The following is a 263,377-nucleotide window of genomic DNA, read 5'->3' on the forward strand; positions in this document are numbered from 1 at the left end:
AATGGATGTATGAATGAATGAATCACCAAATTTAGGTTATGCAGTGAAACATTGCGGAGCTTTCTGCCATCCAGCGCTTATTAAGAAACCGAAAAGATGGAGGAAAGGAGAATGCCATCTTGTTAAAATTTGTACTGCTAGCTATAGGAGACTTTAGCTAGTACCACTTAAATGCAGATATTTGCCTATATAATAATAATAATAATAATAATAATAATAATAATAATATAATAATAATAATAATAATAATAATTCAAGACTACATCTTATACATTACATCCTCTCAAAATCTTACCGTTGCCCGTAATAATAATAATAATAATAATAATAATAATAATAAAATAATAATAATAATAATAATAATAATAATAATAATAATAATAACTCAAAACTCTTTATTCATCTTATTCTTTACCTCCTCTCAAAATCTTTGCGTTGCCTGAAGTACCTACAATCTACATTAATAAAAGGCAATTAGTGCCACATTGAAAGGACATTCAATAAAAAGCCACAGATGGTTCCAACATATATGTATGTATTTCAGCACAGTTAACATTAGCCTGATCATAAGCGTATCACGGTTACATGGATGATCAGCACTTCCTAAAGTAACACAAGATATTGTCTCGTCACAATCGAAGTTCAGCCAACACAGAAAACTGGTAATTCTATAGTCCGGAAAAAAAAAGTTTGTCAAATACAATTTTGGGTACTTTTTTATTATTTCTACTCACAAGATGATCCGATTACATCAGCCTTCGTAGCCTGTAGAGTGCTGTGGTTGATTTTTACATTAACTGCATACCTCAGAAAACCGAAATCAGATATATGTGATACTCATATTTCTTGTAAATATATTTTTCTGTACTCACTAACCACACACACTCGCCTTAAGGACCTTGTGGAATTAGCAGAGTAATTCTGAAAATTATTTTCCTAAAAACTTATATTTTCTTATTTTTACGTAATTCCAATTCAGCCTTTTTCTTCACGCCTTTCCTCTTGGTAAATTTATTTTTAACGTTAGTAATTTTAGGTCATTCCAATAAGCAATATAACATACGGGTTGCATATATGTATACAAAATTATTTAAGCCAATGTAAAACTTGGATAATGTGCTGAAGCGTTTAGCCTATAGGTAAATGTTAGCACGAGACCAAATAAGTTTGCCATTAGTCAGTTTACCTTATGATTTGTCTATGATTTGCCTTTATACTCTGGCGTTGCAACTACTATGGTCATCGACAACTAATAATTCACCCAGAGACCTTATGGGGTTTCTGATTCACATACGAGAGCTAGGATCGCAAGAGCAACTGCTACGTATTTTTTGTTCTGCTGACCTTTAGAACGGCTCTCGTTTACCGTGATCCCTATATGCATTTCCAAGTTGGTGTAACCATCATGTAGTTTCTGGTAACTCGACTGAAATCTTCTAAGAATGGAGAATTTTGCGCTAGAAAACATATGTTTTTGTCCAATCAGAAACGAGCTAAACGAATATGTTTCATATTAACAGCCACGCCACCACAAAAGATAACCGATGCCAGTCTCGGCAACCATAGATACTGTCATGGCGATATTCACTCAAGTGTCCTCTATATGGAATATAACGGACTTATTTACAGAATGGGAAGTATTCAATAACTGGACAGCGACGTATGTGATTCAACGAAGGTGTCGGGAGTCAAAATAACGAAATGAAAACACTCATCACAGCATAAACATTTATCAATTCAGATTTGTCTTAGAATGTATCTTAAAAGGTACAATGATTTCGCGTATTATCTTTCATCATCTATGGTTAGATACCTCACAGATTAAACATAAGTCTATTCAAGGTTTTTCAAGATAAATCTCCTTCAGAAGATCAGGATTTCGAACAAATATCCTTTTCCTTTCTAGAAGAGAGTGTAAAGCTTATCACCTACGGCTGACAGCATTCCAGACTACGTTTCGTTTGGTCTATAGAGATTCATGACGGAAATCAGTCGATAAACACAAACATAACTTCCCTACGGATTGCAACGCTACGTTCTCAGTTCGTAATGAAACTGAGCATTGCATAAAAGACTGAGACTTCAAGAAAATAAAGAGAGGGAGAAGTAAAAGTATTTTAGATGAATAATAAAGAATCTGTTAACTCCTGAAAGTAGCTTACCCATCAGTCTGTAGTAATAGTAGTAGTAGACGGGACTAGCCTTCGAAACGGCTCCCCCGCTCGATCTTCCCCGTGTCATAACTGTCACGTATCTGAGTTCTAGTCAACATGACATCCCCACCCTCCCATGGAGGGAAGGACGATTAAATGAACAATTTCCTTCTTCTTTATGGGTGTGTGCAGGATGCTGAACTTCTACTGCACAATATGTCTTACCTCACCGCATACTTTCAACATTTGCAACCTGACAGTACAGTTTCATGGTCGATATCCAGCCTTTGTAACGGCTCTTCTGCCATGAAATCAGCGGTTGTCCAGAATCGTTCGCTTTTAAATGCAAAACCAAGTTTTTCTTTCGTGCACAATAATTACAAGGAAATTTAATAGCAAATCTTTTAACCAGAAGGAATATAAAGGGGAAAAATTCTTTTTAAAAGTCCAACCAGCTACTGAAATTAAATGAGTTGAATATAAAGAGTGAAAATGTTTTTACAATTTTCAGAGAAAGAAATTATCGATATGCACCACATCTACTGCTCATATTACCATTAAATTCAGTGGAAATTAAACAAGTACACATGAAATTAGTATTGTTAGCACCTACCGCGCGTGGACGGCAATAAACGATTTGCCTGGTTGACAGCTAATGCTAGAACCTAAATTCGAAGTAGTGCCATAAATATGGGAGCAAACATTATTTTCTGATCATCATGATTAGTACGGACGTGAGACCTTAAATGGGAATCATAAAAAAAAGGGTATCAAAACGTAAACGCTAAAAATTTATGTTGCTCTTTTGTTTGTGATGAACCGCATTTGTAGGGAAACATCAGCCTATAAATGACTCTTGAGAATTCAATGAAAGATTAACGATTGGAAGAGGAAAACACTTTGAGAGCTGCCACTGAAGCAAGACTCCAAATATATTTAAACGCAGAGAACAGCTCTCTCTGCGCCTCACATGATACCAAGAATAATTATTCCTACTATTAGGGCGCTCGCACCACCCTACATCTACTTTCTTCGGATACAGCAGACCAGAATCCCTTAGCATATCTATATAGCTGCCAATGTAGATATGATCAGTAAATGCCACACCTAAGACAATGATAAGGCATCCATAATGTACAGCATAAAAGCCATTTTCTGTCTACAGAGTGTGACTGACTAACTAGTAGAAGTCGAAAGGACTTGTGTGCTCCAACGAAAAGGCTCACTACTCAACTAAAGAGATTAGGGTTTGAAAGCAGCTTCATGTCGTAGCCTAGCTTTTCAAAACAACACTGGAAACTCTAGTGAAAAATTTGCAAAAAGAATATAGATGAAAACAGGTTTCGCATGCTGGAAGTCCCAAGACCAATTGATTCAGAAGACTAGGTTAAAAACTAGACCTAGGAAAACAAAAAGACTACTAAGATATCAAACACCACTTCATATACACCAGTTGAGATTGGATATATGCTTTGTCATTCCATCTCTAAATCAGAGAATGTCTGACAGATAATGAGGATGTATATACTAGATCTATATAACTCAGCTGAACACCAGTATTCGGATGCATCCTCCGAGGACCTACAAGCGTCTTAATAAGAAGCTACTGTAGCTTGTCTAGCATATTGAATATCTAGATGATTGTACATCTCTGGAACAACTTGCAACCATCTTGACAAAGTCTGTTGAAACCAGAGGGAATTTACAGCAAGAGTTTACTTCACAAAAGTCACAATAACTTATAAATACTGTACTTTAAGTAATTTAGGTTTATTTATATCACATTCAACAAATTACGAAACAGGATCAATCATCCTGCATAAATATTTCTTCAAATTCAAATTCAAACTGATAGGAAAATATACATTAATTTCGCAATATAATTTAATGAAAAGAAAATCTTGTTTACTTGCGTTTTTCAATGACACTCAAGAGTAATAACTATCTGATGGCAACGCAGAAGAACTCAATGCAAAAGCAATCAATATTGATACTTATCATTTAAACCAAAGTGTCATTCAAAAACCGATATAACACATTTAGTACTAACAGCATTGTAGGACACGAAGTGGTTCATTTACAGGGGGACAATATGTGCGCACTCAACATCCATCCCTAAAGTTCCCAAATTAAAGTATCTCCCCCAACCACCCTTTTGAAATTTCAGTCCTACAAGGTCTCTCAATGCAGCGTTATCCCTAAACCCAACTCACGGTCTGAGATAGATTTCTTTTGACCCTGGCACTAATCGAAACTTCATCTAAACTTCTAAACCGGCAACTCCACCAACCAACACTTCGGTAGCTGAATTAGACCTATGTTCCTGAGCAAAGTCTAGTCTCATTCCAGTCAGAATGCGCCTTTTTTGTTTTTTTTCTTTTGCCCTCAACTCAAAAAGATTGTTAGCCCCGCCAGGCGCTAGTACTAATTTCAGCACATCTAAGCGCATGAGAAATTATCACATCCCAAGGAGAAGCGAATGATGAATTAATGTAAAGTATCCCCCGTGTAGCAGTACACGTACTTGTGAAAGGACAGAAGTTCGCGTGATCGAGTCAAGTTCAATTTTCGAACTCAGGATTTCAACTCTAGATCCTTCATACAAGTTCATACTGATCATTATAATTCGGTCTCTGAAAATACAGACTATCTGTTTGAGTAATTAAAAATAGATTACTTTATTATAAATATACATTTATTAACCTGTAGATCTAAAATACTATGAGAATAGATACGGATTTCATTTGGAAAAGCTTTTTTATTTTATGAAATATATTGTATAGGGGAATCTATGTACAACACCTATTACGTTCTGGTGCAGATATATCAACAGAAAGATGCGTGATTAATACGTAATGCTGCGTGGTGACAATATATATTTTTTTTCATATTTTTATATTTTTATTTAAAAGCAGCGAAAGGCAAATCGCAAATCACACCTACAGATGCTGTGACAGCAAAAGGAAAGTCACCCACTCAAATGCTACTACAACTTAACATAGTTTATCATGGTGTGAAAAGGCGCACATTTTAACCATTTGTGCAAAAGCGTCCACACGATCGCAAAAGTAAGGTTGCCAGACATGTAGGCATAAATGAGTAGGCCTATGAGATTATAAGTCAAGATGCCCATATTTCAAGTAATCACCCTCGCTAGCAGCCCACCGACAAGATCATTGATGTAAATCACTATTCTGATACACAACATGCCTGTGCAAATACGAGTTATGACGCATATAGGCCTATTTTGGATGAGTGTCTTCGCGAAAACACACAGACATGGTCGTTGATTTAAACCACCATTCATAGACGTATGCCTACGCAAAAACGAGTTATAATGATCCTAGGCCTATCTTGAAAGAATGTCTGCGGGAAAACACACGAACATGATCGTTGATAGTACTAAGACCACGTTCAAATACTTTTCCCTTAATATAAAAGGTGTATCTATCATACCTATCCTTCGTAACTGCTTTCTCCTTCGTGAAATTCATCATAGCATGAAGGCTTAACTGCATTTACAATTATGAAGCGAATAATGATAGTTACGAGAACACAATGAAACCTGTCCGTATTTAATGGACGCCACAGAGAGAGAGAGAGAGAGAGAGAGAGAGAGAGAGAGAGAGAGAGGCTCAAGTAACAATGGCAAAACACGATGAACTTGCAAATGATTTCGCCTTAAGCTACACAAACAAAGACATTTGGAAAAATAACACTTAGCTTAATTTATCATGAAAAGCACCTAGGACCATATAAAGTACATGATGCACGTGGCATTGCTGTGATTTCTGAAAACAAAAATCATTCATATAGATTCGACCTGAGATTAAGTACGAATGTGATACAGTACACAACGAGCAACAAGAATATATATATATATATATATATATATAATATATATATATATATATATATTATATATATACTATATATATATATATATATATATATATATATATATATATAGTATATATATATATATATATATATATATATGATAAAGCTAAATCTACATTTAGGCACTGCTGTGTTTGATGCTCTTATATAAGTATATCGTCCTAATATTAACTAATAGATCTTTATCTAATATATTATATGATTATATTTATAGATGTAGGCCTATGTATATGCTCATGTATGTATGTATGTATATATGTATGTATATATGTGTGTTTGTGTGTTTTAATTAATCGGTAAATATTTACTCCATACACAGAATAATATCTTTAAACAATAAGTAACAATATGCATGTCTATTGTGCAATATAACACAAAGCCACATCTGCCTCAGAAATCACGACACCTTTTTTTTTTTAAGTAATCATAGCGATAACATTCAAGTGTATAAGAATACATTAGGTAGATCAGGATTACATACTTATAAAATTCATCTTCCCCCGGTGGTTCAAGTCATGATTTCTTCTGTCTCATTTTCCAGCAAGGCTGGAAAAGTCTTCTGGAAAGGTTGGAAAGGATCTTTCACCAGATGAAAGTTAGGTTTCCTATAACAGATATATAGACTTGATGCTAAAAAGAGTGAATGGAGAGGTCAAAGGTTATCAGAGTGTTTGAAGTGGCCTTGTATAGTTAAGTCTTTATCGGCCTATAGACGCCTAGACACAGTCTTCATTTACTTACAGAGTAAGTGTGTCCCACTGAGCGGGATACCGTACTTATAGGAAGCGTTAAGTAAAAGTGAGTGACTTTTTCAATTCCTCTAGCATGCGTCGTCCTTCAGGAAGTACCCTAAACTTATCGACTTTGCCCGGGAAGTAAAAACCCCGTTCAAATTCCAAGTGAAAGAGGGACAAACACGAAAACACCTTTTTTGAACTTCGGCCTAAGACGCCATTCAAGGAACTGCACGCGATGCTGACGATACCTGATAAACAGATAAGAAAAAAAAAAGTCTGGATTACAGAATGGAATGTTACTTCATTTTTCGAAATGGAAATAGCTATCAATCATAATTTACATTGTTTCTAAGAAAAACTTTCGGGGGTTTTAATTTTGGCAGTTTCCAAAACAACAGATTCAGTTCATTAAGTTTCAGAGATAATGTACATAAGTATATAGAACGTAAAAATGTCATCCCCAGAGCACAGTATTTGACGTTACGAAGACCAACAAGAACTGTTATATTATCCATTACCCCAAAATAAAAAAAGACATCTAGATCTGTTTACCTGATCACAATGGGTGCGAGAATGTAGTGAGTGCCACTGTGCCACAGCGTGTCTTTGGGACCCCATCATGTTATTCCAGTGGGTGATTTCGTGAGGACCTGTTGAAAGATAGTGCCAATAAGCCTTCAGCTTTGTCATAAACATCCTTTGTCAGTAAAAGGCTTTGTTGCTTTAACAAGCCATGGGATTCTTTTTATGATTTTTGAAAGACTGTGGTTTTAACTTAGGACCTAAAACGTTGTTAAAATTTCTAATATGAAATTCTACAATTTTAATCTCGAGGGAATAATTGTAAAGAAACTTTCCTTTCTATTTACATTGGTGTAAGGTTGTGACAGCATGGGGGTTGCTCCTTGACCAGTCTATATGATACAAGTACTATACTTCTGGAAGGCTGCTATTCTAAACCTAAGACTTCCGTGCCAATATCACACTGGAACCTGCACTCATAAATCACATAAGATTTCTGCATCACTCGAAATGTACTCACCAGACGGCTGCTTCCCTAAAACGACCCTGCCAATGAATTCATCTCTGATGACTCCACCATTCCAGTCCCAGGCCGTGACTACGAGAGAAGCCTCCCTAAGTTCTGGCCCAGCCACCTGGAAGCTGAACGACTCGTTGAAGGAAGGAGAGAGGGTGTTCTTTCTCACTGCAGTCTTCTTTGACTTCAAGTGTCTCCCTCGCACCACAAGAGAAACACGGACATAGGGATCTGAGGGGTGAATTCAGCAAGAGATTATTATTGACTAAGTGATGACAGCATGGAACTCTGAAGGGTTTAGAATCAAAGGACCATTGCTGACTAACTGGAATGACATGACAGGCTAAGATAGAATCGGAAGTATAGTATAAGGAATGGATATATCAAGATGCATCTCATCAGCACATTTCAACTTGTATGCAAAGTATTCCTACCCATCATCCATATCGCTCAAAAAAGTTTTTTATTTGGAAAATCTAACCAGATCCTAGTAGTATATTCTAAGCTATTTTATATTCTTAAAAAGGTGATAACAATGAACTTCTTGACATTGAGGAGTAATCTAACACAGATGCACTACACTCGGACTGATTGTACTACTATACTGACAAAAAATTTGAAGGTAATCCATTCAATAGTTTGCACATCCCCAATATGGAAAATAGCTTAATAATAATTGTTCTTGTATAGAGATACAACACAGTTATCAGTTTGGGACTATCATTCCACAGCTGTGGTCCTTTTGATGTCATATCCAATATTCTCAAAGCCATTTATAGGAAAAGTCTTAAGAAGAAAAAGAAGGCTGTACAATATGATGGACAATCCTAATACTACTGTATCAATCCACACACCATAGGGTTTTATGATTAATTACCAGCTCCACACACAAAATATTCAATAACCTGCTCCTCGTCCATAATAATTGCTTATCTACTCTAAACACAATAAACGCAGACCTGCTCCAAATGAATAATACATAACCTAATCCATGTATATTTAGTAAAAACAGACCTGTTCCATGTGCTTAATAAACACTGACCTCCTCCTCCTCCTCACACAATTAGTACTAACCTGTTTCATATTCTCAATAAATACTGACCTATTTCACATGCAGCATACAAACTCTAGTGAATGTGCTCCATAAATACTGACATTAGCGTGCAGCATAAAAAAAAACTCTACTTAATAAATACTGACCTATCTCACGTGTAGCATTAAAACTCTGCTGAATGTGCTCAATATAAACTAACCTATTTGACGTACAGCATAAAAAAAATACAGACCTGCTCCACGCGCAAGACTGGTCTGAAGCAGCTGCTTTGCCTTGATGACGTCGACATTGAGGCGTCCTGCAGTTGGTAAGTAGTTGAGGGACAGAAGCAGTTCTCCATACTCCTCCACCTCCTGAGGAGTAAAATTGTGAGATGCATTTTCTTTTGAAGGATCTTTCAAGGCATATAATACCTTTTATCCAGTGTTATCAAAATTAATCCCGTGTCTTATTTCCTTCTACAAAGACGCATTGTTCAATTACTGTTTCTTGTTTCATGTATTGTGTAAGTATCTTCGTACCAATTACTATTTAATGCTGTTACATGTACTTTATACAGAATTTTATACCAATTACCACACCTGCAAAATGAATGCATGATTCCAATGGTACAAAAGTCAAATGTGATACAAAACCAAATAAAGACCATACGACTACTGTAAGCAAATGCCAAGGAGCAAATAAAAAAAATAGCATTCACTATCAGAATTTTCCACTCTGTGACCGGCTATGATACATCGTGAATACAGTCTATTGATTTTAAAGATATTAATTTTAAAGCATACCATTTATAGTTTGAGCACTCATCAGAAGACTGACTGAAGAAGAGTAGTGGACAGATAACAGGGGGTTAGTTAGAGTTTTGAAAAATAATTCTAAGTTATCTCATTTGCAACATGATCATTCATCAAAAAATGTTACTTTCCAACAGCTGGACGTGGATATGATGGTGTATGGAAAGGCAAAGGGATGCAGGAAACTGTGGAAGGTGGTTTGGCAGTGGATAAAAAAAAGTAGAAAGGTAATGGAAAAGCATGTGGTAGTGCCAAGGCAACCCTACAAGCTTCACAGAAAATAACTTGATTTTAAAGACTCGCATTTACAGTCTATGCACTTGTCAGGAAAAATGAACATTCTATTATTAAGACTGATATATAATTATTGTACAGAGGAGACAGGTGTACAGAGAGTTGTATAGTACCAGTTACAAGATCTGGACAGATCAAAGTGACTTCCACAACGAAGACCTACCATGCTGCACTGAGCGAGTGGTCTCCACATCCGCGAAGGTCTCGCCAAGTTAACGTTTTGTAAAGGCAGGAGAACATGACCCACGATGCAGTGCCGGGAATACTTGTCGAAATCTTTCACTTTCAGCTCGAGCGTTCGACGGACCACTTCCTTATATGGGATCTGGAATTGATTGTGGGATGTTAAGAAAACAATTCAAACAGCCAATTCGTAAGAAGACAGGACTTTAAATGTCTGAAGCAGCAGGTGATGATAAAGGTAAGGAAAATGTTATAGCCAAAATGGGGATTGGACAAAGTGGCCATTAAAATCCATCCCACAGACCTCTGGGTGCTTCCTAAGTCATTTAACGAAATGCTCTTTGGAGACATGCCTTAATTAAGTACTGTATTCTATAAAAACAATTGCACAACCACACTCAAAGAAGCACTCATAAAAAACCATCCTGCAAACCTTTAGGTGATCACAAACATCAAGCTGAGAACCCCTGCCCTCAACATGGTTTAAGATTAAGGAGTGTTGGGCAGTTCACTTTCCATTTGTGGCTTTCAATTTGTTTTTATTCAAATAACTTTGTAGTGCAAAAGCACAATGACATAGTAAACATTCAGAACATGTCAAAAGTGCCTTCAAGTTGTTGTCCTTACTTCAAAGGAGAAAGTTTCCTCAAAAACTGGGTCTTGGGTCTTTCTCTTGACAGTTGTCTGCCGAGAATTCTTGTTGTCGGGTAGAAGGGAAACCTGTTGGAAGGACATAATATTTTCAGAAATATATTTATCAAATGATACGTCAAATTTGGCAAGTTATTATGGCCTATTGATATATATATATATATATATATATATATATATATATATATATATATAATATATATATATATATATATATATATATATATATATATATATATATATATATATATATATATATATATATATACGCAGGCAGTCCCCGGATTACGGTGGGGGTTCCATTCCCGGCAGGGCGCTGTAAGCCGAAAATGGTCTTAACCCGAATCATCATAATCACAATGGGGATAAATAGCAACAGTGCTGTGAGTCCGGGTTACAGCGCCGTAAAGTAGGTTAACAGTGCCGTGAGGCAAGCGCCTTAAGTCCGGAACAACTTAAGCCGACCCTGATGTAACCTGGGGACTACCTGTAGTCATATATATATATACACACACATATATATATATTTATTTATATACACCCACATACTGACTTTGTTATTAAAATCTAATTACCATCATCACCACCATTAATCCTTTTTCCGTTATTTCCTCCATCTGCATACTCCATTCCCATTTTGTTTTCCTTACTCTGATGTTGAGTCGCATTTCTCTAGACATATGATGCTTTCTATCAAGCAAGCACAAAATAAATTTTGTGGTGATTTGCTGATTGACACAGAATCATCTGTATCTTTTCAGACAGGTTTCCATCGTGACTTCAGTCCAAGCTTTTTTTTTTTTTCATCACAGGCCACCTTTCCTCGTCATAAAATCTACGAAATATAATATAACATTCTTCCTGCAACCCACTACTCCACTACTTACTAAAAACTTACTTGACAAGACCCAGTTAGCATTAGTTATGCAACTTGATTAAAAGTTGAACATTCTACAAATTTCTAGGTGTGAGAAATGAAAGCTAAAGTTTCTGATACTTTGCATTTACATCAGTACTGATTTTGAAGATGAATTTTTGGTCTTACCTTGACATATGGATTCGAATGGGACATGTCACTACGATCTTTGCAAGCCGGGCGGGGTAGGTCAGCAGCCTCCAATACCTGAAATGTAAATACTTTTATTCTACCTATCTCTATATCTCATTTACGACTATCATATATATATATATATATATATATTATATATATATATATATATATATATATATATATATATATATATAGTACAAGAAATATACATTTTCAACTACAAGAGGATTTTACTTCATTGTGGATTGTATCCCCATATATATATATATATATAATATATAATATATATATATATATATATATATATATATATATATATATATATATATATATATAGATATAATATATATGTGTGTGTGTGTGTGTGTGTGTGTATATTATAGTATATATATATATATATATATATATAACTAAATATTTAAGAACTCGGGAAAGTTGAACTTATTTAGTCCTTTTCTTAATTCATTTTTTAATTCTAATCTTACTTTCTCAATTCCCTTTACATATTTTTATTGTTTCTTCACTTCTCTTGGCATTCCGTCACAGATTCCTCATTTCCCTCTACAATCGTGTCATTAATTCCTCATTTCCCTTTAAATCTTTTATTTTGATTTCTCACTTCCCTTTAAATTTTGTATATTGATTCTTCATTTCCGTTTTCAATTTTGTCACTGACTCCTCGTCTCAACTTGCATTTTTTCACCGATTCCTCATTTCCATTTACAATCTTGTCACTGATTCCTCATTTCCATTTGTATTCTTGTTTATTAATTCCTCATTTCCATTTGCAATCTGGTTATTAATTCTTCATTTCCATTTGCAATCTTGTTATTAATTCCTCATTTCCATTCGAAATCTTGTTATTAATTCCTCATTTCCATTTGCAATCTTGTTATTAATTCCTCATTTCCATTTGCAATCATGTTATTAATTCCTCATTTCCATTTGCAATCTTGTTATTAATTCCTCATTTCCATTTGCAATCTTGTTATTAATTCCTCATTTCCATTTGCAATCTTGTTATTAATTCCTCATTTCCATTCGAAATCTTGTTATTAATTCCTCATTTCCATTTGCAATCTTGTTATTAATTCCTCATTTCCATTTGCAATCTTGTTATTAATTCCTCATTTCCATTCGAAATCTTGTTATTAATTCCTCATTTCCATTTGCAATCTTGTTATTAATTCCTCATTTCCATTTGCAAACTTGTTATTAATTCCTCATTTCCATTTGCAATCTTGTTATCAATTCTTCATTTCCATTAGAAATCTTGTTATTAATTCCTCATTTCCATTCGAAATCTTGTTATTAATACCTCATTTCCAATCTTGTTATTAATTCCTCATTTCCATTTGCAATCTTATTAATTCCTCATTTCCATTCGAAATCTTGTTATTAATTCCTCATTTCCATTTGCAATCTTGTTATTAATTCCTCATTTCCATTTGCAAACTTGTTATTAATTCTTCATTTCCATTCGAAATCTTGTTATTAATTCTTCATTTCCATTAGAAATCCTGTTATTAATTCCTCATTTCCATTTGCAATCTTGTTAATAATTCCTCATTTCCATTCGAAATCTTGTTATTAATTCCTCATTTCCATTTGCAAACTTGTTATTAATTCCTCATTTCCATTTGCAAACTTGTTATTAATTCCTCATTTTCATTTGCAATCTTGTTATTAATTCCTCATTTCCATTCGAAATCTTGTTATTAATTCTTCATTTCCATTTGCAAACTTGTTATTAATTCCTCATTTTCATTTGCATTCTTGTTATTAATTCCTCATTTCCATTCGAAATCTTGTTATTAATTCCTCATTTCCATTTGCAATCTTGTTAATAATTCCTCATTTCCATTCGAAATCTTGTTATTAATTCCTTATTTCCATTTGCAAACTTGTTATTAATTCCTCATTTCCATTTGCATTCTTGTTATTAATTCCTCATTTCCATTTGCAATCTTTTTATTAATTCCTCATTTCCATTTGCATTCTTGTTATTAATTCCTCATTTCCATTTGCAAACTTGTTATTAATTCCTCATTTCCATTTGCATTCTTGTTATTAATTCCTCATTTCCATTTGCATTCTTGTTATTAATTCCTCATTTTCATTTGCATTCTTGTTATTAATTCCTCACTTCCATTTGCAAACTTGTTATTAATTCTTCATTTCCATTTGCAATCTTGTTATTAATTCCTCATTTCCATTCGAAATCTTGTTATTAATTCCTCATTTCCATTTGCAAACTTGTTATTAATTCCTCATTTCCATCTGCAATCTTGTTATTAATTCTTCATTTCCATTAGAAATCTTTTTTATTAATTCCTCATTTCCATTTGCAATCTTGTTAATAAGTTCCTTCATTTGTCCACTTGCGAAATCTTGTTATTGAATTCCCATTTCCCATTTCCATTTGACAAAACTTGTTTATTCAATTCTCATTTCACATTTGCAAACTTGTTATTAATTCCTCATTTCCATTTGCATTCTTGTTATTAATTCCTCATTTCCATTCGAAATCTTGTTATTAATTCTTCATTTCCATTTGCATTCTTGTTATTAATTCCTCATTTCCCATTTGGCAATTCTTTGTTAATAATTCCCATTTCCATTTCCGAAATTCTTGTTAAATTTAATTCCTTGACTTCCCATTTGCAACATGTTAATTAATTCCTCACTTTCCATTTGCCAAATTTGTTATTAATTTCCTCATTTCCATTTGGCATTCGTTGTTATTCTTTATTCATTTCATTCGAAATCCTTGTTATTTAATTCCTCAAGTTCCACTTGCATTTTCTTGGTTATTAATTTTCTCTTCCATTTGCATTTCCTTGTTATTTAATTTATAATTTCATTGAAAATCTTGTTACTTAATTTCCTCAATTTCCATTTGACAATTCTTATGTTAATTAATTCCTCATTCCATTTGCGAAAAATTTCATTGTTATTAATTTCTTTCATTTCCATTTCGCAAATCTTGTTAACATTCATTCAATTTCCATCTCGAAATTTCGTGTTTTAATTCCTCAGTTCCATTTGCAATTCTTAGTTAATTAATTCCTCATTTTTCCATTCGAAAAGTCTTGTTATTAAAGTTACCTTCATTTCCATTTGCCAAATCTTGTTAAATAATTCCTCATTTCCCAGTTCCCCCGAAATCTGTTATTAATTCCCTCAATTTCCATTTGCAAATTCTTGTTATTAATTCCTCATTTTCCATTTTGCAAACTTGAAATTAATTCATCATTTCCATTTGCAATTATGTTATTAATTCCTCATTTCCATTCGAAAATCTGTTATAATCTTCAAAATTTCATTTGCATTGTTAATAATTCTCATTCCCATTCGGCAAAATTCTTAGGTTAATTAATTCCATCATTTCCCATTTCGAAAATTTGTTATTAATTCCCAAACTTCCATTGCAAAAACATTGTTATTAATTCCTCATTTCCCATTTGCAAATTATTGTTATTAACTTTCCTCAATTTCCATTTGACATTTCCTTGCTAGTTAATTTTCCTCATTTCCATTCGAAATTCTTGGTATTAATTCCCTTCATTTCCAGTTTGCAATTCTTGTTATTAATTCCTCATTTCCACATTTGATTTGTTATAATTTCTCATTTCCATTCGAAATCTTGTTAATAATTCATCATTTCCCCATTCGCCAAATCTTGTTAATTAATTCCTCACTTTCCATTTCCGTTAAAATATTGTTATAATTCCTTCATTTCCATTTTGCAATTTTCTTGTTAATTAATTTCCTCATTTCCATTTGCGAAATTCTTGTTATTAATTTTCCTCATTTCATTTGCATTTCGTTGGAGTTAATTCCTCAATTTCTTCGAAATCTTGTTATTAATTCCTCATTTCCATTTGCAAAATTGTTAATAATCTCCCATTTGCCATTATCGAAACTTGTTATTAATTCCTCATTTCCATTTGCCAAATTCGTTGTTATTAATTTACATCATTTCCATTCGAAATCTTCGTTAATTAATTCCCTCATTTCCAGTTTGCAATCTTGTTAACTAATTCCTCATTTCCAATTCGAAATCTTGTTCAGTTAATTCTTCATTTCCAATTTGCAAACTGTTATAATGGCTTCATTTCCCATTTGCAAACTTGTTAATTAATTGCCTTATAACATTTGCATTATTGTTATTAATTCCTCAAATTTCCATTTGCAATTATTGTTAATTAACCTCATTTCCATTTGTAATTCTTGTTATTAATTACTCATTTCCATTCGAAATCTTGTTATAATTTTCTTCATTTTTCCATTTGCAAACTTGTTAATAATTTCCTTCCCCCCACTCCCATTTCCGATTTCTTGTTATTTTAAAAAAAAATCCTCATTTCCAATTTGAAAAACCAAACTGGTTATTTTTTAATTTTCCTCATTCCATTTCGAAAAATCTTCGTCATATTCCTCATTTCCATTTGCAGTTCTTTGTTTTATTCCTCATTTTCCATTTGCAAACTGTTATTAATTCATTTCCATTTTGCAACCGAAATTTGTTATTCATTCGCTCATTTTCCTTTGGCATTCCTTGAAATATATTCCTCATTTTTCCATTTGCAAACTTTGGTTATTAATTCTCATTTTCCATTTGCATTCTTGTTGATTAATTCTCATTTTCATTAGCAAACTCTCGTTATATTCCTCATTTCCATTTGCAAACCTTATTAATTCTCAATTCCATTTGCAAACATTGTTTTAATTCCTTTCCATTTTCAAATTTGCTATTCTTGATACTTAATTCTCATCTTTCATCTTACAATTTGTTTAAGTTAATTCTTATTTTCATTTCAAATCCTTGTTATAATTCCTCATTTCCATTTGTCAACTCTTGTTTATTAATTTTTTTTCCCATCCCATTTTCCCAAATTTGCATCTTGTTATAATTCTATTTCATTTGCAAATCCATTGTTAAATTTAATTCCTCATTTCCATTTGCATTCTTGTATTATTCCTCATTTCATTTGCAAAATTCTTGTTATTAATTCCTCATTTCCATTTGCAAAATTTCTTGAAAATTATTAATCCTCATTTCCATTTGCAAAATTCTTTATTATCTTCATTTCCATTTGCACTCCTTGTTTGATTTAATTTTTTCATCATTTTCATTTGGGCCAATTCCATTTGTTATTAATTCCTCATTTCCATTTGCAGTCATTTGTTATTAATTTCCTCCATTTCCCTTTTGCAATTCTTGTTATTAATTCTCATTTCCTTTCCAAATTTCTTGGTTATTATTTGCAACCAAAATCCATTTTGCAACTTTGTTATTAACCTTCCTCATTTCCATTTGCAATCATTTGTATTAATTCCGCATTTCCATTTGTTATTAATTCTCATTTCCCATCTGCAATCATGTTATTTAATTTACTTAAATTTCCATTTTGGCATTTTCCATTTGTTATTAATTCCTCATTTCCATTTGCAATCTTATTAATTCCTCATTTCCATTTGCAATCATGTTATTAATTCCTCATTTCCATTTGCAATCATGTTATTAATTCCTCATTTCCATTTTGCAACTCATTTGTTATGAATTCCTCATTCCAATGGCAATCATTGTATTAATTCCATTTCCTTTCCAACCAAATTTGCAATCTTGTTTATTAATTCCTCATTTCCCTTTGCAATCATTGTGATTAATTCCTCCATTTCCAATTTGCATTTTCCATTTGTTATGAATTTCTCATTTCAATGCATCATTTGTTATTAATTTCTCATTTCCATTTTCGCCATTTCCATTTTGTTATTAATTCCTCATTTCCATTTACAATCTTGTTATTAATTCCTCATTTCCATTTGCACTCTTGTCATTAATTCCTCATTTCCATTTGCAATCATTTCACTGACAATCTTGTCACTGTATCCTCATTTCCTCATGCGACTTTGTCCCTTATTCTTCATTCCCCTTTACACTTTCACTCCACCTCATTTCTCTTTGCAGTTTTGTAATTAATTATTCACTTTCCTGTAATTTTTTCATATTGTTTCCTAATTTCCCTTTGCAATTTTGTCATAAATTCTTCAATTTCATTTGAGTTTTTCATATTGATTCCTAATTTCCCTTTGCAATTTTGTCATAAAGTTCTTCAATTTCCTTTGAGGTTTTCATTTGGTTTCTAATATCCCTTTGCAATTTTGCCACTTATTCCTTACTTCGCTTTGCATTACTGCCATTGATTCCTCATTCCTCATAGCAACCTTACCTCACTCTAAGAAACATTCAGCTCCAACTCCACATTCTCCTTAATCTTCCCCCCCACAGGATTCCCTTTCCAGAACTCACCTTAACCAGAAGGATCATCGCCACGGCGTCGTAATGGAGAGAGAAGTGGATTCGTCCGAGCAGATCATCGTCCGAATTCTCTTCCAAGGACGATGACGTAGACGTGTAGAGATGCGGCCGTATCTGTAACACACAGTAAATGTAATATGAGTGAGTCTCTCTCTCTCTCTCTCTCTCTCTCTCTCTCTCTCTCTCTCTCTCTCTCTCTCTCGTTAGGCCACGAGTACCTGCAATGGAGGAGATGCCATCCTTTAAAAGTAAACGCCAGTATTAAATAAATATTCTCTCTCTCTCTCTCTGGCTAGGCCTACAATACCTCCAATGGAGGCGAACCTTCTTTAATAGAATACGTCAGTATGTCAGTATTGAAAGAATTCTTGAAAAAAAAAAGTTTAGGAAGATCAAAGAAATATAATATCTTTCCTAGATGTTGACCCCCCCGCCCCCCCGCTCCCCCACGAGGGTTTACCTGGTTATGTTTCCACCTTTACGGCGAGTTTCGTACAAGTCCGCAGGGAATGACCGTAAAAACATAAAACAAAAGACTGCCGATATTATAAAGATGACGACCCCTGAGAAATATTAGTCGTGGATAACGACCCCAACAAGAAAATCATCACTAATAAAGCCAAGGACGAACCAAAAAAGTGTTGACCCCCAACGTATAATTAAGAATTTCTAATTCCCAGTAGCCAGAGTCTTCAAAAAGACGGACATCAAAGCCAAAAGGGATTACGTATATACGTATACTTTCAGGCCATGATGACGAGGCCGTTTTTCCAGAGATCAGCGGAAAACGTTTTGGGGAGAAGTTCGTGTATGGTGTTCGAATCGATTCCTGTGACTCACCATAAGACTTGCCTGCTTAACACTGTGACTCACCATATATTTGCCTTCTGTGACTTACAATATAATTTGCCTTCTTAATATTCTGTGACTTACAATATAATTTGCCTTCTTAATATTCTGTGACTTACAATATAATTTGCCTTCTTAATATTCTGTGACTTACAATATAATTTGCCTTCTTAATAATCTGTGACTCACCATAACATTTGCCTTCTTAACATTCAGTGACTCACCATAAGATTTGCCTTCTCAACACTGTGACTCACCATATATTTGCCTTCTGTGACTTACAATATAATTTGCCTTCTTAATATTCTGTGACTCACCATAGGATCTGCCTTCTTGATATTCTGTGACTCACCATAAGATCTGCCTTCTTGATATTCTGTGACTCACCATAAGATCTGCCTTCTTGATATTCTGTGACTCGCCACCCGATTTGCCTTCTCTTTGAATCACCATATTATTTCTGCCTTCTCAGAAACGTCGGAATGAACGGGTAATGATAAAATATCGTTCATTCTTGTCGCTGAAGATTTTTCCTCTTTAGCAAACACTCCAGTAGAGAATGAAAGAGTTGATCAGCTTTAGAGAACTTCTGGTACATCGGTCTATCTCCATTGAAACTCTCTCTCTCTCTCTCTCTCTCTCTCTCTCTCTCTCTCTCTCTCTCTCTCTCTCTCTCTCTCTCTCTGAATTCTACATATCGTCAAAGTAAAAATGTCACTCGCAGGATTTAAGTGGAAAGGTTATAAGCTTTGAGAGCAAGCTTTAAGAAATGGATTTTATTTCATCCTTTTACCCACGATGAAAATGCTTTAAGGAATGAATTCTTCATTGAATTGCTTATGACAGGCAAACAAGGAAACTCAAAAGAGAAGAACGGTAAAAACAAATAAAAATTGACCGAAGTGTCTTCGTCGCAATCGAGTTTTCTGTACAGCATATCATACTGTATGACACTCTTATAGACGCGGCCCATGGAACTCTCAGCCACCATCCATGAAACTTTCAGCACGGTCCCGTGATGCCCTGTGTTGTAGCGCCTATAGCGGTGCCAGACGCACGATCATGGCTAACTTTAACCTTAAATAGAATAAAATATACAGGGACTAGAGGGCTGCAATTTGGTATGTTTGATGACTGGAGGGTAGATGATCAACAGACTAATTTGCAGCCAACTAGCCTCAGTAGTTTTTAAGATCTGAGGGCTGACTTATAAAGTGCGAACGGACAGACTATAGTTTTCTTTGACAGAAAACCTAAAAGATGTGAAACTTTACAGACATTTACAGAGAAACGAGACGATGCTGGTGGAAATGATGATGATCTGAAAAAAAAATAATCGGTGAAATTCTATTCATTTCCTCAAATCTAATGACTTTTATTGACAATCTAAGGTCAACTTTAAATTGCCCCCTTGAGCCATCATTCCTCATTAGCTGGAGAAAGTACCCTAACGAAAGTCAGTTATTAGTTTTCTGTAAAAGAAAACTATTGTGTTGGTTTTGTCAGATCTTAAAAACTACTGAGGCTAGAGGGCTGCAAATTGGTATGCTGATCATCCACCCTCCAATCAACAAATGCAGCCCTCTAGCCACAGTACTTATAATTTTATTTAAGGTTAAAGTTAGCGCTATAGGTACCAACAACATAGGCCACCACAAACCGTGATTGAGTTTCATACGCCGCAGTTCAAGAGTTTTATGAGCAGTGGCTGAGGCCACCACTGGACAGATAATTCGATTGCATTACTTGTTTTCTTCATCTCAATAACTTCCAGCGACAATCGTTGAATTGCCAAACAAAAAAATGAACCTATTAATAATTCCGCGCTCAAAGCTAGTGTGGTACAGTAGCTGCTTAAAGACACGAGCCCCAATCTTCTCCTCTCGATCATCTGCAATGAATTCTAGTGACTAAGTTCCCAGAGGATGATGCCCTTTCTCATCGCTGCTATATTGTTTGTATGGCGTTTTTATGTTGCATGGAACTAGTGGTTAATCAGCAACGGGACCAACGGCTTTACGTGACATCCGAACCAAGTCGAGAGTGAACTTCTATCGCCAAAAATACACAGCTCTGACCCCTCAGTGGAATGCCCGAGATTCGACCTCGCGGCCCCGGAGGTGGCAGACCAAAAGACCAAGCCGATCACGCCACTGAGGCGCTCCATTGCTGCTATAGTCTATCCCACTGCTATGGGAAACTGGAGCCGCTGAAATCTATAAATCTGAAGAAATGTGGATAATAATGAAGACATGCTGATAACAATCGGCACAAGGTAGGAGAGAAGTTCAAAGAAATATATGCATACATACATGCAAGCGAATACCACAGGAAAATGACAGGCAGGAGGTCAGTACCAAGCGCTTTCTCGTGATTTCTGTGCTCCGACGATGCGTGCATAAACACGAGAAAGCACTTGGTACTGACCTACCTGTAATTTTCCTGTGGTATTCGTTTATATTCTGAAGTCACGTGCATCATATATATATATATATATATATATATATATATATATATATATATATATATATATATATATATATATATATATATATATATATATATATATATATATATATATATATGTATATATATATATATATATAATATATATATATATGTGTGTGTGTGTATATATATATAATATATGTATACAATATATATATATGTATACAGGAGAAAGGAAGAATAAATGGAGGTCAGATAACGACACTGAAGGTGAAGGCCTGGAAAATGAGACTGGAAAAAGCCGACAACGGGACGGACATTATCGTCATAATCATCCCTTAAATATTCAGAGTATTTATAGGTATTATTACCCTAAATTTCTTAGCGTGACTCTTATGAATTATTAATGAAAGACGGTCAGTCATATCAAACCACATTACCGTCATGTCTTGATTTTCGTACAATTATCACTAAAACATTCAGAATACAAATACGTTTACAAAAGTGTGTTATGGCGGTCCTGAAATGCAAATATGATTACGAAGGAGTTTTTTGTGGTCCTGAAATACAAATGATTACAGTGTTTTTGTGGTCCGGAAATCCAAATATGATAACAAAGGCATATTTTGGTGGTCCAGAAATGCAATTATGATAACAAAGGCGTATTTTGGTGGTCCTGAAATGCAAATATGATAACGAGGGCATATTTTGGTGGTCCTGAAATGCAAACTCTAACCATAGTTATGATTACAGACAATCATCTTAATTAAGCATTCATCTCCTAAAACCCAAAGACCAGGTTTCCTACTTCTCTCCTCACCTTGGTCAAGGCCTCGTAGTCGATGGCTTTGGAGGACCACCTTGTGGACCTTGGGGTGACGGGAGATCTGGGTGGTCCCGGCAGGCGCGGCTGCACGCCCTCGCCCCGCACCCCGGACCAGAACTCGATGGGGCGGACGTCGATCACCGGGAGCTGTCGTGATGATACCGAGTTCGACCTCCGGAGTTCGATCTGCCAGGGAGGGAGACACTGATGGATTAGACTGCTGCAGTGTGTTATGCATTTGTTATTTATTATTATGCATTATTCATAATGTGCCCGAATTCTAAAGGAACAAGCTGTGAGGGCCGATAGCGTGTTAGACAAGTGGCCTAAGAATACATGGAAAAGACTGAGATGGTTTTGACATGTGGTGAAAGGAAGAGATAACGCACACAGAATGGGTGGAAAAATAGACTGAGATGGTTTTGGTATGTAAAAGAAAGCACCAGCATCTACAGAAGATGTGATAGAAAGAGGCTCCAGCATCCATGAAGGAACTGGAAAATACACTGAGATGGTTTGAAAATGTGATAGTTAGAGGTTCCAGCATCCACGGAGGAGCTGGAAAACAGACTGAGATAGTTTGAACATGTAATAGGTAGAGGCTCCATCATCCACAGAGGAGCTGGAAAATGGACTGAGATGGTTTGAACATGTGATAGGACGAGGCTCAAGCATCCACAGAGGAGCGGGAAAATAGACTGAGATGGTTTGAACATGTGATAGGACGATCGGCACAGCATCCAGGAGAGAGCTGGAAAATAGACTGAGATAGTTTGAAACATGTGATTATGACGAGGCTCCATCATCCACAGAGGAAGCTGGAAAATAGACTGAGAGGTTTGAAACATGTATTAGGGACGAGGCTCAAGGCATACACAGAGGAGCCCGGGGGAAAACGGGACTGAGATGGTCCTGAACATGTGGTAAGGACGAAGGTCAAGGCAAAATCCACAGAGGAGCGGCGGAAAATAGGGACTGAGATTTGGCTTTGAAACATGTTGAATAGGAAACGACTGGCTCCCAAATCATTCCACAAAGGAAGGAGCTTGGAAAATAGGACTGAGATAGTTTGAAATGTAATAGAAAGAGCTCCACATCCACAAGGAACTGGAAAAATAGAAACTGAAGATTAGTTTGAACCTGTGATAGAAAGAAGTGCCAGCCATCCACAAAGGAAACTGGGGAAAATGGAGACTGAGATGGTTTGTTTGAACATGTGATAGAAATAGGTGCCAGAATCCACAAAGGAACTGAAAAAATAGATGAGATTGGTTTGGAACATGTGATAGAAAGAGGCCATAACCAAGGCAATCCACAAGGATGGGAAATGGAAAAACGGAGATAAGTAACATGTAAAAATAGGAGAGTGGCAGCAAATCCACAAAGGGAACATGGAGAATAAAAAGGACTGAGGAATGGGTTACAAAGGAAACCTGAAATAGACCTGAAAAAGATAGTTTGGAACATGAATAGAAAAGAGGTGCCAGGCAAAAATCCACAAAGGGAAACCTGGAAAAATAGACGAGATGGTTTGAACATATGATAAAAAGAGGTGCCAGCATCCACAAAGGAACTGGAATATAGACTGAGATGGTTTGAACATGTGGTAGAAAGAGGCTCCAGCATACACAAAGAAGCTGGAAAATAGACTGAGATGGTTTGAACATGTGGTAGAAAGAGTTGCCTGCATCCAAAAAGGAGCTGGAAAATAGACTGAGATGGTTTGAACATGTGATAGAAAGAGGCTTCAGCATCCACAAAGGAGCTGGAAAATAGACTGAGATAGTTTGAACATGTGATAGAAAGAGGCTCCAGCATCCACAAAGGAACTGGAAAATAGACTGAGATGGTTTGAACATGTGGTAGAAAGAGGCTCCAGCATGCACAAAGAAGCTGGAAAATAGACTGAGATGGTTTGAACATGTGGTAGAAAGAGATGCCTGCATCCAAAAAGGAGCTGGAAAATAGACTGAGATGGTTTGAACATGTGGTAGAAAGAGGTGCCATCATCCACAAAGGAGCTGGAAAATAGACTGAGATAGTTTGAACATGTGGTAGAAAGAGGTGCCAGCATCCACAAAGGAACTGGAAAATAGGCAGAGATGGTTTGAACATGTGGTAGAAAGAGGTGCCATCATCCACAAAGGAACTGGAAAATAGACTGAGATGGTTTGAACATGTGATAGGAAGAGGTGCCAGCATCCACAAAGGAACTGGAAAATAGACTGAGATGGTTTGAACATGTGAGAGAAAGTTTGAACATGTGATAGGTAGAGGCTCCAGCAGCCACGAAGGAACCGGAAAATAGACTGAGATGGTTTCAACATGTGATAGAAAGAGGTGCCAGCATCCACAAAGGAACTGGAAAATGGACTGAGATCGTTTGAACATGTGATAGGCAGAGGTGCCAGCATCCACAAAGGAACTGGAAAATGGACTGAGATGGTTTGAACATGTGATAGGTAGAGGCTCCAGCATCCACAAAGGAACTGGAAAATAGACTGAGATGGTTTCAACATGTGATAGGCAGAGGTGGCAGTATCCACAAAGGAACTGGAAAATGGACTGAGATGGTTTGAACATGTGATAGGTAGAGGCTCCAGCATCCACAAAAGGAACTGGAAAAGGAAAAATAGACTGAGATGGTTTGACATGATAGAAAGAGGCTCCATCATCCACAAGGGAAATGGAAAATAGACTGAGATGGTTTGAACATGTGATAGAAAGAGGCTTCAGCATCCACAAAAGAGCTGGAAAATAGACTGAGATAGTTTGAACATGTAATAGAAAGAGGCTCCAGCATCCACAAAGTAGCTGGAAAATAGACTGAGATAGTTTGAACATGTGATAGAAAGAGGTGCCAGCATCCACAAAGGAACTGGAAAATAGACTGAGATAGTTTGAACATGTGATAGAAAGAGGCTCCAGCATCCACAAAGGAGCTGGAAAATAGACTAAGATGGTTTGAACATGTGGTAGAAAGAGGCTCCAGCAATCCAAAAAGAGCTGGAAAATAGACTGAGATGGTTTGAAACATGTGGTAGAAAGAGCTCCAGCATCCTCAAAGGAGCTGGAAAATACACTGAGATGGGTTCTTGAACATTGTGATAGGGCAGATGGCTCCAGCATCCACAAAGGAAGTGGAAAATAGACTGAAGATAGGTTGAAAACATGTGGTAGAAAGAGGTGAGGCATCACAAAGGAACTTTGGAAAAACTAGATGAGATGGTTTGAACATGCTGAAGAAAGAGGTGCCAGCATCCACAAAGGAACTGGAAAATAGGACGGAAGATAGGTTGGAACAGTGATAGAAAGAGGTGCAGGCACCACAAAAGAATGGAAAATAGGACTGAGAATGGTGAAAACATGGTTGGTAGGAACCGAGGTGCCAGAATCCACAAAGGAAACTGGAAAAATAGACTGGAGGATGGTTTGTGACATGTTTGAATAGAAAGAGGGCCAGGCATCCAGAAAGGACTGGAAAAATAGAACTGAGGTGGTTTGAACCATGTGTAGAAAGCTGGGTGCCAGCATCCAACAAAGGAACTGGAAAATAGACTGAGATAAGGTTTGAAACCATGTGGTAAGAAAGAGGTGCAGCACCAACAAAGAACTGGAAAAATGGACGAAAGATGGTTTGAACCATGTGATAGAAAGGAGGCCGGGCGTTTTGCGGGGGGTCTGCAAGCATCCACAAATGGAATGGGAAATAGGACTGGAAAAGATAGCTTTGAACAGTGTTAGAAATAGGTGCCAGATCCACAAAGAACTGGGAAATAGGACGGAGAGGGTTTGAACATGTGAAATAGGCAAATGGTGCCAGCAATCCACAAAGGAACCTGGAAAATAGACTGGAGAATGGTTTGAAAACATGTGTAAGCAAAAGAGGTGCCAGCATCCACAAAGGAACTGGAAAAACTAGACTGAGATAGTTTGAATCATGTGGTTCGAAAGATGTGCCAGCATCCACAAAGGAACGGAAAATAGGACTGAGATGGTTTTGAACATGTGATAGGCGAAAGGTTGCCAGCATCCAACAAAGGAACTGGAAAATAGACTGAGATAGGTTTGAACATGTGGATAGCAAAGAATGGTGCCGCATCCACAAAGGAACTGGGGAAATAGACTGAGATAGGTTTTGAACATGTGGATAGGCAAAGGGTTGCCAGCATCCACAAAAGGAAACTGGAAAATAATGGACTGAGAGGTTTGAACATGTGTTAAAGAAAGGTGCAGCATCCACAAAGGAACCCTGGAAAATGGACTGAGATGGTTTGAAACATGTGATGAAAGAGGTGCCACAATCCACCAAAGGAACTGGAAAATAGACTGAGAATAGTTTTTGAAAACATGTGTAGAAAGAGTGCCAGCATCCACAAAGGAACTGGAAAAAATGGACTGAGATGGTTTGAACATGTGGTATGCAGGTGCCCAGCTCCAACAAAGGAGGTGGAAAATAACTGAAAGGGTGGAAAAAACATGTGGTCGAAAGAGGCTCCATCATCCTCAAAAGAAACTGGAAAATAGCTGAGATTGGTTTGAACATGTTGTAGATTGCCTCCCAATTTCCACCCAAGGAACTGAATGGACTGAGTGGTGAACATGTGATAAAAGAAAGAGGTGGCCAGCATCCTCAAAGAACTGGAAAATGACTGAGATGGTTTTGAACATGTATAGAAAGGGGTGCCTGCCCATCTCCAAACAAAGGAACTGAAAATTGAGCTGAATGTTTTTGAACAGTGATAGAAAAGGTTCCAGCATCCTCAAGAACTGGAAAATGGACTGAGATGGTTTGAAAACATGTGGTAGAAAGAGGCTCCCCAGCATCACAAAGGAAGTGGAAAATAGACTGAGATGTTGAACATGTGGTAGAAAGAGGTGCCAGCATCAAACCAAAGGAACTGGAAAATAGACTGAGATGGTTTGAACATGTGGTACAAAGAGGTGCCCAGCATCCACAAAGGAACTCGGAAAAAAATAGACTGAGATGGGTTTGAACATTTGTGATAGCAGGACCCCAACAATCCCACAAAGGAACGGAAAAATAGACGAGATAGTTTGAACATGTTGTAGAAAGAGGTTCCAGCTCCACAAAGGAACTGGAAAATGGACTGAGATGGATTTGAACAGTGATTAGAGAGGTTGCCCCACATCCCACAAAGGAAGTTTTGGGAAAATAGCACTGAGATAGTTGAACATGTTGGTAGAAAGAGGTGCCAGCATCCACAAAGGAACTGTAGACTAGAGTTGGTTTGAACAGTGTAGAAAGAGGGTGCCAGCCCACCAAAGGAAATGGAAAAATAAGCAGATTGTACCCAATTGAAATGTGAGCAAAGAGGTGCCTGCATCCACAAAGGAACTTGGAAAATCTAGACTGAGTAGTTTGAACAATGTGAAATAGAAAAGAGTGCCAGCATCCACAAAGGAACTCGGAAAATAGACTGAGTGAGTTTGAACATGTGATAGAAACTGAGTGCCAGCAGAACGCGGCTCCTGCAACAGGACGTTTGAAAATGTTGGTACTGAATGATGGAATGAGTGAAACAGTGATGCAGGTGCCAGGCACCTCAAAAGAACATCTGAGATGGTTTGAACATGTGATAGGCGAGGCTCCAGGAAAAACATCCACAAAGGAACTGAAAATGGACTGAGATGTTTGAACAATGTGATATACTGCGACTCCAACATCCACAAAGGAACTGGAAAATAGACTGAGATGGTTGAACATGTGATAGAAAGAGGTTCCAGCATCATCAAAGGAATGGAATATGGACTGAGATGGTTTGAACATGTGATAGGCAGAGGCTCAGCATCCACAAAGGAACTGGGAAAATGGACTGAGATGGTTTGAACATGTGATATACTGAGACTCCAACATCCACAAAGGGAAACTGGAAAATAGACTGAGATGGTTTGAAACAGTGATATACTGAGACCCTCCAACTCCCACAAAGGAAAACTGGAAAATAGACTGAGATGGTTTGTTTAACAAAAATGTAATAGAAAGAAGCTCCCCAGCATTCCTCAAAGGAACTGGAAAATGGACTGAGCTTGGTTTTGAACATGTGATCGACTGAGGACTCCAGAATCCAACAAAGGAAACTGGAAAATAGACTGAGATGGTTTGAAAATGTGATAGACTGAGACTCCAGCATCCACAAAGGAAGGAAAACTGTGGAAAACTGGACTGGGGAGATAGTTTGAACAGTGTGATAGAGAGGAGGCTCCAGCATCCACAAAGGAACTGGAAAATGGACTGAGATAGTTTGAACATGTGATAGAAAGAGGCTCCAGCATCCACAAAGGAACTGGACAATGGACTGAGATGGTTTGAACATTTGATAGAAAGAGGTGCCAGCATCCACAAAGGAATTAGAAAATAGACTGAGATGGTTTTTGAAAACATGTGGATAGAAAGGGTGTCCAGCCATCCCAAACAAAGGGAACTGGACAATGGACTGAGATGGGTTTGAAAACATGTTGATAAAAGAGGTGCCAGCATCCACAAAGGAACTGGAAAATGGACTGAGATGGTTTGAACATTTGATAGAAAGAGGTGCCAGCATCCACAAAGGAACTGGAAAATAGACTGAGATGGTTTGAACATGTGATAGAAAGAGGTGCCAGCATCCACAAAGGAACTGGACAATGGACTGAGATGGTTTGAACATTTGATAGAAAGAGGCTCCAGCATCCACAAAGGAACTGGAAAATAGACTGAGATGGTTTGAACATGTGATAGAAAGAGGTGCCAGCATCCACAAAGGAACTGGAAAATAGACTGAGATGGTTTGAACATGTGATAGGCAGAGGCTCCAGCATCCACAAAGGAACTGGAAAATGGACTGAGATGGTTTGAACATGTGATAGGCAGAGGCTCCAGCATCCACAAAGGAACTGGAAAATAGACTGAGATGGTTTGAACATGTGATAGGCAGAGGCTCCAGCATCCACAAAGGAACTGGAAAATGGACTGAGATGGTTTGAACATTAGATAGAAAGAGGTGCCAGCATCCACAAAGGAGCTGGAAAATAGACTGAGATGGTTTGAACATGTGATAGAAAGAGGCTCCAGCATCCACAAAGGAACTGGAAAATAGACTGAGATGGTTTGAACATTTGATAGAAAGAGGTGCCAGCATCCACAAAGGAACTGGAAAATAGACTGAGATAGTTTGAACATGTGATAGGCAGAGGCTCCAGCATCCACAAAGGAACTGGAAAATAGAATGAGATAGTTTGAACATGTCATAGAAAGAGGTGCCAGCATCCACAAAGGAACTGGAAAATAGAATGAGATAGTTTGAACATGTGATAGAAAGAGGTGCCAGCTTCCACAAAGGAACTGGAAAATCGACTGAGATGGTTTGAACATGTGATAGAAAGAGGTGTCAGCAGCCACAAAGGAACTGGACAAGGACTGCTGACTGGAGATGGTTTGATCATGTGTAGACCAGAAAGGCTCAGCAGGCATCCCACAAAGGAACTGGGAAAAATAGACTGAGATGGTTTGAACAGGTGATAGAAAAGAGGCTCCAGCTCCACAAAGGGAACTGGGAAAATAGATGGAGATGGTTTGAAAAAGGATGACAGAGGCTCCAGACCACAAAGGAACTGGAAAAATAGGAAGAGATGGTTTTGCACAGTGATAGAAAGAGGCCCAGCATCCACAAACTGGAAAATAGACTGAGATGGTTTGAAATGTGAATAGAAAACAGCGGCCTCCAGCATCCACAAAGAAATGGAAAATAGACTGAGATGGTTGAACATGTGATAGACCAGATTGGCTCAGCATCCACAAAGGAAACTGGAAAATAGACTGAGATGGTTTCAACATGTGATAGAAAGAGGCTCCAAGCATCCACAAAGGAACTGGAAAATAGACTGGATGTTTAACATGTGATAGAAGGAGGCTCCAGCATCCACAAAGGAACGGAAAACAAATAAGAATGAAAGATGAGGTTTTGGAACCATTGTTTGATTAGAAAAGAGGCTCCAGCAAAATCACAAGGAGCTGGAAAATAGACTGAGAGATGGTTTGAACATTAGATAGAAAGAGGTGCAGCATCACAAAAGGAGGCTGGAAAAATAGACTGAGAGGTTGAACATGTGAAGGGCAGAGGCTGGCTCCAGCATCCACAAAGGAACTGGTGGATAGACTGAGATGTTTGACATTTAAAAGATAGAGGAAGTAGCAGAATCCACAAAGGAACTGGAAAATAGACTGAGATAAGTTTGAAAATGTGGATAAAAGGCAAAGAGGCTAGAACAAAGGGAAACTGGAAAATAGACTGAGATGGTTTGAACATTGATGGGAAAAGAGGCCTCCAGCAAAATCCAAAGGTGCAGTGTGGTTGGATAAAGGAATCTGAGGATTTGTGGGAAAACAATGACCAGGAGAAAAGGCTCCAACAACCACCAAAGGAGCTGGAAAATAGACTGATCATTTGAACATGTGATAGAAAGAGGCTCCAGCATCCACAAAGGAGCTGGAAAATAGACCGAGATGATTTGAGCATGTGATAGAAAGAGGTTCCAGCATCCACAAAGGAGCTGGAAAATAGACTGAGATGGTTTGAACATTTGATAGGAAGAGGCTCCAGCATCCACAAAGGAGCTGGAAAATAGACTGAGATGGTTTGAACATTTGATAGGAAGAGGCTCCAACATCCACAAAGGAGCTGGAACATAGACTGAGATGGTTTGAACATTTGATGGGAAGAGGCTCCAGCATCCACAAAGGAGCTGGAAAATAGACTGAGATGGTTTGAACATTTGATGGGAAGAGGCTCCAGCATCCACAAAGGAGCTGGAAAATAGACTGAGATGGTTTATGGTTTGAACATTTGATAGGAAGAGGCTCCAGCATCCACAAAGAAGCTGGAAAATAGACTGAGATGGTTTGAACATGTGATAGGCAGAGGCTCCAGCATCCACAAAGGAACTGGAAAATAGACTGAGATGTTTGAACATTTGATAGGAAGAGGCTCCAGCATCCACAAAGGAACTGGAAAATAGACTGAGATGGTTTGAACATGTGATAGAAAGAGGCTCCAGCATCCACAAAGGAGCTGGAAAATAGACTGAGATAGTTTGAACATGTGATAGAAAGAGGCTCCAGCATCCACGAAGGAGCTGGAAAATAGACTGAGATGGTATGGAAACTATGGATGGACATGCGGTGAAAGAAGGCTATAGTATATTCACATTAACCCGTGCATTTGACGACTGGCCTAGACATCGGATGCACAGTTGATGTGAATCTACCATAGTAGCAGTTTAGTGACGAGGTAGACATCACAAGGAAGGACCGGTTGATCACGGAGAGAAGACATACTCGAAGACCTGGTCAGGACTGGACAGATCCTTAAGCATCCATCTCACCTGGTGGTAGATATCCGACTTGAGATCCTTCACGGAGGAGACAGAGGAAGAGGGGGAGGAGGAGTTGGACTGGTGGCGAAGAAGGGAGGTCGTCGAGATCGATTCGCTGTCGCTCAGGTCTGTGTGCTGCGAAAAAAAAGAATCCAGCTTTATTGATAACAACAATGCCGATCCCGAAATACTTCACAAATAACGTAAACACTTATAACAAGGGAATGACGCGAAGTTGGAAACTGTCGGTTCTTTTGTCGTTGACGCCGAAGAGGATGACATTTATTTGGTTGTATGTGAAACCGAACGGGCTCTCGAAAGCTGATAGTTTCATCATTTTTTTTTTATCTCGCGTTTGTGATACGCTGAGGAGACTCTCGAAAGCTTCCACTGGTATCATTTTCAATTTTATCATTTTCAATTTTACTATTTTCAAGTTTATCATTTTCAATTCAAATTTGTAACGCGATGAAACCAAATCATAGCGGGATTTCATTTCATCGATACAGACAACACACGAAAAATCACTGAACACTCTCCTCGCTTGTTAATATATAAAAAAAAAAAAAAAAAAAAAAAAAAAAAAAAAAAAAAAAAAAAAAAAAAAAAAAAAAAAAAACAACTAAAAAAGATAAAAATTAAAACCATGAGACAACAAATCCGCCTTCCTCGACTGGATCTGAATCCACAGCGCTGAGGAGACGAGGTTCAACGTAGCCAAAAACACTTATGAAATCAAGACAAGAGGAATGAAAGAGGCACAACCACCGCCCCCCACCCCCCAAAACCCCCTCCAGCCCCAAGCTGTACGGTAGAGACGCTAAGAAGTCTTCAGCGGTCCAAAACTTGACATCTACGATCCACCCTTGAGATGGGAAACATCGCTGCCCTTGGGGCATCCGGATGAAGCTGAGAGAGAGACAGGCATAGTTTGAAAGTCTGAATTCGGAGGACGATGGAGAGCCTGACATTGGGAGCTACGTTCGAGCAGATGGCTGCCCTTGTGAGGGGGAGCAATGTTGTGTGTGTGTGTGTGTGGTGTGTGTGTGTGTGTGTAAGTGTGTGTGTGTGTAGATCTAAGGGAGCATTTCCTTGAAGCCTCTCGATATTATTAACAGTGTTGGTGGACGCAGAGTGGCCTGTGAAATTTGTTAATCATTTTTTCTCAGCAGTTGAATTTGTGTTAAATTTTCATTTTGAATTCTTGTTTTTTCTTTATTCTTAATAATCTGACTGCGCTCTCCAATAAATTAGTAAGACTGAATATTCCACTGAGAATTTATGTTACCCCTTGTCGGATGGGAACGAGCAAATACAGCATATATATATATAAGTATATATATATAATATATATATATATATATATATATATATATGTGTGTGTGTGTGTGTGTGTGTGTGTGTGGTGTGTTTGTGTGTGTGTATGTATGTATGCATATATATATATATATAGATATATATAATATATATATATATATATATATATATATATATATATCTATATATATTTATATATATATATTTATATATATATAATATAATATATATATATAAATATATATATATATATATATATGTGTGTGTGTGTGTGTGTGTGTCATATATGTATATATATATATATATATATATATATATATATATATATAGATATATATATATTTATATATATATATATATATTTATATATATATATATATATATATATATATATATATATATATATATATTCCTCGTTCATACTGCACACATCTACTCCTGTAAGTCTGTACAAAACCAACGTGAATGTATTTCCGTGCAGTTTCATACTCGTATGTAGCACCTCTTAACTACTGAGACGGATTCCTTTTCATTTACACAAAGACCCAAGGGACAAGCAAGGTAATGTCCTCATGTAAGCATCACAGAGAGAGAGAGAGAGAGAGAGAGAGAGAGAGACCTTACCCGGGTCCCTCAGTGTGAGGCACCTCTAATGTCTACCAGAGAATTGATAATGCATCTTCCGGTATATTTTGCATCTCCCAATCTAGATGGTCTGGGATGCAGCTTAGATATTTGTCGAGAGAGAGGCCTGATCCCCAAAGGGACCGAAAGGAAACCAAGATTTACACTTCAGAGTTACGACATGACCTAATTACTCGCTGAGGTGAGTTGTAGTCACGCATCATGTATAAATACAAAAAATATTTTATGGCAGAAGTCGCAAAGAAAAACAACAGCAAGACTTCTGTGCGGATCAGATCACATCAAATTCTTGGCAGAGAAAAACAACAATTTCCAGGAACAGTCTGGAAAAATTAATAGATATTTTTTGCTCCCGAGACGATATACGAAGAGACGACTCTAGTCTTAGCTTCACAACAACTCGAGTTGTTATTATGATCAGACAGGTTATATTTTATATATATATATATATAATATATATATATATATCTATATATATATATATATATATATATATATATATATATATATATATATATATATACACGAAATCCAAGGAAGACATTCAGCAATATCATCAGTGAATTTTATCTGGAAAATACTGAGACATTGTTGATCTTGCTGTTGACTGAGACAGAAGAAACACTGATCTTGCTGTTAACTGAAACTGAAGAAACACTGTTCTAGCATGTTGACTAAGACTGAGACACGTCTGCGTCTGCTGTGATCTAAGCTGGCTGAGACTGAAGAAACGCTGATCTAGCTTTTTGCTGACTGGAGACTGAAGAAACAGATCATGTTGACTGAGACTGAAACACTGATCTAGCTGCTGACTGAGACTGAAGAAACACTGATCTAGCTGTTGACTGAGACTGAAGAAACACTGATCTAGCTGCTGACTGAGACTGAAGAAACGCTGATCTAGCTGTTGACTGATACTGAAGAACACTGATCTAGCTGCTGGCTGAGACTTGAGAAACACTGATCTAGCTGTTGACTGAGACTGACTAAACATTTATCTAGCTGCTGACTAAGACTGAACACTATCTTTTGCTGTCGACTAAGACTGAGCCACTGGTTTTGCTGTTTACTGATACTGAAGAAAACACTGATCTTAGCTGTTGACTTGAGAAGAAGAAACACTGATCTAGCTGCTGACTAAGACTGAGCACTGGTCTTGCTGTTGACTGAGGACTGAAAGGAAACGCTGATCTCAAGCTGTGACTGATACGAAGAAACACGATCTAGCTGCTGACTGAGACTGAAGAAACACGATCTAGCGTTGACTGGAGACTGAAGAACACTGATCTAGCTGATGACTGAGACGAAGAAACGTGATCTAGCTGTGACTGATATGAAGAAACCCTGATCTAGCTGATGGCTGAGACTGAAGAAACAATGATCTAGCGGTTGACTGAGACTGAAGAAACATGATCTGGCTGCTTGACTGAGACTGAAGAAACACTGATCTAGCTGCTTGACTAAGACTGACTGATACAACCTGTCTTGGCTGTTGACTGAGAACTGAAGAAACCTAATCTAGCTGTTGACTGATACTGAATGACTGAACTGATCTAGCTGTTGACTGATACTGAGAAACACTGATCTGCTGTTGAACTGAGACTGAAGAAACACTGATCTAGCTGCTGATCTGAGACTGAAGAAACGATGATGGCTAGCTGTTGACTGAGACTGAAGAAACACTGATCTAGCTGCTGACTGAGACTGAAGAAACACTGATCTAGCTGTTGACTGATACTGAAGAAACACTGATCTAGCTGCTGACTGAGACTGAAGAAACACTGATCTAGCTGTTGACTGAGACTGACGAAACACTGATCTAGCTGCTGACTAAGACTGAGACACTAGTCTTGCTGTCGACTAAGACTGAGCCACTGGTCTTGCTGTTGACTGAGACTGAAGAAACACTGATCTAGCTGTTGACTGAGACTGAAGAAACACTGATCTGGCTGTTGACTGAGACTGAAGAAACACTGATCTAGCTGCTGACTAAGACTGAGACACTGGTCTTGCTGTTGACTGATACTGAAGAAACACTGATCTGGCTGTTGACTGAGACGGAAGAAACACTGATCTAGCTGCTGACTAAGACTGAGACACTGGTCTTGCTGTTGACTGATACTGAAGAAACACTGATCTGGCTGTTGACTGAGACTGAAGAAACACTGATCTAGCTGTTGACTGAGACTGAAGAAACACTGATCTAGCTGCTGACTAAGACTGAGACACTGGTCTTGCTGTTGACTGATACTGAAGAAACACTGATCTGGCTGTTGACTGAGACGGAAGAAACACTGATCTAGCTGCTGACTAAGACTGAGACACTGGTCTTGCTGTTGACTGATACTGAAAAAATCCCTGATCTTAGCTGTTGACTGAAGCTGCTTCTCAAGCAATCTATTCTGTCTGACGGTCAAGTTAAAGGTCAGTCTTCATAATAATTAGGAAAACTCTAACTCTAAATTAGGGCTGCTAATAATCATACCAATCATGGAAATAACACCATCATCCAACGGGGTGGGAAAGACTGACCTGAAAATAAGCAGAAAAGCAGAAAAGTGTCGTCTTGCCACTGGAACCTTACTGTAAAACGTTCTTAACAATAATAAATGTTCTTGTCAATAAAACGTTTCTGAGGAATATTGCTTCCTAAAATAAAGAAATAATACTTAACAGGAAAATGTTCCCAAGGGGCGCTCTTTCCTGTAAATGCATGTTCTTACCTCAGAATCATTTAAATGTTCATCAGAAAAACGTCTTCGTAAACGTTACCATTTTTGCCAACAAAACGTTACCGTAAAACGTTATCACAAAGCTTATTCTTTACAAACTTACTGCAAAACGTTCCTTCTACAGAACGATAATGTAAATACATACAAAACTTTATTGTAAAACATTCTTCCCTACAAAACACTGCTTCGAAACGTCCCGCCCCCCACACTGCAAAACGTTCCTCCCTACAAAGCGTTCTCCCTTACAAAGTGTTTACTTCAAAAGTTGCTCCATAAAAAATCGTTCCTCCCAACAAAACATTACTTTAAAACTTTCCTCCCTAGAAAACTGTCTCCCCTAGAAAAAGTTACTTCAAAACGTTACGTTAATACTTTCCTCCCAACAAAACGTTACTTTAAAAATTTCCTCCCGAAAAAAACGTTACTTTAAAACTTTCCTCCCTAAAAAACGTTACGTTAAGACTTTCCTCCCAACAAAACGTTACTTTAAAACTTTTCTCCCGAAAAAACGTTACTTAAAAATTTCCTACCTAAAAATAAATTTACTTTAAAACTTTCCTCCTAAAAAACTTTACTTCAAAACTTTCCTCCCTAAAAAACTTTACTTTGAAACTTTCCTCCCGAAAAAAACGTTACTTTAAAACTTTCTTCCCTAAAAAAACGTTACTTTAAAACTTTCCTCCCTAAAAAACGTTACGTTAAAACTTTCCTCCCAACAAAACGTTACTTTAAAACTTTCCTCCCTAAAAAACTTTACTTTAAAACTTTCCTCCCTAAAAAACGTTACTTTAAAACTTTCCTCCCTACAAAACCTTACTCCAAAACGTTCCTCACTACAAAACCTTACTCCAAAACGTTCCTCCCTACAGAACCATTACTCCAAAACGTTCCTCCCTACAAAACGTCACTTCAAAACATTCTACCCTATAAAACGTCCCTGCAAGACGATCGTCCTTACCTGTAAAACGTACTGAATGTCGGCCTTGCGCGTGGTGTTGGAGTCGTCCTCGGCACAGCAGCAACAGCAGCAGCAACAGCAGCACGAATGCCCCTCCCTCCAGCACAGCATGTACTGCACAGCCTGCCATAGCCACCCGGCCTTCTCCTTCTACGGAAAAAAAAAGAAAAGGAAAGACGAAGTGAAAAGGTCGAGTTCAGGTACAAAAAAGGTTCGTGTCATCCGCTTTATCGATCTCCCGACTGGGGGGAAAAAGGCGAAAAATTTGGAAATATGTAAGAGAAGAGATACAGGGAATGGTGAATTAATGGGTGGCAAAAGGAATAGACAAGGAAACGGGAAATGAGACGAGTTGAGAATGGAAGAAAAATTTTGAGGTTTAATTGAGGGACCCATGACAACTTACATATGAACATACATATGTACTATGTATGTATGAAAATATATATAATATATATATATATATTACATATATATGATATATATATATATATATATATTATATTATATCTATATAAAGGTTTTTTGCCACGAAGGAAAAAATGAAAAAGCGAGATAGCCAGTACTTTCGGTCCTGTTCGGACCCTTTACTGAGGCAAACTGATTTTACAGAGAACAGCATAGTCAAAAGAAAGCTTAATATACAAACTGACACTACAAGATTAGCAAGCAATAAGGGCGATTTTCACTCTACAGAAAGGAGGAGCCGCCTGAGGTAGCCCCACCTTGAAGGATACACGCAGTAAACAAGTGATTCTTCCAGAAAACAGTACATTTTGAAAAAACACGGGAGCATATACAATTTAATATCATGAATTTTTACACAAATTTTCCTCCCCCCCACCCCAAAAAAAAAAAATTATTATTAATGAAAAGACGAAAGAAAATATAAATATATATATAGTATCGAGCAAGAGTAAGAGGGAGAGAAAATATCGAACCAGAGAGAGAGAGAGAGAGAGAGAGAGAGACGACAGACAGACAGACAGACAGACAGACAGACAGACAGACAGACAGAGAGAGAAAGAAATAATAACTATATACATGTGGGACTAATTTATTAGTTGTTCATTTATTTTAAGGTCCTTCATAAACATCTTACAAATATATGGGTCCAAATGGTACATTCCCAAACTAAGATTTAGGTTGTTTTTATTAGTGATTTGTATAATTGCCGATTCCAGTAAATTTCTTGAAACATAATCATTAGATCTAGCAATTACCGAGGTATCACCCCAATTAATACAATGAGATTTTTCACTCAGATGGATAAAGTGCATTTGAAGTCTGGGCTGTTCCAACTGAATACATATGCTGCTTTATACGTACACACAAATTTTTACTTGACTGACCAATGTAAAACGATGGGCAATCCTTACAAGGAATTTTGTAAATGATGTTGTTATTTGTTACGGGACTATTCTTAATTAGCATATCTTTAATGGTATTGTTATAAGAGAACACTACATAAACATTAAACGATTTAAATATTGATTTTATGGTTTCAAATCCACGAAAACAAGGTAAGCTAAGTACATTTTTAGGCATTTCTTTTTCATTAATAGGAACACTATAAAACTTTTTGTGAGCTTTTTGATAACATAAATCAATTAAATGAGGTGGGTAGCAGAGATCGTTTCCTATCTTTTTTATGTATTCTATTTCTTGGTCCAGATATTGTGGGACGCCGTTGATAACGCAAAGCGCGTAGGAACATAGAAGAAAAAATTGAAATTTTAATATTAAGATGGTAGCCAGAATAAAAATGTACATATGTTAAATTATTTGTGGGTTTTCTATAAATACTGAATTTGCATTGGAAAGATTCTCTATGTATTAATACATCTAGGAAAGGGATGACATTGTTATTTTCAATTTCAACAGTGAATTTTATGGATGGCACTAAATTATTCAATTTAGACAGTAAATCATTTACATCGATACCACCAGGTAAGACTACTAAGATATCATCGACATATCGGCACCATTTTAAGGGGATAAGTGTGATATTCGGGAGGTGTTGTCTCTCAAAAAAATTCCATATATAAGTTTGAAAGGAGAGGTGATAAAGGGTTACCCATGGCCATACCAAATATTTGTTGGTAATATTCTCCATTAAAAATAAATCTGCAATCACAAATACATAACTTAATTAAGGAAATTATGTGACTAACGGACATAGGCAATTCATGCAGTACAAGTTCATTACTTAAATATTCTAGCACAGAGTCAATAGGACTTTTGTAACAAAGAACAAACATCAAAACTGACAAAAATATCGCTAGGGTTTAGTACAATGTTATTTAATTTCTCCACAAGATCAAGAGAATTCCGGATGTGTGAATTAGATACAGTTCCTAGTAGCAGGGATAACAGTTTAGTAAGATATTTAGATAGTTTATAAGCAATTGATCCTACAGTACTAATAATTGGGCGCATAGGTTTGTTTTCCTTATGAGTTTTGACTAGGCCATATAAATAAGGTAATGAGGGACACTTTACAGTTAACTTACACAAAAGTTCTTTTTTATCTTTATGAATTTGTTTGATATTGATATTAAAGTTTTTTATTACTTGGTCCAACGGATTTTTTGCGAGTTTTTTGTAAGTTATTTCATCCTCTAGTAAAGTATGCATGCGTGATATGTAGTCAGTTTTGTCAAGAACCACTAAACTATTGGATTTATCAGCCTTGGTAATGTGTAAGCTATTATCATTCTTCAATTCTTTTAAACTTTTCCTGTAGCGAGCGGGGAAGTTATTTTCATGATAGGCATGCGTAGCACTATATGTCATGCCTTTGATAATGTCTAATAAATTATTTTCTGATGGTAGGTCACAGTATTTTTCAAACTTATATAGAGATGTCGCTATTGATAAAGCTGAGGGTTTGTTACAAATGAAGAAAGACAACCCAAAGCCTAATGCGCGCACTGCATTAGTCTGGGACCATTTGGACCCATATATTTGTAAGATGTTTATGAAGGACCTTAAAATAAATGAACAACTAATAAATTAGTCCCACATGTATATAGTTATTATTTCTCTCTCTCTCTCTCTCTCTCTCTCTCTCTCTCTCTCTCTCTCTCTCTCTCTCTGGTTCGATATTTTTTCTCCCTCTTACTCTTGCTCGATATATATATCTTGTCGATATATATTATTTATATTTTCTTTCGTCTTTTCATTAATAATAATTTTTTTTTTTGAAATTTGAAATTTGTGTAAAAATTCATGATATTAAATTGTATATGCTCCCGTGTTTTTTCAAAATGTACTGTTTTCTGGAAGAATCACTTGTTTACTGCGTGTATCCTTCAAGGTGGGGCTACCCTCAGGCGGCTCCTCCTTTCTGTAGAGTGAAAATTGCCCTTATTGCTTGCTAATCTTGTAGTGTCAGTTTGTATATTAAGCTTTCTTTTGACTATGTTGTTCTCTGTAAAATCAGTTTGCCTCAGTAAAGGGTCCGAACAGGACCGAAAGTACTTGGCTATCTCGCTTTTTCATTTTTTCCTTCGTGGCAAAACACCTTTATTTATACGTAGCATCACGTTTTATATACTTCGTGATCAAGTTATTCATATATATATATATATATATATATATATATGTATATATATATATATATATATGTATATATATATATATATATATATATATATATATATATATATATGTTCTTAATTTGTCACAACAGCTTCGCTTTCCATCAGGCCTCTTCCGGGGAACTTGATTGACTAATCCCTTTAAGAAAAATAGACCGGGTAGATGTTTATATTTGACTTCAATACATACATCAAACATAATATAAAATATGAATTGTCTAGTTACATAGATCGTCCAACAGAAAGGATTAACAATCTAATGAGAGTAAATAGGAAATTCACTGACTACTTAGGTTAATATATACAAAATTTGTACTGAATTTTCATATGTGGAGAGATCGGGTCAGTCTTGAATAAACTAAATATCATATATATATATATAATATATATATATATATCTATATATAATATATCTATATAATATTATATATATAAGCTCTTTATTCACTGATCACCCAAGTTATTACAAGGTAAAATGACTTGGATATGACAGGGTATTTGTAGCTTAATATTAATATAATACAAACAGTCTCACGGAAATAAGCGTCCCACGTGAATTAGTGACACGAGAGAGAGAGAGAGAGAGAGAGAGAGAGAGAGAGAGAGAGAGAGAGAGAGAGTCAACATCCCCGACGACACAAATGAAATGAAATTATCGACACCTTTCCAACAAAGGCTTACGGAGAATGGACCGGAAAGCCTAACAACATTTGTGACCCCGTATTTTTATTTTCTTTGATTTCTTTATTCGTCCTCTTTGATAACCATCCCCAACGATATACGAAACAGCTCGACTCCGAAAACAATTCATGACAATTGCTTCTTTGTCCCGCCTGCCTTTGAAGGCTAAAGACAGGCACACACAGGCAGACAGACAGACAGACAGACAGAAAGGGGAGACAGGTGTACGTGTGTGGTGTGTACGTGTGTGTGTACGTGTGTGTGTGTGTAATATTTTCTATTTCTGTATTGGTTTGTTTACGACGCTTTGAATGTGTTGCTTTTGAAATTACGTATCTCATGATTTTTTTTCTCTAATGAATTTGTTTAGTTGTGAGCGACAGATCATCAGTCATGCGTTTTAATATAAAAGCAATTACGCGTCACCCTCTTGCATGAAATAAAAATTAAAAACTTAAACCTTGTAAGTATTTCATAAAATGTCAAATTTACTTATCACCTTCTTGCATAAAATAAAAATTAAAAACTTAAATCATTCAAGTAATTCATAAAATGTCAATTTACGTATCACCTTCTTGCATAATATAAAAATTAAAAACTTAAACCTTGTAAGTAATTCATAAAATGTCAATTTACTTATAATCTTCTCGCATAAAATAAATTATAAAAACTTAAAACTTGAAAGTAATTCATAAAATGTCAAATTTACTTATCACCTTCTTGCATAAATTAAAAATTAATAACTTAACCTTCTAAGCATTTCATAAAATGTCAAATTTACTTATCATCTTCTTGCATGAAATAAAAAGTAAATACTTAAATCATTTAAATAATTCAAAAAATGTCAATTTACTTATCACCGTCTTGCATAAAATAAAAATTAAAAACTTAAACCTTGTAAGTAATTCATAAAATGTCTATTTACTTATCACCTTCTTGCATTAAATAAAAATTGATAACTTAAACATTCTAAGTATTTCATAAAATGTCAATTTACTTATCACCGTCTTGCATACAATAAAAATTAAAAACTTAAACCTTCTAAGTAATTCATAAAAGGTCAATTTACTTATCACCGTCTTGCATAAAATAAAAATTAAAAACTTAAACCTTCTAAGTAATTCATAAAAGGTCAATTTACTTATCACCTTCTTGCATAAAATAAAAATTTAAAATTTAAATTTCTAAGCAATTCATAAAATGTCAATTTACTTATAACCATCTTGCATAAAATAAAAAGTAATAACTTAAACCTTGTAAGTAATTCATAAAATGTCAATTTACTTATCACCTTCTTGCATCAAATAAAAATTTAAAACAGACTTGTAAGTAATTCATAAAATGTCAAATTTATTTATCGCCTTGCATAAAATAAAAATTAAAAACGTAAATCATTTAAGTAATTCATAAAATGTCAATTTACTCAACACCTTCTTGCATAAAATAAAAAGTAAAAATTTAAACTTTCTAAGTAATTCATAAAATGTTGTCAATTTACTTATAACCATCTTGCATAAAATAAAAATTAATAACTTAAACCTTGTAAGTAATTAATAAAATGTCAATTTACTTATCACCGTCTTGCATAAAGAGAAAGTCAAAAATTTAAACCTAAGTAATACATAAAATGTCAATGTACTTATCACCGTCTTGCATAAAGTAAAAATTTAATTATAAATCTCGTTATTAACAAAAGGTCAATGCCCTTCATTATGAGTTAAAAGCTAACGTGATTTATGATCTAAAAATGATCAATGACGCAGTCAGTTATTATTCACATCCAAGATTTTCAACACATAAAAAAATATAAATAAATAAATAAGTACATAAATAAATGAATTAAAATTGCGGGATAAAAGCATGTAAATTCTTCCCCCCCAGGGCGAAGGACGAACCTCATTCTCGACGTGAATGACACCTTCTTGAGGCGAATTTTCCCCAGCCTAAGAATGAGACCTTCTTTAAGGAAGGTTTATCACGTCGTCGTCGTCGTCGTCCTCCTCCTCCTCCTCCTCCTCCTCCTCCTCCTCCTTCCTCCTCCTCTTCCCCCTCTTTGTCTCCAGCGGAGGAAAACAACGCTTTAAAAGTAAGCCCGAATTCTTGCGAAGTCTGTTAGGATAAGAGGCGTGACAACACTCCCTAAGAGAGAGAGAGAGAGAGAGAGAGAGAGGGAGAAATAGAGATTCAGGGGGAGTAATAGAGACCCAGAGAGAGAGAGAGAGAGAATTTGGCAGGGGACAGTGACCGAGACGGAAGCAAAGAGATCGCCAAAAAGGAGAGACATATATTGACAAGCAGAGAGGATAAAAAAAAAAAAAAAAGGGGGGGGGGGTTGGGGAGGGGGCAGATGTTTGACAAACAGCCGGAAGTGAGATATATTATCCAGCAGACAATAAAATGTCGACGTTAACAGAGATGGAGACAGAGAGACAAGTATAAGAAGGACAGAGAATGAGACGGATAGACAGGTATGAAAGAGAGAAACTGAGACGGTCAAGTATGAGAGAGAGAGAGAGAGAGAGAGAGAGAGAGAGAGAGAGAGAGAGAGAGAGAGAAAACTGAAACAGACAGACAAGTATAAGAGAGAGAGAGAGAGAGAGAGAGAGAGAGAGAGAGACGAGAGAGAGAGAGAGAGAGAGAGAGAGAGAGAGAGAGAGATCAATCCCACTTTTGAAGCTAACAAATGTCCTCCTTTGTGATCATCAAGGCGAGAGGGGAGGTGGCTGTTATGAGGGTAATGAGAAATTCTCGAATCCGGAAGAACCTTCTCATCCCCGACCCACCTCTCCTGAGTAAGGGAGGGGGGGGGGAGGGGGGGGAGGGAGAAGGCTTTCGACAAACGACGCGTCGTGCAATCCGCCCTTTGGAAAGCAACTAAGGTCTCTTCCGCAAAGAGATGTTCTTGCACTATTTGACTTTATTCGGCGGGACTACTTATTGTGATGGGTTTTCCTCTGCAGGGGCACCAACTGTGATTTTTTTTTCTACGTAGAAATGCATTCTGTATTAAGCTGCATTGGTACCAACTGTATTTTTTTTTCTACAAAGAAACGCATACTGTAATAAGATTCCTCTGCCTGTATCTTATTCGAGTAAAAATTTCTCTATTCCACTTAAATGTGAATAATAATAAGAGTTATTTACTTATTGATAGATTCATATTGTTTGTCTGCATGGTGTTTTTACGTTGCATGGAACTAGTGGTTATTCAGCAACGGGACAAACGGCTTTACGTGACTTCCGAACCACGTCGAGAATCAACTTCTGTCACCAGAAATACACATCTCTGACTCCTCAATGGAATGCCCGAGAATCAAACTCGCGGCCACCAAGGTGGCAGGCCAAGACTATACCGACCACGCCACTGAGGCGCTAGATTCATATTGATTGCATTTCACTCTCTAGCACAAAAAAAATTATGCACGTTATGAGTATGCAAAGAAAATACATTAACTTTAGCGGAATAAAATCTAAACTTTACTTCTGCAAAAAAAAGTAAAAAAAAAAAAAACATACTATACAAATGCTTTAAGCATAAAATTGAAAAAAATCACGCGGAGGCTAATTATTTTGTTTGTAGATTCAATATATATTTCATTCTGGAAAACGTATTGGGTCTAAATAAAAAAAAAAAAAAAACACTACAATGACATAAAAAAAAAAAACATTTCCGAAGAACACCTTTGATAAAAAAAAATTAACATTCCGAAAATATTTGAAAAGTATAAAAGTATAAAAAGCTGTCACGTGTTCTCGAGACTCTATATATATATATATATATATATATATATATATATATATATATATATATATATATATATATCTTATATATATATATAATATTATATATATACACCAACAGCTCAGAAAAAACGGACCAAGAATTTTGTTTAACATAAAAAGACTGAAATCCGCTTTGCAAGTTGACCACTGCATTCGCGGGGCACAGCGCAATCCACTCGCGAGTGTCCCCAAGACTAATGACAGCCTGGGTCACCAGATAGCATTCGATAAATCAATAAATGAGGAGGAGGTTAGCGGGGACGATCAAAGTCTTCAGACACCATCTTTTTCTCCAGGAGAGTAAATACGAATCTCGGCTTTTATTTTTATTTTATTTTTTTTTGTTAGGCATCCATGTTTTCCTTTTATCGAATTTATTTTTGTTGTTGCTTCTTGTGTTAACTTCTACGTCTTGGTGATAGCAAGTGAAGTGCATGTATGTTATGTTATGTTATGTATGTATGTATGTATGATGTATATGTATATATATATATATATATATATATATATATATATATATGTGTGTGTGTGTGTGTGTGTGTGTGAGTGTGTGTGTGTGTGTGTGTGTGTGTGCAAATGCACATGTCAATATATATAAATATATACAGCTATATTATACTTACATACATATATATGTCTGTGACTGTATGTATATACGTACATATATACATATGTAAATGTACATGACAATAAATATAGATATATACAATATATATACATATATATATATATATCTATATATATATATAAACAATACATAAATATATGTGTGAATGTTATATACGTACATATATATCTACTATACCGTAAATAATTTTGTTATATATAATTATATATATAATACACTTATAATACAAACAATAAAATAAATAAATAATTATATATTATCTATATATATTAAGTAACTCATATTTATACATGAGAGACATATATATAAGTGCATACATACACTATACATATTCATAAAATATCACACACACGTCTATACATATAAACGAAACAGGAAAAGCAGAAAGAAACCGGTCAGAGAGAAACGGGTGTTGCAAACTCGCGCGGTGCCGCGAGAGAGCGTTGTGGTGTGTGTGTGTCATGGAGGAGGCGTGAAAACATCCAAAGCGCCAGCATTAATAGCATATTGTTTTCAAAAACAAAGCCCTCAGCGACTGCGAGACGCACAGCTTGTGGAAATTCGTCTGCCTGCCTGGCTCGCGTCCATAATATACTACGTAGTCTTCCTTGCTTGTGTGGTGTGTGTGTGTGCACTGCAGACAGAATAAGTATATGTATATGTTATATAACGTGTGTGTGTGTGCATATATATATATATATATATATATATATATATATATTATATATATATATATAATATATATTATATATATATTCAGGGTGTCCATAAAGTCCCAGTACCATTACAAGTATTTATTGCTGTAATGGTACTGGGACTTTATGGACACTATATATATATATATATATATATATATATATATATATATTATATAATATATATATATATATATATTACATATATATATATATATATATATAAACATATGTATATTTTTTCCGGTTTTTTCGCTGTGCCCTTTAGGTATAACAATTACCAAGTGCATCACAATTTTAGATGTCACCGATTGGTTTTGGTCTAATTTTGAATGTGCATCGATTATGCTCAAATCAACGGAAGCGTCATGAACGTAAATTTAAACTGTAACTTTAAAGCCGGTTTAACAACAGGCAATACATTTAAAACTACATAACTATATCGTTTGGATACTTATTTTCGATCAGTGAAATGTTAACTAAGCTATATTTTATTCGGTAACTCTTAGGAAACCTAAGCAAAGCGATAATTCCGTTGGGAACTTGAAAAACATTTCCGTTACACAGCTACGCTCCAACGCGAATGAAAGCGGGAAACGACCCTAAATCGCTTTCCCAATCGGAGATCTTACTCGTGAATATCACTCAGAAACAAGGGTAACATTAATATTACTATTCCGCAACTATTTCAGTCTCGCTATTTTCCGCATTCATTTATGAAGCAACGTTCGAACAGCTCGCTATAACGCCAGACGCGACGCGTTCTCGCCGTTTCCTGAAGAGATTGGCAAACAATCATTAATCTGATTAGATTTTCCTCCCTCCCAATCGATAGGTTGATAATATCAGACCGAGGTCAAGTTTGTTGCCTAACCGCCATTTGGGAGGATCTTACGAAACCCGCCGAGGTGAAATTTTGCGTTAATGAAGATTCTCTTGCCCAAAAGTTATTCTTAAACGCGAAAATCGGGAAAATAGTGCGTATAAACTGGTTCATTCATTAAGAACTGTGTAATTTATGGCGTGGGTCTACGCGTGGCTTAGAAGAGAGTAGGGTGTGAGTTGCCAACGCTTCCCATATATAATTATTATTAAAGCAGGCCCACAACTGCTAAAAACTTCCATATAATAAATGACGTAGGTCTACCAGTTGCCAGCAACCTCCTCGCAGACCAAGGTTCCTTTTTATGAATTATCATACTGAACATACAAGGGAGTGACAAGCAAAAGGAACTTTTGCAACCAATCAACATTTATACTAACTTCAATTTATTATTCCTACTTCAAACGCTCACGCAACCGTCTTTAATTTATTATTCCTACTAAAAATGCTCACACAACAGTCTTTTACATACATATCGAACCAATAAAATCCAAAGATAAGTTGAAACCTAAGTACCACTGTACCTAAGACTTTTACCTGGGCTGGCTTACTGCCTAGCGTACCAACGAGTTTAACCCAGTGACCCAATTGATAGCATTCGAATTATCGCTTCTGAGTGAATATGGTCGAAATAATCACTCATAGAGGGGATGATTCGAATGAAGTACCATCAACTGGTTCACTGCTCAGTCGGTTGGGTAACACTCGTTGGTTTGCTAGGCAGTAACCTACCCAGGTAGAGGTTCCAACTTCTTTTATATGTATATATCTATATACATCATGGTCTACGTAAAAGGGTATAGTGAAATGGATATTGAACGATATTTGGCTCAATACTTTTAATAGATATAAAGTCACGCGTATCGTATTGCCACACACACCACACACACACACACACACACACACACACATATATATATATATATATATATATATATATATATATATATATATATATATATATATATATATATCTATATATATTACTATATATCGACATGGAAGGAATGTAATTGATAGATTTACTGGCCACTAGAAAAAAAAGGGGGCGGGCGTGATATAGGCCTAGTGACGGACTGGCAATTATGAATGACGACTACAGTTTTTATATCAGGGTCTTTTTTTCTCATTTCTATGCTCTCTATTCATTTGCACATATACACAGCCGCCTGACGCTAACCTCATAAGTAAACATGTAGACTATATCTACTAAGATACTGTATGTTGACTTAAACTGAACTTGCCATATAGGAAAAACCTCCTTAAAATATAATGAAACGCGTCGACTCAAAGATATCTGGAACATATACACACTAATTAAAACCGAATTTAAATGTTCATTTTTGAGAAAGTCCTATAACTGGATCATACTGCAACACACTCACAGTATCGTATAATATTGTTAAATACAGAGAGTGAGAGAGAGAGATTATTGTGAAGCGCAGATTCTTAATCACTTTTTCGAGAGAAAGAAACAGCTTTGGAAGCTATTACTGCAACAAATCATCTTTCCAAGTGCACTCTATCAAAATATAATTAGAAACGCACTAAAGCGAGTGATTGATATCAGTGAAAATTACCTTTAACATAACATTTCAGTGAGAGAGAGAGAGAGAGAGAGAGAGAGGAAGTATTACCACAGCAAACCATTATGAAATCTCGCCTAATTTCGGAACCATTCCCTATGCAATATCTGACACCACCAGCAACAACGCTAGACCCAGATTTGCTTGATTATCGTGTGTTTGTGTGTGTGTGTTTAATTCTTTACTCTTATTTTACGTATACTGACCTTCACAATAATTTTGTTTATATTTTTTTCTTCACAGGTCTTTCAGTATTCTGGTTAGCCTACTACAACTACTATTACCACCACTAATAATAATGATAATAATAGTAATAATAATAATAATAATAATAACAACAGTGATAATAATAATGCTATCTAACCAGCCCGTTAACATATGACGGTGATACCATTTTCAAAATTATCGCTATCACATGCGATAAGGCCTATGTATTTTTGTTTGTTAGTTTTACGCCAAAAAAAATAAATAAATAAAAAATAAAAGATACGCCTCGACTTTGACAAAAAAAATCCCGACGAAGGTTGAACTCGTAAATGCCAGCGAGTGATTGTGTTTGGGCGGAAATTCGAATCAGGATAAGAGGGATCTTTTAGTGGGACGGAAGCATTCGGTTATTGGCTTGTTTAGCCTAGGCTGCACCTTGCGATCTAAGATTTATTATTATTATTATTATTATTATTATTATTATTATTATTATTATTATTATTATTATTATTATCTTGCGTAACTCTCACTCACTCCTGTTGGGCTCGTTTGCTGTGTAAGCTCTTATACAGTATAATGCTGATAAAAATCAGTTAGTTTAGGAAGCAAATGAACGGGAATAAGTAAGGACGGATTATTGAAAACTACAAAACGGAATAAGTATAACCACATGCGCGGTAGTAGCTGAATTTTAAAAAATAAAGCCAAAGAAAATTGTATTTTTTTCGCTATTCTCTCTCTCTCTCTCTCTCTCTCTCTCTCTCTGAGTGTGTGTGTGTAAATTTAAGAGGCAAAAGAAAATCGACTACCGACATAAATGTAAACAATTATATCTGTAACCACATAAGCAGCAGTTGATGAATGATTCTCTCTCTCTCTCTCTCTCTCTCTCTCTCTCTCTCTCTCTCTCTCTCTCTCTCTTCACTGGGCATTCTATTCCTTGCAAATTTGCTAAACAAGTTACTGCCGTTTTTGGCTTTTTCCATGTGATACACGTTCACTTACTGATAATATTAACTTTACAATGTTATTAATATTTAATTTATAATAATAATGAGGTTTTCATTTATTTCCGATATTTTTCTTATATTGAAATTAATCCTTCAAAGATATTATTTCAAACCTGAAGCTATGACGACGTTGTTGTGGAGCCAGCATCGCCTTTAGGTTACAGGGTACGAGGTCGAGAAGGGGAGTTTTATCCCGTTTGATAAGCGGACAGACGTCAAGCTATGCTTAAATGAGTAAAACTCCTACAAAAACTATCATTTATAAACTACGTAGGCTTAATATGGTCTACAGATATCTGTCATCCATTCATTTAGCGTTAATTTGTCTAGTGAATTAGGCCTATGTCATAGTAAGCTGACTTGTTAAGTAGATGTCATGTATGTAGTCCTTCATGCACATGTAAATACACATACACTTATATGGGTTTGTTTATAATTAGTAGATCATTCATTCATCTTTAATTATGAATTGCCGGATAGCCCTTGTTAATTATGCTGTAAACTCGGTGGGAACGGTATATATTACATCTGTTTATGTTGTCCCCAAAACACCATATTGAAGGATACGGTATCATAACCGCACTTGACCACTTGAAACAACGCACCTATCTCCCCACACCTTGAATGACACTTTGGATCGTGTCACCCCACGGGTTGGAAGGAGCTGTCATCTCCCTCGTCATGACAAATAAATGATCCCTTTTTCAGACTCATGAACAGAACGGAATACAAAAACCAACAGCCTCCACGACCGTACTCACCTCGCCATCCATCATAACCTGTTGAGTTTCGTCCGTTTTCTTCATCGCTCCTCAGCAGCAGCTGCTTTTTCTCGCCTTTCCGCAGCAGCTGGTCATTCCGAAGGCGCCGGAGCTTCGGCTACGCTTATATCTCCGATATGGCTAAGGGACACATCGAAATAACACCGTGTGAGACGCACTTTCTAGACCGAGTTTCATTGAGCGCCTCTTCGCCTCCCATATGTTGACGGTGGCGGAGGAGAGGAAGAGCGAACGGCGGCAGCTGAGCTGAGCAGCAGCAGCAGCAGCGGCAGCTGAGCAGCAATCGCCCGGGAATGACAGAGCCGACGCTATTGGCGGCTGGTCGCTCGCGGGGTCGCTGTGAATGGATCGTCCTGGCTGAAATGAAACGGCGCCTCTTATTGGCCGAACGCCCGCGTAACGATCCGAGGCTGGTTTCGGACGCAGCGGGAAACGGGAGTACGGTGGATACATATATATTTTTTTACAAACGAAATATCGTGGACAGTGATTCTCCTTTCTAAAGTCTGGCCATTCAACTTAAACCTCTAAGTACAACAAACAAAGGAATAAATCGCCTACGACGCGTTTTAAAAATGACTATGATATACTTTAAATCATTTTCATTTAGTTACCATTTCATCTCAGGTGCGACTTGCCTGTTGCTTTGACTGACCCTGGCCCCCACCCACCACCCCCACCCCCTTTTCCCCAATCACTTCAAGTTCTTTTCTTACTTCTTTCCCTCTCTATCAAATGCAATCTTTCTATAATTTTTACAACTATATCTCTGCTTTATAACCTTAATTTGAAGTTCATCCTTGTCTTCATCAGAAAAAGCTGTCACTAGTACTCTCTCAGTCGCTACAAACTAAGACGATTTCTCAATAGTACTATACGTACTACGCTTTAGCATCGTCCTTCACTGCCCACTACAAATTACTTTTCGCTGTTTCAGAACCTTGACCTATTTCCTCTTGGCTTAAATATTTACGTCCTACCTTCCCCGTTTACTCCTCTGGCACCAACCTTCGTTTCCAGGCTTCCCTCAACCATTAGCCATCCTTTCCCACTTCCTTACACACCCCGCTATCCTGCCAACACCACACCGCCATCCACCCAAGACTCCCCAACCTGAACCCCATCTCTCTCTAAACGTGTGGGTGGAGGGACGGAATTAAATTGACGCTGTATCCAATTTACTGATTCCGTGGACAACGAGGTCTCTCTGGTACTGGAGTGGAGGCTCTTCTTCTGTGTCTCCGACTCTCCGTTCCTTTCGCAGATGCTGTACACATTTCTAGGCTAATGGTGCTAGTTTTGCATCTTTATTGTACGAAGAGAACGTATGACTGTTCATTCATAACATACTGCCGTTCATCAGTTGGAAACAATGTGTTTTGGAACTGTTATAATTCCAGCAGGATGAAATACTCCGTTGCTTATATGTCCTCGCCATATTTCGAAACCCAGGTTACTTTAGGTCACCATCAAAATTCAGTTATGGAAGCGAATGTGATGAAATTAGTGCAATCGTTTCTTTGCCCCTGTTTGCTTTTGCATGTTGGGGAGCTATGGAGAGCAATGGGAGCTATTAAGTCTTTACCATTTAACGTCATATATATATATATATATATATATATATATATAATATATATATATATATATATATATATATGGATGTGTCAAAATTCATGCGCATCGTGTCCTGCACCTAAATGACACTAGTAAATTGGGCTAGTAAGGTACTAGTTAGTCTACAGGTACTAATGGTAGACGTATAAAAAAATGGTCAGGCTTAAGAAATCGTACATCATATTCTCACTCCTATGAATGAGTATAAAACCTACATTTTCATTTACGATTCACGAGTTTGGAAGTTCGATGACGTCAAAAATAGCTTACTAATGAGAGATAACCTTCTCATCATGAAATCTAACATACCTCAATAAAAAAAAATATTGTATAACCATTTAAAAAGGATTCGATTTGATTAACGGAGATAACCATGAGACGAATCGGTGTTTAGAGCGATAAAGACTGATAGACAAGGCCGTTTTTCCTTTTTCATCATCTTCTTTTGACTTAACATAATAAATTAGTCACTCTCAGTGGTTTCTAGAGAGCGAAACACGTTCAGTGCTCCACGGGAAAGGTAAGAAGAGGATTTTTTTTAATAGCATCTGTGCAACCTTGGAGGAAATGTAACAAATTCTTGACGTGAGCCGCTGCAAGGGTTAGACCTGCTTCTCTTTCTTCAGTCCCAAGTGATCAGTGAATTGTTAAAATTTTAATGCTAACTTGCTGTTGTCATGGAGTCAACTCTCTCTCTCTCTCTCTCTCTCTCTCCTCTCTCTCTCTCTCTCTCTCTCTCTCTCATATATATGCCATGCATGTGAGCTTAATCATATGCACGTACATGTTGAGTATATGTATAAATAAAACAGAAGTATATATACACATCTAATTATATAAATAATACATATATATATATATATATATATATATATATATATATATATACATATATAATGTGTGTGTGTGTGCGCGCGCGCGCGCGCGACAATGCAGACTTGTTTTATAATTATACAATTTTCCCTTTATTTGCAGAAGCGTCAACTTGTACTTTGATCAACATGTCCTCCGACAAAGCTACCTTCGGTGTCATTGACTACGCGGTCTTCTGCGCCTCGCTCATAATATCTCTTAGCATTGGTAAGAGTGCCACTATTATTAGTATTTTCATTATTATTCGCTTTCACGTGTCATATCTCTGTTCAAGTGCTCTCAGTGACATGCCCCTATATATTTGAAATCGTCAACCATAGTCATAAAAACAGTCACAAAATCAACGATTGTGATAATTAGTTCGCACCTGACGCCTTAATCGTTACTTCAGGCCTGTACCACTGGTGGAAGAGCAGAGGGCTGGACAACGCAGACTTCCTGATGGGGGGAGGCAAAATGTCTCCAATTCCAGTGGCTATCTCCCTCTTCGCTGGCTTGGTCTCCGCTGTGTCTATTCTGGGTTAGGTCTAGACTGTAGTGGTTCTCAACCTTTTTTTGGCCCATGGACCCTTCCACTATATGTCAGAATGTAATTTCCCACCCCACCACAACCCCTTTCTCCAAAATTGTCTGCCTCAAAAGGTGCATTCCAAATAATACCCAACAATATACCAACACAAACACACAATCTAGTGGAGAGAAAGCCCTTCGTGACCTCTGCATTTATAGTTGTCTTCTTTGTTCGTTTGTTTACTCTTCGCTTACAGGCGTTTTCACCTTTTTTTCACCCTGTATTTGTAGTAGTTTACATTTTGATTGGAGTGCCTTTGTTTTCCCTTAATACTTGGTCGCCCTGTTTTTTCTGTGGTAGCTTTCTAGTCTTATTGATGGCTTCTATGGTTTTTTCTCTACAAACATTTGTATAATAATGATAGTTAGGATAAGTTTTGCGTGCAAAAGTTAATTAATTGGGATTATGTTTTTGGGCATTGGAGTGACCCATGATGCAAGTGTAACTCAAGACCTGGTCCTCCGCAAATTTATTCAGATAATCCCTGTAGGAATTCAATTCTGAGCTAAATGTCAAGCAAGTCTTTGAATGAGCATGAACTCTGTAGAACCTACAGGTAGGGAATTTGTAGGTGCTTGTGTCATTACAGACAAATAAGGTAGGAGCACCGCGAAAGGTTGGAATAGATGAGACAAATATTAGTCAACAGGTGACTGGGGTCAAATTAGATTTGCAGATTAAAATGTATTGGAGAAGAATCTCTTTCGTTTTCTTCGGCAGCCGAGATGAAGATGTTACATTTCCTCTTGCTCTAAATAAAAAAAGATTAAATTCTGCTTCAAAGTAAAGATGCACAGCAATTTTTCATGAGTACCAGAAGAGGAAGAGCCTTAGAATAACTAATATATATAGGCCTAACCATGTACTCTAGATGTAACCTCAGCAACTTACGGCCCAGCAAGTTCAATGGTACTACAGGTGACTAAACCAGGTTCGTGCTCTGGTCATCCAAGAACAATCAACGTCACAGAAAGGGTCTATTTCGGGTATTTACAGGGAGAGAACCAAAATACAGGCTACAGAAATGAGAGAATTCTCAGAATACCAAAGTAGGGACATATTTTCGTAGGAGCCATTCGACAGATTTGCGAAAACAAAAGATTACAGGTGCAGAACATAAAGTTGTTTCTATTGTTTATATGTCAGAGACCTTATTGTACATCATTTTCTGTTAATTTCCGCTAAATTTCTCACATTTTTTTGTAGGGAACCCAGCAGAAATGTATTACTATGGCTCACAGCTGTGGATGAACTGCATTGGCACTGTGATTGGAGCTCTCTTGGTTATAATCTTATTAGTACCAGTGCTCTATCCGCTGAAACTTGTCAGTATATATGAGGTAAGGGATTTCAAATAGATCAGCATACCTTGTAAAATTATCATAGCCACGCTTTGAAAGCATAATTCGTGTTGTTTACATTTATTCATGAAAAGACTATTCAGAAAAGTCTGTTATCTGGAATCTGATAAGGCCGAGAAGAGCTAGAACTATTAATGCTTCTCTCTGAAAGTTCGTTGGACTCTGTAAAGTAATACCTTATTCACTGATGCCTTTAATACCTTCCTCTTCTGCCTGAAAGTTCATAGTAATCAATAGGGTTATACCTTCTTCACTGATAACATTTTACCTTCTTTCTTCTTTTCCCTGAAAGTTCATAAGAATCTATGAAGCAATACCTTCCTCACTTACACCTTTTTCTTCCTGAAAGTTCATAGGAATCTATAAAGCAATACCTTCCTCACTTATACCTTTTTCTTCCTAAAAGTTCATAGGACTGCGATGGAAATCGAACCTGGTCAGAAAGCTGGCCACAGTACTCCAGCTCTTCAACTACTTCACCTACTTGGGCATTGCTCTGTACGCTCCCTCGCTGGCCCTGTCCTCTGTGACGCCAATTCCAGCCGTGGTCTCGGTTGTTGTGCTGGGGATCGTCTGCACCGTCTATGCGTCGCTTGTAAGGTTTTCGGGCGTTGTATTTCTCATTTTATTTGTTAATTACCTTTTCTTAGTTCTGACTAATTTATTGATAGTTTTTCACATGCTATCTACTCTACATAGCTCTGTTGGAACTTTAGCATGTAAAGTTATTACGTTTATGTCGTAATATCCCTTTGGAAATGTTCAAAATAACAATGTTGATTAGAGCAAGACAGCCATAGACTTCTGTTAAGGATGAGGCAGAACAGAACCAGTTTCCAAAGTTAACGCCAGTAAGTAAGGGATCATACTTGTAGAGAACAGAGTTGGGCAGATCCACTAGTTCTTATGATGACTAATAATTGACTATTCCTGATCTCTTGCTATTCTTCTTCTTATCAGTAAAATTCTGATTTGAAAGCCTGCTTGACTTTTAATTGTAAAACACCACTACAAAGAATCATATTTCATGAGTATTTTTTTCTGTCAGAATATAATTAAATGAACATGATCAATTGCTTATTCAGACTAAAAAGCAGTCAACGAAGAATTTTATTCCGTTTTCTAATTCTTTAGACTCCAAATGTCAGTGCTTTCGACTCAAACTTCATTTATAGAAAAAGTAAAATAAATGTCACTTTTTTTAAGGAGGTGCCAAAGCCGTCGTGTACACGGATACGGTCCAAGCATTCATCATGCTTGCAGGGATCATTGCAGTGATTATCCAGGGCTGTTCTGAAGTTGGCGGAGGGGCCAATTCGTGGAATATAGACGAGGAAAACGGACGTATCGAATTTTTCAAGTAAGACGAAGTATTTTGAGATTTTGGAATTTTGCGGACTCCTTTCAGTAATTTTCCGTTCTTCTTGGGAGTAATCCTTGCTCCTCAAGAGAGCCAGAATCCTTCTGGAACCAAATATAATACTGAAATTTGTGCACTTTATATATGAAGGCTCTGCTTTATTAAACATTGATAGTAGCAGTAGTAGTAGTAGTACTAACAGGGATATGTCTTTGCAACAGCTCCCAAAGTATCGACGGATCCCAAATTTCACCAATGTTTCATGTAATTGACAAGTAACAGTAGTAGTAACAGTAGGGCAATGCCTTTGTAACAGCTCCTAAAGTCTTTCAGACATCTGAAGGAATAGCTTTGATAAGTACTGCTAGTAGTAGAAGTAGTAGGGAGATACCTTTGTAACAGCTCCAGAGACTTCAGCAACTGACTTCACTACAATGAATGTTCCAGTATGAGCTCAGATCCTCTGGAACGGCACACCCTAATGAGCACTGTGATCCTTGGAATATATTTCGCCTTCAGTAACTACGGAGTGGGTCAGGCGCAGTTTCAGAGATGGGCTTCCGTTTCAACCATCAAACAAGCGTACATGTAAGAGCTATTGACCGTAATTGACATAATCGGTTCTTTTGTCAATTTTCATGACGTATTTGCTGATAAAATTGATCATCTTGGCATATTCCAAGAGCTTGTGGAAGACCTTTTTTCCTCTTAGTATTTTTTAATTGTTCTATCATTTGTAGCAGGAAGGTTCATTGATGCTCATGCAACAAATTTACTGACTTCTCTCTCTCTCTCTCTCTCTCTCTCTCTCTCTCTCTCTCTCTCTCTCTCTCTCTCTCTCTCTCTTTCCAGGGTCCTTGTCATATCATGCACAATACTCGTTGTGGTCTGGTCTTTAATCAACTACTCTGGGTTGGTGATCTTTTCCGTCTACGCTGACTGTGACCCCTTAACAGCAGGTTACATTGAAAAGATTGACCAGGTAATTAGTATCAGCGTTATGAGCAATACCATCGCAAATGCTTAACTCTTCCGCAAGCAAAGATGGACATCAGCTTTCAATCATTTGATGAGATACTTTCAAAAGATGTTCAACATAAGTCTAGTCAAGATGCATTGGTCTAATCCATTGTTTAAGGTTTTATTTTTTATTTTTTAACCCTTGAGTTCGTGAGTGCTACTTGACAATGATGCACGGTGTCGCAGGATCAGGGTTGGCCATTATCATAATACAATGGTCTTCCTTACTTATTTAATGTAAAAATGTTCAGATTTTGAATGATGATTGTATACTCATTTCTTTCAGGTCCTGTGATAATAATGAAACTTGCAATCTGTTAGGAATATATTCTGAAGATTTATCGTTAGCAATAAAACCTGTGTCGCGATTTCAACAACTTGATCAAAATCTCCAGACGGCGCAATCAACAGACCAAAATTAAATACACTGGAATCTAATATGAGACTACAGCATTTGATAGAAACTGAGCACATACGATAACAGAAGTAACTTTCTAAATCTGTTGAAACACCATTTTCCGTCCCTCTGCAGATTACAGCGTATTTTGTGATTGACAAACTTGGATTCCTGCCAGGGATTCCAGGACTCTTTGTGGCTGCAATCTACAGTGGTGTTCTCAGGTAAGCTTTCAGCTGCATCTAAGTTACATCTAAGTTACAATTTTCTCCGCAAGGTGGCTCTCTTGCGGAACTCCATTTCACTTAAGCGATTCTCTGTAACGGTACATTTTTGACATTACACTTCACTAATTAGATAACATTTTCTTTATTAACAGTTTTTATTTTCCATTAGCCTTGAAATATCTTTAGTAGGTTACTATTATTTTGTGCTCTTAATTCATTGAATAAATTTCATTTCCCTTGTAATATTAGATTGTATGTGATAGTAACAGTGTTGCAACACTCCAGTTCACTAAGTAGAAAGACAAATTTTAGTTCATAATCATTTTAAATTACTTTTTGTAAATCACTTTGAATGCCATGTTCTTGAATCCAGTTACTTTTAGAACTTACATTCTTCCTCTTCAGCACTGTGTCATCAGTCCTAAATGCTTTAGCGGCTGTCATCTGGAAAGATTTGCTGAGCGGCCTAGACAGATTCTCCAAATTCACTTCACAACAGGAGAAGAAAGCTACAATCATTGTTTGTGAGTATCATAGATTTCACAGTATCCTGTCAAACTTTACCCATGAATTATAACTTCTACCATTGCTGTTTTCATTAACCAGTGCTTATTTGAGACGACCTGTAGCCTTTACTGTCCAAGAAAGATAGACATCTTTCCCCACGATTTGTAACTTCTACCAACCTGCCTTGTTTTTACCTTGAAGATTTCTTCACTTATTCCAGCTTGTGTGTCAGGAATCATCAGCACGGTGCTGGGGGTACTGGCAGGCAGTATGGGAGGACTGTTTCAGATCACTTACGCTCTTGGTGGAGCAATTGGTGGTCCCATCTCAGGCCTCTTTCTGATGGCTATTTCTTGTCCTTGGGTGAAGGCTCGGGTAAGGCTATTTAAAAAAAAGATTTATTTGAACTTTGGTTTTGCAGTTATTTTTTAGTTTTTCATAACCAGTCCAAAGATATAGAATTTAGCCAATTTATTTCTCCATCAGTAACACACTACACTGCAAAGCCTGTACACCATTGATCACCTCTTTCTCTGATAAAATGGCAGCAAATGAAAACTATACTTGCAGAGCGCCTGCCTGGGCTTCTTCTCTCCGTAAGCCTCACGCTGTGGATGGTCTTTGGAAATTTCTTGTATGCCCCTCCAACTCCAATGCTGCCTTTGTCGACAGGTGGCTGCCCCGGAGAGAATGTGACAACTGCCTCGCCTTTCACAGAAGGCACAACGACAACCCTCATTACATCAACTGACGGTGGTGAAGATCCAGGGTATGCAAAAACTTTTCTTTGTCTTTTGGTAAGCTGGGCACTTGGGTATCTTTTCACTTCTCTTTCCAGTAACACCATTTGAGAGAGGATTGTCATTTCTTTGGCTAATGGTATTTATAAAGCTGTGTATAAATCTTTTATATGAATGTGGTTTGTTCTATCTTTTTACACAGATCTGATGTGTTCCCATTATATTTAGTCACCTACTGCTTATACGGGAGTATTGGAACCTTGGCAACTTTCGTCTTCTCGAACGTGGCAACGCTGATTTTTGGTAAGAATTTCTATACCTTGTTTCTAAATGTCCACAGACTTAAGATTCTGTAAATTCACAAAATAATGAGCTTTCAGTAAGGTACTTTAGAACCTTGTACTCTCATTCATTACAGTTTTTATAGGTTTTGATAAGATACTTTGAACATTTTTACAGTTTTATGCAATGAGAAAAGATCTGTTTTATGTGTGTTTCTATAAATGTTCATGAATTTTTGTAAGAAGCCATTGATTTTTATTCCTTTCTGTCACTTACAGGCCCCTTGGCAATAGAGAGAGTACCTGAGAACACGGTCCACGAACCGTGCATGCGATTCTACAGATGGCTGAGGTCCCTTGCTGGAAAGTCTAGTCCCAGCTCTGGTCGAAGTCGCTTGTCCTCAAGCAACAAGGGCTCTTGCAAAGATTTGAAGGAATTTGAAAGTGGATCAGCTGAGGCCTACGAAAATCCAGTTTTTGAAACAGAAAACCACTTATAAATTCCGTTCGATCACTGTTGGTTGTCAGTTCTTCTGCTCTATCTTCAGTTCCCATTTGTGGAAGGAGCCTCTGACAGCATCGTGAAGGTGTTGCTGTTAGCTGGGTATTGTTTTTCTTTCTATTCCGGTACGAAAATAGGTACCAAAATAGGTACCAGAAAAACTTAGGAAGTGTACTTAGTCGGTAGAATAAACGTGATGGCGTTGTCCACACATTCACTTAGCTTTATTAATTGCTCAGGCCGCTTTGTGACTCATTGCCAGTCACTACAGACGCCTGAGTTCTGTTGCTTGTTTTAGTCGCTTATTACAATATTATAACCCGCTTACTAATTTGGTAAGGAAATAATAATATTCATAGGTTGAAATATTGTATCTAATTCTATAACCTTGGAAATGTCTAAAATTAGAAAAAAAATATGTAAATAAATAAACGACTTGATCGTACAGTATTGCTATTTTTTCTTTCATACCCGCGCTTTGATTCACCAGAAGTGAAGTTTACATAAAGTGAAGTTTACATTACTCTTTTTCTCTAAACATACGGTTAATTTTGAAGAAATTGCTGAATAAAGATTAATTGGTCTAATGCAAAAACTCTTTATTTCAACCAGATATATTCAGCGATGTTTTAGCCACATGAAACTCCCTCCCCCTTCCCATTACCCCTCCCAGTACTCCATCCATCCCCCTCCCACTACTCATGTCGTCCCACTCCTACTCCTTCCCTCCCTCTTCCACTACCCCTCTTCCCTCCCCCTCCTACTATGATTTATCTGTTAGAATGAAAATGTAAAAAATAAACAGCACAGGACAATTATTTCTAATCAAATATAGCACATTTATTTTAATTTTCGTTGTTGAAACAACACGCTATTGGTCGCAGATTTTAGCATGCGCCTAGAGTAAGCTGGAGGTCGGATCTCGCCTTGTTTACTTGGTAGTCACTTAATGGTGCTAATGACGATGACGAAAATAATATTGTGGACTTATGCACCACTGACTGTATTCCTGGAGTAGGTCTTTTCTCCCGGTTCAAGGACTTCTAACCGTATTTTAGTTCTGATAAATGGTTTAAAAATACTCATTAGACAACTACTCCTCCAAATAATGACTCCCAAGGACTGTTACTCTGGACAGTTCGTCCCCTGGACTCCCACTGAGGAACAGAAATCCCAGGACTCGCCGCTCTGAAGGAAATTTTAATAAAAGATTGGCCTAGGGTTGGTTCGTCACCTCACAAGAGTGGCAACCAATCTTAATTTGTCCGTCTTGTTGTCTTCACCATAAAAAAAATTGAATACGCTAATGATAAATAACAAGTTACAGAGTATAATGAAAAATGCTCGTTTTGAATATTTATTTCCCATTTGCTATCTCACTAGATTACGAGAAAATAAATTCTGATAAACTCCATGACACTCCAACTCCTGCGTCATCTGTCACTGCCTGACCTTTTCGGTACCAGAAGGAAATTGCCTGCGATTGTTATCACGTAAAAAGAAACAAATTGTGTCACTTTTTTATCATTAGCACTCCACAGTAAAAAAAAAAATGTTATCTATATGTCTTAACTTACTTGAAGTGGGAGCTTACGGAGAAGTGAGACTAACTCGGGAAAACAGGGCGCCAATTCACGTGCTTTGGGTAGTATATAATTTTTCGTATTCTTTTGAGAATATCTCATCATCATAGACAAGATATCACTTATTTACTCAGTTTTATTAATAAATAAACTCGGTCCGCATTGTGACTTACTGCTGATGACATATTGTATTAACTTCAACCTTGGAAATATCCAAAATAAAAAAAAAATGTAAATATCAAATAAGACTTGATAAGAGTTTCATTTGATTTTTCACACTCCCGCTTTGACGGTTGCCAAAAATGAATTTTACATTAGTTTTTTTTCTCCAAGCATACAGTTAATTTTGAAGAAATTACTGCATGAAGATTATTTGGTCTAATACAACAACTCTTGATATAAACCAGATATATTTAGCATTGTTTAGCCAAATGAAACCGCCAATAAATGCTGAATGTAGACACATTTACAAAAAGCATCGTCTGTAATCTAGGGAGCAAATTATGTTAAAATGAACCATTTTTACGAGCCGCACTTTGTGTGTGCAAATGTCTGTCTGACATTAATTAGATTCTCATGTCTCAGGCTGAGCCCTGAGGCGGACTCTGGTCAAGAGACTCAAGAGTCAAGAGGCAGTTCTCAGTTGTCGAGTGTCCGCGTGCTCGCACTGTTGTTGAGGGAGGACGAGGTGGTGACTGAAGTTTTGCGTTGGTGAGTATAGTCTAGTTTTTTCTTGTTTGCTTTACGGCTGGTGGTGAGTGAGTGATGTTTTTTCTTGTTGTTTTTGCTTTTGCCCGACAAATAACTTGCCCATTATATGCACGTGAAAACCATGTCAATAAAAAGTTAGTGTGTCTCTCTCTCTCTTTCTTTCCCTTGCAGTGATGCTTAATCTCAACTACGCATAGGTCTAGGCCTAATTTCAATCTTATCACTCTTAACCAGTGTACTAGGAATCGAACGAAATATATATTTATGCACAAATATTCATATATATATATATATATATATATATATCTATATATATATATATATATATAATATATATATATATATATCACAACTTTAAATGTAACAAGTAGACTAAACCGAACTAGAGTCAAGATGTTAGTTAAATACCTGAATCAACAGTGGCACTATCTTGCAGAGGCCAACGTTGGTTCGGTAGAAAATCATCCTTCAATTTTCTTGCATTTGCAGGGCAGTAATTATGCAATTCATGCCAGAGGTTGCCTAATCGCTTTGTTGAAAATGAACCTAACACACTTGCTGCGTTTTTGGTGTTTACGTGGTCACTTCTTCTGCAGATGTTCACCCACTAACTACACATTTTAGGGATCTTTAGAGAAACGGTAAAAGCTAAACCTTTTCACTTTATACGTTGTCCCCTTTTTGTGTTACTGCATCCATAATTAGCACATTTCACCATGGCAAGGACGCACTAAATTCTAAGCAAACTCCAGAACTGTCACAAATTCACGGAAACTCCCGTCTACCTGTCATCCCATACAAGAAAAAGATTAGGGCACCACGTGATTCCCGCCATCTCGAGCTGACCTGAAATCTCTCAAATTGTTCAAGTGAAATTAACATCAAGTTTCTTTTTTCCATGTTTAGATTATACTGGAGTAATTAATGTAGGACGCATGGTTACTTAACTTTTTTTATGAATGCTAATAAACATAAACTAGGAAAACGATATACAAATTTTACTAGATCACTAACAGCACACAATATTCGTACGTACTGCAGTTACAAGGTCTCTTTATAATAGTGTACGGTCTTGGTAACTCTGCAGATTTAAGATTTGCTCCTCGTAAATGGCAAATAAATGAGAGGGCACTGAACTAAGATAAGACTGTTAGGGCACATTTTCTTTCCTGTTGCTGAGCATATATAATTACGTGCCTTCAGCAGAACCGTCGAAGCAGACCGCATTGCATTCATGCATTGCTAATTTGCCGCTTTATGTGATTGTTGTTAAGCTTGTTATTATTTGTAAGTTGGAGTGTTATTATTAGCAGTCAATTTTATATAATATTCATCATCTGTTGTATAAACTATTTCTCTAAAAATACAAACGAAGGTAATGAATTTCACTAAAACATCTTTTTTTTTTTCAGAAACTGGCTTCAAAAACGAAGAGATATGTCACAAGACGATACGTCGTTCAGTGCAGCTGATTATGTGGTCTTCATTGCTTCCCTGGTCATTTCGCTCGGAATCGGTAAATGCTCTCTCTCTCTCTCTCTCTCTCTCTCTCTCTCTCTCTCTCTCTCTCTCTCTCTCTCTCTCTGGATAGAACAGAGCCTGTAGCCTGTAGCTAGGAATGGGGTAGAATGAAAGGACAACAATTCGGAAAAAAAAAAAAACTCGTTAGACATAGTCTCATATTATCTCTCTCTCTCTCTCTCTCTCTCTCTCTCTTCTCTCTCTCTCTCTCTCGTGGGAATGATAGTAGGTTAGGGGATACCATAATTTCCTCAGAAGTATAAAAGAATGGCTCCAATTATTAGCCTCAAAGGAGTGCAGTGTATGAATTGACACGGAACTATGAGCTAGTACGATCCAGCTTATATCTATTGACTTTGACATTTTCTTTCATTCATGAAATATATGCATGTATCCTTTATGCATTCATGGACTTCTTACGTCATTGACAATGGGTAATGCATTCATTAGGAATCTACCATTGGTGGAAGAGCCGAGGTTTGGACAACAAAGACTTCCTGTTGGGGAGCAGGACGATGTCTCCCATTCCGGTAGCGATCTCACTCTTCGCCGGTATCGTCTCGGCCGTGTCTATCCTCGGTAAGTTTCTTTTTTCGGTAAATTTTTCCTCATTCTTGGTAAGTTTGTGTGTGTAGCCATTCTTGTTAAGTTTTTTTCGTTCAATCTTGACAAGAGATTTTTTTATATATATTCATTCGCATGGATTACTTGAAGACAAATTCGACTTCTTGTCCTTATACTGCTAAGTAAAGGACAAGAAATCGATAGGTCTTGCAGCATTCCAAAAAAAAAAAAAATATATCTTCGTGATTCAGTTATACATATATACTATACATATAATACGTGTGTATATAAGTATGATGATACAGTGTATACATATTGCCATACTACCATGATACTACCCCCGACATCTCTTCAATCCAGGCAATCCCTCAGAGATGTACTTTTATGGATCCCAATTATGGATTAATTGCATTGGGACCATTATCGGCGCCATCGTGGCGGGTATCGTCGTGGTGCCCGTGCTGTACCCGCTAAAACTCGTCAGTTTGTACGAGGTAAGGGCATTTGGCCTCTCGAGGTAATGTATCTGGCATGAGGTAAGTTTTATTTTTATAACTTCTGGAGGTAGAGTATTTGACTTTGGTTAAGGTGACCACTTACACTAATTTCCAGTTTATATAACTCATTCAAGACTTCTACTTAGTAATGGACGACTCAATAGTATCTGTAACTGTCAAATTTATACATTTCCAGTTTAATAAATATTCGTATGGGATTGTGAAAGTAAACTAAAAAGAAAATGCAGAAACATTTCATAAGTAAACAACTTTCACGCGTCACAACTGCTTCTTCTTCTTCTTGTTAACACAAGATTCTGGAACTGCGCTGGCGGTCGCCCGTCCCCAGAAAACTAGCAACGCTGATGCAGCTCTTCCACTACATCACTTTCCTCGGTATTGCCCTCTACGCCCCTTCTTTAGCCTTGTCCGTTGTGACTCCTATGCCACTGGAGGTCTCCGTCGTTGTCCTAGGCGTTGTCTGCACTGTTTACGCATCAATGGTAAGAGCACTCCAATATTTTTTATATTATTTTAATGCTTGGGTGTTACTGTCCATTATGTTAGGCCTAGTCTGCGCTTTCCCGTGTATTATTATTGTTAAGACCGAAGCCATTTTATAAGTCTTGAACATTAGTAACGGTGCTTTGAACTTCTGGTTTAAAGTAAAACCAGTAAAGTTACTGGTTTTACTTTTAATTTAAATTTAGATTGTTTAAATACGACTGTAACATCAAAATGATTGCATGTTAGTTTATTCTGCAAGTATCACTGAACCAGTTCTGATACATTAACAACTGCAGAATTAACAACACCTAGGCTGATGTTCAATCTGATCACAGGGCGCGATGCTTCAACTAGTTTTTCTTGATTTCTTTACACTGACAGTACTCTGGTGTATCACAGGGAGGTGTAATTAAGTTAGAAATGTAGCTACCCTGTACTTTGACCCTTCAACTGACGTTTTCTTAACAACCTATGTACTTTAATAATTCTACAGACATTTTCCTCGCCATCCAATGCGCCTCCCTGTAGTACACAGTGATGCAATACCTCAACTAATTTCATCTTACCTTCCGTGACTCCATAGTAATTCTGTGCACCACAGGGCGGCGCGAAAGCAGTGGTATACACGGACACGGTACAAGCATTCATCATGCTTGCAGGAGTCTTGGCCGTGATTATCAAAGGATGCTCCGAAGTTGGAGGCGGGACAGAGTCCTGGAAGATCGACAAGGAACACGGTCGAATAGAATTTTTCAAGTACGTCTAGTATTCAATGTTGGCATTTCACTCGACAACAAAACCAGGTTCTTCTTCTTCTTCCTCTTCTTCTTCTTCCTCTTCTTCTTCTTTTTATTCAGATCGATTGTGTCTGCCGGTGTATTTGTTTGATTGTTAGTCTGTCTTTGAGATATTTCGTGAACGGATGGGCTTTGGGGATCAAATAACTTTCCTGTTATCAATGTTACAGCATTGAAAGGGAAGACACGTAGGCCTATCCCGTTCTCCCCAACACTCCTCCACCACATCTCTTGGGAAAAGGAAAATTTTGTTCATATTATTCTAAAAAAAAAAAAAAAAAAAAATACCGAATGTGTTGATTTCAGATATTTCAGGAACGTGACTGGAATATCGTACTAGCCGACCGCTTGGGTATTGAATCTATCCCCCCCCCCCCCCTCCTCTCTCTCTCTCTCTCTCTCTCTCTCTCTCTCTCTCTCTCTCTCTGTGCTTTATTTTCAGCAAACTTCTTTCTTCTCCTCATCCAAACCTTTGCCTCATTACCTGAAGAATTTATGCTTTGTCACAACAAAGAGCTACAAACGCAACTTGTGCGACCTTCGCCCCAAGTGGACCTTTGATATTTCAAAGCAACAAAGCAAAGTCATTACACGTTTTTACACTGTGATTTCCTCATGAAATGTTTTGCACTTTTACAAAACTAAATCTAAATGTGTTACACGAATTCAGAACTTACTAGAAAGACGTAAGTAATATATAATTTTTATAACGATTGCTAAATCAATCATTTCGCCGAAATAAAAACCCATATCGATTCAATTTGTCACATAGGTCTATGCGCCATATCAAACTCTACGCGATAGAAAACTGCCAACCTTTTATCAAAAGAAACACGAAAAACATTGCAGACAAACATTGTAGACCGAGTATTTAACTTCGGTCTACACCAGTTGGATTCATTAGTGCAATAGGGAGGTTAAGTGTCCTTAACAAATGTCCTTTTGATGTCGCTTTTCATGGGGCTCCGAGAGAAGTCCTCTTGAACAGCTCCTCTCCGGTGAGTTACTTCTTTGGGTGGGTTTCTTTTCATCTTTGCTTTGACCTCCGGTTCTGTGACTCCGGTATGACAAGGATTAACCAGTATACGTTGTATGTACACTAGTATTATATTCAGAATGATGCGACCTTAGTCTTTAAGAGAGGAATCATTAAGAAATTACTCTGTGTATTAGTCTATGGTGAGATTACATGTTCTGGTTTGATTTGATTTCTGTTGAACGCGTAGATCGGCGGGACGGGAAATCTAGTATCCTTATCTAGCCCAGACCTGTTTAAAGGTTTTAATCAATAAGACGGAATAGACTTTCTTGCCCTCTCTTACCAAGCTTTGGGATTCTCACCCTGCGTCTATTTTCCCCTGACTTACAATCTCCCTTCCTTTTAATGAGGGAATTCATTTGCCCATCTCAGTGGCCTTGTGGCTTTAAACAACGAAAAGCTAATGTCAAATTTCCCATTTGTCTTTCACCGACAAAATCATTCCAAATTGAGAGAGAGAGAGAGAGAGAGAGAATATCGGACCACTGGTTGTCTTGTCTAATCTTAATTAAGCTGATGACTCACAAAATCTCATCATCCAAGGTTAATCTAAAACTTTTCAAGTAAAGTTTAACCTTTCGAACGCGTAGGTTGATGCTCCATAGAATTTTTTAAACTATTGTCTTAATTACAGCATATTATTGTAAAGCGTAGTAAATAGCTGTGAATAATTTACAAACCGACAACTGGCACGCTCATTGTTTTTATTTTCAACTTTATAAAAACCAGCTCTTTGTCAGTTTCAGTTATCAGTAAGATTAACGGGAAAATTCTCGCATTCAAATATGAATTATCTTTGAATTGCTTTCAAAGATAATGCAGTGGCATTTCAGCGCTTACAGGTTTGCCACATACGGTAATCTTTTGCAGCCCTAACGTCCATTTAACAAATCCCGATAATCTAGAATTCCTGGAAATTCTATTTTAATATCTAACCAGAATTGAAACTCAAGGTCACTAGACCGTTGATGTTATTTTCATTCTTTCCGTTAAAGTGGTTTTGATACGAATCCTCAAGAGTAATTACTGATATGGCAAGATGATAAACGCAGCGTTTTCAAAATATGATTAATGCTACTTTTAAGGTTTGAAAGCAATAGACTGATAGATTTCAAACACCAAATTGAGATAGAACGAATGGGACTTTCCATTTATTTCAAGTTTTATCAAGTGTTTTGAGTTATATGTCATTGACAGATAGATATATAAATATCAAACAGTTTGAGAAAGAATTAAAAGAGATTGGTACTATAAATTTTCATTTGTTTTTATGTGGTAATATTGCATGGAGAAAAATTCACCCCCCACGAACTGCTGCCATCTGGTGCCCTGTTGACTTAATGAAATTCTGTGAGCTTCCTTTTCTTACTTAGCCGTTGCTTTTCGGAATCCTCTCCCCCTCCCCCACACGTAAATTGTTTTCATTCTCTGAATAATAATAATAATAATAATAATAATAATAATAATAATAATAATAAATGTTTTTCAGCATGAGCTCAAACCCACTGATCCGCCACACGTTTATGAGTACGATGATCTTGGGAATACAAAACTCCCTTAGTATCTTCGGAGCCGGCCAGTCTCAGTACCAGAGATGGGCGTCTGTTTCTACCATCAAGGAAGCTTACGTGTGAGTCTAACAGAACTGTCATGTAAGAAAGACATAATCCTTTGGTAGGTCTATAATAGGGGTTCTTTTTTTATCAATGTTATTCACACAAGAATAGCCTGCTGATAATTTCCTGCAACTTCAAACATGATTCATTTATTTTAAGCGGTAAATTTTCCCTTATTTATGCATGAACTACATTGCAAAAAATTTTTCTTGCATTTTACGAATATATTCATTCCTTATGCCAGAATCCCTAGGCTTATTAGCACATGTTGTTGTGTAACTGCATGCAAGCACACATAACCTACAGTCGATGTATGATACATACATGACCTATAGTTAAAAAAATGATATAGAAAATCGAATTTGTAAACGATTACTCAAAGAAAAAATAGACAATTTACGCATACTTAATTGCGTAGCGTAAGGTCCCTGGTAGTTAATGACTTGTTCACCTGTTTGTGTAAATGGATTTACTACAGTGTGTAAGTCTGTTGGTGTACATGTGTATGATTGTGTAAACGTTTATTTTGAATCGTAAATCTCATCCTGTACATGATTTACAGCCCTGAATAATCTCAGGTCCCATCGTTTAGCCTAAATTAATATACCAATTGCTTAAAAGTAAATTTATTTCTCCCAAACCAGCGTCATTGCTCTAGCAAGCTTCCTGCTTGTGGCTGTATGGTCACTCATCAACTATTCAGGCTTGGTAGTATTTTCTGTGTACGCTGATTGTGACCCTTATACGATGGGCTACATTACCAAAACAGATCAGGTAAGACTTCGTCATTTCGATGTAGGTTTTTATTTATATAAATTGATAAATAGATAAACCAAGATAATGCTCCTGTAAGAGTACGCTGGTGTTTCACAAGACTTACTTCTGATTCGTGAGATTATAATTTTTATAAGCATTCGCTATGTTTATGTTTAGAACGGGTTCTGAAGCTTCATAATATTAATTCATGAAACAGATATTAGAAAATAGTTTTGTCCTATTTGCAATTTATGCTTTCATCTCATATGATAATTACAACCAACATTCATGTATACATCTGGTCACTTTAGCACAGTCTGGCGAGTTATTCACCATTTGCTCATACATCATAAAAATTCATAAACCTTGGATCCTATATTACCAGGACTTAAGCACCTATACCGTATATCAGTCCTTTTTTTAAGATTCTAATTCCACATTCAACACAATAACGGTTATTGCTTACCTAGAAATGTCTGATTTTTCTCGTCGTGTGGAAGACTTCTTCAAACCTTTTAACGGAAACATGATTAAGTGATACGAATATTGACCACGTGTGAATAGCTTTGTTGAATTCAGGCTAATCTGTATTTCTCTCACTTATTTTGCATGGAGATCATAATTTACTTCGTGATCGATAAACTGGGATATTTGCAAGGAATTCCGGGGCTCTTCGTGGCTGCAATCTATAGCGGAGTTCTTAGGTAAGTGCCTTTGATGTGAAGCCTAGACCTATACCTGTGTTGTTATGCAGTATGTGGAATCAAATCCCTTTGTTTGTCAGTGTTTCATTTGACACCAAATCAGTGAAGCAAAACATCTGCATTTGCTTTCATACGACTGAATAAATATTTGCAATTTTGAAAAAATCAAAATGCAAGCATCTTGCTAGTTGATTCTTTAATTTCATACCTTATTAATAATGAAATATCCGTCGGAGTTTATTGTACCTACTTCCTTGAGCAAAAATGTTCGAAAATCATAACTCGAAAAGACTCACAGTGAACGAATTTTCTTTTGACTTCGTCTCATTCCAGTTAAATGAGGTATTCCCCATTTGCGTCTTAAATATTGCTAAGTTTCTTTTTGTTTCACCTCATACCATATCATTATTAATTGCTTATGTGTGTCATACTTTATTAATCTTCCTAATACGCGAAGATCAATGAGCTAATTAATTACCTGTATCAGTATCCTACTTTATTAACGTTCCTTTAGACAACAGAAGAAGACCAATGAGCTAATTTCGTTTCGTTTCGTTTCGTCCATTTGCGAACCAGCACCGTTTCCTCCGTCCTTAATGCCATGGCAGCCATGGTCTGGGAGGACTTGCTGAGTGGCCTCGATCGATTCTCCAAGTTCTCACCTCAGCAAGAGAAGATGGCAACGGTCGTCGTTTGTGAGTCTTGCTTGATATACTACTGTCATTATCAGTATCAGTATTATGATAATAAAAGGTATGTTCGTTATTAGGAATAATAATACGGCAGTTGCGTTAGCTACAGGACCGTTTTCCAGTGACGTCAATATAGGTAGACCATGTTCACAAGCAACTTAAGTCTATGAAGAATGTCTGTTTAAAAAAAGGAAGTCAGAAACAATAAGATACCCAATTCTCTATGTTTCTTTTTGTTTTTTGTTCGTGCGTTTGTCTGCGTCCATGTCTGATCGCGTAGGCCGATTTACCCACCGCATCTCCAGTGGGCAATAAAATAGGCCTATATATTTATCGCCCTTCTCGTCATTTCAGCCTCCGTATTAGGCGTGATTGCCACCATACTTGGCTTGACGGCAGGCAACATGGGAGAACTCTTCCAGATGACCTACTCCCTCCTCGGGGCCATTAACGGACCTGTCACAGGTCTCATCTTGCTGGCCGTGGCCTTTCCCTGGGTGAAAGCAAAGGTCAGGACCTTTCTCTGTCTTGAATTCTTTCTTTTTCACTTTTAAATGTGGCATTATTTTACACTAACGTATGGGATGGTTCAGGTGATCTTGATGACGCTTTACTGTATTCGTAAGTTCATGAAGTGGTTATAGTATGGTTAGTACTATGGAAAGTTTTATTTGATGCAAATGAATGAGTTGCATAAGCCATTTAGAGAATGAATATGGAAGTGACCGTTACATTCCTATCCTTTTTGAAGCCACTCGTTTTTATTAAAGATGTTTATTGATGTCAATGTCATCAAAATAACTGGGAAACTTTGACGGGAAATTCTCATAAACCTTCAAATTAATTAGAAATAATTCAAGTTACTTGATAGTTCTACAGTAACATTATTCACCATTATTAAGTGACAATTCATAATTATAAAAACACAGATTATTCACCCTAAAATGTTTTATATGTACCAAAACATAATCCCCTTAACACAAGCACCGACCATGATTGAGTTTAAATTTTAAAAAGAAATAAGGATAAAGACCCCATTGTAAAAAAAAAAAAAAATCATACTAATCCACTTTAACAAAATATGTTAAGTAAATAACACCCTAAATTATACACATTCATAAAAAAAGATTAAATAGAGAGATCTGACAATTCAAACGCGAAGCTTCTTTTGCACTGTTCTCTCCGACATTGTACAGGATCGTCGTTTCAGAGCGCGATTATCGGCGCCCTTCTCGCCCTGGCTCTCGATCTGTGGATGGTCATGGGGAGCATGTTATACGCCCCTCCGACTGAGAAGCTGCCCCTGTCCACTGATGGATGCCCTCGAACCACTCTAGGTGCCAATGTGACAGAGGGGACGACTCCATTCGTCACTACCACGTTCATGAGCACCACGACAGATGGCGGTAGTGACCCCGGGTAAGTATATCATGTTCATAAGCATGGGAATTGTGGTTCCTTAGACTTAGCTTTCCAGATTATTTTGGAAAAACTACGAATTAGAGAGATAGGAGGTAAATTTTTTTTAGGTTGCTCTCTCTCTCTCTCTCTCTCTCTCCGTAGGGGGGTAGCGCCATCAGTGCACCTCAGGGATGCACTGTAGGCATTGCTAAAGGTTCTTTGCAGCATCCCTTCGGCCCCTAGCTGCAACCCCTTTCATTCCTCTTACTGTATCTCCATTCATATTATCTTTCTTTCATCTTGCTATCCACCCTCTCCTAACAATTATTTATTTAGTTTAATAATAATAAAGATTCATCTTGGCGCTCGGCCTAAAGCGAGTAAGCAATGAATAAGATTAACCATCGGGACAGTCATTGGCAAAAAAAAGAGTGCAGACGAGGCCCACTGTTGCCAAACGCTGGTTTAAGCCCAAGTTAGATTTACGAAAGTTTCTTCAAGACAAGGAAACACTGAATATGATTATTGTATTTTATCTTTTTCCGGATTGTTGTATTTTTTTCTTTCTTCGCGAGTATCTATGCTCAAAAGTTCATTTCTCTCTCTCTCTCTCTCTGATGATTGTCTTTTCAAATGCGTTTCAGATCAGAGGTGTTTCCCCTGTACCTCGTCAGCTACTGCCTATACGGAGCTATTGGGATACTGACAACGATTGTTATGGCAAACGTGGCTACGTTGATTTTTGGTAATTATATATGCCTTTTTCATATCAGTTTCTACACTGGAAAAAGGAGTTACATCATTTTTCCAATTTTAAGAATTAGGACAAAGTAGCTTTGATCAGCTTGTCAATACAATAAACAACTGAGATTCCGGTCATGGCCTTATTCTTATGAGCTCTATTACTTCATATCATTTTCAATTAAGATTATTGAAAGGTTAATCAGTTATGCACAGCCTTTGAGGAAAACTGTGTATCTTAGTATTAAGTATTCGCAGCGCTAGAATATCACTAAATAAATTTTTTAAATTCAGGAAAAATATTTTAGAGACAGATTGCAGTTCCTGCAGTCACCAGTAATTTCCATTTCGTTTTTCCTTTCCATTAAAAGGCGTACAGGCCATCTCGAAAGTACCAAAGGACACAGTGCACAAACAGAGTCTACAGTTCTACGCGTGGATGAGATCCCTCTTGGGCAAATCAGACTCCTCCAGAAGCAACAGCCAGACAAGCATCGGCAAAGAGGGCAAAGACCTCGAGATTTGCAAAATAGACGAAGCAAGCAAAGACAGGACTACGAGTCTGTGTTCCAGTACAAAGAGCAAAAACAGAGCGGAGGAAGAAACACAAGGCTCAGTTAACGCGGCCTTTGATGCAGAAAATCATCTGTAGTTTTGTCTTTATTTGTGTGTAGTGGCGTCATTACCTATTTGAAGTAATTTAAGAGCAACTGGGTTTATATGAATGTACTTACCCCTCTAATTCAAGAAGTGTTTATCTGTGAGAGGTGTAACCTGACATCAACCATACGGCGGTAAATGAAGTAGTGGGGCGGTTTGATACGCAAAACAGCCTTGTTACCGGAGCCACGCAAGATAGTGTGCTTAGTTCGGAGTGGGAGGGAAAGGTGGCAAAAACCAGATAATCGCCGGAGCTAACGCCCAGACCAGTGCCGAACCAGGAACCATCACTTTTACCAGGAATGTTAAATTTAGTTCATTTTGAAAGGACGCCTTGTTAAAGCTTTGCAACTTGTTTATGTTTCAGCCATCTGGGAAGTGCTAGGACTGTCGTGTATTATTGGTTCAGTTCGTCAAGCCTTCCCATTCCTGCAGTGGTGAGTTTGGCTTGCTTGCTATTTATGAGAAGCTGCAGTGTAATTAACTCAATGTCAGACGCGGTTGCTTGTGGTAACCATAGTTATTGTGGCAACTAACGTTTACTGGGAGAGATCAGGTGAAAAAGAGGGGGGTAAAGTTATGATAAAAAATGAAGGAAAAAACATGACTGAGATGGGTCAGAGAACCAGTTGCTTTATATGTGATATCAACATTGATTCAGTGATTTTGTATGCAGTTTTTTTTTACATATATCTTTAAATACTGAGAAAATAGTATGTATAAGAAAGACTGGAACGTTTAATTGTCTTGATGCACCACATGGTATGAAACTACATAGAAATAATTTTCATGGGTTTATTTTCCTTAAATGTTAAAAGTTATTTTGGCTATTAAAACTCGATGGGTAACGTTTGAACTGCTGTCACACCGAACTGCAAAAAATGATCAGGGTAAAATGCTTAAATGTTCAACTAAAATTTATACCAAAACAGTCCAGCGCCTCAGCGGCGTGGTTGGTATGATATTAGCGTTCCACCTTGCGGTGGTCGCGAGTTCGATTCTCGGCCATTCAACTGAGGAGTGAGAGATGTATATTTCTGGTGATAGAAGTGCACTCTCGACGTGGTTCGGAAGTCACGTAAAGCCGTTGGTCCCGTTGCTGAATAACCACTGGTTCCATGCAACGTAAAAGTACCATACAAACAAACAAACAAAACAATCCGTCAGTGGATGTCAATTTTTAGGCTGAAAACTCAGCCAAAGGACATTTTGATATCGACGGGTCTGGTTAAGAAGCGATTTAGGTTTTGCTGTCATATAAACTCCTGGTTTTAATCGTTATTTGCTTCTTCGGCCTCTTTGGCTTTTGAAAAATTTAAAAAAGTTTAAATACTAGTCTGACTATTAATATATGATATATATATATATATATATATATATATATATATATATATATATATATATATATATATATATATATATATATATATATATATATATATATATATATATATATATATATATATATATATTTATATATATAATTCTATATATATATATATATATATATATATATAGATATATATATATATATATATATACATATATATATGTATATATTATGTATGATGTGTATGTATATGTTTTTTAGAGCTTTTTGAGTTTGTGACCCTGGTTTCATTGACCAGGAAATTCAATTCTTGACTAAGAGTTTCAATAAGTTATGTTACCCCAAGTTTTTTTTATCGACAGATGTCTTTCTAGAGCCAGAAGAATGTTTTATAATCCAAGGGAACGCTGTTCGACTGCTAATCTTAAATGCCTTCCCCTTCCTTATAATCATGACCTGAAAAAAGTTTCCAGTAATCTTGGAAAAGAAACACATGGGTATAGCGTAGTTTTTCAGTACCCTAATACTCTTAAAAAGAAAATTATCAAAAGCAGTTGCAGAAAACCTAACACCGATGTTGGAGTCTATGCTATAGGATGTAAAAATTGACAAATGCTATATTGGTGAAAGTGGTCGTTCCCTGGACCAGAGGAAACGTGAATTTGTTGCAGCTTGCCGTTTAGGCAACGTTTACAGCGCCATTGCCAAGCATGCTTGGGATTCCGATCATGCCATCGACTTCAAGGTAGGAAAAGTTATTTATAAGAGTGCGGATAGGACCACTAGGAGAATTGTAGAAGGAGCTCTCATCACTTTGAATGACACCTTTGAGGGGAATACCGGTATACAGAACAATTTACTTTTGAGTGAAGAAATTTGCAAAAGGGCCAGAATAAAGAACTTCAGAAATGTGTACAGCCTCCTTCAATCTGATAATGTAGATAACCACCCTTCGCCCGTTCCAGAGTCTAATCTACAAACTACCTTTTTGGCTAACGACCCTCAAGATGTCATTCAGGAAGAAGACCGGCGCTTTGTCCCGCCTCGAAGATCACAGCGAATTATGGAAAGGAATACGAACCAATGACTTGTTCGCATCTTTTAACCTTGTTAATTTTTTGTCTGTTTTAAGCTGTGTAAATATTTCCATAAATATATTATATCTAGATAAACAAGGATATTACTGTGGATCCTTCTATTGATTTCTTAGAAGCACGATACAGTGTTTATATATATATATATATAATATATATATATATATATATATTATATATATATCTAAAATATATATAAATATATGTATATATATATCTATATATATATATCTATATATATATATGAATAATATATATATATTTATATATATATATATGAATAACTTGATCACGAAGTATATAAAACGTGATGCTATGTATAAATAAAGGTTTTTTTTGCCACGAAGGAAAAAAAATGAAAAAAACGAGATAGCCGAGTACTTTCGGTCCTATTCGGACCCTTTACTGAGGCATACTAATCTGGTAGTGTCAGTTTGTATATTAAGCCTTCTTTTGACTATGGTGTTCTTTGTAAAATCAGTATGCCTCAGTAAAGGGTCCGAATAGGACCGAAAGTACTCGGCTATCTCGTTTTTTCATTTTTTTCCTTCGTGCAAAAAAACCTTTATATATATATATATATATATAATATATATATATATATATATATATATATATACTGGCTAACGACCCTCAAGATGTCATTCAGGAAGAAGACCGGCGCTTTGTCCCGCTCGAAGATCACAGCGATTTATGGAAAGGAATACGACCCAATGACTTGTTCGCATTTTTTAACCTTGTTAATTTTTTGTCTGTTTTAAGCTGTGTGTGTGTGTGGATTATAATATATATATAATATATATATATATATATATATATATATATAATTATAATTGTGGAGACAAGCTACAAAAAGTGGTAAACGTTGATGAGGAGAGAAAGCTCAAAGGTAAATTTTGGCAAGTTTTGGTTCATACCTGTATTTAGTAGTAAACGGGGTGGAAGATGGTAAAGATGATAAAAAGAGACAAATCTCTGAACTGGTGAAGGGAGGAAGGTAACGCGATCTCTTGGGAGAAGAGGAGCGTTTAATGGAGGTGACATGTGCATTTTGATAGTGGATGACAGGAGAAAATCGTGAGGTTAAACATAATCTTTTCCCTTGGTGTGTAACAAGAACGAGTTCAAAGTCGGGGGGACATAGAAGATGTATGTCTAAAAAGACTACCATAGAGAAAAAAAAAAGTTTTTTTATAAGGTGGTTTGTTCACGTGGAGAGAAAATGGAGCATGATAGGCTGGTGAAAAGGTTCTGTAATTCAGAAGTTTAGGAGGAAGGAGATGGTTACCAAGATTGCGCAGGTTTAATGGCGTAAATATGTTTCAGAAAAAAACCGGCCTTGATGTCTCGTAAGTGCAAGAATCCATGCAAGTCAGTTGTCGACGCACTATTTATGAGACATTTATTTGTAAATGAAGTGATTGTTGGGCGGGATGTTAGGTGGGAGTCTCATTACTGATGCATCAGTTAAAGGATGAGCGAGGTGTAACTAGTTATATTTTTCTCTGGAGTAACGAAGCAAACTGGTTATATTGAGAGAACTCACACACACACACACGCGTGTGTCTGCATCTGTAAAAAACCACAGATTCCAAATAAATTTACATTTCAAACGACACACTATCTGTAAGTGGCACATATTTCATTTTTCCCCTTTTTCACTGTTAATTGATCATATTCGGTCAATTATTTATTGAAGTCTCCCTCGACGAGGAGTCTCGAGGTCCTAATCCTTTTCTGGAAGAAGTTGAGTTGACCAGTTTCGTCTGCATCTGTAAACAAGGTGGTTGCCAAGTTCGGTGAAAAATTTCATCTCGGCAGGTGTGACATGAAAAGTCTGATAAGCTGATAAGGTTTGAATAATGTGGCGTCCTGTTGATTTGCTTGTTGGTTTTGTTTGCAAAGTTGTTTTGTCTTTTCAAGGCTGCTTTTACCCGGCGTCGTATGTCTGAGTGGCTTAGGCCAGGCTATGTCAGTTAGGTAGCAGTAGCTTAGTTTACGTTTGTAGTATTTTACACAAAGGTAGATACTATTTATCCTAGTTTAGATGGGGACTGGGTTCCGCCCTTTTTTCTTATTACTGTGATGATGTTAGTGGCAAATTAGAATGTTACATGAAAATAATCTCTCACCAAATACTATTGTACACAAACTGTCATAGGCTAGGCTAAGACCAAGGCCAGGCCAAGACTGTTTAATTTGATTTTGTTTCTCGAGCCCACCAACCTGCTATAGGTATATATAGGCTACCGTTTATGGGTTCTTTAGGGAAATCCAGGATTTATAGCCTAGTGTCTTACAAATTGCACCAACAGGAATGATCCAAACTTCTTAAACTACAAAATGAGGAGTTTGAACAATGGGTTAGCTATAGCCTAGTACCTACCTATGGTTCGTGCATGTTATTAGGGTAAACAACCGAGTGGACTGGCCAACTCACCGACTAGGTACCGAGGTTTTGGCCACCCTCCGAAAAAGTACTTTAACACGTTCTGACACCGGAGATGGTCATCAATCATGAGTTGTTGTTGGTGATAGCAGGAGCTCAAGACCTCTACTCTCCTTTCGAAGTAAGTATTTTCTCCAAAGTTAGAATTAAGGCATTATTTTATGATTTAAACAGAGGGTAATGAAAAGGGTGGCCAACGCAGGGCCCACAACCCCAAAACGCTTTCGAAATTTTTACTTACGATTAAAACACTTTAGAAGATTGACGCCATCTCGATGTTTGCGGAGTCGCTTGTGTCAACAAACTTCCCATTTCCTGTGCTAAATCCTAACATCACTTGTACCCATAGACGCTGGGGCATTTTCATCACAACAATCGTACACCCGACCTCTAACCAGCACTTATGGTAGGGGACTACATACTTATTGAAGGGGACTACGTACTTATCGAAGGGGACTACGGCATTCTTTGCGGCGTTTTGCACTCTTCAATTGTTTATCAGTGTTGTCAATTGGTATGTGTTTACCCTCCAAACTGGGTATAAGACTTACACAAAACCGGGGAAATAAGTGAAATTAGCGTATCTATTTGTAGTATATACACATATTACAGCTATTTTATCATTACTGCATTACTATGACAACTAGAATTCATGGAAACAGTTTGTAAATGCATCGGCGTATGTGTGATGCTCCACTAGATTGGCAACGATGAGTCATTTTTCCTCGCGTCGTCTACTTGTAAGTATACATCCAAAATATTTGTAATTTTTCGGGGTTAGTTTGGTTGCAAAAAAGGGATAAGACATGAATTAAATAAACTTTTTGAAGTAAAGTTAAACTAAATAATGAGTAAAGTAAACAATTAAGGGAATAAAGCTTTGCACACCATAAACAGTGTAGTCGTCTGCTGCTCGTAACTGTGTTTGCCGAGTGAGTACTTAGGAACCAGGAACAGCAACGTGGTTCAAGGTAAATTTGGAGTGAATTAAGACCAAAATGTGTATAATTACAATCAAATAAGCACTGGAGTTTCAGTTGTGATGGCAGTGAGGTTAAAACCACCGATTACAAGGTAAAAATGAATTCAGTTCAAACCATGACCCCAGGAATAAAAAGTTTCATACTTTCAGTAATATAGGCAACAAAATGTTGTTGTATTGTGCTGATTACAACTGCAATCTTGAGTAAGATTAATAAACGTTACACATATACGCTAACATTGTTCAATGAGTGCTGGGAAGGCTGGGAAAGATGGTGGATTGTCTGTGGTTAGACCGGCCAGCCACACGATTGCCGCCATATTGGATTTCAAAACTGCCTTGAAAACATATTTTACAAAGAGCTCACATGCTTATTTTAGTTCGTATGGGGCTTTCATATATCACATTATGTTGACGAAACTTCAATCTTTTGAATGGTATGCTTAAAGTTGTAATTGTATTCTTGTTTCACCAATTAAATATCGAGTGAATAAGGCCTGGCCAGCGCGATGACGATGGACTGTCCGCGGTTGTTTACCTTAATCACAAAATATGTTACCAAAGATAAAGAAGTTAAAACTTGAGTTATAAGAAGCATCCGAACCTCACCTTCAATTATGTTAACCAAGGGTGTTGTGTCCTACCTGGCCTAACTTGATGTGGAGTGCTGTAAGGAGTGAAATACAGAAATGCATCCTTACCCCCTTCCCTACCCTAACCTGGATATGTCACGTAACCAGTCTAGAGGGCTGGAGCTTAGATCATAAAAGGGTAAAGCTGGAAACCACCAGTTTGCAAAACGGGCACCTTATTTATTACCAGCCCCTTGGGGATGAAATCAAAGACATAAACATAAGACTGTAAATATAAATATGAACAAAATGCAGTAAATACTTCAGTCGGCAACTGCCGGGAATCAGACTTCAGTAGTAGTATTTTTCACATTTACATTAAATACCTTAAGGTTGCATGGTACATAGTATCCACACATCTGCTCATCCCAATCAAAGGAAATGACACCTCTTAACAAAATGGATTTTATGAAAAAGAGATGAGGAGAGGCCTTTATTAGTTGAAGTGATTACTTCTGGTTGATAAAGAGTGAATTACCTCTCATGGTCTCCATCAGTATGTCTTATGCACAAGGTAGCCATTGTTAAACTGAATATATATGATGGGGGAAATTGGAAGGTACTGGAAAACAAAAAAAAAACAGAAAGCAGTGCAGCCTCATCAAAGGGATGCTACAAAGAATCTTTGGTACCATCCATTTTGGGGCACACTGTAAGTGGTACCCTTTACAGGGAACTTGTTCCACTTGCTATTATGTGCAGTATCTAAACCCATATTCAAAGATGAATATGTAGGCTTAAGCTACAACCTAACCTTAAGCTAACCTAGGTTATTTTGATAGTAAAAATCTTAGAACTGTTAATTCCATTTGCTGGACAGAGAAAAATGACTTTGTAAATAGCAGTCCAATAACCTAGAATGTCATGTTTGGACAACTGTGTTCTTTGTTATCTGAAGAAATGTAAAGTTGGAATGTAATACACATTTTGACTACAAGCAAGCCCTTCCTGCTTTTAGTATGTAAATGCTTTTCTCTTGCTACAGTAATTTGATTTAGACTTGTTTGTATGCTATTAAAAGAAAGGTCATCATTATTTATTATTACTACGTCCTTGTGAGCACTTAGAATTCAGTAGGCAAAAATTGTTGAGACCTTTAATTTTTTAAGGGATTTGTGTTAATTGTGATTTTAAGCCTATGCATATGTCATTAAAATGATACATAAATGTAGTATATATTAGTTATTTTAGAGTTGCATTTACTTTTAAAGGTTTTGAAAATATTACCAAAGGCCTTGATTAATTTCCTTGACAAGAAAGTGCTTATTCAGTTTCTGTGGATTCTGGATAACAAGAAAGAGATCCTTTTGGCTGTTAATTACAGAAGTCAAAACTCATTCTGCCTAATCACACACTACAGTGCAATAAAGATATTAATAGTTATGGTGCTTAGACTTTCTATGTGGCATAGTTACAACAAATTGTCAACTTCACGAATGGTGGCCTTGTCCTAATGCAAGTGGTTGTGTTGTTGGCATGGGCTACATAATGTCTGTATTGGGGAATTCTAAATCTTGATGACTTTGATTTTTGAGGAATGCTTGGTAATTCTTTCAATTGCTACATATGCAAAATCTTTTAAGGATCACCCTTAAAATCCCACACAGACATCACTACCAACCTGTCTAGTGACTAGTGACTGCTTCGAGTTAGCAGCCCCATAAATCATCAACTCCTCCCTTTGTTCATACCCTCATATTGGTACTACTCTGTTATTTATATGGACAAACACTTTAAATAATTTTTACCTGTTTAATACTGTTTTAAGGTTTTGAGGTATATTTGCTACAATATTAACTTGTATTAAAAATTAATATACACTATTTTATACTTATTACAGACTTTCTCCATAAGGTGTGGGAGTGTGTAACATACGGTACACATTTGGAATCTGGTTCCTTAAATATTGTTGTAAAATTCAGTACACTTGAGTCATGGCATCAAAACTCAAACTTCTACTTGCTGGAGTTCTTTGTGCCCTCCTGATGGCTGGTGCATATGACCACATCTTCAACATTGAAACAAACAAATGTCTCATGACATATATGTTTGAGTACCCACAGTTCATTGTAAGTTGGTTGTGAGTTGCTGTGTTTGCTTAGCTTTACATATTCATCTTAGAAAAGTAGTTTGGCATACCATCAGTGAGACATAAGAAAAGTACAGATGATTTAATTTCTACACAACTTTCATGCAGTTTTTGCCAATTTGTCTCAATGAAATGTTTTTATTTATGTACAGTGGTATCTATATGTCTTCCCTCTGTTTACAGCCTGTATCCTTCCCAGCACGCATAAAGAAACTGTTTCCCCATTATCATCTGTATTCATATGGAGAGGGTAATTACTCTGATATACTAAGGGAAGGCTATTATGCAGGTATTCCTGTTCTTTTCATCCCTGGAAATGGAGGATCTTATAGGCAAGGTAAGTCGGGCAGTTGGCAAAGTATAACTTGTGAGGTACAAGCTACTCAGATCCTTGAAGCATTCTGATGTAAATGCAAGCTGTATTGTTTAATGCTTACCATAATGAAATGGGAATTCCAAATTAGAAACAAATGCAGGATTTACCAGTGGTGGCCTGTTTAGCTTACTCCAAACTATTGAGTCCTTTTCATGGACACAAAGTCTCATTATGAGTTTCTGGTCTCTTGAGAATGAAGAAAATGGCTGCATCTCTTATTTCTTTAGTAGTGTTTTGTATTCTTGGCATAATTCCTATAAAAGTTAGAGCAGGCTATTTATCTGTCCTACCTGAAGAAGTAACACTTATTATTAGTTTTTTAATAATCCTATTCATTAATTTTACTATTTATAAAACATTTTGCCATGTCTTCATTGCAATGTTTCTCCCTTACCACAATGTTTTAAAATGGTCAGAGATGTAAAATGTGCGCCCTTATGTTTCCTTCTGTTAGTCCCAGTGGCAGTGATATGAGAATGTTGTTACATCATCTCAATGAAAGGTATAGTTTAGGAGAAGTTTTCACATTATGGTTAACAAATAAAACTTGTGTATGCTTTATAGTTATAGCTTTTGTTCTGCAAAAAAGTAAATAAGAAAAAGGAACTTCTAAGTGGAGCAAAAAATTATTATAAAGATTTCTTAACACTGTACACCATCAGATAAATAGCCATCAGTATCTCAAAATTAACAGCAGTTTCCTTCTATTAACTCTGTTAGAAAGAGATGGCTTCCACAATCATTGAAAGGCTCCCATAGAGCTTTGAGACTTACAGTATGCATGCTACTTAGGATATTGAATGATCGATTTTACCTATCTTCCAAACAACAAATTGACAACCAATAGTTACCATGGGCTATTTTTCATTCACAGATTTAATCAGAACAGGTTATACACTTTGTGCAATAATGACCTTGGGGTCCCTGCAATATATGGTAGCTCATTCAGTCCTTCAGCTGAAGCTTTGCAACCAGATGCACATTTCATATAATCTGATGTTGATCAGATTAAAAGATATGCATACAGTATTTTAATTTTCTCAAATACTCACTAAATAGAATACTAACCATTAGTTCTTGCTCCTTTATTCCTAATGGTGATCTGCCCTTGCAAAATACCAAAGGAAACTTATCTTCAGCTGCAAACCCTTTGAACTGGTGTGATTTTAATGTTTTAATAACTTTACTCAGAAAATGCTGTTGTTCTTGATGTCATTATTTCTTCAAGCAAATACTGAATTTCCTGAATAATTGGCTGAAGTGACCCTTACAAGTAATTGGTGTTTTTTGTAAGTTTATGTTTTGCTTCAAACATTGCAATGAAAGACTCAGATGGTTGGTAAATACTTGCTGTGAATTATTTTGTCAGGAAAGGGGAACTGGTATATGTCCAATCAAAGCATTTATCTTCCACATCAAAGGGATAAGAATTTTTTCTATACTCCAGACTTTGTTTTACAAGACTTTCTTGGGATAGATTTCAAGGAATGCCATTCCAGGTGCTATGGGCTATTTGTAAAGTAGATGTCCGGTCTTTCAGCAAAGATCTGACATTAAGTCAGATCTTTGTTTATTTTGTTTGTCTATGGAATATAAATTCTTAATGGTGGTTACTGATGTCAGTTAACCTTTGCTCGTAAGTGAGTGGGTCCCCTCTTGATAAAACAAGCTATAGCTGATAAGTTCATAATTCACTCATGTAAATTATAATTTTATCCACAAGCCCCTGGATTTCAGCTTATTTTAATGGCCAAACATAAGTGTGACATTAGTTTTGAATCAGGTAGATGTTGCCTTTGAAGAGATGAAAAATTAGTTTCCCCTTACCAAACACATAGCAGCCATTTAACATTGTTACACAGTTGTTCAGTAATAATTTGTGGATATGAATTTATCCCTTTATACAGTTTATCTTCTTCCAGGTACTTTTAGTTAGAACAAATTTTTGGTTTAAAAATATTACTATAGGTGGATCTCAATTGTACTAGCTATGTAATGCACTAATGTATGACATCAGTGCAATCATAGGTTTGTAATTATGAAATGTGAAAGTGGTGTACTATTTAATATGTATTTTGATTAATCTATTTGATTTTGAAATCAATGCTGACACACCATTACTACTGTCCATTATGCTCACTGGTAATTATGATGATTTTCCTAGTGGAAATTGGTAGAAGTGACACATCAGCATTCATCCTTCTGACTTTTTGCTTTCTGTAATTTTTTAACTTTCTCTTTCATTGATTCATTTATGTAATTAAAATTAACATTACAATAGTAATGTATATTATACATACCTGTAGAAAATTTTTTGTTCCCCATAATCACACACTTTCCGTCTGTAGCTGTGTGAAATGTGCCTATTTATGCATGCCTTATCCAGCCATTTACAAAAGAAAAAACTAAATTTTCTAAAAATAAGGAAATTGTTACTAATTAGTAAGTAACTAAGTTGAATACTAGTAGCGTATGAAAGAGGCCACAGCTCACAGTCTAAGTATGATAGTGATTTTGATCGGGGAGCAAATCTAGGTATAAATAACAAAAAATTAATAAGCCAAAGTTAAACTGATGAAGTGCATTAGTAACACTAGCCAGTGCTAGGGTAATTGATATGTTAAAAGAGTGTAAAAGTATATCGACATCTGACCTGAAGTCAAATGTGTATGGAAGCTAAATGAAACAGGGGATCACAGTAGCAATACAGATGCTGTACCTGTATGTCAGTTTTGAAGATTAAGATTTTTCACTCATTCGCCTAGTACAGCAACCTATAAGTATGAATGATTGAAGAATTAGAAAATGTTACATAATAAAAAAAACTAGTTAAAAACAGTTTATTTTTAAGTCACAGAAAATATTTCCAATATTTTAGTCTTTTTATCACTTGAAGATTAAAGTAAAAACTAATAAAGAATTGATGAGGAACTATGCTTAGAACACTGTAGAATTCTTGTTCAGTTAATCTTACGGAATGATTATCATTCAAAGGTAATTTAACCAAACCATTGAACTGTTTCAAAACTTATGAGATGTCCCAAAGGATTTATATTTGAATGAAAGGTGAAAATAGAGAGCAAGGTAATATTTAAGAAATTGGACAGCTGGGTTAGGATATGTAGATCAAAGGGAATAGTAGATGAAAAGTTGAAGGCAGAAAGGAGATTGCCTGTGACAAGAACTGTAAATGCTATATATAGAGTTGTTTGGTATGTCTTCTCTTGCATGAACTCATATGTTACTGTAACTTTATTGTATACTGTATGTTAATAGCTCCTTTAGAGTAGTAAAGTAATTTTTAGGATATAGATACATAGGACTTAAGTAATTATAGTAGAGGAAGATAAATGGAAATTATTCTAACATTGGGTCAGAATAAACAGGAAAGTTAAATGAAGAAATTGTGGTCTACCAATAGAGTTGTTTTTAAACCTTCAAAAGAAATCTGTTAGGGTCATTGTGAGAGGTAATTATTTTGATACAAGGATAACCCTGAAAGTTTAACTGATGAATCAAATTACTTATCAGGTAAAGAAAACAAATGTAGAGAAGGAAAGAGAGAGGGATGAGAAAGGATAGAAAAGGGTTGTTCAAATGTGCTCTGTGGAGAGAAGCAAATGGAAGTCAAATGCTGTTTCAAAGTTAGTTGTAATAAAACGGAGCATTCAGCTCCTCCCCTCCCATCTCTCTCTCTCTCTCTCTCTCTCTCTCTCTCTCTCTCTCTCTCTCTCTCTCTCTCTCTCTCTCTCTCTCTCTCTCTCTCTCTCTCCTTGGTAATTTGATCATTTGTGTTGGCTAATAATTTACTGATAGGATGTACAAGATACCTTGTTTAGAAAACTCGGTTGTTCCTTTATTTCTTTCATCTCTTTGTATGCATGTGTTTGGAATACATGAATATTCAAAAGAGAGAGAAGTTTACATGTTTTTTTTAGGAGACATTTAATTGAGATCTCTTTAGTTACCTTTTAAGAATATTTGAAACAGCACCTTTACAACTGAACGGTAGTGTGTATTGCAGAGGTTAAAGAGCATGAAGCTGCATAATTTGTGCCCCTTCTTAAACATCAAGTACAGTGCAGTGCTGATGGTATCCTAATAACAGAAGATATTTATTCCTTATCATTTCAGTTCGGTCACTGGCTTCTGTGGCTTATCGCAAGGCCCTTGATGATGAGACAGACTTTGCTTTTAATTTCTTCACTGTTGACTTGAATGAGGAATTGGGTGCATTTTATGGTCCAGCACTTAAAAGACAAACTGAATTTGTTACTTACGCTATCAGACAAATCCTAAAGCTTTATGATGATAGAGTAAGGAAGCCAAAATCAATTGTCCTTGTGGGTCACTCTATGGTAAGTAAAGTGTCATAAATCTCTTTTAATAAATTTTATGTTTTTGTGTAGTGTGTGTTTTGTTGTTGTCATCTAATACCGGAATCTAACTTTTGTTTCGATTAAATAAGCTCTGAGAGATGACCTGTTATTATAAAGGACATTGATATTGATGAGAAACTATTAAGTATGATTTCTTATTCTTAACATGTATATATTAATATAGAATAAGCCAAAAACAGCTCGTAACTTACTAAACAAGCTTCCACAGAACAGAATGCTCTTTGCAAAAGAAAGAAAATCACAATGGCATGAGAAGTAAAGTAAACTACAATTGAAAATAGCAAATAAATAATAAACAACTAAAGGAACCAAAGTGTGTGTGTGTGTACTACTATAAATAAACTCTTGCTAAGTAGTAGTGAAACTAAGCTTTGTTAATAAATTTAGATCATTGGCATGAAAGAGAAAATTATTATTAAGCTTGACTGAAAAATCTGGAATTGTTAACTTGCTCCTGCACCGTTAGATTACTGTACTTTCATATCTTAGGAATGTGTGTTTATATCAAGGACAAACCTGTTACTGTTCTTAAAAAAGGCCTTTATTGCCTGTCTGGGTGGAGAGATAAATGCAGTTTTACTTGATATAAATGAGCAAAGTTACTGTTAAATGATGAAGAGACATTTACAGTAAGGAAGAGGCTCTTTCTCATCTTTTACAGCTTTTTGGTTCTTTGCATTTATCTTGTCATTTGTCTGGCAGGTGTTTGTTTGTATGTGTGTGTGTGTTGAGCTCTTTAACTGGCGTCAGTTTTGCACCTCTTGATTCCTACTTTTCATCTATCTTTAAATGACAATGTTTGATTTTTTATGATTCATTCATTGTTTTTCTGGTGTTAACTGAGAGAATTTTATTCTTTGATAGTATGTTTGTATGCTCTATAGTATTTTTGTGTTGTTGCAAAACTTGTCTAGTTTAGTGTACAAGTAAGTGTTTCAGTGTTCTTGGAATTATACAGTATGTATTAGTATATTATTTTTAATAATATATTTTGTGATTGCCATTCATCCATAAAGGATCACCATCAACGTATATGTTACTCTAATAGTTTGGTCACTAGTGTGCATGACTAACCAGTGTATACAATGTATGCTCTGCATATTATGGTTTTTGGTTATGTTTTATGTATTTTTCTCTTGTATCCCTCATTTATTGTAGAGGGTAGATCCATTAATAATTTGATTATAGTCTTTGCTTGAAAATATGGTTAAGGCATTAAGTGCAGCATTTGTTCTGTACAATTACAATTCAACTAGCCTGGTCCTGCTCTGCAACAGTGGAAAACAGCAAGATTTTCAGTAGTAGAAGAGGTGAATAGACTTCTTGAGAGGGTTTCCACTGGTCTCATAAAGAGTAGCTGGTGTAACAAGTCAGGGAAACATGAGAAAAGAGGAGACAGAACTTTTGTAAACCACTGAAGATTGAAAGCACAAGACTTGAGATCATATCCAGAACTTAGTTTTTATTTGTCATCTCAACTGAGTGGATTATACATCATGGATCCTGCAAATGGTCATATTTAGTACCAAATACTAGTTTGACATTGCCATTTTGATAAATCTTTTACTGAATACCTTGGAAGTCACAAGCTTCCCTCTGGAATAGCTGTTTTTCAGTTATTAAGTATTATTTTTTCCTTTGGAATCATGGGGCATTTTAAAATTCCAGTTTTATAAATATAAACCTGTAACAGTACATGTACTTAACTTTGTTCCTGTCTACCAACCCCATTGATTGGTTGAACATGTTAGGCTTCTGAACATAAAGCAAAAACAAACCTTAAGCTGGAGCTAGAGATATTTTGCTTTCCCCTGTGGTGGAAATTTTTAACTATCTTACTATACTGAGTTGCTTGTTTCTTACGAGGACTCTGAACACAATCTCCCCACCTAGAATGACAATAAAAGACAATCAAAGGTAAAAGGTTTGTATCTGAGAAAAACAGTACATATATTTATTAAGAACTCTCCTCTTTAGGGAGGAATGGTTGCCAGGGCTCTGCTGGCTTCAGAAAATGTGACTGCATCAACAGTACCACTCATCATTACCCAGGCTACCCCTCACACTAGACCTGTGGTAACAGTTGATCATCACTTGAAGGAATTTTATGAGGAAGTAAGTGTACACATTGATTTGAAGTATGATTTATTTGAATGAACAGGAGCTTTACAAAATAATACTAAGGCTTATTAAATTTCTAATTAGAGATCTTATAAACTTTAGGCTCTGTTAGCATATCCTTTGCAATTTTATCCTTTTTATTTCAGGAACATTGAATACATTAAGCACATTGTGATTTTTTCCAGGTGAATGATTATTGGGAAAAGGAGCGAAACTGTACTTTGAAAGATGTCATACTGATAACAGTCGGTGGTGGGAGAAATGACATTCAAGTTGCCACTTCACATATTAATACACCATTTGCTGACATTGCTACGACAACATCAAATGTGAGTATGGCATTGCATGGGTGAGGCCATTATATTTTCATAGTTTCACAGTAAAATAGAATTTTACCTGGTTGCCATGTTTTCTCTTTAGATGTATAATTACTTTGCAGTATGTCTTATTAGTATTGCTGCGTGCTGTACACTCAGATGTGTGTTTATGGCCTTAAAAATTATGGTTTACCTCACACACAAGCTTTATTGTTACAAAAAATCCCTGACAGAAAACAAAATACGTATGTTCATTCAGTGTATATGTAAGAAAACGCCTATTTCATTTCACGGGTATCGTAATTGTAGTAAGGAAGTTGGTGCAGAAGATTTTTCTTAAATACAGTAGTTAACTGCATGTGGATGATTAATTTTAAAAATTGTACAATTCAGGCTTATGTATGGTCTTACCTATACTAATGTTTATTGAAAACAAGCCCTAATTTTTACTTTTAGTTTTGCTGACTTCCTTCCTTTGCAGGTTCCCCATTGCTGGTTGACAGCTGACCACCAGGCGATTGTGTGGTGCAAGCAGCTTGTGATGGCTATTGTTCGCGCCTTTTTTGACATAGTCGATTCATCCACAAAACAAATTACTACATCCCGGAAGTTGATTGTCGATACATTTGAATTTCATTTAGCAAAAGTAAGTTTCTATGTAGAAGTTTCTGTGCTTTTGCAAGTGCTACTTGTCAGGAGCATTTTGTATTGTGAATTTACTCTTGTCATACAAAACAGAACATGGTGAGTAATTTGGATTTGTTTCAGAATTTCCCAAGTTTTGCAAAGCACTCCCTAGGGTGGGCTTCTTCTAGATGGGGAGACTTTAGCAGGCACCCATAATTAATTTAACCATAAATCTGATTTCAACTGCATAAGTAAAGTGAGAGAGTAGATAATTTTTTGAAAATATACAAATTTAGAATGTTTTGTGTTTTATAAATAGTAACTAGATAGAAGACTAGGAATGTGTGTTGACTTTAAGATGTTGTTCAAGCAGTAGAATATGCAAATAGGAGAAACTATTATGCTTTTGGTTCTTTTGCTCTTTTGGTTTGCTCAACTCATTTCCTGTTGTATAATTTGTTTTTCTTTCTTAAATCTGATCTTACCTAATAACTGCAAATAAAATAAGAATCTTGTATTTAAGAAAAGTAAATTATTTTACTTTTTATGTTGAAATGGAATTAAAATTAATTACCTAAGTGTAATAAATGTTACCATGAATCCAGCCTGTTAAAAAAAGTCTGTCCCACCTTTGATCAAAGGTAGGCCCAGTACCTGGCATTTCATTTCCAGTCATCCAAGGAATCCTAAGAAAAACTGCTTATTAGAAACAGACCGAAATACAAAACTTGCTTTCAGTGACAACCAGAGATTCAGAGATTGAACATTCTTCAGATTTCTTGGTGCTTCTGTCATAGCAAGTCAGGGAAGGCATATCTGCATCCAGTTCCTGCTGATTTTTATAGGCAAATGTTAGTGAATATCATTTAAATATATGTCACTTTTTGAAACCAACATTAAAAGGCATTCTTGCTGAAGGCAAAGATTTCTTATTTAACAGGATCATCATGCTCCTAAATAAAACCTGTTTTCTAAATACTAGTCTAATTTTTGTTTAGGATTAATTCCTGAAAACTAGCCCAAGAAGAGCCTTTATTAGGCTCAGAAGTCTGGATAAACTAGTCCTTTATAATAATAATACTAATTGTAACATTTTGGTAACTCTATTAACAAGTTCTACCCAAGCTCATTTTTCTTTGCTTTCTGTTTCAGAAACTTCATTTTGGGTATTACAGTGCTTCAGATCATGTTTACCTCAAGCATATTTCATAGATTATGGTCCAGTATTAACTTGACTACTTGTTGCCCCTTTCTCACTGAGTGTGAAGTTCAGATACTGTTCATATTCTTCCCATTGTGGACCTTTTAATTTTTTTTAAGTTTACAAGTTCAGGAAAGTTTTGGAAAATTTCAGACCTTCAAATGTTTGGAACCTTATATTATAGTAACCTTTGAATCTACAGTGTAAGTATGGTATATTTATTTAAACAAAGGTTGCTGATATTTTGTGCTTAGAATACAACGTGGGATTTAGTGTCTACTATTTTTCTGTTGTTCTGATTTGTTTTGATTGAGCAAGTGACAATGCAGTTGAGTTTGTGAAAAACAAGTAAAGATCGGTAATTCTTGATGAATTTCCAGAGGATTGCAGGGAAACGCTTCAAGCGAGCTACATATTCCGAAGAAGTGACATTTGACCAGAATGCAGATTGGATAGTTTTAGAGACGCGTCAAGAAACCTATGTGGCCAACAAGACTTTAAAGAACACTTTTCTTGTAATACCATTAAACCCAACTCATCGCCTGTATCAGAAGGCAACTGTTGTTGCTTCCAATCTAAACAGAAAAGACTGGATTATGGCTTGCAAAACTGAGATGAGACAAGATAAGAGAATTTGGTAAGTATGTATTGTTCGGTCTCAGTGCCAGGTGTTTAACTGTAAATACACACATATTTCACTTATTCAATATCTGGCTGTTTGGGATGTGAAATTGCTTCTACTGATTTACAGATTTACAACTTCATTAAGCCTCAACAATCACTTATTATGAATCATTAAGGTTTATGGGATTTTGTGGGTTACTATTAAATGCTCAATCTGCTGTTCTGCTCTTTATTTATTTTTGTTTTTGTAATTATGAGAGTGAATAGTATCAATTTTTATATGTGCAATTTCATAGTAAGTATTACTTTTGAATTTTTATTTTTGTAATTTCCAGAGTGAATATCCATTTTTGTTTTTTACAAATTAAGAGTGAAATTAGTGTCTAGATCTGTTAAATTATTGTCTTAGATTTTTTACACTGGAAGCTTTGCCTTGTTTTTCATGGTTGCTCCAAATCATTGATTTCCCTTATCAATGCTTCTTATTAAACCATTATGTTATAGTAGAAATTCTGATAATTTTGCATCCAAATATAGTACTTTTGACTATCCAAAGTGTTTCTTTGCCACAGATAGTTTTAGCTTTTGTTTGCAGCTGAAGGTATTAATTACATAGGTATTGTTATTGGCAACAGCACTTGCAATTTTGTAAGAGTGGTGTGGGCTCTGCATAAAGCTGCTACTGTGCATTTTTCTGTAGGATCATGATGTAATTTTTTTTTATTATTAGTTTGAATTTCAGTAGGAATGAGTCTTCAGTTACCATGGCCAGTGCTTGTTTGTTAGGAGCTTTAAAGATTTTATTTATATTTTATGATTTTATGATACAAAAATGGCTTTACTACAAGCCCGAGACTGCCTATTAGCTTATCTATTTCATTATTTATCGATTTTTTATTTTAACCTTTTCATAACTTTATCCTTTACTTATCATGTTTAAATATGAACGTTTCTTGTTTACTTCCAGTGTAAAGGGGGAAAATTTATCCCAAAAAACCAAAAAACTTTATGGAAAAGTTAAAATGGTACAACTTGAGTTACCTGCACTGAGCAAGAATGGTTACACTGCAATTGCTGTGTACATTGGTCCAACAGATGAAAGGGTATGTAATTGTAAGCTGTTTTCTTAAATTGTAAAGGAAATATAGAGTAGTATATTTTTGATATTCAGCTCTAAGAAATGCTTTTCATTTTCATAACTGTTTTCATACTATTTAATTTCTGCTAAATATGTTATAGCAAATGAAACAAGTTTTTTGACAAGTCAAGTAATGCAAGCAGAATAGTACAATAATTTGTAGTGTACATTAATGATCATATTTTTTATACAAACTGAAAACAGAAAGTATTTATTGTAAACAGAAAAGATAGCAGATATTCAGTTCAGGTGTAATTGGAAACTAACTTTGTCAACACCTTTTAGAAATGCATAAGCTATCAGCCATGGGACATAACCAAATATAATGAGAAGAAAGACTGGCTCACTATCTTGGTGTTACTACTTTCTGTAACCTGATTATATTTTCTTATTGTCATTAACCTTGTTTTCATGTCCATGGGCATGGCTCCCTTTATTGTGCTCTCAATTGTTATTCAGTCATCTCCATCCTCTGTGGGGATAGTTTATTCTGTGAAGACTCCAAGATTAGTTATTTAATGAAAAAGTTAAAAGTTTTGGCTGATGACATGCAGCTCACCTAAGTTTTAACTATTACCATACTGTATGTCACCTTTCTTCTCAGTACATATAAATCATTTCGATGGGTCAGCAATAATGGCATAAGAAAAGAGTGATAACTTTGAATCTGTGAAACTTGCTAGCATTTTCTTTCCTTTAGTCTCCATAACATGGGTAACTTTTTGTATTCTTACGATCTTGTAAAAGTTCATAGTTCGTTATTTCATGTTATTATAATTAGATAATTTCATACTCATACATATATTGATTACTTATGTTGATTACAAAGTTAGAGCTTGTTGTAGATTCATATGTATGTTATATTTCCCATTAATAGAGAATTCTTTTATTAATTGCATTAGAAAATTAAATTTCTAATTATTTTTCTGAAAAAGGTTGAGGTAGCCATAGATGTGCACAGTGAGAATGGTCGTCACCGATCAGTTGAAGTTCCTGTGTTTATACGATCCTTCACACAGACGTTGATAGTGGATACAACTCCCCAAAAGGCTTTATCGTATAATGTTAGTCTCTTGGGGTTGCAAGAACCTTGGCAGTCTTTCAGGTTCATGTTAAGGCCCCGTCAAAGGTGTGAGGGACAAACTGTCACTACAGCCATGATTTATATGCCATGGGCTCAGAAGGAGTCATACCTACAAAGAAGCGGTCAAGTGGTATCATTTAGTGCAGAACTGGACCTTCCTCCCCCACCAGGTGATAATTCGTCTGCAAGTATCCAGTTCTTTTTGAATCCCCAGTGTACGTATTCTGTGATCATACAAGGAAGTCTTATTGGAGTTTTCAGACGTTTGGTTTGGCTTTATGGTGCTCAGATTCCCTCATACTGTGCTGTACATCTCCTGCTTGCACTCGCCAATCAGCTAAAGGTAATAGATATCTTCATTTTACCCATAGATATACTAGTTCTTATTTGTTTTAGTTTCTGTTAACTAATACTATAATTTTATTTACCATTGAACTTAGTGCTGTGATTGTGCTGTGTAAGTGTGTGCTTGTTTGCTTCTTTTCTACACATCCATAATAGGGTCTAGAGTCTAACCTTCAGTAATCTGTCAACCCTTATAAACCAACTCTCTTTATGGATCAGGTGTTTCACTCTAGTACTTACCGCCTCGAAAATGTAATTAGTGAAACAGTTGTAATTTATCACAGCCATGCAAAACTTTGTACATTTCCTAAATTCCAGATGTGGCTGACATCTGTGTTTTAGTGATGCTTGACTCACTTGCTTAAATGTCCAGTGTCGCTTCAGGCATTGTAATGATTGTTTTAAGCTTTCCATTTCAATCTGATGAATAGTCAACATCTGGGAAGAGATGAGCTCCAGTGATACAGAGAATTCTGTAGCATACCGTTTGTATGGCCCAGTATTTTTTGCCATTCCCATTACCATTTTGTCCTCTCATTTCAAACCTTTTGTCATAATCATTCTGTAATATCCTTTGTGTTTGACATCTTTGTAGACTCTATCATTGAGTAAGAATGATAGTGGTGATGAATGATGTGACTAATTGTAATGCATCTGGGTTTGATGGTGATACTGACAGTACAAGTGACTAAGAAACTGTGTGGTCAAGAGATAATTTTTCAAGAATAGTCTTTGTACTAGATGTATTGTATGAGCGAAATTTATCTTGAAAAAATTTTATGCAGATGATGGAAATGTTTTAATGTATACCAGAAAATTGAATATGTTTTCTTCTTCAATTTTACAAATATTGTAAGTACTAATACAAAAGACTGCACAGATTAAAAAAGGTTGCATATGGTGGCACATTTACGCATATCATAATAAAGCACCTGTTGCTTTTCATGGTATTTAGTGTCAGATAAAATGGCAATTAGGTAATTGTTCATATACGGTATTAGTATGGTATTGTCTTCCTTTGTTCTTCCTTTGTTATTTTTTCAAATTAGATACAGAAATACTTCAGTGTTGAGCAGAGTAATGTTGGGTTAGAAATGTTGCCATGCATGGTACTCTTGCTAAGTATTGTTCGTATAAAGTTCAGATTTTTAATTACTTTTTAGAACTTTTCAAATAATTGTGTACTAGATAAGTTTTGGTTATTTTACTCAGCTGTTCATTATGTACTGTGTAGGTATTTGTGGAATTTTGATAAGTTTTCTTGGGCTGAACGCTGCAGTTTGATGCATAAGATATATTGAATTTTTTTTATAAGATTATTTTATCCCTCATTTTTAGTGAGGCTGTAACTTCCCTCCTTTATTACCAATAAACTGATATTTCAGATTAAAGATTCTTAAAAGATAAAAAAGTTATTTAGTGCATAGCAACATAAATGCTCATGGAATGAGCACACTAATTTACAAATTGATACTGTTTATTATTGAATGGAAAGGGTCATCACTGATTATGTAGAAAATAATTATGTAACTGCAAAGAGCTTTAACTGTTTATTTGGTGTCTGCTATATGTAACAGGAGATTTCATGAATTAATTCAAATTACACAACTTAACCACTTTTACTTATGCCTAGACAAACCAGGTGCAGATCAGTACGATTGTAATTTACATTGTAGCAAAAGATGACCTAAAATTTCGAGGAATCACAGTGAATTCATGTGATTAGGAGGATAATTGTTTAGATATGCATACAGTTCTTGCCCATTTCAATAATTTTGTCTTCACTTGATGTTTGTAGTTTACTATTCTTTTTCTTGTAAAAATAATGGTTATAACAGGTTTATTATTCTTTTTCACAGGTTATAGGAGAGGAAGGATATTGCCCTTCATTCTTTTCAGCAGTTATTGCTTTGTCACCAGTTACTGTCGTCCCTTTCACCAAGGTCATCAATTTGATATTGTAGTAAGTTAGATTGATGTAATTGTTTTTTACTTGAATATTGGGACTTAATTAGTCAACTTTGTAGCTAGAGAATTTTTGTTTCTTTTGCATTAGAGTAGATCTGTTGACTGTAAAGGTAAAGAGTACAACTGTATCGTGGCCTTGCAAATGCTGTGAGAAAGTCTGTTGTGAACATGGTATACTATGTATAGAATGCTTCAAATGGTTTCACAAAGGATGCATAGGCATTTTGTGTGCTGTGCTTGGAATAAAAGGTTCCAACTCCAGAACTATACCTGAGCAAATGGGGAATATGTATAGGGAAATGGAAAACCACATTTTTGTAGAATGGTAGAGCATTTCTGTTACCTGGGCCGCATACTGGATTGCAAAGCTGGTATTGAGAGACCAGCGAGGAAAAGATTAGCAATAGCTTTGATGAAATGGAGACAAAAATATTCCATTAGCAAACATAGTGAACGTACTGTGACAAAGTGCCAAGTATCTGGTTATTGCACTTACCATTCATTAATTGTTACCTCACAACAGCCAGACACCTGAACCCTCATAACAAGTACTAAGCGACTGAATACTCTGAAGGCAACAGTGATCCCTTAACAACTTACCAGTATTGCAGAAAATCAGACTAAGTTCATCAAAACAGGTGTGAGGTAATCTTGTAAGTAATTAAATTAATCAAAGGGCATCACTCCATCAACAAATTTAAAAGTCTAAGTATTTCCCTGATTTCAGAAGTCTAAGTACTTCCCTGGTTCTAAGTCACTTCAATTAAATTGAAGGAAAACAGATCAATTACCACTCTGTTTCTACCTAAGCTAAATATAATCATATGCAAATATACTGGTGAGAAATTAAATACTTATAAAAGTTTTAAATACAAAAATTTATTATCCAACTCAAAATATATAAGTGAAATTCACAATATCAGGGAAAATTACTGTTACTTGACAACAAAATATAGTTTAATTAATTCTTGAATCAATTAAGTAAAATTAAATCAAAATTAATTTATCACAAAATTCAAGAAAATTAATTCAATCAAAATTCAAAAGTGTTAGGCAATAATTGAAATTTGGAAATTAATTCACAAGTGCTAAACAACATAGAACTTGAAAAGAATTCTAAGTGCAAATTAATTCACAAGTGTTAAATTCAATTAAATGTGCAATGATTAAGTAATGAAAATAACTAAGTTAATTAAATCGTGAATGCAAATGAAAACAGAAAAATGTGGAAAATACCAAAATTGCAAAAAGTATTAATCACACAGAATATAAAATAAAAAGACACTTCAATAACGAAAATGGATAAATGCACTTCAAATGAAACAAACACACAACACACAAATTTGCAATGTGTAAAAAATGTAAATAGTTTCACTCAAACCATTGTAACCATTAGTTCTCTAAACCATCGTAACCAATAGTTATTAGTTTTTACCAAACGATCATAACCATTAGATATTAGTTGCAACCAATAAAAATATAACACTACCTTCTTGGTATACCAATTTTCTTTCTTTGCTGCAGCTTGTTTTATACTCACAAAAACAGGCGCCGTTACACACTAATATAATGTTTGTTCAGATTCCACAAAACACTAAATAATACTAAATAAACTCTAAGAAATATCAAATCTGAAATCTACAAGTTACAAGTGACCATTCAGTAAGTATAAAATCATTACCTTACTTTAAAATCAAAAGTACCGTGCGATGGAAAGAGAGAGAGAGAGAGAGAGAGAGAATGCAACGCAGTTCTAAGATGTAATAAAAACTCTTCCTTACGAAAGCTGGATAGTGGAGATGACACAAAACATTTTGGGACACAATTCTTTCCAGAGGCTTCGAATGTGACACAACTTTACAGACAAACTGTGAAATCTGCATGTGGCATTCGGCCATAGACTCATACGTACGAAAGAGTATACATTCATGTACGTACCAGTTCAACAAAGACACGTACACGATCAAGACAGAAATCGAGTGATAATTAAGATTGACATGTTTTGATAACAACACGAAGACTGCCAGCTCCTTTAATCTAGAGCTGATGAAAAGTAACTGAAGCAATTCTAGCTTCGAACGGACAAAAATAATCTCTCTCTTTCTTTATACTACGTTATATATTCTTTTTAAATATGTTATGCAAAATCTGAACACATTTTAAACATCCTATCTTTAAGCTATCTAGAATCTGAAAAAAATGTTGCCAAAATCCTCTACATAATATTTTATACAGTCAAAGTGGGGATATATGCGTTTTGAAAGTAGCAATATATAATAGTACTCGTTCAGTATGTTCGTAATGTTCATAAGGTTGATATTGCTCAATGCTACATAAATTGGTACTGAAAGAGAAAATAAGATGATTACCAAAAGATGTGACCAGAAAATGCTAAGATTTATGGCCAGAACATCATATTACAAATTGGAAAGAAGCAGAGAAATGTGGTTTAGCAACTGCAAATGGACCTAAATCGCAAAGATTGAGTTGGTTTGGATTCGTGATGAGAAGGAATGAGGAATGATAGGCCAATGAATTGTAGTATGGTAATAAGCGATTGAGCAAAGGATGCAAACATGTAGGAAGGGTGCCAGCAGTCATGGGAAAAAGGTCATAGACGAAAACATAGACCATGAAAGAGGAGTGTAGAGGGGACTCACTTCAAATCTGTTCCATTGTAGGAAAACTGATGTAAGAAGTTCATGATGATAATGACAAGTTTGCTAACATAGTCTGTGTAAAATTGTCTATAATGCAGCAAATTATCAGTGTCAAGAGATAATGTTTTTATGGGTCATATCTTTGTAAAGGTATGGTCTCCCTGGTTCCTATATTATTATTATTTTTTATTTATTTATTTATTATTTTTTTTTTTTTGTCTCCTATTCGACCGGGTGATTTTTATTGTAGTCTGGGGTTCCAGGTTGCATCTTGCCTCCTTAGGAGCCCATCACTTTTATCACACTGTGTTTTATTTCTAGGAGCGCACTCTTATGCATGAGTCCTAGAGCTACTTCAGCATCTAGTTTTTCCAGATTCCTTGTCAGGGATCTTGGGATCATGCCTAGTGTTCCTATGATTATGGATACAATTTCCAATAGCATATCCCATATCCTTCTTCTTTCTATTTTCAGGTTCTGATACTTATCAGTCTTTTCTCTCTTTCTTTTACTCTTGTGTCCCATGGTATTGCGACATCAATGAGTGCTACTTTCTTCTTGATTTTGTCAATCAACGTCAAATATGGTGTATTGGCACATATCACCCTATCTATTCTGATGTCATAGTCCCAGTGGATCTTTGCTTGATTGTTTTCTATCACTCCTTTAGGTTGGTGTTCATACCACTTATTACTGCAAGGTAATTGGTGTTTCTTACACAGGCTCCAGTGGAGGGCTTTTGCTACTGAATTGTGCCTCTTTGTATTGGTTCTGTGCAAGTGTTGGACCTTCGCTTGGTATGTGGTTTAGGGTCTCATTTTTTATATTACACTTCATCACTTCATGCATATGGGTGAAATATTATTCCCATCTATCATTTTTTGGACATATCTGGTTCTTAGGGCCTGGTCTTGTGCCGCAGTTAGCCTTCTTTCTGTTGCCTTCTGAGTTCTTCCCTCGTAGCCACTGTCATGTTTTATTGCTGGCCAGTTCTTTATTATTATTATCATTATTATTAATATTATTATTATTATTATTATTAGTAGTAGTAGTAGTAGTAGTAGATAAATAAATAAAGACCATATGCAAGCTTATAAAGAAAAAGCGACATTACCATCTTTGCCTAGATATTTATGATGTTTTTTAAAAGGTCCTGTATTGAAGAAACAGGAGGCAATAAATAAACTTATCTCATGAAGTGACCTGAAATGGTCAAGACTTTGTTTATCAAAATAGAAAGTTACTTGAATGATTTTGGTTGCAGTCACAAGTGTATAAATTTTAGGGCACATAAGGTATTTAAAGAACTTCCATTAGATCTGTTCATGTTTTCAAAACTCTGGAATTTGTCGATTGTAGCGAGATGTTGAAGGCACCAAAGTATAACTAAGTTCTGCACTTGAGCTGCAGTTAATGAGTTTGAAGGTGTATTATTATATCCTTGCAGGCCACAGTAATAAGTACTCAGACTTACTTATTGGTTGTGGCTATAACAAGTTACTAATTTGTATCCCAGTTGTCTTTTATATATAAGTTAAATACTGCTTTCTTCCAAAAATTCTAAGTATTCCTGTAAATAATTCCTGATTTAGTGTGTTGCTGAAATTTCCCTAGAGTTCTACTTTGATTATTGGCAAGACAAGCTTTAGTAAAAGTTTAAGGTTTGGATTTATGAAATTATAAAAAATTTGTGATGTAAGGTTGTAAATGTTATTGCTATCATTATTATTATTATTAAATCTGCTGGCTCATTTTTTATCACTAAAGTTTCTCAAGTTTTGCATCATTTTAGAAAATTATGAAATACAGATAAATATGTTTAAAGTTGCTCTATTTATTTAATTTTGACACCTGCCTTTCTTATGGTCCTTTGCAGCAATCTAGATATACTAGATGATTTTACGGTCATGTCCAACAACGGTGAAAGTCTTGGCATTCTTCCCATCTTGATGTTCTTAGGTATTCTACCCATTACATTAATCATTGGACTGGTCACTTGGGGAATGGTTATACTTTCTGGCAATGCTGCTCATTCTTTCATTGTCAAGTAAGTATATACTACAGGCAGTCCCCAGTTAACAGCAGGGCTTCCCTTCTTGTCGGGGTGCTGATAAGCGAAAGCCGCCATTAACTGAAACTCAGCAATATATGGCGCTTATGCTGCCAAGTTTCGGTTCATGACACCTTTGTGGGGTGTGGTATGGCACCATAACTCCGTTATCGGCACCATATGGTGCCAGTAACCGAAACTTGGCCTGTTATGGCGCTGTAAATCACCGATTTTATGGTGCCGTAAATCACCGATTTTATGGCGCCGTAAATCACCGATTTTATGGCGCCAGACAAGCGCCTTAAAACCAGATCGCCATTAACCGAGTCTGCCAATAACCAGGGACTTCCTGTATGCAATTGGTTTCATGCTTTGACAAGTCATTCTTTATTTTTAATCTAATGTCATTTGTAAATGTATTTAAAGGCATTGTTTGTGATTAGGAAAATGACTTGCATTTCTTTGTAAATAGTTTAAGTAGGTGGTATTGAATTTCACAGAAGAAAAGCAAGAATGTTAGAATTAACTGCATTTCAAATATTACATGTTGGTTAGTACAGTACTGTATAGTTTTTGAAGATCTGAATGCAAAGGAACTCAGAATTAAGAACTGTACTAGATACTAGATAAATGGTATCATTCAATTAAGACCTGATGATGAAATTTTTGGTGACCATATGTATTTGTTATTTGCAGAATATTTTATCTAAGTTAGGTACTTATGCCTAAAGCACTCTTATTCTTCTCATTCCAGGGTTTTGGGACGTACCATAGGTGGTGGTGAAGTAGTCGGAGATGTAGTAATTGCAGGGTTGTCTCGAGTACCACTTTTAGTTAGCGTGGCTCTTATTTCTTTATCTTATTCTTCTTGTGGTACATTGGCTCTCTGCTTAAGTGCTGGATTCTATTTCATCAAGGTAATTTGATTATTTTTCTTATATTTTGTTTGCAAAGGTAAAATAGATGTTCAAGTCAAATGTATAATTATTCACTAATCTATAAGCTTCCATTCCGTCTTTCATGGTTTTCTTTTGAATTATAAGGTACTATATATTCTGTGTGAAACTCTTAATTACATTTAAACAAAAATAATTTGTTAATTACTAATAATCTGTTTGTCTATGGCTGAGAGGTAGTCAGTAGAAGGTGTGTGCAAACATAATGCAAATACAGTTACATTCCGTACAGATATGTATACAAAAAGTCTTAAATGATCAAGTTCTCATTTTGTTCTTGCATGTCATGTGCTGTGATACAGTTCTTAGCTGAAAGAAGATCCATTGTTTTCTCCATGCATAGTTTCATGATTTCCATACTTGTCTTGTCATCTCTACATACAATTTTTCTTTATTTCTGACATTGTTTTAGGAAAGTTTGCCATCAGCAAACAGATTCTTACTTCAAAATATAGTATGCTTTTCCCCTGCATTGAAGGAATTTGTACACGCCATGAACTGGAAACTGCTGTCTTGCCCAATCCAACAGCTAGAGGACATACACTATCATAAGTTTATGAGAAAAATACAGGGGACTATGTCTTCCTTTCCTCATCGTATTGAATGCTCAGTAACAAAGCTGCTTTCCCTAAAGAGTTAAGGTAAATGTTACTCATGCCACTGATTGCTAATTTGCAGTTTGGTATGCATACTTAAGGACATGGGAATTCCTGATTTGGCTTAAGCATTCATGTCAGCACTGTCATTTTTCATTATAATTTTCATGTGGCTGAAACTCAATGCTCGGAGGCTATTCAGTAGCCCATGTTACAGAAAGAATTTTTCTGTAGGTGGCAAGATGGAGAATTGTGAGGTTCAAGGATAACTATCATGTACATTTACCTTGCAAAGTGGGGCAGATGCACAAATATTTGTTCTATGCTTTTGCCCAGCAGACTTCTTTCTCTTAGAGGAAAAGGATCTTTCCCTAATTGCTGTGATAATGGTTAACACTTTTTCAGGAATTAAGAACCAAAAGATTGGAGATAATGAATTCTGGGATCTTGAAAAAGCTTTTTTTCTTTAAGAATTTTGAATTACCTTTTCTTTTGATATCTCACAAGCAAAAACCTCACCTGGAAGTTATGAAACCTATTAAAGAAATGTCCTGTTAAACATTGTTGGCTCTCAAGTTGTGGTTTTGCTTTATTTATATATGCTAAAAATGTAAATGGATAGTTTACCAAAATTTACTATTTTTTGCTTGGTAGCTACAGAACCAGGTCAAGGGTAGAGGTGCAATTTTTAATGTTAAAGATCTCATTTAAAATACAACTTCTGAAAAATTGACAAACAAATGACCATCTGTCAATGGTCCAAGTCATAACTGCTAATAGTATATTACAAAATAAAACAACCCTTATAGTACCTTTTAAATTAATCCCTTAGAAAGTCTTAAGTTTAGCGCAGTATGATCAAAGCTAATCAGATGAAAGCTATTAGAAAATTGCAATAAGAGACACTGGAAAATACAATATAAAAACACTTAATACACAAATCTCAGAGAATACACAAAAAGGCAGAAAATGAACCTGCTTGGAAAAAATTCATGTTCCTGAAGTGTTTCAAGTTAATGGTAAACTCCGATCACCATCTTAATACATATTAGTGCTGCCCGAACTGTCTGTCTACCTGGGAAAGCTGGAAGAAACTCCTAAATTAATGATGCCTAATTGTGAGGGAGGAGAGGCCTTTGCAACGGCTCTTTCCGGGAGAGGGGTTTTGGAAAGGAATCCTCTAATTGGCAGAAGACTTGTGAATAGTGGCTTCCACTCGCCTTGTACTTTATACCCGACACCCTTTGGGTGCTCGCGTGAGGGTAGTAACCTCAGCACACCATGCTAGCTTTTTTCTCTGGTATATTTAGAATCTATTTATACTTAGAAAAGTGAGCTACAGGAACTTTTCACCGGGCGACACAGGTCTTCCCCCAGAAATAGAGTTTTCCTTCGTCAAAATCCCTTTTATGTACACTAAATGAAAGAATGATGAAAAGATGATGAATATGATGAGAGTACAGGGCCACTCGTTGTAAGTAGATTAAAGTCTTGAAAATCTCATGAGAAATAAACATTTTACAGAAAACATGAACTGTGAGACACAAAGGAACTGACTTATGCATGCAATGGGCTACTTGTTGCCTGTTAATTACCTACCTCTTTGTGTTATTTCTTTTGTTGACTCTGAAATATGATAAATTATAAGTAGTTGGTTTATTTTGAAACAAAGAACAATTGTTAGAGTTTTAGGTCGTTAATTGTTTTTGCTTTGAAAGGTGTTGTAAAAATTCTACCCCTCTGCAGATTTTCAGGTTATATGAAGATTATATTCAAACTTTCCTGACACAGCTAATACCTGGAATGAGGAAAGAAGCTGATGATAGAAAAGCTCTGTCATCAATTCATTTCCACATTACTCTCTTGCTTCTTGTCACCTTGGTAGCAGCATTCAACATACCTGCTCTCATTATATGGGGAAGGTCTCTTGGGTAAGTTTTGATTTTCCCTATTCTTTATTCACGATATTGTTATGGATTTTAAGTCTCTCTCTCTCTCTCTCTCTCTCTCTCTCTCTCTCTCTCTCTCTCTCTCTCTCTCTGGAGAGAGAGAGAGAGAGAGAGTTGCATCAATCTCTGGGGAGAGAGAGAGAGAGAGAGAGAGAGTTGCATCAATTCAACAGAAGCATTTGTCGTAATAACCCAAACAAGTGAAGTGTTATTGTACAGGCGGCAATTGAATAAATGCATTTGCAGCTTTACGATAACTCTGTTAAAATAACCTTTCAACTCCCACCGGAACCCAGACATTTCCTGTTATGTCATTAGTCACGACCATCGAAGGAGGTGTTGAAAATTAATTACCGCCCCAATGAAAAAGACCAGAAGGCGGCGGCAACAGAAAAATACCTTCCTTCCAAGAGGAGGTACATCTCTTTGGAGGATGTCTACTGAGAAGCAGAGAAAGGAGAGAGAAGGGAGAAGCAACTGAACATCCAGATGGTGAGGTGTGTGTCTTACCAGCCATGGGGAAGAAAGGCTTCAAACAACAACACTTCTCCTCTAACCTCAAGACAAACTAAAACCTGTATATTTTACTGTATATTTTATTTAGTGTGAATGAAGTAAGAGAAACTTCATGGTATCTTTCTAAGCATCTTGAGACTAAAGAATTACTACAAGAATCCAGAGAATCTACAATCTGCAATAAAATATAAAAAGACTACATTACATTGGTGGCAGTGCTAACCGATCCTGAAGAAAGACATACAAAGGACAAAACACAATAGAAGATGAAGTGCAAGACAAGCTCAAGAATTTAGAAACAAAGACGATAACAGACGGCTAGGCAAAACATAAGTGAACGGCGAGAAAACTCCGACGAAAACATTCCTGCTTACAGACTTCAACATTTACAGAAACATAGCAGCAGGTAGTTTCTTTGTTTGTATGGTGCTTTTACATTGCATCAGGTAGTGAAATAGAATTTACAAAGATTATCACTTAAGAAACCATACGGCTAAGAAATTATCCCCAAGGATTAAACAACCAATTCAAGTCAACTTGAGACGGCAAAACATCGTAACTTTAGCAGTGGCAACGGCAGCGGTACCTACAATCATTTCTCTCTCTCTTTTTCTATATCTATCTTAATTTTCCTAACTAACATAACACAAGAATGGATATTATACAAAGTGTACAAATACAGTGAGAGATACAAATTACAAGACAAAGTAATGAAGCTGTCAGAACTACTGTAAATAGCATGTTGACTTCTTAGGACTAGGTTATGAGTTGAGGCCTGTCTGAGTACTCGACCTTCACTATCACACATAATCATCAAATTTTTTTCTTCATGCATGCAAATGAGGACTAAGACTACGCTTCATTGCATTTCTAGATCAATTTGAAGTTTTGTACGTACTAAATAGGTTTATTCACATTTAAGCCCAAATTTAAGTATAACTTTCCATTAGGTATTGTTAAACTTTGTTATTATGAGTACTACTGGACAATCAGTGTTTGTATGACAAATTCTTGATGTAATTTATATTTAAATTTTATTTCAGTCATAATCTGCAGTTGCCAGAGGATCCGTCCCTTATTGTTACTGTTTGGCTGTTGGCTGTGTTGTGTTTTCTGTGGCAATGGGAGATTCCTAGAGTCGATAAGTGAGAATTTTTTAAGTTTTTTGCTTTGAAAAGTTTAAATAGATGAACATCATATATGATCATGTGCTGCCATTTAGTGTATCATTTTAACTGCTGATATAGTCATTTTTAGTAAAGTATATTATTTTTCTTTAAGTTGTATGAATGACAAAAACACTTTTCATTGCAGGAATTACTACAAATATGTAAGTCATGCAGTTCGTGGAATAGCCGTCTTCACACTTCTCTTTGGTAGCATTCACATTTATCGGGTTCCATACTTTTTGGTGTTGGCTCTTACACTCATGACCATCCATCAGCTTCTAGCTCCTACTAAACCTTTGGTCACACAGGTATCTGATGAAGTTAGTAGTAATGATATCACTCGAGATAACTACATTGATGAGATTGAAGAAGAGTATTTAGCTTCATAAGGTAGGATTTTCCAAGGGTTTAGGGTTATTGTAGTGTAAGCAACAGATGCGTTGTGATTTTACAATGTAAAAGTAACAAATGCCTGTGATGACAATGGCTTCCTGTTGTAAGTATAGATGAAGCTGATTAGTTTTAGGTATAGCCAGTGATGTAAAAGACTTTTTCATAATTTTAGCCTCTTAATCAGATGAGCTCATGCTAACCATATTTTACATAGCAGTCTGCTGTGCTGATAGCACAGTGAATAGGGTTGAATTGAGCATTTAGTGCAGCCATCTGGTATTGATTGCTATCTTGTACATACCAAATGTTTTTGTTGGTAAAACATTTAATAGCAGTTCTAGTAATGACTGCATATAGCATTGGTACTGTATATGAGCTTAATCTTAAGTAAAAATTGGTAGCTATTTATGTAGTGTTAATGCATTTGCTAACATAGCATTCTAGACAATAAGAAAAGGATAAGTTTAGCTATTTGAAGAATAGGAGTTGCATTAAATCTAGAAACAAGTATAGGCAGTCCCTGGGTTATGTCAGACTGGTTATGGTGTTCCGAGGTTATGCCTCTTTTCAAATGTGGATATGTACAACTATGAATAAAAAATCAGCTCCAGGTTACAACGGATATTCCGAGATTTTGTCGTCTTACACTGCAACAGAACAATCAAATTACAGTTACAATATAAAGTGAAAATTTGGAGGTTTTTGGATGCACACCACATTAGAATACGAGTACAATACTGTACACAACACCCAGAGGATTAAAGGTAAAGCTTTCATTACTTTATTTCTCAATTTTTATACTTTATTTCTCATTTTTCTTGCGATGTTCCGGGTTACAGCACGGCATCAGAATGGAACCCCTGACGTAACCTAGAGATTGCCTGTAGTGGCAAATTTGATATTATACTTTTCTGAATCGGTCAAATTTTGCCGAGATACATCTATATCTAGAAAATGCGAGAAGCCTGCCATTTCTTACATAACAGTATTTGCTCACGGAGATAGATATAAGTCAAGAGGACACTTGAAATTTTAAAGATTTTTTTCCAAGTTCAAGCAATGAAATATTGGACAGAAGGTTTGTGTTTTTTCTTCTCATAATCTTTTGTAAGGTTTGAAAAGTACAGTGCTAAGAGTATTTTAGCCATCCATCATGAAATAGTAAGTATTAGGTACAGTACGTATTGTAAAAGTTTTGTGAGTGCAGGTATCATGTTTCTGAGTAGCTACTTCATTGCAGTACAGTAGTAAAGTATTTTTATATACGGACTATAAGAAATTTTCTTTGCTGCTAAAGCTTTCTGGAGGTTTTTTTTATATTACTAATGACCAAGCAATTGATACAATACAATATGGAAAATGGTACATGCTTATCAATTATTGCTTCATAGATCAACCCAAGGTGTTTTAAAAGTCAGACTACATGACAGTTTTCCAAGACATTTTATGAGATGCTTTTCATTTTAACGTAAATTTCAAATATTTTTAGCAATGCCACTGATGATTAAGAAGCACTACTAATAATTGATAATTTTAAGGTACTGCAAGTAGGAGTCAGAAGGATTATACAGTATTGACTTTTATATAAAATGTCTCAGGGGAATTATTGTATGGTACTCCAAGATTGAGTACTATACAGCAAATAGAGTTATACATCTAGAGCATTTAATATTATGCTACAGTCATAGAATTCATACATTTCAGGCTTCTTCAATATCAATTTAAATGCTTTCTGGTCAACATTTAGTCTAGTCTAGATTTTGCTTTATCTCTTGAATTTATATAATAACTTATCCCAACAATGTACAGTACCTGTACTGTGTTTTGTATGGCCCAGTGCCAGTCAGTGTAGAGCACAGGTACTGTTATATGATCTCATTTTTCTTTTTTAAATACTAAAGCCGATACATTTCTGGTGCTTTCATTTTGAAAATTATGCTTCAAAAGGAAATATAAGATAGAAGAAGTATGAGGTCTGTATATGCTTGGTAGCTTAGATATTCATGGACATTAAATGCTGTTCAGTGGCAAATATACCATTCATTTAGTTAACTTTTCACTATGATGCTACTGTTTTTCAGTTGCTTCAATGGCTCACCAAACTTCTTTTTTTTCACTGGTTGTGATTTACAAGTTGATTTATGAATGTTTTGTCAGGTGACCTGGCTCTGGAACTGCTTGGTCATTCAGTACAATTGTAATAGGCATAAAAAGAGATTACTCATTAAAGAACTTTAGGATACATTAGTCATAACCAGCTCCAAGTTACAAGTTGTCAGAAAAAATTTTTGCTTGATGACCTAACATGCTGTAAAATCTCTGGAACAATTGGCTTTATTCTATGTAAATCAGCAGTTCTCAAGTAGGCAGTTTCTCTCAAACAGAAGTCTTTCAAGTGTGTAGTATATATTATATACAAAATGTTCAATTTTGTTACAATTGGCCTCTTGAAAACAGTTTGCTGTTTATCAAAAATACACAAGTGATTCTGAGAAAATTATTGTGTAAGGGTGAAACATTCATTTTAATGCATTTTTTATACCAAATATTTTTATTATTTCAAATTAACCAGTAAAATTTAGTTTGGTACACCATGGCTCCTTGAATTATTAGTCTGGTACACCATGGGTTCTTGAATTATACCTTTAGATTTATATAATGTATCAGGTATTGAATATATTCTGTTGTAATGTATGAAAATATTTTCATACTATTCTCTTATGTTATTTATTAGCAAAAGCAATTGGTAATGAATTTTGTAGGAGTATAAGTAATACTTGTAAGCTAAAATGAGTGCAGTAATTGTTATAACCTAATTAATAACATTGTTTGTTAGCAAGGGAAAAATTTCTTTCTAGGAGCCAACAAAGTATAGTATACTTTTTTTTTTTTTTTTTTAAGAGCTGCCCTCTTGTTTTACAATTGTGAAAAGTAAACAATGATTTTGTTACTGTTTTGAACTTTTTTTTTTATTATTATTATTATTGAGGGATGTGCATTAGAAAGAATTATAATCTTAGATTTGCATTTAAAAATTATGATTAATATTATCTGAATTTATGATCAGTATATTTTATAATAGAATATTAAGTGAAAAGAGTATTTAATAATGACCTTGTAATGTATCGTGTAACAGTGAGTACAAAGGCAGTATTGAATATTGGCAATAATAGAATTGTGAGCTTTGTCAGATAAGCTACAAGTACTATTCATTAGTAAAACAGTAAAGGGCATTGTAATGAGCAGTTGTGAAATCTTTCTTTGGTAGAAAGTGAGACTTTTTGAGACTCAGAGGTCTGGAAAAACTAAGCCCTATTAATAATAATGTAATGATTTTATATAGTGAGAATGACTGGCAGTTAGTTCTAGCCTTTTACAATTTTCCCTACTGTTCTGATTTCACAGGACCTGTCAAGTTCTTTTTTTCTGATTGGGCTTTGATTAGACTGTCTTGTATGTGCAATACCTCCAAATAATGTAAGGGAGAGCAAGCACTAATGGGATTCCAGTAAGCTCGCTCATGTGATGTCCCACGTCCAGTAATTGAATGCATTTATTACTGTACTTACAATAACCTTACTAGGTTCATTGAGATGATGCTAATGAGGCAAGGTATTTTCCTATAAATGCTCCAAAATTGCTCTCTTCCTCCCATAAATTTATAATGTACAAGGCCAGTGGAGATACAGCTGAAGCTGCAGTTAGAACAGGAGGGATTTGCCACTAATAACATCTAGAAACATTTTTACTGTCTCTCAATACCAGTAATGGATATGTGGATACCAGCTTGTAGTTAATGATTGATTTGAAATCCTGTTAGGGCCATGGTGCTATAGCCCTTATCATTTTGTCAACTTGAGACTGCTCTTTGAAGAATGTCAAGTCTTGTAATATTGAATGAAATATTCTAAAAGGCATATAACACCACGAAGTCTTTTGAGGTAAATGCCAGGCTACAAAGCTTTGAAAAGGAATAGTACCTTCATGTCAGTGAAGGAAATATTTACATTCATAGTCCTTTGTCAATAGGAGGCAAGCCAGCATTTCTGCCTAGATGAAATGATGAAGGCATTACTTTGCCAATCTCAAGGATTGTACTTGAGATGACAGGAGGACCTTTGATACAAGCCATTGATGGTAGAGGGCTGTAAGAAGCAAGCTGATATTAACTTTTCAACATCAGGTGAAGCTGCAAGTTCTGAGGAGGAGGCTGTCAAGGTGTTCATGGAGATCCTGAAGCAATGCATTCATAATGGCGGGAACATCACCACATACCTTCATTATGAAGGTGTGCCTTATGCAGATGTCTAACAAAGACAATTTTTACCAAAAAGATATTAGTGCATTAGGATTACGAGCTCTGAAGAACCAAATTATCTTTGTGTTGCCTCTCAGTATAGACCTCCAGCTAATAATCCTTTTGGAGTATTATGTTTTGCAGTCAGATATTCATGGCAGAATGTAAAGAACACGGTTCATTTCATCAGTGCCCCTTCACATCTGTCAATGTCCAGGTGATATGCCTCTTCCTTCTGCAACCTGTCTCTCCCACCGCTTCTTGTCATTGGTGCTGTTTGCTTTCGAAGAATTGTTGATTGTTCCTGCATTGGACACAGGTTATAAGGTAAAGATCTATCTTTAATGAATGTTTTTCTCTTCCATTCGCTTAATTGCAATTTTTGTGGGTATGGACCCAGTCTAAAAATAACTTAGAAAAAAACACCTAGAGGTTTTTGAGAAGCACTTGGAAGTATTCTTTATTTAAAGCGCTTAAAGAATCTGCCTTCTGACCTAAGTCTTCAAAAGATAGGTTAATTCAGAAAGCTATTGATGACCGAGTGCCTAAATGACTGTAGACAGACGGAAGTTTTAAATAGTTTATTTCCTTTTGTACAAGAACATAAAAAACATTAAGAGCTATACAGCTTTTAAAAAAATATCCTATAATCCTTCAATTATGCATATTTTTGTCTGTGTGAATAAAATGAAAATTATGCCAACTCTATTTTGGATATACATAAATCATACAAATTTTCTCACATTTACACAAAATATAACAGTAACTGTACAAAACAGCTAAAAGTAAAACCTTAGATTACCTATGAACAATAGGTACAAAATGGGCAGATTTATTGCAATAACTTTCATGGTGTAACACTAAGTACAGTTTGTACTAAATTGTCATTTTAATGCCCCTTTACTTGCTATATTACATATCAAAATTCACACAATGAAAATATATTGCTCTAAAGTTCTGCCACTAACTGTTAACAATACAGTTTCCACACAACATTTTTCCAACAAAGTTAACACTACTCGGTACAGTATTTAGATATGTAGTGCAAGTCTGAGCTAAATAAATTATGCCCTATAAATTTTAAATAAAAGATTTGGTATTGCTATAAGTGACCTGTACAGAAAATACAGTAAAAACAATTTTAAAGAGCCGCACATTTTGCACAACCCTATTTTTGAAGTTCCACTCCACTACCAGTTAAGAAAGCAAAGCACAATAAAACATTAAAAAAAGTACTAAACTGAAAAGAAAACTGCCAGATTTCAAGGGTATTAAACACAATAAAATAGCAGATTTCAGAGGTATTCAAACAAATTCAAAAATTCCAGTAAGATTGAATTGTTTTAACTTGAAAAACTGCCTATTGCACTTTTAATATACACATATATTAAGTACACTATGATGCCTCTGTCAATGGATTCTCTGGATCCTTGGTTAGCAAACCTAGTGACTGTAGACATGCTGCTGCTGCATTTGCCTTTGCCAACTTCTTTGTAGGCCCTGCTACAGCTGGTTTATATTCTTGTCCATTGACTTTAACCTAAAATATATACATAGAAAGTATGTTTAAAATCTAAGATTTTCAATGCGTTCCAAGAAACATTGCTTGATATCTAAAAATGTTCAATGTGTTCCATGAACATTATTTGTTAATTTTCATGGAATAAACCAAATGATCATTTATCTAATTTCAAAGCTCAAAAAACACAATAGACTATGTGAGGAAAAAAAAAGTTGGGTGAGAATAAAATACTAAACATTAGTAGCACATATATGAATAGCTGCAAAACCACAATCTTAAACCCAAGAGTGTGGAAGGCCATGATACAAAAGTTATGGATGACCACTGGTTATGTAATTTGAACATTGTGATTCCTATTCAACACAAGGAAATGAAATGCAGTTCCTGAGATGACCTGCCATAAATTTTAGCACATTACTCCCTTTACAAAAAATGCACAATAAGAAAAGGAATAAATAAAAATAGGGAAGGGTCAAATAGCAAAGGCAGATAAATTTCTTCATGTACTTGACTAGTATTCCAAAAAGATAGTTTAACTTGTAAATATGAAAACACCAATGTTTAAATTGCTAATTAACCCTTAAACGCCGAAGCGGTAAAAATCAAAAACTCCCCCGAATTCCGGAGCCGGTTTTGAGCGAGCGCGGAAACGGAAAAAATAATTTTTTCAAAAAATCACAACGCGCTTAGTTTTGAAGATTAAGAGTTCATTTTTGGCTCCTTTTTTTGTCATTGCCTGAAATTTAGTATGCAATCATCAGAAATTAAAAATAATATCATTATCATATGTAAATAATGCGATATATGGTAGCGAAAAAAAAAAATTCATACATTGTATTAAAATCACGCTGTGCAAAAAACGGTAAAAGCTAACGAGTTTCTTTTTTTTTCGTTGTATTGTACACTAAATTGCAATCATTTTGATATATAATACATTGTAAAACAATAAAAGCAACACCGGAAAAATATTATCACAAAATGATGTACGAATTCATAACGCGCAGACGTAAAAAAATGTTTTTTTTAAAAATTCACCATAAATCTAAATATTGTTCTAGAGACTTCCAATTTGTTTCAGAATGAATACAAATGATTGAATATTACGATACTGTAAGAGTTTTAGCTTACAATTGTGTTTTTCGACCATTTCGGTAGAGTCAAAGTTGACCGAACGTGGTTTTTTTTCTATTTATTGTGATTTATATGCAAATATTTCGAAAATGAGAAAAGCTACAACCTTCAAATATTTTTCCTTTTATTTTACATGAAATTGCGCACATTTTCATATATAAAACTCTATGAAATGCCTAATATGAAACGGAGCAAATTTTCCGAGAATTCGATGTACGCAATTCGGAGTTTTATGGCGGAGAATCCGCGCGCGGAAGGAAAGTTTTTTTTCATAAATTCACCATAAATCGAAATATTGTGCTAGAGACTTCCAATTTGTTGCAAAATGAAGGTAAATGATTGAATATTACTAAAAATATAAGAGTTTTTAGCTTACAATTGCGTTTTTCGACCATTTCAGTAGAGTCAAAGTTGACCAAACGTGGCTTTTTTTCTATTTATCGTGATTTATATGCAAATATTTCGAAAATGAGAAAAGCTACAACCTTCAATTATTTTTCGTTGTATTCTACATGAAATTGCGTACATTTTCATATATAAAACTTTATGTAACGGCTAATTTAAAATGGTGCAAACATTACCACAATCGCACGTATGATTTTTTCGTTAGAGTTACCGCGCGGACGTAAGGAAAATTTTATTTTTTTCATAAATTCACCATAAATCGAAATATTTTGCTAGAGACTTCCAATTTGTTACAAAATTAAGGTAAATGATTGAATATTACTAAAATATAAGAGTTTTAGCTTACAATTGCGTTTTTTGACCATTTCGGTAGAGTCAAAATTGACCGAAGGTTGAAAATTTGTCACTTATCATTTTTTATATGAAAATATTTCAAAACTGATAAAAGCTACAACCATGGGTTGTTTTTAGTTGTATTGTGCATGAAATTGCGCACATTTCCATATATAAACTTTATGTAACGGCTTTTTAAAATGGTGCAAACATTACCACAATCGCATGTATGATTTTTTTCGGAAGAGTTACCGCGCGGACGTAAGGAAAAAGTTTTTTTCATAAATTCACCATAAATCAAAATATTGTGCTAGAGACTTCCAATTTGTTGCAAAATTAAGGTAAATGATTGAATATTACTACAATATAAGCGTTTTAGCTTACAATTGCGTTTTTCGACCATTTCGGTAGAGTCAAAGTTGACCGAAGGTTGAAATTTTGGCACTTATCGTTATTTATATGGAAATATTTCAAAACTGATAAAAGTTACAATCATGATTATTTTTTTTTTGTATTCTAAATGAAATTGCGCACATTTTCATATATAATACTTCATGTAACGGATAATTTAAAACGGTGCAAAAATTATGTCAAAGTGACGAAATAATTTTTGAGATTTGTCACTGATACTTTTTAGTGCGATAAGAAAGAAATTCGCGCTTGCGCGCCTGCGTAACGATTGTAAACAAAACAACGCCTTGATCCGTGAACTCCCAGCATCCCCCAAGGCGCGTGATTCAAAAGTTTTCAGCTGGTAGGCCTATAAGTAGTTTTCCGCGAATTTTTAAAAAAACTTTTTTGAGCTGACGTATGGTACGTCCATTCGGAAATCGGGGGAGATTTTGATTCGACGTTTAATACGTCCATTCGGCGTTTAAGGGTTAAGCTGAAAGTAACTCAATGCAAAATAAACCTGCAACAAAAACTGATACAGAATTAATCCATTCCACTGCAACTAGTTCATTCCATTAGTCTCACAATACTAAATAAATAAATTATAATACATTACCTTCATAAGGAAGTTCTTTTTATGATCAGGCCCATAGTCAAACACCATCTCAAACTCTGGGGGTTGCCATTTGTGCTTTGAGCAAAGCTCAACTAATGCTGAAACTGGGTGCTTGCCTGCATTACAAAAGAATGGTCTATTTTAATGCTGCAAATAACTGCTGTTTGTTACAAGCTATTTCATTCAACATCACTAATCAAATAAAATATTTAAAAAATTACCATACACAGTACTTACAAAATTAGTTAATGAAGTGAATAAATCAATACTATGCAGTTTTTAAGTGCTTCTAATAATATACTTGAGTTTATTGCAGGCTGTTTTTGAAGCAATAGCACATAAAAACCACAGTATGGATTGGTTCATATTACATACTCTACATTAGTACTTGCAAGACAAGAGCACTCAACCATATCGATAACGTTCAAATTTTGTATACATATTTGTCTTGAGGACTATGGCTAATGTTATGGAAATACATACGACTATCTAAAATATAAAAAAAAACTGGTTAGAGGACTTTTTCCTTTCATAGGGGATCATCCTAAAAGAAATATTTTGTACTCGTCTTGGAAAAATCTAAGATACAACTTAGAAATATGAAATTACAAGTTTCATTTCACACCTTTTCAAGTTCAAAGGGCTAAAATTATATTAACCTTGTGACATCTATGGCCTACTTTCCAAGTAACATATCATTTCAATATGTACAATCAGACTTATTTACCCGAGAGATCCTTGGCCATTGGTATGGGCTGCTTCTTTGGAGTAAGTTCCTCTTGAGCATGAAATCCTGCAACAGATTGGATACTGTTACAAACTGTTTCAAAAGCAACAAATTCAATGGTCAACTTTACTATAAGTAAAAAAAATACAGAATTATTCAACATTTAATTTTTCAGAGCCTAAAAATGAATAATATGTTTTCTTTAAAATACCAAAAATAAAAAACATGATTGTGATATATTAATAAGTAATTTAATGAGACCACTGCATCTTGTTTCTTGACTTTAAATAGGTCTTGCCAAAAGGATTTATTCTCAAAAGGTGCAAAAAATTAATTACATTAAGGGTGAAGAAGTTTGACTTCTCTGCAAAGCGACACTAATGTCCACATCATTTTATTTTATAACATATTTTCCATGTGTTGGATTAGACTACTGTACTGTATATAGAATATGCCAAGGTAAAGTATGAAAAAAAAACACAATATCTAATAACAATAAGAATTTAAGATATGAAAAAAACACAATATCTAATAACAATAAGAATTTAAGATATCTTCCCTTCAAACAAAAAGCTGCAAGGTCATTCTACACTACCTTAAGTAAAAGCCATGAATATAAAAGCAGCTGTAATACAGGCTGAAATTTCAAAGATTGAGATTATTTGGAGTGTGATGAGGGTTAGTTATTCAGCATATCAGTACATCATAAACAAGATGGGAATTCAGGTGGAAAGTGCAAAGACTGAAGAAAATGGCAATACAGGGTTACATTTCATAGCCAACATAAATACTTTGATTTTGAGTACAGAATTGCTGTTCAGTCATTCTAAATGTGTTTGCTTACCTTTCTTGTCCATCTTTACATCTAGTAGCAATGGTTCAATAGCACCTTCTTTATTTTTGCCTAAGCCCTCACCAGGAGTCCATCCCATTTTTTGTAACATTTTCAAACCAAACTGGGGCCTCACAGGAGCAGCTTCCTTAAATTGTTCCTAAAAGGGTTACAAGGGAACACAAAGAGGAAAAAAGATTAATAAAGACATCTCTCTCTGCATACCAGAGCCCTGCCATTCAGTGCGCACTACTTTTTGCAAATTATTATTATGGCTGCCACTCACTAAACTTCTCCAAAAATTCCCTTAAGTATCAGTATCTGAAAGTCATTAACAGCAACAATGTAAGTTCACATGGCACAAACTGCTCATCTTCAGTCAAAACACCAAATTCGGATGAAAATTCCTGCATAAACCTTTTCAGGAACCAATACAGTATACTTTATTTACTATCACTGATTCACTATGCTAATGAAGGATATTTGATACTTATCTTGAGAATAAAACCTCAATACAAGATGAGAACTTTGTTAAGATTACTTGCAAACGTTACATACCTTTGCCCTTTCTCAAACTTTTATATCTTAAGAAAAAACAGAGAGCCAGCGTATTGTAATGTAATATGCAACACCACAGTACCTGAAAGAAATGGAGATGGACACTTCCAGGAAAAAACAAAATTACAAGTGCATCAGCTATGGAAGTAGGAAAATAAAGTGCAGACTAGGAATGCCACACAAATTGCTATACATGCAGCTATTGTAAGAATGATGTTAAAATGTCTTGGCATTTAGTGACAGTACATATTAACCCTTAAACGCCGATTGGACGTATTATACGTCTACATAAATTGTCTGTTTGGTGCTGATTGGACGTATGGTACGTCGATATAAAAAGTTTTTTAAAAATTCGCGGAAAAATACTTATAGGCCTACCAGGCGAAAACTTTTGAATCACAAGCCTTGGGGGATGCTGGGAGCTCACGGATCAAGGCGTTGTTTTGTTTACAATCGTTACCCAGGCGCGCAAGCGCGAATTTCTTTCTTCTCGCACTAAAAAACATCAGCGACACATCTCATAAATTATTTCGTCAATTTGACATAATTTTTGCACCATTTTATATTAGCCGTTACATGGAGTATTATACGTATATGAAAATGTGCGCAATTTCATGTAGAATACAATTAAAAACAACTCATGGTTGTAGCTTTCATCAGTTTTGAAATATTTTTATATAAATAACCATAAGTGCCAAAATTTCAACCTTCAGTTAACTTTGACTCTACCAATATGGTCGAAAAACACAATTGTAAGCTAAAACTCTTATATTCTAGTAATATTCAATCATTTACCTTTATTTTGCAACACATTGGAAGTCTCTAGCACAATATTTCGATTTATGGTGAATTTATGAAAAAAAAAACAGTTTCCTTACGTCCGCGCGGTAACTCTTCCGAAAAAATCTAGAAATTTTTTTGTCCGATTGTCATAATGTTTGCACCATTTTAAATTAGCCATTACATAAAGTTTTATATATGAAAATGTGCGCAATTTCATGTAGAATACAACAAAATATAATTGAAGGTTGTACCTTTTCTCATTTTCGAAATATTTTCATATAAAACACGATACATAGAAAAAAAACACGTTCTGTCAACTTTGACTACCGAAATGGTCGAAAAACTCAATTGTAAGTTAAAACTCTTACAGTCTAGTAATATTCAGTCATTTATCTTCATTTTGAAACAAATTCGAAGTCTCTAGCACAATGTTTAGATTTATGGTGAATTTTTAAAAAACTTTCCTTCCCTCCGCGCGCGGATTCTCTGCCGCAAATCTCCTAAATGCGTACGTCGCATTCTCGTAATATTTGCTCCGTTTCATATTAGGCATTTCATAGAGTTTTATATATGAAAATGTGTACAATTTCATGTAAAATACAAAAAAAAATAATTGAAGGTTGTAGCTTTTCTCATTTTCAAAATATTTGCATATAAAAAAAATATATAAAATAAATTCGACATTCGGTCAACTTTAACTCGTCCGAAATGGTCGAAAACTGCAATTGTAAGGTAAATCTCTTACAGTATAGTAATATTCGATCATTTATTTTAATTTTGAAACAAATTGGTTGTCTCTAGAACAATATTTCAATTTATGGTGTATTTTTGAAGAAAAGAATTTTTTACGTCCGCGAGTTACGAATTCATGCATCATTTTGTGATAATATTTTCTCTGTGTTGCTTTGATCGTTTTACAAGGTGTTATATACCAAAATGATTGCAATTTAGTGTACAATACAACGAAAAAAAATTTACTCGATAGCTCAATTATATATGAAATTTTGTTTTTGCGCTATCATATATCGCATTATTTATGTATGATGATATTTTTTTTTTATTTGCATACTAAACTTCAGGCAATGACAAAAAAAGGAGCCAAAAATGAACTCTCAATCTTAAAAACTAAGCGTGCTGTGATTTTTAAAAAATGACAATTTGTCGAAAATTGCATTTTTCCTAACTATACAAACCTGAGGTCCTTTTAACAATAGGAAGTAGATACGGCAGGTGGGACGGTCGTAAGCTTCGAACAAGGGGAGAACGGTAGTTAACTGCTTGTCCGATCGTCGCGCGGCGGTAAACAAATCACTTTTGCTTTTGGCCCATGCAAAATACGCAGAGTGAGGGGTGGCATGAGGAGGGACTATATGTAAAGGACCTCAGGTTTGTATAGTTAGGAAAAATGCAATTTTCGACAAATTGTCATTTGTTCCGACACGTAATACAAACCCTCGTCCTTTCGGTTCCTTTAACAATAGGAAGACTCACTTCTTGGTGGGAGGAATCTGAGTCTTTTGATGAACAGACTGGTGTTCGTCCATCCCTGGAATGCCTCCCTGGTCGTAAGAGCGAGGGAGGGATCCAAGCCTCTGTCCGATTGATCGGGGTGTGCACCGCAGGATCAATGGTCAGACCTCTGGGCCGAGTACTAAAGAGAGGCAACGTATCTCTTCGTACCAGCATTGTAAGAACTTTTTCCTTTACATGAGCAAATATAAAGTAATGGGTTTGTCTCATGTAGGCATCCACTTTCTCCCCCTTGTTGGAGAAAGTGGTGGATATACACTCCTATCTCTAGTTAAAGAGATAGGATGGAGCTCTGTTGAATAGCTTACCTGCATCTGACTCCCTTCCAGCGTGGTAACGACCGTATCCCTCTGCCCACAGGTAGAGGTAGAGAAAGATGGTGAAGAGAAGCCAGTCACTCTCTCATTCGCACATTCATTTTCCCAGTCATACCAGGAATCGATGCTGTTCTGCCTGCTCGGGTGCTGGGTAAGCTTACACAACGTGTTGAGCAGCCACCACAGGTCCCAATTGGAAAAAGTATCCAGGACTTGTGGGCAATATCCCGAAGGTAGAAGGACGTGAAGGTGGTCTGGTTGGCCCAGACACCTGCCTTCAGGACCTGCGCCACGGAGAAGTTCTTACGGAACGCTAAGGAGGGTCCGATACCTCTGACTTCGTGGGCTCTCGGTCGGAGCGTACGGATGTCGTCGCTACCATCAGCCTCGTACGCTCTCCTGATCACCTCACGTAGCCAGAAAGAAAGCGTGTTCTTGGAAACTTCTTTCTTGGTAACCCCAGTGCTAACGAAGAGGCGTCGACACTCAGGCCTGAGGTGTCGAGTTCTCTTCAGATAGCGCCGTAGCGCCCTCACAGGACAAAGCAGCATCTCAACCGCATCATTATCGGTGAAGTCCAGAAGGGAGGGGATCGTGAAAGACTCGAACCTGTCGTCAGGGATCGACGGATTCTGAGTCTTGGCTACGAAGTTCGGGACGAAATCGAGCGTCACAGATCCCCAGCCTCTGGTGTGTTTAACATCATAAGAAAGACCATGTAGTTCCCCTACTCTCTTCGCCGATGCCAGGCCAGCAAGAAGAGGGTCTTGAGGGTCAGATCCCTGTCTGACGACTCTCGGAGTGGCTCGAAGGGTCTTCGAGTCAAACTCCTAAGGACGAGAGTCACATCCCACGCAGGGGGCCTGAGTTCCTTGGGTGGGCAAGACCTTTCGAAGCTCCTCATTAGCAAGGATATCTCGAACGAATTCGAGATGTCCAGTCCCCTCAGTTTTAGGACGAGAGCCATGGCGCTCTATATCCTTTAACTGTGGGTACAGAGAGGAGCTTCTCTCGGCGGAAGAAACACGAGGAAATCCGCTACCTGCTGAAGAGTGGCTCTGAGAGGAGACAGACCCTGTCTACGACACCAACCACAGAAGACGGCCCACTTCCCCTGGTACACAGCTGCAGAGGACTGTCGGACATGTCCAGCCATCTCTGTTGCTGCGCTACGAGAAAAGCCTCTCGTTCGCAAGAGATGGTGGATAACAGCCAGCCGTGAAGTTGAAGGGACTGGACTGCTTGGTGTACCGTTCTACGTGTGGCTGGGCTAGAAGGTTGTGCCAACTGGGTAGCTCTCTCGGTGCGTCCGCAAGAAGAGCCAGCAGGTCCGGATACCAAACGGCTTGAGGCCGTTTGGGAGCCACCAGGATCATTCTGAGATTGGGAGTGACCAGCGCTCGACTGATCACTTTCCGAATCAGACAGAAGGGAGGAAAGGCGTAAGCGAAGAGGTTGTCCCAAGGGTGTTGGAGAGCGTCCTCTGCAGCTGCCCATGGGTCCGGCACGGCTGAAAAGAAAACCTGAAGTTTTCTGTTGTGCCGGGTGGCGAACAGGTCCACGACCGGTCGCCCCCACAGGTTGAATTGAGCCTTTCCGCCACGTCTTGGTGTAGAGAACCATTCGGTCCCTATCACCTGATCCCGACGGCTGAGCTTGTCCGCTACTACATTCCTCTTGCCTGGAATGTAGCGTGCTGACAGCTCTATCGAGTGAGCCGTGGCCCACTCGTGCACCTGCACCGTCAACTGATGGAGCGGAAGAGACACTAGCCCCCCCTGCTTGTTGACATATGCCACTACTGTGGTGTTGTCGCACATCAACACCACTGAGTGTCCCACCAAGCGGTCCTGAAACTCTCGGAGAGCGTTGAACGCCGCCTTGAGTTCCAGGACATTGATGTGAAGGTGCTTTTCGTGATGGTCCACACACCTGCAGTCAGCAACTCCTCCAGGTGTGCGCCCCAGCCCTCGGTCGATGCATCTGAGAACAGAAGCATCTCCGGGGGGGGAGTGCGTATAGGCACTCCTCTTAAGAGGTTCTTGTCGTCGAGCCACCAGGCTAGGTCCTGTCTCACCTTGTCCGTGATAGCCACGGGAAAGTAAGGAGGATCCTTGGCCTGAGACCAACTCTCCCTTAGCCTCCACTGGAGAGACCGCAGGTGAAGACGCCCGTGAGGGACTAACTTCTCGAGTGACGACAGATGGCCAATCACGACTTGCCATTGCTGTGCTGGCCTGTTCCTGCCGCGACAGGAACCGGCCGGCTGCCTCCCTGAATTTGCTGATACGCAAGTCTGCGGGAAAGACCTGGCCCTCCCGCTACCGTATCTATCAGCATTCCCAGGTACTTCATCTTCTGCTTTGGGTTCGAGATCGGACTTCTCGTAGTTTATCACGATCCCCAGATCGCGACAAAACTTGAGGAGTCGATCTCTGTCCTGTAGCAACTGCGAGCGGGAGCTCGCCAGGACTAGCCAATCGTCGAGATACCTCAGAAGACGTATCCCGTGCGAATGGGCCCAAGCTGACACCAGAGTGAACACTCGCGTGAACACCTGTGGGGGCGGTTGAGAGACCGAAACAAAGTGCCCTGAATTGGTACACCGTCCCGTCGAAGATGAAGCGGAGGTACTTTCTGGAGGACTGATGGATGGGTATTTGAAAATACGCGTCCTTCAAGTCCACTGAAAGCATGAAATCGTTCCCCTGATCGAGTCGAGCACCGAGCGTGCCGACTCCATCGTGAACCGCGTCGTGCGAACGAAGCGGTTCAGGGGAGAGAGGTCTATCACCGGACGCCAGCCCCCCACCCCCGATGCCTTCTCCACTAGGAAGAGGCGGCTGTAAAAGCCCGGTGACTGGTCCTCCACGATTTCTACAGCTCGTTTCGCCAGCATGGTCTTGATCTCCTGTCGAAGAGCGTTGTCCTTTGCTGATCCCCGGACCATAGGTCTGTAGATGGACCGGTTTGGAGATGAGGGGGGGCCGAGACTCGAAGGGTAGTAGATACCCCTCCCGAAGGACGTCTACTATCCAGTTCTCGGCGCCGTAGCGCTGCCAAGTCGCCCAATGGTTCGCCAGGCCACCCCCCCACTTCGGCAGCAGGTGAGGGGGAACGCCGTCCCTAGCGTTTCCCTCCTCGTTTCGACTTCTTTCCAACACCTCCTCGGGGAAAGGAGGGTTGGGAGGAGGGCTGGTTACGGCCTCCTCTAGCAGAAGTTGAAACAGCAGGAGTCTTCACACGGGGCTTGGACGGTGCAACCGTCTTCGCCGCCGTGGAAGCGCTAGCCAAGCTCTTTGGTTTTGGCCGCAGTCGCTCGAGATTGCCCAGTAACCTTCGAGACTGCCTGGTGAACTAAGCGGTCACTGTCGTCAGTGCGCCGCCTTTCCACCGCAGCGTCCACCATCTCTCCAGGAAAGAGAGCTGGGGAACTCCTAAGAGGTCCATTTCGAAGCCCGAGTGCCGCCTCACGCCGGCCCCCTTGGTCACTCGGGTAAGGACTGCGTCCCTACGACGAAGAACCAAGTTGGCCCACAGGTTAGCAGTCTGATGGGCGAGGTAAGAGATTGCTCTTCCTCCAGACTGGCACAGTCTCCTAAAAGAAGCGTCGTCTTCGAGAGCAGAACTCCCGGAGCCGGCCGCTACTTTGGATATTGTGAGGGACCACAAATCCAACCAGGAAACTGCCTGGAATGCTGCCATAGCGGTAGATTCCAGGGCAAGTGCCTCCTGCTGCGAGAACCATAGGTTCTCCGACAGGAGCTGCTGCAGGGACACACCTGGAGTCAGCCTCGCTAACTCCGGGTTAACCTGTTTCGGCAGTATCGGGTCTTCCGAAGGCACGTAGAATCGCCTCTGCCGCTGTAGAGGGGGAGGAAGCAGCTTAGAAGACCGTCCGGACTTTAGCGAGTCCTCCCGTCCTGAGACGAGATTCTCTACCTGATCCAGGACTGAGTCCGCAAGCTCTGATCGCGGTACCCCACCATCATTTTGGGCTCCCTCTTGGGACCCCAAAATGATTCGAGCCGGGACGTGGGCTCTGACGGTGGTAGCGGCGATCCCTCCGCAAGGTCATTATGCAGACGCATCAGCTTAATGACCTCTGCAAAGTTCCTCTGTATCTCGGGAGTTACTGCGTCTTGTGGAGTAGGACCGTCCAGTCCCCTCCAGCAAGAGCAGGTTCCCCTGCGATACTCCTCCTTCAGAAGGAGGAACGCGACAGACCCCTGACGGTTGCCTCCAACTACTTGCGCGTATGTTCTGGCCGGTCCTAAAACCGTGCCTGAGCCATACGGCGTCATAGCCGGGTCACGAGCGGCGCACCTCTCGTGATCGCTCCTCGGTACCTCGCTCCTCCCGGTATAGCCCAAGGAGGTTGAAGGTATGGGAGAGGCAGACCTGACGCTCCCCCCTCGCTCGCTGGCAGGACCAGCGTGCGTGGAGGGCTGCTGCTGATCGTCAACCCGCGGTGACGATCGAGCAGCAGGCCTAGCCTTGCCGCTCGCCTTGGGCGATAAGCTCGGCTGAAAACGTCGAGACCGATCTCTAGCGTCAGGCGAGCTGCCGCTGGTCACCGTCTCCGCCCGGTCCCATCGGGAGCGGCGGACGGGTGACCTGCTAGGCTCTCTGTCGCGTCGAGACCGGCCAGCGTCCTCTCGGCGCGTCGAGCCGCTGGTACCAGCCGTGGCTGGTACCAGCGGCCGCGGGGACTCCTTCCTCGCCTCAACCCGTGGCTGGTCAGCGACCGTCACGTCAGCCCGAGCAGCCAGTTGATCGCTGCGAGAGCGTCCACTGGCCTGGCGAGAGTCGTGTGCACTACTCTCGCCAGTCTTCTGCTCCGTGCCGCTGTCTTGACGGCGAGCGAGCTCGTGCGTCAAAACTTTGGCTGGACGGTCTTCCTTAGAAGAGCGTCCACTCGGTGCTTCTCGCGAACGAGAAGCGGCCGAGACGGAACCTGGTTTAGCGGCAGAACCGCTAGCACCAGGTGAGGACGCACCAGCCGAAGCTGATGCACCTCTGGTCCCCGTCGACTTCTTCTTTGCAGAAGAAGCGACGGGCCCCGTTCCCGAAGGAACGGGAGGACCAGCAGAAGAGCTCCCCGACTCGCCTGAGCGAGCCGGGCCCTTAGAAGATCCCGAAGGAGTCTTCTTAGGGGGGGAGGAGGCGGCCTTCTTCTTCTTCGGCTGTTTAGCCTTAGAAGTCGAAGGGGAAGGAGAGGCAGCAGACGACGAAGAAGACGACGAAGACGACGACGACACCTTCTTCCTCTTCCTCTTCTTCTTCGCCAGGCTCCGCAGGACAGACGTCAGGTCTTCCATCCAGGAGGGAGCCGGGGCAGTTGCCGAAGCAACAGGGCCCGACTGCACCTGTCCGGAAAGACCTGAGACTGTGACAGCACCACCAACAGCAGGAACAACAGGAACAGGTCTGGGAACAGCAGGAACGGCAGGCACATGATCTGAAAGGGAATGACCTGAAAGGGAATGAGCAGCAGGGACAGCAACAGGTACGGCAGGCACGGCAGGTACCCCAGGAGAGCCAGGCGTCCTGTCGGCAGCTACCGTCATCCTCGGCACTGGCGGCAGGTCCGGGGGGTGGGGGTACTCTTGGGGCAGCGGAAGTCCGGGGTCGGCAATACAAAGAACCCAGGTGGCGGTGGCACCGTCCTCTTTGGCACGGCAGGAATTGGTCTTTGAATTGCAGCCGTGGGTGCCACCGACATCACATGTGGAGTGTACACCAAGTGCGGTGGCATCTCATATGCTGGTGTCGAAATTGTAGTGGTAGTGGTGGTTACCGTACCATGAGTGACCACTGCCGACCCCGCCAACCGCTGAATCAACCCCTGGATGCTAGGCACTCCCTGCAATCCCAGCGACTCCCACACCTGTCCCAGGTCGTCCTTCGCTGATGGCACACCTGCGGAAACGACAGTCGGGTTAGTTAGAGGGGTTCCCTCACGCTTGGGGGGAGAAGAACCCCACCCAGAGCGGACGGAAGACCCCGAATACAACTGGACGTCCGGGTAGCGGGCGCCCTCCTCCACACTCGACGGATCGAGAGAGGAGAAGGACTCCGCTACCCCCCCCGCAGGGGAAGGCGCGAAACGTGGGGGCTGGCCGGGGGGCAGGAAAGAGGACGAAGTGTCCGTTACCAAAGGAGTCACTGGACTTTCCGATGACTTCTTGGGCGGCCTAAGTCTCTTCCTGCCCTCGTACAGAACCCACTGCGCCTCGGACCAATGCATACACGTACACATGGCTCGTTGCGGGAGCACTCTCGCTCGACAACGAGTACAAACCTCGTGCGGATCAACATCTACAAATGATCTGAATCCGCCGCATCTACGCCCCTCCAGCCCGGGACACATCTATGGGCGACCGGGGGCGCGGCGAAGTCTCCATTTCTTGATCACTCATCATTTAATGAATAAAAGAAATGCAAAGTACTTACAATTACTCTCAATCACACTAGGAAAAGAGGGCATATACTCAAACTCAAAGCAAACGACAAAGCGGGCAGAGCGATGACGAGCACGTCCTATCCACACACGGCCGAAAGCAAAAGTGATTTGTTTACCTCCGACGATCGGACAAGCAGTTAACTACCGTTCTCCCCTTGTTCGAAGCTTACGACCGTTCCAGCTGCCGCTAGCTACTTCCTATTGTTAAAGGACCGAGGGTTTGTATTACGTGTCGGAACAAAAATATTTTACCGCTACGGCGCTCACTCCGAGACCCCCCCGGCATACGGGAGACGATTTTTATTATACCCCTTCGGCGTTAAAGGGTTAAGGTGTGCCATAAAGGAAACCAAAAAATTATATTGCTGAAACAAACAGATATCTAACTTACTATGACGTAACAGATGTTGCAGACACAAAAAATTCCTAGCATGTTCATGTGTACTAAATTTCCTTATACACAAGGGAAAAAAAAACCCTCGCCAAATTAAATGCAACCACTAAAAAAAGGTAGCCCGATACTATTTAACATGCAAGCATGTAAACTGTGGACAGAGTCCCTCATCTTTTCTTGGAAAGCCTTCTAATAGCTGCCAGTGAAATTCCTATAAGTATATGCATTGTTAACCTGCAAGCACCTTAGCCTTAATATAAATAATTTGTTAATTTTGAAATTTGTCAGCATGCTGTTCATAAACACAGAATTATTTATTTCAGGTATCTTCCTTCATATACATACATACTAATAAAGTTCATAACTAAAATGGATAAAATGGCGCGCATACCTAATGACAAACAAATTCAGTCCAGATGTCAATCACTGACTGGATTCAACTGTGACTCAAACTTATCTTTGTTTCCATCATATTTTTTCTTATGTATGGATCTTCAAAATTAGTGTACGTATATAGTGAAGTACGTGTATGTAGTTTGTTTTGATGAAACAAATCAATCAGTTAACTGAAATGAAAGATCACAATTTTTTTTTATGCATGGTTTTATTACATTACATAGTTGCCAATTTCCTGGTTCCCCCCACTGATGACTCATTTACTGTTTTTTTTTTTCTACAAAATAATCTATAAGCAGATAAATTATGAAAGAAATAGCAACTCTTCGAGAAAATAGATGAACTACCAGAAATACTCAAGCAAGAAACCTGAAGTATCAACAAACACAAACCTAGCTTCTGTTGCCTTATACCTGCAAGATGAGCATTTGTGATTTCATAAACTGACCACATCATAATCAACTACAGTATATCCATTCAAGTAGTGTACACTTAGGCTGGCTTCTGGCAGTTGCTTCTTTTATGAATAAATCCTATTGTAAAGACTGTAATTTCTAAACATAAGTTGGAAATGGAAGACTTAATATGTAAAAAAAAAAAATGTTATGAAATTCATTCAATATATACATAGAATCTTTAGGCAACTTTAAAAATTACCTGAGAATATAAGAAAAATGTTTTAATCCAAATTTATTGTGTATCCATACATGATTACGTATTTCAAAGCCTAAGAGTTCAGAAGTCACATTAACAATGAAATCTGAAAGCTGAAACAACAGAAACTATTAATAACTAAATGTCATAGGAACTAGCTGAAATAATAGAGGGACTGTACAATACTTTTACACCTACAGATTTTACAGTAATCTTTAACACAATTAAAGAAAACCATGTTAGGAATTTTCTTAACTCAGATTGAGAACAACGTGGTTACATAATATTTCATCGTGGACATCAAAATCTTACAAATGCAGGCCATGTAACTAATTTCATATGCATATTTGAACTTTTGAATAAAAAAACCTGCCTTTCACCCAAATTTCCAACTCTTTAAGTGGCAACATGGTGTGTTTGGGAGGTTTCTGAATTCATTATGTAAATACTTTTTAATCTAGTTTTGGTCCCTATGATGCTTTGTCATCTGCTTCATCTTATTTTGGTGCCAAAATTAATGCACTGAATTAGCTTAAGGTTTGCATTTATATTAACTGTGTGTCTATTTTGGTAAGAGATGACAATACAGTACCAATAAAATTGGTAAAAAATTAGTTCAAAAAATTCTTAACAAATGTATGAAAACTACTGTACTGAGGAACATAAATGTTGATTATGTTTCATTTGTTACTTTTTTGTTTTTTCTGATAGGAAAAAGTATTAACAAATGTTTTCTGAGACCTGAAAATCACCCATCTGGAAGGTATGTTGGCTGCATAACCTAAATGCAGAGGCTTATTCCTCATGCCTCATATTATGTGAAAAATTCATTACTATTTCATATTACCTAGACTTGAAGCCATACACAGTAAAACACACAATTCTGATGACACTTCATTGTGCTCAAACTTCTTGATATACAACATATTTATATTTACTAATACAGTAATAACAGAACTAGGAATTTTCAGTTTTCTTTTGTTTATATACTGCATAATGTAACTTTGGATAAAGAAACTATGATCCTTGATAATAACCTTCAACAAGAAATAAAATGACAATATCTCTAGTTCATAACAGCTTTTTAAATAATAGTAAATACCAGATTTTAATTTCTGAGTCAATAAATATGCTGCTTGATCAAATTTGTGGGCCACTGACACAAGACAGATTAGCATTTGGCATAGTAGCCAACATGAATTGGGAGTTTACTGTCAAAACATAATTATTGTTTCTTAAAGAATTTTAATGTATCAGGTTCACATCATACTACGTAAGATAATGATCAATCTCCATTTTCACTACATCTATACAATTCTAAGCAATATGCAAGTCATCTCACAAAGGTTTCCGGGGAGTGGCAATGCTGCAAGCTGTGATGCAACATCAACAGGTTGTGCAAATCTCAGAATGAGCTCTGACATCATCTACAAATATAACTGTAAGCTGATTTCATACAATACTTGTTCCTTCCAGTCTTAAAAATGTTAATTTAAGATAACTTTCCATTGCTATGGAAAGTTGATATTTGCTCTTCCATTCCTCTTGATCATTTTCTACCTTTGTCCTGCTCAAATTTCTATCTACTGTACCATTCATGAATAAATACTTTTGGCCACCTTTACAAGCTTAGAAATGACTATGGTCAAATTAGTCTACTTTAGAAAAATCTATAGGTCAAAAAGGATCAATTTCTGAAGAACTTCTAGGAAAAAAAGACGATGTAAAATGAAATGAAATACTAAAACATTACTGTCACAAAGATCATTTTGCTTTAAAATAAAACTAAAACACTAGAAAATCATTCTCTGGTCTTTGATTAATCATTCACATGAGAAACAGAACTTCTAATGACGAATGCATACTTTTCATGGGCCAATGGCTTTAATCCCAAACTCACATTCTTTTCCTTCACTTCCAACGGCCCAAAGACTTTAAATAATTTAAAGTACCAGATGATACTTCTAGTTATCAACTGCATGAAAACTAAATGGTTACATATCTGGTGACAACTAACATTCATCTGACAATCCTGAATGCACTCCCTTGTCCACATATGTCAAGAAAGCAACTGATAATTTAAATTTTATATAGTCAGTTTTAGTTTACTGTATAAAACCAAGTGAGTCAAGTCAAGTATGCAAAGCAAAAACTTCTGTCATAAGAGGATACTAGCAATTTACGAACCAGACCAAAGATTGGTGATAATTAAAAGCTTAACTACTCGCAAAAATTAAATGTGATAATTAAAGCAGGAAACAATAACCCACGGTTTATGGAATAAAGGCCATATGAATAACCTATAAAAATTAAGGTCGCCTTCTCAATGTTAGCCAATGTGATAAATCTACCTTTGGACCATCATCATCTCTATGAATAAAATTACACTTCCTGATGCATTTACTGAAATGTACAGTATTGATTTCCTTCAACCTCTAAAAGAAAGTAAATGAAACATGGTGAAGATGCAATGAGCCATCAGCTTTAGAGTTGTAGAACTTATGCTGTGCATGCAATATTATATTAGTGGTAGATCTCTTTACAAGAGTTCTCGGTAATAGAAGGTACACTCCATGAGTCACATCTGTTCCTCTTGTCCCCTCATAGTTATGCACAAGCAATTGATTTTATATAAAACCAACAAGATTTGTTGCTATGCAAACCCATTATTCACATACACCCTACACTCATGGTTTTTTAATAATACAGACATTGATATCCTTTTCTTAACAGACAGAAGAGCAGTAATACAGTTAACATGGATCCTAAGGTACCCATCATCATTAACCTGCCTCAATTTATGTGTCAACTGTCTATGAGGCTGCGAAGGATAACTGGGCCTGAGAGGAGGGAACTTTTTATAAACGGTTGGTCTGTATCGAAAAAAAATCAATTTACCCCATATCTCAATTTAGGAGGAAGATTTGACCTCTTCAATAACCCAGAATGCTGGTTAAAGGAACCACAGCCACCTCTTGATAACTAAGATAGGTAATGAAACCATGGCTCTAGCCAGCACATAATTATGAAAGATAGAGGAAGAGCCTTTATGTAAGTAAAAACAAGTTCTTCCATATATGAAGGTGTAGTGCCTCAGAATGACACTTACCTGGAAGTTACATCTCTAAAGACTCCACATAAGTGCCCTGCTGCTATTACCATTCCAAAAAATACATATCCATGTACTGTATATCAGTTGTATCCCTCAGATGGAAACTGAAGACTGAGACTGAAGCTGGCAAAAATGTACTATTCACTGAGGCACAGAATCCAAGTATTGATCACAGAATATCACCAGAGTTAAATAATAGAAGTACGTGGAGAATTATTGAAATAAAGTAAATAAGTTTCTTGCAGCCCTACAGTGGAAAGCCTGAGAATACAGTTACCCTCAGCTGTTGGCAACACTGCAGACAAGGTACAATGAAGATATGACTGATAGATGTTTGAGGCTCCAAGTAGCACATGTACAACTGTACTATCTTCTATCTATAGAGGCTGCAGTGTCTGAGATATTCAAAGACCATGAATGTGCACTAACATCACAATATATAGTGCATGTAGTAATGGTTTTGTAGTGAAACAAATTTTTGTTACAGACAAAATATCAAGTAACCTGCCATTCTGGAGTATTACCCTCATTGCTTTTTATACACCCCATACAAAGTGTTTGATTTTTTTACATCCATAATGGATAATTATTTAACAAAAATAATTAACAGATCAGTCATGTCTGCCTTTCCATAGAAACGACATTTCTAGAGAAGTATTATGCCACTAAAATCTTAAAAGATTGACATCCACGCCATTCTAATTTATCATCTCAAAATCTGACAAAAGATAAGCACTAATATAATGTCAGTGGCCTGTTATAATCTAATGAAAATTTAATCATCATTCCTTTTCTTTAATGCTCTTAAAATTATGTTATCCATGTATTTTATCTAGTTGTCAGAATTATTCCTGCCTAAAATTAAATATACTAAAATAGCCTTAAATTATATACTTCAGTCCAAGTGAAGAAAAATTCCTTCATGACCAGATCCCTTTTTACAAAAAAATATAAAATAAAGATTATGACAAACCTAATGATGCAACATGTATGACTAATTCCCTTGACTCACCACTATGTTGTTTCACTCACCCGTCCCCACGCGACGCCACACACCTTTGGCCCCACAGCAGATGGATGCCAGAACCTCGAAGCACTAATGGGACAGAGCGATCACTGGGACAGATCTGTAACAAGCTCTCTCTTCATTTGGCCAGGGGCAAAGGGAAACTGGCCAGCAAGTGATACTCAGTCTATCATTCTGATCATGGTGCTTTACCTTTTTTGAACTCTATTTGCAATTCAAGGTAATTTAGGTACTCTATAGATTCTGAAATATGATAATCAATGATTGGATCAATTGTGTTTCATGAGAGCTTGTTCCTCTAGATCCCTCTCACGACAGGCTAGGGGTCAGTGTACCACTCATGGTCCCACTGGCCCCTATCCTGCGTGAGCCCTCGAAGAAGAAAATTATAAGGCTTGCAGTTGCCTTTTCTCTTTAGCTGTGAGACACTACCACGGACCAAAACTAATGATGAACTTAGTGGAACACTCTCTTTGATTCAATAAAACTGCTACGGCCTTCCATTTTAAATATATAAGCATTAAACCAAACATTGAAAAATCCTTTTATCAGAAAGTAATATAAGTTCCACTCAATAATTGCTTTGTCACAATTCAAGTACTTCACTAGTGTGGTCCCTGGTAGTGTCCTAAATTTTCTGGAATCTTCCAACGGTGCAGCGCAGCATCTTGAAGGCTGAGGAGCTTTCTCACTACGTCATCAGGATGGACCTGGCAAGTGGAAACCTGAAACACAACAGTCCGGGGGCTGGTGTAACCCTGAGCTAGAAAGAGACTGTAAAATCCATCTTTTACAATCCCTTTCACCTATAAATACCATCATCCAACATTAGATAACCACTTTGCAAAAAGATGATGTGACTACATGACAAACAAGTGATAATAAAGCCAGGAAGAAAGACCACAAACCTAAAAGGGAACCAAGAATGTCTCAAAAGTGTTCTTTATTCTGATGTTACATGAAATACTATGCTCCCACAACTTGAGCTGTGCATATTATTATTATTATACAGTAAACAAGATAATTAAAATTAAAAACCTCAACTCCCCCTACGCATGTCACGAAAAGCTTGATTTCCTATCTATTCACGTGTTTACACTTACACACAAATGAACCTAAGTACATTTACAGATCAGCATGCATACATACATACATATATTTATATAAATAAAATTTACATCTCATTTAGCAAGTTACATAATTTTAAAACTTAACTGGGAAAATTGAAAATCATCATGCTGAGAAAATTTACTCAAGGAATTAACTGCCAAGATTTGCCATCTGTTTTGGCTGAAATTAGGACAACATCATGTGCTTTACTGTACGAACTACACTGTATCTTACACATTCAAGAACTTTATTGTGTGGGGTGTCCTCATAAATCTGTGAGTCAAAAAATTATCACCAACTTGACAACAATCCAAAATTACTCCAGTACAACATTCTTGTCTGCATCCACATTTCCTGTGATACCATTCAGTTCAAAGCAACCAAATTTCAGCATTTACGTTCCAAACATTTTAAATATTATTTCTTCTCGTATCTAATACTTCAATCACTTCCATCCAAATACCACCTCAAATGGTCCTTGCATCCAATACAATTTCTCAAAATGCTTTTCTTCTCTTGGTTTCCCTAGGGGTACATATATATAGAACACCTGTATGCCTTCTCTACTAAAATGATGCTCAGATCATTTGTTAAAACCAATACACTGTAAAATAACATAAAGAGAAATAAACCATGCTGTGCATTTGAACTCTTCTTCATGTTCTAAAAAGTAATAAAATAATTATTTATGACCCTGCCTATTTCTTTATCAAAATGATAAGTCCTTAAAGGGCTGGGAAAACATGTAATAGGAAAAGGAAAAGGAGCCCTAACCTAGCTACAGCAACTACTTTCAACCTGAGTATGTAATGCCAAAAAAATAGGGTTAGGAGTCTGGGAGGGACATATGCATAGTAAATTATGGGAGCTAATAATCATTGAGCCATAGGTTCCCTTTATCAGGATACTTTTCTATGTGTAACAGATTTGAACCCCCAAAAAGAGTATGACACATTTCATAGCTCTAGGTCCCTTAGGTCCTTGGACTCATGAAGTACTTCCTGTACATGACAAAAAGTAAATAAAAAAATAAAAAAATTAATAATTTTGAAATTCAGAAAGCCCTATATGCACATAGCCTCAGCGCAACATCCAGCTCCCAACAAGAATCAAATTAAAGATAACAACCCACCATGTACACCTTACCTTCCTCACCCATGCTTGTTGACCTGCAGACAATTCTTCCTGGGACAAAATCTTAACACCTGTTGATCCTGTGAACTGACCTGGCTCCTGTTTGCTCAAAGCCCAAGTCTGCATCTGAAAATAATAAAACAAGTGATAGAACAACACTGAATACTGGAACATTTAAAAAAAAGGAAAAATATAAACAAGGATGGTTAAGCACAGTGTAATGAATAAATGAAATATTTTTATATTTTCAATTTAGTGATAGACAGAAAAGCAATATCAGTCATTTTGTACAATCACTGGGAGCAGCTATGTTGGCCCATTGCCAACAAAACCTGAAGAGTTGACAAAATACATATGAAATGCTCACAAATGAAGAACTGGATTATTGTAAATTTATCAGAGTAGGAAATAAAGTTTTAGAATATAGTTATAAACAGTTTTAGAATATAGTTATAAAGACTCCTTTACTTGACATACTGGTTTTGAGTCATGTAAAAATATTTGGAGACTCGCCAAAAAGTGTATGATTACTGAATACAAAGCAATACCTTAAGACCCTTTTGGCTAAACCCCTTCTAAATCCAAGCTCTTAGGTATCCCAGTAACCATCTCCTGGTGCTTGGATAGATCCCATTCCCTGACAATTTATTATGAGAGCTTTCCTTTTTCCATAGTATTGAACTACCACTATGGATTTCATCAACAGAACCTTCACATGGATCTTAATGCAACAAAGCAGAGTGGTAATTTCATCACATGGATTTTAATGCAACAAAGCAGTGCGGTCAAACTAAAAAATATTTCAAGGAACTAACAGAATGGTTGTAAAAAAATGCCGAGATAATTTTCATGATAACCTACAGAAGATATAACTCAGATTCCTTGTACCCACATTATCTACCCAACTAATTCATTAATTACTAGTTATCTGTTAAGTGAACTTACATCCTTCTGAACATTATGAAGTGTCTTGAGGGCTTCCATATCATTTGGATTGTCCTGCAACTTCCTCATGGCACTAAGACGTGACGACACAATCTGAGAGATGTCTACTGCCTGTAATGGGAAAGGAAATAGTTTGTGAAGAGAAAAAATTTTTCTCAGTAGAAATCCATTAAACCCTTCCCTTATTATCCCCAGTATTCTTATGATTGACAACCATGTATCACCTTTACAATCAAGAGAATATTCATTAATACTCGTAAATGGGAAAGGAAATAGTTTGTGAAGAGAAAAAATTCTTCTCAGTAGAAATCCATTAACCCCTTCCCTTATTATCCCCAGTATTCTCAAGACTGACAACCATGTATCCCCATTACAACCAAGAGAATATTCATTGGTACTTGTAAAATATTCCTACTTATTTCTGTCTTCCCAAATTAATGCATTCTTTGATGAATTCCTGTTTTCTATATTTCCTATCCCCATAGGAAACATTTATTGAGCATTTTTGTCAATTAGGTGGTATACATGACATATTTTTAAGTTTAATATTGTCCTAAGTTTTAATATGTTTTCAATAATAATTATGCACTGCATATTATCTCTTACAGAACAACTAAAAAATAAATTAAAAAGCTGCTTAATTTTTTTCACATATTTTTGTAAAACAACCGGAAGGAAAGGTGTCAATTACACAGCCCACATTTGTGGTCTTGATGCAACCTAGATGCTTGTTCCTAAAATAAAAGATTGTTGCTGGCTGAATAGCAGTGCAGCTCCATATATGGATTCGGGATTTCAGGTTAGTAAGAACCTACTTTTTGTGTAGTCTAAGTCACAGCTGCAAGCAACAGCTGCAAGCAATCAGCAAGGTTGGGAGGTAGGACAGCTGATGCAAATGAGTTTGTGCTGAAAAAAATAAGCTTTGTTTCAAAACCACGCTTCACACCAATTCCACCACTTAGATAGGTAAACTTATAATATAAGAGGAAAAGCCACTGAAGAAAACCCTTAGAATATATGACTGAAACCAAGGATCTGACTGAGATACACGTTAGGATAAAGATTAGCAAGGATGCTTAGGTTTTAAAGTGAACAGGGAAATGTAATGTAAAGCAAAAACCTGTGACAGACAATAAATTACAGTGTCTGCATTTCAAAGCCCATAACAGTCTAGAATAACATCTGAATGCCGAGGTCTTGAACAGAGAACTAAAACAGTAGTAATAAATTTGCATTCCTTCAATTGAAGCAGTTATCAAGACTTTTACTTCAGCAACAAGCTTCCATGGGTCAAGTTCTAGTCAGTGGCACTTGCAAGAGGGTCATAAACACCTTACTCCTCATGTAACTGTGAAGATGAGATATTATGATTTCTCTTAAGAGACACAGAAGCAAAGCAATCTAATTGTGGACCAAACTTAGACTGAGCTGTGCTGCCATCCAATACCTAACAGCATGCCTCCAAAGTAAAGAAGTCCAAGTGAAGATGTATCTCTACATAGCACTTCTTAGGATGACCTGTAAACTTGGATTCTTGCTTAATAGATTTTGCACACTCAGCTGAGGTCTTCCACCTGAAAACCACCAAGGGATTCAAACATGGCTGGAGTTCTATGACTTACAATTTCCTGAATTGGAATTTATTGTTTATGTCAGCTATGCTAGTAACAAAGCACCGGCACCAGTACTAACAGACCCCAACAAACCCTTTACTAGGGGTAAATCAAGGGCAAGACAGGAGTAGTTGCACCACTATAAGAAACCATACTCTCTGACACCCAAGAAGCTCTGAAGTGAGAATCTGGTTCCTGGTATGACTGCACAATTGTTAGCAGCGACATTAGCAAAAAACCAAATTCCCCACCTCAAGGGGTGTCTTTTTATGGAAATACACAATTTGCCGGGGTCAAATTACTTAAGGTTCTTTCCAGTGTCACTTTGGCCCCTAACTGCAGCCAATTTCATTTTTTTTTATTCTCTTTCTTCCATCTTACTTTCCACCCTCTCCTAACAACTGATTCATAGTGCAATTGTAAGGTTTTCCTCATTTCACACCTTGAAAACCTCTTTACTCTGTTTTGCTTTCAGTATTGAATGACCTAAGAGGTCCCAGTTATGATTTAATTTTTTTTCTACGGTTAACTTCCAGGGTTTTTCATTTGATCAGAATTCTCCTTCACAATAAAATTTTGTACAGCTCCTGTCCATAGGATAAGCCAAGGCAGTATTGGTAAGTAAAAAAGGATTTAATCCAATATGTATATGCTTACTATAAACAGAGAACCAAGCAAGGCATTCTTTTACCAACTTTTTTTTTTTTTTTTTGGTATGCATCATGGAAGAAGCTTCTTCCTTAATCTTAGGTTCCAGAGTTGTTGGAAAATACCGATCTTCTCACTTGGGGGTAGTCCAGTTTTTTGTAAAAGTTGGATACCTTCCAGCTATGCTGTCTCTAAACTTAGCAGACTTTTGTTGCATTCTCTGCCTAACAAGGATTCTGCTCTGGTTGGTTAGATTTAAGGGATTTGATGTGATCAGATTTTGATTCATTCCTGTTGACTGAGTTTATGCCCATTATCTTACCATCAAGGCATCAGCTTCTTTGGATTTGATAGCATCATCCTCTGTTGACAGTCTAGGTGTTCTCTGCCATTAACTCTTTCAAAGAGCAGAGGCAAGAGTTCTGCTTTTGTATTTGAACCAATAGTATGAATACGAATACATCCCCAGCTAGCTAAAACCATACCCGTCCCCTACATACCACAAACAAATAGGATACATTTCTCTTAAGATTAGACCAGTTGGTTATTGATCCACTGGTAACAGAACTTCAGTCATGTTCATCAGGAATGCCACAGATTCTGTTGGGCAGAAGGCCCTGGCTGTTTTTCAGGCATGAGCCCCAGCCAGTCCGCCTCCTCTTTCAGTCTATACAACCGAAGAAGCCAACTGTACTCTGCCCAAGTAATACATAATATTGAGGAAATTTTCCAACTGCACCGTAAGCAGTTTAAAGTGAGGACAAAAAAAAGTTACACAAACTAATTTTCTTGTACTTACTGGGACTTTTTCTTTTGAGAACACACTATCCTCCTCCTTCTTGTTTTTCTCTTTTGGTGAGACAGGAACCCAACCACTTTCTGCAAAAAGTACACAAGAAATAAGACATCATCCACTTCCAGAATAATATTTACTGAACTGTTTATTTTTATTGTTCTGTATTTAATAATAGCCTATTAGTATAGTTAGCCAAAATAGTCACATGCAATACTTCAACTTTATTGCTGTGGTTTCAAGTTAATATATCAATATGCAATAATTTTCAACCTTTCTTCTTCATCTTGCTAAGATAGCCTAGACTATGGAATCTCATATATCTGGGCTACCTACTCTAGATTTAATAGGCGAGGTTCAGGAAACCCATTTATGAGAAGTATTAATGTAACCTTGTACATATTTTTCAAGTGTTCTTGTGTATCCTTACAACATCACTATCAATATCCCTTCCACAATTCAACTTCCTCACAATCATGTCAGGTTATTGGTCTACAGTTTTATCTTTAAAATGCATTTATTACAAGTCACAACAACAATTCTTAAGTACAAATCTTTACAATATGGCCCTATATTCACACAAAAGAAAAGAACTACTTATAAAGCATCAGGACACTTGATATATGATTTAAAATTAGATACAAAACTTATCAAAACAATATGTACTGTAACCACATACCTGTTCTTAGTTTATCCTCGGTGGTGTTAACTTCCCCTGCAAATAAAAATTGAATCAGATGTAGCTACACTGAACCTAATTAATTTTGTTCTTAACATTGTAAAATTTTTCTTTTACAATAAATATTTTCACTACTGCATTAATATTAACACAAAAACACTTCCAATAACAAGATAATAAAATTGCTGTCATTGTATTATTTAGTGAATTGTAAGCTCATAAGTTTATGCACAAGTGAATTTCAGTGTTAACAAACAAGCTCATCTATCATGGAATTTAAGTAAAGTAATAAGTAGAATGCATTGTTTCTGTGGATTTTCAAGACCACAAATGTAGGCATAATAATGCTGAAAGAATTTGGATAAAACTACTAAGAGCACAGGAATACTACAACAAGCAACTAGCATTAACTTCATCAAGTGTAAGTTGAATCACGTATCAGGTGTTTCAACTACACTGTAATTGTATATCAACTCATTATGACAGCCATCAAATGCTCAAGTTTAATCATTTCTGACCAGATGCAATAGCAAAAGTAAAAAGATTTGTAAATTTCCAAACAAACTGAATCTTACCTTTGTTACGGTGCTGGGATCCACTAGAGACAGGAAACTGCTCCCGAAGCTTAGCATGATCTGCTAAGCGTTCTGCATTAGTTTTCGTCGGTAACATTGGAGCATTCTGAAGAGAATTAATTGCTGAAATAAATATTTAACAAAAACAAATAACTATAAGGAAGATATTTCAATTATGACATGTTAGGACTTCTAGCTTTTTCCTTTAATAAACCAGCCTGAATGACTTTCAATGCATGACTTCTGATAAGATCTGCTAATGTCTGCCTGGACTTCTGTAAAGTTTGTATCAATAAATATACAAATACATATAGAACAATACGAAAATAAGAAAAGATCTTTACTAAAGCTATAAATTTGATAAAAAACTGAGATAGTATTTGACAAAGCTTTTAGAGTACAATAATTTCATCTAGTGATTTGAAGATGCAGAGAATGTATATATGCCATAAGATACATACTGTATTTTTAAAAGAAGTTAATAAGACATTAGCTTTAAAAAGGGCCCTATGATGAAAGGGCGACGGCATGCACCAAGTCCCCACCACACTTGGAGATTCATCATAACCCTTGCTTTTACTTTCCTTTCACTTTCAGATCCTCTGACATTATTCTTAAAAAAATATATATATACAGGCAGTCCCCAGGTTACGACAGTCTCAGCTTACGACGTTCCGAGGTTACAACGCTTGTCAACAGAAGTTATTTCCAGGGTTAAGATGGATGTTCCAGGGTTACGACGCATGTTCCAGGGTTACGACGCCTACAATGCTCATCTGGGAGATGAAATATGACACCAAAAATGCAAAATAATCAATATTTGAAGGTTTTTTGATGAAAAATGCCATAAGAATGCAGTTTACATAGTTTTCAATGCATCCAAAGCATTAAAAGTAAGGTTTTCTTAGGATTTTTGACGATGTTCCGGCTTACGACGCGTCTCAAGAACGGAACCCCCGTCGTAACCCGGGGACCGCCTGTATATATTTCTTTTACAAGTAGAAGAACTCTTATCTAGCCTCAATCAGGACGTCGACCAGATCAGCGAATAGTGTAGTCGGTGGGGTATGAGGCTGGACTCTAATAAAACAAAAACAATACTGGTTGCAAGATCTCATACAGATTTTCCCTCCTTTCCTCACCTTCAGGTGGATGGTTTTTGGATGAATTAGTCTGAAGCTTTAACTATACCAGGAGTAACGTCTGATTCGTATCTTACTTCTGAGAAACATCTAATGAAAGTTTCAGCAAATGCCACACAAAATTTAGGTACTGTTCACAAGGCCTCATATATTTATAAGTGATAAAGTCAATGCAACCTGTTTTAGGTCACTTGTGCTTCCTTTCCTAGAATACTGTTCTCTGGTGTGGATGCCAGCTTCTGCCAGACATACATCTTTTAGAGTGGTTCGTGGTGGTAGGTTTCAGTTTCCTAATATTAGCAAGCTATGACTTAGACCATCGACAGATGGTCTCATGTTTGTTGCCACTTTTTCAGAAGTTATATTTCAATAGAGATCTTACAAATTCACAAGTGATTCTTAATTCCCTTTTCCTGCCAAGAGAAACCAGATTTGCTGAACAGCTGCACCAATATGCAGTAACTGTACCTCACTGTTGAACTTCTTAGTTTCAGGGGTTCTTTATTCCTCACACTGTTGCACTGTTGAACAGTCTCCCAACTTCAAAAGTTCAAGTGAAGATACAAAGCATTACTCCCCTAATGCTGTTCTCCTTGTACTTTAATATATTTTGATCTAATTATTAATTTCTTCCTTTAAATACGCGAGATTTCTTGTTTCTGCATTTCCCTTTACCTTATCTTACTTCCGAATGAGAACCATATTCTTTGGAAGCTTGAATTTTCAAGTCAATAGACCCAGTGGGCTTGTTCCAAATGAATAGGTTTCATCTTCTAAGTAATAATAATAATAATACTTCTGCCATTATTTTTATTAATATAATTTAATAACTAGACAAATAAAATATGAAGGTTCTTCAGTAATTTCCTTACTTAATTACCTCCAAAGCTTAACATTTGTTTGAAGTTTGGATATCCAAACTATTGACCTAGATTCTGTACATACATAGACTGAGTTTTGTTAGCTATTTGTTAAGTACCAGAAGAGTGTTCATGTGATAAAACTCACAAGGTTGAGAATTACGAACTTACTCTGATATTCATTAATATAGGCTTGCTGTCTCTGACACTGAAGGGATGACGAGTACAGCTGAAGGGTTTATCAGGGTTATTGTCATCTTCATCTGAACTGGGAGATGGATCACTTAGTTCAGCATCGCTATAGTTACCCGAAGCTACTAACTGCTTACAAAAATCTGAAATGATGGATTACACCAATAATTCTTGTATACTACACACACAAAAGATACTCTTGCTTTTCATTTCACTATTCTCTATAAAGCAAACATACAGTATAAGTCTATTTATGCAGGAAGACTAGAGAGAGAGAATATCCTGTTGCAGCAAACTGCTACATGTGTACTGAGAAGAACAAATACCTTTGAATAGAGCAACAATAACCTTTGTAACACATCTATCCCACATACTGTATATTGTGAAGAGATAAATAAATAAACAAAATTACTGGCATCAAACTCTCTAGTTCACTGTTCAGTATATGACACTGTCACAAACTTTACTGCCCTTTCCACTTAATCTTGATCTGGGTTAAGTTTTCTTGCCCAAAGAATACCACAAAGTATCCCCAAATGTCTGCCAATATGAAAAAAATGTACAAGTACAATGACTTGTTTTATGCAAATTGTTTTCTGAATAATGACCGGAAATGTGGATTTCCTGCAATTTGAATGTGACTTCCAGCTACCAGACAGGATATTAATTTCCATCATATGGCAATTTTTCATTCTTATAACAATCAAAATAGTAAATTTATAACTATTTCCTTACCTTTCACACCAATACCAATCAAAATAAAAAATTAATAATATACAGATACATGAACTGTTGCTTGCCCGCCAGCATGATTGTCTAAATCAATGACCATTCAAAAGGAAAAGAACAGCTAGCTTAAGGACACGTTTCACTAATCTTTATAAAACATACAAGATCTCTCATATACCAAAGAATACTGACTGAACACAATACATATATTCCAATTACCTGTAAGTTCCTCAACACTTTTTCCTCCAGTTTTAATTTTCACCAACTGCTCTTGCTCCACACTAGGTGGAAGACAACCATTCTGCATAAGGTACACAGCATTGCGACGTGCAATTTCAAGGAGCCGTTTTCTCGTAACCTGGAAATGAAAGATAAAATCTACATAAACTTCAACATTTCCGAACGTACTCTTCCAACATCTATTGGCCCTTGGAAAGCTAAATAAATTAACTCAAGTGGTCTAGCAAAACTACTTAATAATACTATAATAACAATAATTCATGAAAATCTCAGAAACACGTACCTTATCACGGAGATCTGAAACACAGTCTCCTTTTCTTCCTGAACGCGACCTGGACCTCGAACGTGATCTTGAATAACTGAGGACAAAGGACATGGTAAGCAATATAGTTGGTAACAGTGATTAATGAAGTTCCCTTTCATAATTACAAAAATGCAACAAATGTTGGCCTAAGTGAATATCTAATTTCAATGATTATTGGAAGTAAGGTGTTAGTCTCCTTAAGAAAAACTGTGAGTACAGTGTATGTATCTGCAAAATCTAAAGTACTACAATAAAATACAGTGTACTTGAAATCCTAAGGGTATTTTGAATGGTTAACAAAGTAAAATACTGGTGTTGGTGTATAATTAATACTTAACACCAAAATCAATGAGCTAAAAACAGTCACTACACTGGGGAGTAGCAAACATTTTAATATCTCTGCACTAAAGTCACCACAAGAATGGCAACATGGTGAAAATGGAACCACAGTTTTTCATCTAAATTGTACATCATCATCATTGTTGTTTTCATACACAAGGGACACATAAAGACCACGCAAAATACTAAGTTTTGCACTTAAACACACTCAAGAACTAATGATAAAAATTCACTCTCAAAAAATACCTCCGACGACGAAAACGTGAATGTCGGTCTCTTGAGTGACTGCGTGAGCGTGAGTACCTTCTATATCTTCGGTCAACATCCCGATCTCTATGCCAGCTACTGTGAAAAAGAAGAATATCGGCTAGTCATTTTAAAATACAAATGAAAAAAGGCTTCATAACATAACAGTAAAATTATTTCGAGCCTGTATTCTAAATACATCCAACAATTAGATAATAAATTACTTCTTTGAAATTCATTACCATTTAGCCAACCCTTCAGCATCATCTGCACTAACCTGGAGGACTTTCTATGCTTAGAACGCTCCTTGGATCTCGATCTACTTTTGACACTTCTCTCCTTGCTTTTGGATCTTTCTTTCGCTTGCTTTTTCTTCTCCTTAGTCTTCTCCCTCTTACTTTTCTTCTTCTCTTTACTCTTGTCTTTGTCCTTTTTGGATTTCTTTTTGTGTGATTTGGTTTTGGTGACCTCCTCATTGTCATTTTCACTAACAATTTCCCCATCTTCAACTTCTGAAAACCAAATTGAAAGAAAAAAAACCTGAGTACCATCAATAACCAATACTTAAAGCTACAAAGAATGGGGCCTACCAAAAGGGATTTTTTTTATTCTTGTCAAAAGATTTGTAAATTTTTATATTGGCCTTAATCTAAGAACAGAATTGCATTTTCTTCCCAAATAAAGAGTAACAGTTTAAATCAATGTTGACCCATTTCTTACATGTAAGGTTTTTACCTATGCTAAAGGTTGACTAGTATCCTATTTAGCTTGGATCAATATTTACCCTTGTATTATTATTATCATTACATATTATAATTATTACTGTACATTTATTATAATATTAGGTAAGAGACTGCCTCATTGTGCTGCAACAATGAAAGATTGTAAATAAATGTATAGTTTTTTTATTATTTTTTGTTTTCGTTATCTTTTCAAGGTGTTGCCAGTTAAACATTATGTATACTCCCAAAGGTCACAGACAGGAAAATATGCATACATACTGGGTTAAGTTGGATTTTCTATTTAATTACCTGGACATTCTAGGCAAGTGCTGAGTGCTCTACTTATCTTCACATGTAAGTGGTTTTTCTTGGAAACCTCATTTTTTTCACTTGTTCTGAGCACATTCCACTTGCATGATACAAAAACTTATAATGTGTATTATTAATTTCTTAATTACCCACTAAACCCAGTATATTTTTCCACCTATGAACTTCTGGAATATAAAATAGCATCTGACATCACTAGAGAGGAGGATAATTAAGCAAATAAATAATAAACAATAAACCTAAAGCATCTGAGACACTATTTCATTGTTATTATAGTACTACGTATTATTATTACCATTATCATGGTTATTACTGTATATTACTATGAGTTATTTTCCTGGTAAAATTAAAATGAAAGTGTTCAGTACATACCATTGCCATTTTTAACTACTATTTCACCCTCGTCAACTTCTGAAAACCAAATGGTAGAAGTAATTAGGCAACATAATCACATTTTATAAAGCAATAAGAAATTATTTATAAGGCCAGTTTATTATTATTCAACATGAGTGTATATTCAATAAGTAATAAAAGGGTTCTACTTGCATAAGAAGCTTCTAAAGTATACAATAACTAACTGTGAAAATCACAAAATTACAATATTAGCTTATAAATTAGTAGTGGATCAAGACCATTAGGTTGCATTTCCAGACTCCCATAAGGATCATCTACAGATTTTTTCGTAAACCGAGGCTGGGAACTGGAGTAAGGTAAAGATAAAGAAGTTGGACAGCTAGGTGGGGAGAGGCCAAAATGGACTTGATAAAAAGCAGAAAACAAAATGTAATGCAGCTTAGACCATAGGGATACTGCACAGGAGCCTTTTAGTTCCATCTACATTATGTCCCACAAGGGGAGATAGAAAAGTGAAGTAGAATATACAGATGAAAATAGAGAAAGATGAACAAATCAGTAAAAATACATTAATGCAAAATCAGTTGCTAACATAGTAGTACAAGCTAATACGTACTGACAACACTTAAAAGCAGTATTACAGCCTCATTTAAACCACTAACATGTCCCCTAAAATACTACCGCGAAGGTTTTTCACAATTTTGAAGTAGGTTTAACTAATGAATAAAAGACATATGTTAAGGGGCTATGTGGCATTATGGCACTTGAATAAATATGGCGGACACTGTGCAAAATGATTACCATATACTAATTTTAAAAGCACAGACACAAGAGGTCTGAGCCGATGTTCTTTGCTGGAATCCAACTCATGAAAGAAGTCTGGTTAAATACAATAATATTCATGTGATAGACCAATCATAATTGCAGTTCTTAAGACAACTATGAAATACAAATCCCAAGAGGCTTCAGACATCTACTTAGAACTGTAATGCACTAATCATCAAAGTCTTATGTCAGATTTTACACTAATGCCGTTAGACATGAAATGAGTTACCCCTACCATTTTCTATCCAGAGAATTATCAGAGGCTTTTACTGCCCTACCTCCTGCAACTTGCTTACCTACTACTATTCTAAATTATCCATTCCTTCAATCATCAGTGCCTAAACCATCTTATTCTTTTGCATTACAGTATATAAAGTAAAAACATGAAAAGTAAAATCATCTGAGAAAGAAGTAAGATATTCTAACAGCATTAACAAGTGTCACTTACACATACTAAACTTTCTCATATGCAATATGATTTTCCAGATGCAATTCCATCTAATCACTTTGATCACTTCAAAATCTCAGTTTTCTGAATGAGTGCTCAAGTCACTATCACACATGTAGCAGGCCTTTCACAAATGTCACTGATTTTTAATAGTATATATCAAAAGGATAGCAGTCCAGTAATCACTTCTCAAAAACACTAGGTTTCTTTTTTTTCTGCATTTGCAATTAAATGCCTTACATCCCTCAACAGTAAGTGATAGCAGGAGAGTATCTGGATTCGGGCTGAAACTCTAGAACCCACAGTGAGGCCAATCATAATGACAATTTATAACTTACATACAAAATATGTATTAATGAAAATAAACCAAACTTTATTTCACAAAAGGAGTTTCAGAAATGGAGCACAACCAAAAAGCAAGCAGTTCATGAACCTGCAACAATGTCACTCAACCACATTTCACAAGGAAAAGAATTTATAGTAAAATACTTACCATACTGATCGCTGTTGGTGCTTTTCTTGGGAGCACTTGATTCCTCTTCTTCTGGCTCTTTCACACTTTCCTCTGTGGCTGCTTCTTCTTCTTCTTCTTCTTCTTCTTCTTCAGTCTTACTTTCTGTTTTCTGGTCTTTCATCTCAGTGTCTTCTAACTTTCCATTACTCTTCTCAACAATTTTTTCAGAAACCTCTTCATCATCATTTTGCTTCACTTTCGCACGTCTTTCAGCTTCTTCCTGGGCTTGCAAGTAGATTAAACTGTCTTTCAAACTCTTAATGATGATTGTTTTAGCTTTACTCTTTTCCACCCCTGAAAAAAAAAATAATAATACAACATAAATAATGAGGCAGAATTGTTTGTGAAAAATTACAATGAACTACAAAAACAAAGTTGAGCAGAAGTACCTAAAACTGCTAAGAAGACTTTCAAGCCGCATATATTATTGTTATTTTAGGTGGGTTAATCTATTCACTACATTAAGGGTCTTAAACTTTCATTTAGCTGTTAACTAGTAGATGCTCCATTGTACTTGAAGCCAAAGGCATACTTCTGTAGAAACATGGCATGGGTGTATTTCAATCAAACCCTGATACTTGGTCACCACCTGACAAAACGTAACCAGCATAACACTAACAAGTCAAAGAAAAATATCAGTAATCAAAAATATGGTTGGAAAGAAATTGTGCCTTAGAAACAGACAACTTCATTCGAAATGAAGCCAGAAGGGCTTTACAATCAGGGAAACTGAGCACCATCACTACCCTAGAACATTGAATCTTGCTAAATTTCACTCAATTTACGGTTAAAATTAGTGAAGATTGGTTAGGCGTTTATGTTTTATTGATTCAATTATTTTTTCAAGGGCTCTCCAGTCGAGCATGCAACTAGTTTAACCTGTGGGTTGCAATAAAGTTGGGCTGCCCTGCTTTTTAACATACTACGTATTTACACAGGGTCTTTATCCGCACAGAACCTTTGAGTTACTCGCTTGTTCTAAATTTCTAACATTTTATGTGAAAGAAAGTTGTACTTCTTACAAAACCAAGAATAATGAGGAATTATTTTTGTACTTTATTCAATGGAGGTCTACAGCAGTATTAATAATTTCATAATAGTGAACAATATTATGGCTAGTGGTTGCAGGCCCACAATATCGCATTTGAGTATTTAGTCTTTAATAGATAATAAAAGCTTTCGAACCTTGTACAAGGCTTGAAAGCTTTTATTATCTATTAAAGACTAAATACTCACATGCGATATTATTGTGGACCTGCAACCACTGTTATCATTTCGACACGGAAAATTGTACCCATCATGACTAGTCTTCATCAGGGACATAGGTTACACATGAACCCCTTTCTTAGGCAAGTGAAAAAGAATGGCTGTAAGGAATTTAGGGACAGCAAACCAACTAAATTGGACCCAGCAATTAGGACTAAGCATGAAATGAGATTCATCTTCCCAAGCACCTGTTACCAAAAATCTAAAGGGTGAGGAGCCATGCCAACCATCCTCACCCTCCTGTAAACTCTATGAGAAATTGAAATCTCAATAAAAAAATAATGCAATTCTTCAATAATTATTACTATTATTATTCAGAAGATGAACCCCAGCCATATAGAACAAGCCCACAGGGGCCACTGACTTGAAATTCAAGCTTCTAAAGAATATGGTGATCATTAGGAAGTACGAGAAGGTAAAAGGGAAACACAAAATAAAGAGACTTCACTTATTAAAAACAAAAAATAAATAAATAAATTAGTACAAATATAAAAATGTATTAAAATGCAAGGAGAATAGCATTAGGTTAGTAATGCTTTGAATCTACACAAGAACTTTTGAAGTTTCAATCACACATCTTCAGGGAGACTGTTCCACAGTCCAACGGTGTGAGGAATAAAGGACCTCTGGAACAGACAAGTTCGACAGTAAGAAACATTTACTTCATATTGGTGCTGCTGTTCAGCAAATCTGGTTGTTCTTGGCAACAAAATCGGGGATCAAACGTGCATGTGAAAGAACAATCCAGTCAGTATGAGAGATGGGACAAGGAGAAAAGATAAAAATTCTACTCAATTTAGCCAGGACAAATACAAACGTAATGCCAATTGATGAAAAACAGTTAGGTATAATAGTTGTGCTATAATAATGAGTCAAACTTTGTATGAATAAATTCTCATAAACACAAACCAACAATTATTTGCATACCTGTATCTGTAGGTTTAAGTGGCTCCTGTTCCTTTGTTGCTGTTTCAGAAACATATCCTGGAACAGGAATAGTTCCTAAATCTATTTCTTTATCATTATCTTCAGAGTGATCTTTACCATTTAATTGTTCTTTACAAGGTACAACTGGCTGGGGTAATGGAATGGAACTTGGATCTTGGACTTCAGTAGAAATTGGAGGGACGGGCAGTGGTATACTCTCAAGAGATATTGGCAAAGTGGCTGGACATAGAGACTGTTGTACATCTGGAGTTGGTATTGAGCTAAGGTCAATCTCTAGGCTCTTCTCAGTTTTTTTTGATGTAGTATTTACTTTTGAAGAGCTCTCAGAAGCTTTGGTCAAAGTATCAGAAATTTCTTTAGAAACAACCTTCTTGTGAGACCCTGACCTTGATCTAGACCTATGTTTTGACACTTTAACAGGAGACAACGATGGTGAGTGATATCTTTTTCTTCTGGAATATTTAGGGGACAAAGACTTCGAATGTGATCTTGAAGGCTTTCGCTTTCCATTTTTCGATGAAGGAGATCTAGAGCGTGATTTGGAATATCTTCGTTTTCTGGATGACCTAGGCGAATGTGATCTTGAACATGACCGCGATGATCTTCTGTGTTTTAGTTTATCTGATTCGGCAGGAGATTTTGCTTTAGATTTGTAAGCTGAAGATTTCTTTCTGGAGCTCGATCTCGAGTGTCTGCTGCCATGTTTTGATCTAGAATGGGATCTTGACCTAGAGTGTCTACCTTGGCGTGACCTCGACCTAGTGTGTCTACCTTGGTGTGACCTTGATCTTGAATGTCTTTGTCTCACCCTGCTAGGAGACCTAGATCTACTGCGTAATGACTTTGAACTAGAATGAGACCTTAAAGGAGACTTCAATTTTTTGGTGGGTTTTTTTGAGGTATCCTCTTTATCACCTGAATCTGAATTTGTATCAGACTTCCTCTTGCCATTCTGCGACAAAGTTTTATTGACTTCTTCTTTGGGACACGGATCATTCGTCAATTCTTCTCCTTTTACCTCGACATTTGACACTTCATTATTGCTAATAAACTTTTCAGTCTGTTCTACAATGACATCAATAATTTTTATTACCTCTTCTTTTGATTCCACCTCAACTTCTTGCGCTTTCAGTACAGGCGGACTCTCCTGCGCCTTTCGGCGTTTCTTCTTACTTTTGTGACGGCCATCATCATCTTTCTTTTTGTGTTTCTTCTTTTTCTTTTTCTTTTCTTTCTTCTTTTTTGATGTTTTATGTTTGTGATTTTTTGTTACCTGTTCTTTCTGTCCTTTAGACTCAGCTTCACTTTCACTGGATTTTGAATCTGCCCCCTTGTCTTCATTACCTTCAGAATGCAGAGAATTATCTTGGTTATCTGAGGGCTGCTCTTCTTCCTTCACTTTAGGAGACAAAGGTACATTCAGTGCACTGAACAACTCCTGTAGAATTTCATCTGATGTCTTGTTCTCAACATCCATCTGCAAAGATATGAAATAGAAATTTCTAAATTAAAATTTACTTTTTAAATACTTTCCTCCATATTACGATAGCTGTATTTCAACCCTGACGCAGGAAATGCAGCTATCGTAATACTGAGGCGAGATCCATTTCAAAATGTATCACATTATTAATAAAAAAATTCAATGTGCACTTTACTGTGCCTATAAGATGACAAGTTTTGCAAAATATTTTCTGAATCAAGTCATTCAGAACCAGAGCTACTCAAGATTTAGAGGTTTGTTATCTTACAGTTAAATAAACATTTCTGCCATTGACAGTTTTACACATAATTCAAGAATTTCAATGTTTTGCTCAGATGTGCCTCGGTTTCAGTTCCATAACAATGAACTAATCACAGTAAGTACAATGATGGCCAGCTGTGGCATTTTAGTAGCAGATTCTTGTTAGCTACATCACTCCAGTGGACAGACTCCTAGTTTTGGAGCAAATGCAGCACGAGCGGTCAGGAATACTATACTCTGTTTTTTTCCATCTGTCCATCCGGCTGTGGTGTTTGCGCATGGTAACACTGCGTCCCGGGCTTTAAATAATATCCTATTTCGAATATTAACGGTGTAATTCGCATACAGTAAATTATTAAAACACTTTTTAGTTGCAAATGTACACCCAGATATCCTTTTATTTACCTAAAACTTACACATAGCGTAACTATCTAAAGCCCGGGACGCAGTGTTACCAAACGAAAACACCACAGGTGGATGGACAGATGAAAAAAAACAGAGTACTAGCTAGTACTACAGCAAAACCCATTGGTTAGAACTAAATTTTACTGTACATTCGCACTTGATTATGATTAAAATACCCCTGACTAATTTATCATTCCTCTAGAGGCCGAATAAACCTCATTCCTGTTAAACCGGGTTTACCGGGTTACTGGTAAACCTAGACCTACCAAAAACCCTGCAGGCTAGCTAGGTACTTTAAGACATTTGGAATTTAGGTTAGAATACGCCTAAAACTGTCCACGACATAAATAATATGAGAGGAAACTCATTGGCTGTAAGGCGGATATTACCCCAATCGTTAGGCCTAGACGTATAACCAAAACAGATTGGGAATGGGAATACTGGAATAACTAGGTCAATGGCCAAGCGCTGGGGCTTACGATGAGTTTATTCTGAGCTGAATGTAACGCCGAAACTATTATTAGCTGATGGTTCAGGAAAATACGATGGAAGAAAAGAGAATAGTACCTACCTAAGCCTATAAATGGATGTGCAGTACCTTAGGTCGACTACCTTTATGGGTCAGATGTTGACAGGCCTAAAATACACATTTTTACGCTCAAATGATTCTCAAGCTACAAAACCTATGCTATTACGGTCGTAAACATCATACTCACCTAACCTAGAAATAATTTCACAGACGAATATACACAAATATATGTATTGTGGTTGTGTGTTGTGTACTGCTGTAGCGATATTCCACTTTAGGCGGTGAGGAAAACAAACCTTTTTTCAGGCGGTTGAATGTTTGCGTCTGCTATGCCTTTGCCTATGACGTCATACTTCACAGGGTTTGTTGTTACCCTGACATTTTTTAAAGTTAAAGCTTTTATTTATCATTTGCGTTTGTAATATTACTATGTTTCGATATTTCCGTTTTATTTCCCCTCAATGGTCAAGGATTGCTCAAAGACGGTCAAAGGTTAACGTACCATTGACTAAGGTTAATGTGCTATTCAATCCGATGACAGCAAAGGTTGATGTATCATTCGATCCAAATGCAGAAAAGATTAATGTACCATTCATTCCAAAAACACCCTAAGGTTAATGAACTGTTCAATCCAAAGACAACCAAGCTCAATTTACCGATAATCCAAAGACAAAGTTAGCCTAATATTTAATCTAAGGACAAAATTAACGTGATATTCAATACAAAGACAGCAAAGGTTAACAAAATTTAATCCCAAGACAACTAGGATTAATGTAACGTTCAATCAAAGGTCTGTGAAAGTTAACGTGCCATTCAATCCAGGTGAGGACGTTATGGACAAAAATACGGAGAGAGAAATTAATGACCAAACAAGTTTAAGATTATTTACGTGTGGAGAGGGGAGAGCAGAATTATACAAAAGTTAATTTGTTAACATACGTTTAAAGGCCTGTCCACTAGGAATTGTTTGCAAACAATGTTTCCTAGTGTGGACAGGCCTTAAAAAGCACGAAAAAATTCACTGCTATGTATATAAGGAGGGAAATTACAAATTTACATAATGATAAACCACCAACTCACAGAATTGCAAGTAAAATCATATGGTGTGGTTGCTCAGAGTGTATAAGGTATATGTGAAGGAAGGAAAGGTTCCAAAGTAATGTGTAAAAAATTTTTTTGTGAGAAAAGGATCTATGAATGGAATATGGAGTTTAGGCCAAAGGCCAAGCACTGGGACCTATGAGGTTATTCAGTGTGGCAAAGGAAATCAAGAGTAGATACGTTTGAGCAGTGTAGGGTGGATAGCAAGATGGAAGATATGAATGGAGGTAGAATAAAAGGAATGAAAGGGGTTGCAGTTAGGGTCCGAAGGGATACTGCAAAGAACCATTAGTAATGCCTACAATGCACCCCATGAGGTGCACTGACAGGACAATCCCCCTACAGAGAAAATTATTTACTTACCATATCTTAATGTATATATGGTATGAGAATTTTGGACGACATGGTGACACAGATAACAAGATAATCAAGATGTTAATAGAAGCCCACCGAGATTCAAGAGAAGTGACTTTTATGAATTTTTGTCTACCTTGTGACTGTGATCACTATTCACATTAACCATATACTTAGCCTTGTTAGAGCCACTAAAACTGGCTGCAAACGCATAACTGTAGTAGGTGCATCATGATTTCTATGAAGCTCCTGGGATTATTTTCAAATCACATTCCATTCTTTGTGTTTTCACAGTTTCTTTGTTGTTTAGATAGTCTTGTTGTAAAAGAATATGTATGAACTCAACAGGAACACAAAAAGTAAATTCACAAGGGAATGAAAATGGGCTGAAGAGACACCGTAATGAATCTTCTGTACCAAATAAGAATTTTCATACATTCAACTTCCCTGACAGATATATACTTAGCTATAGACTCCGTCGTCCCCAACAGAAATTCAAATTTCGCGGCACACACTACAGGTAGGTCAGGTGATCTACCGGCCTGCCGCTGGGTGGCAGGAATAGGAACCATTACCGTTCTTGAACCAGATTTTCTCTGTCGCCGGGGCTAATAACATCGTTTGCTAGTTCCTCCTGACTTTGACTTTCGAATTTCATCGCCGTTGATCTTTTGGACTGCTATTTGGTGACGTATTGGATCTCTGGCTTGGCATACGCTATTGTGGACTGTTTTGTGATTTTGGATTTGGATTTTTCTCAGAATGTCTGATATTTCGTTTTTGTTCAGTGTGTGTGAATGAAAGTTGTTATGTGAGACTACCGAAAGCTTCGGTAGATCCTCACACTACTTGTAAGAATTGTAGAGGGAATGTATGCTCACAATTGAATACATGCGACGAATGCAAGAATTTGAATGAGGAGGAATGGAAGATACTTGATTCCTATTTGAGAAAGTTGGAAAGGGATAGGGCTAGAAAAGCCTCTTCCAAGAGTGTGAGTAGGTCGGTCTCTAACGAGCCAGTTAGTAGTCGCTTGCCTATCTCTAATCCGATTGTTTCCTCCCATACAGCTTTACCTTCTCAATTATCCGACTCGGCAAGTTCAACATCGGAAATTGCAAGTCTGAAGGCTTCACTTTTAGAAATGGAGCGTAAATTAAAGGATAAATTCCTTCCAATAAAAAGATCCCATCCGATAGAAGTCTCTGAGAGCTCAGACGAGGCTCCTGCCAGGAGTCTGGCGCCAGCCAGGAGTCAGGCTCCTGTCAGGCGCAAAGCGCCTACAAGGCGAGATGATTTTCATGAATGGAGAGAAGAACCTGAACCTCCTACTAGACGAAAAGTGCCTGAGGCGCCTGGATCGAGGCGCAAAGCGCCTGAAACTCCTGAAATGAGGCGCAAAGCGCCTGAGATGCATGAAACGAGGCGCAAAGCGCCTGAAACTTCGGAAATCAGACGCAAAGCGCCTGAGGCTCCTGAAAGGAGACGCAAAGAGCCTGAAGCGTCTGAAGCGCCTGAGGCTCCTGAAAGGAGACGCAAAGCGCCTGAAACGAGGCGCAAGGCGCCTGAAGCTCCTGAATTGAGGCGCAAAGCGCCTAGAGCGCCTGAAACCAGACCCAAAGCGCCTGAAGCGCCTGATGCTAGGTGTAAAGAGCCTGAGCCTTCTGCCAAGCGCCGGGCGCCTGAATCTCATTTCAGGCGCCTCACTCCTGAAGTGCCTAATATCCATCAAGGGTCAATCAGGCGCAAGGAATTAACCAAACTACAGGAACCAGGCTTCAGGCGCTATGAATCAGAAGCTTTATCGGAGTTTGAGGCGGACTTGGAGGCTCCTCTTTGGGATTTTTCTCAGGATCAGTTTTCACCTGACAGGGTCTCTAGATGTCGCACAGGCGGCCGTAGCCCCTGTCAGGATGGGCCTGATTCTGCGAAAATGGAGAGACATTCGAGGCCTTCTCCTGATAGGGACGGGAGTTGTCGCACAGGCGGCCGTCGTCCTTGTCAGGAGGGTCTTACTGTAATCAAAGGCAAAGGACAGCATCGGCCTTCACCTGGCAGGGACTCAAGACGTCGCACAGGCGGCTGTAGCCCTTGTTAGGTTGCAGTCGGTGTTGCTACGAGCCCTTCACCTTCCCGAGAGAGGAGTCCTCCTCCTCCAGTTGCGCACTCATCTCCAAATATAACTCCTCATGAATTAGAAGATGTCTCGGACTCGGAAGAAAATAAGGGGGCAGGTCTTTCAGACTATAAGACCTTGACAGCCCTCTTATTAAAAGAATTCGGAGAGTCTCTGAGCCCTGCTGCCCCTCCTTCTCCTCGGTCTTTATTTTCGAGTACGAAAACTGCAAAGTCTTCCTCCTTTTTGAAGATGCAACCGACCATCTCAATGAAGAGGGCTTTGCAGTCTTTCGGAAATTGGCTTAAAACCAGGGAGGAGGCGGGGAAGACTGTGTTTACCTGTCCCCCTTCCAGACTATCGGGGAGGAGAGGGATTTGGTACAACACGGGAGAATCGAAGGGACTTACTCTTCCCTCCTCTGCTGAAGTGGACTTCTCAACCTTGGTGGACTCGGCAAGAAGACACGCTCTTCCATCGGCCAAAACGAACTGGACAATGTCTGAAACGGACCATCTCCTCAAGGGAATGTTCCATGTCTTGGAAGTTTTTAACTTCCTAGACTGGTCCCTTGGGGCTTTGACCAAAAAGATGCAAGACCCTGAGTTTTTGGAATCAGAAGTCTTGCATAGTGTGCTTGCCTGTATGGACAAGGCGGTGCAGGATGGATCGGCTGAAGTGGCATCCCTTTTCGGGGCAGGAATATTGAAGAAGAGGTCTGTCTATAGTTCATTCTTAACTAAGGCAGTCTCTCCAGTGCAGAGGGCTTCTCTTTTATACGCCCCTCTTTCTAAACAGTTGTTTCCTTCTCAGTTAGTAAGGGATATTTCCCATACTCTTACTGAGAAGGCAACACAAGATTTGCTGGTGCAATCGGCAAAGAAGCCAAGACCAGCCATTCCTGCCACGAAGAGGGAGCCAAGAACTACCCAACAGCCCTTTCGAGGCAGCTCTTCAAGCCGAGCCCCGAGGAAGAGAGGAGGGGAAAGAAGAGGAAGATCTTCCATTAGAGTTCCGAGGAAGAAGCAAAAATGAGATTCCAGTCCTCCAAGCACCAGTAGGGGCCAGGCTTCTGAAATTTTCAGAAGCATGGGTCTTGAGAAAAGCAGATTCTTGGTCCCTACAAGTACTCAAGAAAGGATACCTCATCCCCTTCAAGAACAGACCTCCATTGACGACGACACCGAGGGAGCTGTCAGCGAGGTACAAAGACCCTGTGAAAAGAGATGCCCTACTCGGCTTAGTACAGCAAATGTTGGAGAAGGAGGCCATCGAGGAAGTACAGGATCCTCACTCCCGGGGTTTTTACAATCGCCTCTTTTTAGTGCCGAAAGCCTCGGGAGGTTGGAGGCCGGTCCTGGACGTGAGTGCATTGAACCGCTTCGTGGAGAAGACAAAGTTCTCCATGGAGACTTCCAACTCGGTCCTTGCTGCTCTGCGTCCAGGAGATTGGATGGTCTCCCTCGACCTTCAGGACGCTTACTTTCACGTCCCCCTGCATCATTCATCGAGGAAATATCTTCGATTCATGGTGCAGGGAAGGATTTATCAATTCAGGGCTTTGTGCTTCGGCCTTTCGACGGCTCCTCAGGTGTTTACGGCGTTGATGAGGAACGTAGCAAGATGGCTACATCTGAAGGGGGTGAGAATATCACTTTACTTGGACGACTGGCTCATAAGAGCACAGTCAAAACAACAGTGTTTGGAGGACTTGGAGATAACTCTAGAGCTAGTCAGATCTCTCGGATTGCTCGTGAACCTCGGGAAGTCTTAAACGATCCCCAGCCAGAACATTGTCTATCTGGGGATTCGGATGGATTCTCGGGGTTTTCAAGCATATCCATCCCAAGAAAGGATCACGAGAGGATTGGAAAAGATATCGGCCTTCCTAGAGAAAGAACGAAGTTCAGCGAGGGAATGGCTCAGTCTTCTGGGCACCCTTTCGTCGCTAGAACAGTTCGTTTCTCTGGGGAGGCTTCACATGAGACCCTTGCAGTTCCATCTAAGGAGAAGTTGGAACAGAAAGACAGGAGAGCTGACGGATATCTTTCCCATAGAGGAAAGCATCAAAAACCACTTACGATGGTGGTCAGAACCTCTAAGAAAGAATGAGGGAGTGTCCTTGTCTCTGCAGAACCCTCACCTAGTGTTGTTCTCCGACACCTCGGAAACGGGATGGGGAGCAACACTGGGGACGAAGGAAGCGTCAGGCAGCTGGACGAAGGAGCAAAAGACCTGGCATATAAATGCGAAAGAGCTCATAGCCATTCATTTGGCCCTGAGACATTTCGAGAATGAAGTCAGAGGCGTGGTGGTCCAGGTCAACTCGGACAACACCACGGCTCTGGCATATATAAGAAAACGGGGGGACACACTCTTTCTCCCTTTACGAGCTGGCAAGGGATTTATTGCTCTGGACAGAGGAAAGAAAGATAGTGGTCCTGACGAGATTCGTTCAAGGAGGGAGAAATATAAGTGCAGACAGATTAAGCAGAAAGAACCAGGTCCTTCCAACAGAATGGACCCTTCATTCAGAAGTTTGCCAGCAACTATGGTCTCTTTGGGGGAAGCCTCAAGTAGACCTGTTTGCAACGTTCCTCTCCAGAAGGATGGAGAACTTCTGCTCGTTGGGAGAAGATCCCAGAGCCCTGTCAGTCGATGCCATGCTCATGGATTGGACGGGCATAGATGCATATGCTTTTCCCCCATTCAAGATACTGGGGGAGGTACTAAGGAAGTTCGTCTCCTCGGAAGGAATGAGGATGACGTTGATCGCTCCCTATTGGCCTGCAAGAGAATGATTCACAGAGGTACAGGAATGGACGGTGGACTTCCCAAATCTCTTCCCGAAAGGACAGATCTGCTCAAACAACCCCACTTCGAGAGGTACCACAAAAACATCCATGCTCTCGCTCTGACTGCCTTTCGACTATCGAAAGACTGGTCAGAGCGAGAGGCTTTTCGTGCAATGCTGCAAAAGCAATTGCGAGAGCAAGAAGGTCCTCAACCATGCGGATATACCAATCGAAGTGGGAAGTTTTCCGTAGATGGTGCAAGGCGAAGAAGCTGTCCTCCTCCGATACCTCTGTGACCGAAATTGCTGATTTCCTTCTATATTTGCGGGAGGAATCTCAATTAGCGGTGTCAAACATTAAAGGTTATAAGAGCATGTTATCTGCTGTATTCAGGAACAGGGGCCTGAACATAGAGAATGACAAAGATCTTCATGATTTAATTCGATCATTTGAGACAACTAAATCAAGATCTTCACTTACCCCTGGTTGGAACCTAGATGTGGTTCTTAGATATCTCACATCAGAGAAATTCGAGCCTCCTGATAAAGCGTCTTTCAGAGACATCACAAGAAAATGCATTTTTCTGATAGCTCTCGCTACTGCAAAAAGAGTAAGTGAATTGCAAGCTCTAGACTCGAGAGTAGGCTTTAAGGGAGACTCGGCAGTATTATCTTTCAGACCTTTGTTTTTATCGAAAAACGAAAATCCCTCAAGACCTTGGCCTAGGAGTTTTGAAGTAAAAGAGCTTTCCCAATTGGTAGAAAGGGAAATTGAAAGAGCATTATGCCCTGTTAGAGCACTGAAGTTTTACCTGCAAAAGAAGAAACAGTTGCAAGGTTGCAATCAGAGCCTCTGGTGTGCGGTTAAGGACCCGAAAAGACCAATGTCTAAGAATGCATTAGCCTATTTGTCAGAAATGTAATAACTGAAGCTCACTTGAGGTGTAACAGTGATTCATTTACGACATTAAGGGTTAAAGCGCACGAGGTACGTGCAGTGGCTACATCGTTATCGTTCAATAAGAACATGTCGATGAAAAACATCTTAGCAGCCACATATTGGAGGTGCAACTCGGTGTTTGCCTCACATTATTTAAAAGATGTGAGAGTAACATACGAGAAATGCTTCTCTCTGGGTCCGTACGTATCAGCGGATACAGTGCTGGGTAAAGGAGATAAGACTGATCCTTAAATTTTTTTTTTTTCTTCCCTTACATTTTGTATAATTTTATTTTAAAATATTTTGGTGTTGAGTTTTTAAGGTTGTTTGAAAGGTGTTTGGGGGATAACTCCTTTCAATCGTAAATACTAATCCACGGTTAGGTTCGGGTGATCGGGATCAGTGTTGTACTCCTTTGTATGCCATTAGGCATAGGTATATTGTCATGTAAGTGGATAGGACCCCAGTGACAATTGCCATCAGGTTCTGTCGAGTAAGTGGATAAGACCCCATTGACAGTCCTCTCAAGAGTTCTCAGCCATAGGTCACACCCTCGCTGAAGCTTTTGAGGCGGAGCAGACTTCTAAGCAGTAGCTATGAAATCTTCCGCCAAAACAGGTAGGAACCAGGGTATTGTTAATTAACTTTTATTACCTACAACGTATGTTGTTAACCTGTCTAATCAGTAACTAGCTGTCTCTTGCCCTCCGCCAAAGGTGCCAATCAGCTAAGTATATATCTGTCAGGGAAGTTGAATGTATGAAAATGATATTGTTATTGTACAATAAAGTTTCATACATACTTACCTGGCAGATATATCGATAAATGGCCCACCCAGCCTCCCCTCAGGAGACAGGTGGAAGAGAAAATCTGGTTCAAGAACGGTAATGGTTCCTATTCCTGCCACCCAGCGGCAGGCCGGTAGATCACCTGACCTACCTGTAGTGTGTGCCGCGAAATTTGAATTTCTGTCGGGGACGACGGAGTCTATAGCTAAGTATATATCTGCCTGTTAAGTATGTATGAAACTTTATTGTTCAATAACAATATCATTTTTCATGCATAGTACACTTTCCTTCTGGTTTTTTGAGGGCCTTTTTCCTTCTCTAGGGAATCAGTACAGACAGATGCCTTTTGAGATTACAAGTGTCAATACCACTTTAATTACAGCCTACACATACTGCTGTGGTTGTTACCAGTCAAACCAGATCAAGGAGTTTTGGTTGCAGCTACACAGTACAGATCCAAACTTTAACAAAAAAGTATTGATTTTTTGGAGCCAGAGTTTATGCATGGCATGTCTTATATATGCATGGCATGAGGCACAAGAAAATTCAGTCTATCTTTTACATAAAAGTCATGCGAGACTTAATGTAAAACCGGTAGCCATACTTAACAAGTATTATTCAATGAAAGTTTAATTGTGAATAAAAATAATTTCTGAAGTGTAAATAAAAATCTCAATAGTATTTTTCTTATTTCAAAGTATTTATGGTCAGAAGAAATGTAGTAATTTTCATAGAATTCCTGAAATCAAAGTGCTTAATTTCTGCAAACAACCAAGTGGACAACCTTGAACTTCTAATCCTTAGGGTCGATCACTTTCCTCCGATTACTTTTTCCACACATTCAGCTCCTAAGCTTTAGCCTCATTAGTCGAATTCAGTAACAGACTTTTTCTCGTCATAAAAGGAGTTCTCTGCAGTCTCTTACAGGGGGACACCTCGAGTGCAGGAGCTCCACACTGTCACTGCATTTCAAAGAATGTCATTATTATTCCATGATGCTTAATTTATCATTCTTGACCTCTACAGTTGCCTTACATCCACTTTTTCTATGAAGCCTTAACCTCCCATAGTAACTGGACCCTCATCTTTATTTTTACCTTTAGTTTGTCCTTTATCTCCTTTACCTTTTGTCTGAATGTGGAAGTTTCTCTTTTCAAATTCAGATTGTACTTTGCTCTTCTGATACATGTCTCTTTTTGGCTTGTGTTAAGGAAGTTAGATTTTACCAGCCAAAAAATTACCAAACAGTACCATAACTGATCACTCTTCTGGCACAAACAATTTTATACTTTCACATCTAAATTCAACAAAGGGATCGAAGATCATGTTGTGTTTTAATGAACAAGTACTACTTCCGACTGTGGAAGCAAGGAAAATTGAAATTAGGTCAAACAAAAATACATAACGCAGAAGACTGTGTAAAAAAGGACAAGTATTCAAATTAAGAGCTAACATTTAAGCAATACAAATCTGCAACAACACACACATACCACTCTAAAAATGAAATTAAGTAATGTTTATAAGTTTCTACACAAAATACACTGTCTCATATTAAAACTATATTTAAAGTGTTCTGTAAATTCAAATTTACTTTCTTTTACCAATACAGGCAGTCCCCGGGTTACGACGAGGGTTCCGTTCTTGAGACGCATTGTAGCCCGAAAATCGTCGTAAGCTGGAACATCATCAAAAATCCTAAGAAAACCTTACTTTTAATGCTTTAGGTGCATTAAAAATTATGTAAACTGTATTCTTATTGCATTTTTCATCAAAAAACCTTCAAATATTGATTATTTTGCAGTCTTTGTGTCATATTTCTTCTGCCAGATCAGAGTTGTAGGCGTCGTAACCCTGGAAATAATTACTGATCAATATAATTGAAAAGCGCCTTAACCTCGGAACGTCGTAAGCCGAACCGTCGTAACCCGGGGACTGCCTGTACTCGTAAGCAGATAAATTGAAGGTCGTTTCCCCTCAAAATTAACAAAATACATATACGTATGTATGTACAGTACTGTATATACTTTTGTTCCATCCAATTCATAGGAAGATAGAAGTTAAAATAAAATTCTTTGTGTTACTGTATAAGATTTACTTCTGGAATGGACAATTCCTTGATGGTTACCTACATCAAAATTTCAGAGCATTCTATTACTAAGAAGTATAAATCAGTTATAGTCAACACTGTACAGTATTTGTTACAAAATATATATAATATATTAAGCTAAATCAGGGCTAAGACCAACTGCCCTTTAGCTAAACTGCAGTATATACACAATTCATAAACACATTCACAGGTACCAGTCGTGATTCTAACTGGCAAAGTCATCACTGCTTTTTCAGTAATGGAAAGAATGTCTGTACGTACAGGAAGATCCCCAAATAAAATATGATGGTGTATGGTGTGCTTTGCAAGACCTGCACATTAGGTTCACATTAAAAATGCTAACCTGAGTACAAAATCAACTTTAGTGAATGTAAAGTTTACAAATACTTTAATAAATAAATATTAATCTCACACCTTACGTATTTACTTTCTGCTTTTTCGAGACACTTTCCGTAATATTACTCTTTGCAATGAGGCTTTCCATTTGGGCTTTCAAATTTTCACGGGCAGCACGTTTTTTAGCAGTTTTCCCTAGCATGTCATCGTAGTCTTCAGCAAACATTGTTACCAAAGCCTTATACATGTGATGCAACTTTGGAAAATTATGAAGGCAGACCTGGAAAAATAAAATATATTTCTAGATAAAAGATATCACTGTATCTCACCACACAAACTCATATATTAACAACATGTACATTGCACATATCCCTTGGGCCCTATTCACCAGACTGCATACTTATTATGGATTAAAAACTATGAAATGAAATCACATTAGTAATTATGTACATTAGTATTGACAATGTGAATGTATTGTACATTCCTATTTCCTAGGATTTTACAAAAATATACTTAATCTTGAGAATTTACCTTAACTACATAATGATAGAGTTTCTTAATTCTTAAAATGTGTACAAAGTACTATTCAGAACTTTTACTGATAGAAGAAGCATCACTATTTATTGTAAAAGGCAGCTATTTTACCTTTATGCTATTCATTATAAAAAAGAATTCTTCTTTTAGGATTCAACACAAAAAAATAAATAAATAAATAAAATACAATCATGCTATTTACCTTCATATTATCAAAAGCAATCCCAACATTCTCTGGAACAGCTGACTGTAGAAGCGGTACTTTAGCATACCGTTGTGAGAAATGAGTGAGCAAAATGTGATGAGCATTCATGTCATGCCCAACCTGTTCACAAAAACATTCTATGAGTTTTATGTAATTATGGAATGTGATCAATAACATTACTATTATTAAATCTGTCAGTAACTGAGATCTTGATCAAATGGGACTTCACTCTCAAAACCTGAAAAATACTTAACTTGCAGCTGCATCATTTGTTTATGAAGATGAGTCAATTTTCGCAAACTAACCGTTTTTCAATATGAGTAAATTTTTGGGGGTTGGGACTAACTGAAATAACATTATTCCTAGCTCCAAACAAAAAACCAAAGGTAATGCTACTTTATTGTGCAATAGCAAACTGATTGTTCTTATTCAGAAATCAAACTTGAAAAGAAATTGCTGCATTAAAAAAACAAAAAGCACAAAATTTCACCTGAAATAGCTTGTGACGTGGTTGAGTGTGTCTTAATTCTAGCATCCTCCTCCAATTCATCTTCCATTGTGGCTTCATGGATCAACAAATCACAATTTTTGACCTGAATATGATGAGAGACATTATTTGGTCAAGATATTGCATTACATAAGTATCATTTCATAGTTTTTTGTTTCTCACTTGTTTTGCTTTTACTCTTTGTCGTGAAAAAAGTTTTTTTTTTTTAATCAAGTTATTCTAGTACAAAATAAATATTAAACTGAATACTGAAATTTTCCAAGTTATGAACAAAAAACATCACACAATATAACTTACCTATTCTAACAAACTCTTCACATGGCATAGTATCTCCAGAGTAAGCTACTTTCCATCCATCTTTATGAGTCCATGCTACACCAAATGAGTTGGGGCAATGTATCTCCAGAGTAGCGAATTTCCATCCATCTTTATGAGTTCTATGCCAACCAAATGAGTTGGGCATGTTCACATATGTCATATCAATGGATTTCATGTCTAATTGTTCTCGAATTTCAGTATAGGAATCACTAAACTTAAAATCAGCAAATAAAAATCTCTGGTTCCCAACTAAAGTAAAGTCTTGTAATATAGGCTCAAAGTTTTGGTGATAAGAATGCAGATAAGCAATGATTTTTTGAGGAGCTAGAAGTAACAGCTTTGGTACCTGAAATAATAAAAAAAAAAACCATAAATCATCATCATTTTCACCATTAACTTTTCTATGTTAGCTTTCTCCTTTATGGATGCGAAACAAGTATGTACTCTTAACTCTTTTGTCAAGTGCTTTCCCTTCTGAATTCCACCTGCATTCAATCTTTGTTGGGGACCAACATTCAGGTTAAATTCTTCTGATACATTTACCATTTGCTTCACTCAAAATATTGTGTTATAGTAGTCCAGTAACATCATCAGTTAAACATGACAAATTTGTAACTAATTTGTATTTTTCATAACTTACAAACCTGAGGTCTTAACATTAGGATAAATACTCAGCGCCAGCTGGAAACCGGTAAAGTTTAAAATAATTGTGTACTCAAGGGACTAATGGCATCTGTGCTTGGTCACGAGACATGTGGGGCCACCCACATACCCCTCATTAACTCTTGACCCTGTCAGTTATTTTCTTACCGCCTTCAAGTGAGGACGTGGTTTACTCCATCCTTTTAAAGCCGGTTTAGTTTGCCCCCTGTTGTTTTCAATTGGTTGTTTGGAATTCCCGGGTATGCGAACATGAAGCTTTCTCATGCTGCGAGACTTCCTGGATATCACAAGAAGCAGTTATACACCCTGTTATTTTCTTCGACGGTTTCGACGTCGATGGAAACCGTTGAAGTACTCTTCGTGTAGTAAGTCGTAGGTGAAGAAACTCTCAAGATATGGTTAATTCATTACCTGTGCTTGGGAATATCGCATATTCATATGGATTGCCTGTAATCCAAAGCTTTGATGTATCTGGATGTGCTTTGGGAAGTAATTATGACTAATTGTGCTCCTTTCCCTACGGGGAGAGGCGTACATCGCCATCTTGTTTTTGTTCCAGATACGTGGGTAGGGAGGATGCAGGTGTGCGGTAAGCGTTAGGCTTATCAGGAGAACCAACCCAAAAGGACAGTTGGTTTGATGTTTAACGTCGTGTTGCCATCCAGGATCCCACGTGATGGATGTCCCTTTTATCCTGACATGCACTGGATGGCGGTCGGATGTGTCGCCATCTGTAAAGAAGCAGATAGGGCAACAAGGCAGCCTTTAATGTCAGGTTGCTATGACTAAGAGAATAACATCAACAGCCTTGCACTTCTGGTAGGGTGCTGGCTTCGCATTCGAGTTGCTCAGTGACGTCATAAACATGGCGACCGCCATGACGTCTCTTCACATGCTTCCATTTTCATTTCCAGGTACAAGAGTACTTTATAACTATGCTTTCGGATGGGAGGTTTTTAATGCACATTGTTTTTGAGAGAAATTACAAGCGTTAGGAGATATAAGTCACATTATGGAAAAGACAAGTCTTTCCTCTGTATCCTTCCGCTTAGGCATCAAGCTTAGGTGACTGGCTTTGATGCCAATGCGTTCTCCTGCCAATCCTGGAAATATAATAGGGACTTCGTAGCTGATCCTCGAGCCAAGAGGAGAAGTTTCTTCTCTATCTTCGAGCCAGGATTGTTAGTACCCTCCGCTTTTGTAATGTACATCAAATTTAATCTTCGTATACTGTTAAATACCTTCTCTAAATCTATAAAGATTTAATATAATCTCTTTCTCATTACATGGTACTTTTCATGTAGGTGCCTCATAACATATATAATACCTGAGTTGTTGACCTCATGAGTTTAACTATTACTCACAACACTATCCCCAATATTTTCACAGCAACTTCACTCTTATTCCTCTATAATATCCATATTACTATAATAAAGCTGGCTTGTATTCATTTTCTTCATTCAAGTGTCAAAATATTCTCAATTGTTCAACATTTCTTTCTTTTCAACATTTATTTTCTATTTTCTTTTCATACACTGTACTACTGCTATGTTCCAACTTCACTCAGCCACTTTGTTATCCTGAATATTTATTCTTAACTCTACTGTACAGGCAGTCCCCGGGTTACAACGGGTTCAGCTTACGACGTTCCGAGGTTAAGGTGCTTTTCAATTATATTCATTATAAACTATTTCCAGGGTTAAGACGCATGTTCCGGGGTTATGACCGCTACAATGCCAATCTGGCACAAGAAATATGACACCAAAAATGCAAAATAAACAATATTCGAAGGTTTTTTTTATGAAAAATGCGATAAGAATGCAGTTTACATAGTTTTCAATGCACCCAAAACATTAAAAGTAAGGTTTTCTTGGAATTTCTATGATGTTCCGGCTTACGACGATTTTCGGGTTACAAAACATCTCAAGAACGGAACCCCCGTCGTAACCTGGGGACTGCCTGTATTAAGACTCCTTCACCACCATCATCGCTTCCAATTCCACAAGATACAACGGAACTCCGTGAAATTCTGTTATTCATATCTTTCCTTTGCTATCACTTCCAAAAATCTCATCTCATAGCTCTCATTCAAGTAAGTCTGCATCTTCCAACTTTTCTCGTCTCCAAAGATACCCGGCTAATACTATCGCATACTATTCTTCTGCATATATTTCATTGTTACTTATAAAAATTATCAATTTCATTTGGGTTAAAAACCTCATTAATGTTAATGCTTATTAATGATACAAGACTGTCACAATGTAAATTACCTATTTACTGAATGCCTTACACCTTTACCTTGCAGTGTTTTCCTCTAATTGTCAAAGTGGAGACATCAGTTCATAAACTTGAAACTAATAATTATATCATACAAATACCAAGCATAACACAGAAATTTAGTTTCAGTAATAAATAAGTAACAAAATCATATTACAACAGGTTCTCAAAATAATCAGATCAAAGCAAAATACTTACACTTTCAAATCCAGCATGCTTGAATGCTTGTCGTCTGGCCAACAGTAATCGGACAAATCCGATGTGATGGTCAGCATGAAGATGGCTAACATAAACAGCAGCCAGTTGTCGCAACACCTTCTCAGACTCAGATAAACCAAAAAATCTTACTAACTGTCCGTATGTTCCTTCGCCACAGTCCATTATCAGAGTTTTGTCGGAGCTGTAAAAAAGATTTGATTTTATAGTGTGCTCTAAATAAATACATTACACCAACACAAGCACACTGTATACTAAAATCAACGAATTAATGCATAAATGTGATTAAACCCTTAAAACAAACTTTTTAAGGTGATACTTTATCACTTACTTTGTACTTTAGATTACTAATTATTAAGTAGTTTATCCACATCAATGAGCCAATTAATTTAGCTCAAGCAGGGCTGGCCTGAAGGACTTATCTTTATGCTATCATACAAAGTGCCGGTAAATAGAGTACTAAGAGGCTAGCAGAGGGGATTTCATACTTGTTAGATGGCCACTCGTAGGGGTCAAAATTTAAAGTACATTAACATTTTCTTCAAGCATTCAAAAGTCTTCCTTGCTAAGCTGTAGTGCTTTGATCATTAATTCAAGGTTATCAACTCAATGCATATGTATACTATAACTAGACATACTAACTGATAGTAAAACAGCATCGCAATACCTTGACTTACAACCCTGCCCTTGCCAGCTTCTACATTTTTTTCAAGTGAGTGTATTTCTCTGTGGCAATAGACAATGGTCTTTCTTTACTTGAAAATGTTGTTTTTCCTGGCAGTAATGCCTGGTTATCTTGTTAAAGAAATTCTAATTGTAAACTACTCATTAAATATCTGTAGTTAAAATTAATTGAACCAATTTGAAGGCAATGAAATTTCTTCAATGTCTTACAGAATGTGCCAGATTAATTGGAGTATGACTGGTAAAGGAAAAGAGTTGTACCTACAGAGTGATCTAACATCATATTAAAAACAAAAAGAAAAATTAATTGGTCCCACCTCAGATTCATCAATATTCCTGAAGTGTTTCGAGTTTTGTTGGGAATACAGGAACCAGTTCCTAAGAAGATGACGTTAGGATAACTGTTAGATCCTTCTGCATTGCCCATACTCTCCATCAGCTTCGACTTTGTTTCTTCCAGTGCCGACTCAAAGTTCTCCATAGCATAACATTCTTACTTGGTATGTTGGCAGGGGCTTTAAAGACCCCAACTCGCTTGAGCTGCAATTAAGGGAATTGTTATGGGCATCATGAATCTTATAAAATAGATCTTTACCATCTCTATGACCTACTTCATTTCTTAAGATTTGATTACATCAACATAACCCAGCATTTTATCATGCAAATGTCAATTTTAAAAGTTGAACATATAACATCATAATTGTTAAAGAGCCAAATAAAATAGCAAATACTAAACACAGTGCTCAGTAACAACAATCAAAATGGAAAATTATATCTTAACATACCGGTCAAGTTTCTTCCTGGGTCTTATATGATAGGTCATTAATGTTGTTGCTTGATGCGCAGGCCCTATGATATATTCTGTATTCAAAACAGAAGCAGCAGTGTTGTCTTTAGTTACATGGTTACTTTCCACAGAATTATCAGTCTGATGACTATTTCCATTAAGTCCATCCTGATTGCCAGAGCCATCTTTATCACCACAACATGGGGCCTCTTGCAATTTTTTTACTGGAATACTCTGATCTTTAAGTAGAGGGAAAAGATGTTCACTGAGTAGATTTAGTTTGTACTGTATTCGATGAACAGCTTCTGACCCCATGCACTGGCTGCCCTCATTTATATACAAATGATTTGTGGAAGGAGAAAATCGTGACATCCACTCCTGGTAGCGAGGGTCACTAACGACATGTGAAGGTGTGAAGTGAACCACTACTTCTGCCAAATCTCCATCACTGGTTGCTGAAGCTTGATACTTGGTGAATGCTTTGCAATTTAATAATGAATCTAAATATGCCACAGTTGGAGCCTCCACAACTAAAAGATCAAAGAAATAAAAGATATAGGTTACTGGAAGTAAAACAATATGTATATTCATATAATTGTTCTTCACTAATCTCTACTCAAACATTTTATGCCCTATACATTTGGACAAAATTTTTATTAACATCTTTAATATATATACATACTCTACGGTGACTCTGCACCTTATGAGTACAAATGACCTCACTTTTATTATGCTAAACACCCACTAGGGGCACAAAAAAAACCAAGCGTTGGTCAGCTCTTAAAATGGGCATAGCTCAAGTACATGACAGGTAAGATCTGCCCTCCTAGAAGCATCTCATCCTCATCTCACTGGGCCTTAAAAGTTGAGGCGTTCTTATATTTAAAACAGAAAAATAGGAAACATTATTTACCAATAAAAACAGGACCAGGATCATCTGGAGCTGTGACTTCTGATGCTAAAACAACCTTTCCATTGGGTAATGTGACATTCTGCCCCCTCTTCAGGTCCCCTAACAGTGGCCCAGGAGGTACTCCTGCTTTCACACATTTCTCAAGTAACAATGCTCCAGCCTGTTGAAATAAAGCCTATAATTAAAAACTGGAAAAGGAAACTTTTAATTACAAAGTCTGTTCTTTATAATGAAATCATGCAGCCATTACCATCCAGTCTTTATATTTTTATATGAAAGTTGAATGCTAACTGCTGTATATATAGTGATATTCATGCACTTCATTACTCACATATGACATATTAATCAAATTTCCCCTGCACATGAAAAAAAAATATTTTTACCAAATTGTATTACAAATGATCAATCTTTTACTTAATGGTAAGAAATTTTCCAAAACTAATGTAATATGGATTATATTTTTGGGATCAAGCCGTGTCGTTGGGTGAAATGTCTCGTTAGCCATTTCTGATATATAAAACTAATGCTAAATATACCAGAGAATAAACCAAAGGGACTGACTGAGGTTACTACCCTCAGGCGAGCACTTTTTATAACTAAAAAATGTCGTGTATAAACCAGGAGCGAGTAAAAAACTGCCACATCTCCTTTACCCCACAGAAAGATCCTCGTCAACAATCTCTGAAACCTGAGGTGCCGTTACACAGGCCGCCTCCACGTATCCAACCCCCTCCTCCCCAGCGCCATCTACAACATCTTATGTTAGCATGGCAATGGCGTATCAACAAGATTTCGTATCTGTTTTATAATTGTGTTTTTCGTCGTCTAATATTGGACTTATGATGGCAGCTTCCGTCCCATCTAAGTTAAGTACTCAGAACATGCTTTGAATTAGTCTTTTATGAGGTAGATCGCCGTTTTATGAGTTTATTAAGGCTTTTTTATCGTGGCGCTTCACGTGACGTCATCGCGGGATCGTCCGCATGGCCGGCCTGTTTTTACTTTTCTCGGCGATATTTCTGCATATTTTTAGATTATATTTTATGATCTGAATATCTGGTTATTTTTCGAGTGTCTTCCTGTCGTTATATTGCACCTTGGAGCTAGGATCGAGTTTGTTAACCGTTCCTTTATCTATCGGTGCTATATGTATATAGTATATATGTTTAGATAGGTAATGAAGACATTCTTCGAGTATTTCCAGTTTTAAGGAGATTCGGTACTCCTGTGTATCGTGTTTATTCAGGTCCCGCATATATTCAGTTAAGAGCTTTATTGCAGTGATATTCAAGTTGGTTTAGTAACATGCCTATCAACTAGGTTAGGTTTCTCTTTGAACCCAGCGTTAGGGCATGTCCATGCATTTTATTAGAGTCTGGTTTGCGTAGATTGTATTTGCCCCTTATTCCTGGAATTTCGGTCCCAGAGGTATTCATTTAGTCTGATTTCGACTGTAGGGGTTCTATTTAGAGTAACCTAGCGTGGGTTCACTAGGTTAGCATAACTTAGTAGGCTACTTCCTTTTCGCTGTCTTCCTTTCGAGTCTTTCCTCTTTTGACGTTTCATCAGCGGTCGATTAGCTGTTGGGAAACAGTGTCTGATCTTATTTTGGGTTATACGCTAGCCCTAATTTATAGATCCTGCGACCGTTTGATGTATTTGGTTTCATAGTAGTTCATTGAACTCATTGCCTACTAGTCATATTGAGAGAGAGAGTTGGGGGGATAGCGGACAGGAAGTAAGAAACGTTTGAAGTGTTGGCTGGTGAGTCTAAGGTTAAGTTGGTTGTACCATGGCAGGTCTTCTCTGGATCTCCAACTGCCGGACTCCGGGGGTGGAGTGAGAGATCGATCGAAAATTTTATATACAGCTTCCTCCCCTCTCTGTTCTGTTTAGACGTGAAGGATTAAATGAGGATGTTTGTTGACAACTGATTTTTACTTGTTGATTCACTTGTTTTCATTTTCGAATGTCTCTTAGTCCTTTCTGGGGTTCCTGGAAATATCTGGGACCCCCGGGATTTCGGCACGTAAGGGGTGTGTCCCTACCATACATTTATTTATGTTATTCTCATATACTTGTGTCTATGTTCATTAATTTCCTAATGAATTACAATCGTGGTAGGTCCGGATTCCGGGCCCAGATACGTTTGAATTTCATAAAAAAATTTTGGTTTGTTTATACTATAGTCTATTAGTTTATTCGAGATCGTGGTAGGTCTAATATATAGGCCCGGATACAGTCCCGGCGGACTAGTGACAGTATAACTTATATGCATATAGTTTTATTTTGGCTCTAACTGGGTTTAACGTTACCCGGGCGGTGGTAGGCCTATCAGTATAGGCTCGAATACCGTCCGGATAAACATATTTATTTTCAACATGTTCTGTATTTATATTTATATATATTTATTTATTTTGGCGGCTTTTCTGGATGTTGGCAGGTCCTGAAAAATGGACCCGGATATCATCAGGAATTGCCGGTTATTCATTATGTTAAGTGTCTTTTCCCAGTGTTTTCACGTAACAGAGTGGTATTCCGGCGACGCCGGATTACTAATTTATTTGAAATACACACGGGTTGAGATACCATGTTCTAGTTCAATTAAATTTTCCGAGTTTCCTTTCCCCATCGTCTATGTTATGAAACTTCTCATTCCGGCGATGCCGGACTTTGAGTTGGGAGAGGGTTAGGCTTCTCGAATAAATGTAAATCTGTATCAGCCAATTTCCCGAGGGAATGCCCCCGGAAATTTGATTCTATACTGCTTAAAGTCATGTATTTGGCTTAATGATTGGTTGATACTCATTTTCTATATCTCTTACAGATGTTACAATGTGCTGAGGTGGGCTGTTCGGCCATGCTTCAACAGCCCTGTGGACATGTGGAGTGCCGGACTCACTCCGCATGTGGAGTACAAGTTCTGGAGGAGATAGTTTGACATCATGAGAGATGCCAAGTCTGTTATGACCTTTATGCTCAGATCACAGATGACTTGGTAAGTAGACTGTTAGTCTGAGTAGAGTGTTTCCTGTTATTTTAATAGATTGATTCCCTTATACACTTGGAGATATGTTGGTCTATGCCTGATCAAGGATTCTCTTTCAGGCCCCCAAGGAAGTGAAGGAGGCAGCGCTCGCCACCTTGAAAATTTGGGTAGGAGGCTTTGGACGAAATGTTGGCAAAGCTAAACCCTACATCCCTTCTCGTGTGGTAGCCTCAGTCCTCTACCCTAACTCCAAGACTGCAGCTGTGGCAGAGGAAGTAGCAGCGCCGTATCTGCAATCAATTGGAGAAGAGTTCCAATGTTTAGAACCTGTAGAGGGCCCCGAGGCAGAGGTCGTCAAGGAAGTTGGCGGCTTACACTTGTCGTCTGAGCCGATGCAGACAGATCAGGTAGGTGAGGCAGTAGCTAGTTCTCCTTCCTTCTCCTCCTCTGAGTTTCCCCCTTTTACGTCTCTTACCCCTTCTCCAGTAGCTTCTCTCGTTCCTTCTCGTACCCCGCCAGGGTTCGAAGGTTTTGGAAACGCTGATGTAAATAAGGCAGTCTGTCCGGTCTACCGTGAAGACCATGAAGACCAAGCAGCTGCCTGCAAAAGTGAAATCCGGCACCCCGGCCCCGTCGGCGGCAGACATCACTTCTAAGACTAAGTCTAGCCGGAGCAGCAGCAAAGATAAGTCTTCGCGGAGAACTAGGGAGAAACCCACTACTCCTTCGCCTGCTCCTTCACCGGCTTCTACACAGTCGGCTTCAGCTATTTCTAGTCCGACTCCCACTTTGACACCGACCTTAACAGCTTCAGGCCTTTTGCCAGCGGAAGTGCCGGTTAATTTAGAGGCTCTGGCTTCTATCTTAGTTCGGAAGGTCAGTCAAGAACTTTCCTCTCAAGTAGCCAGAGATATGGCAGCTTTGTCAGGCAGACTAGAGTCACATATGTCTCGCACTGACCAGTCTGTATCAGAGCTGTCAGGTATTGTGAGCCAACACCAATTGTTGATGACTCAGACCGGTGGAAACCCTCAGCTTTTGTCAATCTTGCCAAATGCGGCCAATCTATCCCCCTTCGAAGCAGGTAATCCATGGCGTTTGGCTTTTGGAGCCGTGCTCCGTGATGGAAAACTTACTATTGAAGGGTGTGGAACACGCCCTTTGGAAGATTTTGAGTTCCATCCGACGGACTTGCAATCCCCCTTTCTATGTTATGCAAGACTGACTAGGGAAGCTCTTGTAAGAGAGGACAAGGTTCCGGCAGAGACTCTCATCTTCCCAAGGGAGGCGGCCCAGTCAACTTGGCTTAGATTCATGAAAGAAATGGAGTGTGTCAACACCAAAATCACACCATTTCAAGGAAAGTATACTACCTTCACTGTACCGAAGGATCACCCACTACCGTGTACCACAAAGATCGCCGAGCTGACCCTGAAAGCAGCGGAAGAAGATAAGCCTCTTCCTCAGCTGAAGGAGACAGACTTGACGTCTTTGTTGGTGCCGGAAGATCCGACATACTGGAATCATACTCCGGAGACTTTCCAGAAAGGAAATTTAGAGACAGACTGTGCTTCCACACAGTTTAATGAGAGACTCCTTAAGCTTCCCGAGCATCTCATTAAGGCGGAGTTTGAAGCCAGGTGTAGGTTGAGTCGGTCACTCCACTCAATCACTTCGGCAGAGACGATCGCTTCTGCCTATCCGACCGCCCCGGAGTTTCAGGTCTTGACCAAGTCATTGTTGGGCACTTTTCAACACGACTTGTTTGATTTCGCTGTGGTCCGAAGAGCTTGCCGGAAGTTTGTGTTAAGACCAGCTACGATCAGACATGAGCCTAATAAGCTCATTAAATCATCAATATGGGGACCTTACCTCTTTCCAGAGGATTTAGTAACTCAAGTTACCCAAGAGGCAGTAAGAGCCAACCAGACACTTGCCACCAGGTGGGCTCTTAAGTTTAAACGTCTGGCAGATCCTTCCCCGGCAGGCACTCAGAAGACCAAAAGACCTAAGAAATTCCAGCAGAGGAGGTTCCAAAAACCTCCAGCTGTGAACCAACCTTCCACTTCCATGCCTCCGCCCCAACAATCATATGTGTGGGTACAGGCCCCAGCTCCTCAGTCGAATCAGCCCTCACAGCCATCACCGGTCTACAACCAAGCCTATGAATCACATACCTCCTTTCAGAGGTATGCCCCTAGAGGTACTAGAGGACGTGGCTCCTCCAGACGGGTCGGTGGAGGAGGTGGAAGGCTTGCAAGAGCCAGAACCTACAGAGGAGGCAGAGGTTCAAGACCATCCGGCAATCAATGAGATAGCCAAGGTAGGTGGGAGACTAGCACTATTCAAGCACAGGTGGACATTCAACACCTGGGCACACAGTGTCATATCAAAAGGTTTGGGGTGGAGGTGGAGAAACGGCCCACCTCCTCCACACAAGTTTTTTCAAGCTCGGACACCAGACTTAGTAGCTTTCACTCAGGAACTACTTCAGAAAAGAGCAATAAAAAGAGTCAGGACATCAAATTTCAAGGCAGACTATTCTCATTCCCAAGAAGGGCACGGACAAGAGGAGGGTGATCCTAGATCTTTCACGGCTCAATTCCAGTATAGTATGCAACAAATTTCGCATGCTAACTGTGACCCAAGTAAGAACCTTACTTCCCCGTGGAGCCGTCACCACCTCTATAGATCTTACCGATGCATGTTATCATGTGCCCATAGCAAGGAACTTGTCTCAGTTCCTAGGATTCAGGTCAGGAAAGGAGGCTTACTCTTTCCGAGTCATGCCATTCGGCCTCAATATTGCTCCCAGGATTTTCACCAAGTTAGCGGACGTAGTGGTCCAAGAACTCCGGAGCCAGGGAATTCTATTGGCGGCATATCTGGACGATTGGATAATTTGGGCCCCCAACAAACAGCAGTGTCTGAAATCAACCCACAAAGTCATGGAATATCTGGAATATTTGGGATTTCAAATAAATCTTCAAAAGTCAAGACTGACCCCCAGCTCCAAGTTCCAATGGTTGGGACTTCAGTGGGACCTTCAAACACACAAATTTTCAGTTCCTTGGGAAAAGTGCAAGCAGATTGCGAAAGCCACAAGGCAGTTTGTAAGAAACAAACTAGCATCAAGACGGGCTCAGGAAAGAATTCTGGGCTCCTTACAGTTTGTAGCAGTGACTCAACCGTTACTGAAAGCCAGACTAAAAGACTTCAACAGAATTTGGAGAAGTCGAGCCAATATAGACTTAAGAGACAAACTTTCAAAAATTCCTCAGCTCTTACGCAAGAGTCTAAAACCTTGGTCTACAGCCAAGAGTTTAGCAAAATCAGTACCACTTCAGTTTCCACAACCGGATCTAGTGATTCATACAGATGCATCCCAAAGTGGATGGGGAGGACATTCCCCTACTCAAAAGTTTCAGGGAAAATGGTCCAAGACCTTCCAAAGATTTCACATAAACGTGTTAGAAGCCATGGCAGTTTTCCTAACTCTCAAACGAATGAACCCAAAGAAAGGGATTCATATCAGATTAGTCCTCGACAGTGCAGTAATTGTTCACTGTATCAACAGGAAGGGCTCCAAATCCAAGTTCGTAAATCATGTGATGATTGCGATCTTCTCTCGAGCGCAGAAATTTTGATGGCACCTATCAGCCACACATCTAGCAGGAGCCAGGAATGTAGTAGCAGATGCTCTGTCAAGGACATCCCCATTGGAGTCAGAGTGGACTCTAGACACAAAGTCGTTTCAGTGGGTATCCAAGCAAGTCCCGGGTCTTCAAATAGACCTTTTTGCCACGGAATCGAATCATCAACTTCACTGCTATGTGGCCCCCAACCTGGACCCTCTAGCATTTGCCACAGACGCATTGTCTCTGGATTGGAATCTTTGGAAGAAGATTTATTTATTCCCACCAGTCAACCTCCTGATGGAAGTTCTTCACAAGCTCAGGACGTATCGAGGGAAAATAGCATTGGTAGCCCCCTGGTGGCCGAAGAGCAACTGGTTCCCCCTAATATTGGAATTGAAGCCCCGTCCCAGACGGATCCCCAATCCAAAACTTTCACAAATAGTACAAACCAAGAGAGTATACGCTTCCTCAAACATTCTCCAAACCCTAACTTTATGGAGTTATGAAGTTTGCGTCTCTGCATGATTCAGGTATTGATCCGGAAAACATTACTTTCCTGGAATCTGACAAGAGAGATTCTACTCTTAAACAGTATGACTCTGCTCTTAAGAAATTGGTTAAATTTGTGAAAGAAAAAGAAGTGGAAGAAATGACAACTAATCTAGCAATTTCATTCTTTAAAGATTTGTTTGATCAAGGCCTAGCTCCCGGAACTATTACCACTATGAAATCTGCCCTTAAAAAGATTTTCTTGGTACGATTTGGGATAGATCTAACAAGCTCCTATTTCTCCTCTATCCATAGAGCTTGCGCTAGATTGAGACCAATACATAGGCCTCAATCTGTTTCCTGGTCTCTAAACGAAGTGTTGAGGCTAGCTTCCAGTATTGATAATGACTCCTGTCAGTATTCAATTCTACTTAGGAAGACGTTGTTTTTGTTAAGTTTAGCCTCAGGAGCAAGGATTTCTGAGTTGTCAGCCTTGTCTAGAGATCCAGGTCATATAGATTTCCAACCTAATGGTAATGTTCTTCTTTCACCAAACAAGACCTTTTTAGCCATGAATGAAAGTCCACAAGATAGATGGACTCCTTGGTCAATAGTTCCTCTTCCCCAAGACTCTTCTCTCTGTCCAGTTCAAGCTCTCAAGACCTATTTAGATAGAATGTCATTTAAGTCCTCAGGTCCCTTATTCATGAGAGAAAAAGGAGGAACGATCACTATGAGAGGTATCAAACAACAAATTCTCTATTTTATTAAACAAGCCGATCCTGACTCTTTTCCCCTTGTTCATGATGTCCGGGCAATTGCTACCTCTATTAACTATTTTCAACATATGAATTTTGAGGCTCTTAAAAAGTACACTGGTTGGAAATCTTCGGCAGTTTTCAAACGCCACTACCTTAAATCTCTTAATGCACTTAAATTCCCTGCCGTGGCTGCAGGAAGTATAGTAGTTCCTGAAAACTTTTAATTTCCTTTTTCTTTTATACCTCCTCTTTTCTTTCCCACTTGCCTGCCTCACCTAGTTGTTCAACCCTGCCTTCCTCTCCCTCGGGCCTTCTGTAAGCATGAGCGGGGCAGATTGTATTAGCTTGATTAAAAGAGATCATTTTGTACCATGTATTAAAGTATTGTTAAGGTCTATGTTTAACGTTAAGTTTTACATGTAAGCTCATGTACGTATTTATGTATACATTCCATTTTTGAGTTTTCTCAGTCTACTTAAGTTTTGAGAAATCCCTTTTGATAACAATACAAGTTGTACTTTGAGGGGAAGTTTATATATATATATTAAAATTACTTTTTCTAGCTAATTTGTTTAGTTTTCCTTCCTTGTTACAGTATTTCTTTATTTCAGCTTGCCCATTTCTCTGGTAAAATTTCACCCAGCGACACGGCTTGATCCCAAAAAAGGGATTTTGACGGAGGAAAAATCTATTTTTGGGTGAGGAGCCGTGTCGCTCAGTGAACCCACCCTTTTTTAATTCATTGATCTCCCACCAAGTGTGGTACAAGCTGTGGGTTGCTAACAATAGATGTTGTAGATGGCGCTGGGGAGGAGGGGGTTGGATACGTGGAGGCGGCCTGTGTAACGGCACCTCAGGTTTCAGAGATTGTTGACGAGGATCTTTCTGTGGGGTAAAGGAGATGTGGCAGTTTTTTACTCGCTCCTGGTTTATACACGACATTTTTTAGTTATAAAAAGTGCTCGCCTGAGGGTAGTAACCTCAGTCAGTCCCTTTGGTTTATTCTCTGGTATATTTAGCATTAGTTTTATATATCAGAAATGGCTAACGAGACATTTCACCGAGCGACACGGCTCCTCACCCAAAAATAGATTTTTCCTCCGTCAAAATCCCTTTATTTTACAGGGTTACGGACTCTTCTAGTTACTTTAATTATCAAATATTTATATGCAGTGGTTAGACAACAGGAAAGGTATACAGCATTCCACAATGATACTGAAATCAAAGTCATCACCTTTAATCATGATTTTTCAGTAAAATACAGAAATTCTAATTTTTTAAAACAATACTGATAATACATAATTTTATGACTGATAGAGAATTTTTTTAATCAAACCAATTACTACATATCAGCATTGACCATGAAATAAAAATCAGATATATAAGTTAAGTCAAGTGATTATTCAGTGGCAGGTTTCTCAGCAAATTTGGTAAGTGTTTCCCTCTTTGGAAAGATCATTCTCACTTACAATCACTGTTCATGCCTTGTGGTAGTTCTGATAACTGGAAAGGTTCTTTTTTTCTCACAGCTATATATTAAAGTATGTGCGTTTGAATAGTGTTAGAACACATTTGATACTACAGACATAAAATATAGTGAATGAAACAACTTACCTTTGGAGGGGGTCTACATATATAAGCAACTGCGAGGTTTTTACATTTTTTGCTTTCTTCAAGCTTCTCCCTTCTTTCTTCTGAGCTCAAATTATCCCTTCCCAGACTTGGATTCTTCTTCAACCAAGGCTGCTCATGTGCAAACAAATCTTCAACTAAACAAAAGAAGTACATTAGTTAAAAATATACAAATACAATTATTTTTCATTTATGGATAAAAACCTACTTGTACATCAAGTCTTGGCAGACAAAATGAATGCTGAATGACAACTTCAAATGAACTAAGTAATGTTTGGATGATAGGCAAGACCTCTCTCATGGGAAGTCCCTTTCTCATCTCTTAAACAATCTGTTCTCCAAGGCTTATAAACCTAGATGCATACCATTTGTGAAGGATAGAAAATGGGGTATCAAAGTAAAAGTAAGAGGTTTATATCTGGCACACATTTATTTTCTTGTCATTAACTTTTTATTACCTCTCTTTAAAACCTTCTCACCTAGCTACTTTTGCTGGGGAACATATTCTACTGGTAAAGCTGGAAGTCTACAAATAACTCACCGATCTCTTCAGATTACTTTATAATCCACCTGACATTCCATTTGGTTTGCATGTTCGCCTATGTCCTTTCTTCATGATTAGCTGGGCCCTTCTACTGGAATTAGTTCATGAACCTGGTTTTTGACTGAGATGGCTAGGGCCAGGTACTTTTTATCCCTTCTATGACTACAATACAGCATTATAAAAAGGTGCCATGTTACTGCCATGAGTAATTCATCATGATTGCAGTAATATACTGGTCAATTTACAAAAATTTACAAAGAAAATGGATACTGTAGCCTTATAATTTCACTGGTGATAGCGCAAATAGTCTGAAAACTACAAAGAAGCAACAAAGAAGAGATGAGACAATTAAAAGCTGTAAGCAAAGGCATGAAACAAGAGCAGGAAATCTGGGTCAAAGTGACTCTCCCTATATGGTAGTTACCTATCACTACCAATTAACTGGTTCACTACAGTTATAAATGATCTTAGAAGAACTTGTAGACCACCAATTTATGACTTCACAAGCATACATAAATATGTGTGTACTTACCTTCCTCCTCATTTTCATCCATGGGATCTTTCTCACTGCTATCACCAGTTGACGATTCATCTTTGGCCCAAAGAGGAACAGCCTCAATACTCAATGGATCATTGCCATCACCAATGATGCCATTATTTTCAGCGTAATGCCTGTAATTGATGTTCAAGTCCCGAAACCGGATGAAGTGTCTAGTACCAAAATAGAGAGACTCCTACCAGAAAAAAAACAACAGTAATTAGTTTTCTATCCTAGAAAAAATTATTTGGGATTAAAGTTATAAATTGACTTGCAAAACTTTCAGAAACACTATTTACAAATAAAAAAAGTGCTAGAAGACAAGATGGAAATATGTCTTATCACAGTCTACGTCTGCTGCCTTCCAGCCTGCAGTGTCTAAAACTTCAAATTTCTTTTACTTTCGTATTAATCTCTAGTATTTTCAGGGTTCTATGCTTTTTCCCCACTAATATAGCTTTCTTTTCTTTCATCAATTTTTGCATCTAAATTATGCAAGGTATTTTTAATTTTTCTCTCATAACCCGTACAATCATACCATTACTGTAATAGCTAAATTGTTTAGTCTCCTATGTAGTTTCTGATGAGATATTTTTCATAAAAACATATAATACAAGATATCACTCTGTGTAATTCACTAAAATAGCCATTCCTGGTGCTATACTTTTTATCATCAACTCCTTCAAATAATGACCATTTTACAACTCCTTTATAATCATCTGAGTGAATAACTGAACAATACAACTGCCTACAAATCCACACAGCTATTTGAAAAGGAATATGGAATCATTGATTCTCAATTACAGCAGACCCATTAGAAGTTATTTCTTGGAATTCAAGTATGTAAGTTATGTGGAAGTCTAATTTCATTTGTGGCCAATTAGTAATAAGGCAGTATGATTTTTTTTTAGAAAAAATGGCTAACCATCAAATATCTACATTTTTGTTGTACTCACAATCCCAGCTGGTCCATGGAGATTAATCTCTGGAACACCAGTATCCTGAAGAGTAAGAAGAATTCCGGGAAGGCCTCCAACATTACTCCATGATTTATGAGTAATCAAAATATGTTCCATCATTCCCAACTTCACCTTGTGTTCATACGCAAGCCTTTGTGACCCCTCTCCACAATTGAAGAGAAACCTAAAAACATTTACATACCAGTAAGTCATTCGAACCAAGCATCGTGAGAGAAAAGTTTACAAAAAATTAAGTACTGTACCAATCACTACAGAGTTAATATAACTCAGTGAGGAAACAGTCAAAATAAATCTATGTGCTTTATATATATAATTCAGTACTGTATTTAGTACTGTATTTAAATTACAACAGCAATAAGCTACATTCTAACAGTAAAATCCTAAAAATCCTAAACTCCAACACAGATATATAAATATTCATACTCAATCTGTTCAAGTAATTATTCAGTATAGACACATAACCTCAAATATAAGCATCAAATTCCTTAAATTATTCTGATAGTTCCTGCAATATCAACATTTTCAACATGAGCTTAATCAGGTGCATATCACAAAATATACTGTTAATGTTATCAAGGATTCTCAGTGACCAAAAGGTAAAGCTTAAACTAACACTACAGAAGATGAATGGGTCCACATTGTAGTGGAAAGAGAGCCTTGAAGAAGGAAGAACATTTCTCCTACCTTGGCAACACTGGAGTAGTACTTAGATGGCAAGAAACATGAGTTGTCTAAATAACAGGTAGGGAGACTGCTAGAATACTGACAAAATACAAGTACTGCATAACATTAGTTTAAAAACCAGAACTTCATGACTTGTGAATGAGGTTTGTTTTTCTCTATGAAGCAATTTTATTGCTGAAAAAATAAGCATGTTTAAATTGCAGGATCCAAAATTTGGCTTCAATGTCAATACTAAAAATTGTCAATTCTAAGTCTTGTGCATGTATTAGTTGGTGATTTAAGGCTATCAAAATAATAATATGAATCTTTTACCTTGCTTGTTCAGTGAAGACATAGAGAGACCTTGGTGCTCCTGGTGCTCCAGATCCAAGTACTTGAAGATACACTGTAGATGGAGAGTATTTACGTAATTTCTCTTTACGGGCAAGGCGAATGCCTTGCAGTTCTTTGACGTCCACCTATAAATATGTTATTTTACTGAAACATCAATAAGTAGAATATCTCACAATACATATACGTATCATGATAATATTAGGCCATGTTTGAAATGGCTGGTTCACAAAATATCATGCTATATTTATTATCCTGTGAAGATAGACTCACGCTACTGTATAATTTTTAAGTCAGCCAATAAGTTCCAAATGCCACGTGTTCTACATTTATTTATTAATAATTTTCATTTATATTCCTTTTTTAATTTTTAGTGTTTTCCCTTTTTAATTTTTAGTGTTTAAGTGCTTTTATTTTCATTCTTTCTCTAACATTGTAAAACAGCACTATATATTCTTTATTTCATATACTTATATACTTCCATACTAAAAATCACTTTGCTTCTGTTTCTAACTATAACCAAAAAAAGGAATTTTGACGTAAGGAAAAATCTATTTCTGGGCGATTGGCTCGTGTCGCCAGCGAAATATCCTTTAATCTATTATTTCTAGGGTAAATGTACTAACACATACCAGAGATAAATAAAATAAGAAAAAGGTCAGTATGACTGACTCGCTCACCCTCTAGGAGGGTGTCGGTATGAACACTAGGCGAGTGAGACCACTTACCACGAAAGCCAAATGCCAATAGAAATCTCCCACTACAAAACCCTCCAAGAGGGGAGCCGTCCCACAGAGGGGGAGCATCTCGTACTACTAACTACACCATCCCATGCTTTGCGACTGCTGCGCCTCTAGTGGCCATCCTGAAGTTAGCAGACAATCTTGAGCGAAGGGATGGGTAGGGGGGTATTTCGCTGGCGACACGAGCCAATCGCCCAGAATAGATTTTTCCTTACGTCAAAATCCTTTTTCTGGGCTCAGCTCGTGTCGCTTGCGCGAAATCGTACCAGAGAAACAGCACAAGATTGTACAAAGTAAATAAAATATAATAAAACAAAATAGGTCTCAATAAAAGATACAAAATAAAAGAATGAATATAATTGCTAAAAAGATACAAGTACACAGTAAAACAAAATCAGAATTATGCTTAATTACCCTTAAAATCTAATTATGTTAATAATATAAGGTAATTTACATATATACAAATAGGTACAATGATTACCTATCACAATAAATCTGTGTAACAACATGTATCAAAAATAGAAATAGCAATTAGTATAATTTACATAAATATTTGATCAATGATAAAATAAAATATCTTAGGAATGTATATGACTTAATATCACACCCGTAACCATTGCATTATGATGTATCCCCTAGCATAAAAATAAGGGGATAACATCTATGAGATCAGTATGGTAATCAGATGTGAGTTGTCCCTAACCAGACAAAAGGGGTGGCACTATACAATCATAAAGCAGCTAAGACACAGTAAATGTTAATGAACAAGGCAGGAATAGACGAACTGTTGGGTGAGGCAGGTAGAAAGGAGGACTGAATCTTCTACTATAATCTAGCTAGAGTCAGGGGAAACTATGTTACCCGCTAGCTACTGCTGGGAATTTCAGAGCTTCCAAGGACTTAAGGTAGTGACGTTTGAACACTGTCGGCGATTTCCATCCGGTATACTTCTTTAAATCAGCAAAATTCATATTTGTTTTTTTTTGGAAGTAATTAATTGAGGTGGCTACTGCCCTGACATCATGTGCTTTTGGAAAGGAGTCAGGATTGGCTTGTTTTGATAAAGTACAGGATTTTTTGTTGCCTGCATGCCTTTAGTGGATAAAGTACCACCTTTTTCCCTCCTAAAGAGGGCCCCAGATGAGGAAGAGGAGGTCCCCTGGATAGAAAGGCTCGTAAGGTTTGAAACCGGACAAAGGGAAAACATCTTGTGGAGGGGTTAGTACCTTCCCAATTTTTTTTTGGTTCCCACCTCCATCAAAGGATCTTCATTCTTTGCAATAAGCTACGTTTCCGGAGAAAGTAGCACTTCCCCCTTCCCCGTGGGAAGGAATTGAATATGATCCGGGGATCTCTGGATAAAGCCGACAGTTTTTCTGGAAATTCTTGCTCCTGAAGCTAGGCTTAATAAAAACAGAGTTTTTCTTAGGAGCATCATAACGAGCATGTGTCATTATCGGTTTCGGAAGCCAGTTTTTAGAACATCGTTTAAGAACCATGAAACTGACGTAGGCCTTGACAGAGGGCCTAAGTCTAGCAACATGCTTTAGGAATAGACGAGAAATAGGTATCTGTCAGTCTATGTTAAATCCAAATTGAAATATCTTTTTCAATGCTGACTTGTTTGTCGTAATCGTGCTAGCTGCTAAACCCTTTTCAAATAAAGATCTGAAAAAGGATATAGCAGAATTAACTGTCATGATTCTGATATCTGACTCTCTCAGGAAGATTGCTAACTTTTTGACGGCAGCATCATACTGCCTCAAAGTTGAATCCCTAATCGGATTTCCAGGAAAAGAATATTCTGAGGGTCAATATTCGCATCTCTTTTTGCCGCAAACAACTTCATGAATCCATAAAGTTAGGGTTTTGAGAATCCCTGAGGAAGCGAACACAGTCTTCGTTTGTACTGACTGGGAGAGCTTGGGACTGGGGATCCGAAGGGGACGAAGACCCAGTTCCAGGATCAGGGGTACCAATTGCTCTTCGGCCAGTCTGGGGCTACTAGAGCCACTTGACCTCTGAATGTCCTGAGTTTGTCTAAGACCTTCATAAGGAGATTCACTGGAGGGAAGACGTAAATCTTCTCCCAGTTGTTCCAGTCCAGAGCCAGGGCGTCCGTGGCGTAAGCCAGAGGTCCAGGTTGGGGGCTACATAACACGGTAGTTTGTGGTTCGCTTGTGATGCGAAGAGATCCACCTGTAGCCCTGGGCTCTTTGAAGGATCCATTGGAACGAACTCTCGTCTAGAGACCATTCCGACTCTAGGGGTACTGATCGGGATAGGGTGTCTGCTATGACGTTTCTTACTCCAGCTTATGTGGGTGGAGGAAGATGCCAACTGAATTTGTCTGCCAGGGAGAAGATGGCTATCATGACGTGATTTAGATGACGTGACTTGGAGCCTCCTCTGTTTATGCAATGTACTACCACTGGCGCTGTCCAAGACTACTTTATGTGGGAGTACCTTGGTGGCGTAATCTTTTCAGAGTCAAGAAGACTGCCATTGCCTCCAGTACGTTTATATGGAACTGACGGAACTGGGGTGACCAAATTCCTTGCACCTTTTTTGACCTGGGAGTACCCTCCCCTAGCCGCTTAAGGACGCGTCTGTGTGGATGGTAATCCCTGGTGGAGGGAACTGAAGAGGGTGGACTGACACTGACAGATTCTTGACTTTTGCCCCACGGTCCAGAAGCCGGTTTCTTTAGAATCCAGAGGTACTGAGGATAGCTTGTCCCCTGGACCTGACATTTGCTCGAGAGCGCCAGATCCTGGTTAGATCTTTCAGTTTGGCTTTCATTAAGATGTTCGTTACTGAAGCAAACTGGAGAGAGCCGAGGATTCTTTCCTGAGCTCTCCCTCGATGCTAGTTTGTGACTTAGAAATTGCTTGACTGACTTCGCTATTTCTTTCCTTTTGGTGGATGGAATCGACAGAGTGTGTGAGGATAGATTCCATTGAATGCCTAGCCACTGAAAGTTTGACTCTGGGGTGAGTCTGGACTTGGATCTGTTTTTTATCTTGAATCCTAGATATTCTAGGAATTGGATCACTTTCAGTGTGGCCTTGTTGCATTCTTCGACTATGGGGCCCAGATCAACCATCGTCGAGATACGCTACTACCATAATCCCTTGAGCTCTGAGCTGTTGCACTACTACTTCCGCTAGCTCGTGAACACCCTGGGTGCCACGTTGAGCCGAACGGGACTACCTTGAAGGAGAACGTCTGTCTCCTATCTTGAATCCCAGATACGGACGGAAGTGTCTTGCAATAGGGATATGATAGTAGGCGTCTGTAAGATCGATAGAGGTGGTGACGGCCCCACGGGGAAGTAAGGTCCGCACCTGTGAGATCGTGAGCATCTTGAACTTGTCGCAGCGGATGGCTAAGTTTAAGCGGGACAAGTCTAAGATTACCCTTCTTTTGTTTGAGCCTTTCTTTGGGACGCTGAACAAGCGACCTTGAAATTTTAATCTCTTGACTTTGACTATAGCTCCTTTCTGAAGGAGGTCCTCTGCGTACTCTGTCAATTCCTTGGAAGGAAGTTGACGGAAAGGTCTGGCTGGAGGTGGGTTCGTCAACCAGCTCCAACCCAGCCCTTTTGACACTATGCTCTGAGCCCACTGGCTGAAGTTCCACCGTGGCGAAAGTGAAACAGCCTCCCTCCTACCTGAAGTTTCCTCATTGGTTCTGGTAACCCCCTCGACCCTCCTCTGAAGTGCTTTCCCCTATTGAAGGGGCCCTCCCGATCCTCTCCCACGAAAGGACCGCTTACCTCTGCCTCCCTTGTTCGAGCGGTCCATACTTCTGAGAAGCTTGACTCTCGAAGGCTGGATTGTAAGCTGGAGAGATGGCGTATGAGGTGGAGGGTTGAGGCTGAGGGGATATCACATAAATAGGCTGTGATTGACCTTTAGACGTGGAGGGCGAGCTGTCTGCACTAACGGCACTGTAGGAACTTGTTGAGGGAAGCGCGGCTGCTTCTTTTGTAAGGTTGGAAACGTCTAGGTTTCCTTTGTCCCTTACCTTTTGGTGTCAAGTCTTGCCTTCTCCTAGCCGTAAGACCCCAACGGTCCTTAAGGCTTTGGTTCAACCTCGTAGCCTCTGCTTGTACTTCCTTTACCATAGCCTCTGGAAGAGATCTGCGCCCCAGATGTTAGAAGAAAGTAACCTATTCGGTTCATGCCGAATGGTTGCCTCTAGCAATACATGCTTTCTGCAATTTGTTCTGCAGTGGCAACTCGAACATGTCTGACTGCACCGTTTGAGTCAGGGCTTTGGTCATAAGCTTAAAAAATTGGTTCTGAACCATAAGCCATGGTTGCTACCTCAGACATAGCCATCAGGTTGATTGACCTGGCTAGTCGTGTTTTCGAGTCAAACTCCGCTTGAATAAGACTATCAGGGAGCCTGGGCAGCTTTTCACCAAACTGCTCCATAGCACAGTCAGGTTTGAGTTTGCAGCTGTGAAAGTGTTAGGCAAGTCCTCCCATAATTCTCCAATTGACGGGAGCAACGGAGAAGTGGGGTCTGCTTCTTTCAGCTGAGGCATGGGTTCCCCTTTCTGAGCTGCTGAGATGTCGACCTCGCTATCTTGGTAAGGAAAGGAGCGGGGTACCTTCGTCCATCGTGAAAATGGTAAACGGGACTTTTGAATGGTTGGATCTTGTATTCGAACAGTCCATGTCGTCTAGACATCTAAGCCATTCTCGTTGGGCCTGGTCCCGAGAATAGAGGACTGTCTCCTTTGGTACCCTGTCATCTCTAACCATAGCCGAAGGCGTGAGCCTAGCGTAGCCTATGAAGGGAGGCTGTAGGCCTTCCGGGTAGAACTCGAAGTCCTCTATTCTTCGAGTTCCAAACTCCGGTATGGAGATGGAGACCATCTTGGAAGGGAGCATATGACGCTACTCTCCAAGGATTGTTCATGGAGAAAGCGGGCAGCGAGTCATACGGGGGAAGCTGAGATCCACTAGTGTTAGAGGTTGAGGGAGAGGCAAGAGGGGCTTCTCTTAGCCGGCTATAATAGTATCCTGAGAAGTTATCCTATCCGACAGGCGAGATATCATATGTTCCATACTCGTCTTAAGGGAGCCTACCAAGTTCGCCCAACCACCCTGTTGCAACAGGCCAGCATTGGTGTCCAGATCCGGAGGCTGCGTGCGGAGGTGGAGGGGAGACTCTGAATAGGCACCAAAAAGGTAAGTGGGAAACTGGTGATACTGCGGGGTGCGGGAATTTTTTCTCCTTAGGCTTACTCTTTGAGGACTTTGGAGCCGGAGCTAGACCCTTTAAAAAGACCTGTCTGGGCCGGGATTACGAGCCGGAGACTTACGCGAAGAAGAAGACGAGGACGTCTTCTTCGAGGACGATGACGTCTTAGTCAAGGTCATATGCTTAGACTTGATCTTAGGCCTAACCGAAGCCTCTGGAGGAGTATATAACTCATCACCGGTGAAAGCCTGGGAAGGATGGTGAAGTTGCAGGGTAGAAGAAACAGTCACTCCCAAGGGGGACCCCTTGGGGTACCTGCATTACTTACCTCGACCAACAGGTCGTCTATACCTACCATAGGTTCAACATTTATATCCAGGGTTGCGACATCCGTGGAGATATCCCTGGTCTTGTTTGCAGTCAAGGAGGCCGCCAGCAGTTGATGGATAAAAGGCAATAGAGGGGGTCCGCCTCTAACCCGGGTCGACGTACCCAGTCGCCTTGCCTCCGGGGAAATATTAACAAAGCTAAACGCTTCTCCAGTATGTAGGCTGACCCTTGGCGGCGTTCTTGCCAAAACCCTCCGACCCAGGCCGCAGGGTAGCCAATGCCGTATCTCTTACTGCCGAGCCTGTAAGAGAGGATATATTTTAGATTTAAGAACCACTTAAAACTAAACTTAGGATATAACTTAAACTAGATGCCTTAAGTTAAAGTAAATGATGAAAACTTAAGACTAAAAGAAGCGGAGCGGCATGCGGAGATGGAATACTTACGCCTTAAACCAAAAGCTGGCTCACCAGATCGTAACATATGGTACACTCTCATGGTACCAGAACCTGGATGTCCCCGTGCGGAGTCGCGCATGGAGCATGGGGACCGGCAAACTTCGTGGTCCACAGGGGGTGGGGCCTGAAGTGTAGCGGAAACATCCCGGAAATGCTCACAATTGGTGGCCTGTAAGTGAAGACACATGAGTATCTTAAAGGGGGTAACACTTACAGACTAAGGACAAAAAGAACTCCGTTACGTGGCGGAGCTCGGAAAAATTTGGGCATAACCCCTCCCTGCATTGCCTGAATAGGCTATAATCCCGGAGAGATCCGGTAAATACTAAGGGAGGGGTGGGGATGGTTTTAAGAACTTAAGATAAACTTAAGATAACTTAAACCTACATGCAAGTAACCGGACTAGGTCCAGTAAAGCGGAGTGTAGTAACTCAGCAATACGGTACGGTTTTTAGTAAAGACCTATTGTATGCTCCGGTCCAACTATGGTGGACTATACCCTTCCGCTGGATATCAGGACTCCGATAGGGAGGAGCTCTAGTAAGGAGGGAAGGGCGAGATGACATACAGACTCGCGCTAACCCGGAGCGACAAGGAAGTAACGGAGGGGGGGTGGGGGGGAAGGCCAGAGCCCCCCACAACGTACCACCCGGCCGACCGAGCCGAGAAGCGAGAGGTCGGAACCAGTCAGGGACTGTCGGACTCCCAGGCCCCTCCGGTGGAGGGGAAGGGGAGGCAGGCTCGTGGCATGCTGGGCGAGCAAGGACAGACCGACCCACCCCCGCCCGACTCTATGGGAGAAGCGGGAGAGGGGGAGGGGAAGGGGGTGGGACTGGCAGGCGCCTGGCTGACTCGTGATCGTGATCACGTAGTGACCACGAGCGGTAAACTAAGATACGGTAACCAGCCTAGGCCAACCAACTGATCAGAGAGAAGCTATCGGGAAGCAACCAGAACTGAAAAGCGGTAGCATATAGGCCCATAGGGCGAAAACCAACTGATCAGAGAGAAGCTATGAGGAAGCGACCGAACTGATCAACGGTAGACTAGGCTCTACGAGCCAGGACCTAGGCTAAGCCAGACGCCAACTAACCTAACAATCAGAACATAAAAATATAATATATAATAAAAATGAAAGAAAGAAGGTAAAAATAGCAGGAGAAAAATCCAGGAGTGTGCGACTAGCCCGAAGGCAAGTCTACCACTCAAAGCTAGTCAGGGGCCGATACTAAGAAACCTGGACTAGGGTCTGATAGAAAAAGCCTACATAAGGTGAAATACATTATATGTAATCAACTTGAGTAGACGTAATAACGCGGATAATCAAAATAGAGCGTAAAATAATAAGGGAATGTTCTAGGTATGGGAAGACCAAGAACGAACCCAACATGCGGCAGGACCATGCTGCCATGCTTCCAGCCCCCGAGAACGTATCTATACCTAAAAAACGGCAAATACCGTCTCGGGGTGGGACGGAAAAAACTCGCTAACCGTAAATACTGAGTACTTAACTTAGCTGCTGCAATAGCTGCACGCTCCATTAATCGAAAAATCCGAAGAAAGGGCAGAAAATAACACAGAGAGAAAAATAGCACTTGTGATTCGTGCGAGCTAACGAAAAAGGATGGCCACTAGAGGCGCAGCAGTTCGCAAGCATGGATGGTGTAGTAGTAGTACGAGCTTGCTCCCTCTGTGGGACGGCTCCCCTCTTGGAGGGTTTTGTGTAGTGGGAGATTTCTATTGCATTTGGCTCGTGGTAGTGGTCTCACTCGCCTAGTGTTCATACCGACACGCCCTCCTAGAGGGTGAGCGAGTCAGTCATACTGACCTTTTTTTTCTTTATTTTATTCTCTGGTATGTGTTAGTACATTTACCCTAGAAATAATAGATTAAAGGATATTTCGCGCAAGCGACACGAGCTGAGCCCAGAAAACAAATTGTCTTTAAAGTTCTTAAACGTGGCTCAAGTAAAATTCCGGTTCAAATTCTTTCTCATGGTTACTGTAGCCTTCTATTTTTCTGAGACATAAGTGGATGTACCATATTGACCAGCCATATCATGTGGAAATGAATGGCTAATACATCAAAATCACACAAAAACATTCTAAAGTTGACTAATGTTGACATTTGGACTACACACTAGGTTTACAAGAACATGCATTTAAGAAAGCTAGGGTTAACTTTGTAATCAGACCTTGAGTCAATTATGTAGTAGTACTGTAGTCTTAAGCCCATGGCCTAGCTTTAGGTTAGTTTGTGACAAGTATCTTGTAGATTTCAAGCTTCTAGGCTATAACCTACCATGGCTTAAGCCTTCTGTGTATCGACAGAAACAAGAAAATCTTATATAGGTAAGTTTAGTCAAAGTTTTAACAGGAAAAAAAAAAATGTCTAACATCAAAAGATATTTCAAGAGAAAATTCTAAAATATAAAATTATCCTAATGTTTACAGTTTCATCCCATTTGTTACCTTAAATATTTACTTAGGACTAAATCCCATTTTACAACCAAGCCATCACCCTTGTGCTGCTGGATGTAATACCTTAAACTTACGTCACAAATTGACTACGAAATACTAATGATGTTGAATTGGAAATATCATAAACTTGCTTCTTTCCATCTCCAATTTGACAAACCTCAAGCCAATAAACTTAAGATACATTCTAACACTCACGAGAGGTTAAAGACGGCATAAATTTGGCTTGGTTAAGCTGTGGGATTCATGTAGGACCCTGCACACCAGGTTAGGTTGGGCTGGGGTGACGGTGCAACCCAGCGGACTAGGTTAGGGTAAACAACTGCAGTCGATCCATCGTCATCACGTGGCTCGGCCTTATTCACTCAATATTTAATTGGTGAAACAAGAATACAATTACAACTTTAAGCATACCACTCAAAAGATTGGAGTTTCTTCAACATAATGTGATATATGAAAGCACCATACAAACTAAAATAAGCATGTGAGCTCTTCGTAAACTATGTTTTCAAGGCAGTTTTGAAATCCAACATGTGGCAGCCGCGTGACTTGCCGTTCGTAACCACATACAATCCACCATCTTTCCCAGCCTTCCCAGCACTCATTTGAACAATGTTAGCGTATATGTGTAAGATTTATGGATCTTACTCAAAATTGCAGTTGTAATCAGCACAATAAAACAACATTTTGTTGCCTATATTAGTGAAAGTTTGAAACATTTTATTCCCGGGGTCAAGGTTTGATCTGAAATTCATTTTTACCTTGTAATCGGTGGTTTTATCCTTACTGCCATCACAACTGAAATTCCACAGTGCTTATTTGATTGTAATTATAAACATTTTGGTCTTAATTCACTCCAAATTGCACTTGAACCATGTTGCGGTTCATGGATCCTAAGCGCTCACTCCACAAACAGTTACGGGCAGCAGACGAACACACTGTTTATGAGGTGCAAAGCCTTATTCCCTTAATTGTTTACTTTACTCATTATTTAGTTTAAATTTACCCTGTTACTTCAAAATGTTTATTTAATTCATGTCTACTATCCCTTTTTTGCAACCAAATTAACCCCGAAAAATTACAGATATTTCTGAAGTACTTACGAGCAGATGACGCAACGGCAAAATGACTCATCGTTGCCAATCCAGTGAAGCTTCACACATACGCCAATGCATTTACAAACTTTTTCCATGAATTCTAGTTGTCATAGTAATGATAAAATTGCTTTAATATGTATGTATACTACAAATAGATACGCTAATTTCACTTATTTCCTCGGTTTTGTGTAAGTCTTATACCCAGTTTGGAGGGTAAACACATACCAATTGACAACACTGATAAACAATTGAAGAGCGCAAAGAACATGCCGATAGTTGCCCTTGGATAAAGTGGTGTTTGGAATTTTTTCTCTGGTGTTTACAAGATATTGTTGTGATGAAAGTGCCCAGCGTTTATGGGTACAAGTGGTGTGCAAATTTAGCACAAGAAATGGGAAGTTTGTTGACACAAGTGACTCCGCAAACATCGAGATGGCGTCAATCTCCGAAACATTTTTAGTTGTAAGTACAAATTTCGAAAGCATCATGGGGGTAGTGTGCACTGCATTTGGTCACACTCTTCATTAGCCTCTGTTTAATCTTAAAATATGGCCTTAATTTCTAACTTTGGAGAAAATACTTACTTCAAAAGGAGAGTAGGTCTCGTCCGCTGTTTCCTCTCCACCACCAACAACTCATGATCTGCGGTGTCAGGACGTGTTAAAGTACTTTTTCGGAGGGTGGCCACAAATGCGGTAGTCAGTGGCTTGGCCAGTCCAGTCGGTTGTTTACCCTATTTAATTAGGAAGTAGGATGCAATACATCATTGTATTTAACACTACAGGCTTATTTTACGGTCAGAAAGATCTGACTAGTATGACACTGGGGTATATTAGGGGGAAACACCAGCGACTACCAACCCTTATCACGGTGGACAGGCCTTATTCACTCGATATTTAAATGGTGAAACAAGAATACAATTACAACTCCAAGCATACCATTCAAAAGATTGAAGTTTCGTCAACATAATGTGATATATGAAAGCCCCATACGAACTAAAATAAGCATGTGACGCTCTTCGTAAAATATGTTTTCAATGCAGTTTTGAAATCCAATATGGCGGCTACCGTGTGGATGTACAGGTTCTGATCAGTGACGACAACCATCTTTCCCAGCCTTCCCAGCACTCATTTGAACAATGTTAGCGTACATATGTAACGTTTATTGATCTTACTCAAGATTACAGTTGTAATCAGCACAATAAAACAACATTTTGTTGCCTATATTACTGAAAGCATGAAACTTTTTATTCCCGGGGTCATGGTTTGAACTGAATTCATTCTTACCTTGTAATCGGTGGTTTTTATCCTTACTGCCATCACAACTGAAACTCCACAGTGCTTATTTTGATTGTTATTATACACATTTTGGTCTCAATTCACTCCACACTGCACTTTAAACAAGTTGCTGTTCCTGGTTCTTGAGAGCGCGCGCCACAAACACAGTTACGAGCAGCAGATGACGAAACTGCAAAGTTTTATTCCCTAAATTTTTACTTTACTCGTTATTTAGTTCAACTTTAATTTGTTATTTAAAAATTCTAATTTAAATCATGTACATTATCCCTTTTTTGCAACCAAATTACCCCGAAAAATTACAGATATTTCTAAAGTAGATACATCCAATGTTTCTAACGTTTTCGTACATCTGGCTCCCAAAAACCATAGAGGAACGACTAAGGATAAGTGGATTATATATTTTTTTTCTGCTTTTTTGTTTTTGCTAGCACTTTTCATTGATTTCAGTCTATATTAGTACCATTTTGAATTTCTTTAATAACCGTATGCCAGAAATAAATGTAACCTTAATGTTTGCATACTAAGAATGGCAAAATCAACGTTGCCACATTAGTGGAGGCTTCACACATACGCCGATTCATTATTATGAAACTGTTTTCAATGAATTCTAGTTGTCATAGTAATGCAATAATGGATAAAATTTTATATATTTATGTATATATACTTCCAATACAAATGCCTAATTTCACCAATTTCAAAGTTTTGTGTGTAGTCCCTTATACCCATTTTTTGGAGGGTCCCAAACACAATACGAATGGCAACAGAGAGAGAGAGAGAGAGAGAGAAGGAAGGCGAGGAACGAAGAAGGAAGGGGGTGGCGGTGGGGGGGGGGGGGGGGGGGGGGGGGGGGGGGGGGGAGAGAGAGGTGGAGCTTTTTACGCGTGTTCGTATCCATTTTTCTGCATAAGGGAGTTTTTGTCTTTTGGTACAAAGGACCAGTGTTGTTATTCTTTATGATTAGTGATTCACGATACCCTTTAAATAAATTACGGCACTGGGTGTAATGCACTATAGCAAAATCTCGTTCTGATACAAGTGTTCGTTACAGAATAGGGTATTGCCAAAAACGTGCTTGCACTGTCGCTGACACCCATAGTAGGTATGCTGCTTAGTTGTCAAATCAGTTTTTTTTTGTAATCAAGTATTTTTTACAAAAAAGCTATTGAATAAATTTGTATTTTTTCTCAATCAAAACATATGCCCCTCAATGCTAACTTTCCTCTTTTAACGACTTTCTGGTCATTGCAAAATTCGGCCCCATAATTTCTTATGGTGCTAAAAAAACGAGACCCAGGGACCGCGAAAACGATTGTGTCACACTACGGCGATAATCCAGCGTAAAAAACATCTTCATATATCCAAAAGTAAATAATAAAGATATATATGCGCATAACGATTAACGTATAAAATTACATGATAGCTGATAATCTTGCATCAATAACTGGTAAGCTGTTCTGCAAGCAAGTTGAGTAAAGCAATTATTTACAGGTACGGTAAACTAAAGCCAAGATGTTGTGGACATCATTAACAGGAGGGCTTAAACGAACATTCTAATCCAAAAATAATTACTTAAATTTTTGAGTCAGAATCGAGTTACTTTTTTCATAACGAATATTTTCAAATTAATTTCATCATAAATATGTAAAATAATTTGATGTTTTTTTACTATTTTATTTAAAAAAATTATCCAAGTGCACGCTTCGTCGTCCGTCTTCTACCAAAACAGTTTGTTTTTTGTTTTTATGCATGACACTTACCTGGCAGGTATATATATAAGCTTATCCTCTTGACGCACTGGCAGATTTCAAACGTCGCGGCAACCCGCTAGTAAACACTGGTAGTTCAGGTGATGGCCACCCCGCCTCTCCCCCCGTGGCGCTGGTACTTGGAACTATTCCCGTTTTCCCTCATATTTTTCTCTGCCAGCCGAACGGCAACATCGTTGTTGGTTTCTCTGTTAGAATTTTTCCTGCTCGTTGACTGACTTTTTTGGATATTGGTATCGTATTCACGAAGTTAGAGTGGCAATCGCATTTTGTTGGGATCCTGGTTTTTAGTATGTCCTGATTCAGGAAGTATGTTTAGAGGTTTGTGTGAAAGAAGGGTGTAGGTGAGACTGCCGAAATCATCGGTAGATCCATACTATTTGTAAAAGTGTCGGGAGTTTGTATGTAACGTGGGACAAATAGGTGCATGAATGTCAGTGTCTGAATGAGAAAGAGTGGAAGGCTCTTATGAAGTATGTGAGATTAGAAAAAAAAAGATCGGGTTAGAAGATCGGTATCTAGGGAGTGATAGATCGGGATCTTCGAGTAAAGCTTTGAATGAAAATCTTTTGCATGTGTCTTCTCCGCTCATTCACATGTAAGAAAGTAGCACTTCCCCACAGGTTTTCTCCCTGCTCCAGTTGCTGTATCCTGAGGATACTACTGATCCACAAATCGTGAAAGTGTTTCGCTGCCCTTTGCGTCCATGGGAGATCAAATTAAGCGTTAAACAGACAAAGTGGAAGTGTTTGGTGACAGTGTTGTGGAGGGGGCGCCTGATCGTCTCTCTCGTGCTCCTAGACCTAGACCTCTGTCAAGCTCCCAGACCCAAGGGGAGAAGGCATGTCGACAGTCCCCGAAGGGAGGCGAGAGGGGTTTGACTCGCGATCAGTCGTCCCTTCAGGCAGTCCCTGTTGTTTGCGTCCCAGCTGCTGCAGTACGCTATAGAAAAGGCGATACTGGGAAAGTGCCGTTATCTTCGGATAGTTCGCCTCGGAAGGAGTAGGCGTTTCCGCGGTAGTATCTCGTCCCCCCCCCCCCCCTCTCAGAGGTCATTTTTTTTCCCCTCCTCATCACAAGGATGAAAAAGGGATGTGGACCAAGAAGGATGGAGTAAGCCCTGAGATTTTTTCATCGGAGGATGAAGAAATTATCCCTGTCAAAAGGAAGAGGATCTCTCGTAAAAAGCCCCCGTGCGTTCCTCGATCTCCTCAGCAGCAGGAGTCTCGTAAGGAAGCGGGAGACGAAGGAGGTTCTGCGGGACATGCAGGCGAGATTGGCAGTGATTGTTCAATCATGGGAGAAGCCCGAACAACCTGCGGTTAGACGTAAGGACTCGTCCTCTCCCGGTTAAGAGGTCCTCCAAGAGGACGCAGACGTGCAACGCGAGCCAGGACGCAGTGCGTCCCGTAGGAGGACGAAGCAGGGCAGGACCGAGGACGCAAGAGGGAAGGAAAAAATGATGGACCGCATGGTGGACGCATACGTTCAGGAGGACGCAGGACGCAGGCGGCAGCAAGGCAAAACTTTCTCTCGACAAGGAAGAGAGGCGTTTTATAAGGAGTCTGTGCCGCATTCGCTTGCTAAGCAATGCTCTGCATAAGGAGTTTTTTCTCTTGGAGGTCATCAGGATCTTGGTTTTCAAGATATTTCTTCGCATGAGGAAAGAATTTGTGGAGAGTGCGGAAGAGGACAAGAAGACGGAAGCTCTTCTTCGGACTACAAAGAGACTAACAGAGTGCCTTCTTGCTTTGTTTGAAGGAGATTTTCAACCTTCAGGGTCCTCCATCGCCCTTGTCGCAATTTTTTCGAAGACGAAGACAGCCAGAAATCGTCTTTTTGGGGAAGATGACTTTGTTTCCTATTTTCGGCCAAGAAAGCCCTTCACGCGTAGATGAGTGGTTGAAGGAGAAGAGAGAGTCGGGGAAGACTTCGTTTGCTTTCCTCCGGCCAGTTGGCTTTTCGAAGTCTGGTGTTTTGGTATGCTAGGGGGAAAGTCTTGCCTGGGAGTTTTTCCTGCTCCTCCCAGGGAGAGTTTTCCAACATAGTGGACAGTTCCGTAGACCTGCTTTTCATTCAGCCAAGTGTGGTGGACTTCTTCAGAGTTCGACCATTTACTCAAGGGATCTATCGACTTTTGAGGTGTTTAAAATTTTCCTTGCTGGTCGTTGGGGCCCTGGCTCGGACTTCGGAGAGGAAGATTCGTCAGTATCCGAGTTGTCCCGAGAAGTATCAATGTCCTGTATGGATAAAGGCCCCTTGAGAGATGGAGGCTAAATGAATTGGCTTTTTTCACTTTTTACAGCAGGCGTCTTGAAAGAAAAGACATCTCTTGTGCTCGTTCGCTGCTAAAGGAGTGTCGAACGCGCAAAAGTCGGAGTTGATGTTTTCTCCTCTTTCAGGGCAATGCTCTTCCCTCAGGAATCATTAAGGACTTCTCTCTCTCTCTCCTCAAAAGGCTACTCCAAGATCTTCTTACGTCGTCTGTAGGAGTATTTACCTTCTAATGTTTATGAAGAAGATCCCGAAGGATACAAAGACATCACAGCAGCCCTTTCGGGTAGGACTTTTTCCCGACCAGCATTTAGGGGAAAAGAAAAGTTCCACCAAAAGAGGTTGTTCCAAAACTTCAACCAAGCAATGAGTCAGAAGTCCTCCAGACTTGTGTGGGAGCCAGACTTTTAGACTTCTGGGAAGTCTGGCAAAGCAAAGGAGCGGACCCTTGGTCTGTAAAGGTAGCGAAGGAAGGGTACAAGATCCCCTTTATCAAGAAACCACCTCTCGCTACAGCTCCGAGAGCCCTAGGGGCTCATTACATCGATTTAGAGAAGAGAGAGGCTCTTTGGCATCAGGTTGCCAACATGTTAGGAAAGGGGGCGGGCCATAGAACCAGTTATGGATCACGAATCCCCAGGTTTTTACAACCGTCTGTTTTTAGTACCGAAGTATCAGGGGGTTGGAGGCCGGTACTGACGTAAGCCAGCTAAACTTTTGTTCGTAGAAAAGACCAAGTTTGTTACGATGGAGACGAACGATTCAGTACTGGCAGCGGTACGTCCAGGGGACTGGATGGTAACACTGGACCTTCAGGATGCGTACTTCCATATTCCAATTCACACAAGGTCCAGGAAATATTTGAGATTCGTGATCCAGGAAAGGATTTATCAATTCAAAGCCCTTTGTTTCGGTCTGTGCACGGCTCCTCAAATCTTTACAAGAATGATGTCGAATGTGGCGAAGTGGCTTCATTTGTCAGGAGTCAGAGTCTCTCTCTACGACGATTGGCTCATAAGAGCACATCAACAAAACAGCAATGTCTGGAGGACACGAACTCACATTGGAGTTAACTCAGCAACTGGGTCTGATGTAAACCTGAAAAAGTCACGGTTGATCCCCTCTCAGGAGCTAGTTTTATTTGGGATTCTGATATCCTCAGTGACTTTTCGGCTTTTCCGTCACCCGAAAGGCAGACCATGTGCCGGCGGAAAAGTGCAAGAATTCCTATTGAAAGACAATGCTCAGCGAGAGAGTGAGAGCCTGCTGGGGACACTCTCTTCGTTAGAGCGGTTCATTTCACTAGGGAGACTTCACATGAGGCCCTTACAGTTCTTTCTGAACGAAGTCTGGACAAGAAGATCGCAACCAGATTCCTTCGGTTTCCAATTCCTTCAAAGATAAACAGGAGGAATTAAAGTGGTGGCTAGTTCCGGAGAGGCTGTCAGAGGGTACGTCACTCCAGCAGAGGAACCCAGACCGGATATTATTTTCCGACGCGTCAGACGCAGGCTGGGGAGCGACGCTGGGCCCTCGGGAGGAGTCAGGCCTTTGGAACGAAGAAGAAAAGGCATGGCACATAAACAGGAAGGACTGATGGCGATCTTCTTGGCTCTGAAAGCGTTCAGACCGTGGATCAGCGGCAAAGTGGTGCAGATCAACGCGGACAATACCACAGCTCTGGCATATATACGCAAACAAGGAGGAACCCACTCGTTGTCCCTCTGCAACCTGGCCGAAGGAGATTCTTCTGTGGTCGCAGAGAGAAAAACGTCACCCTGCTCACCAGGTTCATTCAAGGAGAGAAGAACGTCAGAGCGGATCTGTTGAGCAGGGACGGACAGTGCTTTCCACGGAGTGGAGTTGCATCTCAGTATGCCAGAGACTGTGGAAGCTCTGGGGCACCCCAGTAGTGGATCTGTTCGCTACCGCAGCGACGAAGAGGTTACCGAACTATTGTTCTCCAATCCCGACCCTCTTGCAGTCGCAGTCGATGCCTTCCTACTAGATTGGACGGGGCTAGATGCGTACGCGTTTCCCCCGTTCAAGATTTTAGGAAAGGTAATGAAAAAATTCAGGGAAAGTCGAGGAACAAGGCTGACTCTGATAGCCCCATACTGGCCGGCCCAAACGTGGTTCACAGAGGTACTGGAATGGACAGTAGATTCTCCGAGAAGTCTACCTACGAGAGTAGATCTTCTCAGACAACCCCACTTCGACAGGTTCCACAAGAACCACCCTCGCTCTGGGTCTGACTGCGTTCAGACTATCGAAAGACTTGTCAGAGCGAGGGGTTTTCTAGAGAAGCAGCGAAGGCAGTTGCAGAGCAAGAAGGCCATCGACTATCAAAGTGTACCAGTCGAAGTGGGTGAGAACTTCCGTAAATGGTGTAAGAATCGGAAGATTTCTTCATCCAGTACCTCGTGACACAAATTGCAGATTTCCTTCTATACCTGAAGAAGGAACTAGGATTGGCTAATCAGACAATTAAAGGCTATAAGTGTATGTTGTCTGCAGTGTTTTAGACACAGAGGTTTAAACCTGTCCAACGACGCAGATCTTAGAGATCTTCTCAGATCGTTCTATACAAAGAAGGATCGACGTTGCGGACGCCTTCTTGGAATCTGGATGTCGTTCTCAATTCTTGGAGACGGATAGGTTCGAACCTATGGGCAGTTCACCTTTGCGAGAGCTAACGAAGAAAACTATTTTCTTAGTAGCCTTAGCTACAGCTAAAAGGATTAGCGAGCTGCAAGCTATTGACAAGCAAGTAGGTTGGAAGCACAACAAAGCAGTTTGTTCTTTTCAACAGGAGTTCTTAGCAAAGAATGAGGAATCCTTCGCATCCGTGGCCAAGGTCATTTGAGATGAAGGACTGGCTGATCTAGTAGGTCAAGAACAAGAAAGGGTTCTGTGCCCAGTAAGAGCCTTGCGGTTTTACGTGGAAAGAACAAGAAGCATTAGGGGAACGTCATGTTTCTCTGTGGTGCTCTGTTAAAGATCCTACTAGAACCTATGTCTAAAAACGCAATGGCTTTCTTTGTAAGAGAAGTCATTAAAGAAGCTCATTTGCTTTGTCAGGAAGAATGCTTTGGGTTGATTAAAGTGAAAGCTCATGAGGTGAGAGCAGTAGCGACGTCCTTAGCATTCAGGAAAATTTAGCCCTCAAGGACATTATAGATGCTTTCTGGAGGAAAACTGTGTTTGCCTCATTACCTTAGAGACGTTTTGGAGGACAACTTTTCTGTGTTTGCCTCTCATTACCTTAGAGACTGAAGACAAACTTTTGATATTGGTCCCAAACGTAGGGGGCCCGTAGTATCCTCAGGTACAGTACTGGGCAAAGGAGTTTCCACCCCATAACCTAATAACATGCTAGGTTTTATTTTTAATTAGGTTATAGTGTTTTTTTTTATGGTTGTCTGAGAAGGTTAATACCAGCTCAGTTTTTTGGTTAGTGGTGTTTATTATATGTGTGTGTGGTTCAGGTGACTAACTTTCCTAGCATGAATGCCCGTGGTAAATGAGGGCTAGGGTTCTCTGTCAGCAGATTGGTCACGTCCAGTTGTCAGACCCTTGTTGTTAGCTTTCTCAACAAACAGGTCACGTCCTAGTTGAGAGCTACTAAGGTTTAGCAGGCTAAGAGGCAGGACCTACGAAGTCAGCTACCTTAGCAGGTAAGGAACTTAATACATAGTTTCTAAAAATTAGTTAATTTTTGAATTATGACGATGTTGCTGTCTATGACCCACCTCCAAATGTGTCAATCAGCTATATATATACCTGCCAGGTAAGTGTCATGCATAAAAATGATATTGTTATGATACAATAAAGTTTTATGCATACTTACCTGGCAGGTATATATAATTAAATTCCCACCCTCCTCCCCTCAGGAGACAGGGTTCAGAGAAAATCTGAGGAAAACGGGAATAGTTCCAAGTACCAGCGCCACGGGAGCGGGGTGGCCATCACCTGAACTACCAGTGTACTAGCGGTTGCCGCGAGTTTTGAAATTCTGCCAGTGCGTCAAGAGGATAAGCTATATATATACCTGCCAGGTAAGTATGCATAAAACTTTATTGTATCATAACAATATCATTTTACTAACAAACTAGCCGGTTAGGGACTGTGTTCCGATTGTTGTGATGAAAGTGCCGCAGCGTCTGTGGGTGCAAGTGGTGTGCGGATTTATCAAAGGAAATGGTTAGTTTATTGACACAAGCGACTCCGTAAACATCGAGATGGCGTCAATCTTCTAAATAGGGTAAAAAACCGTATGGTACAGGGGTGGACCATGTACAATCAATGTGTACAACCCCAAGAAAAGTACATTATAACGCATCCTGACACCAGAGTAGTGGTCTTTAGCTCCGTTTCTCACCAACAACAAGTCGCATCTGATGCCCATCTCCGATGTCCGGACGCGTTATAATGTACTTTTTTTTGGGGTTGTACACATTGATCGTACATGGTCCACCCCTGTACCATGCGGTTTTTTACCCTATTTCGAGTTGTAAGTAAAAATGTTGAACGCGTTTTGGTGAGATTTCCACTGCCGTGGACACCCTTTTCACTACCGTCTGTTTAAATCTTAAAATTTGGCCTTATATTCTAACTTTGGAGAAAATACTTACTTCGAAAGGAGAGTAGAGGTCTTTAGCTCCGTTTCTCACCAAAAACAAGTCGCGACTGATGCCCATCTCCGATGTCAGGACGCGTTATAATGTACTTTTTTTGGAGTTGTTCACGTTGATCGTACATGGTCCACCCCTGTACCATGCGGTTTTTAACCCTAATAATTTTTCCCAGGGCCTGGGCTACCCAAAAATCTTGGTTGCCAGCTGGCGTACCTCTAGCCAATTAGGGTAAAACACCACTGAAGGCCAACCCTCACCACGGTGGACGGGTCTTATTCACTCGATATTTAATTGGTGAAACAAGAATACAATTGCAACTCTAAGCATACCATTTAAAAGACTGAAGTTTCGTCAACATAATGTGATATATGAAAGCCCCATACGAACTAAAATAAGCATGTGAGCTCTTCGTAAAATATGTTTTCAAGGCAGTTTTGAAATCCAATATGGCGGCTACGTTTTGCATGGAAGGTTCTCATCAGTGACGGCCACCATCTTTCCCCAGCCTTCCCAGCACATCATTTGACAATGTTAGCTATATATGTAACGTTTATTGATCTTACTCAAGATTGCAGTTGTAATCAGCACAATAAAACACATTTTGTTGCCTATATTAGTGAAAGTATGAAACTTGTTATTCCCGGGGTTATGGTTTGAACTGATTCATTCTTACCTTATAATCGGCAGTTTTTATCCTTACTGCCATCACAACTGAAACTCCACAGTGCTTATTTGATTGTTATTATACACATTTTGGTCTCAGTTCACTCCACATTTCACTTTAAACCCGTTACTGTTGCTGGTTCCTAAGCGCGCGCCACAAAGGCACAAACACAGTTACGAACAGCAGACGACGAAACTGCAAAGTTTTATTCCATGAATTGTTTACTTTACTCGTTATTTAGTTTAAATTTACTTTGTTATTTAAACATTTTAATTTAATTCATGTATATTATCCCTTTTTTGCAACCAAATTACCCCAAAAAATTACAGATATTTCTAAAGTAGATACAATCAAATGTTTCTAACGTTTTCGTACATCTGGTTGCCGAAAACCATAGAGGAACGACCATGGATAAGTGCATAGAGGAACGACTACGGAGAAGTGAATTATATACATTTTTTTTTTTTTTTTTTTTTTTGCTTTTTTGTTTTTGCTAGCACTTTTAATAGATTTCAGTCTATATTAGTATTTTGAATTTCTTTAATAACAATATGGCAGAAATAAATGTAACCTTTAATGTTTGGATGCTTTAATGCTTGCATGCTAAGAATGGCAAAATCATCATTGCCACATTAGTGGAGGCTTCACACATATGCTGTTTCATTATTATAAACAGTTTCCATGAATTCTATTTGTCATAGTAATGCAATATGATAAAATTGCTTTAATAATTATGTATATATACTTCCAATACATAGCCTAATTTCACCAATTTCAACGTTTTTTGTGGTGTAGTCTTATACCCAGTTTGGAGGGTCAACACATACCGAATGGCAACAGAGAGAGAGAGAGAGAGAGAGAGAGAGAGAGAGAGAGAGAGATGAGAGAGAGAGAGAGAGGAGGCGAAAGGAACGAAGGAAAGGTGGCGGTGGAAGGGGAAGAAGGAAAGGGGGGCGGTGGAGGTGGTAGGTGATCTTTTTACGCGTGTTCGTATCCATTTCTGCATAATGGAGTTTTTGTCTCTTGTACAAGGACAAGTGTCGTTATTCTTTACGTTAGTGATTCACGATACCCTTATAAATTACGGCACTGGGTGTAATGCACTATACAAATCTCGTTCTGATACGAGTGTCTGTTACAGAAATAGGTATTGCCCAAAAACGTGCTTGCACTGTCTCTGAAAAAACCCAATAGTAGGTATGCCTGCTTAGTTTGCTCAAATCAAGTTTTTTTGTAATCAAAGTATTTTTTTTTACAAAAAAAAGCTATTGAATAAATTTGTATTTTTCTCAATCAAAACATATGCCCCCCCAATGCTAACTTTCCTCTTTTAACGACTTTCTGGTCATTGCAAATTGCGGCCATAATTTCTTATGGTGCGAAAACAGAGGCACATCAACCGAAAACGATTGCGTCACACTACAGCGATAATCCGGCAGTAAAACATCTTCATATATCCAAAAAGTAAATAGTGAAGATATATATGCGCATTACGATTATACCAATTACACGAAGAAGCTGATAATCTGCATGAATAACTGGTAAACTGTTCTGCAAGAAAGTGAGTAAAGCAGTTATATACAATAGGTACGAAGTCAAGATGTCCGTGACGTCATAATACAGGACTTGAAAGAACGTTCGAATTCCAAAAAATAATTACTTAAATATTGATGTTTTACTATTTATTTAAAAAATTATCGAAGTGCACGCTTCGTCGTCTTTTTCTACAAAACAGTTGTTTACTCGGTGAGGAAAAGTTTTCCGTTTGTTGAGATAAAAGTGCCCCAGCGTCTGTGGAAAATGTTGAACGCGTTTTGGTGAGATTTGCCCTACGTTTGAGACCGTTTTCAGTACCCTCTGTTTAAATCTTAAAATTTGGCCTTAATTTCTAAACTTTGGTTGGAAAATAAAAACTTACTTCTGAAAGGAGAGTAGAGGTCCTTTAGCTCCGTTTCTCACCAACAAAACAAGTCGCGACTGATGCCCATCTCCGGTGTCAGGACGCGTTATAATGTACTTTTTCGGAGGGTGGCAAGCGTTGATTGTAGGTGGCCTGTTTGGCCTGCTGTGATGTTTTACCCTAGGTAGCTAACTGCTGGCCAGGACAGGGTTGCAGTTTGCATATGATTACACAAACAGCAACTAGGTAGGTAGTCCTGGATTAAAATGCATAATAAACGACAGGTTTATGCCTGATAAGCAACATGCTTAAATCAATCAGAAAAAAACATATAATTAGTAGAAGGAAAAATAAGTCAATTCGTGTGTTTGCCGATGAATTAATGCGGTGGCACACCAGTTCTCCTCCTTACCTTTTTAGGCATACTTTTCAATATGTCATACAATTTCTTCTTTTGACTGTAATTCCGGAATGACGTTCCCAGTATTTGCCGAGTTACTGATGATCCTGCATTAAGTGTAATGACACTTTTCACAACATATGATGCAACATACATTGAACTAACTTCACGTAAGCATGCAACGTCTGTAGCAAGAGCCAAGAGTCGCTGGTTGGATACAATTATTAATTCCTGCTGAGGATAAAAGTAAAATGTAATATTTCCTTTAAAATTTGATAAAAATGTAAAATTTTTGTATTTATTTTTATCAATATTTTATATTTTATATAATGAAAGTATTTTAATACCGTAAAATAAATTTATAAGTATGTTAATAGCAACCAAATGTATTATTTTGTGAACCGTATATAAAAGCTCAGGTTGATCACCTAACTTCTTCATCTTTTTTATTTATAGATTATGTGAGGACACATACTTTGAAAAGGATGGAATATGACAATGAAAGGGCAGAAGTAAATGATTCCATAAGAATTAGAGACTATAGATTCCCAAAAGTACTAAGAGAACATATGGACCAATTGATGGAATGCTAAATGAAGATAATACCAATGCAGGAATCTCTTATAATCGAGGAAAGAGTCATAGGACCAATTGATTGGAATGCTAAAGAAGATAATACCAATGCAGGAATCTCTTATAATCGAGGAAAGAGTCATAGCTTGCCTAAGTAAGCCCAAAGCAAAAAAAGCTGCAGGCCCAGATGTAATTAAACAAGAGCTTTACAAAGCATTAATGAAGAGCAAAACCTGTATAGAAGTATTAGTTAAATGCTACAACAAGGAGCTAGAAATCGAAGAAAAGCCTGAATCTTAGAAGAAATCGAGAACGAAAATGATAGAAAAGAAAAGGAAACCAAGGGCTAAGGATCTAGGGCCAATAGCTTTATTAAATATATCATACAAAGTATTCATGATGTTGATAAAAGACGAAATAGAAGCACACCTCAGACTGAATGAAGAAGATCACGAATGCCAAGCAGGATTCACAGGAGGGAGTAGAATTGAAGATAATATCCTTACACTACAATATCGTGTAGAAGAGAGCTATAGGATTAGAAAACCTTTAATAGTAATAGCTATCGATTACAGTAAAGCCTTTGACTCGGTAAAAAGAGAAGTTATGATCGAAGTCATGAAACAGTTCAAAATACATTAAAAAATCATAGAGGCAGTAGCTAATATATACGATCTAGGGGAGGGAGTTGAACAGAAAATGGAAATTACCATTGGAATTAGGCAAGGATGCACAGGTTCTACATTACTTTTCAGATTGATGACATATTTACTAATTAGGAAAATGGAGGAGGAAGGGACAGGATTCGAAAATGAATTATTAAAGATAAGGACATATTTCTTCGCTGACGATGGGTTAGTATTAGCAGGAAATATAGAAGTTGCAAGGAATAGGAAATAAATGGGGGTTAGAAATAAATCAAGAGAAAAGGAGCATCATTATTTTCAATATGAAGGAAAAACCAGATGAGATTGAGGATATAAAAGTGAGGGAGAATATAACATATTTAGGAATAACGTAAATGATACTAGAAATCTGTTTAAGCTACAGCAAAAGGAAATGATGGACAAAGCACAGAAGTTAGCCAACCTAACATATTCAGTGATAGAGAAAAGCTGTAACAAAGTACTTATAGGTAAAACATACTGGAAAAATATAGCTCTATCATCAGTCTTATATGGAACCAATGTAGTTAATTTAACAGATACAGAAATAGAAAAATTGCAAATAATAGAGAATGGGGATTATAGAAAAATATTAGGAGCTTGTAGGAGCACAGTAGTAGCCATATTTAGGGGGGGATAGGAGCATCTTCCATGAAAAGCAGAATTATAAGTGGAAAGCTAAGTTATGTAAATAATACTATAAAAGGACGGAAAGAGTTACTGAAGAAAATAATTATAGATATGCAAGAAAAGGAAAGAAAATGGTGGAAAACAGTGGAAAAGTACATGCATGAAATTAAAATTAACTCAAGAAAACTAGAAGGAATGTCCAAAACAGAAATTAAGGACAAAGCCAGAATCTAGGACACAGTGAAGTGGAAGGAAGACTTGGAAAATAAAGTGACCGTAAATATATATAAAATGTGGAAACGTGAAATAAAAGATGAAGAAATTTACGACAACACTTTTGGTTCGATACTTCTCTTTAGAGCCAGAAGCAACTCACTGCATTTAAATAATACAAAGAGACACAGAAGAAGATATTTTTCATTTTTTTTTATACTGTTTAACTTACAGAGAAGAACGCATAAGAGCAGTTGGCCTTCAGCAACCATTTGAAGAGAATGAAAGTGATATCGTTGGAAAACTTCTATTTAGAGAAGATTATAATGAAACAAGCAAAGAAACCTTATATACGATGTAGAAAAAATGGAAAGAGGAATGAAAGAGCTCAACAATTAAAAATAACTTAAGATTAAGAGGCACCGTTGTAAAGGCATTGCCTCGACCTATAACCAACCAACCTCTTCCTGCCAATCTAGAGATATCAAGAATAAACTATTCTACCTGAAACATTCACTGAAGAATGGTGGAAATAGGCTCCTATATGAGATAACCATGGATCAGTATGAAAAAAAAACTGGATAATGCAAGTAAAAGAGTATATGAAAGAACTAAACATAAACTTAAGTAAAATTGAAGCAGTTAAAGACAAACAGTTAAGAGAAATAATAAACAATTGGGACAGGAAAACATGGCAGAAAGAAATGAATGAAAAGTCAACGTTAAGAATCTACAGAAAATATAAAGAAAACATAAGAGAAGAACTCTGGTATGACAACACTGAAAAAACAATGCTGATCAGTAGGGCCAGCCTAGGTATACTAGGATTAAATGACAGAAATAGGATAAAAGGAGAGGACACAAAATGTTTATACTGTGAGGAACAAAATGAAAATTTAGAACATTTCTTACTTTACTGTCCAGCATACAATGAAATTAGAAATAGATATAGCTTTACGCAGCGACCATATCAAGAAAATAAAGAGAAATTAGTAGCAAATATACTCTTATTGGTAGTACTAATGAGGGAGGAAGTGGAGAATAGGAAAGATTTTATAAAAGAAATGTGGTATTTCAGAGAGAAGAAGCTCAAACAAACACAAACAAAGGAGGAATAAAAGAAGCAAGGGAGCCGTTTCAAAGGAATATCCCACTTACTACTACTACTACTACTACTACTACTACTACTACTACTACTACTACTACTACCAACCCAAACGTCACATTTTAATTCCAGATTATAAATCGACAATTAAAATGGATACTGAGGCCAGGTATGATATCACAAAACCAATCAGAAACTTACTATGAAAGTTCTCATACGCATCAATTATCTGATGACGCTTAGCAAATATACCTGCAATGAAGTGCGACAATGTTCATAGTGTTATTTTATATAAAAAAAGAAAAAAATACTCTGTCCTTATATTTAGGTGGCAAGTCCCTAGAATCAATTAATTAAGTGCCAAGACACATAAATCAAAACTAAATTCACAAGAAAACCTCTTCCATCCACATGCTGATAAATGAGGTGGTGGTGATATATACGAGTAGGCCTAGGATCTTCAGACCACTTTGTCATTCGGCATCTTCCGAAATTAACTTTGTTTGTTTGTTTGTATAGTGTTTTTACGTTGCATGGAACCAGTGGTTATTCAGCAACGGGACCAACGGCTTTACGTGACTTCCGAACCACGTCGAGAGTGAACTTCTATCACCAGAAATACACATCTCTCACTCCTCAATGGAATGGCCGAGAATCGAACCCGCGACCACCGAGGTGGGACGCTAATACCATACCAACCACGCCACTGAGGCGCTCGAAATTAACTTTGGAAGTCTTTCTGTCGGTCTCGATTAGTACTATCGAGTAGGATCTTTTTATTTGTTTGTATGTGTTGTTTCTAGTACTAACTGTTACAGTTGTATTCAATATAAATGCAGCTTTAATGCCCGAGGCCAAATATTTGATAATCTAAGCCTTTTCGTTATCTTTTATCGTTTATGGATTGAGACAGTCTCTTTGTGTTTAGAAATGGCCTGGGCTATCTCTCGGAAACTGTTCATCATGGGTCACCTTATTAAATAATCACTTCAGTTTCCTCAGCAAGTAAGAGATCAATTGAGGTAGCCAATTCGTGTGGCTACAAATTTGCGCAAAGCCTTGTTAATAAACTCATATTTAGGTCACTAGATAGTAACATATTAATAATCAGCACTTGACACGTGGCCATAAATTGTTAATCCTAAGTTTCTCAGCATCTTCTCTCCTGAATATAATTAGGTTTTATTCACGCTGTTTGGATACAGAAGCAGATTGCACTTATCATATATGTCTGTGTGTGTGTGCACGCGCGCGCGTAATTTGCCTTTTGTACCTAACCTTTCAACGAGGGAAATATGCTGCTTTTATATATATATATATATATATATATATATATATATATATATATATGAATAACTTGATCACGAAGTATATAAAACGTGATGCTATGTATAAATAAAGGTTTTTTGCCACGAAGGAAAAAAATGAAAAAAACGAGTTGGCCGAGTACTTTCGGTCCTCATAAAGGGTCCGAATAGGACCGAAAGTACTCGGCCAACTCGTTTTTTCATTTTTTCCTTCGTGGCAAAAAAACCTTTATATATATATATATATATATATATATATAATATATATATATATAATTATTATATATACACACATATATATATATATATATATATATATATATATATATATATATTGAAGTACCAATACAAAAAAAAAGTAGGTACGCTTTAAAATTAGACAGCGTATGGCTTATTTCTTCTTGTCTCTTTGAACCTTACGCCTATACACACACATACACACTGATAGACAGAAGCATGAGAGAGAGAGAGAGAGAGAGAGAGAGAGAGAGAGAGAGAGAGAGAGAGAGAGAGAGAGAGCGGGCGCAGTGGACCTGGAAAAAGAAACATATAATCTTGTCTACTTAATACGTAAGTGCCATCAATTTCTCTCAAAACACATGCTCATAAGTATGCATGAGTGCGCTATGTCCAATATGAGCTAATTACCTGGTACTGGTAAGTACAGGTCTACCGGGAAACAAGGAGAGAGTAATGTTCCCACATCAGCCTTAACCCACTTCTCTCATGTCAGACTGACGGTTTGGAGATGCTTCCGGTTATCTGTCGCTTCGCTTGAGAGAGAGAGAGAGAGAGAGAGAGAGAGAGAGAGAGAGAGAGAGAGAGAGAGAGACTGGGTTCAGACACCAAACTAAACCAAACTGATTGGTACTAAATTAATGAAACTAGGAATCTTCGTCATTACTATACTGAATATCTCACCATATCGCCAATCTTGAATTAGCCTAGAGATAAGCATAAACCAATTATATTATGATAAATAAATAAACTTATAATAAACTGCAATTACATAATTTCAAGTAGGTAAGAAAAGCGTGAATAAAAAGAAATGTAAAGAAAAAAGAAGTGTGTGTGTGTTTTTTTTTTTTAGACTGATGATATGTCCTTGTTCCGTCAGTTTATATAAGCTGCTTCATTAGACCGAATACCGATGACGAGGTGAAATCATTCTTCAGTTACTGAGCGGTTTGACAAAGCAGGACACGCCTTTTGATAATAAGGTGATGTATCATTATTATCTATTGCGATGCATAGAGAGAGAGAGAGAGAGAGAGAGAGAGAGAGAGAGAAGAGAGAGAGAGAGAGAGAAAGGAGTTTTTGGGTGGGCGGGGAAACTGAACAATATATAGGACCTCCGTGAGCACCACCTCGAGTAAATGAACAAGTTAACCACATCTATGGGCCTGTCATGAAGTGTACATGCCTCATACATAAAGAAAAAGGAGGTCATATTACTGAATGGGAAAAGAGAAACGTAGGCCTAACTGTCTGTATGTGCGAGAGAGAGAGAGAGAGAGAGAGAGAGAGAGAGAGAGAGAGAGAGAGAGAGAGATTCGCACGCTCTCAAGGATACATATGCAAATAAACGAATTTAAGTTAAAAAAAAAAAAAACAATATATTTCCTACCGGTAAATGTAAGATTTTCTGCTAGTTGTAAGCAGAGTAGGTCTTCTTCGGTTATTACCGGGTTGATATGTTTAAGTTGTTCCGTTGTCGGATGTGGTTGCTTTGTGACAATGGATGTTGACTATAAGAAATAAACGACAGAGAGAGAGAGAGAGAGAGAGAGAGAGAGAGAGAGAGAGAGAGAGAGAGAGAGAGAGCTTACGATACGCGCTTTGCATAGCACAATGACTTTTTTTTTTTTTTTTTTTTTTTTTACTGTCGAGTGACCTCAGTGTGAAAGCAACGCTGGTATCTCCTTATATGGAGGAGATAACCTTTTTGACCTCTTCTATGTGAGGAGAAATGAAGGAATTCTCGAAGGGAACGCAGAGAACATTTTTGAACTTGGAAAAGCCCTTACATGTTGTAGTGATTCTAGAGATGTAAAAACTTTGTTTATTTACCTATTTGGTTCGCATTTTCAACAAGAAGATATTTGGAAAGGTGAACAAGAAAAAATAGGTCTATGAATTCACGACTGAAAAATAGTAGTTATTGTAAAATTAAATGAGAAAATATTCCAATATGGGAAAGAACTTTAGCGAAAAACTTTTAGGAACTGACGAATACGCAGAGTATTCCAAGATTTTTCATACGGAAGATTTGGCGCAAATAGATATTCGAGCTGTGCGTGTGTGTGTGTGTGTGTGTGTGTGTGCGTCTGTGTGTGTGCTTTCGGGTGTGTTTTCTAGTGTCTGATCAAATTTTATTTATTTATTTAGTTTTTGTTGGTGCTTAGTTAAATTCTGCCGTTCTTCTCTGTCTCACGAAATAAAATTCCAGGATGACGAGATCAGAGTACAATTCTTTGTCTCGACAGCTTAAGATGAAAGTCAATAAAATCGCGCCCTAAATAGATTGCATCTTCCAAGACATGGTCTCACGGTCAAAATAACGACGTATTTTCTTTTTTTAGAGTAAATAGATTGTTAATTTGCATATGTAATTACACTTTGTGCTAAGAAGCAGATAGACTGACATACGAAGCTCGCGTTCAATTACGATCATTTAAAAATGGATAAAGAATGAAAGTTTTGATGGACTTATTACACGAGGGCGTACACGCCCCTTTAACAGAAAGGGATTGAAGAATTTAGGGAGTGCCTGGATATCGAGGGGTGGGCGTATGTGCGTCTTGTAACGACTGGCTATAGCTAAATACTGACTCTCGACCGATGTTGCCCATTATAACCTTTCTGAACTCAGCCTAACCTTAGTAGCGTCACCCAGTAAGGGACTTCCGCTAAGGTCCACCGAGAAAAATCTTGAGTTTCGCTCAGTAAATTCAGGTAGCGATTCTCCCTTTTCTTGAAGTCCAGCAACTGCATGCAGTTTGTTACTCTAATCAATAATACTCAAACGTGGTGTTGCAGTTAACTATAGAGAAGGAAGTGGCATCAAGAAACGTAATGTGTGTTTTTCATAAAACTGTGCGTTTTTACCCTCCACTATTAATTACTATTGTTAGATAAAGTGTATCATCGTTATGCGCTACATATAGATAAATATAAATATTGTATATAGAAATATGAACCACATATTTACCTTTGATAAAAAGAAAGAAAAAAAGATTGGGGGGTGGGGGCCACGAAGCAGTAACAAATGCGCCGTGAAACTGTTTACAACGCCCAAGGATTGGCGGGTATGTGAAATTTCACGAGCGCGTCTGAGCCGATACGCCCTGGAATTCTGACGTACAGAGAGAGAGAGAGAGAGAGAGAGAGAGAGAGAGAGAGAGAGAGAGAGAGAGAGAGAGAGAGAGAGAGAGAGAGAGAGAGAGAGAGAGAGAGTTCGTCCTTCTAAAAGGCCCCTCTTAAAATTGTATATTTTGTATGCCAGACGTACGCAGTCAGCCTGCTTTCGCTGTGCTTGGCAAACCTTACCTCCCCTTGGACTCACTCCTAACCTCCCAACCCTCCCTCACTCTCGTAGTCTCACTAGACAGACAACACAATGGTATTGAAAGTTTGAAAATCTAATGTTAAAGTTCCGGGCTGCTTGTTACGTGCATGTTTATTAATTCTGATTGTGTCAGTCCACCCTGAATTCACTTGAGGTCAATCAACTGCAACTGGAGCCATCAATATGTGCAAGCGTTTTTATTTATTTATCTTTTGAAAGGTAGCCTATTTCATTTCTTTGGACAACAATACGACTGAGATTATCACGCAGTGTCGACTAATAGATTTTATTCAGCGAATGCAGAAATAAAAATCTCGAATGAAAACATTCAAGCAGCGGTTCAATGTGATACCTGTTTTTCCGTCGAAAAGAACCGATCAATGTATTCAACAGCTGCTCGAACGAACGGTATCAAGAGCCAAGAGCGAATTCAACTCTTACACTTTAAAAATAGTTCCTTGCCTTGTTGCCAACTACAGAGGTGTACTCTTTACGTGATTTAGATTATGCTGGTCTTATGCCAGCACGCACTTTGCCTTGAGGCGGCTCGTAGTGAGCTAAGGCGTTCAAAAGTATAACTCTGTCTTACAATCTCTACGATCCGGCACGATATTGTTAGTTTCAATATTACCAACTGCGTTGTCTCACGATTCTGTTTTTGAAGTGACATCTCTTTCATATTCCGAATAATAATTTCGGAGTCTACTTGATGTGGCTACATTGCGTTTTTATCGGGGGAAAAAAGTGAGTATTTTTCAATGAACCAAGATGAACAAGTACAATTAGGCTGCAGAAGAAATAAAATTTCCATTGTTTCTGTAATGTAATAATTTCCCTAAGTGGCTATAAAGACATGTCTAATTTTCTTACACACATGTTTTCAAACACTGTTACTATCACATATATAATGATATGAAAATGAAAGAGGTAACGAGCTTGTTTTATGAGTCGATGAATAGGAAAGAGTTACGTGGCAGGTTAATTAATCTCTTTCGTAAGCCCCGTTTATATCCCAGGTCAAAATGCACAACTGCTCGTTTCACCCCTTCAGGTAATCCATCTACGTCTATAATACAATTCTCCCATTTGTTTATTTATTCGGTTCCAATTAATGCGCAGGTGTCTTCTCAAAGGGCAGAAGATAATTTATAGTAGTATATCCCTTTCACGTCAGCCGCGCCGACCGCTATCACCTGCAGGGACTAAACCATTCTCAGCCAGAAGACAATATCCAACCCGGTGCCTGACGGGATCAGCCAACAGTTGTGGCTGAGAGGAAAGTGAGCTGAAGAGCTGAACCGCAGAAAACTGGAGTCAAAACTCACTACACGCTCAGGCTCAACTCAGTTGCCATCAGGAGGTGCTCTCGGAATATCCTACAGCGGCCAGTGCTCTCTCTGTGCATACTCTCTCCCGCCTGGTGGTAGGTTCGTGTTCTTACAACTTTTGGTTAAACTGAAGATTGAAGACTACCACCACTGCGGCCTGGTTCCTGCCCGTCGCTAACAGGAATATTCACTGCATTTTGTTTATGTATTTGTTCATATTTATGATATTTACAGTCTATGTTTACACTTTTACATTCATCCCCAAGGGACTGGTACTAAACACGGTGCCCATTTTACACATGAACTGATAATTGCCGAACCGGAGGCGGCGAGATAGTAGCCTTCAGTTTTACCATACTGTTTTATTTTTATTATTATGTATACTGACGTGAGAATCGACCATGTGCGTTTTTGTAAGCGGTATATCACTTCTTGTCTAATGTTCACCGGTATCCATTTCTTTTTCCCGTTGAATTATGCACGATTAAATGGCGAACAATATATTTTTTCCATTTAATTCAGTTATTAAATTTGCGACAAGACGTCCGGTACAACTGCATTGCTGGACTTTCCGGTCCTCCCCCACGGTCTAGGGTAGACCAAGGACCCTGGGAAGACCGTGGTCCTGCCCATGGTCTAAGAGCCAGCCAGTCGGTCGAAGGAGATCAGGTCACCTAGTCGAGTCTTCATTCAAAACGTGTCGGTTGAGTTTTGGTATAGCTGGTACCGCCTTCTTCCAAATCCACTCCTTGGTTGTATCATGACTTTATGGACAGCGTGCGTGGCGGCTTGGTGGCCGGCATTTCCAAGTGTGATTACTTCAGGCCTCTGTGTGTGTGCGCGTCTGCGTGTGTGTCTAGACGCATTGCCCTGCAAGCACGTGAGAATGTATGAGTTTAAGAGGTGTGTAAATGTGAGTTAAACTGCGCTGAAACCCGAGACGACATTTTCCCACACGTTCTCATCCTCATGTCTCATGAACGTTCCCTGGCTCATTAAATCAATTTAAGATCGCGAAAGCAATTTTTCCGTAATCATACTCGTTCGAGTATAACAAATTCCGTGTCGTATATTAAGTAATGATAGTAGTGATGATGAAAATGTGATTTTAAAATGAGAAAGATGAATTTGTAGTTCATTTTAAACAACTATGGGAGAACAAATTGCGTGTATAGCCTAACGTTGGTCTAACAAGACTGTTCTTTATAAATACGAAAACGATGATGTACAAATGTTAATTTAACATGTAGGTCAATGTTATATATAATGTGTGTGTGTGTGTATAATGTATATATACACTCGCATATATATATATATATATATATATATATATATATATATATATATATATATATATATATATATATATATATATACATACATATATATTTTGTTATTGCAGCATTTTGGTAGAGGAATGTGATATTATTGTATATCAGGTTCTACATTCTTGTATAAAGTAGATTCTATTTATATATATATATATATATATAGTATATATATATATATATATACTATATATATATATACTATGTATATGAAAGTCAAATAAATAGAAACTATACAAGAATGTAGAATGTAATAACAAAATAACTAACATTAAAAAAACACACAAAATAACAAAGATCCTAAAATGCAAAAATGAAATATTTTCTCCTGTCAACTTCCGCAGACAGCAATAATATTATTGAGGGAGACAGTAGACTATCTTGAGGCCCGAATTTCCCCGGCCTTGAATAATCCTCTCAGTCTCCTCACCTGTTCCTCACTTTCCTCACTTCCATCTGCAATGTTTCCTTCGTCCCAGCCTCCTCCTTTTTTTTTTTTTTTTTTTTTGAGGAGGAGGATGAATTGTAGGAGGTATGGAGAATGAGGACAGGAAATATTAAAGGATAGAAAGAAATAAAGATTAAGTCTTATGATGTGACCACAGTAACATATTTCGGCAGAAGTTGCCACAGTTGATAATTTTATTATGGAATAATTCAAGTTTACATTGTTGGATTTTTTGTGTGTGATTCTAATGTTGCTTGTTTTTACTTTATTTTGTTGTTGCAGTGTTTTGCTAAACACGTGTTTCTTCTGTATTTGTTCTTGCATTCTGATGCACAGAATATGTATATATATATATCTATATATATATATATATATAATGGATGTTGATGGCTAATTTGCCTCACTGGTTTTTTTATGGCTCTGATAAAGGTACTTATTGACCTAGTGTTTATATTTTGTAACTTCCAAGTTACAGAATCGTACTTTTCCGAAAGTGTGAAGCCAAAGTTATGCGCGTATATAGGTATACCTGCTTTTGCTCATCACCGTCTACCCGGTACCGGTATCCCAGTATCCCGGTATCTCCGACAAGTTCCGTTAACTGTGTGTACGCAGTTACACACCAACACATTTACACACCTGAGGAGCCACGTCCTTTCAAGGGCAGATGTCGAGAGGATTTGCCTTAGGCTGATAATCTCGTAATAGATTCCTTAAAAAACTCTCTCTCTCTCTCTCTCTCTCTCTCTCTCTCTCTCTCTCTCTCTCTCTCTCTCTCTCCAGGGACGCTGCTGTGATCAGTTCTTGATTTGCCCAAAGCAGCAAGTTAGCAGTGCTTGCTGGGTGTTGGTCAACTGTTGCGGGTCGTAATTGGTACATGTAAAAGATAATTAAATCAGTTACGAACGATCGGTGTTCCGCCAATATATATATAAATATATAAATCGGAAATTACCTCGTTATGGTAATCCTACCGTAACAAAAAAAATTCGAGGCATAGTTGAAGAACATGACAGCAGTCCATATTTTTATTGAGATAATGGAAAGTTATTATCATTATTATTATTATTGTTGTTGTTGCTGCTGCTGCTGACCTGCCCATTGTAGAAAAAGAAATGCAGAAACAAAGAAGGAATGGACAGGGAAGCAAGACAACACACACATTCGTCTCTTTATATTAGTCTCATACAAATTACCCTCACCTGGTTATCCCGTGTTATCACAAATGGACGCCGTACCATCTTGTGGTTCGTCAACCCCTTTTGTGTAGCATTTATTCCATTATCCATTTTTATATAGATTTCGTTCCGGATGCAGTTGTCTTGAATGTTATCACGGACGAAATCTTTCAACGTGATATGGGAAGACAAGTTTTGAATCTACCACTGATTCTATCACGATTTTTTCTGTTTTATTGACCTAGACCGTGGTCGTGATGTAAGTACAAAGTTACGGTGTTCCGTAGTGGGTGGTACATTTTGATCCGTAGACCCATCTAACATTCACTTGTGTAGGTCTAGGAAGCATCAATTGTTATGGAAGTTGTCTGCAAAAGGATTAACCCAACATTCACCGTTGCAACAAGTATACGTAACATTTGTAAGTGTGAAAGCTCCCTGTATAAGGGCTCCTCCTTGATATGGCGGTTAAATCATGCACGGTGACTGCTGATTAGTCAGCCTTTAGAACCATTCCAAATAAGGGGTAAAAGCACATTTGCAAAAGACGATTACACGTACAAGCAAATTTACAAATCCGCTAGCGATTAGTAGCGCCATCTGAAAGAACGGAAACATGAATGTGACACTAAAAACATAAGAATTGAAAGAATCATAGACACGACGCGAAAACGTGGTATATATTCATTGTGTTTTTGTTGTAAAGAGGATGATGAACAGTTTTTCCGTGACACAATTCTTTGGGTATATAACAGTATTTGAAACACTTGTGGCAGGGTTGGGAAATTCGTTCGATTCTTCCGGACACAACGACAGCTAAGGTGAACGTGTTTCGTTGGAACAGCTGTTTGTGACTCTCTCTCTCTCTCTCTCTCTCTCTCTCTCTCTCTCTCTCTCTCTCTCTCTCCACTGCTTTCTTTTAACTCCTCTCTCTCTCTCTCTCTGATCCTCATGGTGCACCACGGTCTAGGCATGGTATAGGTGGGAGCAACTGGCAGTTCTCTGAAAGCTCACAACCGCGGAACCAGCGTTCGATCTCCGAACGGTATGGGAGCGTTGCCTTATCAATGCAGAATACCCTTGTCAACATTCGCAATGGGTTGCCTGTAGGAAGGGTGGAAAATTAAAGATGTGCGATTTGCGCTCCGTCTAAATCTCTCTCTCTCTCTCTCTCTCTCTCTCTCTCTCTCTCTCTCTCTCTCTCTGAATATTACGCTATTATTTTTGCAAGCACAAAGTTAATTTTGATTTTCAATTTGATCTTTGGATTTAAAACTATTTCGAAAACATTCAAAAGCATGCATGAATTCCCTTTACTAAATCAAATCTAGTGAAAAAAAAACGAAAAATTAAGGAAAAAGGGCTAAAGAGAACTTCACGTAGATCAGGACAATTTTTTAAAAATTCTGTTTGTGCTGTGGATGAGAATGTAAAATAAACGCGCTTGCATATATATTATATATATATAAATATATATATATATATATATATAATATATAATTTAATTTATATATATATAGATAATAATATATATATTAATATAATATTATATATATATATTAATATATATATGTATGTATGTACTGTATGTAATAACTGAATCACGAAAGTTAGGAACGTGATAAATCCATAAATAAAGATAAATGCCACGAAGGAAAAATAAACGAAGGAGTCTGCAAGATCTTTCGACTTTAAAAGTCCTTTACTGAGCAGATACTGACATAGATACGAGAAAAGACAATACAAGAAGGTTCGTATAACTGACAGATAGGGATTATAAAGGTATTAGTACCTAGAATCCGACACACCTGGAAGATAAGAAACCTTCCCAAACAAGCATAAACAATGGGTGCAATTAAAGGTTTAAGACAATCATCTCACATACAATTTCCAGACAATTAAAGGATTATAGGTGACAGCTATTCGGAACTTGGTAAACAAAACCATATTCACAAAACATGACAGACATACATTACAACAAAATTTAATAACTCTAAGGCAACTGATTTTTATTTAAGTCAGTAATTATATCTTTGAGGTCATTCTTAAGAATGACCTCTTAAACCTTTAATTGCACCCATTGTTTATGCTTGTTTGGGAAGGTTTCTTATCTTCCAGGTGTGTCGGATTCTAGGTACTAATACCTTTATAATCCCTATCTGTCAGTTATAAGAACCTTCTTGTATTGTCTTTTCTCGTATCTATGTCAGTATCTGCTCAGTAAAGGACTTTTAAAGTCGAAAGATCTTGCAGACTCCTTCGTTTATTTTTCCTTCGTGGCATTTATCTTTATATATATATATATATATATATATATATATATATATATATCATATATATATTATATATATATATATATATATATATATATATATATATATATATATATATACATATTGCCTTCTCAAGAAAGATATTTAGACGAATTTGGTCGTATTCCAACGGAGGACAGCGAATGAAGTTTTTCTAAGATTAAGTTAATCATTTTCATTTTGTTAGTTACGAGATGATCAATCCTTTGGAATTAATCGTTATGCATTTCTGTTTGATTTACTATTCTTTAAATCACACGGGGGAAAGATGTCCATGGATTTGTAACAGGTTGGCATGACTGCTTCTTGTCAACATATGAAAGATAAATGACAAAACCATCATCTTTTTCGCATAGCAATCTTCCGTAACAGTAGGTCACTTAACATCGCTCTCTCCAAGTCTCAGGAGCTTCTGACTTTAGAACTGCTACATGGAAGCGCTTGCTGAAATATCCTTAGGGGATCCTTAGTCCCACTCTTCCTCGGCGTGTCCCGAAGCGCGACCAGTTGTCCGAAAACCGTTAGCTCTAGACAAGAACACCCCCCCGACCCCCCCCCCCTCAACTCTAGCTAAGAAATCTGGGGTAGCGAGAGTTCTGCCAGAACTCACGTACAAAATCGCCAAGTTATGATGAGGGAGGACCAACGTATAATATTTAGACTCGATGTTAAAACAGCATATTTTTAACGTTTTGTGCTCCAGGTTTACCGTCAGATATAGCCTCTGTAAAATTATGTCAGTTTGGCCCTATATGTTTGATTCTATGTATGTCCGCCTGTCCATTGAGATTTAAACTTATTTTCAGCCTAGAGTTTTGAATATTTTGGATAGAGTTAAGATCCTACTCAGATATCAACGAGCAAATAGGACTTTAACGCCAGACCTTAACTTTAAAAAAGGACAAAATGTAGAGACTTCATATTGAACTCACTCACTTCATTAGTCAAACCGTTGCGTTGTGCAGAATGAGTTCAAGGTCATACATAAGAGTTCAATCAGGGTTTGTTCACTGGCAAGGGCATTGTGTTTCTTCTGGTTAGACTCATATGAAGGAAAAACAGTAAAATTAAAGTTATTCTTAAGGGAAAAATTTTAAAATTTCTCACATTAACACGAACAATGTTATTGAGACAACAGTTTTTCATTTTAAGAGATCGATCAATCAAATAACTCATTAGAAATAAAGAAATATGGGTCTAGAAAAGCTTAGCATGAGTTCGAGTGAATCTTTAAGGAACGTTCCAGTTGTATGTATCCAGTGCGCCCTGCCTTGATGTATTCCTAATTTCATTAATATTCATTTTCATGTCTCCATCCGTGTTTGGAAGTGTTGATCATCTTCAGTGCCTGGGATGAGTACTTACCCAGTGATCCCGGTAGCTACTGGTTTCTAAAATTGCGCAATTTATTGATGCCACACTTCCCGGTTCCACATAACGTTATAGTCCCATTAATATGAATGATATTTGGTCAGGTATATTTCGTAGTTTAGGTTACATCCTGGCATCTCATTTATGGATGTAACATCATGGATATTATTGCGTCAACCGACCTATAGAGCTAGAGTATATTTTGTCGTTCTATGGATAACCTTTGGAGTCGGACTTTATTCCGTTGCGCACCATCTGTTGACAAATCTGTTATTATTTTTATTGCATGTGCCCTGTTTAACGTGAATGTTGCGCCTATCGATATAGAGAGTCCCCTCTATATCTATGGTTGCGCCTATGATTCATTTACGCAGAGTTCTGAACTGTACTTTTCTTGGAATTTAACCTTTACTATACCCTATTTTTTTTCCATCTGTCCACCCCCCAGTGGTGTTTGGGTATGGTAACACTGCGTCCCGGGCTTTAGATTAGTTACGCTATGTGTAAGTTTTAGGTAAATAAAAGGATATCTGGGTGTACATTTGCAACTGAGAAGTGTGTTAATAATTTACTGTATGCGAATTACACTGTTAATATTCGAAATAGGATATTGTTATTATTGTTGAATGTAAGCTGAATGTAACTATCTAAAGAACGGGACGCAGTGTTACCATACGCAAACACCACAGGCGGATGGACAGATGAAAAAAAAAAAGAGTATAGGAAATTTAAAATTTTTGCCATGTTTTGCGTTTACTCCCGAGTACTACAGGCTGTATTTTTACCATGTTATATAAAAATATAAAGATTTTATATAAAAATGGGTTAAATCTGGGAAGAAGAAGAATGGATTTGATATGTTTATAGGGGAAAATCCGCGGAGTGTCTTCAGTTCAAGTCTACAGTAGAGAAAAGGAATGATTTGTTTAAAATTATGACTGTAAAACAAGCACACAGTTGTAGATTTTTATTTGTTAACAATGTTCAAATTAATGTGAAAACTATTATTATTATTATTATTATTATTATTATTTATTATTATTATTATTATTATTATTATTATTATTATTATCCAGGCGTGTTCTAAAAAAGTATGATGTAAATGCGATTGTATTGACATCCGTTATTAGTATTTTGTTAATATTATTCCAGTCCCAATGCACTGTTCTACCGTGCACTCACACTCTTAGTATTATCGCTAATCTAAATGCATTTTTCTACCGTGTACTCACACGTTTAAACACTGCAAAAAGGGTTATGTTATGAATCTCATGCTCTTCACAAAAATTTCCTCTCGACCCGACTTTCTCAATATCCGCATCACGACCACATGTGTGAAATTTTCCCAAACAATTTCCGAATGACTTACGGACGTCAAATCCGCGCGTTCACCTGATGTGATGTCATGGGAGACTTTCGCTGCAAGTGAGGCGGGATTTAGACTGAATTTCACGTTTTTTTTTTTTTTTTTAAGACTGAAAATACGAAAATTATAATATAACTCACACGTCAAAGTCCTTATCTGGATACGTCATGCAATGCCGTTAAACTTATATAAAAATTTCACAGTTTTTGTGTAATTATGAAAATGTATCAAACTGAAACTAAGCTTATTTATGATCGCTGCTATGGAAATTGGCTAACAATATTTTGTATCAATACGAATATCCGAACTGAGAATTACGCGCCTTTTGAGATTAACATTATCGTCAAATTCCTTACAGGAGTATCTGAATCAACTAACAGATTTCCAAAGCAATGTCTTTCTCTGAACTACAGTGATTTTTGCATCCAATCGTCCCGATAAATGAATGTATTCAGACCTAAAAAGCCTCTTGTAATCTCAGTCCAATCATGACGCCCAGGGCAAAATGTCGAACGGTCGTGACCCGATTTTATATTTTCATTTTTATTCTTATTTTGTTTTTTTAAGCAGGTGGGTCTCAGACAGGCGGCATTGTAGCTCATCTTTCACCTCTTGACTTCTAACCCTTTATCGCACTACCGGAGTCTTTTTTGATAGGAAGTTCCCTTTTTCTACTTTCTCTCTCTCTCTCTCTTTTTATTCGTTGCTTCCTCAATTTGCGTCCCCTCTCGTTGTTTTTGTTAGCCGATTATCAACCGGGTGTTCGTTACGAGAACGACGGCAAACAATTCGAGTAATAGCTGGGATGATTTCAATTACTGTGAGTGGTTGTTGGTGTACTGCCCGCATTGTACTACGGATGTCGAGCTTTCATTTTAAGTTATTACAGTATACGTTCTCCTCTCTCTCTCTCTCTCTCTCTCTCTCTCTCTCTCTCTCTCTCTCACACAGAAGCACACATACTCCGAAGTTCGTTTCCCGCTCCGCCAACGTGGAATCAGGGGAATTGATTTCTGGCGATTAGACATTCATTTCTCGATATAAACGTCGTTCGGATCCTACAATAACCTGTATGTCCCTTTGCTAAGGTAAACCAATTGGTCCCCAGCCACGTATAAAGATCTAGTCCTTCGGCTCAGCCTTAGGAGAGCTGTTAATCAGCGCATTGGTCTAGTTAAACTAAGATATGCTTAACCTAAACACACACATGTAAGTATATACATCTGAAAAACTTCTAAGCTAATAATAAGTAACAAGAGAGATTCGCGACGCGTAGACGTACGTGTATGTGAACACATCATCATCAAATATGTATTTACGTGTCATTTAGGCCAAAGACAACCACGCTATTAGACCTGAAGGATGCTGGAAGTTAGTGGCATCCTCTCTGTTGTACGTGGTGACTCGCCAGCTTTCTGGGTATGGTGTTTAAAGCCAGTGCCCTGTATGTTTTCCAAAGATGTAACAGAAGAAACTTGGCTTGTGTTGTGAATATATATATATATATATATATATATATATATATATATATATATATATACACACACAATGTGTTTTGGATGTTTCTAAGGGGAATATTAAATTTTTCTTAAACATCCAGTGTACAACATACATTCTTTAATTAATTACAATATTATGTTTAGGAACTTTCATGGAATAATAGTTAAAAATAATTTTCATACGCAACACTTAAAACACTAATAACTCTCATTTTTATAATTGTACAAATGTTCAGCGTACATTAATTACATTGGTACAAAGTAAAGCAAAAGTGTAATGACAGGGTGTTCAGTTAGGACTGGAAAGGGTAATGACTTTTTGCCAGCAGCTTTATGTAATTACACTACAAATGAATGAAAGCATTTCAGAAAGAGTCTGAATCATTGGCTAGTTGGGTTTCAGGAAGATCTGATGAGGGTGACTGAACTAGGAGGAATAAATGCAAACGTAGGCGATAGAGGGAGACGTTGCCAAGCTTATAGTCTGAATGGAAGAACCACGGACGAGAGAACTTGTTCATAAAAGGTTGAGGGTTTGACATTCATCAAGAAAATACAGCATAAGATGCTGAATACTTCTGAAGAAAATTTCCCTCGGAACCGAAGCTCGCCTCACCTGGTACGGAGGGTTGAATGATTTAACCCCAATTCGCTATTGTTGAGTATGCTTTTGCTTTGTTTCTGAGGGTTCTGCGAAGAGATTAAGGTGTTGATTTTTATCTTTTGATGTCTATTTGTCTAGGAAATTATATTACCTATGCGCTTCCCCGATTATACCTGTTCCTATACTATTTAAAGATCGGCAAATCACGGCTCGGAAAGTAACCTTTTATCACTTTTATGTTTACAGAAGAAGAACGCGATGAGACTACGACGCATCTTGGCCTTCCTTTTGTTGGTGAGTTCCGTCTCCTGTTTCTTCTGTTATTTATTAAATTTATTATTTTTCCCAACTGGGTTCGGTTTGTAGATATTTATACTTCCTAAACAGTTATATAAAATTAGGAGTACTTGGGATTTTCCCTATTTTAGAAGCAGATAATCTAGAGGACTTTCAGTGTTTCCCATTGGGTTCTATTTGTAGATATCTCTACACTTCTTAAACAGCCCTGAAAGTGTATATACACCAGTGTGATTTTCAGACATTTAAAATTAGGGGTATTTGGGAGTTTTTATGATGCGTATAGCACATAATCTAAGTGACTTTCAAATTGCTCTTATTTTGTTTAATGATAATTTGAATTTAGGTTTTTATTCATTTTTTAATTATGAATAAACAGACCGAAATTCAAAAGTGTTTCGTTCTGTTGTATGCAAAGAAGCAGAACAAATGTCAGATATAACGTATTTTGTACGTCAATTTCCAGAATATTTTCCTTATTTTCTACTTACATAAGTAGGTTAAGCTTAATTTTTTTTGATGCGAATGAAACTGGCAGAACTGGATATGCTACTTATTTACGGAACAAATTCAAGACTGCCTCTCCATTTCTTGAGAATGAACTCGCCAAATTTAACATTTTTATTCAACGCTATAATTCTTTGTCAAGAAATATTTTGAAGTTTCTAAAATCTAACCTACAACATGAGAGGAGCAATTCTTTCCATCGAAAATACTCAGATTTTCGTTAAAGAATTATTGAGGTTAAAAAATCTTGTTTCTTGGCGTAATTTGCCTTGTTACAGCGAACAATATATATATATATATATATATATATGTATAAATATATATCTTATATTAAATATATTAATATATATATAGATATATATATATATATATATATATTATATAATATATAAATATATATATAATATATATATATATATTTTTTTTTTTTTTTTTTTTTTTTTTGTTTTTTTCAGCTCAAAAGCAGTCATCGGTGATACCGGAAGTGATTATATTATTATTACTTTATTTTTTTTATTATTATTATCACAGCTGCAAATCGCGGAGGTGTGAATGGACCTCGATGAGAGAAGAGACATTCTCGGTAAACATCATGAAAAATTGATAACAGCTGTGGCTATTATATGAATGACCTAAATAAGCCTTTCGATAAGAGAGTGACACAACATTATTTTGCCAGTGAACGAACGGATAATGTTTTTTCTCCTAAATTTTATTGTACGAAATCTTTCTTTCGTAGATCATTTATTATCATATAGATATTTGTTATCGTTTGATGTGGCGCCGGGGACGATCTATGCAACCGACTTGACCAGAAAAGAAGGTGGAATGAGTGTGATAAAACTTCGAGGGAAAAATTGGCATATATCAGCTACAGTACCCCTGACAATTAAGGCTTACCCATTTTCCTGTTTTGTGTAACTCCTGTCAGAATTTCCTTGTGTGTAGGTATTTACCCAATTCCCGTCAGAATTTCCTTCTGTTCTAGGTATTTACCCAAATTCCCGTCAGAATTTCCTTCTGTTCTAGGTATTTACCCAAATTCCCGTCAGAATTTCCTTCTGTTCTAGGTATTTACCCAATTCCCGTCAGAATTTCCTTCTGTTCTAGGTATTTACCCAAATTCCCGTCAGAATTTCCTTCTGTTCTAGGTATTTACCCAATTCCCGTCAGAATTTCCTTCTGTTCTAGTTATTTGCCCAAATTCCCGTCAGAATTTCCTTCTGTTCTAGGTATTTACCCAAATTCCCGTCAGAATTTCCTTCTGTTCTAGGTATTTACCCAAATTCCCGTCAGAATTTCCTTCTGTTCTAGGTATTTACCCAAATTCCCGTCAGAATTTCCTTCTGTTCTAGGTATTTACCCATGACTTTTCCCTAGGCACATCGTACTATAGTAGATTCACATCAACCGCGCATTTGATATCTGGGCCAGTCCCTCACGACGCTCCTGATTGCCTGCTGATAAGCCAATCACTGGGATGGAAAGTTGGAAACTCCCAGTCTCTCGAGAGAGTTTACATAGGCAGGATGTATGTTCCACCTCTCCCGAGGGATACTTTTGAAAGACGTATCCCTCAGGAGAGGTGGAACGCAGATCCTACCCATGTGAACTCTCGAGAGAGACTGAGTTTCCAGCCCTGTGATTGGCTTATCAACAGCCAATCGGGAGTGTCATAAGGGTCTGGCCTAGACATCAAATGCACGGTTGATGTGAATCTACTATAGCCTTCGCCTTATTTCCATGGCTTTTCTAGCTCTTTTTCTTACTTTCACACGACGTGTCCAAACCATCACAAGCTACCAGTTTGTTTTATCTCCCTAATAAAAGCTTCTCTCCTAAAGAATTTTGGCTTCAGAGGAAAAGATCGAGTAGATACCATAATCCGTTCTCTTTCTGAGTCAAGGGCGAACCTCGTGTGCACAACATTTCGGGCAGAAAAATGATCTTTTTATGCCTACAGCTGGTCGGAAAAGTGATCCTATAACATCGTGTTTCAAGAGAGATTTATTGACTACATCAGGCACAGAATTTGTAGTTAGTGTCTCAGATCACGAATGACCTTCAACCTGAAAGACGAAACGACATGATGTCGACCACGGTCTAGGTATATACCTAGACCGTGAGGTCGACATCCCATGATTTGTGCTTGTTCGTAATACTTCTGTTTGCCTGTATGTGCACGCCTGCCTGTGCATCTGAGCACAACCGAGCCGACATTGGGAAATATTATATAAATAATGGAATATTTTCAGCCGTGTTGGGTGGTCGTATGCAAATCTTGCAAATGGAGGTGCCTATTATAAAACTTGATGAGAATTTATCTAAATTTTTTTTATGTTATTCACAATATAAATTTAACACGAAGGCGATTAATAATTTAGGTAATCTCAATGCTTTGGACTGGAATTGATCTAATAGTAATTGCTTGATAAAAACTTGTTTGTGAGAGAAATTGGCCACACCTTGTCTTTAAAAAGAAAAAAAGTATACAATTCCAAACGCTTTTCCAAGTTGTATCTATATTTGCATGATATATTGAAGATAAGTTAGTAATTTTCCTCAACAATATTGGAACGTATCATAATCGTTAAATAGAGTAAAGTCTTCTAATAGAGGTGATTGGGTAAACGACCGGTATAGACGTCACACATTATCTTCTTTGATTTTTAACAGGTAATGTTGGTGGCCGCAACAGTTGAGGGGAAAAAGAAGCCAAACAGGATAAAAGGTAATGTGTCTGATACCGGAACTTGTCCTCTCTCTCTCTCTCTCTCTCTCTCTCTCTCTCTCTCTCTCTCTCTCTCTCTCTCTCTCTCTCTCTTCAGTGAATTTGAATTAAATTATATTATATTAAGTCTTCTGTATATGATTAGGCATTTTTTTTTAAATTTTGTCAGTCTGTTTCCTAGAGGTTATTGATCTCCTTTCACACTCCCCGGGTGCGGAGATATAACCTTTTGTGTGATGTAATCAGATTCCAATTATATTCCTGAGCCCAGGGAGTACCGGGGGAGAGGGGCGCCTGGTTGGCTGGTGTTACCGACCTCAGTAGTACAGAATTGGTTCACGGGTTAATAGCTAGACTATACCCATGTTCTCCAGTAAATTTATCAATCTAATACAGAGGCATGATGTAATTTTGTATCGGAATTTGAGATAATCGACAGAAAAATTGATAGATACATTTGGAGACAGATATTTCTATAATAAACAAAATCAATTCGATCTGACCTAGCAAAATTAAGGCCACAATCTGCAGTAATTATACGGTTGCACTGAATTAATTCTCATTAAAAGCGGCTTCATGAAAAATTCTCTTATGGCTGATTACCGGCTGTTGAAACTTTGACAGTGGGTCAGCCAGCACTGCAATATTTATGCAATAACTGTATTCATGAAGATTTTCTTTTCCATTAGTAGTAAATAATCAATGGTGCCTCTCAGAAATCATTTAAAAAAGCAATTCGAATGTGTAGCATATCGTGTTGGCTCCTATTATGTAGAAGTTACCAACTCGACAGATGCGATGTAAATCGGTACTTCATGTCCTAGGATACCTCTTGGATATAGAATTCACTCTCTTCCTCTGTGTTTTCTGACTCATTAAGAGTTGAAGAAGCTAGGCAGCTAAATAAGAAGAGACCGAAGCGCACAGAAGAAAAATAGAAGGCTGACAATATATAGCAGTAAAGATTCGTTAAAATCAACATCCATAGTAAGTATTCCATATATGTCAATACATCTTCCGTTTATTTTCGCAGGTCTTATGTATTTATGGGCTCAGCGTATCAAAGCGTATTTGTTAATGTCTGGCGTATAAATTAATTTGAGATAATATCAGTTTCCCACACAGGGCACACATTATCATCATTGTTATTGTTATATATTGGTGAAGAAATTCTCAATGATGTCAGTGTAAGTATGCTCATATGAATATATATATTTACTATATATATATATATAGATATATATATATTATATATATATATATATACTATATATATATATATATATATATATATATATATATATATATATATATATATATATATATATATAAACGAAAAGCCTCGTATTATATGTAGTCTCAAAATGTACTTGCTTAGACATCATTGTAGTTTCCTCACCATTTTAGTGATTCCTGCGTTTATTATTATTATTATTTTTTTTTTTTTTTGCTCTATCACAGTCCTCCAATTCGACTGGGTGGTATTTATGTAAGTGTTTACATAATAAAAATATGGAATGTTAGTCCATATATATAAAAGATTGCTTACAGGAATGTGATCAGACTAGAGACGCTAAAGATGACGTATACAATAAAAGTAGGCTAAGATAACATGTCGTCACCTGTAGTCATTCAATTGTTTATAAACATTAGTCCAAGCTCCCTGCTTGAGACAACTACCGCCTACGTGATCTGTAGCGTGTCTCATTTGATTGTGTGTTCGTATGAAACTATGTCATTGTATGTATGTTCATATGTTCGAACTACTGTCTGTTCCTTCATAACTTGTAACAGAGATGGTAGACAGCAGAACAGAGTTAGCTATCGTCATTAGAAGACCTGTACCTCTTTACCTAAGCTTTATCATGTAGAGGAATAGGATTAGCCATCATCATTGGCAGAAGCGATCAAGCTATCGTTATTAGAAGACTTGTACAATCATACCTGATCTTCACCATGTAAAACTTCAGAAGAATATATAATTTTTTATACTTAGTGTTTTCTACAAGAACCTCCTCACCGAACCAACATGAGTTTAACACATCGTCGTAATAACCAACAAGATAATACCGACTTCGTAAGTGATCTACAAACCCCCAGACACTCCATTGAAGATGGAAGTGCAATACCAACCGACTTAGCGTAAGATTATCGCTAGTCTAACATTACCTCATAGGGCGCCTTATCATACAAGGCACAAGCCCTAATATTGGTGGCCAGCGTACCAGAAGAACTCTACAACGTCCTACGAAGAAAAACCAGAATAATAAATCATGTATCATAAGAAGTCAACGACGACGGAAGCAGCAGATTCTTCAAGCAACATAGTATCATCGTTAGTGAGCGACTTCAGAAAACAACAAGAACTCTTTAACGACGACGAAAGCAAGAGATTCTTCAACCAACTTAGTATCATCGTTTAGTGAATAACTTCAAGAAACAAAACCGACGTGTCTTTTTCCTACGGCAACGCAAGCTTCGTCTCTCATTAGAATCATTCAAGAAAACATCGTTAGTGAGCGTTTCCGGCACTCCAAGAAACAAACCGAACGCGTCTGCAGCATCGGATCTTTCAAGGGCTCGAATCATCGAAACAACGCGCACGGGGGAAACTGAAGCCAAACCAGGTCATCCGCTAAATAGAGAAGGAGGACCAAGGCCGTGTGTCGTTATCGGAACACCGTGACTTCCCACAAAAGCAAGCTAAGTACAATTTTTTATTCATTTGGAGTAACTTTGAGTGTTTCCTTTGCAGGTCGAATTTCGTTATTCCTGTGGCTGAAGTTACGAGACATTCTTAATCTTACTTTTTTACAGAAATTATCTACATCATTGAGATTTCGCTACTGCAAGTTTTTTTATCTTTGAGTGTCTGTTTCCAGAAGTTCTACTGAAATATCATAATCATATACTATGTTAATTTTATCATTTTGGGTGATTATTAATCCCTTACGTAACAAATCATATTAAACAGTGAATATGCGTTTACGCAGTGGACGTCTGTATTTATACAGATGCATGGATAGGGTCGTTAAGCACCGTAGTGATTAGAAAACACACAAAAAACAAGTGGAACACCCGTACAAATCTATATAAATTAGAGGTAACACTATTTCGGGTCATGACAATAAATGCTCCTTTGCAAAGTCCCGATCGCAGTTTTAGCCTTGAGTTTTTTGAGTTATATAAAATATCGAACCTCAATGACTCAACTTAACTTTTAAAATATGGCTGGATTGCAAGGAATAACATGTCTGTAAAAAACTTTCATCAGGCTAAATGCGCTGACCAGGATCCCTCACTATTTCAAATTTTAGCAAAGAATGAAGTACAAACAGTTAATATTGTATGCAGTAGTGATAACTTGTCTTATTAGTAATCGCTCAGTTCCTAATAGTTCGTCATTCATTGCTTTATACATAACCAGCAACATAATGCTAAAAACACACAATACGTTGCCGATGGTAATAAAGAGAAGGATCTTAATTATTACAAAAAGAAAGAGAAACAGTAGCCCGTTCAGAATCAAACAAGCAAACTCGGTGACTGTGTCACCTAGTCAAGCGGTCAAGGTCAGTCAAAAACTGCCGAAGTGTTCAAAGCATAGCAAATTCCATACAATAAGCGACTCTAGCAGAGTGGGGAAAAGCGATGTTGGTTCATACATACCGATATCTTTTTGAATTAAAAAGGATTTTTCCTATGAAACACACGACCGTATAAAGTAATCAAGAGCAGGTTTTCGTTTTTTTTTTAATACGTAAGTTATTATAAGTAGTGGTGGATAAAGCCCGACTGTACGCGCCGTAAAAATTAGAATATCTTGTTTATTCCTTTAGTACACGTAATATCCTGTATTTACGGACTCACCGTCTGTTGTTCGAACTTCCCTAATGAGAAGTCCGGATAAGCGAGCGTTTACAGATACCTCTATAGTTATAAAAAACATTGATCTGTATCTAGTGTAATTGTAAGATTCATCTAGGGGTATACAAAATATTATCTTACACCTGCAAAAATAAGGCGTGTTTATCAAAGGGAAATCCTATAACCTTCAAACATATTAAAATCCGTTTGAACAAAAATGAGACAGTTAATCAAATAATAACTTATATAAAGGAACTATACATTTGTCTCATAAATCGTAACATTGTTCAAATGACCCAACAGAATTCTCCCACAACCGCAGTCGCACTTTGCACGCAAAATCTCGAGAAGCATGCACCCTCGAATGTCTTAGTGCGTGTAAAAAGACTTTGCTGGGAAATGAAATTTTAATCCTTCCCGACACTCTGAAATATAACGATTTCCGCGAACAAAGCCCTAGACACGGTTGACTCGCTGCAAACAAGTTAATATAGTAATCCACAAAAACCTATACATAAATATCGCATTTCTTTTATTGTTGCTAACTTTTAATCCCGCCCAACCAGTCGTGGATGAATCTCTCTGATAATCTATCTAAAGTAATATCAGTAAAGTCATTCAAGCAGAGGTGATTCAGCAGAAATTTTTTTTTTTTTTTTTATCTTTTACCTGAATACCAGAAAGTTTCTCCACTAGCGAGTGATCTCTGGGAAAAACGGATGTAATTTAACACAAAATACGGTCTAAGGACAAACATAAAGCTATATACGTACCTTCGTATAGACTCTCACTGCAATTTCAAAATAGAGATAAATGACGAAGTTGAAATATGTTAGTAATAGGAGCCATTAGGAAATCAAATAGCCCATATAATTTTCCCTCAAAAGTCATGCCATAAAAGATCGGACTTGGCGTATCTGCGTAGATTTCTGTCGCTTAAACAAGGAAACGACTCCCGATAGTTTCCAGTGCCATGTAGCGACGACATCTTATCTCTGTTAGGTTAGAATAAATTTTTCACCAGCTTGGACTTACTTAAATGCTTTTACCAGATACCATTACCTAAGTGATTGTACCTCATACACCGTTTTCAGCACACTCAGGGGACATTATCAATTTTTACGTATGCCTCCGGCTTACGTTGCGCCCCAATTACAATATAGTGTTTGGAGATTTTTAGGCGATAACCTACATGCCTATATGGATAATCTTGTAATCTTTTCTAATACCTTAGAAGTACATTCACATAAAGTAGAGCTAGTGCTACAGAGACAAAGACAAATAATCTCAGAGTAAAATATCTAAATGTGAGTTTTTTAAAACCGAACATGTTTATCTAGGTTTTATGTGTCTGGTCAAGGTCTTAAAAGTAGTCCATGGTAAGGTGTCGGCTATTCATAACTTTCCGGTACTTATTAACGTAAAAGGGGGATACAGCACTTTTGCGCTGTAGTGGGTATTACAATCGTATGTAAATATGTAACTCTTCAATCATGACAGCTCCTTTAACAGATCTTACGAAGAAGAGCGTAGATTTATTATGGTCTGAAAAGCATCAACAGGCGTTCGATATCTTAAAAGCGGAAAATGCAGCTTACCTAACTTAAAAAATCCCTGATTTAAATAAGGAATTTTTTTTTATTGCAACAGACGCCTCAGACCAAGGGGTAAGAGGGATACTACTTCAGTAATATGATAAACAGTTCTTCCCTATAGCTTTTTATTCACGTAAACTAAAGCCCTCTGAAAGTAAATATGCAGTAATAGGCAAGGAAGGGCTAGGTATCTTTAACACTAGTACATTTTAAGTTCATAATCTATGGCTATCCTGATAAAGTCCTTACTGAACATGAGTCCTTTACCGAGTTTTTCAAAGGCTTTAATCACAGTCCAAAAGGAACTCGGTGACAAATGATCATTCAGGTCTTTGGAGCCAAGATAAGATATCTACCTGGGGAAAGCAAATATCATAGCTGACGCATTATCCCGCAATCCCGCACCATACAGCAAAGAACCATTAATTGGACTAAAAGATATAGAAACATCCGTGCCTATTGTTAAAACCGTATCTAAACAAGGAAATTCTTTAACCCAAGAGATCGCGAGCATTGAATATCTGGGTTGGAGCGCAGAACTGTTACAAACTGAACAAAGCAAGAGTCAACAGACATAACCAAAACAATAAACACTTCGAACGGAAACAGAGTCAGCAGCAATAAGCAAACAATAAACACTTCGGACGGAAACACGGTCAGCGGCTAAGCAAAAACAATAAACACTTCGAGCAGAAACCCTAAAGCACAAGTATATTTAAAGTATGTGTATCAGAATAATGTAATCAAATGTAATATTATATGTAGGTCCGTGACGAGGAAAACCCGAAGAACACAGCAGATGACTAACGACCAGGTAGTAGTAATAATCTCTTTCATACCAATTGTCCTAAACTGGTTGCATTCCGTCATCCAGGGTTCCTTATTATGTCACAGAAAGCCAAATCACTATTTTACTGGCCTACAATGCTTACAGATATAAAAAGCACATAACTAATTGTAACACGTGTCATGAAAACAAGGGATACACTAAGACACCTGTCAGATTAGGGGCCTATCCTTAGAATATACTTAGAATTATTAACAGAGTTACGAGTCTGACAGAGGGAATAAACACTTCTTAGTGTTAATAGTTCCTTGACACGTTATATAGAATTAATAGCACTAAAAACAAACACCGCAATTGAGTGCGTTACGAATATTTATGAGTGCTAAATCAGTAAATATGGAATTCAACACATAATAATCTGTGACTCGGGTGGTGTAAATCAATAATAATCTCCTTAACACGTGGTGTGAATTCCTTTCCATTAAGAAAACCAATAATATATTTTATCACCCAGAGTCAATCGGTTTGGTAGAATAACGGATAATTAAATAGGAAGTGTCAATGTCTTACGAGTTACAACTCGTGATGTTGGATCCGAACTGGATTATAGCGGTTCTCGCGGTTTTAAATACCTTTATTATTTATATCTTGTATCTATAGAATTGATGCCGCAAGTAGCCTTATACGGTACGCCGCTAGAACACTTTTCCACATATTCAAGCCAACCATTAATTTATCAAATATATATAAAAAAATATATAAATAAATAAATATATAAAATAAATATGGATACAAGTGGAGTCAATATAATACACTCCGTAAGAAGTCGGAAGGGTTACAAATTATAATAAAAAAGGAATCACGATAAAATCAATAAGCAAAACGTAGGTTAATTAAATATCCAAATATATATGCGTAAAGATTTGAACTCAAACTTAACGCTTTAGTAATGACAAATAAGCTAAAAGTTCAAACACATATCAAAACCTACTGACATATTGTCTGTCCGGTGATTTATATTCGTAGTCAATGAAAAAAAAAAAAAAATAAATAAATAAATAAATAAATAAAATAATAATAAAATAAAATAAAATAAAATAAAAGAGATTTTAAAGTCAGGAAGTCTAGAAGTGAAAATGTTATCTATGAAATAATCCTATATGAATCTTATACAGGGCTAATAATATATATAGAATTTGTATGGAAACCTTTTTCATATAGTTTGAATAAGGAATATTTAATTTAACATAATTACAATTATGCAGATTTCCAACATGAAACTAATATATTGTTCAATTTTGGTACTGTTTTTTTTTCAGACATTCTTTTCGTGTGGGTCGAGTATTAAAAGATAATAAATTTATCCTAAAGTCGTATTTATTACAGCAAGTAACGTAACTCTTAGCTGGCTGAGAGCAATCTCCTGCCAAGTGACGACGTCATCATTGCCGTATCAGCATTTGTTCCTTTAAACCTCAGTAATCTGCTTACACAGGCTTCATCTGTGTGTCGTCTCTGCTTGCAAAACAGATTGACTGGAGAAAGGAATGCTTAGCCCGAACTTCTCATGGGCAAGGCAGACGTTAGGTACAAGTGTCTATCGGTATGCGCAATGCAACTTGCAATCATTTTAAAATTAATAAACAAAATAAGGAAATTGAATTTCTATAACATCAAAATGAATTAATTTTTTCTGAACCTCATAGACATTTAGAAGTATCACGATATGGATATGGATTATTTACTTGCAACATTAGCTTATTACAATCCAGGTAAATCACATTCATGGGAAAATGTTACATTTTCTTGAAAACCCAAAGTTCATATAGAAATTAGTTACATAGTGGGTTTTTCGTTGCATCTCCTACCTATTAATAATGTTTTAAAAGTTAACCTCAGAGGATGCGCACGAGAAAATTTAATATGAAACTTTTGTTAGGGCACATAGAATCATGATTAATCTTCTCTTTGACTCTTATGTTGCCTGGCAATCTTACAATTAGCTCCGTTTTCCACTTCTTTGTCTAGTAATTTACTACCAGTAATATCGAATTTTCTTTGAGATTCGTAATGATATCTATTTATTTTTTATAATTATGGATATTTTTACAAGTCATCATAGACCTGGATAGGTTCACTCATTGTTAATGCCATGGATAAAAAAGTTTGTACAGCGGACTCTTTGAATTCCAAAATATCAGCGAATTCATGTGGGTTAAGTCTGGTCTAAATGGCTCTCTTCCCTCCCCTGTATTTGGATGTCGTCTGAATTTACTTAGCCCTTGTGACAAGTATAATTTCACTTGCAGGCTGATTAATGGAACCTGGTTACAGTATCCTGCAGTACGAGAGTTTCACATCGCAACTTCAAAAAATCGTTCGTCGCAGCGGACGACTACAGTCAAGTAACAACCGCCTACAATGTGAAAGGAATTTCATGGACTTCTTCGACCGACACCGTATCTCGTCGTTAATCTCGTTTTAATGCGGAATGCTCCGGCGGCTGTCGGAATCGACTACAAAAAGGGACATACTTCCCACAATTACGACCCGAAGGATATTCAACTCTACTTTGCTGGCGAAGGACTCGTGCTGGGGATGATTTTTTTTTCATCGCGAACGGAATCGTGTAGCTTAGGATGCAGAGAATAAGTATGAGCGCAAAATAGAACGTTGGACCCGCCCAGGCAAATTTTCCCCTTGTTTTAACCATTGAAAAAGGCCGTTTCATTTGGCTAAAGGTGGTTGTCTGGAACTGTGTAATGGACGAAAAGTTGTTCGAAAGCTAGTTAAAAGTGAAGTAGTATAACCTCGGTCAGTATCCTATATATATAAAAAGTATCAGTATCCTATATATAATAAAGTATCATGTATAATATATATAATTGACAAAATAAATAACAGAGTCGAAATATATCTTTGCGTGTACGCAATAGGAATCTCTTATATAAATGATCATAAATAACAGAATCTAAATATATCTTTGCGTGTACGCAGTAGGAATCTATTTAAAGTGCACATATATTAATCATAATTATATGAATCCATATACCAATGTATAAACAAATCAGGTAGCCTATAATCAATTCGTTACCTTTTTTCTTACCAATATCTGCAGTTATATGTGTTAGTATATGGATTAATGAATCAGATATATAACAGTTAGCATAAAGATCAACGAATCAATCAGCATAAACATTAATAACTTTATCATTTCATATATGAAATTTTTTATCAGTTAAAATATGATTTTTATCATGTTAATCTTCATTCTATGCAATTGTCAAAGTACATTAGTATTTTCTGTAGCATAAGTATCTTAAAGAGATGAAGTGAAAAACTGTATCAGTATATATCACGTGATCACTATTATTTACGAATATCATATGCATATTATGTCTAATATTTATTACTTGAATCTGTATTTGTGTACACCATGAATTTTTTTTCACTTATAAGTAATTCCTATTATCTCTATATATTCACATAGTGTCTGTATCACACTCCTATAAGTCAAATGCAAGTCAAGCTTGAGTAATATTCAGTGGTTGGTTTTGGTAGCTGACCGAGCTAATGTAAGTGTTTACATAATAAAAATATGGAATGTTAGTCCATATATATAAAAGATTGCTTACAGGAATGTGATCAGACTAGAGGCGCTAAAGATGACGTATACAATAAAAGTAGGCTAAGATAACATGTCGTCACCTGTAGTCATTCAATTGTTTATAAACATTAGTCCAAGCTCCCTGCTTGAGACAACTACCGCCTACGTGATCTGTAGCGTGTCTCATTTGATTGTGTGTTCGTATGAAACTATGTCATTGTATGTATGTTCATATGTTCGAACTACTGTCTGTTCCTTCATAACTTGTAACAGAGATGGTAGACAGCAGAACAGAGTTAGCTATCGTCATTAGAAGACCTGTACCTCTTTACCTAAGCTTTATCATGTAGAGGAATAGGATTAGCCATCATCATTGGCAGAAGCGATCAAGCTATCGTTATTAGAAGACTTGTACAATCATACCTGATCTTCACCATGTAAAACTTCAGAAGAATATATAATTTTTTATACTTAGTGTTTTCTACAAGAACCTCCTCACCGAACCAACATGAGTTTAACACATCGTCGTAATAACCAACAAGATAATACCGACTTCGTAAGTGATCTACAAACCCCCAGACACTCCATTGAAGATGGAAGTGCAATACCAACCGACTTAGCGTAAGATTATCGCTAGTCTAACATTACCTCATAGGGCGCCTTATCATACAAGGCACAAGCCCTAATATTTATAGTGTGGGGTTCTGGGTTGCATCCTGCCTCCTTAGGAGTCCATCACTTTTCTTACTATGTGTGCCGTTTCTAGGATCACACTCTTCTGCATGAGTCCTGGAGCTACTTCAGCCTCTAGTTTTTCTAGATTCCTTTTCAAGGATCTTGGGATCGTGCCTAGTGCTCCTATGATTATGGGTACGATTTCCACTGGCATATCCCATATCCTTCTTATTTCTATTTTCAGATCTTGATACTTATCCAATTTTTCCCTCTCTTTCTCTTCAACTCTGGTGTCCCATGGTATTGCGACATCAGATATGAGTGATACTTTCTTCTTGACTTTGTCAATCAACGTCACGTCTGGTCTGTTTGCACGTATCACCCTATCCGTTCTGATACCATAGTCCCAGAGGATCTTTGCCTGATCGTTTTCTATCACTCCTTCAGGTTGGTGCTCGTACCACTTATTACTGCAAGGTAGCTGATGTTTTTTGCACAGGCTCCAGTGGAGGGCTTTTGCCACTGAATCATGCCTCTTTTTGTACTGGTTCTGTGCAAGTGCCGGGCATTCACTTGCTATGTGGTTTATGGTTTCATTTTTCGTATTGCACTTCCTACATATGGGAGAGATGTTATTTCCGTCTATCGTTCTTTGAACATATCTGGTTCTTAGGGCCTGATCTTGTGCCGCTGTTATAATTCCTTCAGTTTCCTTCATTAGCTCTCCCCTCTGTAGCCATTGCCAATTGTCATCGCTGGCTAGTTAGTTCTTTAGTCTGTCTCATGTATTGTCCGTGCATTGGTTTGTTGTGCCAGTCCTCTGTTCTGTCTGTCTTTCTCCTGTCTCTGTATATTTCTGGGTCTTCGTCTACTTTTATTAGTTCTTCTTCCCAAGCACTCTTTAGCCACTCGTCTTCACTGGTTTTCAGATATTGCCGCAGTGCTCTGTTTTCGATGTTGACGCAGTCCTCTATACTTAGTAGTCCTCTCCCTCCTTCCTTTCGTGTTATGTATAGTCTGTCCGTATTTGCTCTTGGGTGTAGTGCTTTGTGTATTGTCATATGTTTCCTGGTTTTCTGATCTAAGCTGCGGAGTTCTGCCTTCGTCCATTCCACTATTCCTGCGCTGTATCTGATTACTGCACTGCCCATGTGTTTTATGGCTTTTATCATATTTCCGGCGTTGAGTTTCGACTTGAGTATCGCCTTGAGTCTGCATATATTCTTTCCTGATCGTGTCCTTCATCTCTTGGTGTTTTATATCCCCTCCTTCCATTATTCCCAGGTATTTGTATCCTGTCTTATCTATGTGTTTGATGTTGCTCCCATCTGGTAGCTTTATCCCTTCAGTTCTCGTTACTTTGCCTTTTTGTATGTTGACTAAGGCGCATTTTTCTATTCCAAACTCCATCCTGATGTCCCCAGATACAATCCTTACAGTCTGGATTAGGGTATCTATTTCCTTGATGCTCTTACCATACAGCTTGATGTCGTCCATGAACATCAGATGGTTGATTCTGTTGCCTCTTTTCTTGAGTTGGTACCCGGCATCCATCTTCTGTAGTACTTTTGTCATGGGAATCATGGCTACTACGAAGAGTAGTGGGGACAGTGAGTCGCCCTGGAAGATCCCTCTCCTGATATTAACCTCTGCTAGTCTTATTCCAGAGCTTGTAAGTATTGTATTCCAGTTGCGCATTGTATTTTTGAGGAAGCTGATGGTATTTTCCTCTGCCCCATATATTTTCAGGCATTCTATTAGCCATGATTGTGGTATCATGTCGAAGGCTTTCTTATAGTCTATCCATGCCACGCTTATAGGTTGGTTTTCCTTCTCCTACTGTTCTTCATTACCATTTTGTCTATCAGGAGCTGGTCTTTTGTGCCCCTACACTTCCTTCTGCAGCCTTTCTGTTGGTGGGGGGTGGTGTTTGTCTCCTCTAGGTAGTTGTATAGCCTTTCACTGATGATACCTGTTAGTAACTTCCACATTATTGGTAGGCAGGTGATAGGCCTGTAGTTACTGGCTATATTTCCCTTACTCTTGTCTTTTTGTACTAAGGATGTTCTTCCTGTGGTCATCCATTTGGGTGCTTGGTGATTTGAGATACAATGCTGGAGTTGTTCTGCTATTCGTGGGTGTAGGGCCTTGAAGTTTTTCAGCCAGTATCCATGGACTTCATCGGGACCTGGGGCTTTCCAGTTTGGCATTTTCATTAGTTGGTGTCTGACTGTGTCTGTCGTGATCTCTGTGAATCTTTGTTTTATTCTCCCTGTTTCTTCTTCCTTGACTTCCTGGAGCCATGTTGCATGTTTGTTGTGTGATACCGGATTGCTCCATATGTTTTCCCAGAGTCTCTTACTTGGTTCGGCTTCAGGAATTTCTGGTTGGTTGTCTTCCCCTCTTAGTTGGCTGTATAGTCTTTTCTGGTTGGTTCCGAATAGTTTGTTCTTTTGGTATCCCTTATTCCTGTTCATGTACCGTTGGATCTTATGTGCTTTGGCCTCTGTTTTACATCTTCTATTGTGTTGTTTAGTCCCCTCTCTTGTACTTTGTATTTCTCGTTGAGTTCCTCCCTTGTTTTCTTGCTTCTTAGCCTTTTTTCTGCCATCTCTTTCAGTTTACTCAAGTCAGATCTCATCACCATGATTTGCTTTTCCAGGCGCCTTTTCCAAGGTGGTTGCTGTTTTGGTTTCTGTTGGGTTGGTTGTGCTGGTGTTCGAATCCCCATCAGTTCTGCTACTAATCTTGCTCCTGCATATGTCAAGTTATTTGTTTCTGTGATACTGGTGGTGTGTATTATGCCCATTATTTCATTGACCTCACTTGTTTTCTCCCTTAATTTCTTGGTGTTGTAGGCTTTCATGGAGGGGATCTTTGTTCTCTCTGTATCTGGCTCCATCCATTGTCTAATCTTTTCTACCCATTCCGTCCTCTCTGTTACGTCGTCGGTGTTTCTTCGTGTGTCGTTGTTTGATACCTCATCCTCCCTGTCGTCTTCTGTGGCATCGTCTCTCAGTTCGTCTTCGTGTAATTCGTTGTCGTGTGACATTTCTCTTTCCAGTTCTTCTCTTTCTGTTGGGGAGAGCCAGTTCTTTTTCTTTATGTTCCTTACTTGGTCTGCCAGCCTCTGCTCTGTTTGGGGGGTGTTATTCCTCTCATTCCAGATGTTGACCAATCTTCTTCTATATCCTCTCTCCGTCGGGTTGCTTATGATGTAGCATCTCCATATTTCCTTATTTTCTTCTCTTGTCCATTTCTTCCTTTTTGCCTCTGTAGCTCCAATCTCAGGCTGTTGATTACTGTCGTTGTGGTGATCAGTTGCTGGATGACGACCTCCAAGTACCTGACCGTCTTCCCCTTCAATTGGGTTGAATACCTGGTTGCCGGACGAAGCTCCTCTGTTGCCAGAGGTTCCATTTACGTCGTTGTCGTTTATTCCTTCATTTCTTGCCATCATTGCTGAGTTTTGCTATTTAACCCATAGCTGGACCCTACCCCATCAGGGATAGGTACTCATTTACAGCTGAGTAGACTGAGGAAATTATGGTAAAGATCCTTTCCCAAGGAATCAACGCCGAGGAGAGTGGTCACCCATCCAACGACTGACCAGCCCCAATGTTGCTTAACTTGACTTATGTCTATTGACGACCTTACCCACTCCTCCACGGCGCCACTTTATTATTATTATTATTATTATTATTATTATTATTATTATTATTATTATTATTATTATTATTATTATTATTATTATTGTTGTTGTTGTTGTTGTTGTTGTTGTTGTTGTTGTTATTATTATTATTATTATTATTGTTATTATTATTATCATTAACCAAACGAAATCTTCTTTCAGTTTTCTTCTGAAGATTGAAAAAGAAACCCAACACTCGAGTACTCGAGTACTTACAGTCCATATCAGGCCGCAGATAGGGCCTGAAAGAACTCGAGTATTGAGTAAAATAAAATGTAAATACTTTTAAGTAAACGCGTTATACACAGTGATTTTGTGGGTTTCTTTTTCAATTATTATTATTAAATTATATTATTATTTTATTATTATTATTATTATTATTATTATTATTATTATTATTATTATTATTATTATTATTATTATTATTAAAGAAGCGTCCACGAAGCCATTCAGCCATTCTCTTGTCAAGCAGACTTTCACAAAAAATAATGCGTTTAAGTAAACGACCTGAATAATTGCAATAATGAAAATCGCTGGTGAAAGGCTATCAGATACTAGCTTAACGGCTAATTGAACGAGTAACAACACCGACGCGAGTGAAATCAACCCCATTAGTGGTCTTTTGGAAAAACATTAGGTTTAACCTCAATGTTTGCGTCCAGCCATGTTCTTAAGAGAGAAGAGAGAGAGAGAGAGAGAGAGAGAGAGAGAGAGAGAGAGAGAGAGAGAGAGAAGTTTCGTTCTAAATGCGAAATTAATTATAGTTTTTTTGCGTAATGAAGACATTATTGTTTAAATCGTGTGTCAGTTACGGCTGAGGTTTTGAAATCATCACCTCTTATGGTTAAACTCCGTAGGGGGCGTAGTGCCGTCAGTACACCTCATTCGGTGCAATGTAGGCATTACTTGAGGTTGTTCGCGGAGTCCCCTCGGCCCTTACCTGCTACCCCTTATTATTCCCTTTACTGTATCTCCGTTCATATTCCCTTTCTTCCATCCTACTTTCCTGAGCCCTCTCCTCAGAATTGTTTCATAGTGCAACTCCTAGGTTTTTTCTCCTTTTACACTTTTAAAACTTATTTTCTTTTTATTTAAATCTCGATTTCCTTCTCAGCGCTGAACGATCTCATAGATCTCAGCGCTTGGCCTAAGTCTTACATTCTAATTCCATATCTTGGTTAAGGTCTTGCGGGGAAATATAGTATCCTGGTTAAGAACAAAATAATTATTTATTTAATAGTATGACCCAATAGGTATAGTTTTTAATGTGATTTCAGACAACTGCTCCAGGTTGTGAGACCAAGAGGTGGTCCTTAAATCAGGAGTACTTTGTCTAGTTTAGACCATAGATACTTCTTATCCAAGACTGGCAGTTAGTTTAGACCATAAATACTTCTTATCAAGGACTAGGAGCTAGCCTAGACCATACATACTTCTTATCAAAGACTTGAAGCTAGTTTAGACTATAAATACTTCTTATCCAAGACTGGGAGCTAGTTTAGACCATAAATACTTCTTATCAAGGACTTGCAGCTAGTCTAGACCATAAATGCTTCTTATCAAGGACTTGCAGCTAGTCTAGACCATAAATACTTCTTATCAAGGACTTGCAGCTAGTCTAGACCATAAATGCTTCTTATCAAGGACTGGGAGCTAGCCTAGACCATACATACTTCTTATCCAAGACTTGAAGCTAGTTTAGACCATAAATACTTCTTATCCAAGACTGGGAGCTAGTTTTTATAATGACTGGCAGCGGCGCCTCAGTGGCGTGATCGGTATGGTCTTTGCCTGCCACCTCGGTGGCAGCGAGTTCGATTCTCGGGCATTCCATTGAGGGGTTAGAGATGTGTATATCTGGTGATAGAAGTTCATCACTTTCGACGTGGTTTGGAAGTCACGTCAAGCCATTGGTCCCGTTGCTAAATAACCACTGGTTCCATGCAACGTAAAAACACCATACAAACAAACAAAAGGACTGGCAGCTAGTTTAGATCATAAATCTTCTTATCAAGAACTGAGAGCTAATTTAGATCATAAATACTTCTTATCAAGGACTGGGAGTTAGCCTAGGCCTTAGACCATAAATACTTCTTATCCAAGACTAGAAGCTAGTTTAGACCATACATACTTCTTATCAAAGACTGGGAGCTAGTTTAGGCCATACATACTTCTTATCTAAGAATGGGGGCTAGCTTAGACCAGAAATACTTCTTATCCAAGACTAGAAGCTAGTTTAGACCATAAATACTTCTTATCAAAGACGGAGCTAGTTTTATTGAAACCATATACTCTTATCTAAGACTGGGAGCTAGCTTAGACCAGAAATACTTCTTATCCAAGACTAGAAGCTAGTTTAGACCAGAAATACTTCTTATCCAAAACTAGAAGCTAGTTTAGACCATAAATACTTCTTATCAAAGACGGAGCTAGTTTAGACCATATATACTTCTTATCTAAGACTGGGAGCTAGCTTAGACCAGAAATACTTCTTATCCAAGACTAGAAGCTAGTTTAGACCATACATACTTCTTATCCAAGACTGGGAGCTAAATTAGGACATAAATACTTCTTATCTAGGACTAGAAGATTCTTTAGATCATAAATTCCTCTTATCCAGGAACGGAGGCTAGTTTAGACCATAAATAGGCCTACTTATCCAGAAGTAGGGGCTAAAGGGTGCGTTCATTGTCCCACGTTGTGAGAACAAAAACTGTTTTCTCCTCCACCTGAAGGTTGTCAGCTCAACAGCAAAGTCTACAAGCCAGGGAAAACTGTGTACAAGGACAAAGCTCACTGCCTGAAGCTGAAATGCGTCAGGGAGAAGGCCCGGGGGAAGAAGGCCAAGTACACGCTGAAGGCGAAGAAGTACCGCGGGTGTGAGTGCTTCCGTAAGTATAGACCTATAGTAATACGTTCCGTTTATGATGCGTCTAAACTTCAAGTCGAAACATTTGGAACAGTCAAATGGAAACATTTGAATTAGAAAAGTAGATAATTCGAAACAATTCAATAAGTAAAGTCGAAATATTTGAATCAGTAAAGTCGAAAGGTTTGAATTAGTGAAGTTCCAAACATTCGAATCATCCAAGTTGAAACGTTTGAATCATTTCATTCGAAACATTTGAATTTGAGATTATACTAGACACTTTCCAAGCCCTTCTTTTCAGTGTTGTTTCAGAGTAGGATAATTAGAATCCTTTTTTTTTCTCTTTGATGAATGAAAAAATAATGCTTAAATATTCAACAGTTAGGTTCGGGAAAACAACCACATAAATCAACGTGATGCCGTTTTCCTTAAAGGTGGTTGGAGCCAGAGAGAAAAATAAAACATTAAACTTTCTGCTCTAGGAATGTTACGATTGTAAGATATTTGACGGAAATTATTATGGGGAGAAATGTCCCATTAAATCAAATAATTATATGCCAGCGGCATAAATAGATGATGTACTGAGTGTAATCATATGAACGAAATTGAGCGTATGGCGGAAATACACCACTAATTTCCGGAAATGAGAATTAACATACTTTATTTCCTTTTTCTCTCTCTCTCTCAGCCATATTATGCCGAGGTCCACGCTGCAGTCCACCTGGTGAGTAACTCTGACTGAGGTTTACCTCAGAATTTCTCCTAATTTCTCTCACCTCAGGATTTCGCTTCCCTCAGGATAAGTGAACTGATTTCTGCGTGTCCAAAATTACGTTTGTTATTTTTTGCACTTACGTGTAACTAAAGTACTATGAGATTCAGGGCCTCTGTAACACGGTTTTTTCGCAATAACTTTTTATCTATGCATTTTATAACTATAACGCTTATTCAGAATACACATTATATCTACACATAAATTTTGACTGTATTCTGCATTACGTAGGTTGAATAAATTTGGTACTTATAATGTAAAAGTGACTTTTTTTGAAGACGGGCCAACTTACTCGGAGAAAAGGTTTCGGACGCACTCATTACGTAACTTATGACAGCATTTCTTCCCTCTTTCTCGATGGATGATTGGCTGTACGTAACGAAGGCTAGACCTCTGGCAACAATGACATAAAAATTTAAACAAGCAAAGCAGTACACCTTTATGAACTCTGAAACCTCTCCACTGATAATTGTCATAATGAACAAACCAACAAAATATGTTAATAAATACAAAAACACTTCAATTATTAGTCTAACTCCCAAAATAAGTTTCCTAAGAAATTACAGTCTACTTTATAGGTCACAATCCGATTGACAAGATGTAGGGAATAGTTGGTAATTTTCAAAAACATAGTAGACAAGCTTGATTTGATAACTGCTATATCCAATATCAAGCAACTTTTATTTATTGCTATCAGGGGCATTGTTGGATTAGAAAATTTAACTTCTGGTTATAAAAACTCATTTCTCGAGTAGTTGTAGGAAGTGCTAAATGATCCTCAAGGATCCCAGCAGTTGGCCTAAACGTTTAATTCATGTATATTACTGCTATTACTACAGTAGTATTACTACGCTAGCACAGATACCCCACCCACATCTATGTATCGTTCCGCATTCATAAAGTCTTTATATCCAACACGGTCGTACGGCCTAAAGAAGAAGAAAAAAAATGATATCGGATGATCCGTTGGTCTGCTGGAGATTTTAGCACATATAAGCTTGTATTTACTTTGGATAAAAATCTTATTTTAAAAAAATAGTTATATAAAGACTGTTTACATACAATCTCTCTCTTTCTCTCTCTCTTGGTGGTATAGTGAATAGTTAATGGAAATGTTCAAAATCCTGAATGACATTACAGGTATTATAATCAAGTTACGCTAAATACAAATCAGACCATAAAAATTGGATTTAAACTAGAAACTGAATAATTACTTATTCAGACTATAGTAAGTATGGCCACGGGCTTTCTCTTGACTGAATAAAGTTGCAAGTTGTAAGACAAATGCAGTTTTGCAACCACGGGGACAATTCCAAATCCTGTTAGCCATTCTTGACTGCTATGGGTTTCAGAGCCGATGGAACAAGGTGAATGAGTTTCTGTCTGGTGGATGGGCGGGGCAACATTTCGTAAAATGGTGTTTACCTTGCTTACGTAATGAATGTTTTTCGACTCTTGGCTCGTAATCATTGGCCATGGCGTCGGCTAGATCATTTTTACTCTATAAAAATTAAAACTATCGGGTTTAGGTTATTGATAATGCTGACAAAATTTGTGTGGTTGTAAAATATACATATGTCAATTTTCAGCTACATCCGATGCGTTGGTAAGGAGCAAAGTCCAAAAAACCGTGTTACAGAGGCCCTGAATCGCATAGTAGTTGATTGATAGTCTGTTAAGGAATATTAGACTCTATGATTTTGTTTCTGTATATATTAGAACCCTGATGATTTTTTTTCTGTATATCGAATAACTTGAAAATTATGATAATTCTTGTTACTGTTTCTTTGCTGCTGACATTGTGATTATTTATGTTGACTAAATGATATTTATGCATACACACATATAGCCTGTTGTGAGTGTACGGTTTCCCCGAATATCTGGTCTATCCGGATTTCAATTTTGCAATGTTCTCCAAAGGCTTCACTTTTCATTTAGTAACGGGAATAAAAATTTCAATTTTTCAATGTTAGCCAAAGGCTTCATTTTTCATTTGGTAATGGGAATAAAAACTAACACACATCGAACAATTTGACATCAAAACAAACATTTTCAAATTTTTCCGAAAATAGTGAGCAAAATTAAAAGAAACCATCGTTTAATATAAAACACACACACACAGATATATATATATATATATATATATATATATATATATATATATATATATATATATATATGTGTGTGTGTGTGTGTATTTTTTTTTATTTTCATTTTCATGATGTCTGGTCCCGTTTGCACGGAAATCTGCGGGAGCCCGTCTGTGGCAGCAATAATGTGACTTACCCCAACGAGTGCAGATTTTTCGGGAGCATACCCCCTTGCGGCTCGGATAATGCATCGATTCTCTATTACGGCGAGTGTGGTAAGCGTTTGAGAACTATAATAATCATTTGTAATTCAATTGAACTCCATATATTGCATAGAATTGTGGGTTATTTATTCTGTTTGAAGGGAAAATATATCATACACAAGCCTGCAGCTTGTCGCATACATGTCGCAAGTAGGTTGACAACAAGTCAGCGACTGTGAGTGGAGGACGAACCTATGGCATGTGGTGGATGGGCGTATGAAGTACTTACATGTGTACAATAAGTTACTGATGCGTTTGAACGCCATGTTTTGCTGCGATGAATCTCTCTCTCTCTCTCTCTCTCTCTCTCTCTCTCTCTCTCTCTCTCTCTCTCTCTCTCTCTCTCTCATAAGGACGCATTGCGAGGTATCAATCTGTGGTTACACTTTAAGATATCCTAATAAGAAAATGTTCTTTAACCTTTCACGTTGAATGGAAGGAAACTATCCCATTTCTGGATTTTAATTTCCATTTCAGGATGTCCCGTATCCGACTCTTTTCTGTTTCAGGATGTCTCCTTTCTGAACCCTTTTCTGTTTGAGGATGTGACATTTCTATTTCAGGATGTCTCCTTCCTGACCCGTTTCAGTTTGAGGTTGTCCCTTCCTATTTCAGGATGTCTCCTTTCTGACCCGTTTCCGTTTCAGGTCGTGACATTTCTGACCTTTTTTTTCATTTCAGGTCAGTGTCCTGCGGGATGTCCGAAAAACATTGACCCCGTATGTGGTTCGGACGGGAAAACCTATAACAACGAGTGTCTAATGATTACCGAAGCTTGTGAAACTAATACGACCATTTCCAAAGCATCCGACGGCCCATGTACAGTGATCAAGCAAAGTTCAGGTAGAGTACTTTAAATTTATCATTATTATCGTATATCATCATCATTATCATCATCATAATCACTTGTTGGGATAATAATTTTATTGAGAGACGTATTTGGTTTCAAAAAGGCTATTATTTACAAAAATTTTCATGTTATATGGATAATCTTTAAACACATTATTTGCCCTAAAGGACCGGTTACTTACTAAGCAAGAGCCTGTGCTGGTTTATCGTTTAAGCTTTAAGCAATGGTACTGACGTTTTCCTCTTTTTTTTTCGTCAAATTTCCTCAATTTCTAAAGCTCTAAGACTTGTCAGATTTCTTAATCTTTATCATCTTAGTTTTTGTAACTTTTTTTTTTTTCAGGAGTCGGTGGGGAGTGTGGTAATTGCCCCAAGATAAAGAAACCAGTATGTGGATCTAACGGAGTCACTTACTCAAACCAGTGTATTTTAGAATATGCTGCTTGTAAGGGGGAAAATGTCACTTTGGCGCACACAGGAGAATGTGGTAAGGAAATGAGAAAGAAGAAGTACTTGAATTGAGTCTATTTGAATATTACTTAAGATTGCATTCTTTTCCCTCCTCAGTTTTCCCTGGTTCTAACTGGTTCCCCTTGAAAGGATTGTATGATGATTTTATCACCGTTATAGACTAATGTATTTACTGTCTTGGTTCCGTTATATTTCCATCTTAAACGAAGCCTCCCCTAACTTCGCATCTCTTATGTAATCTGTTTTTTCCCCCGCCATTTATTAGTTTGAACATAATTGTAACAATAGGTACCAGTTGATCTGGAAGACTGTCCCACATTGTGACTCGAAGTCACCCATATGGTCCTATATTTTAGAGAAGTGTCAGGATAAATGTTCACCCCTTCCTTAGTCCACAATGAAAAATGATAGTATAAGAGATACTGTCTAGCCCTGATCAACTTCCTCGTGGAGCTGTTGCACGAGAGGGCAGCTGGAAACCTAGACGTGCTTATGGCGACATGATAATTGGAGAGAGAAATTCACATCCAGGGTAAATGCTTGGCTGATATTCCGGGAAAGGAGGTTGATATTAAGCTCTTATCGCCTATGTAGAGACAGTTTGGGTACTTGATAAAATAATCTTCATCCTGTGTTGTCTGTCATTAATACATCAACGCTTCAATACTATAAAAGATAAAGTTAAGAATTCAAGTATTTTGGATAGCGAATGCAATAATTTCACATTTTGCTGAGCTATTCCAAACATAAGCACCCCTAGCTTATACTTCTCTGAATCACTATTGCAGCCTCAGGTATATTTATGTAAAAAAAAATAATATAGGGTTCGAAATATTTTCGAATCGGTGAAAATTTAAGATATTCGTAATATCGGTAGAATATACTTCTGCAAACATTTATTTACTTGAAGATTTACTATATTAATTCTCCCTCTCGTGTTTATCACTAGCTTTCTAAGTTAACGTTATCTTTGTCTTTACAGAAGGTGATGCCAGCGTGATAGTCCAGTCCCAAAGAAGTAAGCACTCCTTAATATTCTTCCTATGGGTCCCAGTGCTAGGCTTTATGCCGTTGGTTTACACACAGATATATATATATATATATATATATATATATATATATATATATATATATATATATATATATATATCTATATATATATATATATATATATATATATATATATATATATATATATATATCTATATATATATATATATATATATATATATATATATATATATATATAGATATATATATATATATATATATATATATATATATATATCCATATACGAACTGGATATTGGTACGACAGCCGTATCCCTGATTGCGATAGATATTGGTACGGCTGTGAATTGCGCATGCGCGAAAACTTGTTTACCGCCTCGGGCATATCAGTGACAGCAAGAAAATGACGACCTTGCAACGTGAACCGTGTAATAATACATCAGTTTTCGCTGAAAAACAGATGTTTTCAGGTTTCAACGAGCTGAAAAAGGCAATAGACGTCTACGAAGAGTCAAACTTTCAGAAATTGTATATCCGTAGGTCACGAACAATCAAATCGGCCCTGAAAAGAGCTCCGAAGAGGAGATTCAAAGAAGATTTGAAGCATAGCTATAGTGCAGCAGTCAGTAGCGAGTCCAATATGGGAAACATGCTATTAATATAGACCTGATTTGGATGATTACTTACGATTGATTAGGCCGTTTACCAGAGAATCGACTTTGGTAGTTTTCCTTACTACCATGATTCCGTGAATACAGCAGAGCACGATTTCTGTGTAACTTCAAGTCTTCTTTGAATCTCCTATTCGGAGCTCTTTTCAGGACCGATTCGATCGTTCGTGACCTACGGATATACAATTTCTGGAAGTTTGACTCTTCGTAGACGTCTATTGCTTTTTTCAGCTCGTTGAAACCTGAAAACATCTGTTTTTCGGCGAAAACTGATGTATTATACATGGTTCAGAAGAGATTCAAAGAAGATTTGAAGTACACAGATTAGTTTAGTTTTGTTTTTCATGTATATAGTCAAAATCTAAGTATGTTCAAGTATTATTGTGATTTTTCATATTTTCATTTAGCCTATTGTCAAAATGTTTTGGTGCTTTGGTGATGACAGCATGGTGCTTCACTTCGACATTTTGAACTGAACATGTTCAACGAAACAATTAAATTCGACTATTATTACTACTGTCGCTGATCTTCTGGTGTCGTACCTATAGCTCTTAGCAACTGCTCCATGATGAGCAAACTGCCGTACCTACAGCAAGTCAATAGGGCCAATACGGCACCACTGACAGAATCTGAAATACTATAGTAACCCTTTATAACTTCATTCCTTGAAAGAAAACGGAGGAAAATCACGCCTGAAGAAAGCGTAAACATTTATAGCGTAAACACCGACGTTTTCCTCTTGAGTTAATTAAACTACGTTTTACAGAAAAAAAAAAATAGAATAAAAAAAAAGTGTTTATGGGTAAGTCATCAGGAGAGAGCTTGTTTGAAAAAACTCCTAAATATCAAGAGCTAATGATGATGAAAACAGTGCATTAATCAACGTGCTTATTTCAGAAAAGTGTAAGTACAACGGTAAGAAATACAAAGCCGGGGACATCATAGAAGACATGATCGAGTTCTGCCTGACGGCCATCTGCCAACCCTCCAGGAAGGCTGGACAGTCGAAGGTCGAGTTCGTGGAATTCCAGGGAGCAATGGCATGTGAATGTACAAGTAAGGATACATCATATTTCTCTGTGTAATTCTGGTGGCCAGTAATAAAGTCACATGGAAAAAAGTCATGTATATATTATATATATATATATATATATATATATATATATATATATATATATATATATATATATATATATATACAAACATTCATCAAACTCACTTTTATCGTTTGCCCTCACAGGTGATCGCCTCCGAAGACACATACTCAGGATATCTGGAAAATGAAGTTATTGCAGGGAGATTGTCTCTGCTGCCCGTCTAACGGTTCTACTTAAGATAAATTCTTATTCTAGTCAGAAGAAGAAATTGCCCGGGACATATCAACTTAGTGCGCCCCTCTTTGCATTCCTGTAGTTAGATATATATATTTGTCTATTTATATATAAATATAAATATTTTTTACGTTATGTGACATATACGCACAACCATATGTATGTGTGAAAGTATGTACTGTATATGTGTGTGTGCGTGTTTATATGTAAATTTTCTGCACAGGGGTGGGATTCATCCACGATTGACGTGATATGGTATGAACTTAGTGTTTTGTTTGATCTCCCGCCGTTCTTGATATATATATATATATATATATATATATATAATATATATAATAGATATATATATATATACATATATATATATATATATATATATATATATATGTGTGTGTGTGTGTGTGTGTGTGTGTGTGTATGTATGTATAAAGTGCATGTACTACCGTATATGTGTGTGGGTCTGTGTACACAATTATACAGCCTATATTATTTACCAGACTGTTATGGACAATTCTTTAATTTATTTTATCAATTTAATGAAATCGTGTCCTGTATACCTGGCTGGCGTTAATTTTTGTCAGCATAAGGCAACGACATATTGCATTTTCATTTCCAAAACCATTAGGCCGAGTATAAACGGCGGTAGCCTTAGACCATGAAAATCGGGGAAACATAGCCACCAGCTATATCATGTGTATTGTAAAATATATATTTTAATATTTACATATATGCTTCAAATAAAGATAAGCACTCCAATAAGTGACAATAGAAAAGCACTGCCTAATTGACCTTGTAAACCTTAAACGTATTATATTGTTTGAAAATGTTATTATTGAATCTTTAAGGAGGAGCCTTTCAACGTTGCAATGTGCTTTCCACTGATCACTGTGAATGGTTTTTCCTGGCATCACCACTTTTTTTTATTATTATTATCGGTAAGAAATATTGAAATAACCAAGTAGCCTATAGTTTACCACTCCATTATTTCTAGGGAGTGCTCACCTTTAGTTGATTCTATACATATATGTCTGTGTGTGTGTGTGTGTGTGTTCCCTACGCATGCATCCTGATATATTCTAATTTTGTATTTAATTACATTTTTACTATACGTTATTTCAGTGGTTTAAGTCAGCCATCAATATTTTTGCTATGCTATCTATACAAGCCCTCAGGACCATAGCTTTAATTGATACGACTTCTGTGTTCACGAGTGGAAGATGTAATGTCACTCATCATTTCAATAACTTTAAGAGCAAATGTCAGAAATGTCGCTTCGTAATGTGAATGTGTAAATTAATAAAAGAAAAAAAAACCTATTACGTTTGAATTAATAATTACCTGTGAGGAAAACTACATCCAATATGTATATGCTATATATATATATATATATATATATATATATATATATATATATATATATATATCTATAATATATATATAATTATATTAGATATCTATATATATATATATATATACATATATATATATATTATATATATATATATATATATATATATATATATATATGTGTGTGTGTATATATATATATATATATATATATATATATATATATATATTATATATATATATATATATATATATATATATATATATATATATATATATATAGGTATGTGTGTGTCCGCGTCCTAAACCAAAAACTGAAATTTCCATTGGTAAGATTTTCGACAGAAATGTGTATTTTTCAAACTGATCAAAATGGTAAGGAGATGGTATGACAGAAAAAAAAAATTGCAATTACCGCTTGCAGTAAAATAATCAAGGCTGCATCTGCTAAAGAAACGGAGACAATGAGCGCTTCTAATACCTTTAACACACCAGTAGGTGAGTAGTCTTTCCTGTGCAAAAAAAAAAAAAAAAAAACCGAGGTCGGGCAGTGTCAGATCATTATAATGAGTAAATACCTTATTTCCCAAAATCTTAAGAAACGCCTTCACCTGCAAGCCTTGAAACACAAAATGAATTTGTAAAAAAGTTCTTCCCATGTGGAATTCGAACCCACGCTGGTCTGAAACGAGATTAATCCTAGCCCTTAAAACTCGTCCTAATCTATTAACTGGTGGAATATTGAAACTCAATCCAAAAGTTTAAAACAACTATTTATAGCTTTCACTGAAATGAAATCGAAATCCCTGACTTTTCAGCAATATCTTGTAGTATTTACTCGAGAGAAAACCGAGTACCTTGTCTTCGTTACTAAATAAGAAAATTAAGCTAAATCTAGAATTCGATCACCAACTTTCTACTTTTGTGGCAAACCAGGATCCATCAATTGAGACAGGCGAGTCATAAACCCTTATTGCAATTTCATTTCCGTAGATGGCAATGAAAAATTCATCTACTTACTTCTTCATGGGATTCTCTTGCAACGTGTTGTTTCTGACTCTTGATGCTTTTGTAATTTAGCGTTATTTCGTAATTTCCTATGCGTTTTATTCAAATTACTGCTATCTTTATTATCTTTTTTGCGTATCCTTTGGCAATCTGGTGTATTTCAATTCAATTTAACAATTAATTTATGCAATCTTATTGCCAGTATCATATAAGCATTCAATATCTTTTCTACTAAAAAGAAGCAATATATATATATATATATATATATATATATATATATATATATATATATATATATATATATATAGATATATATATATTGGAAAGACTTATGTATTAATCGAAAAAAGAAAGACCAGGTATAGTCGGTGTAATACAGAATACAGAATGTAGCAGAAGCCTATTTTCCTGCCAACCATAATATATCGGCAGTATATTATCAATGTTTCTCGCCCATTCCATTGAGGAGTGAGAGATGTGTATTTCTGGTGATAGAAGTTCACTCTCGACATGGTTCTAAAGTCACGTAAAGTCATTGGTCCCGTTGCTGAATAACCACTGGTTCCATGCAACGTAAAAAGCACCATACAAATAAAATATATTATCAATGAAATATGTCAGGAATATAACAGTCTTTAAAAAATTATAGGATATATATATATATATATATATATATATATATATATATATAATATATATATATATATATATATATATATAATAATAACCGTTCTTGGCCACTAGTTATTTCCCCAACCTTGCCTTTTTATACAAAACATAACGCATAAATTGGAATTAAGAACATGGCAGCACTCGCAGCAATAATGATTAAGTTGCCATATAGATCAGAAAAGGAAATCCCAGCGTATGTATTCAAAACTGTTATGGTGCAGAAGAGTAAGTTTTGAATAAAAAAAAAAAAAAAAACTATAATTTACTAATAAATAATTGGGACCCAACGAATGGGCCGGTAATGGCTCAAAGGGGAACCTGCCAAAATAATGACAAGATGTTGTCGAGTCGATGAGTGTCATTACGTTCAGTTGTACTGAAGCAGCTATGACGGCGAGTGACAAACTTGGTTCTGATGTTAATTCGTGTATGTTGTAGCGTAGACCTATAATTAGTTAAGCATGACCTTCTTTTAGGCAAATCCCTTTGGCTGATGTGAGTGCTGTGAGATTCGGCATTTAATTACCGTTCAGAGGACGAAATATAAGGACATGAGGAAGAACCTCTAGCCTACAGTTGGTGTCGTTTTTGCTGTTTTAAGGCAAGTTTGAGGCGTCTATGTACATTTTTGCTACATGCTGTTCCATTTTACGTTCTGAAATTGTGGGAAAAGTGGTGATATTTGTATTACAGATGTTAGGTTATGAAGATTAAATGCTTTTAGGCGTAGGCTATGTATAGTAGTGGGTAGTAGGTTTTTTGATGGATGGTATCAGATTTTTCAGGACAAGGCTATTGTCAGTTTTAAACTGATAAAATCGGTTTTGATACACTAACCATTAATATTTCCTGATATTTCTCATATTGGTAATTCTAAAGAATAGTTCCGCACGGACTGCAAGGAACGTAACCGCGAATACGACATCCACTAGGGACTGGGGCGTCCAATGTATTTCGCCGTGTTTAGTACTGGGGGGGGGGGGGGGGGGGGGGGTTAATTACAGTCGTCCGAATAAATATTACTTAAAATTCTTGTTCAGGAGGTAAAACTGCATAGAAAAACCGAAACAGCCATAGTCTAAGCAGCCGCGGAATAGTACTATAGATCTGCACTCATATTTTATGCTGTTTTTGCCCATAAGTTTTGGTGCAAATCGCAATTTTTCGAGTTTTACCTTAAGCTAGGCCTAAGACATGCCTTCCCCAGGTAAAATCGAAGCAGGGTGCCAAGTCCTGATTGGTTGAAGTACCTGAAGATCCAAACTTAAATTGACCTAGAGAACTCGGAGCCGCATATTTAGATACTGAAAGTTATCCTAATACTAAGGGTGTTTCCTGGCAGTGTGGTTAGGCCTAGACTTCCAACGTTATCTGATCGAACTAAGTGTGCCAGTTTCGACTTGGCTTTTTAGGAGGAGGGCTGCAACTTTTCTTTATATCTCGTAGGCACCATCCTGAATATGACAAACTGTTACTTTTAAAACAACAGTTAGGTATCTGGTAGGGCTTTGATTCTTGTCAGTTCATTTGAAGCTGATAAAAAGGGCTATACTTATGCCAAGGAATTGGCATAAGTATTGCCTCTGAGGATACCCAGAAGTTTATTGCATTGAAGCAGTTGACTGAAGTTAGGTTAGATTACACTTCGGTTCCTTATGAATACATTTCAAAAGCGCGTTTGTTAATTGAAACTTGAAAGTGTCAACAAGCTTGGCATTACTGTAGACAATATACTTCGTTTTTTTATGTGGGAAGGTATGAACGACCAATTCAAACTTCAGTTGAAACAAATAACTAATCATGCTAGGCCTTCATTGAAGGAAATTACTGAGAATTACTTTGAGTCTTATGATCGTTTCCTTGGCAAACGAAAATCAAAATTCGAGAGTAAGTTTGCTTCCCCTAAGGGTTCGGATAATGTAACTAGTTTTGGTTTTGTGAAATATGACAAAAATAAAGAAATCAGGCCGTGTAGTATAGGTATGCACACAAGAGCTGGGTAAGGAGGCTACTCATCCCATGAATAAGTGTCCTAAATATGAAAGTTCTATTTTAAGTTTGACCAAAATGGGAAATGTGGGGGCTGTGTCAGATGCTCATAATGAGAATCTTGCAGATGCTTTTTTCGTTCTCGTTGTCGTACTGCTCAGAATGGCACATGGGATTTTTATGTGCTAGTCTCAAGATCTGGCGAATGTAAACATAATGCTGAAGCTAAATTTGGACCTTCAACTTGTGAAGCCTAAATCTGTTCCCTCTAATGCTAGGTCTCTTATTAATGATAAACCAGGAGTTTCTAGTAGTGCTATGTTATCCATAACAGAGGCCTTTGACTCAGCTTTGCCTACATTTACCAGTACATTTGAAGGGGGATTAAGGGTTAGGTGTTTGAAGGATAGTGGCTGCTAGTGTAACTTTATTTTTACCTCTGTTGCTACTGAACTTGGATTGAAAACGGTTGCCCAGCAAACAGATATATTGGACCAATTCTTTATTATTGAGGAAAGCCGACTATATCAACGGATAATGGAATAATTGAATTGGACCATTATCAAAATAATGCATCATTTCCAATGTTCGATAACACATGATATCCAATTTCGGTTTGATTAAATATCTCTTTCCCAGTGTTGGATATCCAACTGTGGTTCGATTCATAAACAATACAGTTGGATCTTTTGATTCAACTTTGTAAAAATGTTTTCATATCAGCAAAAAATTGAGTATCCTGCAAACAACTATGGATATCCATTATATATATTATATATATGTAATATTATATATATATATATATTATAATATATATATTATATATATATATACTATATATGTAATATATAGTATATATTTCAAGAGATTTAACAGAATTTCAAATTGGGAAAACATAAAAAAATGTGCCATAATATGCTAAAATAGAATTAAAAAAGTTTGTGTGTGTATGTAGCACTATTCAAACTAGACTGGTATCCAAAATTTTGATTTGGCACATTATCTTATAATTGCCCAATTTTAAATTTGGCAATTCTAAGCCAGTGTTCCGCTGTGAAGTAGACTTTGGGAATTGACGTTTTCCTATGTTATTTTACTTGCTTAACAAGAATTTAAAGTAATATTATGTCGGTTGGCTGTAACTAAACTGTAATTTACCTTTGAAGACTACACGACAGTACCAAAGGGTTCCATGTACCGACGTATAGAGTTCAGAGGTAAATTACAGCTTAGCTACAGTCGACCGGCAAAATATGACCTTAAATTCTTGTAAAGCAAGTAAAATAACATAGAAAACGTCAACTGCCATAGTCTACTTCGACTGCACAATATTCGAAGTTTTGGTTCAGGGCGAAGAAACTGAAAAAAAGTCGCCGTGTTTGATTTCTAGGGAGACATTGTTCGACAGGGGGGTACGAAAAGTACGAGTTTGTAAAGTGACGCGGGATTGTTAAGTAGAAATAAGGCGGTAAATAACAATAACCCAACAAATAATAACACTTCTACCTGAAAATTACTAGAACTTAGTTACACCAAAATACAATTGATCTAACTAACTAATAATAGAGTATAGTTTGGGAACTTTACCTTAAAGGGGTGGATGGTACCTTTACGAATGCGTGGAATCTCGTCTTCGATTCTTGAAAGTGTACCGTATCTTGAATCTTGAAATAAGATACGGCCAAATACCCGACGAACCACGACTACGGGTAGGTTTCCCCAACATTAAAGTTGGGCTGTCTGGATTACCCGACAGAGGTATTAACACACAATGTTGAAAAATACGGTCACTTTGAGAATATGGAGCGACGGTTGTTAGACTTCCAAGTAAGCTCTTGTTAAGTAATATGAAAAATGCAATTTAGGTATTAGCAGTGGGGAGGTGATAAGGTTTCTGATTGGTCGGAAGAATTGTGGGGCCGTGATTGTCGTCATTGAGGGAGGATGATATCACGTATGTGGAAACTAATGCCATATATTCAGGAAAAAAAAAGTGCAATACCGGGTAAAACAAACACGAAACAGGGTCTTGAAATGGACAGATAAGACGGGAAATCACAGAGGCCAGTTGGGGTTGGGGGTAATGTGAACTTTACACCAAATGTTGAGTAAAATCGTGAAAACGTACTTTCTTTTATAACTATAAAACCAAAGATATTGTGTATTATTATTAAAGGAAGTAATATTGCAATGAAATATTTTGGCAGGGACACCCAATTTACATAAAAATATAGTTTTGAATTCATACATACATAAAAATTATTTTGTTTTATATTTAATACAGTAATACCTCGAACTTACGCGAGGTTAGGTTCCAGACCCCCTCGCGCAAAGGGAAGCTTCACGTAAGTTTGGCACGGTCTCTGAAATTGCTAATAAATGCTTACTTCTAGAGTTTGAACACTAAAAGATGACCCAAATCATGCTCCCTAAGATTAGGCCTAAATTTTAAATGAAATTAAAGTTACTATAATTTGATTTAAAAGTTAGTTTAATACATTACCATAAAAAAGAATAACTGGTTGGCATAGGAAGAGTTACAGTAACTACTATGTATAAGTATCTACTTTCGTACGTATATTAACGTTACCCCTAATTCATGGGATGCCATTTTCTTTTTCTGTCAGGAGTAAAGTTTTCTTTGCATCACTAGGTACACTTCATAAGTCAGTCACAACGAAGACTCACGAATAAATAAAATAAAGACATGTATGTACAAATGTAATGTATGAAGATAAGTAATGTGTGCAGAGGGTGAAGGTAAAACTAAATAAGGGTAGATTACAGTTTCAGTTGACCGGACCGTGTAACACCATTTTGCCCGGTCCGTAATCCCTCCGCCAAGGTAAGTAGTTCTCGCAGATGACCCGCAGCCTACCAAACCCGACCCCAGCCGACCAAACCCGAACCCAACCCACAGACCGAACCCGAACATGCATCAACATGAAAGCCGATTCTCTTCGATATTTTTAATCTTGCCCAACTAATCTTTAGGACCTTCCAATTTAATTTACAGTATTCTATATTTTCACCCGCCCATGCCCAACTGAAATGTAAGAGCTCCATATTTTTTTCCCTCGTTTTATTTCTATTTTTTTGTTTTTTCCCATGCTTTGCCCCAAACTAATTTGCAGGAGTTCCATTTTTTTTCATTATTCGATATTTTGACTCTTGCCCACGATAGTTTTACCCGTGCCAACATAATCTGTAGGAGATACTTTTTTTCCCCATTATTCGATATTTCTATCCGAACATTCACGTTCGCTAGAAGTCCACGTGTTCGAACGCAGTCCATGTGTTCGAGCAAACAACGTGGCCTTGACTTTAACCAATGATTCTCGGAAATATTCATTTTGTTTAGTTATCAGTAAGGATATACGGGTGCCAGCCATATTTATGGACAGTTATATTGGTTATGATATTTATAATTGTTAACTTACTACACAGGGGGGTCCAGGGGGGCGAAGCCCCCCGGCCAGGTAAGGACATGCAGACTTAGTTTGGTTAGGTCGGTTCCTTTGGTTAGGTAGCAATCACTGTTAATATACTATACTGGGGGGTCCAGGGGGGCGAAGCCCCCCGGCCAGGTAAGGACGTGGAGACTAACTATGGTTAGGTTGGTTCCTTTCCGCCCCCGGCCGGAGGGGGGCAGTAAGGGCACGCGGCCTAAGTTTGGTTAGGTTGGTTCGTTTGGTTACGATCACCGGAGCTCCTACAGTTTAGTTGGAACAGGAGCTCTTACAGTTTAGTTGGAACAGGAGCTCCTACAGTTTAGTTGGAACGGGAGCTCATACAGTTTAGTTGGCACTGGTTTTTTTTGCTAGGGTTTCGTGGTTTTTAGTGTTCATTGCCGTCGTTTGGTTAGCCTAACACAACGGGGGACGGGACCTCCTACATTTTTGTTTGTTGTTACGTGAGCTCCTACAGTTTAGTTTGGCAACGGGTTTCGTCTGCTAGGGTTTTGTTGTTTTTCGTGTTCATTGTCGTCATCTGGGTTTCCCCCCACCCAAAAACCAAGGTTTCCCAATGGCTCCCCCTTACCGTTTTTCATTTGACTCGCATGTACTCCCCCACCCAAAAATAGTATATACGTCATGTAGGTGAAACTCTGGAGGGGTATCATCTTTAAATGTAATTAGTGCTCAGACCTTTAACAAGCTTATTATGTAGTTGAGCACTTACAGTGTTTACATGAAGCTCACCTTTGTATATGTTTTGTGTATATACTTAGTCATAAATAAACCACTATATAGGAAACGTCTCTTAAGAATCCTATCTTAACCATTTTAGCCGGAAAAAGTGCCATTTTTTTTATCATTTCGATTCTGCTGAAAAAGTGCTATTTTTTTCAGTTTAAATTCTGCCGAAGAAGTGCCATTTTTTTCCATTTCGATTCTGCCGTAATAGTGAAAAAAAAATCCTCATTTCGATTCTGCCGAAAAAGTGCCATTTTTTCCCCATTTCGATTCTGCCGAAAAGTTTTTTTTTTTTTTTTTTTTTTTTGTTTTTTTTTTTTTTTTTTTTTTTTTTTTTTTTTCCCGATTCTGCAGAAAAAGTGCCTTTTTTCAATTTCGATTCTGTAGAAAAGTGCCTTTATTTTTTTCAATTTTGATTCTGCTGAAAAAGTGCCTTTTTTTCCAATTGCGATTCTGGAGAAAAAGTGCCTTTTTTTCAATTA

At 37.6% G+C, this 263,377-nt stretch overlaps 8 protein-coding genes across 18 annotated transcripts; 5 read left to right on the forward strand and 3 right to left on the reverse strand.

The window, feature by feature from the left end:
- Positions 1-6,149: 6,149 nt before the first annotated feature.
- On the reverse strand, positions 6,150-51,517 carry LOC135206108 (synaptotagmin-17-like). The gene is made up of 12 exons (XM_064237341.1): positions 51,168-51,517; positions 37,332-37,481; positions 31,689-31,814; positions 22,299-22,490; positions 18,173-18,295; positions 11,851-11,928; positions 10,782-10,874; positions 10,135-10,296; positions 9,116-9,236; positions 7,833-8,060; positions 7,343-7,440; positions 6,150-7,038 (listed from the first exon to the last, which is right to left on the reverse strand). The coding sequence occupies exons 1-12, from the start codon at positions 51,210-51,212 to the stop codon at positions 7,009-7,011; spliced, it is 1,446 nt and encodes a 481-aa protein (XP_064093411.1). The 5' UTR covers positions 51,213-51,517; the 3' UTR covers positions 6,150-7,008.
- Positions 51,518-52,975: 1,458 nt separating this feature from the next.
- Positions 52,976-61,091, forward strand: LOC135206109 (sodium-coupled monocarboxylate transporter 2-like). The gene is made up of 14 exons (XM_064237342.1): positions 52,976-53,322; positions 53,778-53,882; positions 54,067-54,195; positions 55,453-55,586; positions 56,014-56,202; positions 56,813-56,967; positions 57,415-57,555; positions 57,820-57,949; positions 58,520-58,608; positions 59,017-59,135; positions 59,339-59,493; positions 59,691-59,887; positions 60,061-60,161; positions 60,419-61,091. The coding sequence occupies exons 2-14, from the start codon at positions 53,804-53,806 to the stop codon at positions 60,637-60,639; spliced, it is 1,839 nt and encodes a 612-aa protein (XP_064093412.1). The 5' UTR covers positions 52,976-53,322; positions 53,778-53,803; the 3' UTR covers positions 60,640-61,091.
- A 1,699-nt stretch (positions 61,092-62,790) lies between these two features.
- On the forward strand, positions 62,791-75,215 carry LOC135206110 (sodium-coupled monocarboxylate transporter 1-like). The gene is made up of 14 exons (XM_064237343.1): positions 62,791-62,935; positions 64,348-64,451; positions 64,907-65,035; positions 65,381-65,514; positions 65,832-66,020; positions 66,626-66,780; positions 69,350-69,490; positions 70,121-70,250; positions 70,848-70,936; positions 71,513-71,631; positions 71,983-72,137; positions 72,839-73,047; positions 73,674-73,774; positions 74,142-75,215. The coding sequence occupies exons 2-14, from the start codon at positions 64,373-64,375 to the stop codon at positions 74,420-74,422; spliced, it is 1,911 nt and encodes a 636-aa protein (XP_064093413.1). The 5' UTR covers positions 62,791-62,935; positions 64,348-64,372; the 3' UTR covers positions 74,423-75,215.
- A 3,344-nt stretch (positions 75,216-78,559) lies between these two features.
- LOC135206113 (GPI inositol-deacylase-like) lies at positions 78,560-110,593 on the forward strand. 5 transcript variants are annotated; one of them, XM_064237351.1, is made up of 16 exons: positions 78,560-78,675; positions 82,758-82,986; positions 83,190-83,343; positions 87,517-87,740; positions 89,760-89,897; positions 90,089-90,232; positions 90,702-90,866; positions 92,429-92,685; positions 93,640-93,775; positions 94,746-95,237; positions 97,099-97,202; positions 101,744-101,914; positions 102,672-102,834; positions 105,216-105,400; positions 106,978-107,079; positions 107,249-110,593. In XM_064237351.1, the coding sequence occupies exons 2-16, from the start codon at positions 82,852-82,854 to the stop codon at positions 107,490-107,492; spliced, it is 2,814 nt and encodes a 937-aa protein (XP_064093421.1). In that variant the 5' UTR covers positions 78,560-78,675; positions 82,758-82,851; the 3' UTR covers positions 107,493-110,593. The 5 variants fall into 5 exon arrangements, with proteins under 5 accessions (XP_064093421.1, XP_064093419.1, XP_064093420.1 ...); XM_064237349.1 differs by having other exon boundaries at positions 78,569-78,707; XM_064237350.1 differs by lacking the exon at positions 78,560-78,675 and adding an exon at positions 78,716-78,834.
- Positions 110,594-112,359: 1,766 nt separating this feature from the next.
- LOC135206111 (protein SON-like) lies at positions 112,360-152,959 on the reverse strand. Of its 7 annotated transcripts, none has more exons than XM_064237344.1 (18): positions 152,805-152,959; positions 149,922-151,419; positions 147,708-148,022; positions 145,960-145,998; positions 144,816-145,050; positions 144,539-144,637; positions 143,933-144,008; positions 143,629-143,767; positions 142,660-142,823; positions 140,487-140,592; positions 139,912-139,947; positions 139,239-139,318; positions 136,179-136,289; positions 135,246-135,359; positions 117,765-117,912; positions 116,921-116,986; positions 116,194-116,309; positions 112,360-113,333 (listed from the first exon to the last, which is right to left on the reverse strand). In XM_064237344.1, the coding sequence occupies exons 2-18, from the start codon at positions 151,417-151,419 to the stop codon at positions 113,190-113,192; spliced, it is 3,486 nt and encodes a 1,161-aa protein (XP_064093414.1). In that variant the 5' UTR covers positions 152,805-152,959; the 3' UTR covers positions 112,360-113,189. The 7 variants fall into 7 exon arrangements, 4 of the variants coding, with proteins under 4 accessions (XP_064093414.1, XP_064093416.1, XP_064093415.1 ...); XM_064237346.1 differs by having other exon boundaries at positions 152,810-152,921; XM_064237345.1 differs by lacking the exon at positions 152,805-152,959 and adding an exon at positions 152,660-152,771.
- Positions 152,960-153,926: 967 nt separating this feature from the next.
- On the forward strand, positions 153,927-156,170 carry LOC135206016 (serine/arginine repetitive matrix protein 1-like). The gene is made up of 2 exons (XM_064237186.1): positions 153,927-153,945; positions 155,143-156,170. Exons 1-2 carry the CDS (start codon positions 153,927-153,929, stop codon positions 156,168-156,170), a joined length of 1,047 nt encoding a protein of 348 aa, XP_064093256.1.
- A 5,218-nt stretch (positions 156,171-161,388) lies between these two features.
- LOC135206114 (ribonuclease Z, mitochondrial-like) lies at positions 161,389-206,324 on the reverse strand. Its single transcript, XM_064237354.1, is given in 14 exon segments — positions 161,389-163,433; positions 163,890-164,015; positions 164,387-164,485; positions 164,684-164,799; positions 164,866-165,064; positions 167,857-168,058; positions 168,876-169,054; positions 169,313-169,875; positions 170,259-170,418; positions 179,750-179,904; positions 180,844-181,045; positions 181,806-181,992; positions 182,826-182,971; positions 206,117-206,324. Coding segments are annotated over 14 exon segments (2,679 nt in total). The 5' UTR covers positions 206,261-206,324; the 3' UTR covers positions 161,389-163,232.
- A 42,907-nt stretch (positions 206,325-249,231) lies between these two features.
- LOC135206115 (four-domain proteases inhibitor-like) lies at positions 249,232-253,999 on the forward strand. Its single transcript, XM_064237355.1, has 6 exons — positions 249,232-249,362; positions 250,032-250,193; positions 250,543-250,686; positions 251,653-251,688; positions 253,250-253,408; positions 253,593-253,999. The coding sequence occupies exons 2-6, from the start codon at positions 250,112-250,114 to the stop codon at positions 253,634-253,636; spliced, it is 465 nt and encodes a 154-aa protein (XP_064093425.1). The 5' UTR covers positions 249,232-249,362; positions 250,032-250,111; the 3' UTR covers positions 253,637-253,999.
- Positions 254,000-263,377: the final 9,378 nt, after the last annotated feature.

Source organism: Macrobrachium nipponense, chromosome 29, assembly GCF_015104395.2.
Source record: "Macrobrachium nipponense isolate FS-2020 chromosome 29, ASM1510439v2, whole genome shotgun sequence".
NCBI lineage: Eukaryota > Metazoa > Arthropoda > Malacostraca > Decapoda > Palaemonidae > Macrobrachium > Macrobrachium nipponense.

Coding starts and splice junctions, on each gene's coding strand:
- LOC135206108 (XM_064237341.1), bottom strand. CDS start 51,212: ATGAAGAAAACGGACGAAACTCAACAGGTTATGATGGATGGCGAG. Junction 22,491..31,688: donor AGTCGGATATCTACCACCAG/GTGAGATGGATG, acceptor CCTCCCTGGCAG/ATCGAACTCCGGAGGTCGAA. Junction 7,441..7,832: donor TTTAGGGAAGCAGCCGTCTG/GTGAGTACATTT, acceptor ATCTTTCAACAG/GTCCTCACGAAATCACCCAC.
- LOC135206109 (XM_064237342.1), top strand. CDS start 53,804: ATGTCCTCCGACAAAGCTACCTTCGGTGTCATTGACTACGCGGTCTTC. Junction 55,587..56,013: donor AACTTGTCAGTATATATGAG/GTAAGGGATTTC, acceptor TCTTCCTAAAAG/TTCATAGGACTGCGATGGAA. Junction 57,950..58,519: donor ACATTGAAAAGATTGACCAG/GTAATTAGTATC, acceptor GTCCCTCTGCAG/ATTACAGCGTATTTTGTGAT.
- LOC135206110 (XM_064237343.1), top strand. CDS start 64,373: ATGTCACAAGACGATACGTCGTTCAGTGCAGCTGATTATGTGGTCTTC. Junction 65,036..65,380: donor CTCGGCCGTGTCTATCCTCG/GTAAGTTTCTTT, acceptor TCTTCAATCCAG/GCAATCCCTCAGAGATGTAC. Junction 71,632..71,982: donor GATGGCAACGGTCGTCGTTT/GTGAGTCTTGCT, acceptor TCGTCATTTCAG/CCTCCGTATTAGGCGTGATT.
- LOC135206113 (XM_064237351.1), top strand. CDS start 82,852: ATGGCATCAAAACTCAAACTTCTACTTGCTGGAGTTCTTTGTGCCCTC. Junction 92,686..93,639: donor AGACAAGATAAGAGAATTTG/GTAAGTATGTAT, acceptor GTTTACTTCCAG/TGTAAAGGGGGAAAATTTAT. Junction 105,401..106,977: donor ATATGGGGAAGGTCTCTTGG/GTAAGTTTTGAT, acceptor ATTTTATTTCAG/TCATAATCTGCAGTTGCCAG.
- LOC135206111 (XM_064237344.1), bottom strand. CDS start 151,419: ATGGATGTTGAGAACAAGACATCAGATGAAATTCTACAGGAGTTGTTC. Junction 148,023..149,921: donor ACTTAAACCTACAGATACAG/GTATGCAAATAA, acceptor TTTTTTTTTCAG/GGGTGGAAAAGAGTAAAGCT. Junction 144,009..144,538: donor TCACGTTTTCGTCGTCGGAG/GTATTTTTTGAG, acceptor CTTTGTCCTCAG/TTATTCAAGATCACGTTCGA.
- LOC135206115 (XM_064237355.1), top strand. CDS start 250,112: ATGATTACCGAAGCTTGTGAAACTAATACGACCATTTCCAAAGCATCC. Junction 251,689..253,249: donor GATAGTCCAGTCCCAAAGAA/GTAAGCACTCCT, acceptor TGCTTATTTCAG/AAAAGTGTAAGTACAACGGT. Junction 253,409..253,592: donor AATGGCATGTGAATGTACAA/GTAAGGATACAT, acceptor TTGCCCTCACAG/GTGATCGCCTCCGAAGACAC.